The sequence below is a fragment of the Megalops cyprinoides genome, chromosome 2 (genome assembly GCF_013368585.1).
Source record: "Megalops cyprinoides isolate fMegCyp1 chromosome 2, fMegCyp1.pri, whole genome shotgun sequence".
Taxonomy (NCBI): Eukaryota; Metazoa; Chordata; class Actinopteri; order Elopiformes; family Megalopidae; genus Megalops; species Megalops cyprinoides.
The window spans coordinates 20310684-20599041 of NC_050584.1; the positions used below are offsets into that span (position 1 = coordinate 20310684).

At 41.7% G+C, this 288358-nt stretch overlaps 12 protein-coding genes across 13 annotated transcripts; 5 read left to right on the top strand and 7 right to left on the bottom strand.

Moving 5' to 3' along the window:
* Positions 1-11236: 11236 nt before the first annotated feature.
* Positions 11237-16469, bottom strand: LOC118773051 (GTPase IMAP family member 4). The gene is made up of 4 exons (XM_036521801.1): positions 16403-16469; positions 14498-15250; positions 14127-14204; positions 11237-13144 (listed from the first exon to the last, which is right to left on the bottom strand). The coding sequence occupies exons 1-3, from the start codon at positions 16431-16433 to the stop codon at positions 14152-14154; spliced, it is 837 nt and encodes a 278-aa protein (XP_036377694.1). The 5' UTR covers positions 16434-16469; the 3' UTR covers positions 11237-13144; positions 14127-14151.
* A 1056-nt stretch (positions 16470-17525) lies between these two features.
* chmp4c (charged multivesicular body protein 4C) lies at positions 17526-22219 on the bottom strand. Its single transcript, XM_036521984.1, has 5 exons — positions 21773-22219; positions 20138-20315; positions 19772-19880; positions 19326-19449; positions 17526-18473 (listed from the first exon to the last, which is right to left on the bottom strand). The coding sequence occupies exons 1-5, from the start codon at positions 21969-21971 to the stop codon at positions 18412-18414; spliced, it is 672 nt and encodes a 223-aa protein (XP_036377877.1). The 5' UTR covers positions 21972-22219; the 3' UTR covers positions 17526-18411.
* A 1094-nt stretch (positions 22220-23313) lies between these two features.
* zfand1 (zinc finger, AN1-type domain 1) lies at positions 23314-26977 on the top strand. Its single transcript, XM_036522400.1, has 8 exons — positions 23314-23383; positions 23922-23964; positions 24864-24903; positions 25037-25164; positions 25636-25727; positions 26000-26121; positions 26444-26599; positions 26719-26977. The coding sequence occupies exons 1-8, from the start codon at positions 23329-23331 to the stop codon at positions 26893-26895; spliced, it is 813 nt and encodes a 270-aa protein (XP_036378293.1). The 5' UTR covers positions 23314-23328; the 3' UTR covers positions 26896-26977.
* An 8324-nt stretch (positions 26978-35301) lies between these two features.
* On the top strand, positions 35302-37652 carry prlh2 (prolactin releasing hormone 2; the record flags this gene model as incomplete). Its single annotated transcript, XM_036555032.1, has 2 exons — positions 35302-35416; positions 37459-37652. Coding segments are annotated over 2 exons (309 nt in total), but the record flags the coding sequence as incomplete, so codon positions are not given.
* Positions 37653-41156: 3504 nt separating this feature from the next.
* LOC118773058 (myosin VIIA and Rab interacting protein) lies at positions 41157-159359 on the bottom strand. Of its 2 annotated transcripts, XM_036521809.1 has the most exons (17): positions 159265-159359; positions 148625-148810; positions 96377-96598; positions 66110-66246; positions 58589-58669; positions 56757-56854; positions 55090-55170; positions 54596-54745; positions 52193-52379; positions 51088-51731; positions 49977-50606; positions 48119-48181; positions 45279-45467; positions 43849-44010; positions 42984-43079; positions 42839-42899; positions 41157-41550 (listed from the first exon to the last, which is right to left on the bottom strand). In XM_036521809.1, the coding sequence occupies exons 2-17, from the start codon at positions 148732-148734 to the stop codon at positions 41504-41506; spliced, it is 2958 nt and encodes a 985-aa protein (XP_036377702.1). In that variant the 5' UTR covers positions 148735-148810; positions 159265-159359; the 3' UTR covers positions 41157-41503. The 2 variants fall into 2 exon arrangements, with proteins under 2 accessions (XP_036377702.1, XP_036377703.1); XM_036521810.1 differs by lacking the exon at positions 48119-48181.
* A 34229-nt stretch (positions 159360-193588) lies between these two features.
* LOC118773615 lies at positions 193589-201344 on the top strand. The gene is made up of 9 exons (XM_036522631.1): positions 193589-193765; positions 195899-195970; positions 197139-197219; positions 197846-197881; positions 198172-198276; positions 198408-198512; positions 199391-199492; positions 200527-200628; positions 200944-201344. The coding sequence occupies exons 1-9, from the start codon at positions 193622-193624 to the stop codon at positions 201007-201009; spliced, it is 813 nt and encodes a 270-aa protein (XP_036378524.1). The 5' UTR covers positions 193589-193621; the 3' UTR covers positions 201010-201344.
* Positions 201345-202253: 909 nt separating this feature from the next.
* Positions 202254-245752, bottom strand: acad11 (acyl-CoA dehydrogenase family, member 11). Its single transcript, XM_036516974.1, has 20 exons — positions 245542-245752; positions 245260-245359; positions 244579-244704; positions 244027-244188; positions 242598-242762; positions 242126-242267; positions 241413-241534; positions 239956-240062; positions 239087-239213; positions 235545-235622; positions 234742-234880; positions 234233-234340; positions 232612-232710; positions 212153-212201; positions 208870-208985; positions 208385-208456; positions 207952-208106; positions 206166-206282; positions 204031-204140; positions 202254-203036 (listed from the first exon to the last, which is right to left on the bottom strand). Exons 1-20 carry the CDS (start codon positions 245664-245666, stop codon positions 202922-202924), a joined length of 2334 nt encoding a protein of 777 aa, XP_036372867.1. The 5' UTR covers positions 245667-245752; the 3' UTR covers positions 202254-202921.
* Positions 217345-223466, top strand: ackr4b (atypical chemokine receptor 4b). The gene is made up of 2 exons (XM_036516962.1): positions 217345-217653; positions 220361-223466. Exon 2 carries the CDS (start codon positions 220386-220388, stop codon positions 221460-221462), a length of 1077 nt encoding a protein of 358 aa, XP_036372855.1. The 5' UTR covers positions 217345-217653; positions 220361-220385; the 3' UTR covers positions 221463-223466.
* A 422-nt stretch (positions 245753-246174) lies between the features above and the next one.
* Positions 246175-252507, top strand: uba5 (ubiquitin-like modifier activating enzyme 5). Its single transcript, XM_036521374.1, has 12 exons — positions 246175-246445; positions 246623-246668; positions 246757-246846; positions 247034-247143; positions 247282-247368; positions 247644-247728; positions 247965-248069; positions 248839-248966; positions 249253-249388; positions 250022-250100; positions 250350-250450; positions 251206-252507. The coding sequence occupies exons 1-12, from the start codon at positions 246282-246284 to the stop codon at positions 251290-251292; spliced, it is 1218 nt and encodes a 405-aa protein (XP_036377267.1). The 5' UTR covers positions 246175-246281; the 3' UTR covers positions 251293-252507.
* A 101-nt stretch (positions 252508-252608) lies between these two features.
* nphp3 (nephronophthisis 3) lies at positions 252609-271577 on the bottom strand. The gene is made up of 29 exons (XM_036521373.1): positions 271513-271577; positions 271314-271388; positions 270194-270580; positions 269052-269177; positions 268819-268969; positions 268247-268399; positions 267960-268093; positions 267418-267578; positions 267048-267204; positions 266527-266601; positions 265649-265819; positions 265245-265348; positions 264837-264951; positions 264514-264657; positions 264032-264129; positions 263562-263664; positions 262607-262689; positions 261278-261416; positions 260780-260944; positions 259370-259464; positions 258675-258797; positions 258357-258546; positions 257246-257487; positions 256816-256891; positions 256203-256330; positions 255527-255767; positions 255030-255155; positions 254515-254630; positions 252609-253480 (listed from the first exon to the last, which is right to left on the bottom strand). The coding sequence occupies exons 3-29, from the start codon at positions 270515-270517 to the stop codon at positions 253312-253314; spliced, it is 3909 nt and encodes a 1302-aa protein (XP_036377266.1). The 5' UTR covers positions 270518-270580; positions 271314-271388; positions 271513-271577; the 3' UTR covers positions 252609-253311.
* Positions 271578-272710: 1133 nt separating this feature from the next.
* Positions 272711-273667, bottom strand: LOC118770479 (uracil nucleotide/cysteinyl leukotriene receptor). The gene has a single exon (XM_036518187.1). It carries the CDS (start codon positions 273665-273667, stop codon positions 272711-272713), a length of 957 nt encoding a protein of 318 aa, XP_036374080.1.
* A 1431-nt stretch (positions 273668-275098) lies between these two features.
* LOC118773148 lies at positions 275099-281544 on the bottom strand. Its single transcript, XM_036521937.1, has 7 exons — positions 281425-281544; positions 279206-279350; positions 278765-278878; positions 278257-278401; positions 277712-277860; positions 277345-277484; positions 275099-276231 (listed from the first exon to the last, which is right to left on the bottom strand). The coding sequence occupies exons 1-7, from the start codon at positions 281537-281539 to the stop codon at positions 276032-276034; spliced, it is 1008 nt and encodes a 335-aa protein (XP_036377830.1). The 5' UTR covers positions 281540-281544; the 3' UTR covers positions 275099-276031.
* Between the last annotated feature and the right edge of the window lie 6814 nt (positions 281545-288358).

Here is a 288358-nt window from a genome sequence, read left to right on the forward strand (position 1 = left end):
TAATGCTTACGAATAGGTATTGATATACCCATTCCTAAAGGATTTTACACTGTGTATCAAAGTTAAGTAGATATCAAGTTATGGATCCCAGTTAAGCACTGTGTTTCCCCATATGTCTAAACTAAGTCAGGACTAATTAAGTCAGTGGAATGAATGGAGTCAGGATGTGTAGACTCCATCACTCCCACAGTCCCACTCAAAAGATGATGCTTCTGCAGGACCAACTCCTGCTCAATATTGGGAAGAAAATGCTCTGGAACAAAGAACTAACAAAGAAAAACTCGTGACACTCTCTTGAACACTTTTTTTGCTAGTTTTGGATGTCCAATTTTCCTGAGAGCTACTGTGTAACTTCAACAAGGCCCAGCACATTTTTAAATGTGTCTGTATGCATCACTTCCTGGAATGAATAAACATGAAAGGGATCCTAAAAAAATGTGGGTAAATGGTCATACTGTTAGTGTCCAAAACTAATATCATTGCTGCTTTCTTTCAGTAATTGATCATCTCTCTGTTCTGCATTTGAAGCTCAGTTCAAAGAACATCCTTTCATCTCTTTTATCACTGTTTCAACTCACCATTGATATATATATATATATATATATATATATATATATATATATATATATATATATATATATATAAAGAGAGAGAGAAAGAGAGAGATATGTACAACACCTCATGGACTTGTTTTATTTCAGTATGTCAAGTTACTGGAATGAATTCAGTGTTGCATGAATAAAAACACATCAAAGTGGCACCAGAAGAGGAGGACATTAAACCCATGAAATAAAGGGGCTGTGAGACACAGATGTGACTGAACAGGCTGCCTGCAGAGAGTCTGCCTGCAGATGATCAAAATAGATGTCATGAGAGATGTTCAGATCAGGGTCACCAGCATTAGAAAACTAGTTCAGGAGACAAAGTTCCACAACAGCTGGAAGTTTTGTGGCATGCGTGGAAGCATTTTTTATTTACAGTTACAGTTATATGCTTACGTGCATTCATCACAAGGCTTCCTGTTGTTTCAGATGTCCGTGGCTATACGAAACAGCTCACTAGCCCCCTCAGGAGGTGAGGATGTGTTCACACTGCTCACCCATAACCCCACTTCTCTCACCCACGCAACCTTTTAGTTGAGAATCCAACATATCATGTTTACTGTTGTTGTCACTGCTGCATGAATCATACTCTGCCCTGGAATCATAGTAAGCTTTGAAAAGACCCAGCTTTCAAGAAGTTGAGCACATCCACATTCTCCAGTGACAGCCTCAGAACATGCTGTCGTGTAAGTGAAGGAGTGATTTTGGTTTGGCCCGTGATGGTTGTTGGCATCCGCGTCCGTTTCTCCGGCCCGACAGCTGCATGGGAGATCCAGTTCATAGGGTCTGGCCTGAGTTGAATGTGACGTGCATTAAAAAACTTCCCAGCTTTGGGGTTTTTGTTTACAGGATTCATATTAGTCACATGCCCCTATTTTACTGCTATGTGATGAGGGCAGACATTTTGTAACAGCAAATGATGGCTTCCAAAGTGAATAAGAAATCCAGACAATCACAAGGATAAGCAAAAAACAAGGCTGAAGTGTTGTAGCACAGTAACTGTAGGAGAAAAATTAAGGTTTCACTCTGGATGACTGCATTGAGCACATTTAACAAAGCCTATATGATACCTACATGATTCGTGTGAAATGCTGCATAATATTAGACATTATTTAGCATTCGTAGCTGCTTATGATAATACATTACTGCTTTGATCATTATGGTCATGTCTGCATTGTGCATTTGGAGGCACAGTGGTGGCATTATGTATCGTAAATGCTCTTCAAATAAAATTGCTCAATTTCTGTCATCTCCAATGAAAAATGTGAAGATTATACCATGTCTTTGCTACTGGCAAGGTATCCAAAATAAAGCAGTTGCTGAACACAGAACAATTGCTGACCTTTAAAGGCCGAGTCCTGTGTCTCTGCAGGAAGCAGGGAACTCGTTTAAAAATTGCTCCATGAAGTAGTACACGTAGGTGTGTCTGACCTGTCACATTCAGATGTGAAAAGCCAGATTTCTCCAAGCAAGTTGTCTGTTTACTTTGAGAAACTTGTCTGAAGGACACTGTTCACAGGCCTTACAGCACATTAATCAGAAGCCTCATGACAGGCAGCCATTTGGCTAACACAAATGTGAATCCTGTGATTGGAAGACAGGTTAGGAAAACCATGCCCCCACTTTCCGGTTATGTGCATTATGTGTACTAGTGTCACACAGAGAACCTAAAATATGGACGAGCGAGTGGAGTGAATCAATCCACTGGTCACTATGTATTTCAAGTTTCCAAATTTACAACATTCTCATGCAACAGTATTATTATCAAAGGAAATGCAGCTCGATGTTATAATTTACGGTTTGATCTATTGAATTTATCTCTTGCCACATCTTTGCTGGCGAGCCCCTCATTCTGTGATGTACTTTAACATCTAATGGCAAAGATACTGATCACAAAAACCATGTAAACTGTGGTCAACTAAAATTTGTGGCAAATGAGTGGCTTTGACAAACACGTTATGTGGTCATCTGTCACCAGTAATCAGTGTTTTTGTAAAACATACAAAAGAAGCTGAAAGATTGCTTTCCAATGTTTTGTGCAACTCTGATGCTATTTCACTTAGAGTTAAAGGTTAAATACCATAAAATTTGGAAATGTGGCTTATGGTCACTGGTTGGCTTAGTGGAGTCAGGCAAAGATTTTGTGTTGTAGATGCTGAGGTCTCTGAAACCTCATTTTCTGATGCTTTGATCTGAAAGGTAATTACACACACTGAATGTTCAATGGCATTAAAAAAACATAATCAAAACAGTAATCACCTTTTTGCAAGCAAAAGCAACAAATAGGAGTGTTTTGGCACCCCAGAGCAATTCAGTTCCTACTGACACCAAGCCTTCGGAGCCACCAGATGCAGAGACAGTGTCCCTACATTCTCATGCTTGCTCAGCCATTGTTTGTACTCTCACTGGTGAAAGCTGGTACATCTCTGCGTCAACACCAGAGTATTCACTGGCATTCTGAGGAATTGTCTGTTCTCATAACATCTGTTACATGAAAGGAAGTACACATATGGGTGAGTTTTTTTTTTAACTTTTGAGTGACAGCAGACATATTCTGTCAACAGGCTTTGAATCAAAGGCACTTGGCCACCAGCATTTGTGTGTTTGCAGTTTCCTGCCTGTGAATATTCAGCTTGCACTCGGAAGGCAGAGAGGCTGTGCAGACAGACCAAATTTTTTCTCATTAATGGATATCCATAACCATTAATGGCTGGCAGTAAACCAGGTTCAAGCTTGAGTTCAATACTAACATCAATACTTGAGCTGCGACAAACAGACCTCAAAGCCTTTCTTCACTTGCTGGTTCACACCTCATTTTGCAGAGACAAATTATGTTTAATCATATGCAGATTCATTCAGTTCATTCACTTGAACTCTGAAATCTAGCAGCAAGTTGGTTCTGTGAATTTGATTTTGCAATTAAAAGCATCCATGTATCTTTAATCCAGCTGGGGTCACAGTACATGGAAGAAGGTGGCTGTTCCTTCACAGTCAAAAAAAAAAAACAAATTTCCTCACATTATTTAGCAGAGACCCTTATCCATTTCAATTCGTGTGACTCACATATTCAAGCAATAAGACGACGAAGGCCATGGTATATTAGGAATAATGACATGAATAGGAGAGCTGTTAGTGGCTTCATCAGATACAAGCCCTGAACCATGTCAGTATTGATGATATATAATAGTCTCATAAAGTGCTGTATTGTTTAAAAAATAAATTCACATAGACATTCAGAACACTTTCTTCTTTATTTCTTTTTTGGATGCATCATATGGTGAATATTATTCCACCTCAGTATTGCTATGAACATTTCTGTTATAGCTTTTCTGTTATAGTTCATAACCATGTTTTTGTGTCTTGAATAAATATCCTCGCATGTGAACACAGCCAGCTAGGTGGCAATGTGCTTAGCTTATATATTAAACCCAATGCTTACTCATCATAATTTAATGAAATACATACAAATATACACAAAGATGAAAGATATTAACCAACAGTAAAGAGGAGCACAAGAAGCCATGAAATATTAGGAATACTGGTCCAACAAGTGGTGGTGTTCGGTCTGAGCCAAAGCTTTGCTCCTAAGACATCCCTAGCTGTGGCGATATACCATTATCTCTAGTGCCTTAATGCTTTAGTGCCTCATTCCCCTAGGTCCATCCAGAATGAAGGATGTTTTTAAGTTCAGAGAGAACATGGTCTCTAAAGGCTTCTTTTTCAGACTGGCTTCCCTTTTCAGTCTGATTGCAATCCCAGGCGAAGGTTTATAGAGCTTATTCCTCTGTGAAGCATGTGATCTGAATCCAATGTCATGCTTTTAAACGGACTTTGTGTCACATCATATGCTATCCCCATGAAATCAATATCTCCTTCAGTTGATTTTACCCTAGCTTTGCATGGGTCTTCTCTCCTTTTCCATAAACCCCCAACAAGCACAGGAAAACACTGGTGCCTCAGCACTAAACCTGTACAGAAATCTGCAGAGAGTGAGAACTTGCAAAACGCTATCACAGCATTTTTTTGTTATTACAAGAAAAGGTGAGGCATCAGCATTTGAGCACATTGAGGGATCAAAGTTAAGAATCAGGCTGCTTCTGAAGTGTAAGTGTGGGGTTAACGGTGAGGCCGGCGGGGATTCCGGGTGATTCAGGGGGTCGGTGAGAAGGAAACAAGCCCTGGCGTGGCGTGGCAGACATGCGGGCACGGTGTTTGAGGGGTGTGGACGAGTACGGCATGTGAGGTCATGCTCTCAGTCCCGAGGGAGGTGAAGAATGTGGGATGCTGGTGCCACTTCCACTCGGTGTAAACAACATTCCGTACTGCTCCCTCAACCGGGAGGACCAGGGCGTCGGTGAAGACGAGTCTGTCACAAGCCCTCTTTCTTCTGTTGTGTCAGATCAGTCCATGACCCACTTATTGTCTTGGCTGTGGAGGCAGCTCCAGGCAATTCTAAAAAATCTTTTCAAATCAATGGTTTCATGCACTTGTATCTCTACTCGCTAGCTTGTACCTTGCCTAGCCAACTGTTGAAAATTGGTCATGCAGTGCTTCTAATATTGTTGACTCACTTTGGATAAAAGCGTCTGCCAAACAAATAAATGTAGATGCGTAAATTCATTGCACAACATGATTGAATGACTGTATGCAAAAAATGTTCTAGCATACTGTACCAGCATGTCACCTTTTTCCAGGTTCAGAGCATGGAAGCATTTTTTGCTATAGCGGGGACGAGATTATTATGCATGGGACAGATTCGAGTTAGTGTGTCAGAAGAACTGCTCCTTTAGTTTTCAGTGTAGCAGCACAGATCTCCAGTATTCAACCTGATGCAGTGCTGCTGGCTCCACAGGGAGGAAGCAGGATGTGAGAGAATCTTTACTGCAAGGGGCATTTCCTCTGGTCCATCTGAACTCACACTGAATCCCTCTTAAAGCCTCTAGGAGAAGGTCCTGCCACAAAAGCTGCAAGTGGTGGCAGTGTTAATAGTGTTAGGTAGCAGGGTAAGGAGCAGGGCTTGTAACCAAAAGGTTCCTGGTTTGATTCCCCACTGGGGCACTTAACCCCAGAATTGCCTCAGTATATATCCAGCTGTAATAATGGGTATTATGTAAAAACTGTAACCTATGTAAGTTGCTCTGGATAAGAGTGTCTGCTAAACTACAAGAATCTAATTTGTTTAGTGTAGTGACTACAACACTTCTATTGCAAAGTTAAACAGAAAAATAAACCTTGGTGGTACGTTATGCTGAATACTGCAAAATTGATGGCAGAATCCACGGGTCTTGAACTTAAAAAAGCTTGAATGCAAAGAGTAGGCAATGTGTTATTGCCATCTAGTGGCTGAAAATATTAGTATACTACAGCAGCTGCAATAATGCTATATTTATGTGCAATGTGTTAACTCACATTAAGTCCAGGTCCTTGCCGTGCTGAAAGCAGCAATCAATCAAGGCTGCAGGGCTGGTTTCTATTACACCATTTTGAAAAGAAAAAAAAAAACAGCTGCCATTAGCTTAATTGACTTCATGGTTCTATCTATGAATGCCACATTGACAGTGAAATTAAGAACCAGAGAAGTTACTTTATATTGAATGAATTTAATTTCTTATACTAAAACCTTTCCTTTTCAGGACCTCCTGCACCTATAGCAGGAAATTCTGCATTTCTGTTTGCTGGATGCAGGGATTCCAAGTCACTCCTGCTTAAAGCAAAACAACCACAGTTACCATGACGACTTTCCTCTGACGTGTTTATTTGGCTATTGTGCAGCAAAATCTCCAGCAGACTGCAGCACTGTCCCTCTCTCTGAGACAACACAGTCTGTACTTACAAATTACCAATACTGATATCAGCACAAGCTGTGGCAATCAACTTCTTTTGTCGTTTGTTATAGCAATGAGTCCACATTAACACAATTATACTAAAGAAAAACATTTTAAAGTATAATTTCACGTGGCTTGGCTCCAACACACAGCAGCAAAACACTGTAGTAGAACATAATGGTAGCACTGACACAAAAAATGTTCAAGGGGCCATTTCAGAAGAACTGTATGTACTCAGAATGATGAAACATGATGCCGTCCATATCTATTCATATCCCTGACCAAACAGGAGCAGAACATATGCTATAAAAGAAAAAAATATATTTTTTCTACTTATAAATTTGAACTGTTATGTGATAGTCCTAAAATCAGAGGAAATTCAAGTTATTTTCAAACCATTAATATTGAAGACCCACTGGTATCAGCTCATCAGTTTTGAGTTTTTCATAAAAAGGTGAAGCATATGTTGAGAAAGAGTCTATACTTGGTGTTGGGTTTTACTATGTTTTGGGGTTCTTTGGCATCTATGGTATCACTCTTGGAGCCCTTGTTCAGACAGAGGGAATTATAAACTCCAACATTTACTGGGGCATTTTGACCAAAAACCTGTTTCCCTTGCCAAGAAGTTCAAACTTGTCTGAAAATGCACAAATCCAGCATGACAATGATACTATGTATTCATCCAAATCTACAAAGAAATGCTTACCTGAGCACAAAATAAATGTTTTCAACTGATTATCTAAACTTATAAACCTCATAACAACGAAACATTTGGGTGTGAAACTAAAAAAAAGCACCTAACAAACTAAAATCAAAAGGTCTGAAAGACCAGGTCTACTAGTGATTCTTTTTTTCTTTCACAGCTTGTGCTTTAATATTTTTTCAGGGGTATAAATAAATATGCAGGGAACTTTATTTGTTTCTATTGATAAATCAGTTAAACATTATACAGAAAGAGATTTTAAGCTTGAGATATCTATCAAAATAATATTTTCAAGACAATGAAAGAGGTAGGAGGTAATGTGGCAGAAAATATGAGGAATGATGTCAGAGACCAGGCTTCAGCACAGCCAGTCAGATGCTACAGAGAGGAAAAAGGGAATTGCTAGCGAAGCCATTAACTTGGTGATGACACACGAACAATGGAACACGGTACAGCCTCCCCTGGCACAGCGACACACCTGATGACAGGCCAGCCTTTGCAACCGCAAGCTAATTTCGCATGGCTTCGCCAACAAACCACCCTCGAATTACACAGGCAATGACAATGGACAAATACAATGTGGCACAGTGCTGTGGGAAGAAGAAAAAAACGACATAACCAGTCAAATATTTGGACACACCTGATTAAGATAATGGGAAACATGCATTCAAAGACATATTGATCTAAATACTTATGCTTAAATGCTTGAAATTTGTTCCTTAGACAAATATAAAGAGTGAAGTAGATGCCTATGTATGAATGTCTTTCCAAAAAATTATTTTTAAAAATTATTTTTGCCTGTTTTGAAGAATCTAAAATATAATAGTTTGGATTTGTTTAACACTTTTCTGGTCATTGCATAACGTCATTTGTGTTATTTCATAGTTCTGATGTCTTTATTATAAATGTGGAAAACAGTAAAAAAAAAAATAAAGAAAAATCCTTCTATGAGTAGGTGTGTCCAAGCTTCTGACTGGCACTGTATATAACAACCTGTCACGCCCTGTCAGGTAGGCCCTCCAGACTCTGCCCACACTGGAGATAAAGTGGCAGGCTCAACCAGAGCAGTGGCCTGTGGAAAATGGCCATATGAAAGAGCGATAAAACAGATGTAGTAAGCGGAGCATCTTAGAATTGACCCAGTCCAGGATCATTGAACACAAATGGATACTGATACCACAGGAAGAGCAATCACTCAACGGCAGTCTGCAAAACCACCATCATATTCAACTTTAGCGGCTACTTATTCAATTATTGACAAAGGGGACATCCAACTGTGTCTCCTCTAAATCTCCAAAGGAAAAAAAATGCCTGGAGAAGCTGTAAAGGTAACAATTTAATTATTTATAAAGTGGTACATTATCAGATTTCTACCCTACAGCTCTATAATATAAGTAAAAGTAAAATTTATTTGTATAGCGCTTTTCACAGACATAGGTCACAAAGTGCTTTACATGAGCATTATACAACATAAAAGAGAGAAAACATAGAAGATGAAATGACCCCCCGAGCTACTACATACATACACAATACATAATACAAATGCAAGACCACAATAAAATACACAATAAATACATAAAAATGTACAATACACAATAAAATGCACAATAAATATATAAATACATAAAATGCAGACCCGGTGCATACAGACTACCCAAACGCCCGTCCAAACAGATGTGTCTTAAGCTGCCTTTTGAAAGAATCCACGGAATCAGCAGACCTTAAGGGTGTGGGCAGAGCATTCCACAGTTTCGGTGCAACGGCCTCAAAAGCTCAATCGCCACGGGTCTTTAGACGGGTGCGTGGGACAGACAGTAAATTTAGCTTATTAGACCTAAGAGAGCGAGCTGATGAGTGAGGGCGAAGTAGATCAGCCACTTAAGCAGGAGCCTGACCGTGCAGAGCTCTGTAAGTAAGGGTGAGAATTTTAAACTGGATCCTATACTTCACAGGAACCCAGTGAAGAGATATAAGTACAGGGGTGATGTGAGACCGTTTATTTGACCTAGTAAGTAGTCTTGCAGCAGCATTCTGAATTGCCTGCAGACGATCAACGGCAGACATATGAAGCGAAGAAAAAAGTGCATTACACTAGTCAATACGAGATGAAATAAAGGCATGGATGAGCATCTCTAGTTCTGAATTTGAAACTAAAGATCTCAGTTTACTAATATTTCTTAGGTGGAAAAAACAAGATCTGGTCAGCTGCTCAACATGGATGTCAAATGACAAGGACTGATCAAATATAACCCCTAAATTACACAGACTTGAATGGGCGGCAAAGGACAGAGGCCCAATACTTTGCTTAATCATAGGGGCAACCTTTTCTGGTGCAACAATCAGAACATCTGTCTTATCAGCATTGAGCTGTATGGAATTTTTTGCCATCCAGTCCCTTGGATATCGTCTGCAAATAAATGATATGCAATATTAAATCTGTTTATAATCTGTCCCAGGGGCAGTAAATATAAAGAGAATAACAGTGGCCCCAGAACCTAGCCCTGCGGGACACCGCAAGACAGTGGAGCGGAATCAGACACAAAATCTCCAATGGAGACAGTGAAACTTCTATCAGTGAGATAGGATGTCACCCAGTCTAATGCTGTGCCAGATATGCCTACCTAGTCACGTAACCTCTTAATCAGGATATGATGGTCTACTGTGTCAAACGCAGAACCTAGGTCAAGTAGTACTAACACAGAACAATCACCTGCATCAGAGGACATTAAAATATCATTTGAAACCCTCAGAAGAGCAGTTTCAGTAGAATGCCGTTTCCAAAACCCAAACTGGAACTTATCATAAATATTGTGCCTCTCCAACACAGCAGTGAGTTGATTGGCCACAACCTTCTCTAAAACTTTGGACAAAAATGGATGTTTTGATATAGGCCTAATATCATTTTGTGTTTACAATTTTCAAATTTCTAAAAACCACAGGCTAAATCATGAGTGTGTAATTACTTTCTTGGAAAAGAACTCTCCAGGAAAATACACATGGGAGACAAAACATCCCCACATTGAGGGGAAATGTTATCATTCCCATTTCTTGTGTTATTTTACATGACGTCATTAACAAAATAGTGAAGTCAAAATTCAGAGGTCTTGGGGGTAAGGACTGAAGTAGGAAGAATGACATTAAATCCGTTTTGTCTGAAAATGGACATTTTGGACATTGTAAAAATAAAAGTAAAGAAATAAAAATAATAAATCCGATAAAAGGTTATCATTATAATGAAATTATAATATATTGTAGTTTTGAGGGGGTTTGAAAGAAAAAAGCCGTAAGTTATTTTAAAATCAAACATGAACCATACCACCGTAAGACACTGATATTCTCATGAGAACAATGCATTTGAGAACTGCATAATTTGTATAAAACCATATCCATGAGATTCACTGTGATATGGAATATTACATAATAGTACACACTTTATGTATTTAATGTATCTAGTAGTATCTACTTTATCCAACGGCATTTTTTTCCAGTTATTTATACATTTTATTCAAGCTCTGCAAAAACATACTAACATACTAACTGCAATTCTATATATTTTCCAGGAGATGGCAATCATTCTCACAGAGTCAATTTATGAATCAATCTGGTGTTGTTGATGCCATTTTCTGCTCATATTTTGGATACATTTATTTTCATACAAAATAAGACAGACTGGCATGAATGAAATGTTTCCGCTTTATTCAGTAATATAAAATATACATTTTTATTAAAATGCATGAAAATATAGCAATTTTAGTTTAAACATACAAACTAAGGACATCAGGAACACAGAAAAAGATTACAAGAGAGAATTACATCATTGATTGTCCACACATTGCGGGGACATGTGTCAGGTCAGCATTCCCCCAAAACAGTTATTTCAACCTGGACACAATTCTTCTTCCACCCTGCTTTCAACAAGGTAACCTTCATATACACCCATACTACACATCAGCATTGCAAAACCTGGAGGTAACCTTTCAGGCAGCAAACTATCAGCGATGGATACCATAGAACATTACACTATATCATATACAGTGTATAACATACTATCCTGCAATGGTACTGTTCTATATAATTCTTGTCTACATAAATATATGTATTGCCCCTAAAAATCACTCCAAAAAAAAAAAAAAAACCAAGAGTAGAAATAAAAAAAGGTGGAAGCCCCATCTCGTACAGAGCTTAAAACCTCCTACTGCTGCATTATTGTCTTTGGTGTAACACACAAAGCACTGAGCCAATGAGCATGGCTATGAATGCCAACATCAAAGCCACGGGGGTCAAATACAAGAGCTTACCATTCACCCCAGCTGTGGGGTTTGTGTTACAACTTCTCAATTATTTAATTCTAGGAAAACAATTAGCCTCTCTGTTTAAGAGCCTGCTGCGTCGGCCGCTCCTGAGCAAACTGCATGAGCTGAGCCTTCCCACTCCAACCTACATACACTACATAAATATGGAAGGCCTCTCTAAATGAGCCACACATGGATCTACCGGGAAATACAGCAGTTCAGTATCATCAAACATTCAGTATATCATAAAATAGGAAAGTAAAAAGGTTACCAACTCAACAAACAGCTGCATGGAGACTAAGAAATGGCATCCACCATCACATCCACCTCATTTTGTTGACATTTGATATACACGCTCTCTGGTTTGGTCGCTATTTTTACAATAATTTCTAACAGCTGCTCAAAATAATTTCACTCATGTGCAATGCATATCTGAGAAGGTCTAGCAAGCATTTTCAGCAATGCAGTATGTGACCGTGAGCAAAACACACGCAAACCCAGTGCCATGGGATGGGCTTCCAGACAAAAGTCGAGCTGAGCTCCTCTGTGCTGCCAGTTCTCTGTGTTGATATGTTTCTTCAAGTATTATTTAGCAGCATAGTTTTATTAGTAGAGTACATCACTGAATGGCCCTGAGCAGACTTCAGAAGGCCATTCATTTGACAAAGCACAGCACGATTTTACTGACCCTAGACCAACACAAAACGATGATTAAAAACCTTTGTCAACAGCGCAAACTCTCCAAATAGAGGAGAGCTATGAAAAAATACTACGTAGCAGAACGGGATTAGTGTGGGTTCGGTGTATTGATCATGGTCAAGCTCTTTTTCGACATTCTCAGATTCTAGTTTAACTTGGCTCAATTCCTCCTCTTTGGTTCACTTCACATTCAAGGTCAGATACCTCTGTATCACTTCTAAGGTTACAGTCTATGTCAGAAAAAAGAACAGAGTCACAGAGTACCTGGGGAAGTCATTACAGCTGGTACTGTAATATTGATCACCACCTGGTGGTGGAGGCATTCACTGCTGTTGATGCATGTCATTTTAGCCTGAGGAGTATTCATATATGACACCACAATAAGCTGGTGTACATCAGTAAAATGCATTCAAAGTCCTTACTTTCCTTCCCCTTTTAATTTAAAAATAATGCTAAAACACCAGCCCAGATGCATACGCTATACTAGATGTCATCATGCAGTGATTGCCCACAGATGCAACAGCTGCACTGCAAACTGGCAACACAGTCTTTTGTATCAAAAAAGACACTTGTGTGACAATTCAGACAGCAGTAGTTTACCCATAAACTGACAGTGCAGTTCTTTTAAAGCTACTGCCTGAAAGCCTGACCTGTTTTGACAGATTTAAAAAAACTGAATAGGACAAGGGTTGTTCCTGTTAAAATAATGAAGAGAAATTCAGAAATAGATCTCCCTCCTATAAACCAATGGCTTTGTTGCTTTAGAAATGGTCAAGCCATGGTATGAGGTTTCCAGGTAATAAATATATTTAATAATAATAAAATTGTTATTTTTTGTCATGTAAAGTGAGGAATTTTGGTGGGGGAGGGGAGTCGGAATTAGAAATTGGAATCCAACAGCAATGTCGGCAGGCTGTTACTGTTGTTGTCGGAGGCCACGATGGACTCCGACTTTTCTCTGCATTCAATCCTGAGGCTCGTTGGGTCCTCTCTAACCGTCCCGCTACCTGCAAGCTCCGGGCACTGCAAAACAACAGCATCATTAGAATTACAGCACACCTGCTTGCTAGCAAATGATTGTTATTATGTCATTCAGAGCAAACAAGAAGCATTCAGAGCAAACAACACAGAGTTCCCTCTCAATGGATTTATCACAGACTCTCATTATCTTTGACCACAAACTAAATCGCAAACGTGTTTCGAAAATGTGCGTGGCTTAATCATGGTCCTCAATCCAGTCTTTTGGTCAAATCAGCTGAAAATTTTTCTACCAAAAGAATGGTGTTGTCATCAAATCTTGTCACCAAGAGTCAGGTGTGTGTGAGAGCTTACAATGACGATGTGGTAACAAACAGGAGCATTGAAACTGTCCTACTGCAAGAAAATTAGATGTATGTGCCTTGTATGAAAGTTTTATTTGCCTCACATATCCATAATATTAAATTTAGTGTGCAGCTAAAAAATACTTGTGACACATTCAGGTATTCAGCCTATAGAGATGTTGGCTGTTCTTCCTCTTATTTGTCTGGATAAAAACAATATTGATACTCAGTCAAAACACTGTTCTTCAGTGCCATTTTATCTTACACTATGCACCTCATTGTTACACTCATTCTCTCCACAGGGAAAGCCAGCTTCCCCTAAACAAAGGGATGCACTGATTCTGCATAAACCACTTTCCTAGACAGATGGCTTATAATGACAGATTATACAAAGGACACTAACAGCTGTTGTACAACAACTATCCAGTGCTTTAGCTTACCATAATCATTGGCTATATATCTAACTATGGCTTTAAATCAATTCTATACCTTTGTGGGAAATAAGTATTTAAAAATTTAACAGGAATGTGTTTGACTGGATTACTAAGAGATGCCATGTAACTGGTCCGTCTGTACCACAGATGGACCAGACAGATGCACGACAAAGGCATGTCCTGCCAATCTAACGTTCCCTCAGAGCAGCCACTGGTGCAGGAGAAATCCAGCAGAGCTTGAGGACACACCTGGGAGAGGAGGCCCCTGTTCCGGTCATGGCTGATTTGCATTTGTGTCAGCCTGGCTGCCCTTTCCATCGCCTGCATCTATACACAGCAAGAGAGGGGAAGACATGATTCACATATAGCACACACCATAGGCACTGTTACATACACAACATACAACCCGCACACACTGTTATATACACAGAATGCATGCGCTGTTACACAGGCAGCACACCCACACTACACAGTTACATACAGAAGACACACGCAGCATGCGCCATTTCACAGAAAGCACATATACAACACATACTGCACACACAGACAGTAGGCACCATTGCGTGTCCAGTGCACAGCATCCTTGATTACAACACACACACAAATCATAAATCACTTACTTTCTGGGGGGTCCACCTCCATGCTTTTGACTGAGCCTAAAGAGCAGTTTTGCTTGGGCCGGGCTCCCAGGTCCCGCTCCACCGCGTTGAGGTTGAGCGGCTTCTTCTCAGCCGAGTCGGCGCTGTGGAAGCCGCCCTCTTCCTCCACCATCTGCTCAATCTTCTCCATGAGACGGGGCAGCTGGGGGTGCTCCCCGAAGATGTTGTTGTTGATGACGTAGTAGCGGCCCTTGCACCGCTCCACCACCCACTGCAGGTCCCTGCCCTCCCGGCGGATGTGCCTCTCGATGGGGATGGAGCGCAGCACCTCCGCCCAGGTGAACACCACGATGGTGTGGTGCCACACAGCCTCCCCGAACAGCCCCACGTGCTCCTCCACCTTCTCCCGGTCTGCCTGCGTGAACATGCCCACAGGGATGACCAGCAGGAAGGCGTGGGGCCCTGGCGGGCACATGGCCACCGAGCGCACAATCTCCTGCTGGTAGGCGACCGGCGTGGCCTGGGACGAGAACCAGCCCGGGGTGTCCACCACAGTCACCTTCCGCCCGGACACCTCTGTCTCCCGCTTGACGCAGAACTCGGCGGCCCGCTCCAGGCGGAAGTCCTCTCGGCCCAGGATGGTGTTCCCCGTCAGGCTCTTCCCAGGCCACCTCCACCCCAGCAGCACCAGCCGCAGCTCCGGCAGCCGGTTGGCTTCTCTGGCAACAGCCGCGGCCCTCCTCTCCTCTTCCTCTGGATCAGATGTGTCATCGCCTGTACACCACATTGAGAAATCGGCTGTGCTTTTCTTTCACCCACCCACCATTTTTGTGCAATGCAGGGATCCCAAATGAAACATTTAGAACATCAAGAACTAAGAACTAAAATAAAATCAGCTTATCCTGAAAGCGGTTTTTGCTTGTGACTGCCTATAACCTTATCTTATCTACTTACAAGACCCACATAGCTGCTGTGGCATCTCATTATTTCACTGGTTTTAAATCGGTCAAAATTTCAAATTTATGTGCATACTCACTTTGAAAAAATATACTTGATACTGAGGAGTGTACCTAAAGTTAATTACACTGGGTATAGGAACACATCCTGGCTAACAAAATGTTAAAGGACACAGTTGCAACATGAACTATTACAGAAAACGAAAATGTCTGGAATGACACAACGATTTCCAGTCACGTATGCCTCTACAAGGAAACGGGGGAAGGAAGTGTAACAGAACACTGACCAAAGGAGACAACGTTGCAAGGCAACACAGGACTTCACTTCTTCCACTCAGATATACAGTATCAAATTCGCCAGCTCGGCGGCCAAAGTTTATGTATCAACATAAGGATTCCGAAAGGTGTTCACGTAAAAACGACGCTCAGCGTTTTGAGTCAGGGGATGCCCGTATCTCAGCGACATGACAATGCAGGCCGATCAATGAGTCACAGCCTGTAGTTTAACCCAGGATTAGCGACGGAGATAACAAACTAACTACTAACAGTGTCAGCGCAAAGGGTTTTATAGAATCTTAACCTTCTTGGTAAGCGATGAAGTGCGGTAGACAGATAAATTAACTAGCCAGGTATTTAGTAACCTCACTCAAACTCTGAAAGTTTCAAATGAATGTAACGTATAAGGCTAACGAGCTAACTACCTAGCTCTCTCATCCAACACACTCATCCCGCTCGCTGAGCAAATAAATAAACTACACGACACATTTCGGACTACCTGGTCCGCCTACAGCTAACATTAGCCAGACGGCAGTTCATAGAGTTCATAGCTAGATACCTACACAGCAACACGCGTCTTATTTCAAGTACGATGTACTGACATTGTCCGCTGCCAAAGCAGTCAAAGCATATCAATCTATGTCATCTAATTTAATTGGGAAGGTCAACAAAACGTCGATCCGAGCGAACTCACCCACTGAAGAGGCTGGCTTCTCGGATGCCATGTCTCCACTTCTTGACTTTACTGCCACCTCGAACGTGCCGGAGAAGGATTTCCTGGTTGGTTGGCAGGCGGGAGGTGTACACGCATGCGCAGAACGTAGGAGACGTGCTGCGTTTCAGCATTGAGAAATCTACTCATAACAAAATAGGCTACCACAGTCAGATAACTGCTGGTATATTTTAATATTTAAGATGTTGGGAGGCTGTAAGATCTTTTATAAAAACGTCTCCAGAATAGCGGTATGTAAGCTTACTAACAGCTGTAAATCCTATATTTTACATTACGTCAGTAGCCGCGTACTCGTTTGCAAAAAACATTTCTACAGCTCAAAGTATTGGTATCGGTATGACGTCATTCACAACCTACACATTAACCCACATTACCAAACACGCACACTGAAAAGAGGTTATTGCAACTGACCAACACTTCCTCAATTCACTCATGACCTGACCCTTTGAATTATTACTTTAGTATCTGGTAATTGTAGTAATAACATTACATCACATCCAGTAAATGCACCGATTTTTTTCTTGGTTATCCAGTTAAGATGGAGATGCAGACAATTTAAAGCTTTGACGTAAGTGTTTGTAAGTCAGTCCTCAGGGTCATTTTGGCTACTGCTGTGAGACACTCCAAAAAGGGACTGACTCTCTGTACTGGATAGGTATACAGGCCATCCCTAGATTTAGCAGATGGCACAGCTGCCAACCAAATAGGTAAGTAAATACATAAGTAAAAAAAAAAAAAAGTAAGTAAATAAATATATTTATGAGCACAATGTCCTTGATTTCTTGTCAGGTACCATTTTCTATAGTAAGACCAAATAATACTGGTGAGGTTAACATCATCCATTAATATAAAAGCATATTCTGTACAATTAGAAAAAATGCAATGTTAACTGTGATCAACAACTTTCATTCTTGTACCGTACACAAAAATTACATAATACAAAAAATCACATACATTTTTGATACATTATTTTATTATCAGTTGATAGCATTTACCATCATATTTACAGAAATCATTACTGACAAACTATATATATATATAAACTGAGTTTTGATTTAAAAAAATATTAGTAGTGTTTCTTTTATTGCAGTCCATTTGACAATTCCAACAGTAACAATGCTTGTATTCATCATTATGTACTTAGCAGTCTCTCACCCTTATCCAGGGCAATTTAAAATAATTAAAATGTTGCACTTTATGCACAATATAACCTATTCATAAAACCGGATCTTTAAGTGAGGCAAAGCCCCTTGCTCAACGATACAACAGCAGCATCCTAACCCATCACCTTTAGATACAGTATCCACTGTTCAACCCACCACTCAGCATGCTTTCATTCCTTCATATCATTTACCCTGAAAGGAGTTACTTCACACCTGCAAAGTAGGACACTACTAGGACTACTACTAACACTTTCAAAGCGGTGCTCTATACAAGAATTCCATAGCTTTTGTAAGAGTTACATAATTCTTCATCACGTAATGACACATAACCACTTACGCCAACTGATGTAGTGTTGCAGCCTGTGCTGTGTAACCACCCATGCCATGTGACAATGACATTCTGCTTTGTTACGTCCAGAGTCAGTTATGACATAGATGACATTATACAACAGCCTAAGAGAGTTTTTCAGTTGGCATAAGCATTTATATATATTTAGGCAGTGCTTATCAAAGAAATAAGTTATGCTTAGTCAGGTTTTATTGTGTAGGACCCTTCATAGAAACTGTAATTAACATAACTTTCTGTCCTCTACCTTATGCGTGGGCAGTATATACAACAGAGATAAAAGCAATCAAATCAGATTCAGATACTACCCTGGATGCAAAAAAAAAAAAAAAATTAAATCCTGAACTTTCAAAGCCACCATGTACACATTTCACTCATAAACCATACAGCCAATCACAAACACCTGTGTTTTGTATGATCGAGTGTGGCAGTTATGTGTGGGCAAATAGGGACGGAGGGAGTTAGGAAGCCCAGGAGGCCAGCCTCTCCATATCTGCATCATCCTCCACTCTCTTCTTGGAATCTGTACAATAAAAACAACACAATCCCCCCATGAGGACCAGGCTATTTCAGGGGACAGACAGTCAAAACTTACAATGACTAAATGATAGCAAAACCATCTGTGCAGAGGATGAATTAGCATTCATGACACAGAGCTGTAGGGACAAGAATAAACCTTGTGAATCCTACTGATATCAATGTTTCAGCTAAAACCATATAAAATCATGTTTCCATGTTTTTATTCTAATCCCTGTGAAAGTGGGCAATCTTGACAATGAAACTGTGGAGAATTTTTTAGATGCATTATTTTCAAAATATAATGTATCTGTGTGAACATACACTTACACATGCTCTTAACAGCAAATTCCAGTCTTCCAGACTTTTGGCAGAGCACTGTATGAGCAAATTTGTTCAAAATTTGTTGGAGAAATCAGCACAATATTTTTGCTAGACCCGCCACTGAATACCATTGAGCAAATGAGTTTGGAAGAAAGATGTAGATCTTTTGCTTCCTCTAAACGAAAATATTAAGGATAAACTTATTTGTTTTGGGCCATTTTACATGACTTTCAAGGACAGTGGGACTGTAGACTTCTTTCTGTGTTTTCAGGTTGAAACAAATTTCAAGGATTTCCAAGGACTGTGGAAACCACGGGTGAAGAACAGCATGATATTTTCTGGAATGGCTTGGGGAAAACGTTCACCTTTTTCTGTGAATCTTGAAATGACTCAGTCTTGCTGTGCCAATTCAAATTGCGGCTTACACTCAAATGTCAAAACGAGGTAAATGTCAGGTGAGTATGTGGCTGAGGTGGAGGAAATGAGATGATGAAAATGATAGAAGGTGCTGCATGTTTGAGGCCTGCACACTTACGGGCGCGCTGGCTCGGCCGGCTGGGCAGCGCGGTGGACGGCACGCTGGGCAGCCTGCCCATGTTCCGCATGCTCTCCTCCAGCTCCTCCTGCTGCAGCTCCTCCAGCTCCGCTAGCAGCTCGTCCTACAAATCACCACGCACCTCAATGTGTCAGTCATCCAGTCAGTACAGAACAACCATGCTTTCCCTAAAAGACTCCTTCTATGGCTACTTGCTTGTGTTGTACTCTGCCTTACTTAGAAGTCGCTTTGGATAAAAGCATCTGCCAAATGAATAAATGTAAATGCAAAGGACTTGACGAAAATAGGCAAAGCTACACTTTCTAAGGGCAAAAGTTTAAGATGTTGTAAACATTCAGTCATCAGCTTCTCAGCACTGCAAAAAAAAAAGCGATGTGAAAAAGTGAATCATATTAGAGCAGTCAGCCTCGAATGAGTGCATTTACCTCATCAAACTCCTCTCCAAATGGCCGGGAGATAGCGTCACATATCTCCTGAGCAACTTCCTGCTGCTCGGTGATATCCTGCATCAGAGAGTCTATCTTGTCCAGGTCCCTGAGTCCGAAAGATTTCATTCAAGCGGCAACTTTATAATCATGACGATATTCCAGTGAAAAGGTTAAACAGTGACCATTCCATTTTAATCTTGCTTCAAATCAAGACGTGCTCATATATTACATGGGTAATGACGACAGCCTCAATTTGTCATTACCACAGGCGCAATAGACACACCCAGACAAGCAATAACAGAGTGCACTGGGAGCCTCAGTTTTCGCTCTCAGTCTTATCCCACTCTCGGAACGCTTACTCACATGTTCTGGTGCACTCCTTTAATGGCCTTGGCAGCAAACCCCATGGTCTTGAGCACCTCCGTGTTGGTGTTGGCATTCTCCAGCGCCTCTCGCTGGAACTCGATGGTGGAGAGGGTTCCATCAATCTGAGTCAGTTGTTGCTCAAAGCGCTTCTTCCTCTTTAGTGCCTGCAGGGCAGCTGGGGAGAGAGACGGATTACCCTCGTGTTCAAATGATATATACAGCCCATTATACCCTGTGCTATTATTAAGTTTCATAACAAACTGTGCTATGCACATTATGTCTATTAAGTAATCAGCAAGCTACTATCAGTAAGCTACCCTGGAAAGATGCAGCACCTAGTAGTTGTTGTTGCAGTTGTTGCTTATGACATCAATAAGCATGTACTGCATTCATCAGTCTACAAGATGTCAGGGTTTTTTTATAAAATAAAATGGTATCTTAATTGTGTTTAATTTCCTTAACCACAAATTATGTTCTAATAGAACCGACACACAAGAAACTTTACATTCGCTAAGACTGGTCGCCTGGGCACAGGCAAAAAAAAAAAAAAAAAAAAAACCCTAAATTCACTGAATCCACTTAAACAGAGCAAAAAAGATAACCAACGGGGAACAATAATATTAAAGCAGCATTCAGCTGAGCACGCTGCAGGCCAAAGGGTGCATTCATTTACAGTGACATCAATTAACATGGCATGTGTTACAGACTTCTGATGGAAAAAAAACAATAACAATGGTAGGCAAATACAGAAAACGCCCTTCGAAAAGGTTGAAGTGCCATTCGCAGAGATTGATGTCGACACGCCTCCCGGTAACAATTAAAATAGAGTAAAATGGCTGTAAGATCTTTATTTTCAGGAAATAGAACATTGCATACGCCAGTGCTTTCCCTCCTAAAGTTATCCCACTACCTGGATCTCTTGGCCCAGGTGTAGCCTACCGTGTATTTTAAATGGGAAATAGATCTTATCCTGGCATAACCAAAGCGTTTGACCATAGACTCATATTGTATCCCAACACGTGAAAGACATATTCGTGTCCTGTTGAGCCAAAGAGCCACAAATATAGAACATTTGTTTATTCGAGATTAGCAAACAGCAAGTTTATTCAGATGTAAAAAGTAAACTATTCACAGTAAGACTTAATTGATACAGTACTGATACAGTGCTGACGAACCGTCAAGCTAAAATGAGGAGTATCCTGCAGAACGAGATTTCTGTCACTTCAGCTAGGCGTTAGCCGCGTTGCTATTAATTTAAACAATAGCTGACATGTGAGGTTTCAATATCAACACAACGTCATATGGGCTACACAACTGTATCGATGTGATTTTTAATATATCCCAAGCTCTCCACCTAATTCCTGTTCCCACAATACAAAAACAAATCCGAAGAAAATGATAGGCTATTCTACGAAAACACTTTTGTTCTGGATGCTACGAAAGTACATCTACCTTTTACGTTGTTCTTTTTCTGTAATAAGTATAGTATAACCTACTACTGCCCCCAGACGAAGTGTAAAGTGTAGGCTATTCGATTAACAATTTCAATGGCGAAGCACGCCGTGTAAAGTTAACACAGATGTTGAAAAAGTAAAGGAAAAACGACAGAACTTTAAAGCTAGGTTGCCATACCTCTTTTATTTTTGGTCCCATGCCGTTTCGCGGTCGCGATTTCCTGCTCGATTTTTTTCTCCAGATACTCCTGTTTTTTCGTTAACATCTCCTCCGTTTCCCGAAGTTTATGGATGGCCTCCTGAGCAGACGGACCTGCCCTGTGTTTCGACTTAGAAGAGCTGGAGCTCCCCTTAAACATCTTCGAAACTTTACTCATAATGTCGAAAATATTTCTTAATATTTGATTATGCTATAAGGATGGCAAAATGTGCAGGTGAGAAAGTGGCGGCGGAAGACCTGCACTTCCAGAATGTCTGGCTTTCAAAGTAGTAAAGTTGTTACCCAGCTAGGTAGCGTTTTGAATCTAAACAGAACGCCACACCTGCCGTTTCCTGAAATGTGACACCTGGAGGAGGACGGAAAAGAACAATCCGATTCCTTCGTAAATTTGCTGATTATTTAAAAAATGATAGCCTAAAGATAACAGGCTATACAAATGCTAAATAGTAAATATGATCTCCCCTCCTGCATTAGCAACATTAAAAGTGTTCAGGTAGGCCTATAACTAACTAAAAGGTATCATACCTTGCCATTTCTCTTTCGTTAGATGACCGAAACCCACTTGAATGAAGAGTGAGACGCACATTGTCGCATTTGGTAGGGGAAATACGATTGGCTACGTGCAATAATTGTGCTTGTTGACTATTTGGCTCTGTTGTTGCACACGAAGTCAAGCCTTTGCCTTTACACATGACTTTGTATAATAATTAATAACTTGCTAGCTGATGTAGCCTATCTCGCTAAATGTCCCCCGGTTTATTATCTCAAAGACTTTGCCGTTCCGAAAAAAAAAATCGGACTAAGGTCTTACTGTCATCGGGTATTTTAGCCTATATTTCCGAGAATCCCTGTAGGTAAAACCACAGTACCATGATAGCTTCTCGAGATTGTGTGTTAAGCGAAAGTATTCAGTCTTTGATTGTTTTAATGCACAGTCTTTTAATTATTATTCTCCCAAATTTGGCATGACGTTAATCTTTTTGAGTCACTGGCTAAACTGTAGGCTAATTCAGGTGGGATATCAGAGGTGATAATAATGTCCGTGTTGCAGGAGTGGGACACAGCAGGGAAGACTATAGCCTATTCTATGAAGATATTTTATTCATCAGTCTGTGAGGAAGAAGGGGCCGCTGATTGAGGCGGACAGACGGGCAGGGGTTTTGGCTGAGGCTTGGACATAATAGGGGTAGTGCGGAGCTCCGGGTGGTGGGCAAACATCCTGATGGGACTGTGACAAATGTAGGCTACTGCTGGAATGTCAGGAAAATGCCAGGGAACGGAAGGAACTATTTTGCTGTCTGGGGGATATAGGGATTCCGTCCTACTCTTTGAGGCCGCTTCTAGGACCGGGCGAAAACAGGACAGGTGAATTTTCTCTACACCACAGATTTCAGACTGTGTACACCAAACTGCGGGTTATTTGGCTGACTCCTCACCAGTGGGTGGCGGCAGTACGCTTCACACAGTTCGATTCTTCCAAAACCTAAGAAGAAGAAAGTGACGTCAGCACAATCATGGCTGAATTAGATGTTGGGAAACACTGTAATATTCAGTCTTGCAATCAGAAAGGTACTCTGAAAAAAATTTCGGATAAAGTTAGTATGTTCATGATGTGTATTCGGTTGCCTTGTGCCCTTGTTTGGCACTTTCTGTGATTTGGATAATGTTTAGTTCCATCAGTGTCGTTGGTTGACTGAAAGCTGCTGACACATTAGTAGAGAACCTTACGAACGATAACTAGTAGTGAAACAGCTTGTTTCTGTGCAATTACATATACTCATATTTATAACCTACATGGGCTATATAAGTAAGATTATGATAGCTGGGTGCAATAAAAGGTAGCTTGTTAGTCCTGTTACCATCCTTTGTTGTTGCTTTGGTTAGGATGCTAACATTAATTCTCTAGGTCAAGCAACATAGCTAACCGCTGCCTAACGTGCTAATACACAAAACGGCTACCCAGACTTTAAAGATAGACCATCAGGGTAGATGGAAAAGTCATCAGTTTGGAGTTCGTCGATCATGTAATTTAAATTAGTGCTAACTATTACTAGTCAGTAACTCAGATGTGAGCAAAGTACCTAGCTACTGTCTTTTTCACTTCTAGATTTTCTACCTTTCGTCTGTGATGCCTGCTCTGGAGTCTTCTGGTAAGATCTTACAAATAGCTGCTAGAAAGCTAAACTCGCTTTGCTGGGTTACCTAGCTAACTGCAGTCGTATGACTAGTAGCTACTAACTAATGGCGTGGCACCTGTAACGTTATTGCTAGCCACTGTAGTAATTTCATCAGCTGTTAGTTTATTGCCTGAGTAAAATATTTAAATTTTAAAAAATCTATGGATTTGTGATCTTTTTATCATCGACTACTTTACTACCAGTTATTGTTGTCGTTTTATTGTCGTTGTTTATAGTTGTTTAAATTGTAATAATTATAATAACATAAACACTTTTAGATATTATAGCTTATGTTATAGTTGTTTAGGTAACAGGCGCTGGTAACAAATAAATTGGTCATGGATAGACAGAATTCCTACGATGGAGGTCACAGGTGGCTGTATAGTTAAAAAAAATCCGCGTATGACTTCATTGGCTCAAAAAGCTGGTACAAATTCTTACATGTTGGGTTAACAAAAGAAAAAAACCGCTAATAAACCATTGGCAGAAATTCTGCCTGAAGTGTTTGCACGTAGAATAGTACATTTTGAAATGTATAAATGATCCTGTATATAAATATGTTTCTAGTGTTTACACACGCAGATAGTTTGTTAAGATAATTAAACTAAGTCATCATTTATCTGCCTTTACAATGGGTCAAGTTCGTGAATTGGGGGGGGGGGGGGGATGTGTGAAGGACGAGCATGTCAGCACGCACAGAATGATTTGTATAAAACGGAAATGGAACTTACAGACTGGATATAATTGCACCAGGGTGAAAATAACAGTTTAAGAGGTGTTACTTTTACGCTACCATTAAACGGTTGAGGAAGCGGCGTGCATTGTGTACGGCCATTACTTTTAATTTCATCGTCTCTTTTTTTCTTTTTAAGCCTTGAACACAGAAGTCGAGAGTCACACTCTTGTCCTGAGGTACTTGTGACATGTGCTAACTGTGCTGCTTATTTGTTATCTTGACTGTATGTTTGCGTGGTTGCAATGACAAGTTGTTCTTAAATATAAATTATTTTAAACTGTTGCTATCATCTATATTGTATTTATATAGATTCCAGTCAAAAAAGATGTGACGACAGCTGGTGGCAGCACATGCTATCAGTGCACTTTTGAGGACTGCAGGGGAAAGGAGCTGCTGCCTGTCATTTGTCCTCACTGCCAGAAACACTTTTGTCTTGCGTGGGTATAGTGGAAATGGCACATACTGTTTTTTCAATAGAACGTTGTGTTAGATTTGACAGAAATGATTCTATCCAGTAATGTATTGAATAATGTATTGAATAACTTTAAATTCCAGAATTCCTGCATCATCCCTCATAGATAAGGGTTTATTCCAAAAATTAAACAAATACTTAAACAAATTAAACAAATAAATTAATTAAACAAATACAAATATGTTTAGTAACTAGAACTCTTTAACAAGACCTGTGGGGAGCAGTGTACATGCTCTCCATATTGAACAGAGATTCTAGTTTTGTCATAACCCCTTTGCTAATAGCTTTTGTTGAAATTTGAACCATTACATTTAATAGGCAGAACCCTTCCAGTCACTGGATGTATGTAGGAGAGACGACTTGTGAAATAGCATGGCAGAGGAGGTTCAGCCTGTTTTAAACCATGTCCCACACCTTCTGTCATTTTGTCAAGCAGCCATCGACACCAAGATGATCACAAGTGTGAGAAACTGGAGACACCTAAGCCTCGCATGGCCGCTACCCAACAGCTTGTGAAAGATATAGTAGGTTAGTCAATTTATTGTACCGTTTAATTCAGTGGTTATGAGGTCTGTTTAGGGTGAAAACATTCAGTATTGAGGTTATAAAGGACAAACAGGTCTGTGCCTTTAATTAATTAATTAGAACAACTGAAACTTCCATTCGATTGTATGTAGATGTGTGTGTATGCGTGTGCGTGTGTTTTGAATGTGTCCACATGAGGGCAGTGTAACATAAGTTTTAACTCCTCTTGGAAAACTGGAAAATAACCCTTTTTTTTGGTACCCTGTGTTATGTAGAGTCAAAGAAGGGGAAACCTGCCAGTAAAGGCAGGAAGGGAGCAAAGAACAGTGCAACTGCAGCAAAGGTGGCCTTGATGAAACTGAAACTACACGCTGCTGGAGATAAGGGTCTGCCACAGGTACTTACAGTTGTGCACAGTGGAGACTTTGCTCTGAAGCCAAAGCGCACCACCAGGCTCTGTCACACCTCACACAATGTGTATAGGTGCAGATGCGCAGTGTGTTATTCCAAATAGCACCTGGCTAATTCTGTCCCGTTATTATTTCACTGTATATTCAACCTTTATGATATAGAACACGAAATATGAGATGAAATAATGAAATAAAGACAAGAGAATTTTCTCTGCTCTCTGAGATGCACCTTTTGCCTTCAAACACTTGTACTCAAACACATGGTCATACGCTTTTGCCTCTTAACATCTCCCATGTCTTCATCCGCAGACAGAAAGGACATATTTCCAGGTATTCCTGCCCAAGGATGCTAAAGACAGCAGCCTGCCCATGTTCTTCTGCTCCAAATGGAGCGTGGGGAAGGTGGTGGACTATGCCGCATCACTGGCCAACCTGAAGAACAACAACAATGTCCTAACAGCCAAGGTATTCCCAGATCAGAATCAAACTTTGTATTTATTAGTGTCACCAAAAACCTCTTTGTTTTTGTGTCAACATTTTTAACAACATTTTTGTGCCTGACTTTGCCTGTTTTTTGTTCACAGAAGCTGAGATTGTGCCACCCAGAGACTGGAATGGCCCTACAGATGGATGATACCCTGCTCTCCTTGCTGGCTCACCCAGAAAGCCCCCTTTACAACGGCGGGAATGTTATCCTAGAGTATCTGGACAATGACTGCACAGAGCTGGAGGATGTCAGTGCCTACCTCCCGCAGTCCTGATGAATGTCAGGCTGTATATTTCATCGTGGATATTTATCTTGCAACAGCTTGTTACCATTTATTTTCCTATTAAAATATTGATTCATCCAGTCATTGGTTATTTAATTCTGGATTTGTTTTAGTGATGTGCTGGGTGCTCCCAAAGAAGAAAGAATTGTTATTTTGTTCAGGATCATTAACATGGACAAGTAGTACCATAAAAAGACCTAGCAGGTAACATTTAAAATGTGTGAAAAACTGTCAAAAGCTCAATGGAGATCCAAAGGAACTAATAATATATCACTGATGTCAATAGGGTTGTGGTCAGACTGGTGCAAACAGTATTCCTACAGAATCTGGTCTGAGCCCCCTGCTGGATAATTTCCCTCCAATTTGTAAATAAAAGTGAGATTCTGGTAATGCTAATGTTAACTGTGGCAGGAAATCACCAATGTGTAGTTATAGTGACCTTGAATTTTCGATTTGAACTTTTTGCATCTTTTGCATATATAGTGTTCCTGTAGCTCTCCTGTATTAGAGGAATTTCAAACAGTTGCACATCTCAGGAGGAAATTCTAGTTTGTAATTGCAGTATTGAAGGATCAAATCCTTCCTGATCCTTTCAGAGACTTCGTAATAGCCCATCCATCTGAATACAAAAGAGCCTTCTGTCCAGCTTCAGTGTTTTAAAATTACATAATTTAAGGATATGTTACTTTTTCATTCTTCTGATTTTTTATTCAGCTTGACATAAAAATACATTTACTAATCTATGACAAAAGTACAGTATTGATTTAAAATATACAATTGAAAGTTAAACCAAACCATTTTGCAGTCTGATTGAATCACTCTCCTGTTGGGGGTCACTTGCTTTGTCATATATTTGCAAATAACCTTATTGACCCAAAATCAAATGACTTGTAAAACCTATCCTCAAAGACTGACTAATAAAATAAGGTTGTCCACTCTCATAGACTCTGCACGGACTTCACCAGAACACAGAGGAATATCTTGTATTTCTTCAAGCTGGCGTCAGATTTGAACCCTTCAAACAAACTGGGCCATCTTTTTTTCTATTGCAGCCTAAACGACAACATGAAAAAGGATCCAAGAGTGGCTGGTCCAGACTGGACTTAAAGCCAAGTCTAACAGCTGATAACACTGGTCATTGTCTAAGCAAATTTTCCAAAGTGTATTGTCTAATAGACAAGCAGACTGACTGCAGCAGATAGTATAACTCTTCATTCTAAAATGAGAGGCCATGAAACGAGAGTATGACCATAAAGATGTCTCAGTACTGTTCCTGCTGCACCTGAGGAGTCAGGCTGTCAGTTTATAATTCAAGAGACTTAAGTTTATTGCATTTGTAGCAAGGTGGCAGCTCACGGAATCTGCAGTATAAAGCTGAGCTGCACATTCTGAGTATCTACACAGCCAGAGCCACACTGTGATCATACGGATATATCTGTACTGTTTGGATTATAAGCAGCAGGTGTTGTGGTACTAACCACACACCTGTGATATAACAGTATTTTTTTTTAAAACCTATGAATACAAATGGCCAAATAATAATTAAGAATACAAAGTTTTCCATAATATGCTTTTTTTTTTGCAAAGAGGGCATGAAGTGTTTAATGTATATTTCATCTTGTATTATAATCAGCGCATTTTATGTTTACAGTTCGTATTTATGGATTATTCGAATTCCGGGTAGTTCAGCCTGCACCGCATGCTTGTGTGCGTCAGTGTTTCCTTTTCATCATCTTTCACCTTCATCTTCTTCTTTTTCATCTTTGCGTTATACTTCACTCAGTCACATCCTGTTTCCAGTGGTAACAGCTAAGGTATGTAATGTAGTATGAAGACTCAATACAAGAACAAGAACACAAAAAAAACAAACATTTTAAAGCACATCTGCTTCCAGACAGCAGACTGTGGATGCATGAAATTGCACAATCCCAAGCTGCACAGATACAGTTTGATTATTATGTATTTTTTACAACGTAATATTTATGTTGTCTCTACAATGTACACTGAACTACTTGTGATACCACCTGTTACATGTAATTTTGTACATGATAATGATATTACTGTTTGTTTTAACCATTGTTATAATTACTGAAAATGCAGTTACATTCTGATTTTGCTCATAATAGCACACACACGCCCACCCTGGTTTGCAAGTGAGAGATAGTGAGAGATGTTCATTTAACAAATTGCAGAAAGCCAGGAGAAATCAATGTGAACCTGGTCCCACACTGTGTGTAGGCTAAGATTAATGGATCAGCTCATTTGTAAAAAAAAAAAAACACTACACTGCAAATGGGAGTGATTTAGACTTTGAGTCCAGGACAGGTCAAGACAGTCCATAAACTTGCTGTCACACTTTGTTGTTAGTAAACATTTTTAAATGCTTTTAATGTTTTTATTTTTCCCTGTGGCGAGAAAAAATGAAGTAACGTTTGTCCAGTCAGAATCGTCAAGCGCTGCACTGGATTAAAGACAAAATTTAGGATAACACAGAAAGAATTCAAGTATGCCAAACAGTAAACCAGTTAAGGGCTCTGAAAACAAACACATATGTCTGGCAAAGACGAAGCCCTAGCAGTATGGTTTCAATTTAAAAAAGCAAAGAAACAAAACACTGGTACAAAAGCAAACACAGAGAGGTAAATACATGGTGAGGAACACCTATGCACGATAGGTGTATCTTGACATTCTGGAGGCACAAAGCAGTTTCATGAGAGGTGGCAGACTGCACTGGAATGAAAGGCTTCAGGCCAAGCCAGGGGCAAGAAGATGTGACCCAATTCAAACATTCACAAGAAAGAAGCAGAGAAAAAGCAGTCCCGGAGAGTTACTGAGGCCAGTACGACGAATGTACTGAGCAGCTCGCAGGACCAGCCGTACCAGCACATTTAATATAACTCGCTGCTGTATTATACTCTAAGTCATAGAATATATGTTAGGCGGCCCACCTAGGGACTGCAGACTCGTCAGAATAGTGCGATACTTAAGGCTGACTATGAGCGTAAGTATCAGTGGGTTTCGAGCGGTACGGCAAGAACATACGGAAAAACCTCGAATCCTGCTACGTGCGTCGTTAGAAATGGCCAAATGAGAAATCACAAATAAAGGTTAAGGCTAATATTTTTATTAATCCAAATTGTCCCAATTAAACGTATTCCAATCAGGTAGAAGTTCCAGCATTACAGTAAACAGTATGGCAGAGCGCAAATGATGGCAAATATACACAGCTTACCAATGCGGAGTGACGTGGCTATACGCTTGATGCGCAGGAGTCCGTGCTAACGGTGCTCCCTATTCAGAGTCACATGGCTATACGCTTAATGCGCAGGAGGCCGTTCTGACGAGCTCCCTATACGGAGTCACATGGCTATACGCTTAATGCGCAGGAGGCCGTTCTGACGGGCTCCCTGAGTGCAGAAATCTTTCCCTTTATTTACCCAAACCATAAGGAGTTGGTCAGCACATGAGGTGGGGTCATGGACCGAGCCCCAATAGGTTTTGTCCTTATCTGGCTATTGATTGGTGCTGGTGTTTATTCTTGTCCCGTTATTTGGGGCATGTGCATTGGTCTTCATTCTTTCAGCTTGCTGAGCGGATTTTCAGACTAAGGGTTAGGAGACCCTCTACTGTTATAGAACTATCACCCCTTTGCTACTTGCATTGTATGAATCAAAATGAGATCAAACAAGACATGTGTACCTTGAACCAAACAGAATATACAGAAATAATAGTTGCAGGTTGGGATTTCACCACTGGTCGGGAGGAAGCGTCCCTGAGAGATTTGGGATCATCAAGATCCCGTGCCCTCTGAGTCTCCCTACCCCCTGGTGACCCATCCTGTCGTACAGTTCCTTGGTGTGGAGGAGCGGGGACACATTCCTTGTCATTTATGGCCCAAGAATGCTTACTTGAGCAACAGTCCCTTATTTTATTGTGCCACAGTCCGTATGTTGTCAGGCGTCTCCCATTCCCACCTTACAAAATGGATTCAGCAAATAGTACCAAGGGTACAAAACCAGACAGGCAGTCAATTGATGTTTACCGCAGACAATGACCTTGTCTTTTATTCCTGTCTGGCACTTGATATTTGTAGTTTGCTTCACAGTTTATTTAAAAGAAATAAACAGTGTAAAAGCTAGCACCTACTGTACGTTTGCACCAATGGTTTGCAGTACAAGGTTCAAGTAATTGAAATAGGAAGACTTCAATACACTCACAACTCACACCCAGTCATTTCAAAATTTTAATGAATCACACCAATCAGTTGACCCTTGAATGGTTTTGTGTAAAACAGAGTACTCTGAGCAGGCACCTCCCAAAATCCTTTGTTCTTGAGAATGAGAGACTCAGCTCCAGATGTGGAGCTCTGAACTTGATCTGAGTATGTGAACTCATTATTTACTATTAAATCTCTGGGCAGAAATGAATGTCAAGACTGGAGAATCAATAATGTACTGATAATAAAACATTATTCAGTCATCGCAATGGCCATTTATACACTATATGGACAAAAGTATCCGGAGGCCTGACCATTACATTGTAATGACATTGTATTCAAATACATGTACTTTAATATGGAGTTGGTCCCCCTTTTGCAGCTATAACAGCTTCCACTCTTCTTGGAAGGCTTTCCACAAGATTTTGGAGTGTTTCTGTGGGAATTTGTGCCCATCCATTCTGTAGAGCATTTATGAGGTCAGGCAGTGATGTTGGACGAGAAGGCCTGGCTTGCGATCTCCGTTCCAGTTCATCCCAAAGGTGCTCGATGGGGTTGAGGTCAGGGCTCTGTGCGGGCCAGTCAAGTTCTTCCACACCGAACTCATCAAACCAGGTCTTTATAGTCCTTGCTTTGTGCACTGGGGCACAGTGGAATAGAAAAGGGCCTTCCCCAAACTGTTGCCACAAAGTTGGAAGCATAGCATTGTCCAAAATGTCTTGGTATGCTGACGCATTAAGATTGCCCTTCACTAGAGATAGCCTAGCCCAAACCCTGAAAAACAGGTGTCGCCAAATACTTTTGTCCATATAGTGTATATTGATGTGCAGGTTGCTTTTGACTTGAGAGAGCCATGCAGAATTAAAATCCAATGTAAGCCACTGAGCAGATGCTGAAACCACGGATGTGAGAAGAACAAGGGATTCTGGACACTGTAAAGCCTTGAGAGAAGGCAGTGACGTCCGTAGCCTTCGGTTAACGAGGATCATGCCTCATTGTGAAGCCGGGGCATCAGCAGGGCTAATATGTACACCACCTGGGGTCCCGTAAGCACTCATTACTCATTCTGAACACACAGAGAAAGCATGGGGAGGATTTACGCTGTCTCCACATACGCATCCTAGCCCCAGCAATTAAAACCCAAATCCAGCAGTTCAGTGTATCCAGGGGTCATCAGAGGGATTGAACATGCTTCCCAAAGCTCTGCTTCCTCCACATTAATAAACATTCACCAGAGATGGGGAGAGAGAGCTGGCTGCCTTCCAGAGAACGGTGTGCTGAGCGGCACCACCACCCAGCTGTGTCCTCATGAAGCCAACAGTGAAGTCGGATTACAAGAAATCCCTTCAATTGTTTGGGTAAACGTCATGTTTCATCTGAATGCCACTCATATTACTGTTTAAACTGTTTCTTTCCCACCCTCTTTTTGCAGCCACACAGCTTTTTAAATACTGCTACTACTGCTTCTTCTATTATTACTACAACTACTGCTTCTTTTATTACTGCTTCTTCTACTACTACTAATAATAATAATAGAATATTTATACTTTGGAAATTCAGTACCCTCAGATTTATTTCTCTATGGACCTACCTTGATATATTCTGCTGTTAACATAATTTCTGGAAAAATACATATCAGATAACTTTTGCTTAGAAGTATTGTTTACCATAATAATGACCCCCCCCCCCCCCCCCCCCCCCCCCATCTAAAGATAAAATGAAACATTGAACATATTTGCAGCATGGTTCATCTGTAGTGTATGTGAGGACTTTATAATTTGGGAACTATGCAATGTTTTAAAGGTGAACACTTGAGAGGTGAGCACATCCTCCTTAGATCAGATTAGCTCTGGCTCGTTACACCGACCTTGTGCTCAGCTTCAGCACTATCTGCATTGCATGACCTGTACACATCTTGCCCTTGTGCCTGTTTGCCCTATGCAATTTTGTATGTCGCTTTGGATGAAAGTGTCTGCTAAATGAATAAATGTAAATGTAAATGTAAATCCTCTCATTCAATGACAATGATCTGGAGGTGAGCAAGCCGGGCACCATTTCAAAAATATAGACAAAGAGTGAATGAATTAACATCATGATGATCTTGTGAACAGTGCTGTAATTTTAAGACAATAGGCAATGGAAATTAAAATAAAGCACTACAAAGGGGAAGGTTACGCGAATGAACACTAAAATCATTAACATTGTGCTTATGTCGTCACCTCTAAAGCAGATTCTGACTGTACTCCCCTGTCTGTTCCTCTGGGAGCTATAACAAATAGTATCTCATTAGAAAAAGGTCATGCTCGTTCAGTTCAATAAGTGATCTGCAAGCCCCACGTAAGCACCTGCGTTGCAGATATATAGGTTAATACTGGACACCATCACATTTAATTTATTTAATTTATTTAGCTGGTGCTGCCCGACATATAGGGGTGCTTATTTTATTAATACCGGTAAGCAAACGAACAAACAAACACACAATCAATTCAAAACTAATGCTGGATTATAAAGTATGTTCTTTAAAACACACAAAAACATACAAGTTGGAATTGCGTCTCTGCATTCCAACATACGACAGGTCCCTAAGAAATGGATTTCATGCAATTTGTTCTGGCTTTGCTTACTTCTAAAGTATATTATTTCATGTCATCATGGGAGCTGTCGTGGATACAGAGACACTCAGTTCAGTGAGTAAAAGGTGTGGATTCTGCAGGTAACAGTCGCGACGAACTTGTGTCATCGCCTGAGGAAGACACCGTGCTCGTGACCGCTACAGTGCCAGCCTCACAGAATTATCCTCAGTCTGCTACATTCGCTAACGCACCTTCCCGTCACTCCGCATTCCTCGGGCTGTCTGTCGGGCAGCTCAAAGGTGATTCATTTATGGCATCAGCGTGTATCATGAATCATTGTAACTTCGTAAGCGACCACATTGACTTTGCTGTCCTTGTACAGTCACACTAGTAATTACAATGAGGACGGCGGTCGTTATAATTAGTATATTCATGATTATATTCATGGTATTGTATGGTCAACTTATATATTTCTTCATCTTCTTGTAGTACTGTTCATACGTGTTCTTCTCTGGAATGACTTCAGGTCAACACTCATTCCAGACACTACAAATGAGCTTCTTCTACTTCTGCTAAGTCTTGATATTATTAGAAAAACGGAATATGGCTACTAATCGTTTTCAATATTTGTCGTTACAGAAAGATTATCAGACAATATATAAGGATAGTGTCCGCCTTTCACCTCCTATGCTTCCGCTTTGGTACCTTTTAAGGAAAGGTCGAGGTCTTTAAAACTGGTGTCTTCTAGACAACTAAATGTTGTCTTTGTGTCATTGAGTCTTTGATGAACTACATCCTGACGTGACAAGTGCAAGGAAAACTCTGATGAAAAGGTTTTTTTGTAATTCCTCTTGCTGTTTTAAGGGGCAGAGGAGGGGGTGTGCCTGTTGGGGAGGGGGGGGGGGGGGGGGGGGGGGGGGGGGGGGGGGGGCACTGACGCTTCTCATACATCTAAGCAAATGGACCGCGCGGGCTATATAAGTTCGTACAGATGAAAACCTCTGCATGGAGAGACTGAGAAACAGAAAACAGGATCTAGCGACACAACGCCTGCTGGGTTGAAGACACTAGCGACCTTCACAAGACTAAGGTGGGCTGAAAGATTTCATCTGTAGACAATTTCTCAGTGCAGGCTGGTTGTTAATAGGCTACTTCTTAGTCGAAATATTATCAATGAAAGAGAATGTGTTAGGTAAGGCATTCTTGGTATTTTATTGAGTGTCATCACTGATAGTGGGCCTTGATTTTTTTTTTTTTTTGTTATTGATGTCAAATTAAGTATATTTTGATTTAAAATCCAGGGAATTGTATTAGGTTGCTTGCTGAAATGTATGATTTTCCATACTTTTAAAAGCAAATTATAAAAAGCTCATGATACATAAAAGTCGTTGGGGAACAGGGTAACGTCACATACAACATACATCCAGTTTGCTTCCAGTGTTATTGGAAGCAAGCAGAATTGCTTACAATATAACTGAATCTGCGGCCAGCGCAAATAGAAAATAACTGCTTGCACGTCGAATTCCTGCAGTGCCCTGGTTCACGTCTACAATGCTGCCTGCCAAAGTCGCCTGCCCCCTAAGACAGTGCTGTTCGACCTCCCGGCGTGTTAGAGCAACGGCAGTCCTCACAGTGCTGCTCATTCTGTCTGCGAGTGTGATCTGCGCGCACGGCACGACGCTTGAGGACGACCTCCACATCGTCCACAATCTTGACAACAGGAGTAAGTATAGCTGTTCATATTATGAAATTACAGTACTAACGAAAACGTTGCTGATGACGTTTTCGTTAGTGAACGGTCGTAGCCTACTGGGAATAATTTCAAACTGCATTCAATTACAGTTTGGCGCCGCAGGCACTGCATTTATCTATGTTCCAAGACGAAAGTATAGGGTAATATATTGAGAAATATGTTGTTCAGCCCAAGAATATATTGCAAATACATTTAAAATGTATTGATGTATAACAAAAATATGTATGTATGGATGTAATATAACAAAACGGCAATACCTTACACGTTTGAAATATGTTGATTGAGGTAAAATATATATTCTCTAGAATAAACTTTCAATATGTTGCATCGGTTACGCAAAATTCATAAAATCGGTTATTATTAATAAAATCGCAAAATAAAATCACAATTTACAAATATCACAAGTCATTATCGTCAAGACATCATGTGGCAGATACACCTAGAAATTTACAATATGTAATAAACTGTTCAAAGTTTGAGTGTAAATGACTTCATAGTTCATAACGTATTTTAAAGAGTTTTATTTGTTTATTTATTACCATCACACATAAAACTCACAGAAGAGTTGCTTTTTAAAATGACTACAATAATGCTCACACATTTGGAATTTGTCATTTTAAATGTTCCGTGTTGTCAGCAAGGGGGACGTGTTTTTGAATCGCCTCATCAACCACGAGGATCGTGCGTTTGTTGGTATCAGAGAAACCTAATAAAAACGTTTGACCAAAACACCTCCCAAGAGGTCGTGCCCATTAAGCACAATGCATCATCAACTTCCAAAAGAGACAGAACATTGACTCTTGTTGGTAATGTGGGTTATAGCAATAAGCCAGTCAATGTATTGTCATTTTATAATTACCTATTTGATTGCTATATTTTATGTGGCATTTGTTCTGAATGATTGAAGTTTGATTCTCATCTGGTATGAAAAAAAATCAGCAAAGCCAAACCCATTACACCACCTTATGTTCTGTGATTAAGATATAACATAATTTTGGTACATTTTAATGTTTGTAAATGTATAAATACATATTTCCTCAGACTGAATTTTAATATTTACATCCCCCATTACCACCACCAAAACCAGTCTGTTACTCCACAGAGAGGCACAGGTGTATTTCCAAACTTGCATATCTAGAAAAGTATTTTATGAGAGATCACAGCTGGATATAGAGACTATGTCTGCATGTGCTTTTTGAAAATTGATCCTAAAAATGATTTTTGGGAGAAAAAAAAAAGATTTTGCCTGTACAGTATTAAAAACGGATAATTTTGTTGCCTTATCTCTTACCTTTAGCCAAATTTTAAAAAATCATCAAGAAGTAAAAACCAACTTAATTTCAAACCGTTAAATGATATGCACAAAGATATAAGATATTATCCCAGGGAATAATCCCTAAAAATTGCTTCCATAGCATTTATGATTGAACTGCTGACAGTTGACAGCTGGGCTGATTGATGGATGCTTCATGATGAGACAGCTGATTAAGCATAACTGCTAGTCTACATTTGAATCCCATGGAAAGTATTTTCCTGGTCACGCTGTACCCACTGCACACAAAACAAATGACTCTTTGATTCTCGAGTCTACGCACTTGGTACGTCCAACAAAGATTGCAGCTTTTCTGATTCTTAAGTCTACGCACTTGGTATGTCCAACAAAAGATTGCTGCTTTTCACATATGGCAATAGTAACTTAGAACACAGAGTATGTTTCACAAAGGTGTTTCAGGTGGTGTAATAGATGGGGCAGTATAGCATAGTGGCTAAGGAGCAGGACTCATAACGGAAAGATTGCCGGTTTGACTCCCCACCGGGGCACTGCTGCTGCACCCTTGGGCAAGGTACTTAATCCACAATTACCTCAGTAAATATCCAGTTGTATAATTGGATAACATTGTAAAAAAGTAAAAAAAAAAAAAAAAAAAACGTAACCGATGTAGGTCGCTCTGGATAAGAGCATCTGCTAAATACCAGTAATGTAATATTTTGCCATTTGATTTGATTGACAGGTCCAGAGATTGACCCGTTCTGGTATGTGGGCCGTGGGGTGAGGCCCATTGGCCGCTTTGGAAAGAGGCAGAGCAGCAGCAGCCTGAGGCCTGCAGTCAGTCACCTGGAGCTGCTTCTCCATAGCCTGAGGGACAAAGACGTGCAGAGTCTTGGCAAGATACTGGCAGGCGAGGATTACGACAGGTTACCATGACAACAGATACCCTGCCCTCAGCAACAACCTCGTCCCATTAAACAAGAAGCATCTTCATATTCCTGAAAGACTTGCACACAATGTTTTGTTAAGTCTTGACAAAACATATTCATCTGCAGGAGAGAGAGAATTGTACATATGAAAAATGTGATATATATTAATAAATAAATCAATAAATGAATGTCTGTAACTATGTATTCTTTGTACTTTATGTCAACAAGTTATTGAAGCATCCTAATTCACTAAAGTGAAGAAAAGAGGATTTGTATATTTTAACTTCTGTATTGCTGCAAGATTAAAATGAAATATCCATTCTGACACCAGGTTTTAAAACAGAAATATTTCTCAGCTACAGCTCAGGCGATTAGAAGATTGCCATGTGCCTTTGTTATATGTTATAAACAGTTATGTGGTTGCATTTAGGAATGAATCTCCTTATCAAATGATCTTTGACCTGTCCTTACAGTTTACTGTACTTAACTATCTGCTTGCAATGGGCAGGTCAAGTTCACACAGCTCATGAACTCATGAAATCAGAAATAATCATACTGAACATTTAAACAAGTATATCTAAAGAAACTGAAAAAGCTGTGGAACAATCACTACTAGCTGCGTACTTTTAAACCAAATGCTAAACTGTGAAGCCATAGGACAATCGCAACACTTGGCTTTCAATGGTTGGTAGTAGACAGTTAGCTGACTGTGATGGTGATGCTTTACAGGTGTCTAGCAACTCGGTGAGTTCCTTGTCTGAACTGGCTTCACCCAATTTCTCAGAGAGGTTTTATTTTTTATTATTTTTTTTATAAAACTCACCCAATTTCACTGATTTAATCTAGCTGTGATTTATAGGTTATGGCATGACAGTAAGTGAACATATATTTCAATTGTCCTGTTTGATCTCAAATAAGCTTATTTAAGACACCTTCAGCCTAATCACAAAATCATATATAATTACAAATTGGGCTGAATCTTTCTTTCTCAGTTGGTCATTAGGGTGTTCTTGTAAAGTAAGGAGCTATTAATGCAGGTCATACCACTCAACATCCAGGAACATTGGGCAATGTTTCCAAAAGCAATCCTTTTCTTCAGCAGTTTCAGGAATGCAAACTTTATTAATTTACAGTATTACTTATTTTTCTCAATCAGAACAATTTGGCACATAAAGAATCTGTTTGAGGACATTTTCAGACACAACCATTTTTTGCTTTTTGATCCTTTTTTCACACATTATGAACTCAAACAACCAAACGATTGAGCATAAGAACACAGACTCCATACATCAAGCTGTGCATAGTATAAGTTCACTGCAATCATTCAGTTTCTAGGACAGCAACACATTTTTTCACATATTACACTGAAGGATAGGAGTATGATCAGTTACCAGATGTACAATTTTCTCTATATTCATTTTTTAAACAAATTCTGAACTGAAATAAAAGTTTTTCTTGTTTGCGATAGAAAAATACAGGACATTAATAGAATTATAATCAACCCCTTGGCTGTGCTTTTCATAAGAATTTGTATAAGTATTTCAAACCAGTAACATGCTTTATACACAAACACCTCCATGAACAACAACAACCATGATCAATTTTAACAGCAGTACGAAAAAAAGGACAAGTAGGAAGACACTTCTAGGGAAATATTTGTCTCCTGCAAACAAATGTTCGGGGTATAATCTACAATACAGCTCCCATCCATATCTGTCATAAGAAAAATGTAAAAAAAAAATGTAACAGTGGGTCAAAAGTATGGGTAATTAATTTCCCAATGATTACTCAAAATAAAATGGCGCACTACAAAAATGACAATGTTGTTCAAATATAGTGACCTCATTGAAGACTGCCTTTAATTTCAAGTGTAAAAATTCTTATGACTGATATATCAAGGAGAGAAGTTGATTTTTATTATAGTCTTCATTTAAAACCATCTCAAGAGGGTTTTCTCAAGAATGAAATCAAAAACTTGAATTTGAAATGGAAACTTTTTTTCAGAAACAACTGTGATTGAAATCATCATGGTAAAATCAATAGCCATAATCATGTTTTCTTAGAGATGCATTTTAAAGCACTTCATAACTGGAGAACACATGAAATGTCAGATCTCACTGCAAGGTACTTTACATAAAAGAAGAAGGGTGATCTTCAGTAGCATTCTGTTAAATAAAGGACACCTCTTTCCATTGGTTCAATAACTGCAAATAAGCAACAATAGTATAAAAATAAATTAATACCAGAAAATCATGGTATAAATCATAAAGACACAAAAGACTGCATCTGTATGAACCTTCTCCAGGCAGACTGCTGTTGACTTCAAGCCAGTTGTATATCCACAGACTTCAATGTAAGACCACAGGTTATGTACAATGCATAACCCATACAAACAACTGAGGCAAAAATCGTGACATAGTGAAGCTTTTTGAGTGCTGATATGGCTAGGGAGGGCAAGTTCACAGTTTCACCACTGCTTCACAAGAACAACTTCATTTCACTTGCACGAAACCTCTTTCCAAGAGCTGAACAAATTTGTAATTGAAGCAGTGGACCTTTTCATCTGTAAATGGTAAGTTACCAGTAATGTGAGGCCACATGGCAACACAAATAAAATGAACTATGACTAAATTGTTAACTTAGTCAACAAACTAAGGAATGATACAAACTAGGAACCTCTCTGCGTTATGGCTGAATGTAACAGCGTTTGGCTTTCCGTTATGTGTATAACTCATGATATTCGTTGTATTGTGTGCTCCCATCCCAAGGAATGGGAGCACACAATACAAATAAATAAATCTTAACGACCACTAGTTTCATACCCTGACACACTTTATTCCACCTTGCCAGATATTTGTAGTTTAGCCTGTTAATATTATAATTAATCTGTATCTCCAGTCATGTCTGTACATATCTATCAATGTGGATATCATTAGGATTTACCTGTACTTTGTTCGACCTCATGGGTTAGGATATACAGGCAAAATAATTTGAACATGACTTTTTTCATGAATCATGAAAAGAAAAAAACTTGGCTGAATCAAGTTTCTTATCTATTGAATGTGTTAGAATATGTTGAGTTTAAAACCTGACAAGACACCTGATCTGATTTTTTTTCCTGGTACATCTGCCCAGGAAGTCATTTGGTTATTAATGATGAAGTTATTTAAAACTCCCAAAAATCACAAGAATAGAAATAATGACAATGGCAAAGGTTGTGATTTTGGCAAAAAAAAAAACCAAAAAACACATTTTTGAATAGTTGTGGGTGCCTTGGACAGATAATTAGTGTATTGCAAAGGCAGATGATTTTTGCAATTTACACCTACAAATCAACAGATTTGACAGTAAGAAAAACAGACTGCATGAAACATGGTTTTAGTGTTTTGCTTTTTTTCTGTTTGTTTGCTTTTTTTGGAGTCACACATCACATTTTGATTTGCACATATTTTTATGTACATAATTCCAACACTTAAAACACTCTTGCATACAATTAGAAAAAAAGGGAGGAAATGCTTCCCATAAAATTACTATTTTTTTTTTTTTTTTCAAATGATGCGTCATCTCTCAGGGACTTTGGGGGAGTTTTTTTTTAAGGCAGAGAATACCATCCATCCAATCCATCGAACCACGCTGTAAAAGGGAGCTGTCCCACGTGGCGTGGAGCCCCAGGAGGTCAGAGAAAGAGAGAGAGGCAGAGAAAGAGAGAGTGAGAGACAGAGAAAGAGAGAGGAGCCGGGCTAAGGACAGCACGGGCAGGCGTGTGCAGGGGCCAGGCATTTCGGGAGCCCCAGACGGACGTTGGATCAAGGCACTGGCATGAAGAGGCCCGGGTCAGAGTGGCCCTCTGCACTGTCATCACGGCCGAGGGGGTCTGAACTGCAGCTCCTCCTTAGAGTCTTTATCTGAAAATGGACAAATTGACAACAATGAAATAATCTGATATTAAAACACCTGACATGTACACTACTTTGAGTGCCATAACTAAGCATCTACAGGAGTTAAGTTTCAACTATATATAATATATTACTTACATCTATCTCCAAAGATTGTGAAACTAGTCACCAGACTAAAGTGTCTATGCCAATTATACAGGAAAATCACACATTTTAACAAAATAACACATTTTACAAAATGACACAGTGGGTCCTCATTACAGGATACGCAACAGCATGTATGCAGCCTTCATAATAAGCAGGATTCGGAGCAGAAGATAGTAAGCCTAAGACAAATAAATCCTTGAAATATCGTATCTGAAATGAAGTCTTATCTGAAGACCCCGAAACTATGAAAGAATACCCTTTTTTCATTGTCATTCAAAGAGTGACTAATGGGTGGTTGGTCCAGTAGCATTCTCTTTGAAGTCCTAACTAAACAACAGGAATGAGTCACTGATCCGCTGAAGGCATTCATCAATGCAGACGAGAAACGCGTTAATTAACATGGCAGTCTTTGGTGAATGGCTTTCTTCTGACAGGGAATAAAGCAACCTAATCCCTCTGTATTCCCCATTTAAACTAATGGAAGATCTCTTCAGCTTTTCCCCTGCACTCTGTGCATTTACTCTTACCCTCATTCAATTTTACGCTTCTTTTATATCATAATGTGTCATGTCTAGGTGTGAATTTGGGAGTCTGATTATTTAGCCTAACCTTAAAAAAAGTGACAGATTTTTTTTCCATTTCGTAAAGTGGACCGGGCTTTGTAGTGGCCGCAAGAATCGATACAGCACACAGCAAAGTGAGATGAAAGTACACCTTCCTGCATGAGGGAACATGGCCATTGGATCAATGTTTAATGATTATGTTGACCACTTGCTGTGCTAGTGAGGTTTTACAGGTGCATGGAGCCCTGATACATTCCAACCAGAGACCTCACTTAGCAAAAAATGTACAGATGATCCAAACTAGAGTGAACCCAGGAATGAAGACCAGTATGAACATCGGCACACTGCATTATGCTGTCATCTTATCAAGGGTGAATTACACAGCTTGTTCTGTGCACAAACGCACAGCTGGGTGTTTAGTAAAGACATCCATGTTAAACTATTTCAGGAGTCCAGCTGTAGTGTTTCCACCTGAGAATGGAACCTGCAACTTTCTGATGGCAATTCCAGTCCTTCAACCAGTACAAAATAGAAAGAAGGAAAGAAAGAAAGAAAGAAATCACCACTTAATATTGTCATTTCCATACCTCTCAAGGGAGGGGCAGGTAGCTTCCGTCTGTGCATCCGTGAGGAGCCGATGGTTTGAGGCTGCAGAGAGGACAATTTCACATTATGAAGGTCTGACAGACCATCTCCACTGAATTGTGTCTGAGAGGGAGCAATCACGACTACCTTAGGCTTTGGCTTGTACTTGGCTCCCCGCATGCAGGGCACCACGTTCAAACCAGCTGTTTTCAGAGCGGTAATTCTCGCTTCAATGTCTGAGATCTGAAAGGGAAGAGGATTCAAACATCACCACTGCACGTGGACACTGTGTGAGAAAAACAGCATCTTCCAGACAGCATGTAAACTTAAACACATGATTAAAACTGTAACAGCACATGAAAGGCCTTTTAAACTTCACAGTGCCATCAGATTTACACCAACAGTAACACGGTAATGGTATAAAAGCACTGCCATACATAACACCTTTTGTTTATTTATTAGAATTTTTTTGAAACTTTACCCCCATTTTCACCCATGAGACTCATCTTCCCACAACAAGGGAGCATTGATGCAATCCTCTGAAACACTCAGTAGCCAACAGCAACTATACATTACAAGTCCCACAATGCATCAGGAGAGTGAACGCTGAATAGAGGCTAGGTGCACCTCCCAGATGCCAATGAGTCATAGGCACCTGACGAGTTGCAGTGTGCCAAGAGCAGGTGCGATGAGGGGACCCTGGCCAATGAACCCCACGCTACCCCAGGCAGAACGAGGCCAATTCTATTCCATTGCTCCTGGTCAGCTCGTGACACGGCTCAGACTAAAGCCTGGGTCGTATCACTCATCCTACACTCAGAACAGACCCTTACACAGGAGTCCAAATTCTTGTAACAACTTCATTGTAAAATTCATTGCGGTATTTGGAAAGACTCCACGTGGGGATAAGGTAGGATTTTAGCAGGACTCAGCCCTCACGCTCTGGGCTGTGAGGGTCAGCCTGCGGCGTGGAGGGGCTGTTAACAATGCACAACCCTCAAACACAACAGACCTGGAGCTCAGACTGCTGCACCTGCGCAGCTGCGCTGGCCACCTGGTCCTCCAGGTATGCTAGCTCCTTCTCGGTGGTACCGCTGCTGATGGCCCGGGCACACTCCTCCAGGTCGCCCAGCTCACCCTCCAGCCCGTACACGGTGCCAGCAGCCAGGTACACCTGATGGGACAGGGGAGGCAAGGGGCACTGGAGTTAGTTCTTGTCACTGGCAACAGACGACCACCTGCCTGTTCGTTTTTTTTTTTTCTGCAAATTCTGTACAAATTCTTATATTGCAGTTTAGCTCCCTGTTAATATTCTGCTTTTGTAACTATAATTTGTAAAGCAACATTCAGTAATTCCACAGGTAAAGCCACCAATGTAAGTGTGTAAGGCTTGGCTTCCTGTCCAGCAGAGAAGAAAGGGGATATGTTGTGTGAGTGAGGAAATGTACGGCAAGCGGGAGGTAAGAGAGCATCAAAGCAAAGCGCTCACATGTGGAGATGGATAATGAGAGGTGAATGAGCAAACTCAGAGGGTTACGGATGAAGGAGAGGGAAAACACAAGAGACTAAAAGAGAGGGGAGAAAGGAAATCGAGCTCAGAGAATGCATTCCCACAGATCTGCAGGTGCAGGGTTGGTCAGAGGCTGTACAACGTTTTCAGACTACATTTTACCAAGATTTATGAAGAAGCTTTCAGCTCTGAATGTACAGAATAACAGATACCAGGGATCAACCGCAGGTATCCATCCAACCTGGATGATGGTGAGAGTCACCAGCATGTTATATTCATCAAAATGACATACTAATCATGAGGGCAGCACAGTTTTACATTGTTTGCAGGGGTAAGGCTATAATACAAAAGTTGCATTTAAATACAGGTTCCAGGAAGTCTTTCACAGCTGGGGCAGGATGGAGATACAGTGTGCTGTGGAAGACAGAACTACAGCATCGAGGGTATGCTGTAGATGCAGAGAGGCTAAGACTGCCCAGAATGGGCAGATTTTGATAAACACAGAAAATCGGAGTGAATGCTCAACTCCTGCATGCAGGGTTTGAAGATAAGCATATGGAGACTGAAGAGAATGGAATGGTGTGTGATGGCGAGTCTAACGCACAGAAACAAAAGTGTCTGGAATGGTGTGTGGAGGTGAGACTAACATACAGAGACTAAAGCATCAGGAGTGGTGGGTGAAGGTGAGTTAAGCCTGCAGAAACTAAAGCTGGAACAATGTGAGGTAAGGTAAAACACGCCAAAGGAGACTAAGTGCCTAGAACAGCGTGTGAAGGTAAGACTAGCTTATAGTGGCTAAAACGTCTGGAATGGCATGTGAAGGTGAGACTAACCTACGAGGACTAATTTGCCTGGAACAGCGTATGAAAGTAGACTAATGTACAGAGACTAAAGCTTCTGGAACAGCGTGTGAGGGCGGTGGCCGCTCTTACGTTCTCCTCCAGTTTGGTGAGCTGCTCGTCCAGCCTCTTGGTGCTGGAACTGGAGGGGAGGGGCGAGGCGTCGGCAGACTCGGAAGGGACGTGGCCCTCGCCCCCCGCCTCCTCAATCAGCTCCTCCGTGGCGTTGAGCACTTTGAGCACCTCAGTGGTTATGCTGCACAGAGACGCGGCTGAGTACTTCTGCTCCACATAAACACGGGCACACGGGGGGGTTCTGTTACTCTCACATTACTCATACCTTACTCATCAGCACAATGCACATACTCCACACAAACTGGACAAATGCAGTCATTTAACCATGCACATGATTGCAGCATACAATCCTATGCCAACCCATGAAACAAGAAGGGTTTGAAAATCTGATGGAACACAGCAAACGTTCCATTCATTTTGTGTAAAGTACATTTGTGTCTGATAAATTCTATCCATAAAGCCAACTTTAGACCCAACAGAGAAGTAGTTTGGACTGACAATCCAATGCAACAACAACGGAACTAAGACTCCAAATAAAGCACACAACAGGACAGAGCCAGAAGAGGCCCAGTGAGGAAGGGGGAGGGGGTCCCACTGCGCAGTCAGTGAGAGACATTGTTCTTTCACACCTCTACACTGACAGCACAGCAGCCTTCATGTTTCACCATGCTTGACTTACAAGTCCCCAGAGTAAAGGGTGGGCAACGTTTTCTACCACAAAACAGCAAAGACTGACCTTTCACGGTCACAATGTTTTGAGATCTCCACAACACTGGTTTTGTAAATATCACAGCACAAGAGAGAGAAGTTCTCCCTGGTGAGGGGCTAACCGTTTGGAGAGACCGAACTGTCCCAGTACCCACGGTTGTAGTCAGAGTTGGACTAAGCAAAATGTTCATTCTTGTAGAGTGTATGTAGAACGTTACAATTCAACAACACGCAATACAAGGCCTATACTCAATCTTCTGTCTAATTTTCATGACAACACCAGTTTGGTTGGATACTGAAATGAATGAACATGTTGTAAAACATGTAACTAACAAAAACTAACATTTGCTTAATTTCATTAAAAGTACATTGCATCTAGACTGAATTTGAATTTGCTTCCTTGAAGGTGCTTTCTTCATCAGGCTCGATCTGACCTCTTAAAATGAACAGCTTCTATTCCCACCTCAAAAAAACTAACAGGTACAGACAGGTTCCAAATCGATACCTCACAACAATCACCAATACCATTCCAGAATAGGGCAGATACTTCAACTTGTGACATCTATAGAGAGGCTCACTGTTAACATTGCATCACTAATAGCGGTGAGCACTATGTGTTGGAGAAAAATCTATTGCTTGTCATGTAAGTCAAGGCTCAATAATGCTGTAAGGCTTCTAGAGTCTCCAGTGATTTGCCATCTGTGAAAATTCCACCCACACCATATATATAAGGCAGAAAAGTTGAACTTTCTTAAACTTTGTTCTGCTGTCTGTGAAAAATGCATGTGGCCGTGCACAGATGCGGGAGAGTGTGAGCGTAGGTGAAAGACATTGAGAATTGGCACGATACATGATGTCACTTTTACCCGTTAGGCCACAATGATCTTGACTTCAACCACATTCGTGAAATATCTTTTCACTTCATCCACTAGTTTTGGAATTGAAAACCTGTTTTTTTTTTTGTTGTACCCTGCATATTGTGCAAATACTTTTTTAGCGGGCCCCCAGCAACTCTATTTTAGACGAAATGTGGGGAGATGGAGTGGGCCAGAAGACTGTACGTAGTAATGAATTAATCACTGACGCAAGCTTTGATCCGTGAGAATAACAAGCCTATTGAACCCCACAAAACACCACGGCGAAAAGTAGCGATGGCTTTGAAAGAAAGCACGCAAGGGGTAGGGGGGAGAGTGCACTTGAGCTGGAGATAAGAGAGGCGTCGGGCCCTTTAGCGCTCTCATGTGCTTTACAGAAAAACTTTCAGGCATTGGTTACACAGAGCAAGTCAATAGGAGCATGAATCAATGCATCACATTTGCTTCAAATGAGAGCTGCAGCCTAATGACAGCACGGACAAAGCTTCAGCTGAACTCTGGACCCTGGACGTCAGCTCTCCAGTTCGGATCACCCAGCATCGAAGCGCAAGGCGACACCTCTGTCAGAGAATGAACCCCGTGCTCAAACGACTTAGTTAAGGTATGATTTCAGACACCAGTCACATTGAGCAGAACTGGCACTACAGAGGAACAGTGCACATGTACATGTACAAAAATGCCAGGTAGAACTTCCACAAGGTTGACATCTAACTGAAATCAAATGAAGTCATCTGTACAATTCACATACGCACACAATTCTTTTACGTGTGTATATCCACTATCCTGTCCTGCTTTCCTCTGTGTTTCTTAGAGAATGACTGAAGACATTTTTTCATGCTCATGGTGTTCTTCACAAATAAATAAATCCATTTATATTCTCAATGAATATTTTCAATTCTCAGAATTCATTTGTGCCACATTGGGGGAAGTGTAAGCTTTAAATTATTCATGCTACTGCTGTTCTATAGGTTAGGTTTAAAACATGCACACACACACAGACACACACACACACACAATATATATATATATATATATATATATATATATATATATATATGTATACAAGAGTATGTAACATATATATTAGTGTGCAACAGGTAGGTGAAAAAAAGGGTGCTGAATTACACCATCCAGTCAGATAAAAGGCCATGGGGAATATAAGGACAGATGATAAGGAGCCTTATCATCTGAAAAGAAGTAATACAAAGCAGCCGGTGCTAGGAACATCTCCACAGTGTCCTTTGGAGTGGCACGCAAGGTGACAATGAGTCTCACCTGTTGTAAGAAAGAGGAGAGAACCTGAAGCTTCTGCTGCAGGTCTGCAGTGCCTGACCCTTCCTGACAGGCAAGCACAGAGACAGGAGAAGAGAGAGAGAAAAAAGGATAAGGGAAGACAGACAGGAAGCAGGGAGTGAGAAGGGTAGGAAAAGAAAGAGATGAAGAAAAGTGGGGGAGGGGAGGGCAAAGAAAGAGAGATAAGACAAGAGAAAAAATGAGGCAAAAGACAGAGACAGGATGAAAGAAGAAAGGAGAGAGAGAGAGAGATGGAGGGAGGGATAGAGCAGGGGCAGGAAGAGGATTTAAGAGCTAAACAAATTTCAGCACCTGCCATGTGAACCAGAGTGTTAGTTGCATGAGAAGCAAGGTAAATCTCACTGCTTCTATTTTAATGCCGAACAAAAGAAGAACCGAGGAGGATGCAGTGTGGTGAATTAATCACAGCTTTTGGTTATGTCTGTCTGCTATGTGTATGAAACCAGCTTTGATCAAAGTCCACAAGGACCGCCAAAAAGAACACCAACTCTCATTTGTCAGGAGTAAGTCAGTTTTGTGCAGCAGAAAGCTCTGTAGAGTTTAATGTGATCCGGCTTTTATGTGTGCTTCTACAAAGCGGAAGTAAGGATGAAACAACGTGCCATCATTTGTAAGTAAATGCTAGCACTCTTAATATCCCTCTGTGGTATTGCCTCATGCACAAATGACAAAGGGAACAATAAATCCTTTCAGATTAATTATCATTATCTCATTATCACTAAACTCCCTCTCTATCCAGGAGATCCAGTAATTAGTGATAAGTTCATTCTGGAATTCTAAATTTGCAATGGTGCGACAGTGGCTCAGGAGGTAGAGCAGTCGACTGAGGATTGGAATGTCCCTGGTTTGAATCTGGCTCATCCTGGCAGAGTGTCAAAGTGTCCTTGAGCAAGACACTGAACCCCCAACAGCTCCCAGTGGCCAGTTGGTAACCTTGTATAGCAGCCTCTGCCACTGGTAGGTAGATGTGAGGCATATAACTGTAAAGTGCTTTGAGTACTCAAATGAGTAGAAAAGCGCTATATAAATGCAGTCCATTTACCATTTAATTTACTTTGAGAGGAAACATTGTTTGGTTATATTTGCAATCTGTGCACATCAATACCTAAACAAGCTCACTATGGAATACTTGCTGTAAAATTCACAAAAAATTAGATGAAATCCTGTGTGGTAATGAAAAATTTGCAAATGAGTATGCTGTAATTAGTGCAAGCACTGTAGCAATATTAGTGATAAGTAATGTGTATATGCAATAGAAAAGGATGATATATGCTGTCTAGTTTCCATTTGTTAATGTTCTTATAATTAGTGGCACATTTTATAACATTTATACATTAACAGCGAAAGTTATAGTCATAAGCTGAATTTCAAAAGATCTAAGGAAAAAACACTTCAGTTAGAAGTATGGACTGTTATTCCCTATAGCATAAAGCCATTCAACACTTACATGATGATAGACACCTTTTACCCTAATAAATACAGAGACATCACACATATACTAGCAGAAAAACCTACAGAAATATAAAACAAACCCATATCCTAGCCATCACCAAAACTATTACCCAGTAGAACTGTGAACGGTAGATCTTAAACGCTAATCTAGCAATCTATCGAGATTTCAGATGTTCTATGCAAAATGAACCTGACCTGAAACCAACCTGTCTTGGCAAAATTTTACATCTGTGGAAGGAAAAGATGACAGGCTCATTTTTATGTCATTACACAGTCACTAGCCATGAGTTATAACACAATAGCCATTTTTATGTGATGTTTTAGAGCTCATCATAGGCTACAAGCATTGGATATTAACCACTCTTACTCTGCGGATGTCTTCTGCAGACAGGAGCTCCTCCTGGACAAGTGGGGCGCTGTCCTGTGAGGTACGAGTTGTTCTGTTCCCCTCGGCCTCCTTCTCACCCTGGTCCAACCTTTCCTCTTCGCTGTCTAACTCCCTCTCCTCTAGCCTCTCCATTGCTTTCTCACTCGGTATCGTCCTCTCCTCCTCCAACAATCTCCCTTCCCCTCTCTCCCCCTCTTTCTCCACCAGCCTCCCAACCCTTCTCTCCAAAATTTCCTCCTTTACTCTCTCCCACTCCCTCTTTGCCACTTTCTCTATCCTTTCCGCACGTGCTCTGTCCCTCTCCTCTTTGTCTAGCCTCTCCTCCCCCTTCTCCGCTGGTCTCTCTCCCTCTGCGAGACCTTCCTCTGATGTGGTTGTCTTCTTGCTGGTGGCCCGGTCCACCAGCTCGGACAGTTTGGTCTTCAGCTCCAGAGTGGCCGCCGTGCTGAAGTCTCGGGAGGCGCGGCTCTCCCTTTCTTGGCTCACAGCGTTGGGGGTCACAGCTTCAGAGGTCAAGGTGTCAGGGATCACAGTGTCAGGAGGGCTGCCGGGGGAAGGCGGGACCTCCTCCCTCCTTGCCATGGAACTGAGTGAGAAGCTGCTGTAGTCCTGCGGGGTGCAACAGTGTGGCCCATCACTTGCCAGAACTACACACAACACGTGCTGACAGCCTTAACATTGAAAATAATCAGACTCAACTTTATGAACATGCGCCACTGTGAATGTAGACACTCAATATTATCACACTGTAGTCTGTTTGATAAAATGAGGAAATTAAGCACAGACACAGAATATTTCCATTCCATTCCCTAGAAAAAACTGAAACTGAACAAATAAATAACGGTAAACGCACACTGACTATTGCCAGAAAGCACATCATGTTACATGGAGGATCATCTCAGAAGTGTGAAGAAACAAGTCTTATGTCGCCACCTAATGGTGAGATCAAGGCATGCACTCCTTATTGAATGCTGACCGTAGAAATTAATCCTGACCACATGAACCGGATGCTAATGGGGTCTAAACGGAATATGAATGCGTGTGGTGAGCTGTGGACACACAGCAGTGTGTGTCGTGGCGTTAGCCTCACCGGGACCGAGGAGGAATACTGCGTCTGGTTGCCTCGGGCCTGCTCCCCTGCCTCTCGCTTGCTCCTCCTGCGCCTCCGTGACCTCCTGATGGGGTCGCTCTGCTTGTCCTCCGCCTCGCTGCTGTCGGCAGCGCCCGGGCTGCCCGCCACCTTGGGGTTGAAGTTGATGTCCAGGGCGTCCAGCTGGTGGGGGTGGGGAGGGTGGAGGGGCTCGGGGGTGCCCTTCCTCTGCAGCAGAGAGAGCAGGGGCTTGCGGTGCTTAGCCGGGCCGTTCCGGGCGAGCGGGACGGAGGACGACTCCGAGTCTGAGTTGAGGGTCTCTGTGTTGGTGTACTGGCCTGAGGAGGGTGAGGTGACCGGCGGGTTCTGGGTGTAGGTCCACTCGGGGTCATGCTGGGAGTCCGTGTAGTACGTCTCGTCGGACATTTTCCGGCGGAACTCGTGCAGGGCAGCGATCCAGCCCCCCGGGTCCTCGTCCTCGGTGTCTGAGCCCATCTCGTCGTAGGCTGAGACCACGCCCGACTCCTTCTCCAGCACGCTGAAGACAAGGCTCTTGCGCTTGGTCAGCAGGCTGGGGCGGGACAGCTGGCTGCTCTGGAGGGCGATCCAGTTCCCGTCAGGGCTCTGCAGCACCGAGGAGGCACCTCCAGGCACACACACACACACACACACACACACACACACACACACACAAGGGAAACATTCACACATCTCAAGCTTCTCAATAACAAAGGGAAACACAGCATACTGTTTCATAGCTATTCTGTGGCATTGAAATCAAATTCACTTAGTCACACTGTTTCAATGGGGCACACAGACTGAAAGATTCTGATTCCTGGAAAAACTCAGGTGAAACTAACAAAGACAAAAAAACTCCTGTTCTTATATTTCTATAGGACTGTGTGTGTGATTGTGGCATAGGCACTGGATTGCTTTTGTCTGTGTTCAACAACTCTTACAGGAGTACAGAATGACAGATTCTCATCCCTAGAAAAGTTCAGATGTAACTAATGACAACAAAAAACTGCTCATATATTATTATATGTTTGCGTATGATTGTTGCTTCAGCACTGGATTGCTTTTGTCTGTTTTTGGCAGCTCTTACAGGAGTTGTCCAGCCGGTCAACACTCTTCCAGCTGCTCATCTGAGAGGTCCTACCCTCTTTCTTCAGGGGCACGTACTCCTTTAAGCTGCCCTTTCGGGCACCCTCGGGGACCTCCGAATTCTCTCCTGGGTCCGCCGGCTTGTCTGGGGAATCGTCACTTGTCAGGGAGAAAGCGGACCGTGACCTCTGTGAGACAGACACACAGAAACACACACACACATACACACATATGTATGCTGATCAAGTCAGCTCCCAAAGGAGAGTCTCCCCTCTCCTCAATAAAAAAAAAGAATAAATATACTGTGACTTACAGAAAAACCACAATCACCTGGCTGCAAAAACATCATCACCCTGCAAAGGGTGCAGTTTATATATTATACCAGCAGATGGCAGCAGACATTACAAAAAAAGGCAGAAATATCATCTGCATGGGATTTGACAGTAGGCATACACACAACCTGCCTCCTCAGTCTCCTTAGTCACAAGAAGCTGATCAATTAAAAATGGAGGACATATAAAAGCAAGGTCAGTACAGTGCCCATATTGCTTCCTGGACCACAAAACCAGGTGTCATTGGGCTGCTTAAAAAGAATCATCACTTAAAAAGTTTAATCACTGTAGATACGCTGAGATTAAGTATGTATTATATGTATACAAAAATTATTATAGAAAAAATTTGATTAGATTTAATTTGCATTTTACATTTAATAAATACAAATTAAATTTATCTCATTTTTTCTATAACAGTATTAAACATGTATTAAATGTGGCACTCATTACGTTAATTTGTTCCCATGTACATGACACTGAGAAAAACTGAAAAATTCGAATTAAATATATTGGAATTTAATTGAATAATGCTCCTTTCAAATTAAAGAAGAAAAACCTAAAAGCAGGGATTTTAGCTAATGAAAAGTTTGAGCAAGTTGTGACATTCAAGAAAATTATATAATGCATCAGCGGCACCATGATCTCATTTACTGGCTGTAGACAATCCAAGACATTGTACACACAACGTCATTTTCACGGTCTGTCAGTAGAGGGCAGCACATAAAACAAATTGATTAGAGAGCAATGGGCGTTGAACCTAACCACATGCCACCTAATGAAACCCATATAAGAAAGGAATTCACTGCAGTACTGCCTGGCTATATGAAACAAAACCTGGCGGTAAATGATATTACCCTACGTGAAGCACATACAGGCGTTCATAATGGCAGGGGAAACGCTATTCCATCAGTTTATTGGCAGCTCTTCAAATGTTGTTAACATTGTAAATGTTGCTGCAACGAAGAGCTCCATGGGTATCCTTGTCGCATAAAGACCAGAGGGCCTCCGATGTAGCTAAACAGGAGGCTAGCTATGCTGGATCGATCAACCATCTCTGTTTGCTCTTGCGCCTCACGCTCACGTGCACGGAGCAGGAGAGTCACGGCCAACTCGGAAGGTCAGTGTGCGGGCCGCTCTTCATGCAGCGCTGACAGGAGCCCTTCGACTCAGGGAAGCTGTGCTGTATCAACGTGCCTTTTGTTCCGGCGTGCTTTGATCGAGAGCGCGACAGAACGACAGGGACGGGGAGCGTCGGATGTGCTGCTTTGATACGGAGCGCGTGCTGCGTTCCCCGCTCGCAACAGGACTGGGACAAACGTTCCCCAGGTCCCCCCGCTCTGACTATCTCTGCGAGCGATTAACGACCTGGAGGACTGCCAGCTGTTTGTCCCTGTATCAGAGAGAAGAGATTTGCGATTTTTGCTGTGATTTAGAGACTGTGACTGTGTGCTCTTAACAGCCGTCTTGCATTTAGGGCTAAAAACCTCTCGCAGAGCTGCAGTTTTTTTTTTTTTTTTGCTGAACCCATAGACTTAGAAAAGGAGGATTACAGGATAAGACAATAAAGACCTAACAATGAAAACAGATACCAATACAAGCCTAAGAGTTCGTGTCACGGTATGTGAGAATCAGTGTCACACGAGGATTCAAGGCCGAAGTACTGGTCTCTGGCTGGATTTTAAGGTTATGGCTGTAAACCCCAGGTTAAACACACCTGTCGTTCCCTAAAGAGTTTTAATTTGACTTACTGTAGCTCAGCTGTGTAAATGTTACTCTCTGTGAAAGGGTGTCAAATGTGAGCATTGTCGGTTATCCTGGATGGGGATTATCCACTACAGTGAGCAAAAATACTAATCAACTGACAACATCATAAAACCCCCACTCCAAAGCTATCGCCACAATGTGTCTCACACAGTGTGCTGTCAGCAAGACAGAGGGGGGGTTAACCTCACAGGCAGCGTTTTCCTGGGTCGTGAGATGGGACGGCCCACATAACCCCCCACCCCCCTCCCCCACCCCCACCAACACACAACCCTCCTCCTCCGCCTGGCTCTCCACATGCAGACGCTTACCCAGAGCGAGTAGGAGGTCTTCAGGCTGGCCTGGTGAGTCTGGGGGCTCTGCTGGGACTGGGTGGGGGAGGGGAGCTCGCCGCCCTGGGCCAGGGGCCACACCATCTCGTACTCTGCTTGCATCCCTGAGCGCTTCCTGCGCTGAATGATCTGCGACAAGGGGGGTGGCAACCCAGTCAAATCTTGAGTATCCCGCTGGTAGGCTTGCTCTTGGCCCACTGTCACTAACACTGCATGCCTTCTACTCCTCCTGCTCTTGCTCTGAAGCTGACCAGAGCCATTATAGTGCTAAAGACCTGACCGCTCTCCACCATATCTGAAGTCAAAAAAATGTGGCTGTGGCTGGGTGGGGTCGCCTACCTCGGATGAACATGCCGAATTTGTCCCCACTCACCTGTCAGGCACCGGCGTGTCAGCGCACAGTGCGTGGCAGCGAGCACGCCGAGCGGGTCAGTGCTTCGAAAACCACGCCCCCAAGGGGCGGTGGCACTTACTTTTTGCACAATTGTTGTAGCGAGTTCCTCTATTAGCTCTTCTTTGTTGTCCCGCAGGTAGCGAGCCTCATTCTGCTTCTCCTGTAAAAAAAAAAACAACAAAAAAAAACAACAAAAAAAAAACATTAAAATACGCTGCAATAAAGTCCTTTTTGATACAGGGAAAATTGACACCTGATATTCGAAATGCAGCTTTTTTCATCCTTTTAATCAAAACCTTGCACATTCAAGAACAGGTTCAAAGGAATTCAAAACAGTCCACTTTCAAAAGTCTGCATTACCATTCAGGAGATTACCCACAGACGCACAAGTGCTATTTTCTCCACTTGATTTCAACTTGCGATGAATGAGAAGCACAGAAATGAACAGAGGAGATGCACAATGCATCAGATGCCTGGAGATATCTCATTAGCGGCCCGGCATGCCGTTCTTTGCCTTCCCCTTTTCACATCTCATGTAGTGGTTGTGGAGCCTGTACACGCAGTTCCCATGTGGGCTGCTGCTATTGTACCCTGGAGCAAGGTACTTCACCTGAGCTGCTATTCAATCTGATAACATGTAAAATGCAAACCGGGTGAGTTACCTTGGATAAGCCAGTCTGATAAAGACATAATAATGATAACAGTAATGGTGGTGATATTAATGCTAATGCTTTTGATGTACTGATTATTATTATTATTGTTAATAATAATAATAATAATAATAATAATAATAATAATATTAGTAGTAGTAGTAGTATTAGTATTATTAATAGAGGGAGATACACATACAGTGCTTCCAAGATCCTGAATAAAACAACAAAGTCCAGAAAACACCTACAGATTTACAGCCTTGTCTTGAAACATTCCATTATTAATATTACAGATGAGGTTAAAACAAAAATACATATTCAGTTAAATCAGGAACAGGTAGATTTCGCATCCAGTGCATACTTGCATACTCAAATTGCTCACAAGTAAAAGCCATCATCATCCTCTACAAATAAAAGTATAGTTGTCCGTCATTATTCATTTTTTCCAACAGAAAAGGTAAAGTGATGGTTAAAATGCTAGTGACAACACCTAGAAATAATAATAATTATAATGGAAAATAATAATAATTTCCCATTGTAATTATAAGAAATCATAACCATAACAAAGTAACTTCCATCTCACTGACTGGAGAGGAAGGGTAGAAAGGAGAGGGAGACAATATGATTTTGGGAGGAGAGGGGAGGTGAAGAGAAGGAGAGAAAGCAAAGCTGAGTAGGAGGGATTAGGAGCTGAAAAGATGCAGAAAGTACGCTGACAAATATCTTGAGTATGGGAGGTTAGGAGCTGGGGGGGGGGGGGGGGGGGGGGCGGTGTTGTGGATGTGGAGAGAGGGAGAAAGAGTGACTGAGAGGATGGACTACCATGTGGAGCTGCTAATGACATCCCTCTGCCAACACCTGTGAGTTTACACCTCTGAGTCAGTTCTGCTCTGCAGTATACACTATGACCACATCTACCACCCCACATAAAGACTGATGGCATTACGGAACAAGCCTGCACATTCACACGCAGTACATTACAGACCTGTCCTGAAGGTGTACTATGGTAAAGTAGTAAAGTGATAGCAAAGAATCACAATACGATATGAGAGGTGAAGTGGAGCAGGGAAATGAGAGCCGTGCTGGGATATCTCACAATGCTGTCACCGTGGTCCTCAGCCTTGGCAATGGCCTCCTCTATGGCTTCCTCAGCGACCCGCAGGGCAACAGTGAGAGTGTCCGCCATGCTGTGTCCTGAGAAATGAGCACACAGTATTACGGTATGCTCTGTATGTGGGTTTGACCTGTGCCCTGAGGACACATACATATGCACATACACACGCGCGCACACGCTTACAAACACACACACACACACAGACATGTATGCACACACACACGTGCACAGACATGCACGCGGGCGCGCACACAGAGACGCAGACACACTCACACAAACACACAGAAATGCACACTACACTTTTTATTCGCAAGATGGAACAGGCACACGCTGGTCAGGTTACGGCTGTAACACAGTCAATACCACACTGTGACCGTAGGGTCCACATAATGGCACCACTTCATGGGCACTTAAGTGCTGTAACTGAGTTGATACTAGACAGTGACTGGTTGATCAGAAGTTCAAATACTGCTGTTATATGTCTGGCCTTAGGGCTTTAACAGGATTACCCCAATATAGAAAAAAAATCGTGATATTGAAGGTTCCGCAAATTGGGATTTTCCTTGTAAAACAGCCACATAAGTGAGTGAGGGGAGTGGAGAAAGTGTGCACTAAATTAAGAGTTACTGGGTTGTCAGTGCATCAGTGCTATCAATACCTCTAAAATATATATAGTATAGTTTACACCCTCAGCATAATTAAGATCTGACTCTGGAGCAGGTACTCAAATACCAGTATGCCCCACACCTAACAATCATTCAATTCTGTGCTTCTGAGTGCCTGAGACCTCCACTGATTGCATTGGGATGGCAGCTTTCAGCCTTTGGCAGAAAATACACTGATCTCGAATTTCAAGTCAGTGAGAAAATAGCAGATATGCGGACTTAAATCACACAACTTGGAGTTCAGTGTGTTTTGAGTCATGAATTTTCAGACTTGGCCTGCCACAAAAAAAAAAAGAAAAAAAAAGAAATTTGACTTGGATCTCCAATTTTGATGCTACCCCTCTGCCGTTTCACCTCTCCCTGCACTCACCTGTGTGTTCTCTTGGATATATGTGGGACATTGTTTTATTATTTTATTTTGGTTGGTGAGATACTCTGCGGGCCAGTGTATTATCTAGTTACACATACCTTGCAAACATTTAAGGTGAATTATCAACTGTGTAAGAAAACCCTATTTCAGAATTTTGTACTTGTTACTTTAACAGTCAGTTGAGAGAGGTGGCTTGGCTTTACTATAAACTATAAGCCTTTTTGTGTTGTTTTACACAGGACCAATTACAAAGACACACCCAAGAACTACTCTGAAACCCATATTAACAATATATTTTCTTTATTTTAACATCCATTTTTCATCAGTCCAATCTGACCACCTTCACTAATTAATGTTTGAGGGATCACAGCTCTGTGTAAGACTGACTGAGACTGTAGTCTACTACATCCCCCTGGCCTGTGCTGAGTTGCTGTCTCCGACTTGCAGGAAGGTGAAGGATGGGGACTCTCTTTCTTTTCTTCTATTATGAGAGCACTACAAATCTTTGCTTCCATGCTGGGAACTTAGTCTCCAAAAATAGAGGCTACTCTGATAGCAGGAGACTTGAAATGGCCTCAATCAGCACTGTGCAACTGCAAAAAAAATGTAGACAAAACACTGATATGAAATGTCTGATTTCAGAGAGAGAAGGAAGAGCAGGCTGCCTCCTATAAAGAGCTTGACTCCCTCTGTTTTGTGGCTATGCCTTGCTCAGATAATATTAGCATTGTTGTAAGGGTGCTGTAGCTCTTGCTCATGAAGTGTTACAAAAAACCTACCTTCACTTTGTGTGTAGAAAGTTGAGTCGCTGCCACACGCACTTCCTTCATTGTCAACGCTTCCTTCATTAATACTGCCTTCTGTCAGAAAAAAAAACAAACGTGAACACTTATGAGCAATATGCCAATATACCACACACCCCCACAAAGCCTCAGATTCACAGCAATGTCAAGAGCACCAAGTGCATGAAGTGCATGGCCACATGAAAGGAATCTTTAAAAACAAAGATTTAAGTAACTGTGGGAGAAGAAATGAAGACCATATTTATTGTTAAAACACATCTCATTGTAGGATTTTCTTTGATCATGTTGATTTCATTCATTTGCAAGGCAGCACCAGTATATATGTTTGTTTTCCACATGTGTGAAATGGTTAGTTTGAGCCTTAGATCTACAACCTCAGTTCCTTCATGTCTAGCCCACATGTACGGAAGGTTTGGACACAGAACAGAGAATGGGAATCAATTCTGCTGGCTGATGACACTATGACCGACCAGCACCAAGACACTGGGAAGGCAAACCAGCAGACTGGAAGGGAAGAGACGAGGAGGAAGAGGACCTGCCAGTACATCAGAAGTAGGGCTACAACAGTGCCCCCTAGAGGGGAACTGAGGTGTGCTGAGAGGGCACGATTCCTTCAGGCATAAAGCAATTTCGCTACAGATGTCTCCCTCTTTGAGGAAACAAAACAAACAAACGATCGAGCGGACGGGCCCGACAACACTGCGGTCGCCTTCTTGCCGCGGCGCTAAGAGCCACCTCCTCGGCCTGCCCGGCCGTGACCTGCTCCGTAGACGCCAGGTTGCGTAGACCAACAACACCTTCGCAAAACAGGAGAGGCCACGCCATATGAGATCTCCCCCTCTTCCTGTGCAGATGCAGCACCAGCAGTGGCAGGGAGCACAGAGGCCTCTCCACCTGTCACTCTGCATCACGCCGTTAGGATCAGTGGGGTTTAGGGCTATGGGAACAGGGACTCGCGCTGCTTCGACTGTGGCCTCGTGTGACACCTTACAGCTTACCAATTCAAAGTCCTGTCACTTCAAATCGATCAGATGGTGAAGCGGCGAAGCCGCCTTTGAACTCATTTTGCTTCTGCGTATGCATCCGTTACAACGCTCCCACAAGTGATTTGGACTCGGGCCTGTGAGGAATCGGGCCTTCGCCTCTGTCGCTAATTGAAGAAAGTGATAATCACCACACAGAAAATAAAAACCCAATGAAATGAAATAAAAGAAAACAAGTGGGCCTACGAGCTTTTCTCCCCAGAAGGTTGTCTGGCCTCATGGGGCAACGTGTGCCTGTAAGGAAGCACTGCTTCTCTATTCAGGGGGATTGTGGGTAAGCATCCCGCCTCTTGAAGGACATCTCAGCAGCCTTTTTCTCCATGGGATTGGTCTGATGTGAAGCTTCGGCTGTGCCATACCACTTAAGCAATGGCAACTTCAGCTTGCTTTCTCAGGTCCCTGTGGCCTCTCCAGACATTTTTTTTTCATACTCTTCCAGCAAACCCAGAGAGGGTGGTGGCGATCGATGGTTCATGGATACCACCCCCCAAGCTAAGGCACAAAAAGCAGTTTAGTGTCTCTGACCACGCTTGACTCTCACAGAAACACAAGTCAGAAATGGCCATCCAGTGAGTCACTCCTCTGATGCAGCCAGCTGCTGGCTGCCCCTTCAAGCTGAGGATCAACTGGAGTGTTTCATTTTCACACAGGGCCACCCCGCTCACTTAGAAGGACTATCTTTTCATTTTGCTTTTCCTCCAACGCATTTACAGTGCATGTCAAAAATTCTGACACACTTACTCATAGAAGGGTTCTTCTTTATTTCCACTATTTTCCACATTTTAGAATAATAGCAAAATATCAGAACTACGGAACAACACACATAGAATTATGCAGTGACCAAAAAATCAAAGGTATCAAAATGTCTTTGAATGTCTCTTTCCCATTATCTTAATCAGGTGTGTACTGGTACTGTATGTGCTGCATACAAGCCTCCAGTCTACTGCACTGTCCCTGGCCTGGGAAATAATAATAATCCATAGCTCTAGCTAATACACATTATATAAATACAAATCTCCTTGACTCCTCTGGCCTTAGCGTAGCAACGCCCGCTTGCATTCTGACTGACCACAGCTTCACCCTTGCCTGCGCAAAGAGGGAGAGCTAGATTTATTCAATATCACCATAACAACAGCGCGCAACACAGCGGACGGCCGGCGGGGACGTGACAGGGCCGCTCCCTGCTGCACAGCATGCCCGCATCGCTATTGGAAAAGGAATAAGGCCTCGCTTAGTGCATCCGCTCTGCTGCGCTAAAACCTGCAACACCAGGAAAAGCATGCCTCACATGCCTCATATGTGAACCGCGTGTGTAAATCAATATGAAATGAATGGAGCGCGGCAGCTGTACATATATGGCATAAAGAGATGCTGCAGGGAAAATGACGAGTGTTCCTCGTCTGTTCCTTTAAAAAAAAAAAAAACCAAGAGCATCCTTCTTCCGTTTGCTGGAGGTTTTCAAAATGAATCGATATATGTGTACAGGAGTGCACCCGTAGGGGCTGGGGGAGAGCGCCCTGTGAGACAAACCTGGAGGAAGCAAACTGCTTGCTATAGGATAGGACCGATATAGGACATAAATTTCTCACTGGATTTTATTTTTTCTCAGAGGGTAAAAGCCAATTGCAGTAAAGGTGGTGCGCTGTGACATAGAACAGAGTACAGAATAGCACAGCACAGAGTTAATCTTCAGAGTAACTAGCGGTTTAGTCTGAAAATCAGTGACCATATGAACATGCAAATACAATGCATTTAGCCTTCAACTCCGGTGACCCGAGCATCTTATTTAGCACTCCCCAAAACTCCAGAAAATGGAATTTCAGTTGCATTGCTGACTGAAAGAAAGGCAGCAATTGCACTGAACTTCAGGACTAATGTAAATCACATGAATCAACTAGGCTGTGTGTCAACACCTGCTTAATCTAATTTATTTAGGTTTTAGCATTTAGTTCCATTTTACTGACAATTTCTCCTATCTCACATGAATTACTCTGTTCAAAACACTGGCCGGTAATGGGGTCATTTCTACGGGAGTGAAAAGAGAATCACATGGAATACCAGACAGATGTGATACTACTTGACTTGCCCAGCAACAGCTCCCTGCAGACCTTCACATGGTCATGCGGTACCACCTTAGGTGCCCTTACGGCCTCCATATTCCAACTCATACGCTTGCACAGATGCATTCACACACAAATAAATACACACACTCGAATACACAGAATCCATTCAGCACCGTGACAGCTAAGGTCTTCACCCCTATTCACAATGTCCTGCACATATAAAGAGGCATAGGGGATTCTGGGACATCTCTCTGAGTCATCTGCACTGAGGCAATTTCTTTATAAAGACTACAGGCACAACAGAAGTAACATCAAGGTCACAATTCAAACGTCTAAATAAGTGATTCATAGGGTGAGATAAGGCTACAAAATACTATTACTCTTTAACAATGTCTATACAGAACATATTCTGGAGTCATTCATTTAGCTGTACATTTATTCATTTCGCATTTAGGAATTCAACGTAAAATTTTGATAACAGGCCACCTCTGCATTGCTCATTTAATTAAGACAAACTGCTCCCCAATCTACATCAACTCCGATCGCACAAGCTCCGATAAGCACTGCTCTGGAGAGGCCTAATGTTAATTGAAAGAGTTTAGAACAATCACTCTTGCCCTGTGAAACCAGTCTCATGAGATTAAAATCACTTGAGGGAGGCTTAATTAAAAACATTTGTATTGTAATATTCAGAGCTTTCAGCCATGAACTAACTACGGCACAGGCAGAAGCAGGGTTACAGCACTATCTGTAAAAACAGCATCCATTACGAATAAGCTCTGTGCAATACAGGATACCTCACATTATGTATCTACTCTCAGTTTTGTGAATGAGAGGAACAACGAATAAAGCAGAACCTTTTTTAATTTCTGCAGGAGGCATATTTTAATTTTTATAGGTTAAAGAAACATTTACATAAATGGAAAAACCCAGTTAATATCCTATTGTTCAACATCTGAATCAACTGCATACACAGTCTGCTGTTCCCATGCATAGCTATGGGGATGTCAACACTGTCCATCTATAAACGACGACACTTCATTCTGTCAGAAGGGCAACATTAACAGTGACCATTTATTGCATGGTTAGATCGCCTTATTAATTCTTCATTGCTCTGTTAGCAGTCGTAAAGGATGCATAGATGCCCCCTCGTTGTTTAGTTAATGGAATCGTTTATGGTTGGCCTGAGCCACTCCTTGCATGCTGCTGCTGCTGCTGTGGCAGAATTAGGAAAGAACAGAACATTATCTGACAGGTTCTCTGTTCTCCAAACCTGGCCGGTTCAAAAAGGATGCGAATTTGTTACCGTGGCACACTGCATTGGTCTGACAGCCCTGCCCCGGGCCCCCTCCGTGGCAGCTTCAGACCCCTCTTTTGGAACATGCTGGTGAAGCTCTCTTTCCTCCCCTGTTTTCTCTGTGTTCATCTGCATTTTCTAAAGCCGTGTGTAAGAAATACTGGTGTGAAGAAATACTGCGGCGCTGTGCTGCTAAAAATGAAATTGCATACTCTTACCTAACAAGCGCATGCAGGACGATGGAGAGCACATTCTTATCACAACGTACCAAGTTCAACGGTTTTTGCTATATTTACCTGGTTTGGGAGCTCTGAAACACCCATTTATTTTCTGCCGGAATGCTGTAAATGGCACTGCTATGCACACTGTTAAATGTAATTGCAAATGTATTCCATTTGTTTACTATCTTTTAAAAGTGTGAACTTTTTATACTGTAACCATTAGCACCATATACTAGATAAGTTTCTACCATTAAATTGACTGAGCAACAATAGCCTCAGCAAAGATGGCAAAACACCCAGCTACTAATGTGTTCTGATCAGCTGGAGCATAATTACTCTTTACCCTTTAGTTATTACATGTAATAAACACCAAATCACAGAGGCGGATGAGACATACTGTCTTGTAATGGGTTGGGGGTTGTGTTTGTGTATGTGTGTGTGTGTGTGTGTGTCTGTCTGTCTGTCTGTTTGCATGTGTATGTGTGTGTTTGTGTGTGTGTGTGTGTGTGTGTGTTCCATTGACTCTGGCATTTGAAACGTATTGCATGTGACTGCTTTGGCAATTTCCTCCCAGGCTGTGTTTCCCTCCCCTTAGGTCATACGCCACTGCTCTGGAGACTGAAAGCCTGACACTTATCCTTTCTCTCAAGTGCAACTGCTTCATCCATGTTTAATGTGACCCAGCGTGACATCCATCATTTTTTAGTTGGAGTCCTGATTCACTCCCCTCTCTCTCCCTTATCCTGCGCAAGGAAATGATGGACCACAGTTCCAGACTTGCTCACTCAAAAATACCCCAAACACATTTCAAAACTCATTAAAGCACCACCAGAATCATATCTCAAAATAGCGCAGAGTGCTATTTTGTGAGATGCAGATAGCAAAAACGACTGTTGGTCCTCACTACTTCTTCAGTCCTTCCAAGACCCCAGATGTAGAACTATCTGACCCTCCCTTACATGGCCAGCATTTGGGAGTTCCAAATGTTTCCAAATGTTTCTGATTTCAATAGCAACATAAGGCAATACACTTGCAAACACCAGACAAAAAAGGCCCTTCCCATTGCACATGCATGCTGCTTACAATTAAGAGCTGTTTGGAATCACTAAACAAGCCATGATGCACAACAGAAAAAACCAAGCTGGGATCACATGACTACAACATTTCCACAGTGTTGTTTCAACAGCAGTAACCTTTACCCGCCACATGTGCATGTGTAAAATCCCTTGCTCTTAAATCTGAGTAAACAGTGATGCTCTCTGCATGCAGAACATGAAATTCTATCTGATCAAAACAAATGTGTAGGCATGCAAACAACATATTAAAAAGGTTACTGACGCACTCCTGCTTTAATTTCCAAAACGGAAAAATGGCAATGCTTCCATCCGTTGTGCCCTCTACCCCCACCCTCTCCTAAACGCGTGGTCCGACGCCTTCTTTTTCGGCCATGGACGCTGTCTGACTCATACTGCATAATCTGTTCAACTTCTTATCTGAAATGAAGGCCTAAAGGCAGATAATCCTATTTCCTCCACTCTGTGATGTGAAATGTGAAAACGGGGGGGGTGGCAGAGCAGCAGAGTGGATGGGAGGACATCTGCTGGAGCAGATTGGGACAGAGGGCCCTTTCGATGGATGCTGTGGTACGGAGCTGCATGTCACAGCTGCAGCCAGTCTGTCTGTCTCTGTGTGCACAGACACACTCCTGCATTACCATCCACCAATGCAAATGTGCCTTGATACTCACTGCATATACACACCACTAATACTACTGCTAGTGCTGCTGCTGCTGCTGCTACTACTACCTCTGCTACTACTACCGCTGCTGCTACTACTACTACTACTACCTCTGCTACTATACTACCGCTGCTACTACTACTACTACTACTACTACTACTACTACTAATAATAATAATAATAATAATAATAATAATGGCTTTCAAAACAGTGATTGAAATCAATCTGCTCATGTTACAAACTATTCTGCTTTTGCAATCTAAAAAGAATAAACATGCTCTGGCTAGGAGCTATAAAGCAATAAGAGTGATTGCAGGTATTGGAGGGATTAACTAGAGACCAGTTCAAAAGAAATGTTTGTGTGCCTTAATAAAAAGATGCACAAAATGGTTGTTGTCATCATCCATTAGGCTTACTGTGGGAGTGGTTCGACGCTGTCTGCTTATATTTCTGAGGGATTATGGGCATAAAGCCTCTGAGATTATACCTACTGCGACACTGGGCTGCATGTGCCTCTATGCAGGATGACAGGAGTGGTTAACTGGGCCAGTGTTCGCTTTGGGTTAATACATCATCTCCATCATAATCAGCAGCTGCACTGCAAACCACTAGGATGCAGTTTTTTTGGAGCTGGACAACTGGAGAAGGTTACTCAGCGGACCCATTCCAAATGGCAACTTGGAAAAAATACTTAAATTCAAGCTTTAGGGACCATGTGGAGGTTATTACTGTGTTCATAATTTTCCTTCTGACCCAGAACAGCAGTGACATGTGAGACCTCACACAATTAAAGTCTCTGCTATGGCTTTGAATGATTTTGCCCAAGAAAAACATTCATATTCAATACCTCTTGCCTCAGTCAATAAAACTGCATTTCGCATTTAATTTCCCCCTGCTGAGCCAGATACTGAGATCTGTATCGGTACTGTCTGGGGTTTCACGGTCGTTACTCTAACTCTTCTCAGAGTCAGTCACTAATCCCAGCCCAGAGATAAATACTTTCTGCCGTGATGTGAGAGTCAAACATTTTACGGTGCACAAACAAGAAGCAACTGGAGTGCGACATGATTTTGTGGAGCCTCCTGGCTTATAATTTGTTATGAAAACTGAGGAAATATGGAGGAGAAAGGCCACACCTATGAGTTCTGAGTAAGCTCCGCGATCCACGATATGCTTCCTGTAAAGGGTCTTCAGCACCTTGGCGCTCCCGAACCTCTTGAATCGGCTTTTGACATTATTGTAGTACCATTCCAGCGACTGTGTCCTAAGAATCCTGTGGATGGAAGCACAAAACAAAATGGTCAGTGATCAGGATTGAAATCAAAATCACAAAAGTACCGTCTGGACACAAATGTTGAAGTGGGCACATAGAAATAATTTATAAACTGTCAGTGAGGGACTGTTTTCATTTCAAGTGATTGCTGGATGTGGGTTAAAGGCCATATTTCATTGTGATTTTTCATCTGGAACAAAGAAACAAGAGAAACCACCAGCTGACCTTGCAATAGGACAACTTCTGAGTGGTTGTTTGGTTCAATTTGACCCCACCATTACAGTATAACCTTTGATTAGCCTTCGATGTTGAAAGGCGGGTTTCAATCTAATTGAAAATTAACCTTTACCCTTAGACGCAAAATGTGCTCCCTAAATGTATCTAAGTAGTAGAAATACATTCTGAAATTTTAAAAATGAAAGAAATTTGAAATCTGAAAAAACCGCATCAAGCATTTCTTTACATGACAGACAGACAGTCATTGCATGGTTCAGTGGTAACTAAGATGGTTAAATTCTAGCTCTGAATTCTTTTGTTCTTTCTACAAGACATTCACATTTGCACTGATACTATGACAGATGAATCTAGTCAGAGGGGACAATTCTCCGCGCTAACATGAGCACCATATCAACTGAACTCCAAAAGCTATTTTTCTTATGACACATGACAGTACCCCTTTAACAATGCTTTGTGTCTTAGAGTCATACGACACAGAAAGTGGTATCTGAAATGTGCTGTTATTTGTATGTTATGCAGGCATTTTGCATCCGAGACAAAAGTGTCAGGAAAATTTATGATTGGCAATCATTTTTATTCTACCCGCCAACCACACACGCAGAGACCATTCCAAACTGAAAGACTTCAGTTGTATGAATGAATATTCGGTTTAAATTCTTGTCTGAACATGGAAATGAGTGTACATATGCGTGGAATTAGAACTGCATAGTCCACATCGCAGTGAGGTGGACAGTGGGTCAAGAATGAGAGATTAAACAGAGAAATGTGAATAAAGCCCCTCGGACTGTGTGAGCCAGCCTGTGAAGCTTGCATCTCGGGTATTCAGTCCAATCTCTGGAGCTCTGGGGCATCTAGCCAGCCTTGGCAATCTTCACAATCGATCCCACCATGCACCACACCAGGATTCTTTCTCAATCACCGTGCCAAGTCAGACTCTAAAGGATTAGTGCCGATTCTTACTGGGCATTAATTGCTGAGGTGAACTTTCCACATGTCCATTTCTTTTTCAATAATAATCTTGTTAATGTAATGGTAAGGTACCTTTCGGACCTTTACTGCAATATGTCTATACATTTGGCACATTTACTTGTCACAGCATGCAGACTGTGTGCAGAGAATGCTTTTTCATTCTCTGTACAATTTTTTGTACATTTTTACATTCATTCACTCATCAAACTGAAATTTGCTACATTTTTCAGACTTCTCCCTTTTGACCAAAGTCATTAGCTCAAAGTCATCACCCATTCAGCTCAAAAGCCTTGTGGAAGCTTACAACCTCCAGGACAGTTTCAAAGAGAATCAACGTCAGTAGAATGCGCACTAAAACCCAAAATTAAGATGAATTTCCACAAATAAAATGGCCTCTGCTTTGTTACATATCTGTTTATCAAAGGGTGTGGAATGAATATTCTAGCATAGTGTCTGCCGACCTGTTGCAAAAGCCTTTGATATTCTTCTCTACATTCTATTTCTATAATTGGTTTGGGAAAAAGTTTGTCAGAAAACATCCAAGTAAACATAATATTCTAACTTCTATTGTGCAATATTAAAAATCTATTTTACTTTGATGTTTTGTTGCTTGATTTACTATGCAACTTGTGACTAAAACAAGGCAAAGGAGGAAATTAATCATGATATGTTGCTACGGTAGCCATCGTATTATTTATTGGTGTCAGACAGCTAGCTAGGAGTGCCTGCAGGTTGTAAGAACTATCTGAATAAATAATGATAATACACCATCTGCTATGACTTACATTATTTTTGGTGGTTTCAAGAAAAAAAAATCTGAATGCACGTCAGTATCACTTTGCCTTCAGAAACAGCCATTTGGTATGTATAAAGAAATTTGTTGGGTAAGAGTGCAGGTTTAGAAAACACAAGACACTTCTGGTCCCCAGATTGCACTACACCATCTAATAAAATATAACAAGGTGAGACAACCCTCTGCTCTGAACACTAAAACGCTAATTAAAGTCATTCTAGATAAAAAAAAAAAAAAAACAAGGCAAAAGTCAGTGCACTGCAAATTCATTCTCACACCTTCTCTTGTCACATTACAGAAGCCAGTCAAATTAAGTGCTTTGGAAAATTGTTACAATATTAAGTATAATGCTACAATGAAAAAACAGTACTAATCAGAAGAATGATTACAATACCTTGACGTCACTGTGGTAGGCCAGCTCATTTCTCAGAAACAAAGGTCAGTATTCTCAAGGCTTTGACCTATCTTATCTTTTTGGCAGTGTGCAAAACTACAGCTGATGACAATAAAATCTTTCTGTAAGTGCATTCTCCTGTGTATCTGAATCAAATATAGGAATGGCGTGCTTACCACTAAAGGAGAGAATAATAATACAAAGTAATATGAGCAGGACAGTCATTTTAATAGTTACATTAAACTGGAATTAATTTACATCTTACAATATTACAATATACACAGGCTGCCAACACCATTCCAAATTTCCAAACCTTTCCAGGACTTTTCAAAGTCCCATAAAATTTCAATCACCATTACCTCGCAATCTTGCTAACCATAATCTATAGATAGAAAAGTGAAAAAATGGAGAAGCAACTACATGTGTACTCATTGAAGACACATTATCCCAACTAGAAGAATTTTAACTTCCACATCAATACACACAGTGGAAACGGTAGGCTAATATTACAGTTAATTCCATCACAGAAAACACAATCAAATTCCATGACTTTCTAAAAATTTTGTGCACAACATCTAAGTGTAAAAGTACCAGTAAGACCAGTTATTAATTAATGTTATAGCTAGGAAATGATAAAACTAGCCTGCATTGCCTAGCCATGGTGTAATTTGAGTTGCTCTGATATTCTGCTCAAACCACGACTGTCCTGACAATGGTGAGAGATTTCAATACGTGCTAGCTTGCTTGACAGTTTAACTCAAACTAGAGCTTGTCAGCTAGCTTAATGTAACAGTTAGCTAGCTACCAGATTGGAGGCAACCTGCTGCAAGTTATCTTACGTTAAACTATCATTTAGTAAGATCAAAAAACATTGTTTAAGCAGAATATCAGAGCAATTTACATGCTATTATTAAACGTGTCAGTTTCTGACCTATTTTTCTCCCTACCTTGCCATGCACCTACAGTATCACTCTGCCATCTGTGCTATCTGACTGACTGACAAGTGACTGAGGTCGCTGATCTGATCTGCTAGGTAGCTTTTAACCCTTTCGCACATACGGTCACACTGGTGTGATTAGCCGTTTAGCGCGTATGCAAAAACCGATGCGATTAGAAGTTTAGAAGAACTAGATTGGAAAAATTCTAGCTAATTTTAGCTTTCAGGAAACAGCGATTTAACATAAAAAATATAGCAAATGCGAACTGAAAACTATGAGAAGCTCAACAACGGTAATGAAAACATAACGAACTATGTAATGTAACATGTGCACTACATAGCATAAAAAATAAGTTACGCGTGAAAGGGTTAAGCAAATCCATTGACAGAAAAAAAGGAAAAACCCTGTGAAAGTTCTGATGTTCGCAAGTTCTTACATCACCTCATTTATGTTCTCTACAGCTACAGGAAAGGTGTTTTAGTCATTGCTTGAATTATTAAGAATGAGAAAGGTGTAAAAATGTATACATTGTTGAAGATGTGCGCGGCTGAGCGTCCCCTGATGACATAGAAGAGCGTAGGCCTATGTGCCTGGGCTGAGCCCCGGACAGCCCCGGCCCAATTTAACCCCTGCATATATGTGTATCTTTACACTTTAGATCACTGTCAAAATCCAAGTTAATTATTCACCAATTTACACAAATTGTGCTGCATTTCATTCACTTTTTAAACAAAAGCAATTTTCCGACAAAAAACAAAAGCAACATATTCAAAAAAACACAATGTTTTTTTTTTCTTACCTCTCAATAGATACAGTATAGTGAAATCCATTTACTGTATCTTCTTCGATGGCTCCCCTTCAACAACGCTGGGATACAGTCTGGCTGCGAATCTTGGCTCAGTACCAGCAATTACCAGCAGTCCCAGTTATTATCAGGGATGGTATGCTAACCTCGAGACTAACATCACACAGTTTGGTGACGTAGTAGCAACTGACGCAAGAGATTTAATTTTTTACAGAAAGTCAGTTGTTAATTTAGAGTGCATAGTCCATAGTGCATTCATTTCAAAACCTGAATGTACCAGTGTGGCACACATGTATTATATTTCCTTCTTATCACATGCTAAAATGAGACTTTCCCCTTATGTGGCTCTCTGTCGAGTGATTGAAGGAGTAAGACAGAGAGGAAGGAAGAAAGAAAGAGAGAGAGACCATAATGACCCTCAAGCTCCTTGGCTTTCAGGCACACCTCACAGTATTGGCTGGCGTTATTGTGTTCTCCCCCATCAGCTGTCCTCACAGAGTGTATCTGGGTTTTTAATTCCTGCTCCAGGTTATTTAGGTTACTGTAATGGCTAAGAATAGCAACAGAAAACATCTTTGAATTGAAAAGGCCTCTCTTGTCTCTGTTTGTGAAGAAAGCACCGCAGAACTGAACACAGGAAAAAAAGAATGTGCATAATATGCTATAAAGAATATGGATGTGTACTGCAATGCCGCAGTGAATGATTTCACACACATTAGCCCTTTCACCCAGAATTGCACTGTAAACTAGGAAAATGAGCTTTTGCCAACATCTTACCAAGATCTTCAACATCTTGAATCAGAATCCATACTCAGATGGTCTTTATGGTTGGCAGACTAATGTGCTTGCTGCTTTATTTATGTTAAATGATCATTTGAGACGAGATGCATAAGGAGGTGGAAAGGGGTGAATTGGTTACAACTCACATATTTTAATGTTTAATATATCCATATCTCAATAGCCAGGATTATTGCATCATGAATCTAAATCCTACCAATATAAACAGCTTACAGTGAGTGTACCCTATTCTGATTCAGCCCCGTGAAATGGAGCTCTCATTTCTAACGTCCAGGCTCTAAAGGCAATCAACTGGAGTAAAATTAACTCACACCAGCAGATGGCTACAGTTTTACCTGCCATTCAATATCCAGCAATACTTCACCTCAAAACATTTGGGCAATATTTTTCAGTTTGATGAGAAGAGGAAAAAAATAACTGTGCTTCATTACACTAAGTAATATTGAATCCTCCAAAATATCTTATAACGGCAGGCAATTTAAATCAAAGTCTCTCCCAACAGGGATACAAGCTCCTGAAGTCTAATCAAATGACTGAGCACACTTCATATGGCTGCAAGCAGTACAGGCCTCTGGTTGTGAGAGACAAGCTGTGTGTTGAAATAAGTAGGTTTTTAAGCACACATGAATAAAAAGAGAGAAATCTCAGAGTCGCTCTGGATCCTACTGCATGTTCACAGGGGCGAGTGAACGTTGTACGAATGCACATAGGGCAGGCCGCAACATCACTCTCTCCTGCCTATCAATTTGCACATCTTAACGAGATTTAAATAAAATATGTATTATGAATGAAAAGCGATCTGTGGTCCTGCCAAGTTTGCACTTCCTCCGGCAAAAGGAACTATTAACATAATTGACTTTCTGAATATCATAATGAATTCAAATCATTCCGATTGCGTGGGCGCTTTGCGCAAGATCAAATAAGTCTTTCTACCGCTGAACATTTACGAATGTTGCTCTTTTCTGAGGAATGAAATGAAAATATAATAAAGGCCTCTTGACATTTTTGGGAGACTGATATGGCTCTCCATTTCATAAGAAATATGAGAACATTACAGAATTAAGACCATGAGCACAAACTCTGACATCTTAATGACACTGAATGAATCGCTGATTGCTTCTTTTTTAATAAGAAACCCAACTCCAGCTGAAGATTTAGAGCTGGTGTACAAAACAGAATTCTGAATACGCTGAAAAACCTATTAACTTGAGTGCTGTCTCAAAGACGCAGAAAGTACATGTAAACAGATTTCGACTGCGCTGAACAAGTTAAAAGGCCCAGCATGTGGTGTAGAGGATAGAGTGTGTGACTCAGAACCTGCAGATTATAGGATTCTGTGTTTTAGATGCTGCTTTTGTGGACCTGAGTTGGGGAGGTTCACCTCAGATGCTCTGGTGCAAATCCAATGGAGCAGGCAGACTGAGGAATTTGTAAGATTTAAGTCAGCCCTGGATAATGGCATCCACTAAGTACAAAATAACAAAAACGAGAAAAAATAATGCAAATGACGGTTTTATGTAAAAGCTTACGTAATGTTACTTTTCACCAAAATGCTAGCGGGCTATCAGAGTGGGCTTTGTGGGGATGAACAAATTAAGGGCAGATGTCTGGGCCCTTAGGGGACTCCTATTATTAAAAAAGTTTAGAGGGACCCATGAATTCCTGCTAATTCTCAAAAAAGGCTCAAATGCCATCATCCTCAGTTAGCATCTCATGGGTGCAAACAAGTACAGCAGTTCTCAGAGCTGCATCATTGCCCCAGCATCCCTTAGCTTACAACAGAGGCGAATAGCAGTCATCTTGAACATAGACGCCTGCAAGGAGCTAGTGTCAGGATGAGGAACATATGGTTCTAGTCTGTCTGATGCAGATTGCTGATGTAGCTCTCTGAGTCTAAATATACTGACCAAAGCAGGAACTGTAAGTTGAGTGCCGCAATCTGTCTGATCTCTATTAATATCCACCCTTCATAAAGGTAGAGAACAGAGTCTCTCACGCTTACCGCTAAAGCATCTTAAGTCTTTTCCTGATTGATTTCCCATCTTCCATCTTTAAAATCTAGTATCTAGAGTATCTACGGCTAAGAGCTTTGGAAAACATCATGCCATATGTAATAAGCATCAGGAATGACACAATGATTTAATACACGTTAAATTAATAATGAATTCAGAGACAGAGAGGTGGGAACAATTTGGTATATACACCTTTCATGATTTTTCATGACATTACCAAAGTGAAGGTGTACTCCCATACTCGACTGCCATTTTTGCAGGACACGATCGTCTCTGTGTGTTTGGCAGGATTCCCTCCCGGTGATATAGTGTTGCCTCCTTGGCCCTCACGCCTCCCCTCTCATTCCCTGCATTCCCGAAGACGCTGGTCGCTGGACTGAGGCCTGATCAATGCTGTCAACTCAGCAGATTTAAGGACGGCAGCTCGTCGCCAGCAATTGCATCCTGGGACACGTCCACATGGGCGGGCCCGCCTCCACTCCCCCACCCCGTCATCCCTCGACCCCTGTTCCTAGGAGGGGAGCTTCTTGCATCGATCCACCCTCCGTGTTCGTTTCTGTTCCCATTGAAGCTCATTTCAAAAGCACTATTGACTGCGTTAAGACATGCTTGGGGGGAAATGGTGTGGTCAAAAGAATCCATTCATTACTAAATTACTTACTGACAGGCTGTTAACATTAACATTAATCATGTCATTGGGGCTAATCAATCTAATCAAAACCCACAACATAACCCAACTGAAAAACTTTGTGATATTATGGATAAATACTGTGTGTGTGTGTGTGTGTGTGTTTGTGCGTGTGTTTGGCGTGTTGGGCATTTACACACATGCAAGCCTGCATAGTGAGGATAAATATACACCACCAGTCAAAAGTTTGGACACACCTGATTAAGATAAAGGGAAACATGCATTCAAAGACATAATCTAAATACTTAAATGCTTGAAATTTGTTCCTTAGACAAATATAAAGAGTGAAGTTGATGCCTATGTATGAATTTCTTTCCAAAAAATTATTAAAAAATTATCTTTTTTTTTGGCTACTTTCAAGAATCTAAAATATAAGATACTTTTATTAGTTTAACACGTTTTTGGTCACTGCATAATTCTATACGTGTTGATGTCTTTATTATTATTCTAAAATGTGAAAAACACTAAAAATAAAGAAAAATGCTTCTATGAGTTGGTGTATTCTTTTGACTGGTACTTTGTATATACATATATATACATATATATATATTAACATACTATGCATATATATATATATATATATATATATATATATGCATAGTATTTATTGAATATATTGTCATATTATACAAAAATGTTTGTGCGGTCATAAAAGCCTCTGGCTGTTACAAATGAGATCATTCAAGCATTTCCTCCGATATGAAATGTGCTCTTTGTGATTTCCATGCTGCCTTAGCCCATTTCTTCCCCACTGCACTGAATATTATTGTTACAAACACAGTAAATCACCGTGATGAAGGTGTCAGTCCCATCCTACCTGTCTCACAGGCATTAATGCCACAGCTTATTGCTGCTGCTTCTGCTGCTGGTGTCTCCTTAATAAACCTGGGTCTTGCTGTGCTGTTTGGAAAAACGGTGGTGTCCACATGTAGGAAGGCTTTGCAGGACCTGTTCTGCCCTGCTTTGTATCTAGGTGATGAATCACATATAGGCTCCCAGTCTATTCTCCGTTGCTTGTACGAGGATTCTAATAGCATTTCTCCTAAAAAGAGCCATGACTCCTATAATAGTGGTCGCTAATGGAGAACAGAGATACCATGAGACTATCCTGGGGCTACTGTCTCTCTTGTGTTTTCAGACTGAACAGCCTGATTAGGTTAGGTTAGTGATAGAGTCTTGACCATGTCCCTGGGCAGGCTTCCATGTGGACTCATAAATGTAACACTGCATACTGCCCTGCTGTAATCCTGAATTCACATGGATTTTTATGCATTTGTGATCTACAGTATGTTGGTACAATTACAGGAGGAAAACATATGAATGTTTTAGCTGCTGTTTCCGTGATCTTCCTCACTCAGTGCCCTGGGCATTCAAATGGAAGAGGCAGCTGGGAGAGCCCAGAGCAGGGAACTAGTGAAGAGGAAGTGCCCCTTACATCCTTACCCCCCCTTCCCAGAACAGCTTGTGCTACACACCCAGGTCTTCACGCAGCTGTTTCAGAAAAAGGCAATGCTCACATAAGGCAACGCAGTACATCCAGAACAAAAGAGTACAAAAAGATCTCAAAAGCAATCGTCGCCTCAGGTTTTTATTATTTAAATTATAGCTGAGTACATTATTATTGCTTTAATATAGCTTGGTATGCTTTTATACACATGGTACATATAGACAGAGAGTAGAAAAAATGGAAATGCCAAATTAAAAATTGTTTGTATTTTGAACTAAATCGCAAATTAAAAAGGAGTCTACACGTTTCATCTTAATGTCAATACTGAATGCTTTTCTTCTTGAGGAATGGTCTAATATCTCACTCTGTCATAAAAACTTGTATAACAGCATTACAAAAAGGAATGAAGCTGTTCTGAAGGCAAAGACTAGCCCAGCTCTGTATTAGTCAATAAATATTCTTATATTGTTCAGTGTTTCCATTATTCTGTCCACCACTTGTTTGTGTATATATGTATAAATAAAGAATTAAGCATGCAAAGCTGTCCGCTTTTTACCTTCAGAATCAAAAGTCTATCTATCTCTCCATCTGGAGGAAGGCACCAACAACAAGGAGTGAATAGACGTATGGTTGAGAGGAGTGTAATTATGGCTGAGAGGAAGATTGTGACCCTCCTGCCGAGGGCTGTGACACAGTGACCTCACCCTACGCATGTGCAGCATGGCTCCGCAGCGCCTGCCGAGGGCCCAGGGGGCCAGAGCTTGTTTCAGAAGCTCATACCGTGCCACACTCCCCCCCCCCCCCCCCACCACCACTTCAGACGTGGCTGATCCGTGATGCGCATCACGCAGCTTATAAATCAAGAGATGCAAGAAGGTATGGAATGCTAAAGAGCTGCCATTTTGGACAGGTGTGGTTCTCCTCCTATCATTGTAGCCCTCTTAATGAAGGCCTCAGGCTACTCTTTCCTGGTGTAGTGCACTCTGCTGCTAATGAAGCATCTTCACCTGCCGAAGTTGAAGGGGTGTAAACAAATCAATGCAAATTCTTAATGTGCACGGCATCTCAAAACAGGCCAGGCATCTAGGGGTCGGCCTCTGTTGCCTCCCGGCCATCTCCGTGACACGGGTAGTGACACAAAACCAACCTCTTGCTCAATCCGTCAGGAAAGGTGAAGAGCAAGGAGATAGGCCACACTAGTCAGTGTGGCTTTTTAATTCATTCATGTCTTCTTTCGCAAATGCCGTGCTCTATAATTAAAACTTCATTCAAACAGGTTTTTTTTCACACTGCATATCACCACAACTAATATCTGATGCCTGTGTAAGTGTTACCAGTCAAGGAAGCCTGCTGTGTAACTTCCTGAATATGGCTTTGAAAATCACTGCTACACGGCCTGACCTAATCCAAGACAACACCACACATTCTGGACAAGATGATTGGCCATTAAAATGTGACCAAGCCCCAGTGCACACAGAAAATTCCTACAGAAGGTCCATGGTAAATGGTAAATGTGTAAAGTTTCTGACATTCATGTTGCAAAATAAACACAACCCATTAAACCAGCACAAGTTCAGAGAAAGTATGATTCATCATCAGGGGATTAATAACACAAACATGAAAGAAACGGGGGGAAAGTGCTGACAAACGGTCAGGATCTGGTGAAGCACAGATGTGTGCTCTGATATTCCATCAAACGGCAGCCCAGAGCCTGCTCAGCACCCTCCTCTCAGCACAGAGGGTCACCTTCACATGGAACACTGGGTGCCCAGCCAATCGCAGAGGGGCAGAGAATCCCAAAGCAGGGAACAGGGAGGCTGGCAAAAAGACATGGAGGGATGTGTGAGAGGAATATACTGGAACAATTCTGGACCAAATGACAAAAGTGGAACTATGTTATAACACAGCCAATTAGGGTCCAAAAGGGCTGATTTATTTCCACGGCCTGGCAACAAAGTCATAAAACATCAAAGTCACAGAGGCACTTTTTTGGTGCATAAATTTTGTCCTGACCATTTCATGAAAACTCTACTAATCAAAACTATTGATTTCCAGATCTCACTGCAAAAGGTCAGAACCACACAGGCTCCTGATAGGGTTTGTAGTTTCTCTCTCATTCTCTCAGTCCCTAATTTAGCCAGTGGCGCCTGGATTTTAATGGAAATTCACACGTGTGTTCTCCCCGCCATCCCCCGGTTTCTGATTGATTTAAGTTAAAAGGTACACAGTCACGGCCATATTGGCTCCTGATAAATTACTCAATTACAGCTTGCTTACTACTTGCGCAATTACAAATCTCCTTCTGCTAACATCCATGCCCGTCCATTATGCGCTTCTGCTATACTTGCAGCACAACAGATTATTATAGAAGCTGTCTAGCGCCTCAAGGCCGGTAAATATATATCTGCCCTGCTGACATCTTCCATTTCTCTGTACTACATTCATTGGATATTTATTTATCTTATGTTATTATTTGTCGAGATACCTGTGACCCACAAACCCTAGATGGATGAAGATTTGGCAGCCAATGCAGGCAGTGAATTGGGAGCTACTGTTTATTTAATGGAGTCCACAAAAACAAATTTGGTACAGTGAGAGCCCTGAAGGTTCGGATGATGCACACTTGTGAAAAATGGATCATGTATCAAAACAAAATGCGTAGAAATGCAATTCACAAATACAAAAATGTCAAAATGGAGAAAATAAGTAAACACCCTGACACGAATTCTACTGGGAAAAGAAAGCTGCTCATGTTTTAGTTGACTGCCATTAATCACAAGTACAGCTGGACAAAACCAGTCAGATCTGCCCAAGCACACAGTGAAACACTCTTTCATTGTTACAGTTTCTAACATACTGAAGTCAGATTCTCATACCATCTCACTTACGGTGTGAAATGACGATAAAAAAATACAATATAAAAAAAAATACAATATAACTTTGCTTTTTTGACACTGCACATGAATATACCCAAGCATAGTTGGTATGTGCATTATCAAAGGGAGTGCCTGTGTGAAGGTTAAAGGTCGAGTTCATCCTCCATGTAAACCTACACAAACACAGCGGCTATTTAAATGGCTGCCAGAAAACACAACTTAAGTCAGTTGAAGTCCAACTTCTGTCACATCGTTTTGTCCCATTTCAAAAAGTCTTTGTGAGGGTGGGGTGAAGTCACATCATCACTAGTGGTTTTTTTTTCTTTCACAGTCCCAGCTCCTACCGTGTACTTTGCAGACAGGTGGGTACCCAAACACCCAAGGAGGACCGCCTCATATTGAACATTTCTATGACTTGCGTTATTTTTCAATTACTTTTTAGTTTGTACTTTTTTGCACTATTTTAGAAGCCATGTTCACAGTATATTCTGTGCTGAGCGGTCTGCGTGGAGTGATCCTCAATGAGGAGTCAGAATGGTAAAGCCATCTTTCATCTTTGATGGGAGCTCCTTCATGTATACTCTGGCCATGCTCTGCGGGGAGCCAGCCGTTTCAATTCCTCTTTTGAAGGCAGCCTCACTTGACACGCCTGCCTGCCCAGAAGAGCTTTCTAATACAGTTCAAATGGGAATATTTAGGGGGAGAGGCGTGAAGAACAGTCACATCGGCGGCCTGGCAAAACATCATTCTTTCCTTAACAATTTACTGCTTTTGAAACACTTCAGACAGAAATGCGCCTTTATCCTCTTTTTTCTGCACTAAGTAACTCTAGTATTTTCTTAAGGAAACTGAAGAAGAAGAGTTCCATCGCAGGGATGGCATGACATTGAGAAGCTGAGTTTAGTCTTCAAAGCGCTCTTTGAGATTCTGATAGGGACGTTTACATGCCGCTTCCTTCCTGCCATACTAAGTAAGAATGCATCCTAGACGTCACTTGTCTAAATTCATGGCCTGAATGATATGGTGACCTGCTGATGCGTCTCTGCTTCTTATCAGCCGTAGAGACATGCTGTTCATTAAATGTGTTCTGTTGAGGGCCACTACGTTAGCCCCCTGCAGCATTTCGTCTAACTGTGTAACACAAGGGAAGAAAACCTGCTGTGGAAAATTACTCCGTGTTGTCATTGTGCTTCGAATAACACAGATTTTGTGGAAAATAACTGGGGGTTATCTCGTAAACGCAACACTTGCCACCCCATGCCGCCGCATCTGTATTATTTATGTCAGTACAATCTATCCGTCTGACTCCGCAGCATCTCATCTCCACGTAAGTGAATGATGTTTTAATACCTCTGTGATGTGCAGTTCAGTGGATGACAACAGACATCAGGCATGGAGTAATAAAACTGCATTTTCTCCGAGATCTTCTGTCTCCCGGCTTGACTGAAGTGATTACTTGAACGTGCTACATGATTCACACGACACAATCAGGTTAGAACTGCAACATCTGGGAAAATATTGTGACGGAGACTGTCAAAAAAAACTGTCAAAAGCTTGTGATACAGAAAAAACTAAATATATTGAAAGAAATAATCAAGAGTACACGGTTTAAAGGATCCACACAGCAATTCTGAACTAGCGCAATATATCTACCATCATGTACCTGGAGGTAACAGAGGTTTCTGGAACTGCATTACAAAATATGCACAGCAATACAAATTCATGCACATTGTGAGGCTTTAGTAAAGGGGTACAGTGGTACACAGAACAGAGAACATAGCTTAAAACAACATACATTAATTTATAAACCAATTTATGCATTACCTTTAAGATTCCACCTTTGCAATTAGCAATTCTAAATCTAATATCATTCTATCATTTAAGAATTACCTAGGGACTGACTGAAGATTATGTTAACAGGGTTAGCTTCTTAATCACATCAGCACCACAGATCATAGCAAGCTGAGCCCTAGAAAAGTAAATCTTCAAGTCCTGGTAACATGTTATACCTAAGGTAGTTGCATTTATAGTAAGTGGGGGGGGGGGGGGGGGGGGGTGTCACTCCTGAACTGTTTCATCGAAGCTTGTTGATAAAAATCTGCAGTAATTATAGCCCAGTTTTTTTTTTTTTTTTTTTTTAATCAGACCAGTCCTTCATAATATAATATATTAAATATATATATATATATATATTAAATACATTTACATTTATTCATTTAGCAGACGCTTTTATCCAAAGCGACTTACATAGGTTTCAGTTCTTTACAATGTTATCCATTTATACAGCTGGATATTTACTGAGGCAATTGTGGGTTAAGTACCTTGCCCAAGGGTACAGCAGCAGTGTCCCAGCGGGGATCGAACCGGCCACCTTTCGGTTACGAGTCCTGCTCCTTAACCACTATGCTACACTGCCGCCCTAAATATAAAATCTTATCTGAGAATACTGGAAAACTGGGTATGTGGAACTGATCATTACTACACACAGACAGATCAAAGTGGGACAGAACTGTGCTGTAGTAAACATTTTACGTCATTAGAGATTTCATGTCAGATAAATATTTACACAGCCAGCCAAGTGCTGCCAGAATTCGGTAGGTTTATGTCAGGATATGGTGCTGTGGTTAGGACATAAGGCACTGGATCTAAGAGTTGTGGGTTCTAAAACCAGTTTGATCAGTACAGTCAATGCCATAATGGGAGATGTGTGGTGAGGAGTATGGGGTAAATAATTGCATTGGCAGTAAGCTTGATTTAGTGGGTAATTTTATACCTTTGCAGAAAGCAGATCCATTTGTTTATGCCATTAAAAGCCATGTAATTTCAAACCAAGGTCGGCCATATCTTTTTGTGAGGCCATAATGTGCCATTAGCAACCAAGACCTGGTACCACAAGAGAGCCTGATTGAGCATTGCCCATCTAGATAGAGTTCTGTGATTGGCCAGTTTCAGTTGTTATAAATCACTGCATATAAAGTCCAAAAGCCCTGAAAAAATTCAAAAAGCACCTTGACGGTGAAACTATAGCTGTGTTCTGTTAAAATACCAAGGTAAAATCTGATTATAAGCAGAGCTTGGCCCTACCTTGGTCTTTTAATACAACTTGTATATTGCACAAAAGATGTAAGCAGAAGCAGTGTTGGATATTGCTGATTTTGTTACCAGATCAATGTTATCAAACAAGTGCGTAGTCTTTTGTCAAAGAAGCACAACCGCATGCATTTTTATAATAATCATAACAAACATCAAGAAAATCAATAATTCCATCTGTATAACTGGAGGTCAGAATCTTGGCTCATCTACTGTGCATCAGTATATCTACATAAGTACATCTATAAGTATATATGCATACTGTATCAGGTACTGCATTTAACTGTTACTGTTATAGAAGCTATGCAATGGAATGAATGGAATAGAGTCTAGAGGCTAAATAAATATCATTTAGGTGAAAAACTATTCAAAGATTTTTTTGGCAATTTTGTTATCTCATATTGAATAATTTCAGCTACATAGCTAGCCATAAACAAATTTTGTGGCTCTCAGATAGAATTTAACTAATCTGAAAGTCAGCATTTGGCTAACAGAGCTGTTTTAAATACTGCTGCATTTACAACAATTATGTTGCACTTCAGCATTGCTTTTTGCATAACACTTAATGGGGTATTTAAACATTGATGTAAGCATTGACCGAAGCACTGATGGAAACATTCGCAATTTAGTTATAGTATGGATATTTTGATTGTAGTACTTTCATTCGTATTTTCAGTATGGGCATTACAGCACTGTGATGTATTGGCACTTGTTCAAATGGGGCCTGATGTCTTCTGTATGTGTATATTCATGCTGCCTTATCACACGCACTTACGTGCCTTGCGTTGTAAGCTGCTCCTGATAATAGTGTCTGCCGAGTGAATAAATGTGCATTTAAAATGCAAACTGCGTTGCTAGTAAGTTGTCATTTTGTGAGCTGCTGGTACTGTGGAGATGTGATTGGGAAGTACACAAACTGGCAAGCTAACTACAATGTCTGCTATTGTAATTTGTTGAAGGGTTGATAACACATTCATACTGCTTTATGGTGCTGAAAGGATTTGTAAAAATGGCCTGCTTAAAGCACAGAGCAAAAGACCTCTGCATACAGCACAGTATAATATAAGATATCAACTTCTGTGCTTGCTCTCCATGCTTATCAAACACCCTTTGACTGTGTTCTTTTTTTTTTTCTTCTAGTTTTTCATATTGGTATCAGCCCTGTGTCGGCCTGTAGCTTGGCAGGGTTTTGAATGTGTGGCATTTACAATGACAGCTTGGTCTCTCCCTATGATAAGGGGGTGCTCTGTTGTTTGCAACAATACAAGAGAGGAAAACAAAGCAAATTGACAGCAGACCTTTCAGAGACTTGCAGTGCGATGGGCCCATTTTGTTTGATCTGCCATAATGGCTGTCAGAGCTAACTAGGCTGAGCAGCGTGGAGAACAGCTAGGCTAATTACGAGGTTTATGAAGAGTGGGAAGACACAGAGGCATCTCTGAGAACAAACAAAGCCTGCCTACTTTCTCAGACTAAATGCTCAGGAATAGCCGGAACAAAAAAGGGAGACAACACGCCAACGTATTCTGGGCATGTTAGGTGTTTACACCTAACACATGTGTTAGTCAGCATAGTGAAGGTAAACATACAGTACTAGTCAAAAGTTTGGCAGATGCTTTTGTCCAAAGTAACGTACAAGTGAGGTACAATGCAACACAAGCGAAAAACCATACAGAGTCAACAATATTAGAAGCACTGCATGACAAAGTTCCAAAGGTTGGAAGGTACAAACTAGCAGGTAAAGCTAACGAGTGTGTTAAACCATTACGTTTTTTTTTTAATTTAAATTTTATTTTTATTGTACAGTTTAGTAGGAGATAGTTTTAGTCATGAGAAGTTCTTTTAGGGGGGACACTCCTGGTTAAGGTAATGGGAAAGACATTTTCATCTAAAGACTCATGCCTAAATGCCTGAAATTTGTATGAATGTCTTATGTATGAATATGTATGAATTTAAAAAATATTTTTTGGCTACTTTGAAGAATCTAAAATATAAGATATATAATATATAAAAACATAAGTTTTCATTTTCATTCATTTGGTCACTGCAGGTGAGGTTGAGAGTTGAGAGTTGAGACTGTTGTACCCTTGGCCAAGGTACTTGATTCGAATTGCCTCAGTAAGTATTCAGCTGTATAAAGCAAAAAGAGCACCTTCAAAGCAAATGCAATGTTATGCTGGCATGCGTTCCGCTTGCTGCATCAACGCTGGCAGATGTCCAATCACAACACAGCAAGGATGCAGAAACCACAGAGGTTGGCCCAGGCGCCTTATCGGTAAAACACTGGAGAGCTGTCAGTCAGTGATGATCACTCTAATTACTTAAATATACACTTCAGTAACCAGGACAGAGGCAAGGGGAGCATGCATTGGACAAAGGCTGCGGGAGCGTTGACAACCGACCCAGAGGACCACGACGATGGTATGCTGCTATGCTACATTGATGATGACGCTGGGTGTTCCTCTTTGGAATGTCTGATCATTAGTCAGCCAGCCTCGAACCACACCACCAGTTTGGGAGGTGTGATGATTGTGACAAAGAAAACCGAACCCTACCACAGGCTCACAATGGAATTCAACAGCAGAAACACCAAGCTCCATTGTGGAACCCAACAAAACTTACTATCCTGCCTGCAGATACGTCACACTGAATCTTTGGAAACAGCCAAAGAGAGTTAATGCCAGCTGGGAGACAACAGTGAGCCGCTCCCTATAATATAACCTCGGGCTGATTTCACAGCGTGTGTCACCCATAGAACTCTTTCACATGTTGCCATGGTGTATTTTACATGAGGCAGCATTACCTAATGCAGGCCCGCACAGCACCTCGAACGATTAAGACTGCAATGCTTTATCCTTCCCACCGCTGCCGTACATGTCCCATGATTGACAAGTGTGGCCTCCTGAGAGTCCCTGGGATTCCTCCTCAAGCCCAGTGAGGAGTGAAGGACATGAACAGTGTTGCGCCTTGCACAGGAAATGACTCCCTTGACAGTTAAAAATAAACAGCTACAGATGGCTTTCGGAGTGTTCCCTGGGATTTATCTTTCTGTAGACAGCAGTAGAGAAATGTGATAGTGCATGCAATCAAATATCAATTTATGTGTTTATGCATGAATTTCCTTACTATTACCAAAAAAAAAAAAAAAACAAACATTTTTTTAAATACATTGCAAATGGCAGTACTTGTTACCTTATATAAGTACTGGGAGACTGGGCTGAAAATCTCGGTATTTGTCTCACTGTCTCGGTTTCTCCCACAGACAGCCATCAACCTGAATAACCGTCACCCTCAGATTCAATCCTGAACTGTTCTGAACACATTCAGTAGACTTCAAGTAAGTGACACGCTGTCACCCTGCATGTACTGCACACCCAATGAATCCTGGCGTGGCCCGTGTGTCTTACCACACGTCTACATGCTACTGGAGCTCCGGCTTCATGGATGCTTGAGTTTAACATGCCAGATGGGAGAGAGCAGATGAGGGATGCCAGTCTCCAAGGACAAGCAGTGCCCTAGAACATGTATGGCCAGGGGCACCGATTCCTCGAATGCACTTCATATAGAAAATCTCTCTCGCGCGCGCTCTCTCTCTCCCTCTCTCTCTCTCTGTTTGCAATGTCTTAGGATAACGGGTTAGTTCATTGGTCTGATTCTTTTTCTGGGTGCCACTAACGATAGCTTGTTATGTTTGACTATGGTGCTTTGTTTTGTATGTAGTATGTGGTAAAGTGGGTGTTACAACTGGTTTTACTTTTTTTGTTCTTTTGGTTTATTTATGCATTTTGAAAGCAGTTCAATAAAGAGCTTTTAAAAGTTAAAAAAAAAAAAAAAAACATCTCCCTCTCTCCACCACCACTGAGAACATCACACACAAGCACATTAAAAAGACAGACAACACCACTCCTGACACATGCAGCGCAGAACAGCATTAGCAAACAAATACATTTGTAGATTCAATATAAAACTACAAAGCTAGTCTGTTTAGGCTTTATTTCCACTTTCATTTTACTCTCGTCGGTTCAGTTTCACTTGTTTTTTTTTTTTTTTTTTTTTTTAATTTCACTTCCAAGTACAAATGCATCAGACAGAGGTTAATGTCTGTATGTATCCAAAGATACTTTATGTCTTTTTAAATTACTTTCACACTGTTTTAGCCTTTAAATTAGAATTATGGCCGGAAACAAAATCAGGGTTGAGAAGTTCAATGTTTCTCTACATTTATATAAGTAGACAGAGTTTACTATTCCACTGAAAATCCTTTAATGCATCACCATCACATGCCGTTGCTTTCCAGGGGCGATCACTTTGAAATAATACCACATTGCCAGGAAGTTTATTTTCCACATTAATTAATCCTGGTAGGTTATTGTTATCAGAGAATGTGTTGAATCTATTACAATACTGTTCCCCGAAAACATAGCAAAGCGCATCTGTGATGTAAACACAAGATGTGACAGTATTTTTTTACAACGGGAGAAGTTAAATGTGAATTATTCATGTGTGTGTGTAATTAAATGGGGTAATGCTGGCCAAAGGCGAAGCTACATAAAATTCCTGAAATAGTATCAATTGCAATCATCATTATCAGTGACCTTTCTGAGTCTATATGTAAAGTGATTCATTCTGTTTCAGAATATCTCTACTATGCAAAAAGACCGAGCTAGAAGATTGAGCTGGTATTGAGCTAAAGCAAAAAAATAAATCTTTTTATGCAGGTGACATATTTATAGTCACCCCACAGAGAAATCACTGAAGGGGTTGCTCTTTCCACTCAAGGGTTCCTATGCACTTACGAAGTAGCAATTTCATTGTCATACTTGTAGTGCGACGTGACATATATATATATATATATTTTTTTTTTTTTTACAAATGTTGTCCATTAAATCTGGGTTGGTACATGGAACCGGCCATGACAGAAACTCTAAAGGCTTTAGTAGAAAATGAATGGAATCTTTAGTAATGGCAGGCATCTGTTTTTGAGAGAAATTTGCTGGGCAGTGATGTGCAGTCCTCTGGGAGCTCCTCTTCACCTACGACCTGATGGGTGAGCCAGTCTTCTCCACCTGTCCCACGACAGTTGGAGTAGAATTCTGAATAATAAAAAAAAAAATTCTGAATAAAAAAAAATCAGAATAAAAAACATCTGTGCAATACTGCCGAATGCTGCGCAGATGGTGCAAACAAACACATGATGAAATCTAATGTGACAAGTCACAAATCATGCACAGGAACATATGGATATGGTGTGTGGCCAATAAACCCTTGATATGTCTAAGACTGTGCGTTTAACAAAAGACATGATCACTGACGAACGGATGATTTGTAGTGTGTTCTTTGAGATTTTATTGTAAACTGCACACAAAAAATGACTCCATAAAGGAAAACTAAGGCTGGTAAAAAAAACCTTCTAGATAAGTGGAGTCTGTTGAAACAAAGGCATATGCAAGACTACTGTGCTGACCCACCAGACTATGGCTGACTGATGCATAAACATGTGCAGCTGTGTCAAAGTAATGAACGCTACTTGACTTGTGAAGATTTTGAATTTCAAAAACTTTTCTCTTCAACATCATTAAAAACCAAAACATGGCATGTGCACTGAGTGTAAAACTCCTTTGCCTGGGGGGGGGAGTGGGGCAGGCAATCTTCTCCACACTGGGAACCCCACTGAAGTCTGTGCAATCAGTAGATCTCCCGAGACTGTGCTGCTAACCAAACTGCCAGCGAGAGAACCATGCTGGGTGACGCAGACAGTGGGTTTAGCTAACTGCCTCTGGCCGTCGTCTTGGGGCCCATATTGCCTCCGACCGGCGCCGGGCGGCCCAGATTGCCACGGCACAGAAGCAGGTTAGGACAGCAGATGGCGCTGTGTTGTGTTACAGAGGCACCACTTGAGGAGTGTCGTCTGTGTAAGAGGTCAATGAGCCAGAGATAGAGAGCAGAGCAGGGCCAGGGGATAAAGCCTGCCGACACGCTTCAAGAAGTCCAGCTGATTCAAGCGGTTTAGACAGCCATAATTTCTCTATGTCTGATTGGGGCACAAAGCATGGGGCAAGGCTCTGCCCCCTGCTGGTTCACTCCACCTAATTCTATTGTATTCCACCTGCTACTGCTTGGTGTTGCGGTGATTATCAAACAAAGCAAATGATACAGTCATTCACTTACACATCAGTCTGCCAATACTCATTATGTCCTTAAGTGTAACATTTGACAGAAACTCCAATGCAATATCATGTATGTATGCTGTATTTTGAAGGCATATGGTATCATCCCTCGGTCTCATATCTTGCTCACTTGCTAGAGTGCTCCTTCACACATCTGCTCACTTACTCGCTCACTAAGTCACTCGCTTCCGTGCTAGCTTGATCTACCAATACCACTGAGATTCACAAAATCTAAGATGAATAAAAATTAAAAATAAAGCTGCATGACTCATGAAAAATTACCATAGCTAATATATGCATTTTGTTAGCTCATTTGCATGTTTTCTCTAGATGCTTAGAGGCAAAAAATACTGCCTGACTACTTCATATTTTCTGTATGCTACAAAGTGAGGAGAACCATATAGCTTTCTGTATGCTGCAGAGTGAGGAGAACCATATAGCTTTGTGTATGCTACAGAGTGAGGAGAACCAAATAGCTTAATGTACACTATTTACGGTCAAAAATAATATGTGAAGTACGTCGACAGAGAAGAAAATTGTGTCTACACTTCATTGAAGAATATGCAGAGACAGAAGTCACCCAGAGGATCCACACTCCTTTCAGTTTGAAATTCAAGCAAGCATATGCAATTGAGCTCAACAGCACCTGTAGACAACGGTGGTGCTTCTCCACTGAACTGTTCCGGCAGCATCTTTGATGGAACTCCGCCTGAGACACCCTGGGAGCTGTGATCACCCTGTAGTCGCAGCTTCAGCTTCACAGACCTGCCAATTGATGAGCTCACTGCAGCTGCACAGCCAACAGCAGGACAGCTGTTTAGGTAGGGAAGTAAGGCTTGCCATTTAATTGTACTGATGGCGCAGCCCCTGTACACACATGGCCACCAAACAGGACAAAAATGGCACGCTCCTACCGCTGCACATTTGATGGAATCATTCTGCATCACTACCCTACAATCTTGCATTCTCTTTTTGTCTCTCCCACACACACGCATACATACACATATACACACACACACACACACACACGCACGCACACACTTTCACTAAATCTGTCTCTCAGACACATAAATACACTCTTTCTTGCTTTCTGATTCGCTCTCTCTCACATACACACTGACACACACACAATCTCTCTCATTCTTCTCACGCACAACACACACACACACACACACACACACCCATAAACACAAACACACATCCATCTCTCTCACACACACACAGATACACTCCCACACATCATGTCTCTCTCCGACATGCACACAAGCTGAACCCTCACTTGTCAATTAGATACTCTGGAAATTATGCAAATCCAGAGGCAGGCTAGTAGCTCCATTCTCCCTTTCCTGTGAATCAATACTTAATATGACACTGTGCGCCATGGGACTAAAGGAGAATTTCGCTGCAGGAATCTTGTTCAGTGGATCTGGCTTAGCTTTGACAGCTTAGTGTACACTGCTGTTTTTCAAGAAAAAAAAGGCCTATGCAGATTATTGCTCAAATCATACAACAAAAGGACTGCCCTTTCAAAGGAGGAATGCCAATATGCAAGAGATGGAAAAAACCTAACTCGCTCGCTGTTGCAAAAGCCTTCTTAATGTGATTAGAAAACATGAGCCACCACCACAAAATGAGGCACTATTTCTGGCTTTGGCTCTTTAATGACGTCTCTACAGAGGCTCTGCTTTCCAAAAAAGAGCTACACAGGAACACTGGATGCCCTCCCCTTTCATTAACTGACAAGTTATTTTAAAAAGAATGACATCAACGTTATCACATTGGCTATTCACTAAGGTTTTCCGGAAATCAAATGGAACAAAATTTAAGCACCCCCACCCCCAATAAGATGTCCTGTGGTTTTCTCCCCCCTGTAGGAGTTAAAAGTATGCACGAAAAGAACCACCCACATGATCACTGCGGAATCCCTGTTATGCATTCCAAAAAAAAAAAGACTAGAAAATGCATCAATTAATACCCTCAGAAGTTCCAAGCATCAGGGCCATGGGGATGTGTGCATTAGCATGCTCAGCTGTTTAGTATGCATACTCAGTGCCTCTTTCCAGGAACGGCAGGGGGACTCCCTGATTTGGGGGGTGGTGTCAAGGGCCACAGAGCCCCGCACTCCCCTGCCCGCTGCTCACCTAGGTCGGCTGGCACAACGGAGAGGGTGTGCCAGTCATCCCGCCCCCCCCCCCCCCCCCCCCCAACATCCCCTGGCTCAGAATCCACGCAAACATCTGGCGCTCCGCTGCATTCTGATGAGTGGATCTGCGCAATTATGTAAATGTTTGCGCTGCGAGAATCTCCCTCAGCCCCCTCCCTCCTTCTGTTCCTCTCTACAGCCCCCCCCGCCCTTCTTTCTCTCAGCCTCCACCCCAGCTCTTTTTTTCACTTTTGTTTATTTCTGCCCTCACTTCGTCTCTCTATCTCATCCCCTGTTTCTCTTCCTCACCCCCCCCCCCCTTTCAGAGACAGCTCGCACATCCAGACAGCGCTGCTCTGAGAGTGCACTGCAGAGGTGTGGAGGTATGATTTATTCCAGGGTGGAAGTGCACCGTGGCACCAGATCAGATAAAAACGCCTGCCTCGGGGGCCGGAGAGAGAGTGAGACGAGACTCGGTAAGCGTAGCGCGGGCTCAAGCACAGCCACAAACCACAGGCATCACTCATCTGCCAGGTGTGTGTGTATGTGTGTGCATGTGTGTGCGTGTGTGTGTGCGCGTGTGTGTGCGTGTGTGTGTGCGTGTGTGTGTGCGTGTGTGTGTGCGTGTGTGTGTGTGTGTGTGTGTGTGCGTGTGTGTGTGCGTGTGTGTGTGTGTGTGTGTGTGCGTGTGTGTGTGCGTGTGTGTGTGTGTGTGTGCGCGTGTGTGTGCGTGTGTGTGTGTGTGTGTGTGTGTGTGTGTGCGCGTGTGTGTGTGTGTGTGTGTGTGTGTGTGTGTGTGTGATGGCAATGCCCGATGTGTATATTTCATACATTATATCAAAAATAAATGAATAAATCAGTCTCTACACCTGAAGACAATCCACCCTGAATCAAAATAAAACGTTCAAAAGATTCTGATGAAAAGACAGAGACACTTAGATCAGTTCTGTAGGAGGTAAGAGGATATACTGTACAGAATCTGGAAGCTGAAATTACTCTTCATTGTGTTTTAATTAACATTTGAAAAAGAGTAAAAAGGGAAGGGAGAGACAGATGGCAAATTAATTGTTTTATGTGTGAAACCTGAGACTACATCTGAAAGGTATATATGACAATAACAATTGGCAATTACTGACAATGTTTGTTCTATTAGGCACTGGGGAAATCCCATTTTGTTTGCACACAGTACTGCAGTATTACCATTTCCAATGACAGGACCCGTTCTCACTGCATTTCATTTTCAGGCCAAAATCCTCACGCTCGGGTCATTTCTCAGAGTGGAGGGTGTTTAACTCTGAAAGGGGGCCGTTTAAATGGGGAGACGATTAACGGCTTTATGATCATGGGACGCATGAGCGCGCATGAGACAAGGCGGCACGAGCTGACTCTGACCAGAGAGCACCTCCGCTCAAGTGCAGAGCCGTTGGTACTTCCAGTTTCCAGATTTACAGTGCAATCCGATGGAAACTGGAATGCCTTCAGGAAACACAATGGAGCTCAAGGCTGGCACGGCAGAACGGTGCAAAGCGTCTACATGACTGCCACATAAATGCAAAGGTTATGGATGTAATCATGACATGTGACTACTGCGTGCTGTCACCCACGGGAATGAGGAATGAGGGAGAAGATAAGATGACAGTGGAGCTGCTGAATGATAATAAGCCTAAACCATGACTCATGGAGTGGCTGTAAGCCAAACCGCATTGCATAGACTTGACTACCATACGTTTGGATAAAAGTCTGCTCCACAGGCCTGACTTGGGCGAGCATGGCTCACCTCCAGTGTGGACAGATGGGCTCCGGAGTCAAACAGGTGAAATGGAGGCAGGGTCTAACGCACGAGAAGGCCAGAAAACTAGGGTGGCTTTTCGGCTCCTGTTCTCTTTTCTTCTCCTCTGCTCTCATCATTTTGTCTCCAGAGGGCAACTGCGAAGCACATAGAGGCACGCGACTGTCTCTCGACTGCGAACTGGAGGTTGAAAGGGTTTGTTCTCGAGCAGGGCATATCGTCTCTTCTGAGTGGCACCTGGGAGCATCGCAGTGAAATCTCTCTGCAGCAGACGTGCCTGCACAAGCTAATTGACTTCCTTTTCTTATTTCCAGAATGCTTTTCGATAGGGATGCCAAGACAGCAAGCTGCCGCAGTGGAGAATGACAAAAATGTGCATTCAGAGATAAAGCTAAGGTTTTTTTTTTTTTTTTTTTTAAACTGTCCACTACAATTTTTGCCCACTGATTTAAATGTAACTCATTTTATAATCTCAGATGAGATTGGCCAAGGCATTTTTGCTTGTGCTTCCATACCATATATAGCAAACATTAATCTGTTCCATTCCAGACAATGGCATATACCATGAAAAGCCACTGAAAAACAAACAGAACATGTCTTTAAATAAAACCGTTAAATAAAACAAAAGCAGATAAAATAAATGTTCAATAAAAAGTGTCTTTAAATAAAAATGGATTCAATGCTGTGCCCCTGAATTAGCAGACTCTTTCAACTGCCTAAACATTTTCCTGGGTTAGCTTAGATGTTGAGTCAATATGGTGTCAGATATCCTGAACTAAGCTCTCTCACCTGAGCGCTCTGCAGATCAGATCAATGAGACCCCAAACACAGCTTAACGGGCACTACCTTTCTGACCTCTGAGCACTCAACCTCTCTGCTCAGAGAAATCTGCTCACAAACTGTCCTTTTTTTCACCCTTACTGGCCACTAGTAGTAATTAAGATTGGAAAGATCAGTGGTTTTAATTAATCTTTTGGCATGGGTCCCAGTGGTATTGAAAGTGGAGGCACATAATTCAGATGCCTGCTCCTATTCCTCTGCAGCATACATTTGAAAATGAGTGAAAAAACGATTTATGAAATTCATATCTGCATTCGTGTTACAGAACCATGAAAGGGATGCACAAAATTGCTAGAATAAAATAAAACAAATTATTTCAAAATGTATTTAATTAAATACTTGAACACACATACATGATCATCAAAAAAAGGACTTTATATTATTGCCATAGTTCTAACAGACGTTTAACACACAACAGTATAGTACAGGGGCCACAACAGGATATTGTAATGACAAAATATAATACTCCCCTCAAAATTCAAATCCTCTATTTTCTAATCATTTGAACCCTCACTTTCATAATTTGAAGCCTCAACCTCAAAATACTGTTTGAACCTCTCAATTTATACACATAAACCCCCACTGTACAAACTGGAGGTTAAAGTTTACTTTCTCCTCGGGACCCCACAGAACAGAATGGAGGAGAACATGCTGAAGAGATGTAAACTGGCCAACGTTCTCTGCTGACCCTCTCAAATGAGACCCAAGGACTCCATTCAGACAGGGCCTCGAAATTAAGCTCATTAAACACCATTCTGTCTCGCCTCTCTTCATTATAGCACTCTATCCTCCAGAACTGTAAACAAGAAATATATCAATTATGCAAACCAGACGAGCCATGTCTAATATATTCAACATGCAATAATGCCAATAAATGAGAAAAACAAATCACGGAAACAACCACGTTGATATTAATATGGATGGACAGGGTGGTGTAATATCTTTGCTTATTGGGAATGTGTTCTGAGATAGCTCATCAGATTCCAGATGCAAGGGAAAAAAAAAAAAAAAAAAAACACTGCAGGCTTTACCGCTTCATTAAAGCAATTCATTGACCATTAGCTATCTGCTGAAAATACATCTGCAATAACAAAATATTTGCCTTTTTTCATTTTGGTACTTGTGTTCATAACATCTTAAATGATGTGACCTGCATGAGTTTCAATTTTAGAGACATAGCTCTGAATGATAATGAGTGCGCAATAACAAAAAAAAAACAAACACAAAGCTAAAAATGTAAGCTGCTGACCAAGCATGGCTGTGTTATGGAGTCTGTAAAGGTATGCCAAGCAACCAGCCGCTTGTACGCAATCTAAATTCCATTACAGGTTGTGTGTTGAATCAAAACCAACCAACTAGCATCCCACGCCCTGGTTATATATTACCAGTGGTTTTTATTTCGATTAAAGAAAGGGTTCTGATGGAAAAAGATACCATTAAACATTGTGTTATACACTTAGGGGTGGCTGGGTGGGTGTATACGTGCCTGCAAATATATATGGGGTTGTCTCTGTGTGCGTGTGTGTACACTATTCCCAGGGGTGTTCGCAAGATTTGTGAGATACACTAAAAATATCCTTATTGAGGTGAGTTCTTTTTATAATATTTTGAAGAGGGGCTTCTACACATTCCATAAACAGCTCACAGTGAACTAGGAGATAATCCGCCACATCTAGATAAAAATAATGATAAATAATTAAATAAATAATAAAAATTCTCATGCTGTCAGGCTTTATTAGTGAAAACAGTCACATTCCACTGCAGAGGTTTGGGTGAAAACACATATGCATCCCCCTCGGTGTGTGCTCGGTGTGTGCCGCTACACACAAGTGCATTAGTGATGTATGCAGAGGAGGACAAGGGTTTTGTGGCAATTGCCTGCAATCGCTGCCTAATTTCACAGATGGGTGTGCGTGGAGCTGACGCGGCGTCTGCGTGTTTGGCCAGAAGAAGGACGGGAAAAAAAGGAGTGTGCATTCATCATGTGACGTGCACTTTCTCTTTTGCGTGCGGCTTTCTCCAGGCTGCCACCCTGTGGACCTGGGACATGGTGAAAGCTGGGCCAAACCTTCCCATTGCGTTTTGGGTGGTGGTGGTGGGGGGGGGAGTTCCCACTTGAGCCACAGAGGGGCCGTAGCTGTGGCGGAGTGAACACTCACGGCTGTGACGTCTAAACCACGGTGGTGGCAGGTGCGTTGACCTCAAGGCCATTCTTGCCATACAAGCTCGCATGATGTATGGGTACAGCAACACTGTGTTACAGTAAAGTCACCCCTTCTCACTCATGTGATGGCAGTAACATTGGGTTTTCCTCTCATGTATGATCTGCTTTTTAAATTCAGTGTCAGAGAAATGGGCTTGTGCCCAAAGGGTTGCTGGTTCAAATCCCACACCCATTGAGATAGGTTCATAACCTGAGCTGCAAAAGCCAGGGAGGATACCTGCAAAGCAGATGAATAATGTATATGAGCAATACGTCACCATGACCCTACATGAGAGATTCAGTAACACAGCACAGCAAGCACAACATAAATTAAATAATATGCACAATGCACTATGGTTTGTAGTGCAATGCACAATAACAAACTCCTCTCTGAAATGACCTTTCACTGTAGATGTTATCTCCATATCCTCCACATACCCGAGTGGCCTTAACCCTCTTACCTCTGTCAGAGTACCTGTGGATTGCCAATCAATGTCTGCTCACTGATCCTGCAGTACAGGCACGATGTCATCTGACCTTTGCATAATCGCACAGCCTCATCAAAAATCAGGAAATGACTCTTCTAGCGTGCTAGTAGATTGGTTCTTGAACGGTGCTTTGTTACTTGTTCGTATCACTAGTCCAGCAAATATGGCTGAGAAGCATGTACCTGTACTGATAAAGTCTTGAATAAAAAGGCAATCGCAGAAGATGCCCTCCAGTACCTCCTGCATATACCCTGAAGTTGACCTCAGGTGAGCTACGTTATGCGCATAGTATATGTTCCCAGAAAGAACGCAAATTCATATTATTTGTTTCGTTTGGAACATACTGAATGGAGTAAGGCTTTCCTGAAATTAAGACAGACAACAGTGCTTGTTTAAGCATATATGACATGTGACATATGACATATATGACAGATTTGACAGATAATTTTACAGCTGATATTTAATGTTAATTAATATCTCCTCATATTACATTTATGTTTAAATATGTCCATTGTTCTCTAGTAGATGACTTACCTATATTCAACCCCCTAGCCTAGTATCCCCATTTTGTCTGCACAGTGATGAAATATTTACAGGCTTCAGCCATGATGCTATATTTGTGACAATTTCGTTTATGAAAAATAATTCAGTATGAAATTAAAGGTGTGTCTGGAGAAGACTGAAATTCAAGCACCTTTTTCAATTTTATCTACTCCACAGGCAAACTAAAGCATCTCACGTAAAAGGGGTTTACTTCAGGCGGGGTTCAAAGCGTTCTCGTTCATCAGTAATGTTTGGTGCTTAACTCTCCTGGGCTTCAGGCAATATCAGGATGAGTTCTGAGGAGAGCATCTCAAACCAGATCAATACCCCGTGCCTCTCACAGACCAAGAGAACATGGTGCAGGTCTAACTCAATACCGGGCAGCAAAATCAATGGTGGGAAGAGGAAAGAGCTACAGAACCATGGCAGGTTTACCTAGCCCTTCACACCCACCTACACAACCGCCGTCCATGCACATTTGGTGCACATTCTTGCACTGCCAGAAAAAATATCAACTAAGGGAAAAGAGGCAACTGAATGTCATCAGTATGCAGGATGACATACTGTCGGACAGCACAGTCGCTTGAGGACATATACGATGCATGGGTATGGTAAGAAAGGATGAAACAGGCATACACGAACATGCACGCGTTATGCACACACGCACACACGCACACATGCACACACACACGCACACACACATGCGCGCACACACACCACTCGTGTCCATCCTACCCGCCCCCTGTGTTATCAACACCACACCCCATCCCACGCTCCTGTACAGCCCCAGCACCCAGGCACTCCCTTCCAACTCTACAAATCCACCTGTCTCCCCTCCTCGGCCACCGGCGTCCCCTCGGCTCGGCACGGCGCGCCGCAGCCCCACTCCCCCCCTCCCTCCCGGACTGACCTGCTCTTCTGACACACGGAGCACAGCCAGGCTTTGTCCTTCTTGCAGTAGGTCCGGCAGCTCTTGCACACGTTGTACTGGCACTCCAGGCACTGGCGCTTGGGGTTGAGCAGGAAGGTGAAGGGGGAGCAGCAGCGGATGCAGCAGTGCTCGTTAAACTTGTTCTGCTTGGAGAGGATCGAGCATCGGCTGTCTTCCTCGTCCAGCTCCTGTTTCATCTCACTGCGAGAGAGGGGGAGAGAGAGAGAGAGAGAGGGAGAGGGGGAGAGAGAGAGGGAGAGAGCGAGAGAGAGGGAGGGAGAGGGAGAGGGAGAGGGAGGGAGAGAGAGAGAGAGAAACACCGTGTGAGACTGAGAGCGAGAGCAAAACTAACACGGCTTACGGTGATGCGGGATAATTGGAAACGTGGCAACAAATGAAAAATTAAAACGGGACGGTAAAGCAGGAGTGGATCGTAGCATGCTGGCGGCAGAAACGGCCGTGACATGATCCTCTGCATTACAGCGTTATAATGGCATTATAATCAGTGAACCCGTCAGTCTTAACGTCCATCAAAGTCGTGACTGGAATCTGAGGATACCGTTCTCCAAGTGTAAGAAGTGTAACGCAGCATCAGAAGTAAGTGAGAAAAAATGAATAAAAATCAGTCCCCATCATTCCCATTTTTTACCATTGTAATAAGGAAAACGCCCTTGTCATCTAATGTGCGGCTAGCCCATATCCCGACTGTACCAACGCGAGCGCTCAACTGCCACATAAAATACTTAGTGACAGACTATTATGACTGCGGCCCCTAATGCGATTGACTTTGCTTAACGATGCGGCAGATAATGTCAGCGGGAAAAATTCATATCGCCCTCCCCAATTATCGCGAGCTCACTGATTAATCTGGAGAGAGTCGCTCGCCTTGTTGCCCGCTAACACTTCAGAGCTACCTACTAACGGAGGGATTAAATCATTACGCCGATAATGATGATTGCTTTACGGGGGCCGGGAAAAAAAGAAGCTGAAGGTCGGGTCATCAAAGAGGCATTAGCGCTGAAAACCACAGAACGTACGCGGCGCAGACGCTGAACAAACAACATGAACGACGCGCCTGTTGTGTAATTACACGGCTGCTAAACCGAGCAGGGGCTGCGGCACACCCATAACGGGGTAACAGTTAAACAGGTCTGATGTGACCGCGGAGCGTCACCCCGGCGGCAAGCCTGTGGCGGCGCGAACCCCTGGGCCATATGGCAGGGGAGCAGCCATGCGGCTGGGTTTAACCCAGGTGAGAAGAGGGACTCTCATGAATACGCTTGTCATTTTTCCCCCTCCGCCCTCAGAGAACGATGCGCACCTGGTTCCTTCTCAAATCAGCAAGGCCGGCTGTGTGGCAGTGTCCTCTCATTTACACAGAGCTCAGACTAGGGCTAGAGGGGAGAGGCATGGCTCAGCTCAGCGCAGAGCAGAAGAGGTGGTCTGGCGCAACTGGAGGACTGACATGTGACACTCGATAAAGATCAAAAAGAGCACTGACTTCAGCGGAGGGGTGGCCACATCACTGACCGTTACCACTCCCATGCACACACGCACACACACACAAGCAAGCAAGCACATATACACATAAGAGAAATGCTGAGAGGTCAGGGACAGATTCACTGTAGAACGTGATCAAACAGCTAGATGCAAACAGTCAGGAGCTCTCCAGTGCTGCACTGGACCTGTGGCTCACAGGGTAGAAGACCAAGCTGCATCAATAGGCTGGACAGACCTTTAGCTGTGGCCAGGCTTATCAAACAGAGACACAGCAACTAAACACACCCTTTGGGATGAGGTTTCTTATCTGGCTCTAGACCCAGAAAAGAGAGAGAGAGATACACACTGAGGCATATGTACATGTTTTACGTCCTTACATCCTCTAATAGCTCCCTGATTAAAATAAACAGCATTCAGATGGTGTGGCCTTTTCTCCACCAACCAGCATAATTCTGGATCCTCAGCTTTACTACTTCTTTAATCATGCTAGTTTTGCAGGGTACTGACTGTATCTCTAGTGCAGATATTTGTCTATCAAAAGCTAAGGGCTGTGTGTTCATACCCCTATTGCTCTGAGCGTGGCAGGTTAAGGCAGGGTCTACCAATGAATAATGCATACCCCACTCCTGCAAGGCAGTGAGATTTACTCTGTGCTGGTTAATGGCTACAGGACTCTCATTAGTTCTGACCCTCACCGACACGGCACGAGAGAGAAACCAAATGCACCAACGTGAAATCTGATAGGGAGGAGATTCAGTCAGCCACATCATTATTAGTGGCACCATCACAGAGTATTATTAAACAAAGACCAGCCAACTGGGTGTTTACATGAGGAATAATAATATTAGAGAATGTAAAAAGAAACAGCGATATTGCACACCGGCGTCTGCTCAGTTTTATCATTTTCTCTCAGCAATGGGGTGGGAGAAAAAATCCAGCAGCGCCCAAGCAGTGACGTCCTCCCCAAGCATCAATGTTAATAGGAGATGTCAGAGCGTGGAGGACACAGAGCTCACAGTTAGGAACACAGTGGAGGGGGAACTCTGAAATCCCAGGCTTCGGGAATGGCAGTAAATCCCGGGGACCCGCAGGATATCTAATGCGATTCTCTGTGCTGCTGCCAGGTGGTCTAAATCCATCCCCATGATATTAATAGCTCTTCTGTTGGCATACCCTACAGCGCATCCATACCGCAATGGCCATTGCTTTGTCATAGATCAACAGCGGTGATATATGCATGGGACGCACTCCCACCCACACACACACATGCACGAGTGTGTGGACACACAAACACACTGCATGCTCACCTCAAAATATGCAGTCAGGCAACAGCATGCTCCAGGGTATTGCTAGAACTGTAAATTTTAAAAAAGGGGATTTCTGGCAGGGCATTTTTCACATGAAATTAAATAAGTTGCTTTGTAGAATGTACTACCACTATGGGAAAAATATCCCCATAGGTATATGCTGAAAGGTGATCCGCAATGCTGAACAGCTCCAAGCAGTGCAGTTTGCCTGAGATGGTAGCTCTCCAAGATGCTGGTGACCGAACAGTATTTACAACTGTAAAATTACAATGTTTACAACGGTTTGGTGCCAACTCAGGCACCAGGATAGAATGCACGCATTTGTTGCGTCTAGGGTTGCCATGTTTTGCTACTGGGGTTGCAGAGCGAGATGAGAAAGTGCTTGAGAGTGCTAATTTGTAGCATTCATGAATACAATCAAATATCCCATGCAGCTGTGGAGGTGAGTATGCCTGGTGCAACGTGGGTTGAATGGCACTCTAGGGACATTTCTCATGGCAACAAATTGAGCTCTCACCAAAGAACCAAAAGGGTCAGGTCACCATTGTCAGTGATACATTTACAAACACTGTGGCCAAGGACACACGCTAACACGCCTCATGTCTCAGATGAAGTGACACTCCATTCACTTCTAATAATAAACAAAAGTCCTGTCGCTGTTCAGTCTCCTCATGATTGGCGGCTTGAAGCAGGGTGGCTGATTGGATGCCAGAGCCACTTCCACACTTTCAAACTCTTAAGTGAAAGAGAAGCAGATTGAACCCAATGCCGCTGTGCTGCTGGTAGGAAATTACACGTTAATGCTGCCTGTGTGGGTGGCCCACCAGGGCCCTTCCAACATCCAGCTCAGGCAAGGAACTGGGAAAGAAAAAAGTATTCTGTCTCCTCACTCGCTTCAATATTCATTCTGAGTGTCGTCGTTTTTCCCTTTGCAGCATGCAGCAAAGGTGAGATACAGAATCTGCACTACAAACAGGGCAAGAACTCTTCAAGGTTAATTTCCCCTGAAGTGCTTGGATTTGACTTTACTTTTAACGGTCCGGAGGGAACCAGCATTACATTCACAAAGCGCTGCCCTGATAATGTAAAATATTTCCTAAATTACAGTTTGAAATATTATTTTTAACAATATGGTTTCATATATCCAGCTTATTTGATCGGCGCAGAGAGGGTGCCGTGATATACAGCCTTACCAAGGTCCTTGAATTAATGAGACTTCTTGAATATTTGATCTGGGACCGACTCTAGTCGACTGCAAATTCAAACCAAGCCCACAACAATGCCGTTTTATAGTGAGTAGTTGAAGCCCCTAAGCATCAACGTAGGTGTGACTGCCACAAAGACTGGACCTGGTCCAAGACCAAACCTACAGTGCCCCGTCAGTGCCCCCAAACTGGTGTTTGGGGACATTTGATGTCTTGCATTTCAGATGTCAGTTTGACCCAAGAGAAAGATGCCAGCAGAGTTTGAGTGGGGTCAGGTGTCTCCACGCCATTTAGCCTCTGCTGATGGATGTCTCCCAGGGCCAGCGCTGCTGCTGCTTCTTGTCACAGACAAGCAGACACACCCACAGACACACGCGGAGATCTGCCGCAGCACCTCTGGGGCAGCCTAACTGTCAGAAGGGTACAAAGGCTGCCGTGGCAGAAGACCATAAAATACAAAGCAGTGGTCTGGGGGGTTATGCCTCCCAGCACTGTTTCAACCCCCTAAGTCTTAATGGGAGAGAGCACAGTGGGACTGATCCAGGGTGAGGAAGCGGGTCAATGCTTGCTGTCCATCAGAGAGATTGCTTTGTGATGTCATCAATGGAGTTCTGAGAGCAAGCAACGGAAGTGATGTTAAGTACAGCAGCTGGGCCTCTGGACTACAGTGGGTGAACAGAGTGGAAACAGTGGCATGCAGGTATTTCACCAAGAACATCTGGGATTTATGACCTCTCTCCTAAAGGGTTACGTCCTAGGAAACACCTTGCTAGTCAGTGCGCAAATCAGGCCTGTGTGACTGAGACTGCCACACAAATAAGTCAGACTTAAAGACAGCATACTCCCAGTCCCGCTTTTAACAGCTGGAAGGAATGGTGCACCTCTAAAGAGAAGTGAGGAGACCGTCCAATCAAGGTGACTCCTGCAATTGGCGAGTTTTTCTCTGATACATACATCCACGATGGGGGACGATATTGAAATTTAGAGCAGAGAGGTTTACCTTCGTCCCCTAAGCAAAGTGCTGCACACAGCTTTGCTGGCTGAGGTCACCAGGCGCTGGAGGACTGCCCCTAGGCGCGAGGCATGAATAAAACATGTTCCCAATACCAGGTCGTTAACAAGAGCTCCGTGTGATGTTTAAATGGAGCTCACGTTATCTCATTAGTCCCTTTAAAATTTGGTGAATAATTCATGCACCCGACACGAAATGTTTACCGGAAAGCTCTGCGGCTGTAACGTCAGTGTGAGTCACCGTAAAAATAGCAGCATTGACAGTAAACTGATCAGTTATGAACATGCTTAGGAGGATATTAATAAACAAGTAAACTGCTGATGGTCAAAAGCATGGTCATGAGAGAACACAAACCCTCGAAACTGAGAGGCTGAACATGATTTTCTCCTTTGTCGACAATCTAAACAAATTTTCCTTGTTTCCCTAAGGAGATTTGAAGTGAAGGATAAAAATGTGGAAAGAGAAACAGTGTCTGACAGTATTGACTGATTGTACGACATTGTTGTGTGTAAAGCTTACAACTCCAATTAATGAACAGCAAGTAATGATAAAATATGACCTAATTTCTAACCACAGCCCATTCTAGTTTTGCTAGAACAGCGTTTCCATTAATGATTATTTTTTTATTCACTGCATAGAGGTACAGTTTGTTACAATACTGTGCCTGCAGCAAGTATTTTCCAAAAGTACCAGAAATTATGGTTTGTATTTCATGGGAACCTCAACGTTTATATACTGAAACATACAGTCCATACTGTCACCAACCTAAGTCATGAAAGAGTTAAAAGAAGGAATTTCATTGATCAAAAATACACAAGGATCACACGACTCATACCCACTGGTGGTGAATGGAAAGCAGTGGCACCGAAGCTGCAGATTAATTCTTGGGCGCAGCACATCACCCGCTTGTTCGAACACAGATGCACGGTGGCTTGCTTGATGAGTTCCTGGCATCTCGTCTGCAGCCATCAGCAGATAGATGACACCCATAAATCTCGCTCTGGCTCCGCTGATCAGCCATCAGAGCTGTTGCACGGCTTTGAGGGAGGCGGAGGTGGACAGGCTGCTCCGGAGAACAGCCGGCGGCCGCTTGCTTCCCCCGCCAAGTCCTGGCCTTTTTTTTCCCCATCTCTATACGGCACGGTCAATGGGGCTTTAACCCTCTCTGCTGTTAACCAGGTGCTGCCTCTGTGGTGGCAGTCATACCACAACCCAGACAGAACGCTGTTACTGCACATCATCCAATTTCTGAAGGAAAACATTTCAGACAGCTGTTACACAGCCTCCAGGGGGGCGATGTTACCCCTGGTGCCAGAGAATGGTAATTACATTACATAACATTATTGACATTTAGCAGACACTCTTATCCAGAGCAACTTACACAGGTTACAATGTTTACATGTCATCCATTAATACAGCTGGATATTTACTGAGGAAATTATGGTTTAAGTACCTTGCTCAAGGATACAGCAGCAGTGCCCTAGCAGGGAATCAAGCCAGCCACCTTTCAGTTATGATCCCTGGTACACTGCTGCCCCTTTGACTGGATAATGCCAGTGCGGAATATCCCTCAGGTGTTTATCTAATAACACACAGAAATGTACCTGTTTAATATTTTTGTGCGTTAATGAAATGTCAAATGCATTTCTCCCATTTCGGGTACAATATGACAGCTGAAATGAACAGCAGAGCAGTGGATCTGTGTAGCTCATTACCTCACGCTGTTTGCTCGGTGGCACCGCGCGCTGCACAGCGCAGTACACATCACAAACTCCTGAACACCCCATCTGCCTCAGGCTCTCAACACCAATAGATCAGTGCGTTGACGTCTTCCCAACAGAGAGGCGGAGGGAGCCTTTTCTCAAACCAAATATATACCGTTCCAAGCTTCTCAGTCCCTGGGAGGTAGGCTAGGTGTTACTGTGCCTGAGGAATAACACAGTCCTCCTACATGTCAGTGGCATTGCGCCTTCACTACAGAGAATCCCACCTCACGTGCCCTGCCGTGCTCCCTCTGTGTCTGGCACGGGGGAAAGAGAGGTGTATCTGCGAATAAGTCATGCCGTGGAGCACCGGTGTCCCCAGTTTGCCCCCCCCCCCCCCCCCCCCGGGTGTGACAGATAGAGCCGTTCCCCCTGTGCCACCTGTGAGGCGGTGCGTGTCATTATCCAGTCACAGACAAAGCCCGGAGGGGGGGCTTTGTGGGACTCTGCAGTCAAAGCAGGCAGACATGCCTGAGGCATCACAGACGAGATGCCATCATACAGGATGGGACAGCTGAGAGCAGGAGCCGGCGAGCGTATCGGGACTCCCTCTTCTTGGCTGTCAGGGATCAACATTTCCGATAACTACTTCAGGGATGCACCACAGGAGGTCAGAGCTCAGGTCAGGGTGGGCCTATACATGTTGATTGTGGGTGTGTGTGTGTGTGTGTGTGTGTGTGTGTGTGTGTGTGTGGTGTGTATATAAGCTAGTAAAGAAACAGATGCATAAATAAAGACATGGCCAGACTGCTAAATATGCAACTGATTAAAATATTCTTTTAGGGGTATGTAAATAACATCATAAATCACAGTCATTCTAAAAGGTCATATGGAAATGCAATAACAAGGCACCCTTGCTGTAGATTCCCTAAACTTTCTGGGCTTTGTATTTACACTCACATGGTTTCCAGGCCACAGGAAAAAAAAAAGGTCCAATCAAAGACTGGCCTCACTTGCCCCTTTTATGCAACCTTGACCTCTAGTGGCAAAACTTTGTTACTGTAGCCCCTTCCCCTTGATGCGGATGGATGGAATGATAGACGGACACGAACACAATACCATCGGGGTGAGGTTAGCAATGCATGAATAGCCGAAACCTGCTGGGCCACTTCAGGCAGACACTCCAACTCCAACTATCTCCATGCCTCAGCAAGGCCTATAATCTCCAGTGAATGGGAACGGGAGACACAGCAATGTTGTGAAGGAAACAGGAGTTCTGTTTCCCAGAGATCCTTTTGTGAGCCCAGCATTCAGAGACCAGCTGCCTCCTCTCTCCACGGCTGAGCTCTGGAGGCAGTGGTTTAGAGGAAGGGGGAAAGATCTCTCTACGCTCTGTCTTGGCTGATGGGTATTATCCGTACAGCAGTAATGACGTGTCATTTTGGGAAGTAATTCAAGTTGAATGTGTGGACTACAGATAACACTTTCAATTAAAATGCTTGTTTCCCAAGTTTTTGGTATCAGCTGTGAACCGTAAAAATCCTTTTACCCAAAGTCTGAACGAACGGTGCATGAGCTAATTTGGGAGCCAAGCAATTTGTTTTTTTTTCCCCTTCACATTTTGCATTCCTCACCTCTTCTCAAGCTCCATCTACTGCATGGTAAAGCCTCTGCAATTATTTCAGTGACGGACAGTATGGGAGGAAAACCCATTTCCAGATAACTGTACAAAAATTAAACAACTACATTTCCCTTCAGATTAAAGCAAACCATTTTAGCACTTCTCTCATTATAATAACTCATAAATGAGGACTGAAACATACAGATATGAATGCTACAAGCTGTGTCATTTGCATTACTCAATGGTAAGGGATAGGCAAGGCTGTTTTACGTGAGGAGACGCACAGAATTCATGCTGAATGAGGGGAAAAGAGGTTTCTGGAATGACTTCACCACTACGCTGCAAGTGTGGTCATATTTTATTAAGTGGGCTGAGGTGACTGTTTTCTGATTGATTCCTAATGACGTCTGAGGGACTCAGGAACAAACAAAAGTACCTCAGAGGATATGCAAGACGAACTGCAACAAACGAATATGTAAACAGATTCTGAGTGAAAGGTGATATTCCCTGGTGCATGTCAGGCAGGGGCAGGGCTGAGCTGCTGGCCGAGTTGAGTGTGAGGGGTCAGGGGTTCCTCCAAAAAGGGCGGTGTGAGCCTGGGATTCAACTGCCACTCACCATTTTTGCCACTTTTTTTGCTGGCACTGGCTTTTACAGTCCACAGCATGAGAGATTCTAGTCACATCCAGCTTCCTCTGTGGAGCGCTATGATTGTTCCCACTTTGCTGAATAATGCCTTTTCACATGAAAAAAGGAGAAAAAGAGAAATATGCCAACAACTCAACTTAAGTGTCACGTAGTGAGATGTCAAGTGAGCAAAATGAAAATGGTAGAGGGTGCAATGGAGACACTCACAGCCATTACAGAACTGTGGGGTTGAGAATAGCACGGGATACTTTCGCAGAGAAAATATGATGTGAAATCATTTTTTATCTGAAACGTAAATCAGTCACTGGATGGCTTCAGAGAAATGCCTCAAGTTCTCTGATGCCATTCTAAGCCATTTTAGCTACTGAACTGCCTCTGAAGATCTGACTTCATACATTTCACCCTACAATGTTCAAAGCCTTTCAACTGTCGACTGTCCAACTCTCTATTCAGGACTCCACCGACCTCCACTGCTGTCCTGATTATCTTAGATACTGCTTTAATTCAGAGGGACCTGTGTTGCTACCCCACTGACTTGGGTTGAGTCCCACACTGCAAGACAACTGAAAACCAAATCAAACGTGTGTTAAATGGCCTGACCACCATCTCACAGCAGTCGACCTTCGGTGAAGTGGCTCTCAGCCAAAGAATACCTGCCCTCATTATGGTTTCTCAGACAGAGACAGGCTGTTAATCAAATTGTAGGCCTTAGTCAGCGATCTGTACACCACATAAATAATGTTCATGAAACGGGAAATGCAAAAAAGGTATATGACTGTTTGTAACACAAACACTTAAAGTAATAAACCCTAAACCTTCTCCTTAGATGGACATATTGTGCTTTATCATATATTAGACAGTGTGTGCTGACCACACTGTTCCCACTACTTTACTTGGCAATGGTGTAATCTGTGTTGGGGATCCAAGATTGATTTTGTCCAAGTCCAGCTCAGGTCCCTGGCTCCAGCCCCTCAGCCCTTACAAAATGTCAAAATATGGGGCCAGTGAATAACACGTTAAGCAGAGCTAAAAAACCTGTTTAACTTGACTAGTTAATGGCCCTGAGGTCTAACTGAGAGAAGGCAGCCATTTTGGAATGACTAATGACCCGAAGCTCATGGCTGAGCACATCATTCAGCACTTTCTTGTGAAGAAAGTGAAAACAGAAAATAAGGAGGGTAGGAAGAAATAATTAGTTCTCGCCTGGATGAGCAATGTGTGTCATTATGTCGCCAGATGCCAATTCAATTATGTAGACGAAAATTCACTGTGGTGCAGATTTAATAAAAGCTCAGTTCAAATTCAGGTCAAGATGGCCTGATCTCAATTAAACTGCAGAAAGAAACATGATCTTCTTGGAGATGCTAATGAATAAAGCTATCAGACACTGATCTAGAGATAAAGTAAGCATAAAAGATCTCACAACAACAAGGTGTATGATTTATCTGCAATTCTGTCTAACCATTAAGGACACACCTTCACACATGTGAGCAAAAATGTGAAGCAATATAAATAATAACTAGTTTTAGAGACTTCCTTTTAGAGCTTCGTCTTGACAACTCAGGCAGTGGGGTGCTGCAGGCTAAGACATTTTTGAATTGCTAGACAGTTTATAATAGCCCAACTATGACACATTTTGGCACATACAGGGTTTCCTCTGATAGCACTGGTGATTGTAATGACAGAGCAACTTGTTCTGCATTCGACCAGGGTGAGTGCATTCTTCGGACCAATCAATTAAACTCAGCACAACCACAGTGCTATCCCTCAAGACATGCACTGGAAAACAGCCTTTAGTTGTTTCATTTACTACAGCCTCGGTGGTGAATGAATGCATTTGCCATGTTTTATTTGCATGACTGGAGGAGTGGTTTCCGAAAAGAGTGGAATTACAATATTGGATTTAATAAGCAATGTCAATTTCAAGCTGAAATGTACTGATATATTTACTTCAAAGCAACAAGATGCGAGCCTTTGTAAGTGACAGGGTGTTCCTTCAATTTGACGAAAAGCTGAACAACCTTGCCAATTTGCATCAATATGGGCATACCGTAAGTCACCTGACTCACTGTGCATTTTTCTACAAAAGATACAGGGCTCATTTTACAGTGGGGACTTTTCTTGATTCTACTTTTTTTCTGTCAGGCTTTCACTGAGCAATTTAAATAAATGCCTGGCTTTGGGACTGGCTGAAAATGATTCAGAGGGTTATGTCATCTGAGTGAAAAGACGCAGCTGGATAATGGAGCAGCAGGAGTCTCAAAAGCCACATAATCTCTATAGCGGTAGTGAGTCTCAGCATGATATCCATCTGGCAGGTATAATGACCATTATTTTAAAAGGTTTCAAAATCTCAGACATGTAGATATATGGTTTAGTCAACTGTAGAAATGACAAACATTCTACACAGTTTGTAAAAAGTTATGGTGCTCTCCACCAAACCACAAATGTATTGTAATATTTTTTACCATGACAAAGTGGCAAACCCATCATTTGGAATTTGAAATTTAGCATCCTGAAAGGTATCCCCCATGAAATCATACCACTCATTTTCTGCAGTGAAGAGAAACAGACAAACTGTTCCTTCAATAACAAATCTGGATGATTCTAAAAGTTGAAAATACAACCTGGAAGTTTATTAAGTTTAGCAGAAGTAATAGTTATAAAACAATTCTTTTTTTTTTTTTTTTTAGCTGTGTGGGAAAATGAGCCGTAGAAGTTCACTGTGGTGGAATCTCTGAGAGGCCCCTTAAGCCAACTGAATGTTGAATAACTTCTAGGCAATGAGCTTGAAGGAACTTTGCTCTGAAACAGCATCTACCTGGGGTAAAATTAAAAACAATTTAAGCAGAAAGCGAAGTCAAAAATAAACAGAAATTTTAGAAGGAAGGATATTAAGAAATATATAAAATATGGCATGCTTTTCAGTAGCTTAGCATCATTGCAATGTCATGCAGCAATATATGAACAATATCTATTCAGTCCTCTGTGAGCAAGAAAATACAATGGGTTATTGAGACCTAAAATGATAATATCTTACTCCTTTTATTAAAAAAAAAAACATCAAGGGTCCATTTCACACAAGCTATTTGCTGTATGAGATTAGTATCTTTGTTGTGCTTGCTTGGTTTCTGTTACGTGCTCCACGGCTGCAGATATGGTGCAGGATTTTGGTATGCACCACCATGATGATGGTGGCAAGCTGGCTGCCATTTGCAGAGCCACTGCCCTATGTGACCTGCTGAAAATGGCAACTGGAAACAAGTCCTGGATGCTCTTTATTCATACAGTTTTTTCATACAGTAGATGTAATCTTATTTCTACACTATACTATCACTAAACTGTTTTAGCCTTGATCATGGTATTTAGCTTGAATTTCTTTGGTGAATACTAAAAGAACACAGGGTAAGGCACCTGTTAAGCAATTAATGCAAAAGAGAGCCAGAGCCATACATTGTTTTAAATATAAAAAAATACATAGTTTCCATCTGTATTGGACTCTACAGTGTAGCTTTTGAATCTAAAATTCCTCTCAAGATGTCCTACTGTGCACCCAACTCAGTAACTTGATTATGCATCATGTCAAAGGTCAAAAAGCAAAAGGCTGATGACATGCATGATTGGGAAAATGCTCAGGGCATTTTCTTGTCCTAAAAATCAGAGACTGCACCTCAGACTGTGTGTCCCCCTCAGAGCTCTGACTCAGCCAGCAGACTCTGAGCCACTGCAATGCAGACAACTCAGACCAGGTCGGAGCTATGTCAGCCATCCATCTCACCACAAACCCACCTTCCATGCCAATGAGCTGCCTGCATTCTATGGGATAATGACATTTTGAATGGACGATGCCACTGCATGTCGATTTAAGAGCAGAGTAACAGGTGTCTCTGCTTGGATAACAAAAGATTTATACCGAGAAACATGTAGGATGTTGGGAATTATCATATGTTGTGCTGTTGGCCTACTTCACTGGTAGGAAATGGGATGTTTGTGTGCAAGTGGTGTTTCATTCATGGCACCCAATTTCCTTGCCTACAATATAACTGCATGTGTCCCTTTTGAGCTGGGCTTGTTTCCAGGTAACCACACACCTCTTTAGAATTCAATACTAACAACATTCATATGATCAAGGTTAGTTAATAGATTGTTTTGGTCATTAAAATATTTATCTGGCACTGGCTGACAAGGCTGTCTTAGTTTTCCACCACATAATCTGGGCTATAATGCATCACTCAAATCTGAATATTTGATTTGCTTGGTAACCAACTCAGCAACATGGAAAAGTAGATGCCAAGACTAGCTATGAATGCTATTTTATCCTTGTTAATTTGTATATTTGCGCAAACATTAAACTTCTTGTGACAAACAATAAACTTCTTGTGAAACATAACTCAACTATTCATCTCTAGCAACAAGAACCTAAATGTTATACTTTTAGAGACAGTATTCATGCCATTTATGCAATGAATAAATGTTTATTGAGCATGTTTTTTAATTGTTTGTATTTTAATTGCAATAAAGAATAAACGTGGAAATGAAATATCTCAAGGGGCTCATCAGGTATACATCTTTCAATAAAAAGGATAAAACTATACTACACAAAGAGGATATAATGTATGCTGGATAAGAACAAACAAATATTTATGGGCAGTTTGGACGTACAGTCTCCTCCGTGACTAAACTGACAAACCTATGGATCACGGGTATGACCCAGACTCACTGTATTATCTCCTTCTTTCTGATACTATGGAGCAGTTGTCCAACCCTCTTCCAGACTGGTTATGAAACCACGTTTTCAGGGTAGCTTCTTGCTTGGCATGACAAAAAGTAAAGTGGAAAATTGTGTGGGGCCATTCCTGAGCAGGTTAGGAAAACCTGGACAGAGGAAAGAGGGCATTTAATGTTATACAGTGACAGCAACTCTAATCCTATGTTATTACATTTTCCTATGAGCTGTATTTAAAAAGTGCAATTCAAATTTAGACTAGATCTGCAATAATTACATACAGCACAGCATAGGCACACACACAACTATATTTAAGAAACTGAAAGCAAGTGTTCTGGAACAATGATTTCCCCACCCCCAAGAGTCAGCTACTAAACATCAAAGAATAGGAGACACCAGTGGAGGCCTGTGTTTCCCTGTCTGTGTCTTCAGTTTTGCTGATCCTAAATATCATATGAAAACCCAATTATGTCTAACACTGAAATAGCAGCCAGGACTTCTCTCCCCGTCCACACCCTGTAATAAGTATCTGTTGGTCTTATATCTGCACATGCATGTGCTGATGGGCTGTTGCTCAACAATCTGTTCTCTTCTCCCTCTATGCGTCACTCTCCCCCCAAGCAGAGGACATGTAGGCTGTCAGTTTTAATGGGTCACTCAATCATCCCCCTCCACCCCCACTGTCTTCTCTTAGCCACACGAACCCAACCTGACAGTCGATAATACAGCATGGCAGCAGACGCCTCTGCTTGAATGACGTACAGTCAAAAAGGCACGGAACTGACGCCAAAACTCTGCACTCTCCCCTTGTGCATTTAAACATTTGTTTAAAACCCCAACCCCTTGAGGTCACTTAAAAGTTTTCTTACGCGTGTTCTGAATGGACCTTATTTTGAGCCGACGGCCTATGAAATGACTCTGTCCTCCAGATGATTTCGGGCACAGGAGACAGTCCTGCTCCCAAGTGGACTTTGGGATTATGCTGAGCCTTATTTCTGCTGTTTACTTCCTGTCCCCAAAATCCTGTTTGTGCTAAAGGGGTAAGCATCTGTGAGCGTGATTGAAGCTGCGTTCTCCAGATCGCTGCCGTGCAAGCTGCTTTTCTTACAAATCGCTTTTCCTTAATCGCTCAAAGATCATGGCAGGTTGCAACACCAGGGTCAGACAGTTATAGATTTATAAAGAGATACATTCAAACATAAATTATAAATTTTATAAACTATCCAAGTTTAATGGTGATGGCAGACATGGATATAGAAACATCTGCACACTGTTGCCAAAGTGCAGCAATTCCTGGCAATAATAATAATAAATAATAAATCACACAAACACAAATCACACAACACAAACAAGGAAAATGAACCATATTGTGCATAAAGACACAGACTACACAGCATTCATTAGCATCTTTGGGTATAACTGACTCCATGTTAACTTTGTACCTTTTCTTACTGACCATTTGTCTTGCCTGGACTGTCAAAAGCTTTGTATTTTTCTGTGTTTTATACCACTGGGTTACCATCTCTGGAATGCTTCCAGGGAGTAGATGGGATAATTGGAAGATACTGAGAATGGCACAGGCATCTGCCGGCCCTTGCGTCAGTCCCCACGTCCTGCAGCTTATATTCCCCTTTATGCTATATGTGGTCCTGTCCTCAAGTGCAGAGGTAATTGGATTGGAACCTTTTGAAACACAATTACCACCGGCTTCCTCTTCGGTATTGCATTAGGGGGTCCTTTCCTGCAGAGAGCAGGTCTATTTTCTGTGTGCAAGAGAGGCGTGGAGAAGGTCACAGAACAGCCTGCCTTCACTTCTATGTGGTGGAGGTACAAGGCATGGACATTACAGCAGGCGGCTGAAGGTAGGCAGACAGGAAGAGCTGGAGGAGAGGAATCCGTTTATATATAGAAATACACAGAGATTATATCGACTGTGTTGTAGGTCACTGTAAGTCGTTTCCATTCAAAATCAAACCTCCTCCGATTCAGATTCCCACCCAAAAAGCACAGTTATGTTTCATACAGTTTATGTATGGTTTTGTTACTGAAGACGATAAGACCTCCATAACAATACTGTCTCCGTCTCTCTACTGTGAGTTCAGAATGCCCTTGACATGTACTGTGCACATTGCTCATTCTCATGCAGTGTAATTTATCATAAAAATCTCCTATGGCATGTACTGCCTCCAGAAAACCGTTCTGAAATCGCACAGTGATATTATGTGTACGGTATACTGTGGGACTCCAAGCCACTGCCGACAGTGATGTCTCTCTGAAGCCAAGCATGCTGATGCATCTGTCTGCTGCACTGGGACGGATTCCTTCTGGTCTTAAAAATATGAGCTACAATCCATCATTAGCCCAAACACTGGTAAGCACTCATCAGTGGATGCAGTAGTGACTTCAGCAGAGGGGTGACCAGATCACAGACCACAACTACTTATGGGCACCCGCAAATGTGTACACACATGTACACACACACACACACACACACACACACACACACACACACATATGTGCGCACACACACACGCATGCACAAACATGCTCAACAACATGTTGAATCAGTCTACAAAGATCGACCACAGAAGAAAGAGAGAGACGATACGACACTGCAGCTACATTCATTCAACAGACACCTTCTGCCCCCTATTGAGGAGGGAAAAAAATCTCTCTGTGAGATTAATCACGGCTGCTTATGGCGGGAGTAGTGACTGGGTAATATGGAAGGGGGAGTATTCTGCTGAAGCAATTACATGGGAATGTACTGCCTGTTCTACACAATGTTCCATCAATCTATCCCATTGCCTTAATGCAGACAATCACAGGGGACATTCAGTGCTTTAAAAATGACACCCGCTTCTATAACCGGCAGGAACATCTCTGAGCTTCACCAGACATGGTGTCTGACAGCTGTAGATGTCCTAACCAATTTCAAAATGCTTTTAACTTCATAAACAGTCCATTAAAATAGCATAAAGCCTAGGGAATATGAAAGCTAAATTCATATTCACACTCCCTCATATTCACTTCCATTCAAATGCATATATAACACTGATGTATGGTAATGGAAAATAAACCATGAAAACTGGTTCAAGTGTTCTCATCATAATGCAGGACATATGCTGAATAACCACATTACAAGTGATTTTCTCTCACTAACAACATTTAGGAGGCAAACACCGCTCAACAATAGGACCCTCAGGCTTAGCCAAGACAAAAATAATGAAAGCAAGAGCTGGACAGGAAGAAGAAAACACCATTTATTACTGCTGTTTTTCAATGATGAAAGAACATTCTAGGGCCAGTCAAAAGGGAAACGATGCTAAGCAAATTTTGCCCACCTATCTCTTTGTTTATTTGAAATGTCCCATGAAATTGTCTTTAACAGCAGACTCACTTGCACTGGGATTCGTGCTTTTGAAACTCTCTGGCCTCTGATTTTACCATGATGTAGAGCAGAATTCAATCCACTTGGTTTACTGTTTGTCTCCAACCTCGAATAACAGTCTATTGTATGTATCAAAGAAAAAGACAGTATCAGTGAATAGGGGTAACACTACCACAAGATTGTTCTTCAGAGTTAATTTCAGACCACAGTATCCCCGCTTAGAGACGCCAATGACACCACAGGCTTCGTTGATGGACAGTCTGCTGCACCCCAGAGGGCCACACCACAGAGAAGAGCATCAGCACCATGCTGTGTCACAGCCATGTGCTATGGGGGAATCTAATCGTGTATGCTTAAGTGCTTTATCGAGTCTGTGCTGCTGATGTAGAGGAAAGCGGTAAGTTGATCAATTCTACAGCTAAACATTTACTTAATCGGGCCATGGGCTGTCTTTTATATTGAATATGGTGTGCTGCAAGGTCAATAACACGTCTTTCAATAATCAATATCGGATTTGGTGGCCTCCACTGGTTTCTTTTATCAGCTACTTTGTAATCGTAAAGATAACTGCAGACTAATCACACAACTGAAATAACAAAGGGGGGGGGGGGGGGGGGGGTGATTTACTCAATCTGATGCTATGATGCTGTGAAAGTACTTTTTCCCAGTTTTGTTGAAGCTCACGGTTGGGTCATAGTCAGGAGTTGCATATATGAGATATAATGTGCTTCAGTATAGTGCTGAAGCACCTTTGCTGCTGTGCTGTGGTGTGTCTTCCCTAACAGAGCCACACAGAGGACAGATAAAGTGGTGACAGAGCATGGGAGACTTGTCATTTCATTCATCTTGCAGTGAGCTGTATCATTTGCTGTCACACACCGATGCTTCACTTGCAGCATCTCCGCACGCACACACACGCACACACACGCACACGTGCGCACACACACACACACACACACACACACACACACACACAAACATTCAAAGGTCTATAATAAGAACTAACATGGTATCTGCAAACTTAGAGATCAAAATGCCATAAACAATCACTGATATCAAGTGGAGTGTTTTTTAATCTTTTGCACCACAGTTAGTATTGCAAACATTGTTACTGTGATTGATGCCATTATCGGTACCCCATTTGCTAAAATTTTGATTATTAACTTTAGCAGACAATGAATTAACAAACCGAGGAATGGGAAAATATCAAGGGAAAAAAATCAAGTTAATCAATGTACTTGAAATGAAATAACAGTACAAACAGAAGTGAAAAAATAATAGTACTGTTTTTAACATCAGTGTCTGTTAAAGATGATGAGAGGTTGACAGGCAGTTTATTCCCCCACTGGGGAGATGAATACAGAAAGCTCTCTGCAAAGATGACACTCCATTACTTACTGCTTCCAATGTTCCAACAACAGTACCATTTAAATAGACTATAAAAATGGAATTCAATTAGGGTATTAACATTTTCCATTAATATTGGTGGTACCATTTATTTTGTTTTGACAAACTATATGACCTGGTAATAAAACACCACTATATTTAAAAATGTAGCACACTGAGGAGGAAGTAAATACACCCTGAAAAATAAAAGAATACTGTGTGCTACAAAAGGAAATACTACAGCAAAGAGTTTCAACAGCCTTTCTAAAACACAGGGAAAAAACCTCAGTCCCTGTGAAACACAATCTGCCACTTGAAACAGCACAAAGCTTCCAGCTGCACAATTAAATGGCCTTAATTTCAACTCCCCAGATTAAGAGGAAATACAGCGACAGAAGCTTTTTATTTCATTAAGGCGTTTACCTGGAGGAGGGCTTTTAAAAACAACACTGCTTTATAACAGAGCAGAACAAAAAAAGGGAGAGCTGTTGAGCTTTTTTATGGCTTGGCCTACACCATTTGGGAAAAAAAACACACCGCTTTTCTCAACTTAATTATTCCCCTGAGAAATAAAAACACATTCCAGCACAGCAGAGCGACGGTGGAGGGTGACCTCGAATTCCAATATTGTACTGCCTCAACACTGCAGCTTTTTGGAGGTCTCGGCCGGCGCCGTTAACATCCTTGACTTACGGCTCCGTTGCAGTGATCATATTTCTCAGTCTGCCGAGAATGCCACTTTAATACACAGACTCACAGCAGCCTCAATAACTTCTGGCACACTAAAAACTAAGGGAAGAATACAGAAATTGAATGCGGCTGCCCATCGCCATCCATGCCCTGATAAGTCTGCAGCACTGAGTCCGCTGTGGTTTTTTTTTTTTAATTCTTCATTTTTCTGAAGTGTGGGCGTGTGGGAGTTGAAATCAGGTCACTCTGTAACAAGCCTGGGGTAGACATTTTCACTCCCTCCATTTAAAACAGGTGGCACACACAGGCAAACCAGCAAACCAGCACACTGACAAGCAGGACTGCTGAGCAGAGGGGACTAGGGCAATCCTGGAGCGTCAGAACGCCCAGGGACACAGAAGGCCGTGTCACAGGAAACAGGAAACGGGCATAAACAGGTGTCGCGCTGGATGAGTCATGGCGCTCTGCAGCCTGACTGCTTCAAATCAACAGCATATTTTAGAGGAAAAATGTGACAAAACCTACAGGCAATAGACAGTGGGAACATCATTTCAGACGGTGAATTCGTTCTCTTTTGGGGGTGCAAGTTTACAGGTGGGCGCGTGCAATGTGGTAACAGCCACGCGCAAGCTAGTCAGAAAGAAATTCAACGGAGTGTGTTAAACAACAGCTGTGTAATTCCTCTCACAAAGTCAAACACACAGATGCTCTGCCATATTGTTCAGCCAACAAACACAGTAAGTTAAAAAAAAACAGGGATTAACATGGAATATTTCTCTGTCTCAATACAAATCTATATATAAACACAGAGCCAGGGACTGTGGAATGTTCAGCAGACAGGAAATCTCACAAATGCAACAGACAAGCTGTAACATAGAAGTGTCAGTTGAATGCACCTGTGGGGCTGAGTGACAAACTATGTGTACACCAAAAGTCTTTCACCAAGCAAGATATGACTCTTCCCCCAGCACGGTAACCATTAAAGTTTAATAGCTTGCCCTACAACAAATGACCCTGAAGAAACCTATAGCGATAAAATCAGATTTTCTTTCGATTTGATCACCTTTAATGTATGGTATCCTTCAATGTAAATTCAGTGTTGATGAAAACAGAGGTAATATGGGAAATGCCACCATCCACAAGGTTACTGATCTTGAGAACTAAGAGAACACTCTGTCCTTAAATATAGTTCTTAAACCGGACCTCCTCTGTATTGCCAAATGTGCCTGGAAAAGCTGTTAAAATTTATCGTCAAGGTGAAAAATCCAGGCATTAATTCCCCCAGGACAGAAGAATGCGGCAATTAATATAATGAAGACGTATCCTGACTTCAGAGTACATTACAAACCCAGCTCATTAACAGGTGTGTCTGTCAGGAAGGACCCCGATCTCCATGGCAACCCCCCAACTGCCACTCGGATCCTGAGTGACAGTTGCCGTGCCCCGGCTCTGAGGCGCTCCGTAATTAATGAGGCTGCTCTTAAAATTCACTTGCCACACTGACAAACCTGTCAGAGCGTTTAAATCATCCGCGGACGACCCCGGCTATCTTGTCATCAGGCCAGCTGCCGGGGCGTGATGATTCATTTTAACCCATTGATTGAGAATCCCCCTGATGGTGCATACTGATTCCCGCTTGCGGCTGACGAACGACCTGACGCCGCCACCATCGGGGGAAGGATTAATAAATACACAAACAAACACGCACGGCGTCCCACACTCCGAGGGTGTTAAATTACGCCCGTGCCCCAGGGCAGGCGTGTACAGAAGGCTGACCAGTAATTCTGTGTTAAGACAATGCAGTTACTCACGCCCCGCCCACTGTGTCCTCTCCCCTCCCTGCCCCTCCCCTCCCCTCTCAGTCCTTGTCTGTTTATCAAATGCAACAGCGCCACCTCCATGCATCTTTCTGCCTTAAGTCCATCGCCCATTCAACGGTGCTCAACCATGGGCTTATTTTTGGAGCAAACACTGCGGGGGGGGGGGGGGGGCTTCATTCATCCGTTCATTCATTCACACTTCCCTCATGCGCCCTGGAAGCTGAGCCCAGCAGGGGGACATCTATTACAGGCAAATCCTCGGCCCGCTGGCTGAGAAAGCGCAGAGCCATTATCCGGGACTCCCACGGCAGCTCGGGGAGACAGAGCGGCACTCTGCTTCCTGCAGCTCCAACAGTGAACACCTTACCTTTGCCTCTGCAGGGCACTGTGAGGTGTAGTGGTTATCGCACTAAGCTCTGGGCCTTAAGGCTTTTGGGTAAAAAAAAAAAATTAAACACTTGGACACTACACCTGAACACTGTGCCAGCAGCATGGCAGAGCGGTAAGGAACAGGGATCGTAACCCAAAGGTTGCTTCTGATTCCCTGCTGGGGCACTGCTGCTGTCCCCTTGAGAAAGGTACTTAACCCACAATTGCCTCAGTAAATATCCAGCTGTATAGATGGATAAAACTATAACCTACATGTATGTAAGTTACTCTGGATAAGAATGTCTGCTAAATGCCAATAATGTTATGTAATATAATGTAATCTCATACCCTTAAGCAGGGCACTTCATTGCAATTGCTCCAGCTCCAGCTGTATGAACTGGTGATAAACTCTTAAGTAAAACAAGAAGCTGATAACCACGATTAGGGCTGGGCAATATGACAAAAAAAATAATAAAATCTCGATTTTTTTTTTCAAAGCCATGAACGATTCTTGATTACAATTTCGATTTTTTAGTTATACTGAAAAACAAAACTTTTCTTCCAACAAAGCATTTTTATTATAATGTGCAAAAACAATGACAACCAGCAACATCCTATAAGGTTAAAACATAAACAGTCAATAACACCTATGACACATCCTGACAGTCAAAACAGTCCTTTCAATTCAAGCAGGAGCAGCTTTGAAGTGCAGACACACCAAGAAAAGTGCAACAACAGCAGCGGTTTTTACAGGTTTCTTGCAAGAAACACAAGCCTGTCTACAGTTTCAGGATAGAGGGATGCCCTCTGGCAGGTCACAATGTTTCCAGCTGCACTGAAAACCCACTCAGAGGGAGCACTGGCTGCAGGAACACAAAGGTATTTCCTCGCCAGGCATCTTAGCTTGGGGAAGTTAGACTCATGCTGCTTCCAGCAATGAAGTGAGTCTGTATCAGGGTCTGTGTGAGGGAACATCAGATAGGCAGACAGCTCTGCTTTGATCGTGTCCTCTTCTGACAGGGGAGTAGATGGGTGTGGCACGGTCTTCCTAAAAAAGCTGGCTAGTGATGTCTTTTTCTTTGGCACAACTTCAGCTTTATCTTGTTGGTTACATGGTAAGCTACTTGCTGCTTGCATCAGAACAGTTTTGTCAGGCTGATCTGTGCTTTTCTCACCTGGTAGGGACGTCAACCCTATAATAGCCTGTTCTTTGATTCCATCCACTTTGTCATGTTCTGTGTAAGAAGTACGGAACTGGGGGTCCAAGAAGGAACCAATAGACAGGTGCTTGTCTGTGGCAGGATGTGGCTGTATTTGCTATAGAGGTACTTAAGTGTGGTGTGTTTGATGTGTTTTGTAAGCTCTGTCTCATCCTCCTTTGACGATAGAATGTTGTTGTTAAACAGATGAAGCACTGGTTTGAGGTAGGACACACTAACATACTCTTCACCTGATAATGCATCAGTGAATTCTTGCAGTGGACAGCTTTGTTCACTGATTCCAACACATCTATGTCTTGCCACGTAGGTACTAGCTGCCGAGACTTCTTGTCTGAACCCAGTACCTGGGCTATGGCTTTCTCCTGCTTCAAAACACGGTTGATCATTTTTGTCTGGAACCCCACCTGGTTGGGGACTCTGTAATAAGCTGATGAGCGGGTAGGCCCAGCTCAGCCTGTGTGGAAGCCAGGTCTCTTCTTCTCTTCCAAAGGAAGGAAAATGCACTTACAACTTTCTAGCAGACCCCAACTGCACGGTCAACCCGCAGATCTTTCACACCATTTTCTGTTAAAAGGAGAAAATAGACTTCAAACTTTGTGATTGTCATTTTCAAACAACTCCTTAGTACCACACATCATGTTGCTAATGCATACTAAAAAGACTATATTTAATTTCAAACTTGAAATATATTATACAATAAAAAATAGCCCACTGAAGTACTCCTTGTCCCCTAAACCCTCGTATACAAATATGTGGCTATTAAACAGATTATGATAAACATTTTTTATACCTGTGAAATTAAATGTAAAAAAAACTAAAATAATAAATAAATGAATTCAATATAACTTACCAATTGCATTGTGGAGTCTATCAAATGCACTGGAGATGGTTCCACGCATTCAGCTTCAAATCTTTGATCATGTTACTGCCGCTGTCAGTAGTCACACAGACTTGTCTGTCTTTCCTGAGTTTCTAAAAAGTTAAAATGTCTTTAAGCCCTTGGCTTATTAGTTTGCCTGTGTGGTCGTCAGGAAAATAGCATGTCTGGAGGCAAACACTTTGCAGTGTCCATTCTTCATCGATGAAGTGTACCGTTAGGGCTGCACGGTACGACTGCTCCAAAGGTCTGTCGTGGCAGCACAAAACAATGCTTTTTCCAACTTCTCCACTATTTGTTCACGTGTAGCTGTGTACAGATAGGGTAGTAGCCTACTACATCCGCAGAATGCTTTTGGCTCGGCAGTTCATACTTGGGATCAATTGTTTGTAGCAAGTTAATGAACCCTTCTTTCTCTACAGTGGAAATGGGAATCATGTCTTTGGCGATATGAAATGCCACTGCATCTGTAATTTCTTTCCACCAGTGGCTCGCCTTGTTGTATGGACCAGCACCAGAAAATGACACAGTTATTGTTAGCTGTCTTTTAGCGGGAGGTTTTGGGGTCGGGGGCAGCTTTTGTTTTTTCCAACCTGTTGTTTTACGCATTTCTCCTGCTCTACAGGGTGTCTCTGTCATAAATGCTGGAACAAATTGGCGTACTAGCACTTTTGGTTACAACTGACTTTCGACACACCCTACACTTTACATTGCTTTGTTCCACATCTGACTCATCCATAGCAATTCCATATCACCAAAGTAATATTTCCCCCTTTCCATGCTACCAGCTGTGAACTGCTTCCTGCCTCCAACCTGCTGTGTTGGGATTTTGTATTTACGTGCGACAGACTCAAGATGTAGCGTCACTGACAGACAAGTAGAACACCTCCTCCCACCTCAAGTATTAGCCAATAAATGAATTGCGGAATGAAATAAAAATGGTTATCATGCTGCTACTTACTTATAGAACGTTTATCAAGTTCAGTTTTTTTAATCAATTTGAACGATTTTCCTGTTTTGAAAACCGTCTTTAAAAAAATAAACCGCATTAATCGAGAAAATCGGGAAAATCGCCCAGCATTAACCACGATACTACTCAGGTCACTGCAGACCATTTCTGAGCATGTGTCACTGAGTCACACAGCACTATAATATCCACAGAGTACAGAAGTACCACTGCAAAACATTTCGACAACAGGTGCCATATTAATGAGCGATCAAACTTTCACAATCCTGTAAAATACATTGTTCACAATATCCTACTTTCACCACAGTGGCTAAAGAAGGAAAGGAGGTTTCAACAATGATTAAACTCTTGAGCTTGAGACCGTGTGAGCTGGGGATTGTGCAACCTAATCCACTTCCCAGTGCCAGGCTCAGCGAGCTGGCGATGCCCACAATCCTCTGCTCTCTGATGTGTGTCCGATACCTCAGATAAGGCTGCGGCCACCGCGACGCGCGCCGGGACTCATGAGGCTAAGGATGGGTCCAACAAAGAGGGGAACAGTGCGTTAAGTCTCAGTGCGTTTACACCATGGGATAAAATCCACACGCAGCGCAAGTCAATATTACACCTTGGGACAGTGTGCTCCTAGGCTGGCAGTAATGTTAGCACTATTTAATCGCATCCCATGCGCCGTGACCGATGTATAACAGTTATGTTCAGTTTATTTCCATTTGCTTAGTGGGTGTGTACATCCAGGCTACTTACTTATATTAACTTACACATAAAAGGGTGGATTTTTACTAAGACAAGTCCAATTAAGCACCTTCATAGAACAGCACTGTCTTCCTTGTGATTGCACACTGCAAATTTCTAGTAAAGTGTAAGATCTGTATGCACTTCCACTTACCAACTACCAACCATTACAGAAACACATTGCATATATTGTTACTTATATTGTTATAATACTGTCATTTAGCAGATGCTCTTAACCAGAGGTACTTATGTAGATTATAATATTTACATACCCATTTTTACAGCTGGATATTTACTGAGGCAACTCTGGGTTAAGTACCTTGCTCAAGGGTACAGCAGCAGTGTCCCAATGGGGAATTGATCCAACAACCTTTCGGTTATGAGCCCAGCTCCTTACCACTACACTACCCTGTCACCCCACATCTGTTAAAATCAGTACTAACTTGCTATTTTTGAATAAAAGTAGAGTAAGAGGTAATACACAATAGTTACACATTCTATCAGTTCCATAAAAGTGGTGTGGAGTGCTGACTGAATCCATGGTTATGACCATTACAACTGAAGGGATGGCGGAAACTGAAGGGAAAAGAACATTTTCTGAAGGGAAAAGAACATTTTCATCTGGAGCACAGTAAAGAGTAACAGTTTTCAGATACATGGCATTTGCACTCTATGTTGATAAAACATCACACTGAACAATTAGTGAATGCTTATTCTTATAAAAGAGAAATGAGAAAAATATTACATGAAAAGTTCATTAATAGGTTTTTTACCTCGAAAATGTGTGCGAAATGAGAATCTGAATGCGTTTCAAAGCTTTAAATAAAAACCAGTCAAGCATACATCATTTGAGGGAAGCACTCCAGGCGGGGGGGTTTTGGGGGGGGGGGGGTATGCATCAGCAAATATTAATGCGAGCATTAGCAAGAACAAGCAGCGGTTTTGATTTTCTTCCTTCTTTTTCCATTTGAGATTAGCTCAACCTTAATATGCACACAGAGTACAGCCATTCCCCACGGAAATTATTTATCACAGCAAGAATAATAAAAGCGACAATTAAAATAGCGTGATGAATGTAACTGCAGAAATCCTTTGTTATACATAATGACGTGTTACATATCATAAAATTCTATACAATTGTATATTTAGAGCTGGACTGTATCAGTTAAATTTTCCCCAAACTGGGTACACGGTATAGTGATTAACAAATGCAAATGATGTTGTGACGTTGTTAATGATTTAGAGAATTAACTCTGAACAACGGGGTAGGGTAGGTGTGAAGAGTAATTGAGAGTGTGAATGAGGAGGCCAGTGTGACCCCATTTCAGACGCTCTGCACTGTCAGAAAAGAGTCGTTAAGTACTGATGAATCCCTGCTTGATGATTCAATATTTGTCCTACTTCTGTTCTCAAGCGAAAACCCACCACTGTCTGCCCATACAGGGACTTCCTGCAAAGATGTGAAACAAACTAAACTGAATACGCCATTCTGTCTATTATGAAGTGCTTTTGATTAAGTGCCTGGGAATCCGATTTTAGTATCGCCAGATTTTTTTCTCCATTGATTTCCTTTGTCACTTGAAAAGCAGAGATGGCAACTGGGCGCCACGCTCCGCGTTTTTACATTCATTAGCATGAATCATCACAGCATCAAGACTCTCACATAAGAAGTTCACTTCTTTCTAAATTATCTACCATAAACGGGTCTTTCGTTTGAAATAATGTTCATTCACTCATCAGCTACAAGCTGTAATTTCACAATCTGCACAGAGACACAAAGTGTCTAATGCAGAGACTACCCTGCCAGGACTGTCCATCGCTTCAAAACCCCCAATCTATAACACAAAAAGAATTACTGATAAGCATGCATGTGCGATGGGGCCAATGCAATCACTATGGCTGACCTGGTAATTATAATAAGATACAACTCACAAACCCTTGAAAAACTAATTTTACTGGCCTGTGCAAATAGACCTCAAAAACAGCTTTAAATGCATTCCAGGCATGGTGCAGAACAAATGTGGACGGGCACCGTGCTGCGGGCATTTGAGTCAGAGGCCTCATTTGAATCGGATGGTTAACAGTACTGAAATTTAACTTAGGAAAAAAATGACCGCACACAACTCCTGAGCAGGTGCCTAAATTGCTGCTATAATCATCAGCATGACAAGTGAAGGCGTGCTAATTGCTCTCCCTCCTTATAAAGCGCTTCCTTGACGGGGCACGGCCAACAGCAGGCCGCTGGGGCCGTGCCACGACAAGACTGGAATCAGGAATTTGAGCTGCGAAAGAACCCCTTCCCACACGCTAATTGCCGCAATCATTCCATATTCAGCCTGAGTGATGGTACGAAAAAACAAAATCGCCCATTTTCAGGGTGGTTTGCTCTCGTTGAGCTAAATGAGGATGACTCATCAGTGGGAACAGTAGAGCATTTGTGGGGGGGATGAAAGGAGCCCTTAAACTGTATTTTTCATCAAATTCCCAAAATTAACACATACAGTGGTGCTTGAAAGTTTGTGAACCCTTTAGAATTTCCTGTATTTCTGCATAAATATGACCTAAAACATCATTAGATTTTCACACAAGTCCTAAAAGTAGATAAATAAGAACCCAATTAAACAAATGAGACAAAATATTATACTTGTTCATTTATTTATTGAGGAAAATGATCCAGTATTACATATCTGTGAGTGGCAGAGGTATGTGAACCTTTGCTTTCAGTATCTGGTGTGACCCCATTGTGCAGCAATAACTGCAACTAAACATTTCCGGTAACTGATTATCAGTTCTGCACATTGGCTTGGAGGAATTTTAGCCCATTCCTCCATACAGAACAGCTTCAACTCTGGGATGTTGGTGGGTTTCCTCACATGAACTGCTCGCTTCAGGTCCTTCCACAACATTTCTATTGGATTAAGGTCAGGACTTTGACTTGGCCATTCCAAAACATTAACTTTATTCTTCTTTAACCATTCTTTGGTAGAATGACTTGTATGCTTAGGGTCGTTGTCTTGCTGCATGACCCACGTTCTCTTGACATTCAGTTCACGGACAGATGTCCTGTTGTTTTCCTTTAGAATTTACTGGTATAATTCAGAATTCATTGTTCCATCAATGATGGCAAGCCGTCCTGGCCCAGATGCAGCAAAACAGGCCCAAACCATGGTACTACCACCACCATGTTTCACAGATGGGATAAGGTTCTTATGCTGGAATGCAGTTTTTTCCTTTCTCCAAACATAACGCTTCTCATTTAGCAAACTGCAGGCGGGCAGCAATGTTCTTTTGGGAGAGCAGTGGCTTTCTCCTTGCAACCCTGCCATGCACACCATTGTTGTTCATTGTTCTCCTGATGGTGGACTCATGAACATTAACACTAGCCAATGTGCGAGAGGCCTGTAGTTGCTTAGAAGTTACCCTGGGTTCCTTTGTGACCTCGGAGACTATTACACACCTTACTCTGGGAGTGATCTTTGTTGGTCGACCACTCCTGGGGAGGGTATTGAATGGTCTTGAATTTCCTCCATTTGTACACAATCTGTCTGACTGTGGATTGGTGGGGTCCAAACTCTTTAGAGATGGTTTTATAACCTTTTCCAGCCTGATGAGCATCAACAACTCTTTTTCTGAGGGCCTCAGAAATCTCCTTTGCTCATGCCATGATACACTTCCACAAACATGTGTTGTGAAGATCAGACTTTGATAGATCCCTATTATTTAAATAAAACTGGGTGCCCACTCACACCTCATTGTCACCCCATTGATTGAAAACACCTGACTCTAATTTCACCTTCAAAATAACTGCTAATCCTAGAGGTTCACATACTTTTGCCACTCACAGATATGTAATATTGGATTATTTTCCTCAATAAATAAATGAACAAGTATAATATTTTTGTCTCAATTGTTTAATTGAGTTCTTTTTATCTACTTTTAGGACTTGTGTGAAAATCTGATGATGTTTTATGTCATATTTATGCAGAAATATAGAAAATTCTAAAGGGTTCACAAACTTTCAAACACCACTGTAAAGTACTGATCAGTACATTTACAAGCACTGTTCTCCCTTTTACCTTCACTCTCATTCTGAAGTCATGATTATGCACTTCAGGGAACATTAAAAGGAGATCAACGCTGAAAATCAAAGCAGACGATTTTACAGTTTTTTTGGTGATGCAGAGCTCACAGCTTTGATTGCTCTCAAAATGAGAGAAGATAAACAGCACCTCATGGATTGCTTAAACCTGTAGACTTGCATCACAATTACTTCCAGACCAAGCAAGATGATTGGACTGGAAGTTGTTTCCCTGACTACTGTGACATCTGCTGGTGTTTGTGAGCTTCTTAGCTTCCAGCCATGTACAAATATGCAAACTACTAACCCGATGCATCTGTTTAACCAGGCTCAGAATTAATGCATTTAAGCTCATTTGCCAACAAATTCAAGAGGGGTGATCTTAAAACCGTTGCAATAAGCATCATTTCAATCATTGATAGTATTGTAATCATTTCTATTATTGTTATAATGATGTTCGTGTTGATGATGATGGTGATGATGATGAGCTATTGAATGCTGTCATCCAGAAATTAACTGGGATCAAGTGAACCTTTAAGTAATGACATTATTCTTTTGATTAAAGTGGCCACTTATCCTGGTATTCTCTAATACGCTGTATGATTGTGGCTTTAAAATGTGATTTGCATTAGAAGAGAAGTGGCATGTGCTATGAAGCAAGGGAATTATGACATCAACAATGGAAATTCGATACAAAACAGGAAAACAGAAATAAAACTTCTGGATTCTACAAACACTATGTGCCAGTCCCTCTGTGTGATGTCAGCCAGTGAAGATCTGCTTGCCAGCTGAACGTATCAGACTGAACCACACCACACGGAAAGCTTTTCATGTCTCTTCTGTACCACCAATGATGGATTATATTTAAACTAGAACTCACACCAAGGTTGTGGAGCCAAAGCAGGGATGTTCTACTGTGCTGGAAGTCGGTCTGGATAAGAGCATCTGCTAAATGTATGTAATTTAATGTAATGTAATGTAATGAGATGCCTGGTGGACTCTGGAATCCTTACTCCAACCTCTCTGATGTAAAGAAGCACCCATAAGGCCAAGGGATAAACTGGCCCAGGCATGGACTGCAAAAGCAGCTCTACCACAGCCCAGGTGACCCAGTGGCCACACTGGGCAGCAGCTTCTTTTCAGAGAGGGGAGGGCCTCACAGAAGCCATGCCAATGTAATGGTGACAGACCCACCAAGGGCAGACACGAGAGCCGTGCTCCAGCGCTGAGGGCCTGCCTCTTCCACAGGAAAATTAATTCCCCAATGCGTGAAGGTGGAGATAAGCACAATTTCCAAGGTGAAGGTCCTCTCTGGGCTGGGAAGACTATCGCTGTGCACCATGCGGTAGCGGGGTGTGCAACCCGACTGGCAGTTCATCCAATTACGGGAAATATCCTAAGAGCACTGGGGTGGTGGGTGGTGGTTGGTGGGGGGGGGGGGGGGGGGCTGTCTTAGCGTGCTGACTGCATTTAGAATGTGATGATGCATTGCTGTTATATGGCACCTCTGATATGCATGTCCTTAAGAACCTCAGAAGGCAAAAGCAGAAAGCTGATTATTTTTCACTGAACAAGGTCTACCTGTGCACTTTAGGAAATATGAGCTCTCTGACACTCGAGGGGAATGTTTCAATGTGCTGAGTAAGAGCTGTCTCATTAACTTTTCAGAGAGAGATGTATTTTTCAGCCATAACATCTGATTTTGAGGAGCCTCATTGTTGATTTATGAATTTTGTGCATGATGCATATTTTACTGCAGGACCAGACAACTGCAAAATTTACAACATGCATTGCCGAGGTTTCTGTTCTTCAGATCACCTTCCTTGTAAAATGAAATGGCAACTGAATCTGATTGAATGTGATCTCTTCATGATGCAATCCACCTAATGGCCAAATAATGAAGGCAATGATAGACTGTAGGCTACATACATAGCCATCATTCTGGTATTCACAATTGCTCCAAACAATAGCTCTTGTCTAGAGAAAAATAATTGGGAAAAGTCAATATTAATCCAATAATAAAATGTAATATATACTTTACCCTAGGTACAACTCTGCTGTGTTCACGTTTTTCTGCCACGGCAAAAAGACATTTGTTTATCCCTTATTGGAATTCTGCACTCGGCTGCAATGCTACTCCAGTCCAGCAGAGGTCATTACAACGAGGCTCTGCACCTTTATTTAATTACCAGAAAAATAAATGAGTCACTGGCACCCTCCACGACAATTTTTCTGCATGCAATTACTCTCTGCAATTAACTCTGCAATTATCGTGTGACTCACAGCACAGTGCACCATGACACATTGGCAGCCAAGAGGAGGGCTTCCTCAAATATGTCAGCTAGTCACAAAATAATAGATAAGAAAGAGAATTCAATTAAAATGACAATATTTGCACTCCACAAATATACTTGGATGAGGTACAAGTCCCACAAGGCTCTAATCCTGTTGGTGTTTAATCAAGCTGTGAGGGAGAGAGAAAGAGAGAAAGGCTTGGCTCTCTTCAGTTGTTGGTTTATTACAGTCCAAACACTATGTTCTGCTGAGAAAATCTTTACTGTCAATGGGGGGTTGACAAGCTAAATGGTGAAAGAACAAATTAGCACCTTTTTATTGTGTATAACTGAAATTTTAATGTGGTTCTCCCCATAAACACTCCTCTGAGAGGTGAAGTCCAGTTTTAGTATCAGCTTCAGTTGACTTTATTACTGTACATGCAGAATCACTGCCTCTCCATGGTTTGAATATGTGCTGTTTTTCATTGGTTCCAGAGGGCTGACTAACATTGGAAGCTTTCCATGGGTGGGCTCAATGCATACAAAACCTGTTCATGCAAAATGTTTCACAGCCTGAATAAGATGAAAAAGGAGTGCCAGAATACCAGCACTTTCAGGACTGACTTGGCATTGAGTTACCATTACACAAGGTGAGATGGTTCACATATTTAACTAACATACCATATATCATTTAAAAACAGAGCATATTTTCTTTATTCCTTACTTTCTTCATTCTTTATTTATTATTATTTATATAGTGTGACATGCAGAAATCAACAGAACTCCACTGTAGTCAGGCTCACTACCATCACACTGATCACTGTCACAAACTTCTAGACTAAAGCATCTGCATGCAATGTCTGATATTTAATTTACATCAGTATTAGATTGAGACTAAATTACTCAGAAAAAAGCATGAGTCAAGCAAACAGCACTCCTCCATAAGGCGAAGTGGAAATCTAATCAGTCACTCTTAATTCAGTTTGCATTACAGTGCTGGTAGTGACTCAGTATGGCTATGGAAATGAATGGGTTTTTCTTTCCCTTTTTTTCCAATCAGCCCAAGCTGCGGTGTAGCCGGGGTGCACAGCCCCGACTGAGACGTGAACAGGTGACCTTCGAAACCAATGCAAAGCCGGTCAGCTCACTGGACCAAGGCCCAAGTTTCCAGACAGTGGGGGGAAAAAACACCAGTGAAAGAGTACAGTGAGTTAAAACCAACAAAATAACGCCTTAGGCTCTTTGCGGGTGTTTGGGGATTTGGGGGAGCGATTATACAATGGGAGAACAGGGACAATGCGAACACCGTGTCCTGAGCGCATGGTACCAGTGAAAAGCCAAACTGTGATCAGCTGAGCTTTGGCAAGCTTGGCAGAGGGCAGTCACTGTGGACCCTGTATTGATAAACTAGACAACACTGCTCTCTACGGGCTCATTACAGCAAGGTCAGCTCCCTATGAGGTAGACGGCAACGTTACCACACATGCATAAGGGCCATCCACAGGCAGTTTATCAACCAGGCCATTAATATTAATTGGTATAACACTGCAGAACCCTTTGGCCTGCTAGGATTACATGCCAAAAATACTTGGTAGAAGGCATAAAACCATCCATTTTTAATCTCTGGGGATTCTGTCAAAAGTCATCACAATTTTTAAAAAAGCAGTACATGAGCAAAACAAACCTGGTGGAAATTCAACATGCCACATGTTGTACAATGGCAAACTGCACCCTGTTTTTACATTACCTGTCTTGGGCAGCCCTGTATGTTAACCCTGCACATTATGCAAATGCCCCTCCTACGACTAAATGTTATTGCGGAGGCCAAGAAGCCAAGAAACGGGGAAGGTGGTGTGCTACAGTAAGTGGGCATGAATTGGTGAAAGGCCTGTGTGGCAGGACATTAACAGTCTGATCCATACCCCACAGCTCGGAGAGAGCTGCTCCCAGGCCCACGAAGGAGAGCTGCCAATGCAAGCAGAATATTCACTGATGATTTCAGCCAAGTCATCAGAAAGCACAGGAGGTAACTTCGGCCAGAATTTCAATCAAAGTTTTATCTGGCATGACAAATAATTGGACTGTAGTACTTTCCCTTTTTTTATGTGGATTTTTTTTCTTTTCCAACGCTGTCATCTACGAGATTGAACTTATGAATGTGTTGAGCCATCCATCTCCGGCCGTTCATACCGTAATGGTCTGCTGGATTGCTTTCACGTTTTGCATTAAGAAGCCCTAGCAGAACCGCAGTGAGTTTGGCACGTCCATGGCGAGCAGGAAGTGATGGGTTTGGTATCCTTCCCCTCCCGCCGCAAGCGAGCCATTTCCGTCCTATCCAGCTTTGCAAAAAAGCAGTCATCTCCATCACCCGCCTGTGCTGTTTGTGTTGGCTTGGGAGAGGCAGACCGACTGCACGCTCCCTAATCTCCCCAGGAAGCACTCTAAGACACCATTGCACGCTGGGTCCGTTTCCTCCACATTATAATGATGTATTGGCTGACATGTCTGTCCTAAGTGACGGGGGTTAGGATGAGTTGTGCCGCGTTCTGGAACCCATTAACCCGCCTTGGCTCTCCCAGGCAGTTTGTGCCAGACAGCTTGCCGGAGTTACCCAAGGCCACAGTGTCCCCCCCAAGCCCCCAACCCCCCCCCCCCCCCAGGGACGTGAGTCCACTGCACAACAACACAACTTCGGGTAGCAAACCATCGGGATGCTGCCTGCTTTTCCGAGGTACACCATCTGTGTGAAAAATAAATTTGAATCTGTATAGATGGTGAATAAACCCTCTGGCCCTGAGTACTGAAGGCTGAATGCAGTTTTGTTCTGAATGCTTCAATAGGTTCTTGCAGAAATAAATGGCTTCATCCTGAACTTGCTGGGCATATTGTCATAGAGTGTACGATTCTTCAACCAGACACGCGGTAATGAATTCACCTGCTGCAACTGTTCTCCTAATTTGAACACTGGCAGCAGCTGCCACTCTGGCTCACGGTAAACAAACAATAAAGCTGTCTGCCGTTCAGCTTTCAGGGTCTTAGTTTTCCAAATTGTACTTGAACGTTTTTTCTGATTTCTCTAGCAAATTTAATGACACCTGTATCTTATTTTCCTTGGAATTTTGAAATGAACAAAGTACATGCTGCATAACGGTGAACTGTGCCAGGCAACGACGCTATCTCACTCAAACAACATCTTATATGAGTTCACACAAGCAACAGTAAGTGTGATTGTTAGTCCACAAGGAGGAGCACACATGTAAGACCTACATAGTATGTTTATAAGGTTGAACATTCTTTCAACCCCCATACTCACCTGCCACCTGAATGCAAATATCGCTATATTGGTGGCCGTGTTGTACCTGGCTGATCTGTCTCATTCTTGAATAAGAGGCTTGTAGCTACAGATAAGGCAGATGTGCAGAATTGCAGTGATCTCTGTTTGAGGTGGTTAATGTGAGTGACTGCCAGGCATATTGCATTTGAAGCATTAACACATTCATATATTTATGGAGTCAGCAGCCAGACTTAAACTGAGACAGAAGTCATGATGCTAATGTACCTCCAGCAAGTCCTGCTATGCTACATGTCTTTCATGCTGTATCATATGAAGAAGGAGATTATTACATTACATTATTGCCATTTAACAGATGCTCTTATCCAGAGTGGCTTACATGGGTTTCAGTATTTACATGTTGGCCATCTATACAGCTGGATGCTTACTGGGGCAATTGTGGGTTAAGTACCTCGCCTAAGGGTACAGCAGCAATGCCCCAGCAGGGAATCGAACCAGCAACCTTTGGGTTACGAGCCCTGCTCCTTTTCACTCTGCTACACAGATTATATATTTGTGAACATTTGAGATGTTTCCAATCACAATGCATTCACTACATCTTCAAGAGGAAGCAAATTACTTGTGATGGGGCATTTTGGGTCAGATACTCTCAGACATGTCTCGGGCAACTCTCAATTAAGGCACATTAGAATCATTTGGCAAACCTTGCTGTAAAAAGCTGCCAGGCCCAGGGTCAAAAAGCAGAGAGAGGGCTGTGTTTAGAGAGGCCCTGGGGTCACATTTGACCCAGTGACCCAGGGCAAGAGGGAGAGAGACACAGGGAGAGAGAAGGAGGGAAAGTGGGAAGGAGGCAGGCAAAGAAAGATGGAAAGGAAGGGAGAGAGGGAGACAGGAGGGGAGGGAGGGGAGAGAGAAACCCATAAGAGAGAGTGAGGAAAAGAGAGAAAAGGAAAAGAGAGAGAGAAAGAGGAAGGGAGAAGAAGGGAGGGGAAGAGAGAGACAATAGGAGAGAGGGTGGGAGGGAAAGAGATATAGAAGAAGGGAGAGAGGGAGAGAGAGAGGAATGGAGGGGGCAAGAGAGATGGTAGGAGAGTGAGAGAGAAAAAGGAGAAAGGGAGAGAGAGAGGAATGGAGGGGGCGAGAGAGATGGTAGGAGAGAGTGAGAGAGAAAAAGGAGAGAGGGAGAGGTCTCGAGTAACAATCGCAAAGGAGTATCTTATGACTAGGGGAAGGAGACACCGTCTGGGGAGAAATATTGATCAGCACATCCCTCATGAGAGAAATCATCCTTTCACCCTGAAATTAAAGCAATGGAGGGGAAAATAAAAATCAATTTTCATTCAAAACATAAGGAAAGGTCTTTAACATTAGGCATGGATCTAGGGCATTCTTGTACTTATTTCAACTTGCACACATTAATAATGCTTTTTGCTTTCAGGGAGGATGATCAATGTTACAAATGGTATTTTATTTACACTGCATTGCATCAGATTGTTTTCCTGATAAATTATATTGTAGTTTTGCTGAGCAAGAAAATTTTAAATTTGGCATTTAATTTGCTGAATCGCAAATAGATAGCACGTAATTATGAAGACAAAATTAACATTATGTCAGTTTTATCGTGTATGGGGTCTGCTTTCCGGCTCTGAAAATCTGGAACATGGCTTGTGCACTGGGATTCTTCAAAAGGATTCATCACTTGTAATATTTTCAATATGCCCCAATGCTATCACCTCAGCTCATGAGAACTGAAAACCAATAGTATCAGACTACCACAGTGATAGCTTGCACACTCCTTCAGATGGGTGGGTGCTGAGGCAGTGATTTGTCACATCCAGCTGGTCAGGTTTCTCTGACGGCTAAAAATAGCACAGGATCAATGTTCTAGTACAGCAAGGTGTGTGTGTGTGTGTGTTTTTTTTTTTCCGTAAAACTGTGCATTTACGTACACATACTGTGTTTTATTCTGGCTGTTTCTGGCAGAGCAAAATCATATGTAAGCCTCTCATCTTTGTGTTCTAATATTCCCCAGTCATTACCTCAGGAGGGCCCTAAACTCTTGCTCGCTTGTGGAACAACAGAATCCTCAAACAATTGGCAAGCACTTATGCTTCTTCACTGAAGCAGTGCTTGGCTGGGACACCCTCATATAAAATTGAATGGAATGACTAATTGATTCCCTGTCTAGCAAACTGAGTCAACTTTTCAACTGATGCATCATGTGGCTTCCATTTTAAAACCTCTCAGTGCAGTATGCAGATATAGACAGAGACAGATAGGCAAACAAACCGATAGATAGACAGACATACGTATACATATATGTGTCTGTCTGTCTGTTGATATATGTCTGTTTGACAGACAGAGCCACCAAGATCTATGTTCAAAAGCACATTCCTTTAATGTAAAAAAATAAAAACAAATAAAAACCCCAGAGAAATAAAAAAAAGAATTCACAGTCATTTTCCTCATCCTGGTAAAAATTCTGTGATGCCTCCAATGTGTCAGACAGGATAAAGGAAAGCTTGTTGCATGAAGCCACAACTCCCCTGGGGGAAAAATAAAACAACAACACATGCAAAAAAGGGAAAGAAAGGGATCGAAAAAATCCAGGAAAACACCTTCTGCATGAAATGAGAGAGTAGGGAGTCTGGCAGGTGGTCACTGGTGTGTTAAAAATAGAAGATGCTTTTTCCACATCTTGACCTACTCTGTTCTACAAAAGCTGCAATGCTATCCTTTCCACAACAAAGGCAACTCCTAAACTTTGGCTGCATCCAAACCAAGATGGTTGGTCAGTGTGGTGGAGCCCAGGGGAAAAGATGACTTTACAGTACCTCACACACCCACACCCACATACAGAGCCCACCAAAATAAACCACAGCTCACAACGGTTCTCAATGTATCCATCTAGAGAGGACCATAAAGAACGGAGAACTGGTTACAGTCTCATATTAATGGTAACTCAACTCTCCCTGCAAATAACCCCAGCTCAGAGGACCAAAGAGCCTATGTGCGCTTGACATCTGGCCAAGATTCCGATGCACTGCTCATATTCTGTGGCCTTTCAGAGGATTTAGTGAACCTTTGGGGAATGAGAAGCTCAAATTTAATACTGACAGTATGTTCAACTGCCAGCGATATTCATGCCTGAGCCTTAATTGTGTGTTCCATAGCAAATGTCCATCAAATGTCTCTCCAGACAGTTGGGAAGGGGACTTAATGACCAGCGGGTCAGTACGGTCTTAAGGAGACAAGCTAGGAGTACAACTGCTGATGCCTGATGTGCAATGTGATCAGGGGATTCCAAAATTCACTTCAGTGTTACTTTCAAAAAAAAAAAAAAAAACAATAGTGCTTGATTGGATAAGATGGTTACAGGCACAGGCCCTTTGGGAAATCCTGCTTCAGATCCATTGGAAAAGGGTGTATACGATGCCTGCATCATATGACAAAGAGCCACACTCTACTCTAAAAATAGGCTGTGGCATAATCTCCCATAAATCAATTTCCCCACTGTAAAAGGCTCACTTCCATATGGTGATACATTGCAATGTACAAAAATGAATTCCCCTCCTACACAGCCAAAGGCAACCTTTTATTCTTCAGAGGTTTAAGGTACAGCTAAATTTAAATTTGTGTAAACATTAGCTGTTAAGACTGCATATGATACAGGTGTGTAAATATTACAAAGGTAGGTTGATCCAACACAAGCAAGCTCTGGTCCATTAAGTTATATTATTTGCAAGCTAACTGTCAGTTAATATAATTATTTTACAGACCATATTTTAAACAAAAACCCTTTGCCATCTGGAACCACACTATATAAATATGTGTGTGTGTGTATGTATATATATATATATATATATATATATATATATATATATATATATATATAGAGAGAGAGAGAGAGAGAGAGAGAAAAACTGAAAAAGGGAGATGTTGGTTCTAAAACCCCTGCCCCCCCCCCCTATTTTTAGAATTTATTCAATAGGTTACTGTAACCCTCCCTCCCTTATCAGAACTGTTTCAATTAGGACATGGCACAGACTTCTGCTGCTTCATTAGACACACACACAGATGATAATTACTCCAGCATAAAGTCATGCGCCAGTCAGACAGCAGCAGTCCAGCCCCGTGGGGATCTCTTTTAAAAGCTCAGAGTAGCGACAGAACAACACCTGCGATGATCAATACAAGCGGAAAAGGTACGCTGCTATATTTAGGTCGAGACGTCTGGATGGACGTTTGAAACATTTAGCCTGCAGAAATAAACCCAGCCCCCGTGCCTCTGCCCTTGCTGAAGAACAAGACCTCTTTCAGAGCATCCGTGAGCCGCAAACTCCAAAGAGCCTGCGGACAAGCCGCACTCATAAAGCAGACATCAATTGGCTTTCTCACACTCCCACTGCGCCGTGGCACAAGAACACGTTCACTGGCAGACACTCCCGAAACCACTATTACCTAAATGCTTCTCCAACGAACACCACCGCTTGCTGTTAAATGTAGAGTTACAGTCTGGATATCCTCCTATCCAGAGTGATCATATGAATCCTTTCTCTGTCCTATACCACAAACCTGAATTCGGGCTGAAAGTCCTGCTTTAACACTACCTCTGTGCCTACAGCATCCTGTGTGTGCTGGAGGAAGGGGGAGTGTCAGAAATGGTAAGAAAGGTTCAAGTTCCACCTTGCAGCCCTGTTAAAGGTAAAGCTTGATTCTCTATATGTAGGGTTAACTTTGCAATATTGTTTTATTGATCACATTGTGCATTAATTGTGACTGCACAAAGCATCCAAAAAGCCTATATAAGCATGGCATAAAGTCTGGATTAAGCAATTATACAGCATTGTGCATGACACAATACACACTTATGTTGGCTATGTATGCTTCATATAGCAGCACTTATACAATGTTTTCCTCTACAGCCAGCCAGCCAGCTGAGATCTTCGAAGACGCAGGAGGTTATTACCATGAAGGAGAAAACGGCAGCAATTTCAGGCCTCTGAGAGTCATCAGCTAGACTACTTTCCGCCAAATAGGAAAAGCCATTTCCTTTACCTTTTTAAACTTTTTTCCTGGAAAATCAGCAGTAAATACATTCAAAAGTAAGCCATTCTGAGTAATTGACTGAGCCAAACCGGTTGCATAATGATGTACACGCATCCGTAGGTTGGTTTCACAGGGTGAAGGTTGAACTGAATTTGCAATTAGTCTTGCTGTGGTCAACAAGTACCAATGTACGTCACACTGAAATATAATTACTGCCTTGATCTCATTGACTCAAAGGTCATTAAAAGTCAGGGTCAGAGAGTCACCAGCAGGCTGAACTCCCCTCTGACACTGCAGAGAGGCCCGGGCTTGCCCTGGGACACAGAGTGTTTATGGTAAGGCCCTGTACATCACTCAAAAATCAGCTCTGACGAAATGGAGCCCTGACCTCCCCCCAGATTCAGCCCCTCTGGAGACATGTCTCTACAGTAAAGATTCCTCTCTCTTGGAATCTGGGGCACGCATCCCGCACCCTTGCTGGTGCAGCGTTATCCGATCAACTTGCAAATCATCACCCCTGTATTTGAGGGTGCTGGTTTTTCCCCAAAGATGAGATCTAGTTTAACACCACCATGTGCTAGGGATCAAGTAATCAATAGGCTGTCCTGAAGTCACAGAGAAAATGGATTAGTTTTTTTTTTTTTCTTTCTTTCTTTCTTTGTGCAAAACTCAAAGTAAATCCAGGGAGTAGCCTGTGTTGCATTTAAATTCTATAATACATGAGCAGAAGAGATAAACAGTTAATAACATTTTCATAACTTCTCTACCTCCTTCAAGCACAGCTACAGCTAACACAGTTTCACCGTCACTAATAAAACAATAATGAGACTGAAGAAGATGCCAGTGTGTGTAATTAACATGGTCAGGGAAATTTCTCTCTGTTAATTAAACTTTAATCGTATTTAATATCAAAGACACGGGGCTTAATGAAGGTATCAAGAGTCCCAAATAGAAGCGCATCACCTTAATAACCTAATTGCGTAAGTGAAAATTAAAACACGACTTGACGGTCATAACTGACAGCCAGTCTATAAAGGAACAATTTTACGGTCAGAAATCCATCTGTTTAGCTTAAGCCTGACCCTGTGCAAACGTTATTTCAGAATTTGTGTCAGAGACAACTAAATGAGAAAGGCTAAAGAAGAAAATCATGTTTATATCACCCTTTAGTATTACTTTGACTCAATATTTTTTTAGTATGGCAAACAAAAAAGTTGACAGAATACAAGGCACTTTCACACAGTAGTTCTTACAATGCAATACCTGAAATGGACTGGGAATGCAAAAGCAATCATGCAGTCATCACCAGGACAAATCACATGACATTAAAAAACAATTGTACAGACACTGGGTAAACATTCAAATACACAGGCTGACATAATCAGTTTTAAGATGGTGTTATAATGCTCTCTTTGGTGTTGCAGTCTCTCAGGCTCTTTGGCGTTGCGGTCAAGCTGCAGGTTTGGCACCCCGTAGACCTGGGTTCGAGGTCGGATGGGGTGACTGCTCTTGCCCAGTGTGTGTGCCGTATGAGGGACCCCCAGGTTAGGTTGACCCCGGTGAGAGGGACCCCAGAGATGGGTGAAGCACTAGTGAGTGGGGCACCCTGGGATGGGAGAAGTACGGTGGGGGAATGTGCGAGGTACGCCTTTGTGTGCGCGAGGCACACACTCACTTGTAAGTCGCTTTGGATAAAAGCGTCTGCCAAATGATTAAATGTAAATGTAATGTAAATGAAGCGCATGGGCATGCTTCCTGAAGGGGAGGGCAGTGTGACAGAGTGCAGTCACTACGGCTGAGTATGCGCTCTGACTGCCATACCAACTAGCCTGGCTCTTTGGCGTTGTGGTCAAGCTGCAGGTTTGGCATCCTGTAGACCCAGGTTCGAGGCTGGATCGTGTGACTGCTCGCTACAGATGCAAGTAAATTTGAGAGAGTTAAATAGTCAGTCATGTTAAACAATGAATTGTCCAGAGTATTTCAGTCAGGTGGTGGGTGGTAAAAATAGCTTCAACTGACAATGTTTAATGACACTTAGCATAATAGCATAATTACAGATGTATCTGTTGCAGTTCTTGTCCACTTATGAGAACAGGGAAAGACTGCATCCAAGCTGCAGACTCTTTCATGCTTTACCACAGTGTTTTTGGTAATGTGGGCAGAAGTCAGTGGAAAACCAATGAGGAGTCTTGAAGTCACTGCACTGTCCAGTGAGATGGCTTATGAGACCATTTCTACCACATCTGTGATATTGAACCTTCCTGACCTATAATCAGACTGAGTGGAAACCCCACAAACACTGGCAGAACATCTTACTACTGGCTCCAAAGCATTTTGTTTGAAACTTGAGTATTTTACAAGAGTTCAAATGGTAAAAAAATACACAAAAATAAAAAAATAGATAAAAAAGCAAAGTAAAAGAAATAAGATACAACATGAATCACAACGCTCCAACAGACTGAGAAGCCACTGTAAGAATATGAGAAACACTCAGAGAAACAGAGGTTGTAAGTAGGGTACTTATGCAAACGAATGCATTGAGGGGACAGACAACTTGTATGGTCATCTGTTGTTATGAGGTGAGAGAATGTCTAATGGATAGACATGGATATTAGCTTGTGGAAAAACTGTAAATGTGCAAGGAATGAGACAATAAGCCTGTAACTGAATGAAAATATCCTCTCTGACCTTTATGCCTGACATTTTAACTATGGTTCTGGGGAACAGTGAGGAAAACAGCTGTGTAAATTTTCATTAAAATCCATGCGAAACAGGCCAGCTTAGAGACCTGAAACTGAAAACCTGTCATAAACCCTGACCCCTCCTTTCGATCTACATACATGAAAATGGACTGGATTCTGGGTCCCAATGAGGAAGATGTATGTCATTGGTAGTCAACAACCTTGAATAATATTTTGCGCTGAGAAGCTATTTTTGTGACAGGACCAAAAAAAGACTTGAAAACATAATTAAATGTTGGCAAGGCATACAAGTATGATGGTATTGGCTTCAGGGAACTCCATCATTTTACAACAAAATGCAATCATGTAGTCAAATTGGTTAAAAAAAAAAAAAAATGCTTGTGATTACCATCATCCACAGTGCTAGACTCAATATCTCTTACAGTACCACCCCCACCTTGCTTGAGGATTTTAATTTGTCTCAAGAGTTATGCATGATATTTATTGTTAATTGTGCTAAGTGCTAATCTGACAAATGGCACAGCAGACACTGGTGTTTAATAAAATTATGAAAAAAAAACCCCTTTTGGACAGGATCAGATATAGAACCATAACTGACTATGAGGGGGGCCTAATGAGAAACCTGTATAGGACACTTGTGAATGCTTCCCAGAGGCTGTTTAATGAATGAATATTCATTGAAAAAATACACTACTCCAAACAAAGGGCACTCTGAAAAATATACACAGTATTCTGTGTACACTGTGTGTGCTGTGATTCCACCATACAAATGGCACCACAATGGCAGGAGGCAACTGTTCACTCACCGGCTATGAAGCCTGAAGGAAATGCTAGCACATCCCTCAGCAAGCACATCAAATGGACCAGTGACCAGGCCAACAGCTAGAAAAATGCCCTCCATCCAGATCTTGGGCTTCAGAGTGTGTCATAGTCAGCCTGCTTTCAGGACACTGCAAAGTAGCAGCCACTGTGCATTGCACCTACCCCCTGCCATCAACAAATGTGCAATGATGTCAGAGAGGATCCACTGTGAACACATGAAAAGACAAAGACCTCAAGTGCTGTACACCATTCTCTTCTCCTGCTCTGGAGAGCAGCAGAGGTGAGCTCATATGTACTCAGCTCTTCAGACCTGTGTTGACTTTAGTTTATGTGAGATCCCTACAACAATGTTTCAAATGAGCATATTTGCTCATTGGTTTATGGCACTCACCACTCACTGTCAAACTGAAATCAGTAGCAGTCAATCATAGTAATATGAAACCTCAGGCATTAATAATGGTTGAATGGCGGTACAGGATATGTACATACTACAGTCTATCAGAGTAGGACAGTGGAATAGAACTTACATTTTAGATACTTCAAAGTAGCCAAAATATTTGTAAAAACAAAAAAAAAAAATGGGCATCATACATATATGATGTACATCATACATACATACATACATACATCATACATAGGCATCAACTTCACTATTTATATTTGTATAAGAAACAAATTTCAAGAATTTAAGCATAAATCTTACATCAAGATGTCTTTGACTGCATGTTTCCCATTATCTTAATCAGGTGTGTCCAAAGTTTTGACTGGTTGTGTATGTCTGTTAGAGGAGAACAAGTGAAGACAAAGAAACTATGACAAACAAATAAATGTAACTTACAGACCTTCTTTTAGTGTGCTTGGCTGTGTGAGGTAATAAGCAGAAAATTGTTCATTGGTTAATTGGTTTGGAACGTGCCGTTTTCACTCAGAGGAATGTCATGTGAAGAGATAAAACTCACTGATTCCAAGGGCCTTAAAGACTAAGCTGCCTTTGACATTCAAGGCAACGATTAACACTTACATTCAAACAACCGAACAGCAGATTCATTACAACGCAGCAAATCTAGAAGGAAAAAAATGCACCGCTACTGTACACTGTTTACTGCTTCAGTCAACCTCTGCGTGCATTTTGTTTGCGGCCTGTCGTGATAATGAAGATTTCTTGTGGCGAAGAGTGTTTTCTTCTCTTTACAATCAGTAAAGCTTGCTAAATGTGAACCCCTGCTGAGCAATTTGAAGCTGTAATTGCATTCCACTTACAATGCGTCTGAGGAAAATTTCTGTTGATCAAGGAGGACAAGTAAAATGAATTCTGTCAGAAAAAATATTTCTTCATATGAGAGACATCATCATAAGGCCATTCTGTGTATGCGTACGTAAACATATATACACATATAGAATTATCGCATTTTTGTAAACCACAATACAATTCTTTCATCATCTACTTATCATACTCCAAACACAATACAACTGTTAACTGTGATCTAGGTGAAATCATTCCTCTTGCTGCAAAAAGACCTCCAATTTTGGAAATCAAAATCATACCAGGTAGTTAAGTCAGACACATTGTTGGAGAGAATATCAAGACTGTCCAATTTAACAGTTTATACATACACACAACTTAGTGTCTATTTATACAAAGCAAGAATAAGGGGAAAGTTCAAGGATGCCAAAAAACATTATTATGGGTGACAGTCAGATAAATAGCATTACAAATAAATACATAATACCCAGAACATGGGGGTCAAGGTTCGAGAGTCAGACCTGATTGAAAAACAATCCACTGCAACGTCTCTGTTGGGTTTGCAGCTGATGTCTGCTCTCTCCTCATCAGGGTTTACGCTAGGACTTTTTCTTGCCAGTTCGGTGTCCGGAAAGAATTTCTTTTACGGGACAAGTTTAAAATTTACTGGTCACGATTCAATAACACTCTATGTTACAAACGCAAATATAATGTACACCTAGGTTGACAAAAGAATGACAATGACCTCAAATCAGTTTGACTATTTAATGAACAGTAACAATTAAGGAAAACAAACAGTAACGATTGACCAAAACCTCAACATTAGCCGCTAAAATGTAGGCTATTACGAAACATCTGTAACCTGTAACATCTGTAGCCTGTTTAAAAAAAGGCTAGGCCTACATGGTATCAAATGTAGCCTATAGGCTACCAGGTAACATTTTATTTTCTCCTTGTTTCATTACTGGAAAGTACTCTGCTGCCAACTTGAAATCAAACTTGGCCAATGTGTCTTGGTGCATAAGCCGCGTCACTCTCTCCTCCTCCAGATGACTTCACAGTGCCGTCTTAATTCCATTCTGCAGAGGGAAGCCCTTCTCTACTGGCATGCTTGACACGGGCAGAACACAAGCAATTTTAGCCAGTGTAGCCCAGTCGGGGTACAGCTCGCTGAACTCATAAATAAGCACTTTGCAAGCCTTCATTATATCTATGTTTTGTATGAGCATTATTACTGGACATTTTGACTGGCAAGTTTTTAATTTATCGTTTTTTTCAAAATTTTACCAGGCAAAAACCAGTAATTACCGGATAACAGGAACCCTGCTCCTCATTTACTAGACTGCAACATTTCAGGCAGACTCTATGAAGGGGAAATTAATGTCACGTTACCTGGGAAACAATGGCAAAACTGTAAGAATTCCAAAACCTAGGGTCACAGCTTTAAAATGCTCTGATATGTGATGTTTAATGAGACCTCTCTACACTGGTTTTCTTTCAGCACCTCTAAAAATAATCTGTTTTCGAAAGCATGGCTCCCAAGTTCCTGACCTACATAGTACCTTAAGTTTCTGCATGGCCTAAAATCGCACTTGCACCACTGTACCCTTATCCTGTCTTAGAGGAAGACCATGTGACCATTATGTCAACACCGGTTCTGTCACATGTAAGATTATCAGTGTATTCAGGGGATTATGTTGAGATTTATTACCACAAGTAAATTCTGCCTTTAAACAAACATAATATACACATACCTATATGTACACCTACACATACAGACACTGGGAAACAGGGAGATACCCATACCCTCAGGCAGTATTAGTGAGTAGATATCAACAAACAGAGTGACAAATGAAGGATTGTGAAATGAGAAACATGTCAGACGGCTATCTGCTCCTCCACAGCTAATAGTGAGGTGTGGACCACAGAGTTCTGCATCACTGTCATCACATCCTCACCTGGGTCAATAACCCTGCCTCCACCCCTTCATCTGTCCCCCCCCCCCCCAAAAAAAAAAATCCCTGTTCTTTCGCTCAGCATGTGATAATGACACGTCTCCTAACCAGACCCATTTATCCATCCACCTCATTTCCGCTCACTCTAAATCCAAAACCACTGGAGCCCATTAATACCCGCGTGCTATGCTGAGCACTCCTGTACTTTCATAGCTTTGATCCACTCCAAGAAGCTCAACCCCCATGGAGGACAGGCCCATCATCTCTGCTGTAAATGAATTCTGTCAACTGTGCTCCAACTGGCACTAGGGACACTGTCCTGATGGAGGAGGACATAGAGAGAAAGATCACACTGACCCCGAGTACCGGCTCCTGATCTGGCCAAACAGCCACCCCTGTTTTCTATATAATGCAAGCCTCTCCACCTTAACTGGAAGAGGACTGCTATGGTTTATTGTTTTTCTAACAAACCAAATAGCCCTACCCACATCTGGATCTTACAGTCTTCTGTCAGCACATCCTTTTAATAAGGTGATCTAGTGAGAGCAGGTATATGGTACTGCAATGCACTATAACCAGTGGCCGACTTTGTTATCAACATTCGCATAGGAAAAGTGCTTCAGCCAGCACATATAGTGACTGTCTCCTCATACATTAGGACAATAGAGAGCAAATTAGCTGCATGACATTGTTCCATTATTGTGTTACTTTATCCTCAGAGGAGCCACTTAGTATAGACTACGTTTCCTCCTATTATATGCTTAGAAAAAAGGAATTCAGATGTTTCATGGATAACTTACAGCACAGAGGAGCGGCATTAAGGGGGTGCCTAAGCAGGTCTTACAGCAGGCACCGTATCTGCTCACAGAAAGTAATAAGGGATAAGTACCTAAAAGGAAATGAGACCCTGTGAAATCTAAGGGATGCCTTATCTTTGGGGAGCCTGTCTTCTTGTCCGATTGGAGGCTGTTTGTATTTCTTTTAGCTCTGCATGGTGGAAAAAAAATCAATAAAAATAAGAAAAAAGCTGTACTCAAAGAACAATTATATTTAAACAGTCCTTTCTCTGAAAAGAGGAAAAAACAGGCAACAGGGCTAAGGGTCAGCAGCACATAACTCATTAAGATTAATAATTTCATTCTCTGCATTCACCTCATGATGGTCGCAGGACTACAGTCATTTAATTGTTTTTTTCCTGATTTTATCTATGATTTATTCATACACAGTATTAGCATAACAAGTCATATGCTATATGGAGCATGCATCTCAGACAGACAGAAACCCATTGCAAATTGTCCTGTCAAATTCAAGAACTGGAACTGGAACTAAAAAAAAAAAAAAAAAATACTAAAATGTATTTTATAATGCAAATGGACACACTGTTAGCTGATTAGCAGAACCTTCACCCTGCCCCAGAAACAGTGGAGGCTCAGACGCTGGCAACACAATAAACAATTGTTTTCAAGCCTTCACAAATTTACAGCCAAGGAAAAAGAAAATAGTTATCACAAGCGTGTAATTTAAACACTTCTCATGGTGAGTTATATTTTCTGTCAGACCAATATTTATGAGACACAAGGTAATATCCATCATGAGTTTTTTTTTCCCTGCAATTCTTAGCATACACCCCTTAAGAAATTAAAAGTAACTATTTAAACTGGCAGCAGAAACTCGTAAATTACAGTACCAGTATCAGCTATTCATGAGTGACTTTATGACTTCTTTATTACTTCATAATTTAAGTAAAACAAAAATGTAAATCTAACACTGAGGTAAAACCATGATTCCAAAATATAAAAGAAATCTGCTGTTTTATGTTGACGTTGAAGTTCAACCTACGACTTTCAAAGTACCACTTCCTTAAACTTATTGTGCCAGGTTTTGGGCCCTGGCCAGGACAGGAAGCCACAGAAATCAAAGCTGTGCAAGAGGGCATGTGAAGTCATCCCGCTGTGACCAGACATGGAAGAAGCTTAGACGAAAAATTAAAAAAAAATGTTTTCTATCTAGGGAAAATGCCGATGTTGTACTTCTACTTTCATTTTTATTTTGCGCAGTAGTGGATGGTCTTGTGTGCAGCTCAGCACCTGCTTATTCAGCCTGTGGGGCAGCAGACAGCAGGGCCCTGTCAGCGGGCCTGGTCACACCCGCTGACAGCACAGCACAGAGAAATCCCTCGCTGTCTGTTACAGCCCTGACTGGCTGTATAGATGTATGTGGTTCAGGCCGGCCGTGGATCTGGCCTGTCAGGGCAGAGGGAGAAGCGTCAGGTTTGAATGGGGGCTTTGATCGCTCTCCAGCCCGTCACGGTGTCAAGGGCGGGAAGGTGGAGACCGTCCATCCTTTCCCTCAAGGCTGCGAGAGGCCCAGAGGCATGACATGTGTGGGTGAAGGACAGGATGAAAGAAGACTGCTGTCAGACCAGAACCACTCAATCCCCCCCCGTATGCTATCTGCTCATATCCTCCACATACACTATAAACATAATTACTGGTGAGAGCCGTCGGTGAAAAACTTTCACATTTTCCACAACCGCATGTTCCACAGTCAGATATGTCCTCTTCTTACTAACCAGGACAAACAGCTCCTCATAGTAAGACATGACAGGAATCAATTCATGTTTGCATATTCTAGGGTCACAGTGTTACAGAATCAGTGTAGAACCAAAGAATAAAATAAATGATAGAAATGCTGAAAATAAAGTTACAGTTGTTATCAAACTTGTTTGTCAACTACGATAATGATGAAAAATAGTACCTTCCCCTAGGGATCAAGTCCATTTATAATTACATCAATGGCTCCCTGCTATAGGTTATTCCAGTCGGCTGTGTGCATTTAATGGGTATATTCATGCAAAGAAAACTAATTATCCAATGAAGCTATCAATTAATTATCACTCAGCTTCTCAAATACTGCAGTTTCACTCTGAATACATTGAATTCTGTATTTTTTCCTTAGATTTTCCCCTTGAATGTTTACAATGTTCCTCATTGTAACAAACGGAATATCACAGGTGAATGCAACACAGTTACGTGTGCAGTCAAACAAGGTCAATAGAAGCCAAATATCAAGAAACTGGGTTTCCAAAAGAGTTGCCATCTACTGAACTTCCTTTTTGTGCTTATGTCCACACACCATCTAAAAAGTATTTGGATGCCACGGTACATATAAAGTCATGCAATAAGACCTGTGATGTACACTGACCAAGCATAAAACAGTAACTATTCTGTTTGCTATTTAAACATGAAAATCTGTGAATAAACATTGTCATGGGAAAGTTATTGTGCACTTTAAACCTGCTTAGGCTCAGCTTTTGTCAGCACCAAGAGTAAGCTAGCGTAATGTGATTGGCGCTGCTAAATTTGAGGCTATATTTTAAGCATTAGCCAGCAGCAAACAGGTTCCCTGTTAAAAAAAAAAAAGAAAAATACTGCAGAAGACAGTGTTTTGAAGTCTGACTGAAGTAGGCTATACTTTAAAAATCACTCGGAACAGTATGTAACGCATGTTAAACAGTGATGAGTGCAGAATATGCTTTGAAGGGAAATGTAGATGAAGGCCTGTGAAATGCTGAAGCTGAAGAGAGGACACTAGAAAGCCTGACAGCTAATGATTGATCCCAGCACAATCATTTAACCCATATAGGGTACTTTAATGACCAAACTTTCTTTACTTGTCACATGCTTCACACATTTCCACTGTGAGTTTTACTGTATAAGAATTAAAAACAGGCAAAGCTGAAAACATTCATCTTCAAGGACACAGACCGACCTCCCACTTAAACTGGAGTAATACCACACCAGCTTCATACAATACATTTCCCAACAAGCGCAACCTCTTTGTACCGTAACAGTGGCGTTTCAAGCACTGTAAACTGAACCCTAAAACAACTACAGGCAGCAGCTTCCACCAATTACATAAGAATCTGAGGTTGAACACCAGCAAAAGCTTTGGAAGGAACATGGGCAGATAAACACAGTATACTGTTTTGTCTTGTTTTCCTAATCGGATTGTTTTTGTTTTGTTTCAGCCCGATACCAGCTCTTTTTAGAGCCCCTTTGAGAACAGTTAGGAGGAAATTAGTCACTGTAAAACCGGACAGGGCTGGATTTTCCTGTCCATGTCAGAGCAACAGAGTGGCCTGGACCCCAGCAGAGAGCAGAGAGAGGAATGCAGCTCCTTCATCAGGAATGCAGACCTCATAACTACAGCTAAAACTGGTGTGTCCCTGCAATTAGGATGAGTACAACAACCGCAGGCTTTCAGCTGAAGAACATTTACAGCACTGGATCCCAAACTTGTGATTATGCTATTTCTGTCACGGGATCCATTGTGTTAGAGAATGCCAGGATGTTTATTTCATCGCCACGTCCTCTACATGACCTCCCACAACTCCCAATGGCGTCAGGCCAACTTCTGCACTGTCTGCAGTCCCAACTCACTGTCTGCTGATGGTAACAGGGCTGCTTTCATCTTGAGAAAATAAGGAAAGGGGCTGATCAGATAAATAAGGGCTGGGACCAAACACAAACCTGGGACCAGTTCAATGCCCTGTGGGCTGCTATGGTCCTTTGCAGTACTGACAGGAATATTTGCTCAGGAACTGCACAGTGAACAGCTGACCTCAGGTTGTGCTCAACTGACGGCTGATGCTCACCCCCCCCTCCCACAACACCACAGCATGACGACATGTTGCACATCAGACGTTGCAGACAGACAGAGGAGATACGATAGAACAGACTGTCAGGGAAGTGAGTGAAAGGGCTATGCCATTCTATGTGCCAGGAGCTGGGATGACACTCAGGGGATGTCCCTGCCACATCCAAGGCAGGCTGTGACGGGGCCCGGAGGTCACCGATTCTGTCCAAGTCCTGAGAGAAGTGACATTTTGACATAAAAGCCATAGGACCCTTAAAATGGATGGCTAATGTCAAGATCTCCCTCCCTGAGTGGCCACAGCAATCCTGCACCATATCATAAATGCATTCAGCCGTGCACTCGTTCATTCAAAAACACCAACAGAGGCGCAAGCTTGTGATGTGACTGAAACGAGTTCTCTGTAATAGAAACGCTAAAACCTTAATGCCACAAAGACAGAAATGTGATGTAACAATTCAATAAATGAAAAGTCTCACAGTGGAGTTCTGTCAAGTGAGGGTCTAAAAACAGCCAGAAAACATCTTTATTTGCACCAAAAAATTGTAATGGGACAATGAACCAAATACAGTATGGGTGGAGCTACCATGTTCTGGCGATCACCAACTTGTGGGAACCAAACAAAATAATCCATAGAAAATCCCTGTAACTGCTAAGTAAGGAGGTCATTATTCACATATGCATACGAAGTTGTGTTCATATTATGAAGCCTTACTCCCTCTTCATTTGTAAAAGAGAAAAATTGCTTGGACAACACACATGAGCACAAAGCAGACGGTTGTGTGTGTGTGTGTGTCTGTTACGGTAGGTAGAGTACCACTGGCATGTAGCCACAAGTTTCACACAGATATGTCACCATCCAATCAACACCAGAGACAGCAGCGCTAGCCCAGTCATTCTCTCTCTGTGTGAGCCAACCGCAAACATTCACACAGGCGGTAAAGTGACTGTGAGAGGCGAATGGCCTCTTGCCATCTCACCTGAGCCTCTCCTCCTCCTTCTTCCTAAGCTTCATGTCCCTCTGCACCACCTTCAGCACGTGCTCCGCCTCGTCGTCCGTCAGTCCTGAGAGGTCCAGCTTCCTTCCCATCACTGTCCGGGGGTTCAGTACGCAGTCGCTTTACAAAAACTAAAGCTGCTGTCGAGAGGGCTGGGCTGAGTTCTACCTGCAAAAAGAAAACAGAATAGAGAAAACAGTCACTTGCTATGGCTGGAAGGCGAGGAAGTCAGTGCACCAGGCCTCTTCAATGTGATGACCGCAGTGATAAGGTTAAATGCATGAGCTTTTAAAATCATAAACCTAATCAGTTGCCTCCGTGATGATTGATCTCACCTACAGGGGGTGCCTGTATATTTACAGACTCAAAATCTAATTTCCTCCCAGGCAAATGCAGGTCTATTTTGTGTCAAAAGGACCTGAAAGGGGGTATTAGTCATTACACACAGGGTGGGAACTGTGCTAAAATATTATATCGCTAGGATGTATATATCTTGTCTATTATTTAATCATATTTAGACATGATCAGTATTTAGATTTCTGCTGGTACAACATTAATTCTGAAGCTCTTGAAAGGAAGAGCTAAAACATCAGGGAATATATTTTCCAAAAGAGAAAAACACCCACAAGCACATGTACGCACACACACATACACACACACTCCTTTTCAGACAGTTTTGACAGGTAATCAACTGCTAGAGCAAAAAGCTGCGAAAGATCTCCCGTTAGTCTGATTAAACTGACTTTGCACTGCCTGAATTCATAATGCAGTCATTCATATGGCAGAATTCTTACAATAGCTTTACACTCAACGCCCTGCTCTCTGCAGGAACACCTCCTTTGCAATTTCAAGAGTGGGAAAGTGCCAGAGCATGACTGATTACTTCTCGCGCAAACAGTATGAAGAAACACCTTTCCTGTTCATCCCAAGCTTTGGGTACAAAATGACATTGAGCAGTCTCCCATGTGCTCCTGCAGCTAAAACAATTCAGCAGATTGCATTTAGGTGAATGTCTGTTTATGCCCTAGGCTTTCAAGACTAAGATTATCTTTCTTACATATGAATGGAGAGATACAATTTGTTATACAGTCTTAGTACCTCAGGAGGTGGCTCACCGGACTAGTAACCATGCGCCATGGCTCTCCCAACTCACTGGAGGAAATAATTATTCAATTGTGCTTTTAATAGTAGTGTCAAGGGCAGTGGGAGGGGGATGTCATTTGCTGAACGCTAGTGCTTCTATTGGAAATCCGTCTGACAATGCAAGCTCTCCGTGGTGACTCACACCCTGCTCTGAGATTGGTGCCTTCTTCCAGCTCCTCGGTTCCACTTGTCCTACATCTACCACTCTGCCTGCAGTGCTATTCAGAGGGACTGTGGAAATTATGACACAAATGGATGAAACCTAAAAAAAAGAGGACTAAAAATCAATGTCTTCTGTATTAGAACTGAACATAATGTCTGGGGTGTATGCACTTCACGCTGCATATCAGAGGAGATTCTTGGGAACTGGGGCCCACATCCAGAGTTGTGCATCAGCATAAGCGGGCTGACAGTGTGTGCCACTGTAGTGGCTCCCGCTGGCCATGCAACTTTGGGGTATATCCATACACCTTTCCACTACCTAGCCATCTAAATTGTCACATCTCATCATCATATTGCGATTCCTAAAATATACATTGCTTCTGTTGTTTCAGTACAAATACAGTCTGAGATCAGAAACTCCTGGGTAATTACCATCTTGAAGTCAATAGTCAGTAATACACAAGGCATATTTATTTGCTTGAGATATTCAATTGTTTTCAACTGTCCACCTGGCCATGCATTTTAAAAGTAATGCCAAGGTCATTTCTTTTCATGAATGAATTAATGGAATGCAAAGCAGGCATGGAGGCATTTTGATTGGTGTTTGCATCTTCGGCAGTCACAGGTATATTTCTTTTCCTGCTTTGCACATGATAAGGATACATAAGGCCTACTTTGACAACAAGATAGAGTCACTTTTTTTGACCAACCAGTCAAGATATGCGTATTTGAAACAGTATGATTCGCCACCTTGTGAATCACAGCTAGGGACTGGACATAGCTACGTGACCACAGTGTTGTGTGTTTAGTGAATTAATAGGAAAACTCTCAATGAGACTTGCTTTCTGAAAGGATGGGAGACAGTGTGACCTCAAAAGAGATGAGCTTCTTGATGAGGCAGTTCCAAAGCCATATCTCTCCTTGGTGACCGCACAGAAGGTAACGCAGTGCATGTGGAATGCTCAATGCCGTTGCTTTGACCTCAGGGGAGGACAGCTCAAACCGCAGCCGCTTCAAGGTAGAGATAGGAGAAATATCCCCATCCCATCCCACGCACACGTGCACACACACAATAATCAGCCTTAAAACATCACTGCTTCTCTCATAACCAGAAAAGAATTTGCTCGTGAATTACCCAGTTTCATTTTAAATCAGGCAGAATTTGGTGTGATTGAAGCATGATATTTATGATCCAAGCAATCAAGTTCTCCATTGAGATGGAGTGCACCCACGGTATTTGGTTAATTATTCTAGATTTCAATCCAGATGCATTGTGTTTTGCCTGTAACTCTCAATTAGAAATTTAAGCAAGCGTTATTTTCCCATTACTCCCACAGCATTTTTCCATTATTTTCTGAGACTGCTGAGTGCAAAATGTTCTGCAAGTAATGGAAAAGGTATCACTTGCTTAGGTTTGCCATTCGAATGCAGTGCAGTTTGATTGGATTCCAGGATTTGTTGTTTGAAGCAATGAAAAAACGTCATTTTGTTGGATGACAATTTGATGATCACCACCTCCAAGAGTCCTTTAGATCTTTTTCCCCATGTTAAAGTCATTCAAAATTTGAGCAAGTAAGGTAAATAAACCTTTACATTTAGCTTGATGTCAGAAAAAGCACCAGTATAGCATGCAGAAACATTACACATCTTAACAGCCTCTCCTTGCGGCAGACGGTGATTCCAGCTGACACCCCAGCTGCGTGGGAATGGCATAGGTCCTTCACCTGAACTTCAAATTCAAGCTCACTGTTCAAGGAGGCGAGCACAATGCATAACTTAAAATTATTCATCTGGATCGAACAACTTCCTCCCTCTAACAATGGATGTAAATCCATATGTTTAATGCATATCATTATATAAAAGTACAGCACAAATAGGAGCAGTCTGGCTTTATGCTTTTCCCATCTTTTATGAACAAACTGATCTATATGAACAAACTGATCTAATGGTTGGCACACTCACCTTGTTACAGCACCCCAAGGCTGCACATCTGAATCCCTGATGAGATATTGCTGTTTTCTCTTTTAGCAAGGTACTTAACCTGGATTGCCACCTTATGTAACTAGCTGTACAATTGGAAAATGGATCATACACAAAATGAAAGCAACACAATTCAACCCGAGCAAGAGCGCCTGCTAAACAAATGGTGAGTAATACTAATATATATGTAAATGAAAGACACTGCGCAGTCTTTTGAGGTAAAGAAAGGCTTTGATTGGACACAGAATGGCGAAGCTGAATCGGACAGACGGTGAACGCACTGTACCAAAGACTGAAAGTGGGTCAGGCTCCCATACTTTGCAGTTAAAGACTGTCATGGAGAGCCACAATGTTACCGGAGCCCCCGGTGTCTGTCTGCCTGAGAGGACATTCTCCCTCCCCCTCCCTCTCTCTGACACACACACACATATACACACACACACACACGTGCGTCTGAGGTGGGAGTTGTCAGAATAGAAAATCTGCAGAGCTCAAGGGCATGCATGAGCTAAAATATGAATACAACTCAGAGGTACATATGAGTTAAAGATGAATAAAACACAGGGATGTATGTGTGAGCTAAAAGGGCATACTCACCCATGCAGCAAATTGACTGCTTGTTTTAGCCTCTCTATAGAATAAGTATTTAAGAGCCTCCAGCTACATCCTGAAGGATAACCTTCATGATAACTCTGAGTTTGATTGCTGGGAATGTGACTGCAAAGAACTACAGGCACAAATAGATCTGATTGTTTTTTATCAGTATGGGGTGCACATGCTGTACCAACTGCTTATAGTCATTATAAATGACAGAAAAGTGACATGGATTATGAAATGTGAAAATGAAATTTACTGCATCATGCACAAAATTCCCTCAATAAAGGCACAGTAATCCCTGTATGATAATTTCAGAATAAATTAATAATATACAGAGAATATAACTGAGAAATGCAGTAGACATAGTCTATTCCCAATAGTTTTGAATGTCCAGACCATAAGCAACATAACAGGTGTGCCAGTGTTTAAAGCAGGAAGCACAAAGATTACCAACTCTTGAGAGCAAAAGAATGACCCACACATGACACTGAGCTTTATTTACATCTTTTCCTCACATATCTACCCTTTTAACATTCTATTTTGGAATCTAGATCCCTCATTTCAGGCTCAGAATCACTGCAGACCTCTGCCACTAAAACAAACATTTATCCAAAACACATGCAAAATGGCAGGCAAACAAATATCACCAAAGGGCCCAACTGTATCCACATTGATCACCCATCTGTGAGCTTTGGGTGTGCATTCTAGCTATCTTCTTAACACATAGGAAGGCTGACAGTAAGGCAAAGCTGTTAAAAGCTAATAAACCAGTTATAGTCAATACTAATGAACTAAAAATCAGTGGTCTTGCTCAATATATCCTACAGTGTGTCTTGGTCCTGTGACCTCAAATGAGAATTATCCATCACTCACATATAACCCTGCAACCTCCTCCTGCCTGATGGCTTAAGATAAATATGGTTGAGATGTGGTAGTGCTTGGATTGGACACTTTCTGGCAAAACCAGGTTGCATGTGGGTGTGGCACCGGTCAGCAAGTAGAGGGTAGTGTTCCCTCTGAAACAAACAGAAACACCAATGTCCCGGTGTGGTAAGAAGGAGCCCCAACACTGTGGAGATGCAGTCTTTCTGAAGACACATTAAGCAAAGTTCCAATTCTGTGTGTTCATTAAAGATCCTATGTAGTTCCCTGGAGTCCAGTTATTCCCAATCCAGATATCAAATCATCACACAGGTTATTTGGCTGAATAATGTTCTTCCTCAGTGAGGGTTGTGGTGTGAAATGACTGCTTGGAGCTCCATCTGGGTGGTGGTTGAGGTTGTCCACTACCTTCACTGTTAAATGTTTTTAAATCCATTAAAGGTGCTTTATAAATGAGGAATATCAATATTAATAAAATTTAATATTATTTATGTATTATCACTATTATTCACGGCATCAGTAGTAACAGAAGAGGTATTATATTTACATTTAATGCCACGTGAAATGTTTCCACCAGCAAGGACTCCCTGAGATTACTTAAATTTTAGACAGTTGTAAAATAAAGTGTTTGCAACATACTGAAGAGCTTCAATTTCAAAGGTGAAATCGCCCAAATGCAGCACCCAAGCTCTCTGGCATCATATCTGTACTTTAACAGGGAGGCAGAAACATATGGCATTTTTCACATCTCCAAGACTTTGGTTAATCCATCATTAAAGTAGGAGACTTAAAACTGACTGTCTTGAAATTAAAACCGTGGAACTCGGATGTGTCAGATCAACTACACACTGCTGGAGCTAACACTGTGAAAACCACAACCAGAGGAGCATCAGCATGGGAACCAGTAGACATCCTCCTGAGGGCTGTTCATGGAGTCTAATGTCTGGTGTCATTTTCAATACAGTAACTCATCTGAACAGCGCTCACTTTAATGAGAGCTCATGGTCAGTTCCATCTCAGAGCAGCCCCAATTGCAATGCATGACTGCTGCCCACAGTTCTCTCAGGGAAATGATCATATTCTATCAATGCACCTCTGCATAAGGTACCAAAAGCTGCATTGAGTTAACCCTATATCAACACCCAACACCTGAACTATGAAATTCAGTGCACATATACAACACAGTATACAGTGGTTTGTATTGTACAACACTTCTCCCTAAGATTACAATGGTAACTGGGAAAAGGAGCAAAATGGCATGATCTGGAATGATGTGGATTTGTGAAGTTATCCACCAAAAGTAAAAAGTTCACATTTCATAAATTTTGGGCCCTGTTTTAGACAGGTTTCCTTCATGCGTGTAAGACTTCACAGTATAATAACAAAACGGCCTGCTGCACTTCCTCCAAATGCCTGAGGACTTCCTCAGTATTCACCATGCATTCTTACCAGGAATACCTCACATTAGTGTATGTTTCTACAGCGCAGAAACTAAGGCTGTATTATACTCTGAAACATTTTTATATGTCTGTAACTACAGGTGAACAGTCCATAACAAATTAATTTTAGTTCTTTACCCAATCCACGACCACAATGATTAACTACACATCACAGTCTCCACCAGCCTAACTCATCTGCAGAAAAATGGGCACATCTCATATTAAATTAATAATATGTAAGATCATGTTTCTAAGCAAATTTTTCATGTTAAGGACATCAGCTCTGATATGTCCTTATGAGAATGGTAAGATTTATTCAACATTAAACCTTGTGAAATTTGTCTCTTTTTACATGGTTCAGAATAGGGTTAAAGGCTCCCTCTCTCTACTACTCCCACCCATGAGTTCACTACCCTTAATACTAACACATCAATCCCAACACACCTCATTACCCTGTGTACAAACCCTGTCAAAGAACCATGCAGTCAAAGCCTTGCAGTCCCTTTCTCAACAGCATATTATGTGTGCTCCTTTAACACAGTACTAAGCGGATTATACTTTGTCTAATTATCTAAACCTACTGTACTTTGATTTTGTTAGAGCTCTAAATCCAAAAGAGACATTTAATGTGCATCCTTTAGCTAAAAATGCCCTCTCTTTCCAAGGCATATGACCTTTATGATACGTATTATAAAGGCTTATGTTAGCCAAATGCACTGGAAATAATTCCTCATGTATCCAAACCACTGTCAGCAACCAATCAAAAATAAGGATGGCAGCCTTTTATAGCACTTTGGAGCACATCATGGCATTATGACGTCCAACCGCTTGACCGTGCTCTTACAATGCCAAAGCCTGACAAGGATATTGCCGGCAGGCTATGATTGGAAGTGACAAGTGCAAATGTTAAAGTTTAAAAGTCTCAATGTTACAAATAATACGGTATTGTACTGTCAGTAAAAACCATGCACCAATGTTCCTTTTCACACTCACGCTGTCTTTGCTACTCATCATTCTACCTGTACTCCACCTGTATAAGTTCTTAGCTTAATAACAACTAGCATTTTATCATTTCTTCATCTGCTCACTACACTGTTTGTATTTTTTTTTTTTGAACTTACCATTTGTACAGCTGGGTGTTCTACTAAAGTAAACAAGGTTATGTGCCTTGTTCAACAGCCACTAACAGCCAGAGTAAGAACCTGCTACCTCCTGGTAACAATTTAAGCTCTGCAACCATTACTTCACACTGTGACAAACAGATTTAAAATAGTTCAAAGGATTACCAAAGACCAGTATATCCCTCTCCAGATAACCTCTGGATGACTCCAACTCATTTGGGATTTTGGGGGCCTTTCAAAAGGACAATGCCAATCTTATCGGTACGGACATTACTAACACGAAAGGCCAGCAGCATTATACATTCTGCATCATTAGCTAAACACTTACAGTACATGGCAGGAGGTTTCACACTGCCAAGCCACACTCCATTTAAGTGGAGTTTTGAACTGTGTTCAAAAGACATTTTCTACAGCCATGAGCCATGGCAGACTAGGCATATGAGATAACGAAAACAGAAATACTGTACACTCTCAGCAAGTAAGGTGTGCTATTGTACTGTACGTCCATGCACAATAAGAGCTTCAAGAATTTATAGACAATATATGAGAAGCTTAGGGAATCATGTGATATTTTCTTTTTTTTTTTTCTTTTGCAAAGAAGAATTGGTTGACTGTTTGTAAAGCTTTATTTTCTTCCAGCTTGAATGTCAGAGTTTGAAGCATTTCAAAAAGCTCCTGCACAGTTTCAAACCTCTGGTGCTTTGAAAGCCTCTTACTGCAATTTAGAAACGAAACTAACTTCATTCTGTGCAGGCCTTTTTCCCAGCTCAAAATGCAAAAAATTGGCTGGACACTGTGTAGACTACTCAGATGAGATACTTACCCTGATTACCCAATATTACAAGAACTGCCAGCTCTACAAGCCGATGAAACTGCTGTTGGTTGCCATTACTGGTCAGCTGATGGTCACTTCCCTATAATCTTGGAGAGGGGTGTATCCACTCAAACAACAGTGATCTATACATGTGAACGGTATTAACAGTCCTGTGTCCATGACTTTAAACCTGAAGTCATGCATGTAAGGTGATCTATGAGCGAATGTATGGGACAGTGGGACATGAGAGGGATAGGAGACTGTGTTGTGTTACTGTGTTATAATCTGACATACACCATCCTCAAATGCCATATATCGTAAATACTATATTCACACATTTAACAGCATGACTCCATGCAATATTTTATAATAGCCACAGTAATTGTCCTTCTAACAGGCCAAGTGTGTTTGCCACTAGATTTAAATTTCTCAACGTGCCTGACACACTTGTCATGCCTATTACCTTACCAGACACTGTTGCTGGAAGACACTTGCGCTTGACAGACTGTTATACTATAGGAGCCCTACTTGCTTATACAGAAGAAGCATGTCATTTCCCAAACTGCCTAGCATGGACTGGGACTTCTTCATTGCTCAAACTCCATCTTCAGTTCAGAACCTCCACAATGCTGTCTGTATTTCTGTATGTTAAGTGCCAACATTGTTGCATGCCACACAATATCAAAAGTGCTCCCCATAACTGAACGACCTTTAACCTTGAAACCCTGACTCCCATCTCCTGTGCTGAACAAATTCTTGCAAAAACTAATAGTATTCTAGGATAAATGCTGCATGTTTCACTCCAGGGGTCAGTTTAGAATTCTACCCAGCTCCAGAGCTCTCACTGTCCTGCAGTAACCCTCCAACCAGAGGAGCCTGGAGCACTACAGCCATGAATCAAACATTTGAATCAAAGCTGAATTGCTGTCATTTCCATCCATCTGTCTTCTGTTATTACAAAGATTTCTCTGGGCTGGATCCTAATTGGATGCACAGTCATTTCACACCCATGGAAATTGAGCTGGTGTTTCCTGGCATGCTACAGTAAAAACACATTTGACACCGTTAGGTGCCTTGAAACTCTATAATCACTCTGCCTCTGTAGCGTCATCACTTCAGCTGTGGTTTCAGCTCCATTCCATTTCTCTGTTATAATGCATTTCAAAAGCAAGGCCTGCTAACTTAATAGTCATTGACGTTGTGCATGAATAAGGCTTGCAGTGACTACTCAGTCATGATTGACAGCACAATCTGAGAAAATGGTCACCACATGAATGGCTAGTAACTTCAACAGCCATATAATAATTTGGAAAGAATTTCACTATTTTGTTTTTGGGAGGAGTAATTGCTTTATCTTGATCAACTTTATTCGTTTTTTTCCACAATTGTGGAAAATAACATCAAGCTTAAAGTTCATCATAGCAGTCTATCTGAACATAAGCCAATAAGGACTGCCCTCACCTTGGCTTGCATTCTTCACCATTACACTGGACATCGTGCTCATTATTGTCTTGCATTCTACCGCATTGCAATCGGTATAACGTTCGTTATCACTAACTTATGTGCAGTACACGACCTTTTACTGCGATTTTTGCGAAATCATCCATCTTTTGTGATAAATCCATGAAGATTTTCACAATACTTAAATATTCATAGTATTGAAGTGATCACTGTCATACTGACAAATATACACGTGCTTAACTTGTACATACACGTTAAGGCAGATATTACTTTACATACATGTAACCACATGTCTGGCTGTTTAACGTTGTGATTTCTGAGTCACCTTGTAAAGTAAAGACCTTTAACACAATATTGTAACACCTAATTTAAAATGCCCCCTTTTATGTGAGTACCTTTGCAGGATAATCTTTCAGATTTTGCCATTAATAATCGCCATACAGTCACCATTGCGTATACACTAGACAAGCAGTGTAAGACAGATCATAAATGAAAAAGATTGTAGCAAATTGCCTTTTTGCTATCATGTCAATACAATAAATGCGGTGACGGTCACCAACCACCTTTATCTTTGGTACCAGCACTAAGACACTATGTCACAGCTGCTACTAGCCAGCTTTCCTTTATATATATATATATTTTCTTTCTTTCTTTCTTTTTACTACCCTCTACGCTTCTGTAGACTGAAATACGTGCACCTGACCATATGTTCGATTTACACAACAAACGATCGTCCGTGAATCGGCATTAGTGTGAATGACCTAACAAACACTGCAGGTGTATAACCTATGTCATTCTATGATGCTATAAAGTTCGTTCGGGCTATGTACAATGCAGTTCATTCAGAGACTGAAAAACGGTAAGCATAACGTGTTTATATTCGTTAATCAATGGTGCAGCCTGAAGCAATAGTAATTCAGATAAAATGAATGGATACCGGATACCCGACAACCCACTGATATTACGCTTTCGTTATCACAGAAGATCGGAGAATATTTAAATGATCAAAAAGCAAAAACTTACTTAAATTCACTCTCCCGGATACTTTAACTGCGTTTGCGTTAGTCTCCTCGCCCAGTCCGACTCATGCAGTGGCAACAGACCGCGTTACAAGCAAACTAACCAGTCACGCGATTTGCATTAGAGAGAGCCGCTGTCCATGCCGCGCCGTTTGATTTTGCCTACACCTAATTATTTGCCGTTTACTGAGTTTTCAAATGACCTGGCACGTAAATCCCTTCTTCCAGACGGGGAAACAGAGGACAGGTTGGAGAGGATGCTTGTGTCTTAGTCAGGGTCGCGAAATCCACTGGGTGATTCCATCTTCTGTCAGCACCTGGGTCTCCCGCAGATCAACCAATCAAACAGTCCGGATCAGCCCCGCGACTTTCCTTAGAAGGGAACGCAACCTGCAGAATGAACTCACTGTTGAAATCCTCAGCATTCATTAATTTTTATGTAGTCGAGGCACAGGACGCCTTAAGACTGTTTTCTGTGTCTGATTGCGAAGGTGTTAGGTAGCAATACATGACGTGGTGTTATATCTTCTTAAAGTCATTAACTACCAAAGCATACAGCATACATATACGTGTGTATATTTATAAATCATGTAAGTTAAGTTGAGGTAAGGTTGTCTGTTGCTGTGCTATAGCTGGAGTATCTTGCCGATTATTTCGCACAAAAAAACCTGAATCACGACGGAGACAGATGGGATGGACAAATTACACGGGAGAAATCTCACTATTAAAATGCATAGCGCATTCTTTCAGAGTGCTCCTGTGTCTTCATTTCCATCTCCACTGATGAGGGTTGGGGAGAACAAAGGAGCTATAAACTAATTAAGAATATCTCTTTGCCCCTTTACGTAGTGCTGATGGTTCAAAGAACTCAATTAATACAAAAACTTTCCCCTGACTTTGGTGGAAAATCCATTTTATGATATCCAGTATATGGCATGTTCATGTTTTGAATTATTTATATAATGTGTGAAATGACCGTATTGCCTTCAAAATAACTAACACACAGTCCTCTTGGAGCCTCATTCCAAGAAATACACCATATGAGAGAATCCTAGCACTGAATGTGACACTGAACAGTTATTTTTATCCACCAATGGCTGTACACTGTTAACATAATACAATATAATATTTATACACTACTGCTGTTTTGTCAATAATGTGTTAATAATCTGTTCATATACTGTTGATATTTAAATGATGAGACAGTGAATAAACATTTTTTCCAACTTAGTTTTGCCTTGCTGCTTGATAGAATGAATGGAGCAACCACATATTAGGTACATGTTTTATATTGAATTTTTTCCCCCTAATGAGAGTTTTCATTTCTGAAGAGAAAATTAAACTGTAGAACAGTTCTTTTAAGTGCTTTTAGTGGTTTAATTGGGAATGGATGGCTATATGAAAGAACATTTGTGAAAGATGATGTTTGCTTTATGGGAGGCTGCTGCTCAGTAATGTTCTTTCATTTTAAGGTATCACATAAAAAGATAAATACATGATACATGTTTGCCGATTTGGACAAATTGTTCCTGTTTCAATGATGTGTTCAATTACCTATAGCCAAAGATCTTTAGAATGACACCTCTAATCTTTGTAATCCAGGGAATTTAAACTGTAGTTGATGCTGGTAGTAAGTATGTCACAGAGGTGCAACATCAACACAATCAGAATATTGACAAATAATAAAATACTGATCAGTGCATGACTATGAGTACTGCTGTTATTGATACAATTACTAAAATTAATAGTATTAATACTACTACATTGCCAGTGGTGCTGCTGCATTTACTAATATTACTAACACTACTACTGCTGCTACTATGACAATGACTACTACTGAGATTATTGCTAATTGCTTTGTATTGTTAACACAGCAACAATATTGCTCTGTGGAGCTTGTTGCACCATGAACCTAAAAGTACAAACCGATAATTTTAGGCTGCCAGCTACCCAGTCAGAGGCACGTGATTGTCAATGTTAATTTCTATTCTTAATAAATATACAGTGCAAGCAGCTGATATGCATTATCCAACCGCTGTGATAAATCTAGAGAAAGAACAGAATGAAGCAACTGCCAGTCTCTGTATGTAAACAGCAGAATTAAAACAGACATACTCTTCACAACAGCCTCTGCACTACACCCAAGCTTTACAGCTGCATCAAATCACTCATCACCCTGCATCTGTCTGAGTGGCTGTCTCATTTTGACATTTCCGTGCAGTACAGCTCTTTTCCCCTGGGAGAATGTGTGCAAATCCCTGTTGCTCCAAGGGCAGATGGCACCACATCACTCTCCCTGCACACGTCCTCAACTGGGTCTGTTTGCTCACCTGTTGCCTGACTGCCTGCAGGTGTGCGCTTGTCCGCCTGTCTGCTGTGACCGACTCAGCTCAGCGCAATTGCTCCCGATGCTGTTGCCATAACAGCTGCAGGACTGTATGTAAATCATTGTTTATGTCGGCCATTTCTCATGGTCACATTTCAGATCTTCTTACTATTCCTCATGTATGTTTTAAATAGTGAAAGGGATACTGTTGCGCGTGAGTCAATATGTTGGCCTTTTTGAGGTTTATTAAATGACATTCTCATAACAGTGCACAGAAAAAGGGTGTGCGTTGTCGTAGCTTCACAAATGTTTCCAGATTTTAGAGAGTCTCAGTGAACAATCTAGAATGATTTCATTGTGAAATCGTTCAACCATGTTCAGGTCCCTTTTGCATGCCACCTGTTTAAATATGCATTTGAAGCATTTGGCCTTTTGTTTGCTGTCATTCTGATGTTTAGATATCTCTGTTGTGTCCAGGTGGTTGGACGAAGGCCTCTGTTGCCTGGTTTTCTGCCAGTTCCACAAGACCTGATTGATGACACACACAACATTGTGCTGCATATCTCGAGGCTGATTCATTAATTACATTTTTTTCCTTGAACTGTGATGGAAAAAATACATATTTGACAACACTCCTTTTTTAGTGGATATTCTTTGTGGCCATTTTCAGCATTTGTAGACAGCTTTCACGGGTATGTCTTGAGTGTTCCACAACAAATAGCGGTTCCATTATTCAGCTTTTAATGTCTGCTCTCCTTCATGTGACAGCATAAGCTGTGAGGCACTCAAACAGGGAGGCTGAGACAGCAATATATTTTTTTTATATACGGTATATAAATGTATTTTTCAAAAACATTCTTAACGTGGTGTAAGCAGGAATCTTATCGTCGCTGAATCAGGGCCTGGTACAGATACAATGCGCGATGGACGCCAGGGTGAGATTTGGAAAGGGGCCACGCGGGCGGATAAATAGATGGGGGGCAGTTTGTCTATTTATCAGCACTCTGCAGGGCTAAAAGTGCAGAAGGAGTAGTGGGGAAGAGTCTTAGCGCAGCGCTAGCATGGAGAAGAGGATTAAGATCGCGGCGAACATCTCACCGGCTCACTCACTCAAAAAGACAGTGGCTGCAGCTGTGGCCTTTAAGGAGAGTAATGAGAGTGAGCGCAAACAGAGATACACTTATCAGAAAAGATTAGGGGGTTTCCCAGCATCCTGGACAAATTCCCAATCTGTCTTTTTCATCATCTCTTTATTTCATTGGTTGAAATAAATCCCTCCCTGTAGCTGTAGCTGGCATGGCACACAATGGCTGTCGCGCAGTACTCCACCCAGGTGGGTGTTACATTACCAATGTCTTTTCTGGAGAACCCTGAGAGGGGAGGGTCAGAAAGAGCTGTGGGCCACAAACGTTAAAACTTCGCTCCATCAATCCCCTGCAGGAATGAAATGAGACCCGTACCCTGCTGAATTTGCATTTGTATTCATATTGTGCTCTCACTCCTAAACTGTGTCCCAATCGGCTTGATCCGCACACTTGTAAATGGCTTAACTTTAATGCATTGTAGTATTTGATGCGGTGTAGTGGTTTCCATTGCTATTACATGACTTCCTCAGCTCCCCAGGCTGTTAATGTGTTCTTAGATCAATATTACATGTGGTCTTTGGATATCCACTCTGAATGTTATCTAGGTGAAAATGATTTTTAATTTTGCAAACCTATAACATTGTATTTTTCTGATTAGCAATGTTGAACAAAACATCTGTATAGCCAAGGGACAGAAGTTATCTATTCTGTAGGGAAAGCAGGCTATTAATTACACTGAAATCCTAATCATTTAGAAGGCCTGCACCGTAATTTTGCTTCCCTTATCAGACATAGGTTTAATACCAAATTTGTCAGGACACCCCAGAGGTACAAATTAGTTTTATGAAATCTATGTTCACATCAAAAGCAGTTGAAGGTGAAATCTTAAATCCTATTTGTGAAAGCTTTTTATTCCCCTCTGTGATGCAAATCAATGGCCTTTTCCACAATACATTATAATTAAGTTCATTATTTGTTTATTAGAGACCATTATTCAGGTCAACTTGCATTACAGAACAAATTTCACATCTGAGGTAAATGAAGTAAGGTATAATTGAGGTAATGTACCTTTGTCCCAACAATACTGTCAAGTTATATAACCTTTCAGAGCAGATTCCCCACATACTTCTAAAATAATTTATTTTGACTAAATGAGTTATATGACAGTAGGTTTAATTTTGTTAGGTCATAAAACCATTACACTATTATTGTTATTGCATTGTGTTGTATATTCAGATACCTACCTATCATGTTTCTGTGTACAGTAACACTGCTATGCCTTCATCATGCCATAACTAAAGCACACAAAATGTATCATTTTGAATCACATAGTTACAGCATATTTATAAGTTATCCTCTACCCTCTGCTGCCTCAAAGTGGGGTTTATTATGTTTCAAAAGGGGGCCTGGTGAGGGTGCAACCCATCATTGTGTTCGTTTCTGTGAACTTTTTTCCAATGTTCACTGTAATAAATCTATTTTGACATCACTGTTTGGTGCCAGGTATCATTCTGACATACCATAATTACACGTCATACTGTATAACAGATTTATGCCTCCTGTGGCACCAGTTTGCTGATATACACATATTCACATAAAGTAAGGAACCAAATTTTAGTCCAATTATAATGTTAGACAGGGCTAGACAGGAGTATAATTGCATTGTACTTCTCTTTGTTAGCGTGACCTGCATTTTTTAAAATGACTCATGACACAAAAACAGACCATAGAAACGTAGATCACGATTCGACTCCCACCCTGTTTCGTCTCCCTGTCAAGACCCAGGAGGTTCATTTTAATTCAATTGAGAAAAATCAGCGTGAAACCTGTCTGTGTTTTATCCCTCCTCACAGCTAAACTGAAAAAGGATGTGATGGAGGGATGCTCTAGCTCTCCATCACCAGAGTCACAGTTATCAGTAAGCATGTTTCATGACTCACTCTATTACCCTGAGTAAGAGTGAACAGGAAAAAGTGTTTTCTTATGGTGAAACTGAGGAAACTAGAAACTAGGGGTCACATAAGCAAAGAATGAAAAAGTATTATAGCACGTGCGGCGTCCGAGCTAAGCTTCGGTCCGGACATGGAAGAAAGTAGACGACAGGGGACTGCCATTGGAAAACATTTATTGCCTGTTGTTACAGGCTAACTGCTGGGTTGTGCGGGTTACAAAAAACAATAAAGTTGCTATCGTTTCCAAATGAATGTAGCAACTTATTACAGCAAAAATAAAACAGTACTGCTTACATAAAGGGATAGGGGACCTGTTCTCATACGACAAAAGGCACCAACTGATGCAATATAAAAAAGTTATAACACTTTAATTAGATAGCCCTGCCTTAAAACCCTTGACCATCCAGTGGCGACCACGATCCCCTTAAGATTGGGAAAAGAAACCCCATAATGTGTGTGCTGTCCAACCCCCAGTCCTTATTGAAATCCTCACTGCAGGAGGGCGGAGGGACACTGAACTGCAGAACTGCATGGCAGAATATTAGCTAAGAACACTACAGTATAAATAAATGAGGATATATAAGATCTCATATAAGCATCGTATAAAGATATTCATTGAAAATTGTTTTTTTTGCAATGTATCATGTATGGAAATGGTGCTGAAAAGCTCATGGCAGAGACAGTGTCCATCTGAAGACTGAAGTGAATTGCAGATTTGATTTACAGCTGCTTATTAATGAATGTCATTCTCAGCACATGTGCACTGTACTCAATCCTCTTTACTCTGAAATGAATAATTGCACGCTTAATTAAGTTATAGGAATTGACAATCAAATCATTATGAAGTACAACATCTTCTGCTTTAATGCTATGAAGGTCACAAAATGGGGGAAAAAAGCTGATTACATATTGATTTTAGAAATTCCTACTGATATGTATGAAAACCTCAACGTTTTTTCATTGGTACTTCAGTCTGCCTATTTCTGTGTAGGCGCTGTAGGGGTATTAAAAGAGATAAGGATGTGGTATTTAGGGTTGAATTAATCAAATTAAAGGTTGCAAAAGACTGACTTCTTTTTAAAGACATAAGTACAATTGATCCAATGAAACATTGTCTGGTGCTGGTGTCAACTATTTTAATAGTTTTAAGATTCTGGCTTAACGTGTTTCATCTTGGTGTCCTAGAACAAGTTAGAATAATTTTGTTAATTATTATAATTTTGTTATTAAAATTAATTAATAATTTACTTTATAAATTTTGAACATATGGGAAGACAGGACCCTAACATGCAAGGTCACTGAGAGAAGAAAACCACTATGCTGGTAGGCTTTATTAGAAAAATACTAAAGTATACTAAATGCTAAAGTAATAACTTAGCTAAACAAGTTTTTCAGATGCATTTCAAGCATTGAGATGCAATTCAAAATTACTCACTGAAATTGTGTTTCAGAGACCGTTTTGCATGCACAGTACATATTCAGTAGATGCAAATCAGATTCCTATTTGATCCTCGGGGTGAGGTTAGGAGCAGGCCTATTGAGCATTAATCTGATTTCAACCATACTTAAGCACCCCAATGGCCTTGAAATAAGTAGCGTTTCACGTTAATACCTCTCACCTAACGTATAACACCCTCTTTGTGACTGAGGCCCAGCTTAGCTACGACGGGGACATGAATGAACAGTAAAGGGTTTCAGTGGCACTGCTTCAATCACTCACCAGGTGATGAGTTTAGCCACACCCACTGAACCCAGGTCACTGGTAGGTGCACACCCAGATGCTACATACACATTTCCAGGAGAGAGTTTGAACTGGTGAGGGAACAACAGGGATGTTTCCTCCTGCTGTGTCAGTGCTGAGGGGGTTATTGTTGGAGCTACATACATGCTAACTTTGTTTACCAAATAAAGACCAAAGGGTGGCAACAGGTTCAAACCTGGAAAATTTCCAGATAACAGCATCAGTTCATAGCAGTCACCACCAATCACGTTGGTTTAGAGTGGAATGGAAGTGGGTTTGAATAAAAGTTGTATGGGTTAGGTCCATAATAAAGTCTCTTCTGTCAAGTTCAATGTGTATAAAATAATGACAGTACATAATATTGGTATATTTATATAAACATACCATTTTCTTTACATCAGTTTCCAATTGCAAATCAGCAGCCCATTATGCTTGATTATTTTTAAAATTCATCATTTCTGTTTAATGGTCTTTGCCCCTTTATGCAACCCTGTTTTGGAATCACCAGCCGTATACTACACTCACTAGAACTCACTACTACACTCACATAGGAGTGCTGAGTGAAGCAAGTACAATCATCTGATACTGTCACATGCAGCCAATGGCTATTTTTCATAGTAGAACAGACACACTGCCCCATGGTGGAGCAGGCATTCATTGAAGTTGCCGCTACCCCTCTAGAGCCATTCGACGTCATTCAAGCAACTTACAGGTGGCTGATGAATCCTGAGAGCAGTGAGATGAGCAACTCCTGCGAAAATGCCCAACCCTATCTCCAGTGGAATGAAGCTAATGCGGGCTCCTGGGCATTGTCAGCTGATGACGTGGCTGGTATCGAATCTGGGCCGTAGAGTTCATCTTAGGCTCAAGGCGATCACCTTAGTCACTGAGCTACTCTCAAGCCCCATCTTATGACACTACCTAATTAGTTCATATAAAAACATAGTTTTTGTAACCAAGACATCACTTGCAATTCACATTTACTTATAAATGAAGACAATATGTGGATTTCCATTTGTGCAATGGAAAATTCTGAAATAATGTTCAATGTGGGGTTTGACAAGACAAGTGACCTAACGAGAACTAATGCATCCAGGAACAAATTGAAACACATCCACATGAATGATTACTGTTAATTTTTGCCTAGAAAGCATAATTTTTTCAAAAGAGGCATCACTGAACTGAAGAGTACAATATTGCTACTGCAGTTATAACTCACATTCCCCAGTTAGAACTGTCGGGAACAGAGAGCATTAGTAAAGCATCTAAACCCAATCAGGTATTTGATGATAAAAGAGTGGGATTTTTTTCCCCTAATGTAGACCAAAAGATTTAAATAAAAGTGAGGACTCTCAGGTCAGTCAGACTCCTCTGGGCCTAAGTTAATTATGTGCGCAACTGACTCCAGAATTGGCAAGCATGGTGCAGCATTTCCTAGCCTCTTTGCCCAGATTGCCCAGCAGCGTTAGAATCAGGTCTTTGATTGCTTGTAGCTCTCGTGTCTCAGCACTCAAAGGGGGGCTATTGATGATGCGCTGTGTGGTGTGCTGTCCTGCTGATTCACCACTGCTCAGCCTGTGCCGATCTCAAGCTGAATGCTGATGCCTAACTCAGTTGTTGGGATTTTAATGAGACCCTTGTTCTGTAAAAATTGATACAGTGCCGCCGCATTAATGCCGGCAGTTCGTATTATTCCGAGACTACTGGCAAATTAATTCTTTGGGGAACATGATATAGCTGGGGCTGTGTTCTCGCTGTTTTCAAAGCGACAGCCACTGTACAGAAGTCACAGAAGAGCGCTACATTTTCTCCTATTAATAACACTAAAAAGCAGCTTGTTATATAGCTGCTGTGGCTCCCCTTTTTTCCCTCCCATGTTGGTACAGTGCCGGGGCATATGCCAAAGCACGCTGTATGCATAAACGCTAAAAAACCATCAAGCGCTGTGTATGATGAAGTTCCCAGCTTGAGAGTTGCACAGTGGGAAGCTGTGATCTTTAAAGCAGGATTACTGGGCGAATTCGGTGAAGAATTCATTCTTGTTCACTCTATCCCAGTCACATGCAGCCAGCAGGAGGGGCAGCCAGGGGGTGGGGGGTGGTGGTAGAAGGGGGTGGCACTGCATTCAGTACAGTGTATTTCCCATTGTTCCACTGCCACTGTGTGAGATGACATTCAGATCTTGTTTGTCTGAGAGAAGATTAGCTTCAGTGCCTGACTGCTGGTATTTGAGGGCTCTTTCCTCTGAGGTTCCCTGTGCCACATGAAGCTGTTTTTCACCAAAATGTCACACTTCAAAATAGTGTAATTAAGCTGTGAACTGCAAATGTTATACCCTTATTTGATGCAGCATGGATGTATTTTTTTCTGTCAGACATATTGTGTTGGTCTGGCTAATGTTCTGTTAATGAGTCTAGTAATTAGGCCTATAATTTATCAGGTTTTGAAGGTTTTGCACATGACATAAAAGCACATGTATGTATATTTTATCATTTATTATGTTAAATATGCAAACCATCTTAAAAATGGAAGAATTTCACTTTTGTGCACCTAGTCTTCACAATATGAATGTAAATACTATTTATACCATAAACAAAACCTATTTATGGCAGTATCATACAGTACTGGACAATGAAATAACCTATCATCTGAAACATAATATCCTGATAATAATTCATTCCAAAAATGCCTGCTAATAATTAAATATAGACTGCATTTAGGCAGTTCTGAATTGCCCATCTGTGAAATGTCACTCAAGCCCCATGCTTGCAGAGATACTCTATGTGAATTACAAAAAGAATATAACTGAAACATCAAATCTCCCAGACTATTTTCTAATGCCTTCAGGAGCAAGCAGGGGGCACACCATGTTTGGATATCAGTGGCGGGTCTTAAACCGACATGTCAGGTCTCTGTGATCATCCCAGCATTAGAAACACCTCTCCACCTCTCCCCTCCCCTCGCCCTGTCCCACCAGGAAGTGCCACTTCCACCTGAGGTCCCACCAGGGGAGCGCATTCAAGGTGCAATCACACCTGTCACACTCCCCGACACCTCACAGCCTCCTCTCTCTCTGGATCACGTGACACCCAGTACTCCACCATCTGAGAACACAATTATCACCCTGAGCAGAGCAGAGCAGAACTGAGCGCAGCACCGCATGGTACACACAGTCATGTTCGGTGCCGTCACCCACGCTTCCGCTCCGAGTCAAACTCCTGCATGCTCTGAACCAGAGCTGAGCGCAGTTGCCTTTTGCCTGCTGTCATTAGGGGGAAGTCACTTCAGCGAGGTCAATTCTGTGTAGACCAGGAAGGAGGGGGCCCCACGATTCGGACTCTTCACTGACGAAGTAGTTTGCTTCTGTGAGTTTAAGGTGTAGCACATTGCGGTACACATCTTTGCAATGCTTGAGCCATCTCTGAGGGATACTTTCCACCATTGCAATACAATCAAACATTATGTGAGACAAAGTACACTCACTCACATCAGTACAGAAGGCAAAATAAATCAAGTATTCATGTATTCATGAAGCTGCAGGCTGATCAAGACCAGTGCACTTAGCTGAATGTGCAACATGCACTCAGGTTGAATTTTTTGTGCAGTATCCGCTTGGGAGTGCTGGAGCATTTTGTAAAGGAAAATCTCAATCAGACAAGTGTGTGTAGGACCTACACTGCATGCAAAGTTGAGTTTTGGGGTGTATCATTACCTGGAAATATTTATGAATTCATTTTCTAAGAAAAAAAGGTGTCCACTGGCAAAATTTCAATGGATTGAAGAGCACCATGGAGCTGTGAAGCCAATGGGAGCCATGCCTTGCCTTTGATCAGGTTCTGTAGTGCTTTCTTTTAGATAGTATGATACTGGGCCACCACAGACAGTGCCAGAGAAATTTTTGTTGTTGTTTCTTAATGGGATCAGTACATCACTGCATGCTGGGCAGGATCCAAGCAAACACTACTCTTCAAGAATCTGACCAGCCTCTATTAGTGATGATGAAAGCATATTCTGGGAGGTTATGAGATGGAAATCAAGAGCATGCATTACATACAAAGAATATCTTTAAAGGGCTCATTATATAGACAACACAGGGATCCGGTATAATTTATAGTTTGAAGCTAGTAACCTAAATAGCCTTATTTTGCCAACAATCAAATCAACAGTAGTAGGACATAGACATCATACTCAGAAAGACAGTGAATTTTGAATCCCTCATTGCTATGGCAAACATTTACATTAAATGGCTTGGCCATTAATTTAGTAAATGAAATGTACCACTGTATGTGAAACTCACTTACTTAATCCTTTTTGTCCTGAGTGGAGCACAAGGTTGTCTATATAAATAAAAACATACATACAGTATTATTTTCTTTTCACCTGCTTTGAGTACAGATTTTGTTCTACAACGGTCTAACTGTAAGGCTTTTTAATGGTCAAGACCCATCTTTTGAATGTACTAGCAGTTCAATTTATATTTTACCATGTCATTGTCCTATGCTGCTGGGACTAAAGTGAGCTAATACCTCTTGAAGTCAACAAGGCAAGGAGGGGATTTCACTGAATGTATAAGTACACATGCGGCAGTGTGTTTATTTGTATTTATTCCAGTATTCAATCAACCAATGGCAGATGGAATTTGCTGAGAGAAATTGAAATTCTAAAACTTAAATGAACTGAAATCAAGTCTTGGGCATAAAAGTCTTGGGATGGACATAAAACACGAGTGACTACTTTGAACATATCCAAGAGGCAGCCACGCTTTTCTTCAGCCACAGCAAAGGAGGTCTGGCCGGCTTTGTGTAATGGTTTCAAAGACCACAGGAGACACTGATGCTGTGCCATGGAGGAAGCTGCCGTCTCCACAGCTCCCAGGAGTTCCAAAGCATGGAAGCAACTTTGGGTATGTGCACGTGAGTCAAACACTTGGATATCTTACCTTTAGCATAGGAGTCTTTGCTGGTGGAGGTGCTTACTTCACAATTCTTGTCTATTTCATTGAAACTCCTTTTTCTTATTTCTATAATGCAACACTCTCCACAAGGAGCAACTGGATGTTTTGCATTTATTCATATCTTGAGCCCAATGTGGTGGAATGAGCTTCCTGTTGTGGTCAGAAGAGCTGAACTGCTAGCCATATTCTGCCACAGGCTTGAAGGGCCACCTCTTCAAACTATACTTCATTTCCACTATCCTACTGTGATCTTGTTCCCAATTTATGCATTTTTTATACATTGTATACATTGTTTTGTTGTTTGTAGTCTTTTTGTAGTTTTGCAGTTTTTCATTCTTATAATGTAGATATTGCATTTCACTTACATGTTGAATCATGTACATGTCCTTGTTTTGTATAACATGTCATGCTGTTGTTAAATGCAGTATGTATTTGCGTTTTGCATGTCACTCTGGATAAATAAGAGCTCCTGCTAAATGACAAATGTAATGCAATGTAATGTGCTTAGAGGTTTTTAGAAACAGTTCTGCCTAAATCCGAGTTCCTCATTCATGCTGTTATAACACGACTTTATCTGGCAGGGGCAAGCAGGGGTTTCGGTGGCACTGTGCAATGCCAAAGGCCATATGCCTGCTCAGGATTTGGGAGATTATTCTATTGCTGAGATGCTCGAGAAATCTTTCATCTCTTACCTGTGACCTGTTGCCTGACTGCCTAAATTGTTTGTGTGTGCGAATTATTCAGTGATTATGATAACGATTACAGACATGTGTTACAGATGGAGAAGCATTTCAGGCATCCAATACAGATTTCAATAAATGTCAAGACATATGTGGCATGTATATGCATAGATGGTGCGTTCCCATAAATTACTACCATGAATTATAATAGATGTTGCTAGAACTTGCAAAATCAATAAATACTGTAACTGAAGTTAACATTAAGGGACCAACAGGAATGAAAGTAAATTCAGCCACATGTTGACTCTCATCCAGACTGCATTTTTATGAGAGTTACATGAGAGTTTGAGGAAATGAACTCTTGACCCCGCATTATCGGCAGGAATGCTGCTCTCAGTATTGAGAGCGTACAAATTGAAATTCTGTCAGCGCTCGCTCAGATCACACATTAAGTCGTTGCATCTGTAAGATGCTCATTAGGGATGCATCTGCCTCTCTTCTCAGACCTTAACACATCCACTCTCCAGACATGTGTAATTAATGATATTTTGGAGACCCAAAATTTCCTGACTCAGAACAGCATACATATCTGTTTGGGGATGCTCAAAGGCTGATACAGGTGACCTAAGAATGCCTGCAATGCTGATCAAGTGCTGCAGAACACTGCTTTATGCTGGTGTATTTCAGGGGAGAGGGATGGATCTCGCCTTGCCGAACTTCAGCTCTTTCGAACAATGCCTCCACCCGAGAGCTCAGAGCCACATGACCTTGCACACAGGCTCTGGGCTTGTGTTAAAGATTAACATGGTAAACAGCTGGCAGGAAAAGCGTGGAGAGCCGAGCTAGTCAACACTTCTGTAATATGTTGCTCAATTAAGCTGAAGAAACAACAAGGAATTGCAGTCCATTAACTCATCACACGCGTTGCACTGTGTGAAAGCTCCATCCAATTTAAAACACTTTTCTCTCTTTTTTTCCTGGAAAGAGCTGTGGTGTGTCTCTGAGTGGTGCTTGCAGCATGAAAAACAGCATTAACTGGTACTAAAAATGAAACTAATATTTTTGTAAATCTTCCAACAATAATATGTTACTACAAACCACTAGTTTCTAGTAACAGATTATTGTTGGAAGAGGGTACATTGTAAAAGTTAGCTGCAACATTGTGAATTGACAAAAGTTAACAAAGACCTGTAATTTATATTGATAAGTGAACTGAGGAATTTTGTCTTTTGAAAGCAGAGAACAACAGTTAACCATTCCATTATGCCTTAGCAAGGTCTCCCATCTTTGTGAGTCACGTCACCAGACATCAACTCTATTGCACATGGAGGTTTGATGCCGGAAATTTCCTTTTGCTCTACAGCTCTCGTATCTACCGCCCCATCATCTTATGTTTGAGGGGGCTGAGGCTGTGTAATACATGACTAATTGTTTGCAGCTAACACTGGCACAGTCGCAAAGGTAATAGCACAAACATATGTTAAACAACTGTGACTCACTTTGTGTATTGCCAGCAGAAAATGCCAGCAGTTCAAATGGACTGTGTAAAAATTAGGCTAGATTTATGGGGCTTATTCTCTTCTGTGTATATATTTTCCACTTCTTTTTTGATAGCTGTGGAATAATATTGTGTTATGATAATAAATAATCATCCTGAAATGAGAAGAAAAAACTTTCTACGAACAACAAGAGCAAATAAGGAAGAAAATATTCATTTAAACGCTCCTGTTATGTAGCATTTCATCATCTCGAAAGGACTAAGACAAAAAACAAAAACATTACATGTAACAAATATAAAACAGCATTGACCAGCAACACACAAGAGATATTTTCAGATGGATGATACTAATTTATAACCTGAATTCAGTTTCAGTCAACATCCATCTTTTTTGTTAATTAGAGTCATTTCTCATGAAGATTCACCACACCACTTCTCATTATACATTTCTCCCCCAGTGCAGAGCAGTATCCTAGTTACTCCTGAAACGCAGTTCACAGTTAGACCATCATCGCACACATTAAATTAATGGGATGCAGCTGGGAAAGACATATGCTAAAGAACGGCTACACTTTTAGAAACAGGACACATTATTTTGTGGTAAACACAAATTATCTTGCGGGCCTGGCCGGAATTGACTCGTAGTGTAGCTGGTGTTAAAAATGTCTGGGGCTTCAAGTGGAATTCACGGACGGTATGAAATCTGAATGGACAATATGAAATTGCACATGTCCACAGTTTATGTGGCTTTTCTGGTGTTGTTCCCCAAATGTCCAGAAGAGAATCTGTCATCGCCAGTTTTGTCTCTGAAAAGGCCACTTGGGAGACCTCTGAAGGACTACGATGACTTCTCCCAATTTAAGCCAAATATTCTAATTTCCAAGACACACATGGTTTTAGCATTCACCTGAAATAAATTGTTACAACTCAGTTTTGAAATGGACAAAGAGTGGAGGCATTGAAGGCTGGCCAATGCACCTTATTTAGTAGGTCATACTCAGCTCAGCATTAAAAAAGCCGGATTGGGCCATTGGCCCTGCAGTGGTCTGGCTTTCTGTCCAGGGGCTGTGCTGAAGGTCCTTTCACACGACAGTAATCAGGCTATGCTAAGATGCCGGCAATCACTCCACCCTGACAACAGCTACAACTGGGTCAGGTTCAGCGGTTCAGCAGCCACCCACTCCGCCGGAATCACAGATTTGTCTGAGCACAAGAGTAAATTTGCCAAGAGCTCCACAGTTCCACAACCAATATTTCCTCTACCCCCTGCTATTTGCGAGTGTGGGTTTTTACAACTCTTTTCAAGTCTTTTGAATGTCTCAGTTGGTCACACTTTGTAATTGTCTACTAAGAATAAACAAATGCTGCCTTATTACTGCTGAAACCCAGGGGCTCGTTATTATATTTCATCCTGGTTTAAATCTATTATGTTAATACACGTTGATAGTCTGCTCAGGAATTTGGGTCTTTTAAGCATTATTAAGAATAATTATACAATTAAGTTGAAAAACAAATGTGCTCCAGACATACAAAATTGATATTTGTGAATTATTGAGACGATATATTGGCCTCTGTCGATGAAAGGATCAGAAAACAGTGTCATGAAAAACAATGCCATACTCCAGCCCAAACATGAGTTTTCACATTATATTTACAATGATTTCCAAAGCCCAGAGTGCAACATTTAGAGGAAATGTGATCTGTATGGGGATAAAACTCAGTACAGCTTTCACAACTACACTGTCAAAAGAAACCATTTTGAAACACTTACAATGGTTTCAACTGAGATGTCAATGTTTTAGAGGGTTTGAAACACAGAGATAAATGTGGTTTTGAAACACCCATCTCAGAGTACTAAAAAAATCTCATCAAGGTCCTAAAACATCAATGAAATCTGTCCCCATCAGAAAATAATTACACACTAAATTAGTCTAAATGTTACTGATTAATGGATCTTCATTCAACTGCTTTGTTAGATGTTTTTAAATTTGCATATTTCCCAGTGTACATGCTGATTTCTCAAAACAACCAAATGAATTTTTGTTGTTGTTGTGATTCATGTGGGTGTAACCCAAATCCTTCTTTATAAGCTTCAATGTGCTCATTCCACATAATTTTGAACCTTTGAGATTCCCTCTGGAACAAAATGTTAAGAAGTAAATAACAGAAACAGAGGGTAAATTCAATAATCAGTTTCAAAAACAAATTAAACACATCAATGGACTGCCATGCCTGCGCGCGCGCACGCGCACACACACACACACACACACACACACATACAAGTATATAATATGTGTATGAGAAGAAAATGGACAACTTTTACTTTTGAAAAGAAAAAGGAACTTTTTCTGTTTTTTTTTTTTTTTAATTCAATTGTTAAATAAACGATGAATAAAACACAGTTCACAAGCCTTAGAATGCTATTGTAACTACATAAATTGGGATGGTCTGCCCTTTTAATTTTACATGTGGTTTTCCATTGTGTGTGCTTAAAGCTCAAAATAAGCCCCCATAATATACTCTTGTGGAAACTTTTGTGTGTACATTGGCTAGCTTTTCACACATGTGAAATAAACAAGGTAGGGAGGAGTTGTTTAAATAAGCAGATACATGCCATCTGTATACCAACTTCTTTGGGAGATGGCTGGGACAAACTCAATAGTGAGTGCAACAGCTAACCACATGTGTCTAAAATAGGGATTAGGCATGCTTGTCTTCAGGGAGTTAGAAGTTTAATGATTTGACCTTTGAACCCATGCCTCCCATTTCACAGCACAACAACACAGTCACGTCACTGAAAGGCAGCTTCACCCAGCTTAAAACTTTACCTAATGATATTCCACTCTGGTATCATTGTGCTCATAGTCAGTAAGAAACGGCAAAAGCAATGGTCTTCTATGGGGTTATAAATACTCTTAATGCATAGAAGAAAAGTCCTGTATTATTTCATGGAAATTCCTTATGTTGCTAGTGCACCCTTCTGAAGCATCTGCTCTGGGTTAGTTTTTGTGTGCTACATCACTTCAGTTCATGTACAAGACATTGTATTTCCCTATTTCTTGAAAAGCCATGGTATATAATAAAAACATAGAAACTGTTATCCTGTATGCCATGTGAAGTTATCTCTGAAGTCCTGACAAAACAACATATTCATAATTGGTTTTCAGGGGTGCAATTGATAAACCACATTTTCTTTGTAAGTTTAGATCAATGTCTTCAATGTGCCCATATATAAATGAGCAAAATTCATACATTTCACAGAACATAAGATACACACTCTTGCATCCAATGTGTCAAATCAGAGTTTGAGAAGTAGTGAAACATATGGAAGTGTTTATCACATTACTGGCATTTAGCAGGTGTTTTTATCCAGAGTGACTTACATCAGTTACAGTTTTTTTTTTTTTTTTGCAATGTTATCCATTTTTATAACTGGATATTTAAGTACCTTGCCCAAGGGCACAGCAGCAGTGTCCCAGCAGGGAATCAAACCAGCAACCTTTTGGTTACAAGTCTTGCTCCTTAACCACAATGCTGCACTGCCACCATTATGTTCTTCTGTATTCAAGGTCACTCACTAGAATGTCACTCACTCAGCTTCTTGTCTTATCTACTGAGTTAAGTGGTGACTTCATTATAAAATGGACTTAATTACTGCTCTTACAGGAAAATAATATTTGTAATATGTAGAAAATGCGAGTAGTTTGTCCATTATGGTCAATGGGGAACTGACTTATCACGGTGCACTTTGTGCTCATGCAACTCTGGCATTATTAACTAGCTTCAGCATTCATTCCAATTCTGTTCAGCTAAGCATTGCGAGTTTGGTCATTTGCTTGCAATGTGTGTACAAAGAGCAGCTGTTGCTATTGGGTAAATATGATAAAGACCAGCAGTGGGCAGCAGTGAAGTATAGTGGTAAGGAGCAGGTTGCTGCAATGTATCTGAATTGGGTCAGTACATATTCACCTGTATAAATGTATGCTATAAATGAAAATATATAAACAAATATATGTGGGCGTGGGTGGCAGTGTAGCATAGTGGTTAAGGAGCAGGACTCATAACCGAAAGGTTGGCGGTTCAATCCCCGCTGGGACACTGCTGCTGTACCCTTGGGCAAGGTACTTAACCCACAGTTGCCTCAGTAAATATCCAGCTGTATAAATGGATAACATTGTAAAGAACTGTAACCTATGTAAGTCGCTTTGGATAAACGCGTCTGCCAAATGAATAAATGTAAATGTAAATATATAAAAGCTATGTAAGTTGCTCTGGGTGAGACCGTCTGCGGAGTAAATGTGTCTAACGTTATGACACTAGAGGATTTGCAATGATGTAATGGGCAGTTAAATTAAGATGGATAGGAAAATAAGGAAGTAAGCTCAAAAAGTTTTAAGCATTTACTGTTCACTGCAAAATTAGAGAGAAAATAGCTGCAGTAACAAGTGTCTTGAAAGATGTCTTCATCAATGTTAAACTAATTCAGCTATGGTATTTATACATGTTTACCACTACCATGGTGAACTATTAATATTACCATTAAAAATAATACATAAACAAGTCAATACTCTCCCTGGAAACTCTCCCTGGAGAGATAAATAAAATAATGACTGCAATACTATGAATCCTCCATTACAGGTCTGGGATAAGGTGGGGTCAATCACACTCATGATGTGCAATTGGGGCTGGTGCCAGAGATGGAGACAACCAGCGGGTATTAGCATGCATATGATGTGACTGCAATGGCTTTCTTCACTCAGCTCTGACAGCTGACATGTGACACAAATAGAGAAATATTCAGATGGCTGGACCGAACAGCCATCCACAGCGCTTCCCTGCATGAATACAAAAAAGGGGGTTCATTCCAAACCCCTCTGAAACATTTCTCCATCAGTCTTCTGCGGTTAACTGTCTCTAGGCCGTTGACCTTGGGATTTCCTGATGAGTGCAAAATATTTTGGTTTTAACAAGCATCTGCACACCATACTCATTGTGTTCACTCAAGATATCACTCAAGATATTAACGCTGTGTATAAATTTGTATTTAAATAACATGGAGTGTAATATAAATATTCCGTACTGTTTGGCAGTTCATGAATGACAGGACTCAGAGAACCTCAGTATCAAAATTACGGTATTTGGAGAGATTCACTTAGCACGGACTGAGCAAAACAGTATGCACACACACACGCACGCGCGCACATACAAACACACACACACACACGCACACACACGCACACACATGCACACACAAACACACACGCACATACAAACACACACACACACACGCACACACACGCACACACATGCACACACATGCACACACAAACACACACGCACATACAAACACAAACACACACACACGCACATACAAACACAGATGGTAAAAATGTGTCTTCAGCTCCCCTCACAAATTCACCAGATTAAAACAGCAAATTAAAATAAGAAAGGCAACACAACAAATTCAATCAAACCCCTGATGGGAAGAAAATCTGTGCAGCATTTTCAGACCTTTTTTTTACTTCAATGCTTTTGTTCCCTCTCTCTCTCTCTCTCTCTCTCTCACTCTCTCACTCATACACACACACACACACACACACACACACACACACACAGGTACACACACACTCTCTTTCTCTCTCTCTCTCTCCCTCTCTCCAATCAGCCCTAACATCATTGTTAAGATCTTGCATTTGAAGAACATCCGTCAAGGCTTCTAATAAACAACTACAGTACATAAGCACATTGGAAGAGAAATCAAAGTCAAACTGGCTGTAGGCTTCTGCAGCTAAGGTCAGAAAGTGACCTTTAAATGGCAAGAAGAGTGGAGTATGGCTGCCAATAGTTAAGTCTCCCTGTTCCTCTCCAGGAAGAAAGACATTCTACCTTTTTTTGTTTCTGCTTTGAACTCTCGGTGGCATTGGACACAATGAAGTCCTTGCAGTCATGGCAACCTGTATGGAATATTGTCACTGGAATGAACACATTACAAATCAGATGTAAATGGCCTTCACCTTGTCTTATGCTTTTAGGCATTGAAACCCCAGTATTCAGATCCCTTCAAGAAGTATGTGATATGCTAAAAGGTATGAACAAGGTGTCTGAGTATAGGGATTTCAATGTACACAAAATGTACACAATTTTCTAGTATCTATCCCATGTAGATATCAGTGCCATACAGATGTAAGGTATATGACAAATGTGTTCTGAATTATTATGGTATGACATATTTTCACTTATTGGGTATGGTGAATGAGAATAATTGCATTACTATACTGAACACATACAGTGGATCCTATTCATTAACACTTTCTAGGCTAAGATTTATTAACTAATTATCATGAAAGATGATAATGATAGATGTGGTTGCAAAACCTTTTAAATAACAAATTACAGTAATTTTATTTCATGCTGTAATTCATTCAATTCACTTTGTAACCAAAGGTGTTAGCACCTTGTTTAAGATTTATAAAACCAGTTCATATATTGTCTGTCATTCAGATAAGTCTTTACTTGAAACCTTTTTCTACTTCCCTGAAGAAGTGGGAATTCTGCTTGATTGTGATACTGCACTGAATGTCTGAGGCTGTTGGGGAATGACAGAATATTATCACGTCGCAACTAGTACATCTCACGGCAGCACTAAATTGCCTTTTCCTTCACAATGCGAGTTCCCTGTGCTAATTCGGTGTCTAGAAATACATGTTCAAATTAAGGGTCAATTTGTAATTCCTGCTGAAGTACAAGGAGGCAATTAAGGCTACTTCAACTGTATTCGCTCAAAAAAAAAAAAGAGTTCCTGTGATCCTTTGATTTGAGGAAACGCTCATTTCCGGGGCAAATGGTAATTTGAGTGATTGGGGTTTAAAGAGACCTGAAGATGCATTTTAAAGATTTTTCTGGGCTGTAAAATATGGAATATGACTGCTAAGCGGACTGAGGTTGTAGATCTGATGTAAGACATACTGCAAAAGGGATTGTTTCCATTTTACACAGTCCATAAAAATACATTTATTTCAGAGTGAGAACAGAATGTAGAATCCTGAAATGATAGATATTCCACTTAGAGCAACAGAGCATTTATATGTGCACAAATAATATAGAGTGAATAACATCAGAGCAGCAGGACACAGCCCTTTCCTTTGCTAGCCTGCATCACTGGGCAATCAGTCAATGTCACACTGGAGGTGTGTAGTCAGGAAGTAATAAAGCAGAACCTGACTGTGCACTGAACGGCCTAACTGGTAATTTCATGGTTTTAAAATAAATATAACTTTGCACAAACAGACCATAATAGACAAAAATTGTGTCACTTAAAATAATACTCATTTTATTGAACATTTAATGTTTGGTTCATACACATTAACAGATAATGCTTGATTTCATCCAATCTAACAGATCCCTGGTAGTGTCTCTGGCCCTTAAATAGTTACATAAGGCATTTAAAAATGCACATGGATGTTTGCCATGTTATGTGACTTTCTCAATGAACCTTGTGAGTCCAGAGGTGTCCTCCCAAACAAAAAATAAGAGTACTGTAAAAGGATTAGCAGTGTAGTTGAATATAAATCTATGCTGAGGTTTGGCGTCTCACCCCTCAGTGAGTTTACAGGTGTATTTCTAACTCATCCCATTGAGTGAAAATGGGATGTGGGACAGCAGTCAGCTATTCAGGGGAGAAACTCAAGGAACCTTTTAAGGGAGGTAGAAGTATGCAAAGTGTTAAAATTGTAGTATTCCCTGTGGTTTTGTTTGGTTTATGTCTTACGAGTATTCCTAAAATTCCTTCTCACACTATGTGATTTTTCCCTACCAACCGTACACATTTTAACACCTTTTTACACAATTAACACATCTTATACCTTGGCAGTTGTCCTGAACAAATACATTGAGCTACCTTCATGCCCCTGAAGGAAACACCCATTAGATCATGCGATGTGAGTATGTTTTAGATCACACACCATGAGATACTAAAGATGCTAAAGGTGTTCCAATGTCAAACTGCAAAACAAATCCACTATATGGAAATATCAAACTGTAACCATTGCATAGATTAAATCTTAGAATTAAAATGTGCCAGAAAATTGCTGACATGCTGAAGAATGGGTTTGTGCCTGGTATCAGGTGACCTTCATGATAAACTGAATATGATTGACAATATCAGGTCAGATTACCATCACACCAACCGGTGAAGTGTTTGTTTACCTCAGTATAGATCCAGTGACCATTACAATGGCCGTGCCGAGCGGCACTGTGGCACAGCGGTGATGGAGCTGAGCTTCCAGGTAACATGGTCAGTTCTCAAGAGGCATGCTGCTGTTGCAGGCTTGACAAAGGTACTTATAATAATCTTATCTTATCTAATCTTATTTTTTCTCAAGCTTAATGAAATCTCTTGCCAATCCTTTTACGGTATTCAAAATGTTACTTCTTAGAGACTCAGTATAAGAACGTCCTTTTAAGTAGGCACTGTACTCCTTACTTTTCTTCACTTGCCTGCAGCACATGTGCTTCATTAAGCCTACATGCCAAACTAATTATCTTCCAAGATCTTTTTCATAAATATTCATTTTTATTCTCATTCAGATTCTAGGGTAATGTCATTTAATCAAGGAATTTGTTTGCATTTTTTGGGCTTTTGATTAAACGTGTAGGCTTTTAGTTATTGTTCATGTTGCCGCTTTATAAATGTTACTGGTGACAATATGCACAATGTCAAAGTCACCTTTAAGACAATTCTGAGTGCGTAAGAGACATTGTAAAACTATACAGCAATCTGACATTAAATGTAAATGATCGAACAGTATGAAAGATATTTAAAATTCGTTCTGAATGGAAATAGTTCAGAGGCTAATCCATATGAAATGCAGATAGACAGGTAAGAATAGTGTCTTGGACAGCTCTTCTAAAATCTATGATTATATTTATCTAAATTGGCTAAGACCCTTTAAGAATATGTTTTTGCCATTAAGCCGTTTGGTTATATGACCACTTATGATCATGACGTCAAAGACATCGCCTGGAAAATCAACACAGTTCCTTCTGCAAGACGCATATAGAATTTTCATTTAGCCTCAGCCAAGTACACAAGTAATGGAAACCCCATGCAGAGTTTAAGACAATTCATCATGTGCCTTTGTGCAGTTTCTGAAACATGCTGTGACATTACCACTTCATAAAGCATCCATTTCCGGCAGTTTCTACAGAGAGTGCTTTATTATGGTTCATGTTGTCAGTAAAATAGGTCACGCTCCTCATATGTTCAAAAGCTAATTAATGCATTTTTCCAGACTTATTCATATGTCTGTGGCAACCAGCACTGGCCTATATGGCGTAGGTAATGACGTCACATCACAAAGAAACACACATATACATGCATATACAGTGGCGTGAAAAAGTATTTTCCCCATTCCTGATTTCCTCTTTTATTGCATGATTCTCTCATTGAGTGGTTTCATATCATCAAATAAAATTTAGTATTAGACAAGAGAAACCTAAGAAAACACAAAACAGTTTTTAAATCATCATTTCATTCATTTAATACAAAAAAAGTCACTGCAGGCCTCTCTAGCATCAACTAAAGTCAGTGTTCATGACTCAACAATAAGAAAGAGACTGTAAAAATGGACTTCATGGAAGAGCAGCAAGGCAGAAACCACTGCTCACCAAGAAAAACAACAAAGCTTGTCTAACATTAGCTATAAAGCAACTGTATGATCCCCAAGAGTTTTGAGATAATATTCGCTGGAGGGTGCAAATCTTCTTATGGCTGGCTTAAATCAAATACAGCATTCCACTGTAAAAATGTCATACCTACAGTGAAACATGCTGGTGGCAGTGTGATGGTACCGGGATGTTTTGCTGCCTGGGGACCTGGAAGACTTGCTATCATTGAAGAAAGTATGAATTCTGCTATTCTTCAGGACAATTCTTAAAGAGAATGTGTGTGAGTTGAAGCTAAAGCATGATGGGGTGATGCAGCAGGACAATGATCCAAATCACAGACGCAAGTCCTCATCTGAATGGTTACAAAGAAGCGAAATTGTTGTGCTAGGTTCATTACAAATTCAAGAAGTGTTTAGTTGCAGTGATTGTCACTAAGAGTGGTTGTAACGGAGCTGCTAGCTCGTTGCGGAATGCCTCTATAAATGGGACAATAAAAAATAACGGCGTACACGACTATTCATAACTTACCCGTTTTATTGTACAAAAACAGTTTGAGGAATTCCGACAAGTTTGTTAGTACGCAGCCGAGCACACTGCGCACACGTTTAGGAAATAAAGTTTTAAATTACTGTCAGGCTACACTGTTGTTGTTAAGGTGGCCAACTAACAGGGAAGTGAAGCTACACGCTGTTAAAACATAGCTAAACAGTTTTAACTTTGTTTTAAATGTTTATGGTATTGTGTTCGTGCGCTACCTAGCAAACTGCTTACCGCGCGCCTGTTGGATGTGGAAAATGTGTTATAACTGAAAGGCTACTTTAATGTAAATTATTTATGTTATTTGTTGAAATATTAACAGTTTGTACAAAGAATTAAATTTGTTTTGGATCGTCCCAGCCAGCTAGGAGGGTATTTAAGGGAGTCTTTGATCTCATTTTGGGGTTGTTGGTTGAATGTCCCGTCACAGTGGTCCAACCGGATATTAGGTTTAAGGGGACATTTACTTTTTCACAGAGGTGATATGGGTGTATGTTAACTATTTCACTCAAGGAACAAACTCAACATTAAAATACTGTTTTTTTTGTGTGTGTGTGTTTACTCAGTTTCCCTTTGTGCAATATTATATTTTGTTTGAAAATCTGAAACCATTCAGTGCTCCAAATAGGACATAATAGACAAAAAATATTTTTTCACACCACTGTATATTAATAGTTGTAACATACTGATGTAGTTAATACTACAGAAATCCTAATGTATTAGTTAAAAAAGATTTAAAAAGATGAAAATCCACCAGCTTTGCACAGTATTTGGGGGGTGATGCTTGCCCATTCTTCTTGGCAGATTTATTCCAGGTTGTTCAGGTTGGCTGTATGATGCTTGTGAACCCCACTTTTCATATAGTCCTTTTTGTTCTTGAGCCACTCCAATGTTGTGTTGACCTTGTACTTGTGATTATTGCCCTGCTGAAAGTTGAACTTTCTCCCAAGCTTCAGCAAATTCTCTTGCAGTATTCTCTTATATTTTGTTCCATCCATTCTTTCAACAGTTTTAAGAAGATGCCCAGTCCCTGCTGATAAAAAAGCATCCCCACATTATGATGTTGCCACCACCACACTTCACTGTAGGGATGTTTTTTCTTGAGGCATGGGCACTGTTAGGTTTATCCACTTTATCTCTAACTTGTGCAGAATGCTCTTTAGTCTTCATTTTCACCCCTTTTCTTCATATTCACAGCCTAACCAATGATCTTTAAACAGACTGGGGTTTTCATCCAGAAAATGTGATGTGAATGTGACTTTCATGGTTCACAGGCAGAGACAAATGGAAAGGCAATTTTGTCCTTGTTAGGGCATTTTTTTTATCTGCGTAAACTTGGAGTTTCTGGAGCACAGGCGTTAAATACTTATGCAACCAGCATATTTTAAACTTTTTATTTTTTCTTAAAAATATTTCTTAACAGAAAATGTCACCTTAAAATAAATAATTCTGAGTTTCAGTGTTTTAGAATAGAAAACATATAGTGTGTGTGTGTGTGTGTGTGTGTGTGTGTGTGGGTTTTCTATCCAGTATACAGCGCCAAGACCTTTATGGAGATGAATGCTGCTATTTCGAGGATTGCAGGTAACATCTTTTTCCAACAACCAATAACAAAATTGAATGCTTAGCCACACAATCACCAGGGGGCTCATTGGCTCTCAGGAAGCTCAGCACATTTCCCATTACTGAGGGAAGTGACAATGAGAAGTGGTGGATATTTTCCCACTCTTTTTCCATGCCTCTGTCTTCTTCTCTCATGTTCCGACAGCACTCTCTCAACCCTGCAGAGGCTGCAGAGCCCATCTCATTAAAACTATCTGTTATCCCAGCTGAACCCTGAGTTCAGTGTCAGACGGTGTGCCCAGCACCTAACCCTGTCGTCTCAATAGCTTCTTTACCTGAATTATCACTTTTGTTTGAATTTGGCAGCTGTGTTTAAAATAAAACACACACCTCGCAGAAAAGCAGGGCATTTGTCGTAGAAGTGTTTTTCAATGTGTGATACGTGCATTGCTGTTTTTCAAGTAAGAAAATAAAATGAAATGCACTTTGCACATCTCAGAAGTATAGGATTGTGTAGTAATGATATTTTTGACACTGATTAGAGGTGAAACCTCTGCGTACATTTCAATTAGCTTCAGCAAGCGGATGCTCACAAAAGGATCCACATAACTGTGGCCAAACAGTTGAAAAAAAGTTGCCCTTGGATGGTTGAATGTATCTGTATGGTAAGCACATTATGAAACATTTCAATGCCCCCGTGTTACAGGAAATGGGAAAAACAACATCAGGCCACCTGAGTGCATCTGGAAAAAAAAAAAAAGTTTATCTACTGGAGGGAGGGCAAGAAGAATACAATTAGTATGCCAGAACAAATTTATTCTGTTGTAGTAAACACCAGCAGTACGTCCTATTATACAGCTCACCGTTGGATCTGTAGCATCATATTACAGTTCTTACAAAATACCTGTCCTCTCCTGTGTTCTGCAAGATGATGCCCACTGTCCTGACAGACAAGTGCGATGAAGTGGAAACAGCATTTTCACAAGGTCGACAGCATCGCAGATTGCAACACCAACATAGACCATGTAGGTAGGTCAAAGCCGTCAGTGCTCGGGAAAACCAAATATAAATGCTAAAATGAAAACAGCTAGGAAATTAAAAGCTCTCCTCACTGTAGCACTTCTATGAAATAAATGGAACAAAGACAAAGATGGCTTTGTGATGGGTGTCAAAGCCTGCAACGGTTTCTTGAGCTCGTGCTTGACATAAAGCCTGGGTTTACCAGAGTTTTTGAACAGCTTGTGTGCTATTGTCCATAACGGCATGCTTGTTAATTATGATAAATTGTTTCTTCTTGGTGCTTTCATGCAGTGTGTATCACTTTCAACAGCTGTCAAAACTGTTAAGGTTGAGTATGGGTAGCATTTACTTAAAAATTGGGGTTGAGGGTGAATGATGCTTTTTCAGAGTGCACGTTGTAGGGAGCAACCCATTGAGAGAAATATACTGACTTTACTGTATAGTGTGCAATAACAACATAATCATTTTATGATAAGCCAGCAGCTCCTTGGATTTCCTACACTGAAGTTACTGTAGGAAATTTAGATGAAACCACATGTTCTTATTCTAGAGATGGTTTCCAGATATATAAACATGTATATGTTGCATATGTAATTAATGAATCATTTTAAATGTAAACATAAATATAAATATATATATATATATATATATGTATATCTTTGTATTGCTGTTATATATCACACTGATTAAAGGAGTTGTAAAAAGGGGCAGCTACTGACCTTTAAAGGACATTTCGGCGCTTGAATATTTTTCACTTGAAAATGGTGACAGATTCCATTAGTGAGGAACTGAGATGTTCTCTGCTCAGTTTCACCTTAAGGCAACCGGCTCTTTCAAAGTCAGCTCTTGTTCTGGAAAAAAAAAGATGAGTGTTCTGGAGAAAGAAGTATCTGTTGTAAAGTATGTGATTTAACAGCTGCATGCATGAAGTGTCCCCCCCACTGAGGAAACCAACCATCTTCCATACAGCCTTTCTAGTGTTTCATAATGTGTGACACGCTCACAGGGGTATACATATACATAAGCCATTTTTTCAATGAGGGAAGACGGAAGGTTTATCAACTGAAACAGTAAGTGGGAATTTTACTAATTTTCTGCCCCTAAAACTGAAATGCCCCTCATCAGCAGTAGTGTGAATTGGTTTAACCAGCATAGTCTTGAATGAGGGTGACAGTAAATGAATCAACTATATAAATTGAACACCAAAACTAAAATTGGATGGCAGCCTATGTCATATGATCAACTTGCACTTATTGATTTGTCTGAGACTTCACCCAGATGAACTGTACATTCTGGAACCCATCTGGAGGTACTGCCTTTCACTCAAGCAAACCAGTGACATTAACTCATGGTAGGGAACGGCAGGGATATCCCTCCCCGATTTCAGCCCTGTTGCAGAATAAGCAACCAGCCAAGGCATTGCTCGTCATGGAGGTTAACAAACCTTGAAATGGTGTTCACTGTTAGTTACAAAAGGAGTTAATTTCCTGTCTCAAATGTACCATCAAAGTAAATCGTGAGTGTCGTAAAGTCTATGTACCGCCTCGAGTCACAATGAGCTATGACCAGCACAGTTCTGCAAAGTGTCATAGGACTGCACATGCCTACTATTCAGATGACCGGAACAATGCATTACAGTTTACCCTGAGGGACTGCTATGTTCAAGATTAATAGGTTGAAAATTTCCCACGGGTCTCTTAGCTCCTGCTCCCCCTACAGTGCAAAATGCCAGACATCTTTAAATGCTCTGCAAATTACGTAGCTGTTTGTTAAACCGGAAGGATGAATTGAGGTACTAACCACATGCTTTGCCAGATTTAACTCTTTGCATGGACAGTTTTAGTAAGACAAACATCCCCTCAAATATAATACATTGTGACAAAATGGCTATTTGTGCTGTACGCTAAGTGCTCAAATAAAATGCTGTCAAGAGGTTGCCACAAGGGATCCAGTCTGTAGTGGAGCGAGCAGGGGGTCAGAGGGTGTGGCTGCCCCGGGCCCACAGTTCTTCCAGTTACAAAGGGGCCCACCTTGGGCCCAATCTGCCTGACTGAACATGCATTTTTGTTGTTTAGTTGAATATTTTAAATAAATTTTGTTTGTGTGTCTTGATTGTGGCAAAAAATAAAAAGCCAGACTGAGAGTGTAATGGTTTCTACCGACCCCCTAGCTAAGTTTCTCGCCGCAATATTTATTGTGAATGAGCAGAGACACAATAGAGTTACCGAAAACTTTATTCGCTGTCCAGTATCCTTGTGTAAGTGTACAAACAGAAAAATTACACCCTCTGTTCAAGTTCCAAAATAGGAACTAGGCGATCGCCGGCTGTCGTATTTCCCATCGCCATCACTGCTTACAGAGCTGCAGTAGGCTATTTAAAAATGGTCTCACGCCCCATCGGAAGCAGAAAGAAGCATGGCATCGCTGCAGCTAATATTCTCCCAGGGTGAGAAACTTATCTAGGGGTCGATCGAGACCATTAGGCCCTCTGTTTGAGTCCCAAAGCATGAGCTTGGCGATCACCGGCTACTTTTTATTTCCCATCGCTATCTCTGCTGATGGAGCCACGATATTTATTTTGAATGAGCAATGACACAATAGAGTTACAGAAAACTTTATTCGCTGTCCAGTACCCTTGTGTAAGTGTACAAACAGAAAAATTACGCCCTCTGTTCGAGTCCCAAAGTAGGAACAAGGTGATCACCGGATCTCTTGTTTTATTTCCCATGGCCATCACTGCTGACAGAGCCACAGTATTTAAAAATGGTCTCACGCAATGAGATGTGCTGAAATAGCACACCTCATTGTAATCCGCATTTCTCTCCGTTCCACCCTTCCGTCTCCTTAAGTTTCCCCTTGGATCTATCTTGCATCTCCATACAGCCTACAATAGGCTGTGTAAGGGCCCACTACAGGTCCTCGCCGCCATTGGCTCTGTGCCTGGATCCAGTCTATGCTTTGACTGTAAAAGAGACTGTAAGCTTTGCTTAATCAATAGAATTTAAAACATGATAAAATAGAAAATTGATTCAAATTTGACCCTAATTCTGTACGCACAATCAAGACTCTACAAAATGGATAAAAAATAAAAACAACATGAATATCATAAATTCATCTGAACGATGGGTTGTGTGCTACATTTAAAAATGAACTCAGTCTCTTCGGTGGCGGCACTGTGTACACACGCCTTTTATTTATGGGTTTACATTCCAAGCGATGCAAGGCTTCAGATATTACCTTCATTTTTCAGGCCTCGTGTCTCCTTCAGCAGGCCTGTCAGCTGTTACTGGGATAGGCCTTGCTCCGGCTCTGTAATAAATTCCAGCAGCAGTGCCCTCGCTGGTCTAGACACACACTCATCAGGCTGAAGCCGCGGCCACGGCGATTGAGCTTTTTCTGCTGAGCTCACACGAAAAAATGAAATGTGGAAGCCACAGCGCCAGGCCCCTGGGAAAGAACGGCGTTGAGCCGCTTCATACTGAAGCTGTCATTTTTTTCTCCTCCTCCTTGGCCAGCCAGAGGTATCCAGAAAAATGCTAGCATAAACTGGCAGAGACAAACCACTGCTTTCTCAACATGTGTTGACTCTGGTAAACACATCACTGGATTCAATTATCTTTAGTGCTTAACTTTGGCTCAGAATTTATTTCAGTGGAGACTTTTTTTATGCAGTGTAGTGCATAAAGCAAGCAGCATAATGGAAGACATTTTGTTTTTAAATTGTATTAAAAAGGAAAATATACATTATCAAGCCAAAGTAAACTAATTTTGGTCACATCCATAGAATAATGTCTGTACTAACAGATACAATAACAGTAGAGTAAACAGTATGATAAACAATTTTATTGCTGTGATTTTGCTGTGCTGATGTTTCACCCATCAATGAATACCTGTACACCTCTAAATTTATTGTCTGCATGGTCTGGAAAATGAAACCCGAGCCCAACCTAAACTGAACCTAGCCCAAGCCCAAAGATGATAACTTCATCTGTTACCCGACCTGACCCGAACCCGACCTGAACAGAAGAATGGGAGGGGGTTCGGAACATGCAAAAAATCCAGTTACAAAACTGGTCACTGGTAATAATGAAATCAAATCAAAATCACATTCAGCAGCTTACATATATATCAAATTTATCTTACCAAAACCTCTCCTTTTCAGTAAGACACAGTGCACTCAGTGAATAAAGGTCCCATAGTATCTAATGTGCATCAGCTCAGCAAATGAGCACAATACAGTCAATTCTTGTTGGGAAAACAGTGCACTGTATGGTGAATAAAGTTACTACAGATAAAAATGAGAAAATTCAGCTCAACAGCTTCCTGTAAGTAAGTAAATGACGTAAGTGAATATATTAGTAAATAATTAATCCTCCGTTCAAGTTTGATATGTTCAGCAGCCTTAAAACATTAATTTCATTTTAGCCCACGTTTTAGCTGTACATTCATATCTGGGCATCCAGAAATGTAGAGCCCAACCCAACCCAAACCCAAACACCATAACATAATTATCAGTCCAAACCAACCCGAACTCAGCATGTTTCATCAGGTCCCCTCAGGTTTGGGTAGGGTTGCAGGGCTTTACTCTGAATAACCCCTGAAAAAAAAACTCTTATAGGACCAAGCCTTCCCTACTGTCTGTGAGCAAAGAATTATATCCACCATAACATGTATACCTATCATTATACATACTGACCTCAGTCATCACCTGTTGGAGTAGGAGATTTGCAGTTTATGAGGAGGTCATTCTGTGAGGATGATATCAATAATTTTTGATGTGACTCCCTTAGAGGCTTCAAGGACAATGACCCATGCAGTGCAGAATTGACCAGTCAAATGTGCTACCCAAATCTGTCATGACTGTATCATATTTGGATATTAAAATGTTCAGTTTCAGAATATAGCACCTACAGTGTGGCATGGCAGTTAAAGAACTAGAACTCAATTCAAATGGTGACAGGTTCAGATCCAGAGCGGTAAAGCCACTGCTGTTGTACCCTTAAGCATTGCACTTAACCTGTACCTCTTCTGTAAAAGTCAAGCTGGATAAAAGATAAATCTGTGAGGATTGCATGGGTAAGGCAATGTGCTAGGCAAATCATGTAATGTACACAGAGACATAAATGCCATAGCTGCATTAATTAATCCTGTCACTATCCCTTTCTGACACTGTTCACTGTTTTGAAACACTCCAGTAGATAAGATGGTAATTATGAAAATACCGTTATGTTTCTTTCCTTGAGGAATCCCAATAATCATGATATCAATACGGCTACTACTACTACTACCACTAGCTACTACTACTACTACTACTACTACTAATAATAATAATAATAATAATAATACAATCCACACTGCTTCACAGATAAAAGGCAATAGAAAAAGGGCAGTAAACTCAATATAAAATGCATGTTAAAAACAAAACTACTAGTTAAAGCCGTTCTAAATAAATACGTTTTCAGCAGTACTTTGAAAATGTCCACTGACGGTGCGAATCTGATATACTGTGGTACGGTAGAGTGCCGGGCGTCTTTGCGGCATTGAAGCAGAGTGCTGCCTCTCCACGTCTTTTATGAATGTAATTGCCGACTGTGCCACTGGCCGGATTTATCCCACTGTTCTTTTTTGTTTCCACTTGTTTTTGAAACCTTGTTTGGCCACACCTCTCAGTGAGTTTAATTTAAACCAGCGCCGCCGCGCCATTAAACACGATCTGAAAGGTTGATGTGGCAGCCGGCTCTCACGCGGGAGCCCAAGACCTTGATCCCGCGCTTCAAAGCGTCTAAACTGCTTCCAGTTGCGGCTGGAGGTAATTTAGCATTCTTCTGCTGCCAAAACGGGGAGCACAATACAGAACCTTCACAGCCTGTCTTTCCCAGACTCTCCGTCGTTTCGCACTCGCTCAACTAGCAGTACTCCGCGACTGTGCCTCTCCCCATCACAGTATGTCAATCTTGGTTTTTACTGGTCTCGGCGTTGCCCCAGAAATGGCGTCTGATTTCACTGTACCACAACATTTCAACATGCTTGCAAGACGTGTCAGATGCATCATCTGTCATGAAACTAATTTGACCTGTAATACACAAAGTTCTACATACATAGGCTGCATACATTTTTCTGTTGCTTCACGTGGTAACTATTGTAGCTGTACCAACCATTGTAACAACAGCATTCATATTTACATTAATTTTTTTTTTATTTTTCTGATTGTGAAGCAGTAGCAATCGATATCATTCTATAGGCACTACAGATCATTTTCACATTAGATGTTTGGAACAATATGTCTGTGACTCAGCTATTCACTACTCTCCTCTGTACTACATTTTATTTGTGTATATATGCGATCAGATGATTCCTTCCATGCTTAAAGCCATAAATACTTCACTGAAATGGGCACTGACTGAAAAATTGTGTATGCTTTTTCTTCACACAGCTGTTATAGTAATGAAAACATTCAGTTTAAAACAACCCAGGATGGATAGTCCAGAGGAATGGTTTATGTTCTGTCATTTTCAATAGACTCTAAAAAGATACCACCCTCTTCTCCTCTTCTGCAATGAAAAAGTAGAGGGGAGTTATTCAAAGGAATATGTGTAATACCGGTCTCTGGAGAGAGCTCTCATCATGGCCAACTGAACTGCAGATGGAAAACATTATTAAAGATGACTGGAACTGTTGCAAATTCTTCATAGTCAAGACATAACTTAGTTTATGTAGAAAGGAGCAGGGATTGGCCAGGGGCTAATATTTTATTAATAACTTAATAGTTTTGTTTGTTCTGTTTTATTTTTTCACTTTAGGGTTGGTAGAAATTCTTTAAATGAGACTTCATTTGTGAGTGAACTGCAAGTCAGCCTGTCAGCCAACACTTAGCCTAAAAAAACAGCACCCTGTAATTTAATTTGGCATACAGTTCTATAAAGAGATGAATACATCGCTCATCTGCGGACTGTAAGTCAGATCTGCAGTACATCTACTGAGACTGTCAAAGACGTCTTTCTTCCTTTTTGAGTGGAAGTTGAGAAGCCAACTTTTTTCGTGTTTGTCTTACTCGCTGATTTCACTGACTCCTTCTTTCTGTTCCTGGACAGGGTCTGCAAGCCCAAGCGGAAGATGTCAACCACTTTTGGATTGGGTGAGGTGGGGGTGGGTCCTTTGGCCGAGCCCCTCAAATGTTTGACATGTTTTTTTTTTTTTTTCTCAAAACCACAATAACCTGGCTGGCCATCCCCTGTTTGTCTGTGCGAAACTGGCATGGGCTCTGTGCTCTCCATCTGGATGTCATTAAGCCTGCGAGTATAAAGCGGCGCAGTCCAGGAGCTGCCCGCAGTGCCTTACCATGGAAGGGGCTCTTCTGCTGTGTCTGCTCTGCCTGCAGGGAAGCCTGCTCGTAAGCACGCTCAACTGCGCAGACAAAGGGATATCGAAGCAGGCGGATGAATACAGAAAGGAGTGCGTGACCGGAGATGCCACCAAAGCACTGGTAAGTGATATGGGTTATTACGCCACCTGGGTATTTCGCAGATTTGCTAATTGCATTCTTCTAGACTGAGCATCCTCACTTATGCCTGCGTCAGCTTAAGCTGAGATCCTGCCATGGATGTTCTGGAGTTGCTGTTTACATACCCATTCAGTTCTTCAGTTTGCCATGAGATGCTTGTTTTCAAGGCAGTACTCCAAGAAATACCCGTTCACTGAACTTTGGAAGCGCTTTCTCTGCCTCAGAAGTCAGCTTAATGTTAAGGGTGTATTTCTGCATTCAAGTCTACTGACTGAGCAATAACTCCTGGCTGAATTAAAATGACTGAATTAAAATGATTGATTTTCTGCCACATTTGAATGATCATATAATCATATAGAATGCCAGCGTTGATCTTACAAACTCTAGACTGCCTACTTACATCTACAAAATGTGTTGACCGAAATTCGGGCTTATGATATCATATATCCGGATTTTCAGATGTTCAACAAAATTACTGCGTGAGCGGGATCAGGTTGGAGTAAGTGGTAGTTGTGGGAGGTGGAGCTCGTCAGGAATTGGTGTTGAGACCGCTGCTGCTCCTTATTTACATGTATAAGCTTGACAAGAACATTCTAAGCCATAATTAGAGGGAAATGTGAAAAAATATTGGGGTCCTGATGTAGGCACTGTGATAAGGCCATTAAAAAGACAAATTAGAGAGAAGAATTCCTAACAAATCAACATGAGATATGCAAGGCTTTTGTTAGACCACATTCAGACAACTGTGTCCAGTTCTGTGCATCACACTATGAGAGGGACATAGAAGGTCATGAAAAAGTACAGAGAAGCGCAGTAAGACTAGTTTCATGTATCAGACATATAAGTTATGAATAGATACGCAAAAAAACTTAGTTTCCCTCATCTTGACAAAAGGAGAGAGTCAATGGAGATCTGAGACTGAGGTTTTCATTTTTGAAGGGATTAATAAAATGAACTACAGCTGCTATTTGAAGACCAGTTCTGGCTGCAGAACATGAGGACATAGGTGATTTAGTCAATTAGTCAATTAGACTAATTAGAAATTAGTCAAAGGTCAATTTTGCACTGGTATTAGGAAATACCTTTTTGATTCATAATGAAAGCAATGACTCTTAGAGTGACACAGTCCTAGACACAATCTGGACTATAAGCAGAGTGACTAGACAAGCTGACCTAAATGGCCTGCTCTAATCATTAAACATATTATGCTCTTATGTTACCCGGATTTACATGAGTGTGCAGATGAATGCAGCTTCAGGCTTTTGTATTGCACTTGTCCAACCGCAGAGGTTCATGGAAGATCAAATATGTGGAACAGAATGGACACTGATATGTATAGCTGATTATTTATTTATTTGCATTTTCCCCATTTCTACCCAACTTTGGTAATTTTCAATGGTTCTACTTAAGATCGTCTCACTGTGACAACCTCTGCAACTGTATAGCAATGCAGGGGAAGGTGAATGGAACACACTGTGCACTACAGTGAAGTGGGCATATACGCTACGCCACTGATATCATCCAAGCAGCTTACAGTTACCTGACAAGTTGTAGGATGCAGAGAAAGTGGTGTGACAATACAATCTACATCTCACGCTGGCATTTCAAAGCAGATTTGCTATCTTATATAGGCAACCACAGCATAGATGCATGCTTGTATACTGACAGTTCTTGTCAATGGGATTGAAGCCAAGGCTTGAGTAAGAAACTGAGATGTGTAAGACAGCTGTGCTGGATTCAGATCTGAGAGCCAATGACTGCAGAACTGTGACATCACAAAGGCGGAAGATATCACTATGTCTGTGGACCCACTAGACCTCTCCGTGTAGATTACCAGGTCAGTGGGTCATATTCCTTCCTATACAAGAATTCCCAACTCAAAATCCCGAAGACAGCTCTGAGACCCCATCTCTCTCTCAGACACGCAGGCCCATTACACACACACACACACACACACACACACACACACACACACACGCACACGTTTTGTAAGGTTAGCAGTCTTAGAACCTCCACCACCCTCCCCTTCCCAGTGCCACCACAAAGGCAGCGGACATCAAGTGTTAGTTGTTCTCTTGGAATGGTTATAAACCTGTACAAAATGTCTTTTTTCAGCCAGGGGAACTCAGGGTGCTAAAGCCACCGGCACCATCTGGAGAACTGCAGGAGCCCAGCCAGGCACAGCTGGTATGTGTGACACCCCTGACTTTTTTAACACTCAGACCCACTTACTTTGCCATCTCTATCCTGTAGAGTTGAGGTATTCAATTCATCTTACACTTTTATTTTCAGATGATCACCTATTGTCCTCAGTGTAGATTATTTTGTATGCACCATATGCACAGGGAAAAAGTCAGGCTGTCTGACAGTACACATGGCATTAGTGCCTTCCTCATCCACTGGACCCACTTTCAGCATCATACAAACCAAGCTGATCACTTTCGCACATGGCCAATGATGTCAATAATGAATGCAAAATGAAATGCCTAAAGTGCTTATTCAAAGAGCAAAGTAATGTATTCACTATCCAATTCAGGCACTTTCAAAAATGGATTTTATTCATTTTTGGTAGAAACTTTTTTTTGTTTTTAACTGAAATAGATGAAACCTGTAGTATAGGTAGCAAAAAAATGTAACGCCACTGTCAATTTGCAGTTGGAAGTTATAGACAAAATTCTTAGCTCTGGCTTGTCCTCACAGTCAGAAATAACCCGGGCTCTTATCAAAATGAAACACATTTCTGATCAGAGAGCAAGACTGGGTGTGTAATCAGGATAGAAGTACAGTTCCATTCCCAGATGGGGGTTTTGAAGAAAGGAGAGATAGGGAAAGAAATCACGGATGCTCATGGAAAAAGAAAAAAAAAAAACACAACAAGGAACATTTCAAAGGCCCTCCGCACACAGCCACATGTGCCGGCGATTAAGAAGCACTGCAGGACGCACTGGAACAGCTGTGCCAGCGAGACTCTTCGAGCTCAGCAACCTACCCCCGCTCCTGCCGCTCCTGCCGCCCCCGCCCCACCCCCCTCCCAGGTCACATGCCCCTGATAAGAGTAAAATTAATGAGGTCATAGACTCATGATGAGACATGGAGGGGAAAAGGACGACACACAGACAGCAGCTGTCAGGGACCCAGTGACATTCCAGTCTGCTGAAACAGATGCATAAGGATGCGCACTTAACCACATAAGCATGCCCCAACGTAGCTTAAGTCATGTTATTCATTTACAAATATTTTTATATGTTTCTGGCTTGTTTGCTTTATTTACAAGGAAACATGGGAGATATATTTCAATGTCCGTTACAGAACAGTGTATTAAAGAAACATCCTTTCCTGACTTGGCCTTTTTCAGGCTGAAAGGGTGCGGCGACAAGATGAAGCACCAAGGAAGAGAAGAAAACAAGCAAGACCAGGAGCGTTTTCTACAAACAGTGTAAGGACCTAGTCAATCGTATGAATTATGACCATCAATTTGGGACTCCGGTGGTGTGGTTAAGGGACCGGACCTGAACCAATGAAGTTTTTGGTTCATTAACTCTTGTGCCAGAGAGGGCATCTGCAGGCAAAAAGTAATAACAATACTGCTACTACTACTACTATTACTACTACTACTACTACCACTACTACTACTAATAATAATAATAACACAAGCTGAGGAGGATATAGACACAGAGGCAAAAGAACCTAGCATTGGATGTCTGTCAAAATCCAATCTGACTACAATTTAGTTTCTCCTCAATTTTGTCCGATGTTACATTTTTTGGATTCTTTTATCAACTGGTAAACGTGAAATTCATAATGAAACACTCGCTAAAATGTGTTACTCAACAGTTAAGCACAAAGCCCGCTGCAGTTACACTGAATCTAGATCTTGGTATCACAGTACATCAACAGGACCAGGAAGTGGATCAGTGTTGACTATCAATTTCCCAAACAGCCTTTCATTCATTAAGCATGGCAAGGACAAATCAATATTAAAGTCCCATTTATGTGAAAATCAATAAGACGTCCTTACAGGTCTCTGCCACCCGTCATAATGATAGTGTTTCATTTCAACAGATTACTTGGAATCCTGAGGGGACAAAGAAACCACCAGTAAGTTGAAGTTGCTCCCAAAATAGTTGCACTGCCTGTGTGACTAAAAAAATTCTCTGGTAACAGTACCGGAAAACATTTTGCACATTTAATTGTGTGATGGCAATACTCATTTACAAGCAAGAAACCCAAACTTCCAAACTTGGTATGTACTGTACTGTTAAGACTATTTTAAAAGTGTGTTTGTGTGAGATTTTCTAAATCAAACTTGTAATTTGGGAGTATGAGGTCAACATGAACAGCACCACAAAGATGAAAAAAGCGAGCTTTTTCTCAACCATCTCCCTCAGACCAGCAGGGAAAAGAGACAGCTGGACAGCGAATGGGCCCGGTCAAAAAAGTCGCACCTTCCTGGGGCGGTGTCTGTGACAGGAAGGCCCATGCGCCCCATGCAGGTGAGCATCAGCTCCATCTCCACAATGAGAGAGAGAGAGAGAGAGAGAGAGAGAGAGAGAGAGAGAGAGAGAGAGAGAGAGAGAGCACAGTAAGCCGACAGCATGGTTTCACTGGCATCTTCTCTCACCAGACAGATAGAGCACGGAGACACCTCCCCGCTAACAAGAAGGTCAGAGGGAAGCCCCGGGTTGGATCCCTTTCCCTCTTGAGCAACAAAACCCCTACACATCTGCAGGTAGGAGTCAGGGACAAATCCCACTAAAAGTTTGTCATATTTATTGTACTCATTGTACTATATAACATCAACTACAAGTATATATTACAAGAAATTTTGATAAGATTGTATAGTATAGATTAGTATAGTAAATAATATTATAAGTATTATAAGTTATATAAGTATAAGTATTTATAATTTAGTAATTATAATGTAGCTTTGGACACATTATGACTGAAACTCATGTCTTTTTTGCATATTAACATGCATACTGTACATACAAATACTCAAATATACAGCAAGTACAAGAGGAATATAAATACAACTATATTAAATTCCATCTTAAATGGTAAGACCATTATATACAAGGTATCCAAGTATCTGTCTCTGGCAGCTTCTGACAGTATTCAAACAAATAATTATAGTATGCATGTCTTACTTCACCAATAAGTGTACAAGTACAGAGTACAAGTACCTTAAATTTCCTAATGACTTTTTTGAGCTTCTTCGTGGTGCTTTCTGAATATGGAGATACTCAAAAAGCAAGCATTAACACTTGTTTTTCAGAGATCTATAAACTGTCCAAAATATGAGGCACACACTTAAGTAAACGTGAAAATGTGAAAATTGTATCAAGGACAAAGGCAAACAGAGATATAGTCCCTGAAAAGTAAGTTTTTAACTGCGTGTGATTTAGTGTGATTGGTTTCTGAATCCAGCATAGTTCTTAACTGGTCATTCAAGGGTACTTCACTATACTTCTCCCATGTCCTGTGGTACAGTAGTCTTCTGCCTAAAGCAGGGGTTGACCAGAGGAAGAAAGAAGATGAGTCATAACTGAGGAATTAGAAAGACATGCTGGTGTACTACCTCATGGGACATTTTTGGTTCATTCTCAGATTACGAGAGTAAGGAGGCAGCTTCAGAATGAGAGGAAAAAGAAGAATCCTGGGCGTCCCGGGACATTTTCTCCCCTTGGCAAGCCTGGTCCTCCTGCGCAGGTGAGATATGACATGGGTCACAGGCAATGGTGGCCTGGATTTAGTGCTTAACACAAATTCACCGTAGATGACTCTGAAACACCCATACATGAAATCACTTTCATTGCAGCAAAATAGAGACGTTGCTTTCTTAAATGCCCAGTCAAGCACAGCAGTGCTCCAAACTGGAGCTGTGAGGAAAAGATGTCATGGCCCATAAGAAAGGGCAAGATCAACCAGATCAGTTGCCAAGACTTGGAGACAGTCCGATGTGCAACATCTCCTCCTTATTTTCACAGCTTCTTCGTTAAGACTGACTATCATATACTGTCCTTATCAATGTCCTGTGTGTGACATTTATTCCTAAGTGAAATATGTATTTTGAGGCACAGCAGTTATGGGAACAGCACACATAATTCTTTCCATTTGAAAAAGTAATGCAAGACCAATGAAACATGCTGATAGACAATATCAAAAACTACTGCCTTCTATTGGTCTATAGGAAAAGGAGGAGTGTCCAGGCCAAAAACTCAAAGGAGTAGAGAATGATGAATTAGTCACAGGAGTCAGGTCCCATATCTCAGACATCATGTGCTAAACCCTCATTTAACCACACATATTTCTGTGGAAAACTGGGTGCAACGTGAGACAATGATCTTTCCAGGAGTTCTGCTCATTTTGGCTGTATTTCGGTCCCAGTAGTCCTCAAAGAGATCAAGCTTGTGAGAATAAGCTAAAATTTTTGGTTTCTGAATCCTGTATAGTTCTTAACTGCGTGAGACTTTTTTCTGAATCCCATATACTTTTTTTTCCAGTTTGAGAAGCTTTTTCTATTGCAACTAACATGCTGTCCTTTTGTGACTGTAGAACTTGGAGAAACAAATCCCCAGTGGTCATTCAAGGGCATTTCACTATACCTCCCACATGCCCTCTGGCACAGTGATCTTCTGCCTAAAGCAGTTATCCAGAGGGAGGAAGAAGGCAGAGTCATCAGTGAGGAATAAGAGAAGCAAACTGATGTTCTTCTTTCTGGAATATTTCTGGTTCATTCTCAGGGTACAAGGGTAAGGAGGCAGCTTCAGAACGAGAGGAAAAAGAAGAATCCTGGGCGTCCTGGGACATTTTCTGCCCTGGGCAGACCCGGTCCTCCAGCGCAGGTGAGATATAACATGGGTCACAGGCAACAGTGGCCTGGATATAGTGCTTAACACAAATTCACCACAGCTGACTCTGAAACACCCATACATGAAATCACTTTTACTTTTACTGAGAATAATTTAAAATTTTTTGCCTTCTTCTATTCTTTCTGTACCCCCACACAATCATTGTTATCCAGTGTACTATTTCAATGCAAAACTTCAAACCAATTGAAGAACATATATATGCATTTCTGTACACAGGCATTAATTATTTCTGACTGCGACTGTAGCCATCGCTAATGTGCTACAATTAATATTTTTTTGGCCTTGCAGGGACAAAGGACCAAGAGGAATTTACAGTCAAAGAAGAAAAAACCTAAGAAAATTGTTTGCTCTTGAACACAAAATAAACCTTGCAAAAGAATATAAAAACAGTAGGTGGCCAAAGGCACAATGGAGACAGTATTTTATGAGCTAAGATATGTGACTTGTAAAGTTATAAACATATTTTCCAATCATATTTCACATTTAATGTATATACTGTCAACAAATATCGGTGGGAGTCTGGTACATTTATGATTAGCTCCATCCAAAGCTTTTAAAATAACTATCAAACTGGTTATAGTTAATGGCTCATTGCCTGTAGCAGTACTGTATACTGTGTCCTGTATGGTTCCTTTCACATTCTTTTCTCTCTGACAGATGCCCACAATAAATAAGATACTTATTTACAATAAGCCTATAATTTCAAGAAGCATGTTAAGAAACCATCCTAGTTTCTACTCATTTCAGGTTTAACTAAATACTCTGTAAATGAAAAAAAAAAAAAAAAAATATATATATATATATATATATATATATATATATATAGCTTGAAACAATAGAGTGCACTTGACAAGCTGAATAAGGTAGGTCCACAGACAAACTAAAGGTAAATTCAGAATAAAATAAGGATTATAGTTAAATTAATGATTTATATTAAAAATGATTTTAATCAGCTCAGTCATACCATACCATATTTACCATACCATAATTGTTTAGCAAAATGTTACAGAATTTCTATTCTCTCACAAAAAAAGAATTCCCATGAAACTACCCTTAAAATTGTACCAAAAAGTGCCTCTACTTACAAATGGCAAATGCTACGGGCAATAACTGCTCAGAACAAGTCATCCAAACCGCAGGACACAGGCCAGATTTTGAGCTGTTGGGGGGTTGCAACATTTGGGAAAATGCCCATGTAGTCCATTTACACCAGTGGATCTTTAGGCCAACTGTTGGCCTGTGGCAGAAAATGCCAAGATGTTGCCTGAACCATCTGTTATGGAGGTCACACCCTCTACTCAAAATTAATTCAATTGTCAGAACTGCAGTAGATGACAAAAAACAAATGGCTATAAATGGTTATTATGCACAGAAATTAATCAAATTTCTCTCAATAGCATTACATTGGTGTGTCTCTTGATGAGTCAATCCACCATCAGTGTACAGGTCACCTTAGGGATCTTTATGCATGTAGAGCGAAACCAATGCAAAACATAATTATTATAATAGTATTTTTGCATTTAAAATATTTCAGTTTTGGGAATGGATTTTCATCTGCTCTGGATGACTGCTTTAGCATTTGTAGGGTAGGAGGGGCTTGTGAGGTACAGCCAAAAATCAAACTGTGTGCCAACCCTAAAACAACTGAGATATTGAAAACTTAATTACATGGGACAGAGGCATGTAAATAATGGAAAGGACTGCTTCTGATTTGCTCCAGTGCGGTGGGATAATTTCTCAGCATGGGGGAGTGCCCTTGGCTGGAACATTGAGATCTAATCACGTGGGTCGAGGTGCAAAAACAAGGCCATTGAGTAAGGCCATTTACACAAACAGAAGAAATATTGTTTTCATATGCTTTTATTCCATTTTGCATTTTTTATTCACAGGCTCATTGATTGTAACAGCACATCTGCATCATTTACAAAACAATTTTAGCTGAGTAATATTACAGTAGCTGCACCATTCTTGACATGATTTTTAGCTGTAATCTGATAGAAAATATTGTTTTTGGATATCTGAATCTGTGCTGTTACCCACAGCTACTGTGGCTATTTTAACATTCTGGTTCCAAAATGGAAAAGCATGAATTTGAAATAGCTCTCTTTATATTATGGAGATACAAATCTGTCAGTGTCCAAGCAGGCAGTAATACCAGAGGGGGCATATTGTTGTCATGGCTGAAATGAAAGCACGCAGCAGGCAGACGTTTTGATCTGGAGAGGGAGGCTGGTTCCGGCGCGGGTTCTGCTTCTGAGCGTCAGCGTCACAGCTTGGCCGTGGCCTTCCTGAGCTGCTCCCTCAGCTCCATGCGGGCCACGGACGACAGGTGCACCTCGTCCGGCCCGTCGGCCAGGCGCAGCGTCCGGGCGTACGCGTACCTGCAGAGGGCGCGGTCCACACCGGTGCAGTGAGCAAACGCACTGAGCCGCAGGCCACACGACCCATGCCGCGGAAGCTTGTGATACCACTTTTGATGCTAAATCACTGCCAGACAAGGTCACGTCAAATGTGCTCAAAACGATGTCCAATCATACTGGGTTACATTTCGGTCTGTTGATGAGGTTGGGAGGATGAACTCCACTGATTTTACAAGTAAAATTGTTGTAGTTAAATTTAACAAGAGAGGTATTCAACTGTAACCACAACAGTGGATTTCCATCTATGCATCTGTGCATAGTCACTGAACTCACTGTCCTTTAGAGGGCATCGGTGAGCCAGAACCAAGCCTATCAGGCACATGGCCAGGGGTTGAACCACACCCCCCGTGTGGCTGTTCATTGTGCCAATAACCAAATGAACAGCTGAAAATACACCAATTAAATTTTTGTACATACTCAGTATTAGACAGACATAGACAGTATTCAATACTGGAACTATAATGCGAATATTATCAACCTTGTTCATCAGTTTGTTTGTCTATCCATATGAACAAAGCACCACTGTCTCACTGTATTCTCCTGATATCCGTAGTAACAGAACAGATCTTCCTTCAATATTTACAACAGACTTTACCCTTGTGTTGAACAGCAATGAGTCACTTGACATTGCGTGACTGCTCGCATTACAAACGCAATATACTGTAATCGTAACTGTAACTGTGAATCAGCAAAGCAATCCTGAGCTTCCTGGCATATGTGCAGCATTTAATTGGTCTTACACTGTCTGTCTCAAAGGGCAGTTTAGTTGTTTCAGCTGGAGAGAAGCAACACACTGACATCATATGGGATATCACCTGGCTCCGCTCTTAATCTCTGCCTCCCTCACTACATACCGCAGAGCACCTGCCAAAAGCAGCCAAGTAGGACACCTCTACAAATACAATCAAAGACTCACGCAAAGCTGAAAGGTCCTTCATATTTGCACATGACTTACATCTGAGCGAGAGGGAAGTCCTCGGACACTCCAGCACCCCCGTGAACCTGAATGGCACAGTCCACCACTTTACAGGCCATCCGCCCAGCGACCACTTTGATCATGGCGATCTGAGCAGAGGGAGAGACCATGATGAGTCATCGCGGGGGCACTGGAGGACTGCAGTGCAGGCAGTGCTTATTCTGCAGTACAGTGATACAGGTAGTAGGCATAAATCCCCCCCACGTGTTGCTACTGCTGTGCCCTACTGCGAACGTGCTGAAACAGTCTAGTACATTCACATTGTCCCCTCTTTAAAGCTTATTCCTGGGAGTGCTTTGTCTCGGTGTCTCAGCAGAGAGGATGGCTGCAATGAAAGGCCTTTTCTGGCGTTAATGAGAGCCCTGCGTGGGACTGAGAGAGGAACTCCCCTGGCTGCGTTGATCTAACGGGTGACGGCGGGGTGACGGCGGGGGGACAGCGGCGGGCCTCGCTCTCCGAGGAGAGGCGACTGCTCCGGTCGTCCTCCCCGCCGTGGCTCTGATGGAAACCTGGGGGGGGGGAGCTTCCTTCAGCTGCCTAACACACGGATGTATCCTAGCAACCACTGCCACAGTGCGGAGACGCCGCGGACAGGCAGAGATCCCATGTCCTCGTCTGCCGCCCGGCTTCCCGCTCTCCTAGCAGGGTGCTCGTCACCATCTGTCAGAGCTGTGCGCTGACGTCACTCTTCCACCAGAGTGGGCGTTCTGCCAAAACACCTGTAAATCATCTACAGTGTAGAGTGCATTACAGGATCAAAAGACACAGGGACATGGGGAAGGAGGAGGAAAAAAAAAAGCATAGCGTGTGAGGTGAATATTCACCTGGGCCAAACATGCTACATGCAGCGCACCATCATATGACTTTTCCTAACCCATTTCGTAACAGTCACAGGAAGACTTTGTTGCTCTGGCCCTGCTGTGGTTTACATGTGGCATTTTATTCAGATGCTTTGAATTTGCACTTCATTACATCCATGCTTCCTCCATTGTAGGGGTGACGAACAGAGGCTGCTTTCAATGTCCGGGAAAAGAGAAGAGGAATTTGCCAAAGCTGGGATGAAGCAGTCAGAGCCACTCCCGAAGTAGCATCTCCTTTGTTTCTGAGCTCTTCAAGGGTCATGCTGTCATACAAAATTTGTTACTGTCACACAAAATTTCATACTTTGTCCCTCATCCCCAGGCTTTGGTTATCTAATCGGACACAGAGTGTTCACGGCACCCTTCCCCTCCTCCTACGGCCTTTTCAGCCATGTACTCACCTCTGCCAGCACTGGCAGGCTACCGTCACTGCTCTGGCACAACCTGGACACGTTTATTTAGCGTTCATCATTCATCACTGCATCTGTTTACCAATCTCCTGGGAATTCTCTATCACCTGGCTTCAAAAGGACAATAGGAACGAGCCAATAGGAATGAGCTCTGTCTTAGCACAGCTCAGTTTAAGGAAACTCCATTTAACTCAATTTAATCCATTTAACTTGAATGGATACAATTATGTTCTGTCGTGCTGGAGGTCACTCTGGATATAAGAATGTTAAATGCATGTTCTTAATTTCTTTCATGCAGTCAATCAAGTGAGAGGTGGATACAGTGATGCCTGGTTGTGTGATAAAATAAATCTGTAGCAGAGGAAGCCCAAAGCCATGAGTGATCAACACCACGTGAAGCATGCACATACACGCACAAAAGCAATCTTCTTTAAGATGTTTGAAATATTTTTTAGGATGATGTTGTGGTTTCCCCAAGACTGCCCTGACTGGTTCTAAGAATGCAAATTTTCAGACAGTAATATGTAGAAGCCTCCATTTCAGACCTTGCCATACAATCCAAACTCACAGCTACTAAGGACAATGCTGTATGAAATGAGGCAGGGTGACCTTTTTCACACAGACAAATCGAAGTGAAATTTTACACCTCCATAGAGAATCCTTTGACACTTCGTTTTTAAGATAGTTTCCGGTAACCAACGAGGAATTTCTTTTAGGAACACTGAGGTCCCTCTGTTTTCACCACAGAAAAAGGAAACTTTCCAGCCATGTGTTAAAACACACAATGTGTCTGTGTAGCACGGTTCGGGCTGTGCCCCGCCCCTGTGCTGATCCAGTGGAATACCTGTTTCCTGGCTGCCTTGCTGCCCAGGGTGTCCAGGGCGTGGGCAGCATGGAGGGTCAGCAGGCGAGTTTGGTCAATGGTGATGCGACATTCCGCAATCCAGTGGGACACTACCTCCTGGAGCCGCCGGCGACAGAAACAGCAACAAGGAAAAAGGAAAGAGGAAACAAGGGGGGTTTTAGGTATTGAAAGCGAAAGACTTACAGACTACTGACGGAATTACACATCCTCCAAGTGGCGTTATTTGTCATTCTGCTCTCTTTAAAGCAGCCATTGTAATAATGATCACGCTTCCTGTTCCTGGATGGACTGTCATGGCCAAAAAAGATGCTTCCGTTCAGTTTTTCAGAGCTGTCCGACTATGTCCCTGCAGCAATACCCACTCTCACCCCTAGGGGTCAGCAGTCTGCTGATCTAGTTGGGATGACAAGTGCATTTTCCAAAAATGGTCTTTCTCTTTTTCTTGTACATATTACACAGTAACAAAAAGCAATGCAACTGACCAATGAAAATATACAAGGAAAAAAATAACATTAAATTCTTAACATTAAATTTAACAGCATATGATGTCATTGATTTAGGGGACACAATCACACCACCCATGGTGGCTATCATGAAAATGAGAAATTCAACCAAATTTAACTAAATGAGTCTAATTGCGTATTTAAAAATCAACACCACTGAGGTCAAAATACAACTGCATGTGTTTTCTCAATATGTACTGTATGTATCACTTAACCTTTACATACCAATATTGCGAATGACTGTGCCATGAATGCAGAATAAGTGCCAATACTGCCACACAGTCCTCTGTTCAACTTTAGCAATTCTCACTTAAGTCCCAATATCCACAGCAATTTTCCATTTAACTTTTTCAGGAAAGGTCAACATTGTGCTGTAGTTCCAATATTTAATTAATGTCATTAACATGATATTAATTAACCCTTTTTTAAGTAACCCTTTAAGTAATCCTTTTTCACATTATTCAACTTCACTGAAGCAATAAATTACAAGATCCTTTTGTTGGTACACACTTGAACGTAATCACACTGGTAACTTGGTCTCTGATGACAAAACAGCGTCATAACCAGAAAAACATGCCGTTTGGTTGGTATGTAGAGAAAATGAATACAAAATGGGAACTGAAATCAGATGAGCTGTGAAACATGTAAGGCTCTTACAGACTTTACAGACCAGCTGGCTACAGAATGTTCTAACACGGTTTCCCTGAATGGTTAATCCTATTCAATTCCTTCTGTTTCACGCCCTGAGGAGGATGATTGATGTTTGCTAAGTCACTGCTATGACCCAATCTGAGACCATTCATCGAGGAGAAAAATATCTCTCTGGCCTACTGCTACTCCACCTGCACGGAGAATACTGATTTATCTACAAGTGAATTTTCTTGGACAAGAAAAATCAATCTGTCTGTAAGGGGCTGTGAATTTAGGTAGATGTGGATGACTTGCAGTCTGAAAGGCTACGAGGAAAAGAGAGGCTGGAAAATGCATGATATTGTGCATGACTGACACACATATTTAGTTTTCAAGCACCACCGGAGAGACCACACGTAGAGGAATTGCGCAAGCATATGTATGGTGTTTCTGTGCATGTGCTGCAAGTGTGTGCACATTCATGCGTGGTGACCTCACTGCTTGGATTCTGCCCACACACACACACACACACACACACACACACACACGCAAACACACACATCCTCTGAGCCTCGGAAGCTGTCAGCCTCCTCCCATCCCGCCCCAGTGCGCACACACACACATGCACTCACATGTTGGTACAGCTTCTTCCCAAAGGCGTGTCTGTCAGCGGCCCGACGGCACAGCAGCTCCAGGGCCCTCTCGGCCAGCCCCACGGCCCTCATGCAGTGGTGGAGACGCCCCGGTCCCAGACGCCCCTGGGCGATCTCGAACCCACGGCCTTCGCCTAGGGCACAGACACGAACAGGTGGATTTCAGGCTGTAACTCCACCAGCCGAGGCAAAGAGAGACAGAGCACGGAGTTCAAGAGTGCACATTCTGAGGTTTGAAGTCGCTGCTTTTTGTGTCTGCATAATTCATCCCTACTTAATCATGAATTACAGCGCTGCTAAAATAAGTCATTTTGTTACTGCAGTGAAGTATGCAGAGTGTGTGTGTGTGTGTTGCTCCGGTAGCAGGCGTCGGAGGACGTTGGGTTTTTTACTCTTAGGATTTTACTCTTACCTAAAAGAATGTTAGATACGTGCACACGCACATTGTTAAAGTGTATCTCAAAATGTCCACCATGGATTGCATCTGGAATGACAAGAAAGTCCAGATAAGTAACATGTACATTTTAACACACACACACACACACACACACAATACACAATACACTCATGCACTCACACACATACATATACTGTATATTGTTAATGTAACAACACAAAGTGCTTAATATTAACTGTATTATACATATTATGCTATATATGTGTGTGTGTGTGTGTGTGTGTGTGTGTCTGTTTACAGACAAAATACTCTTTTGGAAGCATATTTACAATCCCATTAAGGGAGGTGGAGCAGGGAATCCAATGGAAATTCCCAGAATGCAGATGACAGCATGGGCAAGGTTTGCCAAATGGCTCCTCTCAGCAAGAAGGTGGATAGCATTGTGAAAGGATGAAAGCACAGCGCTCAACGGACTATGAAAATATGGGGGAAAATCTTACCGTCTTGTCCAAACACTGTCAAAGGTCTGATAATCTTTACGCCTGGAGTGTCTAATGGGATCAGAATCATACTGTGTTGCCCATGCCTGGAAAACAAAGATAATTGCTCCATTGAGCTGTGAAAAGCCCCATCTTTAAGTGGGGGAAAAAAGATAAAGGACTGAGAGAGACTCACGGAAATAGAGAGCGAGTTTGCCAAGGTCGTTCATGACGACTGGGCAGACATCGCTGTCAGTTTTGAGAATAGCCAGGAGGGCAGTTCGAAAAGGAGCGAGCTCTGAATTTTAATGGGCCAAGTCTTTCAGGGGAGGAGAGAGGTGAAATTTTCTGTGTGGCTGTGAAAGATTAATGAAGTCCTTCAGACACAGCACATTAAGATGGCACTGCCTGGCAGAGGTGATGTTTCAAAAGGGAGGGGTCAGCGGAACAGGAGGAGGAGCCTCCAGTCAGATCAAAGACATCACAGGAGGCCACACCCTATCACTGGCAATTTCAAATGGGTTGCTCAATCTGTGTCATGCATTGATTCTTGTGTAAATACATATAAGAAACTACTAAATAAGAGTAGAAAATTTTTTTAAAGTACACTACAATCCCTTTGTTCCACAAGTCAAAAGAAACGACCACTCATAACATCTGGGCGGCAGTGTAGCATAGTGGTTAAGGAGCAGGACTCGTAACCGAAAGGTTGCCGGTTCGATCCCCACTGGGACACTGCTGCTGTACCCTTGGGCAAGGTACTTAACCCACAATTGCCTCAGTAAATATCCAGCTGTATAAATGGATAACATTGTAAAGAACTGTAACCTATGTAAGTCGCTTTGGATAAAAGCGTCTGCTAAATGAATAAATGTAAATCTACAGCAGCCTGCAAAGCTCAAATGGGTATTGTTAATCTTATTGTTATGTCTTATATTGTTATTGTTATATTGTGCAAACTATGACAATCCCAATAACAGGCCATTACTGTATCTCCATAGTAAACATAGTAAATCTTCAGCTTTCTTTTAATGACACATAAACAGTACGCTATTAGGGTTTATGGTCGTTGCACAAAGACAGAGTGGATGAGTTTCTGATATTTGTATATGCCATCAAATCCCTAGGAAACTTTTGGTTTATATAAACATATTCTAACAATTTTTACAGATGTATAAAGAAGCTTGGCAGACAGCTAAAGATAGTTTTAGATCTCAGTAAATATTCTGGTGGTAGTGTAAGGTGGGAACAGGAGACGCCTGACAACATATGGCCTGTGGCACATGTCATTGTGTTACACTGCTAACACTAAGTATCATCAAAATGTTACTCTGACGACGCAGCCCTGGGATAACATTGCCATGTTTTGACGGTAACAGTATGAGATCTAGGAAGGGTGAGGCTGATGCAATGCACGTATTTAATGCAGTTAGGGTGAACTAACCATTCTGGCTTAGGTGTGGCTAGGGTAGGCCTTGGCTCTATAACAAGCCTCTAAGTCAATTAGCAGCAACTATTTCAGTTGCTGTTTCACTGTTTCAGAACTACAACAATAATTTTAAAAAACACCACAGATTAATGACTGATGCAAAACACATAAATACTGGTTGCTGGGTGGTGTGGGGTGTTTGGTGCCAAAAACACTGGGAATGTGGAACCTATTTCCAAGGAACTATTTGTTGGTGAAGCCTCTAACAGTAGCAGACAGCCCTTTCCCGGCAGCAGAATGGCCTTCAATCTTCAGAACAGAGATAAGGAACTGCTCTGGCACAAACAGTTTAGGAGCAACAGAGAACTGCTCTGATTAACATTGTTAATTACAGCTCTGAGACTCCTGTGTAAGGCAGATGGTGCTGAAGATAAACATAGCATTGGGTCCTCTCTCTCTCACTCTCTCTCTCTCTCTCTCTCTTTCTCACACACACACACACACACACACACACCAAACTCTTATCTGTCTTACACTGTTACTTACACTCTAGGCAGCTTCATTCACACATCGCTGTGGTGAAAAAAAACAACTGCATTTTTTTCTTTCAACCATGTGGACCTTATTATCTTAGCTGACGTCAGTAAAGGATTTAGTTTACATCCATAGGACCGTGTAGCCCACATACACCAGAATCGTTTACTAGCCGCTATTTTCTCTGCCCTTTGAAAAATGAGAAACAAGTTCGCTTGGCTCCTGGATGACTCAGTCAGTGAGGCCCTTGTCCTGAGTACAGGCTGAGTCTAATCAGCCAACAATAACCACGAGTCTACAGCAGCAGAAGAAAATGGCTTCATTCTGCCACAGGTCAGCAGAGTTTCCTCATCTCACCACTTTCAGGCATCTGCGGCACTCATCGGGCGCCTGCGGGTTACTCGGATGTTATTACCGGAGAAGTGCCTCTCCTCCAACTGGTGCTCACTTCACTCTGGTGCACTGTGGGAGATTTCATGTGAGAACTAGCCACTGGTTGCATATGAGTGTATTAGTGCAGTGTTCCTGCACAGCTGCAGGGTGATCACAGTGAAATAAGCCTAACACGTGATGCAATTCAAAACGAGTTGCTTAAAAAGGAAAAAGCTTAAAAAAAGTGATTTAGTTTGCCTCTTCTAGGGACATGTTTTCAGTGTGTCAGGGATAAATCCTCCATTTATCATGAAGAGGGAAAAACTGGTGGCAAAGAAAAGAGACAATATTGAACTTGGATGTGGTTAATGGCTGTTTGAATAGTGCAGAGCCAGTGGTATTTAGGCGAGGCGCCGCACCAATAAATCATGTGATCCAGCTGGGCTTGCTTTTCGGACATTCTCAACACCGAGTACCCCTGGCATTTTCCTTTGAATGCTGGGAAGAGGTGTGTTCAGCAGGAATTCATTCTTTGGTTTGAAAGCCAGCAGGTCAAATTACACTGCAAATCGCACAACCCATTACCTGCTGGGCTATTCATCTTCGCAGCAGTAAGAGGCTCGGATGAAGAATACAAATAATAACACAAAATTGTCATTTAACAGCGCAATCACGCAGGAGTCTTAATTTATTATTTCTTATTTTTCCCTTTGGCAGGCAGTGTGTAGTAGGGCTGTGGGAGTCCTGTTGTCAGCAGATTTAGTATAAGACCTTAAGGGGTCTGAGTGCACTGCACATCGTTACTATAAAGAAAAAATAAATAGAACATAAACAAAACACATTTGTTCATAAAAATTAACAGCATTGGATACCTTGTTCTTTTTTTACCCAGTGAAGAGAATGGCTCTCATTGGATGAAACAAAATGACATAATGGTGACAGATTTACCTTTGGGTGGAGTCACATGACAAGCTTCTGCAGAGCACAATTGCCACCTTGCAGTTTGGGCTTCCTGCACCTGAAACACATCCAACACCATTAGGAAACTGAGACATCTTAAATGTCCTCATGCCCTATAATCTATTCACCACTGGTGGACAAACTCCAAGAGCTTCATATCCATTGTTGATGTCAAGCATGGTTACAACTGCTGACAGACAAACGTTCACAAGTTTTCCTTGCAGAAACCACACGCGTGATGCAACGCATTGTTGAGGTCTGATGTATTTTTTTCCCCTTTTACAAAGTTATTGACCTAAAACTTTATGAGTAGTGTGGAAACCACTTCTCTTCCAAGACCTTTTCTCTTTTGCTGATATTTGTCATTGCTTACATGTGAGTGTAATCAGATGTCTGTAGAATGCCCTGGCGTAATTATTGTTGATGGGTGGAATGAGACACACAGAAAATCTTTGGAAAGAGACACACTTCATAATCACTTTCATGATGAAAAATTAAAGCAGTTCATTATTTTTCATCTCCTACCATTTTCTTTTGTGACCGTATTTAAGGACACATTTGTTTGTTCACTTGGAAATAAAAATGTCAATAAACTCTGTTATAACTCAAGACACACATAAATACCATTGCCTTCATTTATATTATCTACTCCTACCCACACAAACACATCTATGTAGAGTATCTTTGCAACAAATGTGTAGCCTCTGATCGAGTATGGCTCAACTGGTAGAGAAAAAAATAACAAACAATAATCAAGCATATTTCTATTATTTCTTGGAATTCATGCGAGGTGCCTTTGAATCAAGCAAAAGGTAAATTTGTGTAGGTCTCCTTTCCATCCAAGATATATCCACAATGTCCCTGAACGGTGGTCCTTTGTGGACTGACCACCACTAGGCAGAGAAACACTGAAGCACTCTTGTTCTTTCTACAGTGTAAATATGACCCATCAGAATGCCTGTGGAATGAAAAAACATACTTCAGAAGCCTCAGGGGTGGATGTGGAAAGGTCTGTTAGGAAGTTTTAAGTGATCACTAACTCACAGCACTAGAGTGAGTGTATGTGAAGGCATCTATGTAAAGGTCAAGAAAAAAAAAACAAATAAATAAAGCGGTCGGCATGCCGTGTCGGCTATGAACCGAAGCCAGGACTGCACACATCTGGCCCAGTCCTCAAGTCATGCAGTTATGCAGCTGTGACACGAGGCAGGGTTTCCAGTGGAGCAGCCAGCAGTCACTCGGGACACTACCATTATGTGCCCAGGGCCAGGGTGTGGGGTGACCCAAAAGCCTCGTTTCCTGTTTACGCAAATTCTGGGGACTCTCTGCGACAGTGGACACAAACAAGACGAGTTGCAAACCCTTGGGGGGGGTGGGGGGGTGGGGGGGCATCTGGAAACCACCAGCTTGTTAAGTTCCAATCGGTTTAAAAAAGGTTTTACTTGTTCAAACATTTCAGTGAGGGAACAGAGATGAGAAGCTGTGCATAACCAGCAGGGTGAGCCTCAGCATCTTATCAACACATTGAAAGAAGCATCTCTTCCCAGGTTCAGCACTGGCATTGCACCCTTTGAGCAAAGTATATAACCTGAAATACTCCAGTGAATAACCAGCGGTACTCATAGACAACATGCAGAATGAAAGTTATGTGTCACCCTTGGATGTTTTCTAATTAAATAATATAAGGAAATGACTTGCAAACAGTACCTTCTGTAAAATCGACCTTTGAACCTGGTGTTAAAACATGTCTATTGGCTAATCAGGACAGATCAAAATACTGTCTACAAAATACTACTACAGAAAACAGCTGTCTGTGATGGAATGGCTGACTGAATTTCACCTGCATGCCAGCTGCCCAAAGTTTCAGAAGTGACTGCAATCACAATGCCACCTTTGTTCCCATACAACAGGACATATGCTCATGCATGATCTCTTTTGATACACAAACAAGAAGACGCAATGTGATTTATAACACAATGAATGTTGTTGTTTTCATTTCTTACCCATACAATATTCACATATATTATTATATGAATTCTAAGAGGCACATCTCTGCATGTTATCAAGCTACATCTTCTTAGCGCTGCTGTTCTTATAAGTACTACATTCTTCGCAACAGGCAACTGTATAGATACTATTCTGCAAAATTCAAGTTTGTAGTCTTTAGCAACAGTGTAAGCTCAAGCTTCAAAAAATACTATGACTATTAAGAATAATATGCCTCTGTGTTTTTAAGATGAGGAATAACCCTTGTTACTGCATATAAGTGATGGTGTGGTTTTTGCAGCACAAAGCAAGCACAGGACTAGGCAGGCCTGCCAAAGCTATCTACTGGAGAATATTCTTGGAATGATAAAAATGTATGTTCTCTGGGAAAGAGGTGTGGGACACTTGGCTGTCTTTATCTGTGGATGTGATGAAAACAATCTTGCTTTGCCTGAGCCCTTAAGCCTATCAGCCAGCACTGAGGACATAACTGTCATGAAAACCTCAATACAGATATACTGTACAGTAAACACCATTCTGCAATAGTTTCATGTTGTGTTACACAGACACACATGCTTAAATGAAACATTTTCTCCCAATACGATGGGCATGACTACAAAAACTGTGTATACAGACCACTGGTGTTATGCCCACTATTTTCACCAATAAAAGCTCTTTATGGTGGACAACATTCACTTGGCTGGACAGAAGCTTGTTAAAAAATAACTGTGATTCATTATTTTATACAAAACAAACTCATAGCACACATCTGCACACCATTTTATTGCCTAGCATGTCTAGCTAGAATAATGTTTCCCCCAGCTAGCATGTGTTTTCGTGACAGAGAGCACCAATTACTTATGTTACATAAGTAGTGTTAATGACAGCCATAAAGATAAATAAACCCTCAGTATGATCTCAACAGACATGTGCCGATCATGTCCTTACTTGTCCCTAAGAGGCAACAAACCAAAACAAAGTGACTGTGACCTTAACAGAATATGAATGCTACTTCTCATTCCACAGGGTGGGGCCGAGCTAATTACGCACGCCACACCTTCGAAAGCATACCAAATCCTTGGTGACCAGTTATGTAACACGATTAGACTGTCATTAAACACTCGATCAGAGCACAATTAAGTTGTGACATGTAGGTGACACATAGCGCAAGGTGCATTATCCTATTCGCCCAGTAGCTAGTGTTCAGTTAAGGATAAGTTACTTGATGGTTTCTCAATAGGATGGTCCATCCCCCTTCAGATGGGGCAAGGGGATTATGCTAGTTACGCAGAGTTCCTTTGTACTGTAGCATTTACTGTTAAACTCAATTTCCTCAATTAAGGTACAATTACATTTACAGTATACCGTAACTAGGCCAGAGGCTAACACATCCATAGTTTGTGCAAATGCACGCAAGAGAGCATGGAACTCAGTACTATAAGTGCTTATGATTAGATGACTAAATGTGCTGCAGTTCCACCCTTTGGGATGCCATAACACTACCTGGGTGATCTCAGCAAGGACCATTGGCATTGAAACCCCTATAAAAGTGAAAATATCAGGTTCCAGACCATGTATGTCGTGCATTTCTATCACAGCAACAAAAGCCTGTCTCTCACCGTTAAATGCAGGATGTGGAATGGGTTGTTTACCGAATGTTTATTTGTTGATTTATTTTACCATTTGCATGTTTTTGTTTTATTCTGTGATAATGAATGAGTAGCTCACAAGTCCCCTTCCCATGCTGTTTGCACAGCTGGCTTCTACTTGCCTACTGGGCTGAATGACACTGCAGTAACCCCTGACACTCAACCCTGGGAGCGAAAAAAAAAAAAAAAAAAAAAGAACTGCAGTGCAACCTTTATATCACCAATGTCTTGCAGCCGTAATTTGATATATTAAGAGTACTGGGATATTAACAATATCATATTAAGAACAGTGACATTCTCATACTACACAATAAACACTTTTTTGCAGTTTAATTGTAATCAATAACAGAAATTGCACCTTTTGATTCAGTTATGAGCCATATCACTGAATATGAATATAGAGGTAAAAGCATTTTACCGATGGTATCCACTGAACTTAAAACTGATCCTAATGAACAATTTGTATAAACAACACCGGCTAAAGACACTGTGCAAGTGGTAGTACATCCTAAAGACTGAGGTAAGTCCTATGCTAATGCAATGCTATTAGGTTAGCGAGAAAACTAGATGCCTTAAAACATTTTCAGATGCAACCCATTTCTGTAAAGCTATTATCCGATGCTGAATCCTCTTTTTCTTTCTAGCTAACCATACCTGACAGCAAGCTAACAAGCTCTGAGAAAATAATGCAACCAGGGGAAACAAACACTGCTTAAATTAGCATATAACATTACAAATGCATCTTTGCCTGAAGAATGGATTTCACATTTTTGAAAATTACATGCCACTGCCCTGCAAAAGGCCATCACATTACCACACATTAGAATTAAATTAACAGTAAATTCCTATTCTAAATTACCTCAGACCAGTATTATCGATAAGGTTATGAATTTTTAAACAGTTCGCCTCAGGTTTACTCTGCAATAAAAATGAGATTTACTGGAACATATTTAAAAAGGGGTCCTATAGCTTGGTAATAGATGAGACATTGCAAGTAATTTTCAAGCACATTAAGAGGGTTGTGGTAAAAGGAGAGGTATATTAACTGGGTCAGTGTATATTATCTTTACATAAACAAATCATATAATTATATAGCTCTGTTTAAATAAAGTACCAATAACACATGATAAAGTTATAAAATGGTCAGTAAATAATTCTGTGGAAAATTAAACATTACTCTACAACACGTTCAGTGATCTGTTAAATGATTATAAATCCATATCTTGTCCACAAAAGGAAATACTTTTGAACTATGCAGCAGCCAAGAGGTGGAGTTGTTTCAAAGATTGCATCATGTTTACTGGTGCCGGGGTCAAAGTGTGAGAGAGAATTATTAAACTTTATTTGACATGGTATAGACTAGCATAAACCCTGGTCTTGTTTTCTGTTTCTAGAGTAAGCCTTAACACTGGCACCCTTATTTGCATCTCACCCACTTGTGGAAAAGTGGGATCGACCCTTTTTTCCAAGCTGCAGACCAAAATCTATGCCATAACTAGGAAAACAGGTGAGCTACAGGAATCCAGCTGACATCCTCCACCCACCATGCGCCAACTTTATTAATCACTGCGGTCTCCCTGAAACACCAGAAAGAATTTAGCTAAGGACTTGGCTTGGTGCAATAACTTCCTCTCCACTGACTCACACAGGGCACAAAGCAGATCGCTGGAGTTCTACTGTATCTGTAATCCTATCCCTGCCTACAGGGAGCGTCTCTCACTTGGATCACATACACTCAATCTGTGTAACGTCAGAGGTGTTCGCAGACTATGTGAAGTACTTCAAGGGAGTCACCAACGCACTGACAGTACCAAGAGAGAAGGAATACTGTACATTCAGTCAGCGTTACACCCCAGGAGTTTTGAAAAAGAGAAGGTAAGATATACACATTTATTGCATGTACTCGAAGTTGACTCAGTTATTTGGGATACTTACTTAGATCTTAAGTTAGTAAAACTACATATGTATGTGACTCAATATGCATGTGTTTGTAGTATAGTTGCCTATAACATATATTAGCACATCTATTTTTAGTCTTTTTACATGCTATTATTGCATGCATTTTTAATTTTTTTTTCTGCTGAGACCACAGAAGTTAAAATCCAGGAATCTGCCAGGTTGTGCAAATGTTCCATAAGGGTTTTGTCAAACTGTAGTTAAAAGGTAGAACTGGGATTGCAGGAATTTATGGCCCTTTTATAAGTTTTCCCTGAGACTTAAATAAATATGAAAATGAGTCATGTATAAGAGGGGGTGCCCGGAGCTGCCATGTAAGCAATGGCTGTAAAACGGGATACCATGGATTTCTTTTACATGCAACATCTATACCCTCACAGATTTTTTTCCTTCAAAGCCCCTGAATTTAGTGTCATGGGGAAAAGATACTTTAAAAGGTTTTCATTGAGAATTGCTGCTCGGAAAAAGTTAGTTATAGTGTTTCTTTGAATTTCTTTGAAAATCTTTGACTTCTGTGATTAGATGTATTGAATCTTTATGTTTGAAATTTGCTTTGAAGGTTTTAAAGGTGACTGCATCACAGATGGCTACCAGATTGCCTTTTCAGCTTATTATGCTCTGCACAGTTTGGTTTACTTCTGGTCTTTTCTTGTTTATGAAAAGACTTTTGAAAACAGATGTACTAAATTTTAAAGTTTATATTCATGCAATACAAAATATCATATGCAATTTTCACTAAGTGCAATTAATAGAACAAAGAGTGGAAAACCTTACTTAACAAATCAAATTTATAATCAAGTGAAAATGTCAAATAGAAAAGCAGGGAGGCAGTAAGCATGTGCAATATGTCAAGCAAAGTATCTCAAAATATTGCTTCTCTAACACGTTACATTATGTTGGGTGAATTTTATTATGAAGTGTTATAAATTTATATTTTTATAAATTATTATCACAACTAGAATTGTAATAATTATAGTACTGTATTGTCAATACCCTAATATGTTGAAAAAAATTTACACAGTATTAAACGCAAACTGGACCTCTGAGCAATTATGTATTTAAGTGTTACATTTGTGAAATGGATGAAATCCACTCTCCCAAATTTTAATATTATCATGTAAAGTTTAATAACCATTTTCTTTTAAACAAGGCTTTAGGTGGTTTGTCCACATGACTGATCTAATAGCTACAGCCGGGATTTATAAATTAGACTATAGACAGCTTTATCACTATTATTATTCCAGCTGCACAAGATGATTGACAGTAGGTCAATTTTACAAAATGCTAGAAAAGGACATGCTGATGATAAACTTCATTTGACAACTAAAATGCTTTTCAGTAATTGGCTGTGATAAAGGAGAAGTAGAAAAGTTATTGTGTCTCACTTATGCATGTGAATGAGTGAGTGGCTCCCACAAAATAGCAGCCGTACATTATTTTACCACTAGACAGCAAAAGGCACTAATATAGCAGTACAGAAAAGTAGTTGCGAGGCCTGAATGGTGCCTTCTCTTGCTCTTTTCCAACCAGGTTTATAATCAAAAGCACATACAGATTCAGTGACACTAGACAAATAATCCTAGCACAAGAGAGAAGACTTTCATATTTTGCCTGAACCGGTGTGCAGCAGTGACTGTGGTGAAAACTCCTGTACTGTCAAATAAGACCAAGCACCCCACTGACTTCCTGCTCTGGCCTGCTTATTAACATGAGAGGGATCTTTGGAAAGACACAACAGTTGCCCAAACAAAGATCTGTCAGCAGACAACAGGAAGCCTATCTCCCTGCTGGCTTCAATCAGAATCTTCTCATCTCCTCATGAGGAGAGTGCATCTTAAGTCACAGTCTGAAATCTCTAAAATGGGAACTGCTGTAATGTAAGGCAGTCAAGTGGCAATTTCGATCAAACACGGGTCTGCCTGCAAACACCGACACAAAACTCTCAAGACTGTGACTCATGACTACGCGCACAATTTTCCTCTACAAACAGGGTTTGTTCTGGATTTGATATGATATGTGTTTGTAGAGGATACCTGTTCATAGCAGAATCTGGGCTTTGGGCCAGCAGGACTGAGACCGATGCTCTGCGTTTCCATACAGCATGTAACTATGAAGACAACTTACACTTAACGTAATGCATACATAAGTACGTTTCAAAGAAACTGATCCACCAGGACCCCAGGCACTTGGCTAGGTCATCCTATTTTCCTCTATTCACCAGGAAGAAGTAGGAAAGGGCAAATAAGTGGAAGAATCTGGAAGTACTACCTTCTTTAAATGTAATACATCAGAAACACTTTCTGGGAGTGAGGGACTTTTCTGGGAGTCTTTTTGAACAATGAAAGGGACAAAAGCTGAAGGAAGACTTGTCAAAGGCTATAATTAAATATTTTACTAACTACCATTGTTTCAAGATTAACAAATTAGCAGATGTTCAGTGATTTAAATCCAGGGATTCTTTGAGGAAAAATACATCAAACGCAAATTCATTCTCTCTCCCATCATCCCCTCTGAAATAATCACCATCATGGTCAACTGACAGAGTAAAATGCAATTTCTACTGTATATCATGTATTTAAAAATATGCAATGAATGAGTCATAAATAGTTGTTTTCCCCTCTTCTAGAAACCTACTGTGACAAAGAGAGGTCATGGAGGATGATGAGTACATTGACTACATGGACCATGACAACGACAGCTTCAACTTCAGCTATGATGACTACCACACAGTCTGCGACAAGGAGGAAGTGCGCTCCTTTGCCAGGGTGTTCCTCCCAGCCATCTACACTCTGGCGCTGGTGGTGGGGTTGGCGGGGAACTCAATGGTGGTGGCCGTCTACATTTACTACAAGCGGCTGAAGACCATGACAGACGTGTACATCCTGAACCTGGCCGTGGCCGACCTCCTGCTGCTGCTGACGCTGCCCTTCTGGGCGGCCGATGCAGTCGGCGGCTGGGAGCTGGGGGTGGCCATGTGCAAGGTGACCTCGGCACTGTACGACATGAACTTCAGCTGCGGCATGCTGTTCCTGGCCTGCATCAGCGTGGACCGCTACCTGGCCCTGTCCAACAATGCCATGGGCAGAGCTGTAAGGAGGAAGCACTGCCTGCTGGTCTGCCTGTTGGTCTGGGCCGTGGCCTTCGTGCTGGGCATCCCGGACATGGTCTTCACCACCGTCTGGCATGGCACAACCAGGAAAGCCTGCATGCCCATCTACCCGTCCAGTATGGCCATTCCCACCAAGGCCAGCCTGGAGATCCTGGAGGTCATGCTCGGCTTCCTGCTGCCGTTCCTGGTCATGCTATTCTGTTACTCCCGGGTGGCCTGCGCGCTCTACAGGGTCCCGGAGGTGACGCAAGGGAAGAAGTGGAGGGCCTTCAAGGTCCTGATGGTGGTGGTGGGGGTCTTCATCGTCACCCAGCTGCCCTACAACATCGTGAAGTTCTGCCGTGCCATGGATGTGATCTACACCCTGGTCACCCACTGCGAGATCAGCAAGAACCTGGACATGGCCATGCAGATCACAGAGAGCCTGGCGCTGACCCACAGCTGTCTGAACCCCATGCTCTACGCCTTCATTGGTGCCTCCTTCCGCCAGAACATCCTCAAGGCCATGAAGAGTTTTGGCCAGAGGAGGAGGCGGTTCCGCCACAGAAACGAGCAGGCGGTGGAAATCTCCCTCAACTCCCATACAGCCTCTGAGGATACCAGCACATTCACCATATGAGAGACTGTGTCATGTCCAGCAGCGGTGTTTGTTCTCTCCTTTGTATGTAAATCATGCACATCGCAGAGATTTTACATGATCTTCCCAGAACATGATTCTTGCTGTACACTTGTATAGCACAGCACACAGATAAACCCAATTATAAGACTAGATGAAACCTCTAGTCTTTGTGTATTTGTACATTTTATAAGATATCCAAATCAGATTGTAAACTGGAGATAATAGATTTGTACGGCTTCATAGGCTAAAATGTGAAACCTATTTAAACACATTCTGCTTTATTACAGGTCGTCCACTTAAAAACTGCATCAGGTTGACTTTTTAAATGAGAAGCAATCCACACACTGAATTGCCTTAAATAGTCTCCGTATGCTATCTTTGGCCCATGAAAAACTGTGGAGAATTACATTTTTCCAAAATCAATGTCAATTTGCCACTATTTTTCTGCATTCAACTGCATTCAAAAAAAACACATGAATCTGATTTGAATCCATTATGTGGCTTTAGGAAAAAAATGGGGAATTTGATTGTTTGGTATGTTGCCAGGATAAAGCTGGATGAACCCAAAAAGCAAAGAAAGAAAACAACATCTGAGGACCTTGACTCTCAGTTCCGTCAGAGTATTATGTTTAAAGCCTGAGGCAATAGTTTCATTCCAGCATATGCACTCAGCATTTACTTATTCTTTCTTTAAATGATTGGTTTAGACCTACCGACGCCTGCCGTGTTGTCTGATGGTAGAATTTCGAATTTTGTCTGATGGTAGAACTCTCTGTTTCCAGAGCCCCGGCATAGCTTTTCAGAGAGGATGCAAGGAGATACCTCATTTTTTCCACACAGCTCCTTTCATTCAGACACTCCTGCACCTTACCCTTTCTTTCAAAATGGACACAGAGAGGCCGCATAAGGAGAGGTAAATGGAAAGTTCAAGATAAATGTACACATGTGAAAAGACATGACAGAATCAAAATGCACTGCAAAGAGTGCACTCAACACATTCAAAACACACTACAAATGCGAATGAGCCCAAAATCCACTCGAAACAAATCCAAATCAAATCAACTTGCTGTGCAACGCAGCCCTTTTTCACAAAGACCCACTAATTGTATCAAACCGCTTTGCTGCTGTGTGGATGGCACTCGTGGTTAATTATGCATCGGTCAGCGTCTTTTCCGCAAACCCAACATGCTGCATTAAATCACTGCCTCTCCATGTATTTTGGGCTTTGTATGTCAGGTTGAAATGTCTTAGTGAAACTGAAAAGTTTCTGTGATTTTTGACAGGGATCTTGTCTGACTCGTGTTTTTTTTTTTTTTTAGTGGCGCTGCTGTCTTCCAGTGGTGGCCCCACTCATTCGCCTGTAAAAAATAGTTTCAAGACGCAACCTTTACAGAGTATTTGAAATCACTTTATATCAGCATCATCTGACCAATGCAGCTGTAGCAAAACGCTTCAGACAAAAAGAAACAACAACAAAATGGCACAATTTCACATATAATAGATGCTGTACTTGGAGACAAATTCTGAATAAATATGTTGCGTACAATGTTCAGGAAGGGAAGACAAAAGGAAAAAAATTACATTAAAGTCATATAAACTTTGCGCTAATGACTCACAGACCATAGCCAATTCAGAGAATAAAGGCCATAATGTGTTTTCAAAAAAGCTGAAGCATGATTCATGGCAGTGTTAAAGGAAGCTTTAATGTAAATAAATACTGGTCCTCCTACAGTCTGTTTTGAGAAGAGGTGTAGTCATACCCCTGCTGGGTATTGGGAGGAATATTTACTTATTACAGCCTCAGTAAAAAAGGGCTTTGCAAGAGATTAAATATCGGAAAATCTTTAATGAACAAAGCACTGTTCTCACTACGTGTCACTCCAGCTATTTTATGGGATCTAACCTCACTATTTCATTGTCTTTACAGACCTGAGCGTTTGCGCTTCAACGCAAGACCCTCAGTTATTGAATAATGGAGAACTTACGAGTGCTGGGCCCAGTATTAATCTGTGTGTGCTTGTGTGTGTGTGTGTGTGTGTGTGTGTGTGTGTATGTGTGTGTGTGTCTGTGTGTGTGTGTGTGTGCGTGTGTGTGTGTGTGTGTGTGTGTGTGTGTGTGTTTTAGTCTGTCTCTTTCCCACTGAGCATATGTACTCTTTCATTCCCCCTTCTACTTCCAAGTAAACTGACAATACGCCCTCACTGCCTTATTTTCATTTCTACATTTGCCAAAATAAAGGAATTCCCCTTGGTGTCAACTTCACTTGTGTAAAATATCCACTTAATGGAGCCACTTGTCCTTTGTCAACTCTCCCCCTCAAGCACCTCAGCAACCCCCTGCATTTCATACAGTGTGCTGTTCTTCTAAAAACATTTCTCCCCATGTGGATAGAGATAATGAACACACATGAAAACAATACTTCAGAAACAAAGGTTAAATCCTTCTGACCTAATGAATCACATCAAACAGTCCAAGGAAAGTATCCAAAAAAAGCATGAAAAAGGACCAAATGTAATCTTTTTAACCATGATTCACTGTTTATGACCATCACAGATAATTTGGCCAGATACAAGGTATTTTCTGTTAACTGTATTAGCCAAAAAATGTACTGTCTGCTCTGTGTGACTGTTCATTTCAATAAAAAACTAATTTTCCAGTCACTTATAGTAAATGAGTGTGTTTCAATTACTGAAGAAGAGAAATACAAGGCACATAACAGCCAAGATTTTGGGATAATTACAAAGATGTGGAATGTTGTGAAAGGTCACTGCGTAGCACCACCAGACAAGCTTCCTGACATCTGGGACAGTCTGGGAACCATTTGTGGAAATTATAGCAAACTACCCCAAACTCAAAACCACCACAATAAAACCAGAGAACCAGAAGAGCAGTACTAAATACTGCTAGGTTCCTAGGGACAATGACATCCTAAACAGTATACACAAATAAATGATTGTAGAGAAAAAAAAATCTGATCATGTTCTAACATGTCATTTCACTTAGTCATGGCATTCACCTGCTGGCAGTTTGGGAAAACCAGACAAGGAAGCAATCAACATTATTTACTCTGTTAACACCCTTTCACAGCACTCATGCAGTAGAGCTAAAAAACTAAAGAATTCTGTGGAAAACATTTTTTCCTTTCAAATGCCTCTTAATTTAAGCATTGTTCCCATTCCAGCACAAATGCTAATTATGGGTACAGCAGTACACCGCAATGGAAGTATTACTTTCAGTGAGGTAAATTACTCCTGTATCAACTTCATTTTTTTCATTTTTCCCCTATTCTCAATTGTTCCAATTCTTTTTACAACATACAGAGTACAATGATGCTGATTACATCAAACTGACCAAGGTCTCCTTTAGAAGAGAGCAACAGAAGCCAAAAACCGAATGGTACTTAGTTAATCTCCTTGCTGGACATACAGTACTTTGTTCTGTTTCTTCGTTGTTCATTCAGTCACTAGAGATGTTACTTAAAGGCTGTATCCCATCAACATGAGGCAACATTTAAATACATCAAAGCTGGAAGACAGGATCATATGCTGGCAAGGTGCTGGCCTGCGCAAGTGGCACGCTACACCTGTGAGGTCTTATGTGACAGTTAGCTCAAAGACAGCTGGGTTCGGGACACAGGATATGGGACTTTCCAGTTCCAGAAAACATTTTCAAACACTGAGTGACAATCCCTGAATAGAACCCTGAATAGAATGTGTCAGACACTTTTATGCAAAGCTTGCCTGCTGAAAGGAAAGACTTCCCACATGGGAGAGACATCACACAAACATGCCAGTCATAACATTAGGGGAACACAGGACCCTTGTCTCACGCGTGCCTGATCTAATATGTTCTACAGCACAATTAAAAGCGGCCTGTTGTTTTCTCAAGGATTATCCTCATCAAAAAAGGCATGAGGCGCATATAACTTAGACAAATCAGTCTGCCATGCTGAGGCCTGGGGAGCAGCATAAAAAAGCACATCCTTTGTCCCTGGCTGTTAGAGAATGAGAACATCACATTAGTTTTTTGCTGAGCAGATTTCCTTTGCCACATGAACTTACAGTTTGCATAGTATCCATTTATATAGCTGGATATTTACAGAAGTAAACCAGGACGAGCATGTTGCTGGACGGTACAACAGCATGGACACACCTGGGAATCGAACTGGCAACCTCTGGGTCACAAGTCCTTCACCTTAGTTCTGCACCATGCTGCCCCCCTCATCACAGTGTGCCAGTGACTGCAACACCACCAAGCAAATGCTTCTCCCCTGGCCTCTGCCCCTGCCTCTGCCCTGGCCTCTGCCCCTGCTTCTGCCCTGGCCTCTGCCCCTGCCTCTGCCCTGGCCTCTGCCCTGGCCTCTGCCTCTGCCTCTGCTTCTGCTCTGGCCTCTGCACCTGCCTCTGCCCCTGCCTCTGCCCCTGCTTCTGCTCTGGCCTCTGCCCCTGCTTCTGCCCCTGCCTCTGCCCCTGCCTCTGCCCTGGCCTCTGCCCCTGCCCTGGCCTCTGCCCCTGCTTCTGCCCCTGCCTCTGCCCCTGCCTCTGCCCTGGCCTCTGCCCTGGTCTCTGCCCTGGTCTCTGCCCTGGCCTCTGCCCCTGCCTCTGCCCCTGCTTCTGCCCCTGCCTCTGCCCCTGCCTCTGCCCTGGCCTCTGCCCTGGCCTCTGCCCTGGCCTCTGCCCCTGCCCTGGCCTCTGCCCCTGCCTCTGCCCCTGCTTCTGCCCCTGCCTCTGCCCTGGCCTCTGCCCTGGTCTCTGCCCTGGCCTCTGCCCTGGTCTCTGCCCCTGCTTCTGCCCTGGCCTCTGCCCCTGCTTCTGCCCTGGCCTCTGCCCCTGCTTCTGCCCCTGCCTCTGCCCTGGCCTCTGCCCCTGCCTCTGCCCTGGCCTCTGCCCCTGCCTCTGCCCTGGTCTCTGCCCTGGCCTCTGCCCTGGTCTCTGCCCCTGCTTCTGCCCTGGCCTCTGCCCCTGCTTCTGCCCTGGCCTCTGCCCCTGCCTCTGCCCTGGCCTCTGTCCCTGCTTCTGCCCTGGCCTCTCTCTGCCCTGTGTCTGTCTAAGGTAAGTATTTGTCAACTATTTCACAATGGGAACCAAAAAATGCAGATTGTGTTACAGTGTCAGATCTTGTAAGGTCTTTCAACTGTGGCTTACATTTTTTTGCACATGCGGCATGACACAAACCCACAATATTGCATTATTGCGTGGGATGGTTTCGTTATTCATCATAGTTTCATGGCTTGGTCATCATTTCTCACATTCACCTCTAAACCATAATAATCACATCCTGATACAGAGGGTAATAGATTCCTCCCTTTGCCCTCCACGTGAGCACAGTATCTTTCGTTCTTACACAAAGTTCGTAAACTGCACATGCCGCAAACTCACATGCAAAGACGCACTGAGATAAAGACGTGTGGATTATATTGGTGGATGAAAAAAGGTGCATTCTCGTTTATTTCTGCATGTAAAAGACAGCAGAGATTCCTGGAAAATATGAGACAAAACAAGTCTCATCATTCAGTGTAATACAGTATGGCCAATCCTTATATATATATATATATATATATATATATATATATATATATATATATACTGTATATGTAAAACTACATACCTTAATGTCATAAGGAACTGTAAGCAAATTTCATCCAGAAGACATCTCAGAAGCCTTCTGGATAAACACAGAGCTGGATGACTATGATATGACACAAATATGATAAGTTCCATATTAAGCAACAAACTTCATTTGCAATGTGATTTGATTTGTGTCTGCAAACATCTGAAGTAAGGCAGGCACTTAACCAACATCAATCTGTGAGGCTGGGTGACTGGTGTAAATCTGTGAAATAAATGTCACATCTCATTGAAGTTAAAATGAATAATGAAATACTGTGTGAGTACTGAAGGCCTGCTTGAAGACTATCTGAGATTAAAGGGTTAAAGTAGTCTCTGCCTACACGAAAGAGAATCCCTTGTTACTTCCGTTGAGAATGGTTCATTTAGGAGGGCCTCAAACCACAATGTGCTCCAGGGAGAACATCTGGAAGGTTCTATAGGAGACACTGGCAATACAGCCTTGAAACACATAAATAAACACAGGAATGTACAGGCAAGCAAACAAATAAACACACACACACACACGCACACACTTTTCACTGGTAGAAAAAATGCCAGTTTCACTTGTGTAGGAGGGCAAGATGGCATATGTTAGTAAGTTGATATACCGGTATGTTTTCTCCAGTTTTCCAGAGGTCCTCAGTCAGTGCCTGGAGTGTTGAGGCTTCTTCTCTTCCATATAAGCTTGATTATCAGTTATATCAAAACTATGTGCGAATCATTTTGCCACATTACATTACATTATTGGCATTTAGCAGATGCTCTTATCCAGAGCAAAATATATCAATTACAGTTTTTTTTTTTAAACAATGCTATGCATTTATACAGCTGGATATTTACTGAGGCAATTGTGGGTTAAGTACCATGCCCAAGGGTACAGCAACAGTGCCCCAGCAGGGAACTGAACTGGCAACCTTTCAGTTATGACTCCTTACCCACTATGCTACACTGCTGCCACATACTTGCCTAACAAAAATTGGATCATTTGTGCAATTCTGTATTAAAAACAACTAATTTAATCAGCAAGTTCCAAAACAAGCAAGCAACATCAAAAGAGATTGTCTTGACATTTGGCTTATGAGTCTTGTATATTGCAGTGTCATACTAGGAAAAAGGCCTTGCAATCTTAAACTTGCAAAACAATACAGAAAAAGATGTCTGTAGGCTGTACACATGCATCAAGTCTAGCAAAAGAGAAGCTATTGATACAGCCTGTGTTTTTGTAATGTATAACAGCTGCACATTTAAAGATTTTTAACCATTTGTTTCTGACTGGAATGATACTTACGTATCACGCATCGGGATAAGAGTTAATTATTCTGTTTGTTTAGAGACTAAAGGAACTACTGCCTTGCACAGACATTACAAAAGCATTGTTAAAATCTCCCAGAGCGACATGGACCAAGTAACGGTAAAGTGCATTTTCCTCTCATGGAAAATCTTTTGACTGTATGAGAATAGTGATCCTATGCTAATTTTTAATTCATTTTCATAAAATATCACATCTGTCACATCACATCGACATAATTCATTTTCCACTGAACAGACCAGTACCAGCTCTGCCATTCCTACTAGTACTACTATTAATACTATTAATGATAATAATAATAATAATACCAATAATAATCCTACATTTAGCGGTACAATCCTTCACTGTAGTGGCTGCCCAGCCACAAACACATCTTGGAAGGGGACTGCAGATTTAGCATGCATTACATTTACATTTACATTTACTCATTTACCAGACGCTTTCATCCAAAGCGACTTACAATACGAGGAATACATTCAAGCTGCAGCATGAAAGGAGGCCTTGTAGTAGGCGCAAAGTGCTAAGAGAGCTGTACGGGATAAAGCAAGACAATGCAGACAGAAAGGTGAACCGATAAGTGCTATAAGATAAAGTGCAACAGAATAAGGTGAGGGTTAGAAATGTTAGTATGTGAGTTTGGGAGAGGTGAGTCTTCAAGAGATTCTTGAAGATAGAGAGGGACGCCCCTGCTCTTATAGCCTTTGGTAGCTCGTTCCACCAACGGGGAACTGCCTGCGAGAACTGCCTGGACTGGGCTTGCCTTGTGCATAGGGAAGGCAATGCCAGGCGATGTTCATGCAAGGAACGCAGTGATCGATTGGGAGTATAAGCTATTAAGATGGAGTTCAAGTAGATGGGAGCGGAGCCGGCAAACACTCTATAAGAGAGCATTAGTGACTTGAACTTTATACGGGCGGCTACTGGTAGCCAATGGAGCTCGATGAGTAGCGGTGTGACGTGAGCCTTCATCTGTAAGGGTTTCACGACACATGCTGGTAGGCCAGCGAGTGCGGTACAATCCTTCACTGTATTGATTGCATGTTCTTAATTGAAATGATTGTGGCCATGGTAATTATCTTGGCCCATTAACCCTTAATCCAAACAAATGTGCTGGAAAGGTTTAATTGTGATTAACTATGACTCTTGTCCCTAGTTATTGCAGATTCACTTACCTGCATTTGCATTCACTTGTATATGCGCCTGCATATACATCTTATATGCTGCTAATGGCTTTACAGAAAGGGATTAGCAACAGTGACTTCCACTGTAGCCTGAGCCATTGGGTCTGGGGTCTTGTTCGTCCACTTTGAGATTGTGGGGGTACTTGCCACTCCACATTGCACAAATCAATATCAGGGAGGGCTGTGATTAGGAAGAGATGGCCTTCACATAGGAAGAGAGAGGACAATGTAATGCTGGGGGGGCAGGTTTACAATCCCAGCAGTGAGGACATGGGGGAAAAATTTACGTGGGGGAAAACTAAAATTCAAATATAGCTGCAAGCAGCAATTCCGGGGTCCAAGCACAAATAAGCTAATTGCCTGGGGGACTTTAATTTCATGCAGTGAAAGTCTGCGATGAAGATTTTCACAGGCCAGAGTTAAGAAGAATTTGATGAAAGATAAAACTATTGGCTCATTGTTAATAAAACCGTCCGAAAATAGTTATGAAGGCCTTGGGGAATGCATTATAGTCATGCCAATTGGACACACAGTTCAAGAAAAGTTGACATTTAAGAGTCTTACAGATAAATCATGATGGTTACCAAATGATGTGACCTATGGCATTCTCCCTCATTGGGATGACTGTTGACAGAGGGAGAAACATACCTATTAAGAATCAGGAGCTTCCAATATTTTGTAGGAAGACAGGAAGACAAACTGGTAGGAATATAAACTGAATTTGTAACATAAAATTCAATGTAGCAGCCAAACCATGTCATCAGTGTACAAAATTTTCATACAGAAGAATCATCCTTTGGGCTTATAGAAGAATGCAAAGTATTGACACTTTTTAAGCAACTGTCTAGAATTTATACCTATTTGAACACAATAATTTTTCAGCATTGATTTTGAGACCATTGCAAATTGATTGGCACATAGCTCTGGTGTTATTTGACATATCAACTATTCCTTCGCAATTTAGAGCATACCCCAAAGGCAATACATTGGAAATTTTGCATCAGTTGAAGTTATGGTTCATGAAAAGAAGATTTTTACATATATTTTTCATACATTAAAAATTGGGTTAAAAATGGGTGTGTTGAAGTGCTTGTAGAGTCCATGTTTTTTGACAGATTGCTTTCAAATTTGGAACATCTTTTCAGTGAGGCTTGCCATTGTGCACAAGAAATTTCAGAACGATTGATACAACAGTGAATGATATTGGCTCATTTGCATATTAATTAGTAAATGAGGCAACTTGATTGGCTTGTGGTGGCCATGTTTTTTGATGTAGCAGCTTCTTTTTTGCAATTTAAGTTGTAATTTGGTTCAAGATGAAGTGTTTCAAGTTACGAACAAATCGGCCCAACCATTCAGGAGAAGATGTTATTTTTGCCGAAATCATAATTATACAAATTAGCTCATAATCCAATATAGCGGACTTGAAAGGTTCAAGAGGCAAAGTTGTTCCTTGTGATGAGGGGAACCTGTGTACCAAGTTTCGTGACTTTTCGCCAAATGGGTCAAGGGGGCTGAGCTTTTGAAAATGGCGGTTTCAATCCAAATTGGCTGCCGGGTCATGTGACCTATGGACGCCATATTGTACACAACTGTTCAGGAGATGACCCTCTACTATCCTACCAATTTTGGTGACTTTTCGATGCACAGTTTTGGTTTTATGGGCAAAATTGGAAAAGTGGCGGAAAAATAATAATCGAGTAAAAACAAGACGGTTCCAGCACCTTCGGTGCTTGGACCCCTAATTAATATCAATGGACAGTAAAGTACTTTATACACTCGTTTCTCATTTATGCTCAGATTAACAGCAGCATCCAAATACACTTTTACCCTCAAAACGTGTTCCATGACATTCTTTCCAGGCTTTCCTTGAACTGTATTTACAGTCTAAATTACCTTTACCAATGAAAGACGTCAAAGACTTTAGAAACATTTAAACATTTTTTCCTGTGTGTTTTCCAAGTTCTCCATCAAATACATGGAAAGAACAGCAAATAAGGTCCTCTAAGAGATTTTAGACGGATAACGAAGCAGTATGTGCCGACCCTGACGAACTCCCAGACTGCCCACTTTTAAGGCAATGTTGTACCCTCCCCCATTTTTCTAAAGTCAGGCACCCGTGTTGACTTTATAATGTGACTACATAATCCTGCATTCCAAACTGCACACTGCATTTCACATACATTAGGCTTTTGAGTTTGTAAACTGAAAGGAACAAACCACATTCCCCTCTCCCCAGGACATTCCTGGACACCGTTCCCAGAAACAAACAAGCTGGATTTATTTGCTCATTGAGAATGACTTGAGAAACAACAGGAAGCCGGGTTTTGGCAGCTGAGCTGTCGTGCTCAGTCAACGCACGCTCATTCTCCCTGCCGTCAGTGATACCAACACGATTTTCGTTTTGTGACAGTGTGTTTTTGCACGTTGCCAAACAGTCAGACCTCTCCCTCCAGTCAAAACTACAGTAGACACTGCCGTTTCAGAGCATAAGGCAATGTTGTGGACAGGTGTGGCTAAGATCAGGCTTCCCCCCCTGGCAGTCCCACACAGGGAATCAATCAGAGAACTGCACACACACACAGTGACCTGGACCAGAACCACAGAATGCAAAGCCCAGGGACAACAATATTTTATATTAAATTTTAACCTAATTTTTTCCAATACATACACCTTTAGAATGCGCACTGTTTCACTAGGAAATGTTTTTCTTCCTCTATATGGAAACCTTTGGTAAACTTGGTGAAAAAAATATATTCCAAACAGACCATGGAAAAAGCAAGTTGTTCAGCTTAAACTTAATTCTATGCACTGAAGGGGAAAAACATTATTTCACCTGGCATGAGAGAGAGTGCTGAAGAGCACTCTGTCACTGGTACAAGGTACAAGAAGTGATTCAAATCAGAGAGTACCAACTATTGCTTTGGTTGCCAGAAGGAACATATATTTTTTTGGTACATTACCATTTTGGATGCCAATTTCAAATTTCATTGGAATACATGTGTAAATTATCAGGTACAGTACAGTGGAAACTGGGAAATGGGTCTTACCACTGCTCCACCATTTCTTCCCATTAATGATGTAATGGTCTCCATCTTTATGAAGGGTGCACTCCATGTTGGTGGCATCACTAGAGGCCACATCTGGCTCTGAAAAAGAGTGAACACTGATTACGACAAGAAAAAAAGCAGACCACACACACGCACACACGCGCACACACACACACACACACACACACACACACACACACACACACACACACACACACACACATCATTAATCGATGTTTAATCAGAAACACTGGTTCGCATTCAGAGTAAAGGTCATCAAGCATGTCCCATAAATGAGCAAATCTTGTTATGTCAGAAATTTAATTTAGCAAAACAATAGTGAATATGGCTGGACTGCTATAATTTAGCAAAGAGCTTAATGCTAATGACAGAAAAAAAAACATGACAGCTCTGGAATCAACAAAGGAAGACAGAACAAAGCCATTTTTATTTCTGAATTTTATCTTTACAATCTAGGAGTATTCAAATACTCCTACACCATGATGGAGTCTTTGTGGCTGTTTATATTACGTTCATGCCATATTAATCCAGAGAACAGCAAGGCCTTTTCAGTGCACCATTAAACAATAAACACAACAAAACAGAATCAGAACCATGTGACAACCTCTGCCGGTTGTGGAGTTATCAAAATGCCCTTGGGCAATCAAACACCATCTGTATTCTTTGGTTACAGGGACATCAACGCCTTTTATCAACCCCTCTGACAGCAGACAATTTCCCTCCACTGCGAGCAAAGAGGCGGAAATGACTCATTTTTGGCATTCCTCAAATAATCCCTCTCTCTATTATCCGCATGTTGCTTTCCCCCCGTTTTTTTTTTTTGACGAGCTGTACCTGTCGTTATAAATATTCAACGCTGTTCTCTTCAGGAAGCTGTCTGCAGTCGGTGGAGTGGAACCATCACCAGCATGCTAAGAGGGACATTAACAAGACGCACGCGGCCTTCAGAAGCGCTCTTTCCTGTTCACAGTTAATGGTGCTGCACAGATGGTGCCAACATGCTAAGAAACAGATCGATAATATGCTGTTTTGTGCTGAGGGGCTTCAGTCCCTGGGCAAGTAGTTTGTTGTCTTTTTTTTTTTTTTTTTTTGCAGGGTGAACGTCAGTTGCCTTTTAACTGAGGGAATATGCTGCTTTGACGTTTGATTTAACTCGCGCTAGCTGTTGACACCCAACATGTTGCTCACCGGATCACCAGATCACGACTCCTTTTGTCAGCATTTGTTGTGTGCTTCCCTTGGCTCAGTGACCAGTTTCAAGCCCAAAGAAAGTGAAAACAAATGTGAAGAAAACGACCACAATGAATGCCAAATCAATTTAAGTGAATAGTGAACTGGAAAAAAGTGAACTGGAAGGATTTGTTTCCTCCTGGTACCACCTCTTAACGAGAATCATGACTTTTCTCTTTGTGGCATCAAATTAAGTTGTACACTAATATGCAGTGGAAGAGAGCTATATTAAAGAAAAATATTGCATTTTTATAAGTTTATTGTGAGTTCAAGTGCAAAACACCTGCATGAAAACATATTCATAAAAGAATTCCTCCACGCCAGTCATGCAGAACAGTGTGAGATAAGAGATATGAGAATTCCTGCTTACCTGTCATGCAGAAGCAGGATCGGATCTCCCCTTGAAGGAGGGGCTCCAGCCAGCGTTCCTTCTGCTCCTCAGTGCCGTACATGTGAAGGACCTCCATGTTCCCTGTGTCTACAGAATCACAGCAGGGGTCAGCACTACAGAGCACCCCCTGCAGGGAAGACCACCTTCCCCTGAGCCATACTCATCTTGAGTAGCTTGGAGCTCTCATCTTCCGCTCCTCTGCACTGGCTTTCATATAATGAAAACACACCTTACTCTTCAATTGCAATGCCACGTGTCACAGCAGCTGTGGAACTTGGAAGACCAGACATGAAAAAAGTGCCTGCTGTTCCAAGTTGGGAATTTGTGACAGTTAGGGTCAGTTAGGGTCAATGGTTTTTTTTCGCTGCCAAAACCCAATGCCAGAAGGTCTGAAATCGTTAGGAGGAAAAGCAGCTGTTTCCAGTAAAGGCTGCTGTGACGCGTCCTGGGAAAGCGGGCGCCGGAGGAGACTCCACCCTTTCCCTTACCCGGAGCTTGGCAGTTGAAGACCTCAGGGGCAAAGGGGCACTTCCCCGTCTCCTCGGCGATGCGGGCGTAGTCTAGCTGACTGAGGCCACTGACGGAGGGCAGGAAGAGGTTCCACAGCCCGGCAGCTCGGGCCTTGGCCTGCGGGGCACAAAGCACACAGCCTCGACTGACCCTTGCTGCGAACACCCTGGTCTCGTTAACCAGGGGAGAGTCTGCAGCTTTGAACTCCACCTCCGCAGGGCACTCTGCTCTGACGTGAAATGCGGCCGACCAATCGCTGTCTTTTATCCGATGGCCATTACTCACAGCTGTTTCTCTGGTGGCGTGAACAAGCACTTTATCTATGGATAACTCGAAATAGTCCCTGAAGACATAGAGTCTTTTAAGGATGTCTTTCAAAGACAGTATGGCAGAACCGCAAGCCACAAGGTGTTTACAAAATTAAGTTATGTACAATACATCACTGCTGTAAACAGGAATGCCTGCAGTCAAGACTTTTTCAGAAGAAAGACCCATGTCTTATTAGCTTAATTTGCTTCAGGTTTCTAGGCCGCTTATATAAGTGCTATATAAATACTAGATAGTCTTCTTATGAGTAAAGCTGAAAGAGACACCTTCAAGTGCAAATAATCCAAGGTAACTAAAACTTTGCCAACATTCTTTGGCGATTTTGGCCTAAGATTCTAACAGGTGTGGAGTACTGCGCCAAGTCTGAGCCAATGTGACTTCAAGTCAGGAGTGACCTTGCTCATTTGACACGACACAGCCCCATCTCATGAAGAAAGAGATGCAGCTCACTTACCTTCAGCTCCTCGATAACCGGAGGTGTGCTCCATCTCAGGTGCGAATGTGCATTCTTTGCATAGTACTCTGCAACTTCCTGAAAGAGAGGAGAGGCCATGTCTTGCCCTTGAACTTCACACTATGTCTGTTCCTTAATCATAAGCCCACAATGGATATTCAGCTCCTCGATAACCGGAGGTGTGCTCCATCTCAGGTGCGAATGTGCATTCTTTGCATAGTACTCTGCAACTTCCTGAAAGAGAGGAGAGGCCATGTCTTGCCCTTGGACTTCACACTATGTCTGTTCCTTAATCATAAGCCCACAATGGATATTCAGCTCCAAACACAACAGGTCACTCTAGAAGTGAGCCAGACTGAACATTGGAGCGGGGTTTCATTACATGGACAAATACTGTATTCAGGGGCAGCAGTGTGGCCTAGTGGTGACAAGCAAGGCTCATAACCAAAAGATTGTTGGTTCGATTCCCAAATGGGGCACTGCTACTATACCCTTGGGAAAGGTACGTAACCCATAATTGCCTCAGTAAATATCCAGCTGTACAAAGGGATAACATTGTAACCTGTAAACTGTAACCTACTTATGTCGCTCTGGATAAAAGCACCTGCTAAATGACAAAAATGTAATGTAAATGTAAGGCATTTAGTAGCATTACTACATTACCATAAGATAAGAATTAACTAAGAACATGAACCATACACCAGGGTATGCACACAGCACATGTGAGTGAGAGAGCAAGCATGGGAGTGAGTGAGCGTACCAGCATGCTTTTGTGTGTGTGTGTTCTGTTTTGTTTCTTTGTCTCCCAGTGGGGCATACTTCCTGTTGGTTTTAAGGGCATTATCGGGGATTTTAAACAGACCTTTAGCTCTCTTCCACAAAACACTTTGTTTAAAGGGACTGAAATGGCAAGTCCTAACAAGGACAAAACAAGGACAAAAAGCACATTTTGAAATAAACATTATGCAGTACTGTTTTATTAAAACAGCACAAGGCTGATTTAAAGTATCCAAGTAACTCAAAAAACTAAGTGGAAACAACTCTTCACATCCCGTTGATGTCAATATAAATGGGCACATAACCCTCCTCACAAAACGTTTACCGCAAGTATAAAAAGAAGAGAAGCAACACAAGCAGTATTATCTTATACACAAACCTTTACGTAAGTTAAACGGACCATTTTTCCCCTCTTTTATTTCTTGACTTGGATTTAACTTTCAAAACATAACTTAATATTCATATCTCAACATTGGCTAGTAATTGCCGTTTCAATATTTCATTGGGTTGGCAGTACTAATGCTTTTTGAGTATCCCACTTGTACATTATTTAATACAAACATAAATATATGTACTGCATTTATGTACACACACAGGCCCATATACATTCATACACAGGCATACACACACACACACACACAGTATATATTCTATATTTTATATTTTATATACTTCACTTTTAATACTTCACTTGCAATCTGAATTCTAAGAACAGGTCTGATGAAACATGCAGGGTTGCAAAATTCTGAATATTTATGAAATAGGAGGTTTTCCATGGGAATTAACAGGAATTTAATGGACTTAACAGGAATTTTTTGGGAATTAATAGGAATTAACAGGTTTTTCATACTGATTGCCTTTTTCCTCTGAGCCTTTTATTCTCTTTACCACAGGCTTTAAAACCTTTTTTTTGGTTTACACAGTAGGTCTGTATTTTAAATAAGTAAAATTTAACTTTGTAACACTGCTTGAACACCTTCTTCTTGTTTCACCTGTTTTATGTTGTAGTGTACAAGTTATTACCTCAGAATAAATGGTACACTAAAATGAAAATGACTGAAATCAGATTAAGATAAAAAGTCTAAAATTAAATAAAGCCCAATGTCTGGGTAGCCACAGCTTTTTCAAAGTCTCTCTTGCAAGCTTAGTTTCACTTGAGACACTCTTCAAAATGTTACATAGTTACATTATTTTACAGGTTATCACCACACATACCAAGAACAAATTACCTCATCCAAGAGGGAACTCATCCCTGAGCTGAACAGCAGTTGCAGGTAGATAGTTGGAAGTTTTTGATTTCCCAGTGCGCATGTGATGAAAGCATGATATGTATACTGATGCTCCACTGTTGTTATAGGGTACCTAATCACTTATCCAAAATGTCAGAACTCTTTGTTCATGGAAATATGCAGGTATATTTCTGTGATGCAGTGATTAGGGAATTGTATAAAGATTACACAGTCCTGGTCCAGACTGAGAATACAGCATGCTCCCGTGTACAGGATTTAAAAAAAAAGAGTAATTCCCAAAGTTGCTGAGACAAAATTCCCATGGAAAACTCCTAAACGCACCAGAAAATGTTCCCTCCTTTGCGACCCTAGCAATGCATGTATTGTCCTCCTAATTTTAGCTTCAAATCAGTAATCCTGTTTGATTTTCCTGTTTGAATGTTCTTTATAAATTCCTAGATGTCATGGTTTTAACTTTACTTTTGTCTAATTTCGTTGTATTATTTTAATCTTTTTTCCAGAAGGCCATCTCTGGACAGACATTACAAACTAGTGAAAGCTATAAATACTATCTGAACATACATCTGAAAAATGCATACCAATATACTAATACAAACTTGTATTTGCCCATAGTAAATAAAACATATATGACTGATCAGCGTAAGATCGTTTTCATAATCCGTTTAGTTTCCAGTTTAGTATGACTAAAAAAGAGCTCTAGCAAAACCCTAGTATATTAGTAATTTATTATATTTGATGCCCTTCCCTGTATTTTTCTATGGGTAGGAATGAATACCAGCTATGAAAACTCAGACTTGTCCATCCAGCACCATATGTTCAGCAGCTGCAACCCAACACACCTAATTAAAACATACTTGCAACCCAGCTAAGGCATGTGTGGAAAACCAGGCTCTGCTTTCTGTCTTTCCACAATCTGAATTGCTTTCATATTTCACTATGTAAAGACTATGTTCCTTACCAGTACAAAATTGGCTGAACTCTATCTGTATACAGTATCTTCAGAAACAATTCTTAGTACATTCAGTTGGGGAGGGGGGGGGGGGGGGGGGGGGTAATGCTGTATCAAACCATCCCTTCCCTTCCACAAAATGAGAATTTTGTCTAATCCAGTCAAAATGTTTATATCAGATAGGACACATGAATTAGATAGATTCAGATAGATTCCTGGAAGCTGCCTACTGCCTCAGGAGTCAAAGAGAGTTCACTTCAAAACAGAATGCAGCTTTCATTTGGCGCACATGCTCACTTTGTTCTCAAACACCTCACCTCATACCATCACAGCACCTCCTCCCCTCCTCCCCTTCCAGCTGAGAGCACATACTTCTAACATGTGAAAGAGAGACAAGAATGCAGGAAGGAATAAAACGCTAAATAAAAACAGCGTGCCCGTGGGGAACAAGTGGCCTTGTTGACGGGCACACTGCAGAAGAAAAGGAAGAAGGTGACGCGTCTTATCGGAGTTCACAGCCCCTGAGCGCGGCGCCCCGCGGCAACGGCCCCGGCCACTGCACTGACCTGCTCAGCAGGAAACACGTGCTCTCTCAGGAAGTCTTGGACTTGCTGGAGTACCAGCTGCCCTCTCGGGCTCTGGTGAAATGGAGGAGAGTCCGCCGGGAGCGGCTGGGAGGCATTGTGACGAACACTGTAGAAGAAAAGCGGAAGGTGTGAAAGGGCTTTCTAATTATTCCGGGTAGAAAGGAAGAAAAAAAAAATGAATGAGGTCACTTGACTCTACAATGACCATAATAAGCAGAACTATACCAACCACATGGGAAGGGATGTGCATCCCTGCCGAATCTAAGGCAATTAATGAATTGAGTACATCACAATACGTAACTGATATGTGCCATATTGCACACTATAAGCACAAGCAACAATGTATCTGGGATGAGTCAGGTCAGGTCATATTCCAAGTTATTGTTGACGTCTCCCTCCCCGATATCTTTGCTCTTCATGTCCTGCACAATCCCAGCGCCAGTTCTGTTCTGGAATGTAGCCATTACCCTCAGCACAAAGAGTCTGAGACTCTCCCTTCAGGGCACAGGTTGAGGTTACCCAGGGCCAAATGCAAGAGAATGAACTAATTCATACCTTGTGCAATAACCATGCAAATATTCCCATGTGAGATGCATATATATGTATGTCTGTATGTGTTGTGTATTCTGTATATATTTAATGGTTTCTGTGTAACTCCTTGCTGCAAAATGAATCTCCCACCTGGGAGTACTGAAATGAAATCTTTCAAAAAGGAGCAATGCAAATGATGGTGACAGTTACCATAAATTAAACACTGCTAAGAAAACATCTCAGATGGACTTTGGATCAGCACACAGCAACTGACACTGAGACCAGTGAAGTCTGATGAAAATGACTATGGCACACACCTCTCAGCGACCTGCAGTCCGGCCTGGGCCAAGGGCTCCACACTGTGGCCAAACCTGTGAGCGTCCAGAGAGCTGGCGTTTCCCAGCAGGTGACGAGCGTAGATCCCCTTCAGATGACAGAAATGTGGACATGAAATCTTTACACAGTTATACTGTGTATATTGCATCCATTACACACTATAGTATGCATCACATTTTGTTATGTATACAGGAATTCACCATGTTATTTTACAATACATGCATGCAATTACATGCAGTACGAGTCAAAAGTTTGGATATAACATTTATTCTTTATTTTTACTATTTTCTACATTTTAGAATAATAGTAAAGACATCAAAATTATGAAATAACGCAAATGGAATTCTGCAATGACCAGAAAAGTGCAAAACAAATCAAAACTATGTAACTATATTTTAGATTCTTTAAAGTTGCCAAAAACATTTTTTAGAAATGATTTTTTTGGGGGGAAAGAAGTTCATACATATGTATCAACTTCACTATTTGTGTTTGCCTAAGAACCAAATTTCGAGCATTTAAGCATAAATCTTTAGATCAAAATATCTTTGAATGCATGTTTTCCATTATCTTAATCAGGTGTGTCCAAACCTGTGACTGCTGACAGATATTTTGTACAACACAACACACACTGATATGTAATAAAACTAGTTTCCCTTATTTTTCTGCTTAGCAGAACGGGGGAGACGTGAAGTTCGTGTCTGGATCACGGTGACTTCGTCGACTTTGATGGAGGACCCGCGTCGCTCATCCGAGCGGCCCTGCGAAAGTAACGGAAAGCGCTGCGATAACATTGACAAACGGCGCATCCAGCGCCACGGCCTGCCGTCTAACCGCGTCCATCATTCTGCTCCCGCTTTTTCCTCCCTTTCTGTTTGCTTGTCTTAGGACGGATGCATTTGTTTCCTGTCTGCCGGTCCTTGCCGGCCTTATCGGTAGAGGCTTCTATCAGCGCACTGGCAAGGTAAGAAAAGGGCCATTTTCTCCCGGGTCTCCTGGAGGGAGATCAAAGCCGGGTGATTGATTGCGGCCCTGTCAAAAAGCTCCAGCTTCCACCTCTCAGGAGCACACCAGAACCGGCCTCTCCGGTTAAATGCGTTCCGGTCCGGCAAACAAGCAAATAAACTTGATGAAAGGGGCCGAAGGACTTCCTGCATTATGAGCCTGATGAGACGGGAATGTGCTTTTGCAGTTACACGCGACGCAACGCTTGTCTGCAGCTGCTTTTGGCACTGCGGCCGTGAAGGTATGACGCACTGGCTAAAAGTGCGCCATCCATCAACAAATCTGACTGGGGTTGCAATCAGTGACTGCATAATTCCGCAGATAACGCGATCGCAGAATTCTACTGAAACAGGAGAACGTGACACCTTCTCATCTCCCCGGCGGTGTTTACGTATTGTATGCCAGCGTGCAAGTGGCTGCCTGACACCGTGTTCACCTGCGCGATCCCTGCCATTTTGAAGAGGGAGAGAGCGAGGAAGAAATTCCACCCGGGCAGGGAGGGGGGGATCCGTCGGCAGCGGCAGTATACTGCAACGAGGTCCTCAGGTGCTGGAACACCTGTCGACACAGAGCGCTGAGAGCGTCAGCACCAACACCTGCCGAGCCATCAAGAGGATGATCCGATCCTTTATGACATGCAGCAGACAGTCAAGGATCAGTCAATAAATCAATTAATCAATCCATTAAACTATGGAATATGGCACAAGTAATTCTCAAAATTAAGTAATACTAATTTACAACACACACTCTAGTCTGTGTACTTCAATTAACTCAACTTTGCAGTTTCTGGGTGAGAAATTGCTGTAATTGCATGTGCATGTGCATGTGCATCCTAACAGACTTGATATGAAGATAATTTTTTGTTTATTGGTTTTGGCATATCAAATCCCTCCCTGGGGTCTTCCCACAGCTGAGCGACACTGCAGTGGCTGAGAATAAATCACACAGAGTGATGAGGCATTCAGAACATTAAGATGTAAACCACATTTGAGCCACGATGGTTTGCAAAACACAGATATCCTGATAAGATATCTTACTTCTGCCTAAGATTTACGCACTCAGTCATGGTGATCACTGATTGACAGATGAGTTTAAAAAAAAAGAACATGAATGAATCAGAATTTGTGCAAAACCAAGAATGTGGCACACCTTCAACACCCTTCAGAGTCCCCAGGGTTTGCAGCATGTCCAGGCCACTGGGCCAGTAGTGAGGCATGAGGAAGTAAGCCAGATCCACTATGGGATGGCCAGTGGTGGAGAGCTCCCAGTCCAGTACAGCAAGCACCCGAGCCTGGAAAGCATGCACACGCGCACATACACACACACACACACACACACACAGGAGCTGAAACAGTAGCCATATGTGTAGCACAGGAACTAAAAAATGATGAAAGCAGACTGCAGTGGATCTGAAATTGAGATGGATGGTATCAAAGAAATCGATCCCTACTCTGGTCTGGTCAGATCTCTTTGAGGCCCTGTTCATTTACCAGCTTTAGTGCAACATGAGAGAATGTGTCAGGGTTTTTTTTTTTTTTCTTCCTCTCAAAGGTGCATTGATTTGCTTCAATTAATAACTTCCGTCTCAACATTACTGACACAAAATGGAACATCTTTTCACCTCAGTAGGATGGAAAATCAGATTGTCCATGCGGAAATCCCCATGAACAAGGGTCACTTCACTGTCGTCGGAGGGCAGGTTGTTCATCAGCCAATCTGAAAGCTTATCCATGGAATGGATTTCTTGGTGGGCAGAAGCTCTGTATTGTCTTGTCCAAGTGGACACCTGCAGAAAACATAAATAAAATTTAAACTGCAATTTGACTCACAGATGTAATTCAATTCAAAAACCAATCAACAAAGACACAATTACCATTCCCACTCTTTTCTATCTACATATATTAATCAGAGAGATGTAAGGCATTAATATGATATGTACATAATTTATGAGAAACAGACTGGATGACAGACTGACTTTATGGCATGTCAAATACTACACTGTGCTGTCAACAAGGAAACTTTTACAGGAATAATTTGTTTTTTGCAATAAATGCACTGTCACTGACAAATGAAAAAGACGTTTAGCCAGTTCTGCTGTTTGCAAACAAGTGTTGCATATAATTAGAAGGAAGAGCAGCTTATAATGCAAGGTTGCTTGGAAGTTGTATGGAGGTGATATACAAGCCCCAGCATGCTTAGTTGGCAAATCTCACTGTATTTTGATTGACAAGTCTACCACTGACTACATAATGCCTGCAAGGGGAACTCTGGTGAAAATAAAATGTGGAATATTTTCTGATATGTATAAAGTATCTAGATGTATGAGTGAGCATTCGTAACCACGTCCTTTACACTTGAAACCCAACTTCTCTTCTGTCAAAGATTCTCTCCAAGCTGGCCGATCTCCCTTGATATGAGCTGGGAATGTCACCTCCGCTTCTGCTTTAGCTGACTAGCTTCATGCTCAGTTTTTCAAACAAAGAACTCATCACCACAATTCAGACACTGCACACAGATACAAAAATAAAGTCAAAAAGCTTTGTGCCATGATTCATGATTCTAAGGTGTCTTTAAGAAACTGGAGCACCATCTACAAGAAGAGCAGCATTTGTCCACTGGGTGTGGTATTCCTTTGCTCACTTCACTGAGCTTGTCTGTCATAAGGCTGCTTTGCATCATGGGAGGAGGAGGGTCAGGTTCTACACTTCAAAGACACAGTTCAGAATACTCCATCATCACTGGAAGTACTTCACACCTAGCATATAATACTAAAATTTAATACTGTCCTCTAAGTGTTCCTGAAATGATGCTGAATCAATGACTGCCTCTTTTCCATAAGTGTCTGAGGCACAGAAAAGCCACTGTTAACTGTCTGTCAGTTTGCACCAACGAAAATAACTGCTTGTGCCCACTGGTAGCAACATCAATCATATTAGGAACCTGAGAAAGCACAACAGAAAACACCTTGTTAGCACAATGTCCCAGGGCGATGTTCATGCGGACTGCAGGAGCATGGCTCTGCAGCGGTGGGTGGGTTGCAGGTGGCCTACCTGCCTTCTGCAGTACCCTGCGCCTTTCCCATAGCTGCTCAGGACCACAGCTGTCAGGTCGATGGAGTGCAGCCTGGCCAGGACTTCAGTCGCAGCGATGTACAGAGCAGCCCTCTCGGCAGCGCTCACCCCCGGGAGCCCGAGATCCCGAAATATCCGCCCCTGCAGTAGACAGAAGGGGCAGAGCTCGGATCACAGCGCGCTGTGAAGTGTACCATCAAGACTTGTCACTAGGGCACACAGAAAAGGATGCTTTATTCCTCAGAGACCACAGGATATTCCACAGCTGTACATGGTCACTGACTGGATCTAGTGATACTATTGGACAAAAATAAACGGTAACAGCATTTATTACAAAAAAATGCTGACCTAAGTATTTAACTTAACTTACAATTTGCAGCTATTGAAATAGTCAATCACCTACAGGCAGAAAAAACTTGATCATGGAAACTGCTGAAAACATATTGTGCCAAAACACGTATTTGCCCTTATAAGGATCAAACACCATGTTTCTCCCCAATGATGGAGTGAGAATTGTAAGTACAGCTTTACCTGCACATGCTCCATGATGTAGAATTCCTCCCCAATGACCGATGTGTCAGCACAGTACAGCAAAGGTTGAGGGACAGGGAATCCAGCCAAGAACAAGGCCTTCTGGACACGATACTCTCGGTCCACCTGTACATACAGTCAACAGATCATCCTTGCCAAAATAAAGAATTATGCACATCACTAAACAGATTCATGAAACACAAATATATGTAAATTATGTAAATTGCTTTGCTTCTGACTTGCATTTGACGTACAAACTAGCAGTAGTAATGAGATATCGGGACTGCATTAATATAACGTGTCATTATTGATTCAACAAGAGGAATAGGGACGATACTAGTTTCATGAAACAAATCAAGCCTGCCACTAGCATTTGCAGCATCATTTATTTCTATAATTGATTATATGTCGCCCTCTTGTGGATCATTAGGTCTGAACACCCGGATTGCTGCAACATCCAACCTGGCTGCGCTCCTTTGATGCATCCATGAATTCCACAAATGTAATCGTCAATCGTCACGTTATATATGACATTGACCATTAAGATTACATTAAATAATAATCCTGATTATTCCTGATTTAAAGTATCTGTTTTTTATTCATTTTTGTCACTGTCCGTTGGAATAGTGGGGACAGGAATAGCTACCATTTAATTTAGTGAATTGTGAGCCAGCAGTCTACCTTGTGAGCTCCAGGAAGCAACATTCCTGGCGGTTTCTTTCGGAGCACATAACTCTTACTGGAAGTCTGCAGAAGAAATGTGGGATTCGACTGTCCCGCTCTGTAGGACACAAAGTACAAACACAAGTACATACAAAGTATAATTGACTAACTAACAGTTACTAATTATAACTAATTTACTAGTTACTAATTATAACTAATTGTTATAATTATTTCCGGATAAATGTAGACGGAAATGAATTAAGAAATTAAATAACAGCAAACTGTTCGTCAGTTAGCTACCTGTACTGCCTGACAGTGAATGTCTCGCTGCTTGAAACACCTGGTATGTTTTTCGATAAATACTTCTGCAGATCCGCAATGTTGAATTTGTGCTGATCACGGACAGCCGTTGTTTCACCTGCCATATTTACTTAGCTATTATAGCTAGAAGACACTAGCTTGTTAAGTTGCTCACTGGATCCGTACGATCAGGGAACCATATTTTTTGAGTACAAAGTCCGACGTAAATGTTCTGTCGGACACCGTTCGTGTAACGTCAGTAGAGAGCAAGCTACATTCATTGGTTCCGTATATTGGATAGCATCATCAACCAATTTTTAAATTTACATTGCACATTACCGTACATATCCAAAATAATTTATTAGTTAAATAAATGGAACATTTTATCAGAACCAAAAACAAGGCAGCTTTGTTGTAACTAACCAGCAAACAATGACCAGAATGCTTTAGTGTAATGGTAGATACAACTTGTTTGCATTAGACTCCGTTTTATTGGCATCCAGAAATGTTTCTGTCGTTCATCAACTTTTTTTCTTAAGTACAAGATAGATAGTTGTCTAAATCGGAACGTCGTAGCCAATTTCTTTTGTTTTCAGTCGGACGTGTAATACTGTTACTCCAGGCGACCAGCTGATGAGAACTGTGCAGACGTGTCGAAAGACCGTGTGAGTCTATGCGTAAGTCTCTGCTTTAACGCCACAGTCACATCAACAGGGTGTTGTCACCTTATAAGTAAAAGCATGGCTACGGTTGAAGAACTTAAGCTGCGTGTCCGAGAATTGGAAAACGAATTGATCAAGTGTAAGCAGAAGCGGTGTGCAGAAGATGCCGGTGGCAGTCAGACGCATCATAGACCGAGGATTGAGAAAATGAGTGCCGAGGTAGTGGATTCAAATCCTTACAGGTACGCCATCCGATTTCAGCCTACAGGGTGAACATCTGTCAGGGATGGGTTTGTACGTGCCACCTCTGAAGTGGTTCTGGCTAGCAATAACCCAGATAAATCATGTGCCATTGATTCTCCTTCCTGTTTAATATCCAGACAATAGCAACATTATTTTTTCTATTCCCTGTCTTTTAGTCGTCTCATGGCTTTGAAGCGCATGGGAATTGTTCAAGACTATGAGGTGAGGAGTAATTTATGGCTGGATTACTGTCACATTAAAGTTTGTTGTTATGAGTAATACATGCTTCCTCTCCACATTTTGTTTGTAGAAAATCCGCACCTTTTCTGTGGCTGTGGTCGGGGTTGGAGGAGTAGGAAGCGTGACTGCCGAAATGCTCACAAGATGTGGCATTGGTAAGGTAATAAACGCTTTACGTTTCTATGATTCTATAAGCACAGCGAAACGCAGAGAAGACCAGCAGCACGCTATCTGTATATCAGTGGTAATACTTAGTTCTTTTACCGTAGCGTTAGATTGAATGAATACACCCAACCAATTTTATAGCATATAATGCTGATGTTGTTGTGTATATGCTTGTGTTGCAGTTGCTGCTGTTTGACTATGACAAAGTGGAGCTAGCAAACATGAACAGGCTCTTCTTCCAGCCCCACCAGGCCGGACTCAGCAAAGTTGAGGCTGCTGAGCACACACTGAGGTACTCAACCTACTGTATGTCTTTGTGGCACTGGGTGAAAACAAAAGCAATTATTACTAAAATAGAATAATCTAATGATGACATGACTGTCTTTTACTGCATACTGCTATATTCATGCTGTCGCATTTCTGTCCACAGGAGCATTAACCCAGATGTGCTGTTTGAGACTCATAACTACAACATCACCACCATCGACAGTTTCACACATTTCATGGATCGCATTAGGTGAGCAGTGTGTTTTGAGCCGATTTGGTCTGGGTTAAATTGGATGTTAGATGTCAGACAGATGTCAAATTGGATTTCAGGTTGATTTGACATTGACAAATACAGGATATTGCTGCATTTCGCATGTCATGCCTTTCACAGAACCTCTGCTTATTGTGCCTCAATGGGCGATCTTGGCAGTTGCTCTCACTCTGGTTTGCACACCTTTTGAGACACCTGTTCTGTATTTCATGCTATATGTGAATATAAAAATCTAAAATGCTGTGTGTTTACAGCCATGGGGGGCTTCAGGAAGGACAGCCTGTCGACCTGGTATTGAGCTGTGTGGATAACTTTGAAGCTCGCATGGCCATAAATACAGTAAGTTCCAATGTCGTATTGTATATTGCTCTGAAAAGTGAGAGCACCTGAATCATACATATATAATGAATATGACAGTGTTGTCAGTGTGCACTAAACAGCCATAAAAGCTGTAACGTCCCTCACTCATTCAGCCCATCACTAACTTCATGAAAGGTTCCCCTAAAGTGTGGGTGGTGCATTTGTTTTACTCTTAGTAGGCAAACATGTTATGAGGTGCGCTTCTGTGCTTTCAGGCTTGTAATGAACTGGGACAGATCTGGATGGAGTCTGGAGTGAGTGAAAATGCTGTATCTGGACACATCCAGCTCATCATTCCTGGAGAAACAGCCTGCTTTGCAGTATGTATAAAATCTTTTGGTAACCAGCTGTGTTCTACACATTTGATTTATGTTTCTTGTGATATTATGATTCCATTACAAGGGAATCAGTCCCTGCTTAACAAGATGCAGGGGTGTCATGCATTGAACATCTTAATTAGATTAGATTAGATTAGATTAGATTAGATTCAATTTTATTGTCATTGTACAGCATACAGGTACAGAGCCAATGAAATACAGTTAGCATCTAACCAGAAGCACAAAAAACATATATAAATAGCAAGCACAAATAAATAGCAATGTTATATAAAACTGGTATGTACAAAGTGCAAGATAAGAGGTATAGGAGTGAGGTGGAAATTAGGAACTCTGTTATGATTTGTTAGACATCTTTAGCCGTTGACAGGATCAGGGCTACTGTTTTCATATAGGGACATCTAGAACTAATACACTGTGGTATTTGTTGTTTAAGAGATTCTTAAGCATGGCAATTTTGGTGGCATTTACTTCGTAAGATTTGTTAATGGACACCTGCAAGGACCTCAGAACACTGGTGCACAAGAGTGGCAGGCATGTAACATAATAGGTAGAGGTGACATGCACCATAATTTGCTCACTGGTTTGAACCGTTCATGCTGTCAAGAGTTCGGTTGGTTCCTCTCAGTGAGTTTTTCTGAACATAGTCACTCTACCCATTAAATTGTTGATAAAGCCTGCTCACCCACATGTGGTCCCAGGCATGTAATGGCCTGTGCCACCTCCTAATAACTGCATGTTGTCTGTGTGACAGTGTGCTCCTCCCCTGGTGGTGGCAGCTAACATCGATGAGAAGACCCTGAAGAGGGAGGGGGTGTGTGCAGCCAGCCTGCCCACCACCATGGGCGTGGTGGCCGGGATGCTAGTGCAGAACGTGCTGAAGTAAGCAGATCTTGTTTGCACAGGCTTTTCTATGGTTTCAGAGGATTCACATGTCTTTCATGTGGAAAGTTATATAGTTGTTTGCTCCCAAATGCAGACTTCTTTTTAAATGCTACTAATCATGTAGTAATTGTCCTTCGGGATTATAGAAAATAAGTATTTTAATGGCCAAAAATGTATAGTTTCCTAAGCCTTTCTGAAAGTGCTATACAGGAAAAAGGTTCACTGCCACATTGAGGAAAAATATTTAATTTCAGAGGTCTGAGCGAATGTTGTTGCTCATTAGGTATCTCCTGGGCTTTGGAAAAGTCAGTTACTATCTTGGCTACAATGCCATGGAAGACTTCTTTCCCACCATGTCCATGAAGGCAAACCCTCAGTGTGATGACCGATTCTGCAGGAAGCAGCAAGAAGAGTACAAGGTGATGGAAGAAACCTCTGTTCTCAGTGCCCTGCTCATTCATGTGCACTGGCTGTCCATCAGTAATGAATCAGTCCCTGTACTCACTCATGTGCATTGTCCATCAGTACTGAATCAGTCCCTGTACTCACTCATGTGCATTGTCCATCAGTAATGAATCAGTCCCTGTACTCACTCATGTGCATTGTCCATCAGTACTGAATCAGTCCCTGTACTCACTCATGTGCATTGTCCATCAGTAATGAATCAGTCCCTGTACTCACTCATGTGCATTGTCCATCATTAATGAATGAGTTCCTGTACTCACTCATGTGCATGGTCCCTCGTTAAGGAATCAGTCCCTGCACTTACTTGAATCTGCATTATTTGTCATTAAGTAATCATGTGCATCCACTTACCTGAATGTTCATACTCTGTCTTTAACAAATCCATCTCAGCTTTCACTAGAATGTGAATTGCCTGTCATTAATATATCACTTCCTCCACTGCCTGGAGCGTGCATTCTCTGTCGCTTACAAAAGAGCCCCAGCTCTCACTAGAATGCACACTGGCCATCATTAATAAATCAGTGCTAGCACTAACTCAGATGTGTACTCTCTAGCATTTATGAATCAGCTGCATTTTCTTCCCACAGAGGAAAGCGGCTGAGCGGCCAAAACAGGAAGTGATGGTTGAGAAGGAGGAAGAGATTGTTCATGAGGACAATGAGTGGGGTAAGAATGTTGCGAGTGTAAACGCATGTTCTGTAGAGGGGCCAGCGTACAACCAGTGTCATGAATGAAAGGCTTTGTCATTTTACACATTTATTTCCTCCTAAAAAGGGGAACTGATAGAAATAAGGTCTACAAACTTCATTTTTAGTTTTGAGTGCTGTGATACTGTAGAGGTGCAGGTGGTTTGCAGGGAAGCACCAGGTGGGGGTGCCCTCTTTTTTAAAGATGCCTCTGTGTGCTTGTTACCAGGGATAGAGCTGGTCTCTGAAGTCACAGGGGAAGACGACGCCACAGAGCCCGTGCCAGACTTACCTGAAGGGATCACAGTGGCATACACTATTCCAGGAAAGGTCAGGACATTGACAGATTCTCCTCACTATTCCTGTGCAAAACAACTATGTCAAGGTTTCTCTCCTTGAGAAATGTCATGATTAGCATACGGTAAATGTTCTCTGAAAATGCACAGTGTCAGGGGATACATTCCTCCAGAAAACTTAAATACACTCTTGTGTAACTAAATCGTTACTTAATTCTTATGCAGATTGGTATAAAAAAGGAACAAATGAGTCATCCAGTGACTATAGGTGGATGGGTAACTACTTACCAAAATGTTAATTAGAGGCAGAAGCAAGCTAGTGGGATGGGGAGGGCTCAAAATAAGCACATTGGCATACTTGGCTTTAATAACCTGTGCTTTTTTGACCTAGAACAGCTCCTTGAAATCCATTGATGTGCTTATCAAAACCTTGTATAAACATTTTCTGCTCAGGTGGCAGGCAACATTTTTGAATTTTTTTTTTTTTTTTTTTTAAATAACGTATTATTGGACAGGAAGTTGAATAAAATCAATGTTATTAAATTCATTGTAAGGACATTATGCAAACGGGACCACTGTGTAAAGTGGTTATTACCTGTCGCCATCGATGAATTGTGTGTATTAGCTAACAACAAACTGTATTTGCTGACTTCAATGGTAAATTTTCCTGTTGTTGACTAGAGGAAGAATATTCCAATGATAATGTTTCATAAAACCATAAGTAGTGCTGTGAATGGGTGAAGGTGGCTGGTCTTCATTGCCTTATGGAGTATCGTGTATTATCCGCAGGAGCGGGAAGTGGCATCTGCTGGAGACACGGTGGAGGACACAGAGCAGAGTTTAGACGAGCTCATGGCTCAGATGAAGAGGATGTAGTCATGTGCTGAAGAGCTCACCCCTGTCCCCTCGGCAACTAACATTGCTACTTCAGAAAAGCTGTTTAAATAATAAAAAAAAAAAAACAGCCATCTTAATCAGCTTTGTATTTAACACATTACATGGCCTTATCTGCTGAGCAGACTGTCATATCCAGGGTGACCTGCATTGATCACAGCTGTCACCAGAAATACAATTTCCGATTTCTGCTGTAACCCAAGACACCTGAATAAGTTAAACTGTCTATATTTTGGGTCTAAATGCTGGTTGAATGTTAATGGTACAGTCTCAGTGTTATATGCTAATGTAGACTGTCAAAAAGGTCATTTTGTTTCCTTGTGTAGAAGTAGGTACATATGTGAAGGTTTAAATGGAGCGGAACACCCTAATGTGTATTATTAGTCATTTACATATTTGGCTGTGGTGTTCTTTAATGACCAAGAGTAAGGTTATGTAATTACCTGCAGTGATTCTGTCAAATGAGACTGCACGTCAATTGGCTATACTGTAAGAGTCATTGTAATCAGCTACACAAAATGTTTATTCCCTTTACACTGACCTAAGAAGTGTTGTGAGGTATATCAAGGAGGTTAACAAGATGACTAATGAAAAACTAAGAGGAAATATAGGGGACACTAGGAGAAATGTGTCTGCTGTTCAGTGGTATTCTTCTGTGCATTTGCTTATTGTCCAACATCTCTTATATTGTCATCGTAACATTCATGTTTGTCATGGACTTTGCCTGTGCAGAAACGGACACTTTGAATTGTGCATTGAGGATTCAATAAAGTATTTATTAGCCAGAGTACACAATACAATGATAACAATTAGTGTTTTTCATTTTTTTTAACATACATTAACACTAACCAGACATTATTATAAATAAGATTTTTTTTTCCCCCATAGGGTAAAAGAGCGGGTTAAGGGTGAAGCACCTCATGCTATTCTTTGGCAACACCTCTCAGAATTCTGGGATATGGGCATGGATTAAATACAGTTCACCTACGCTTGATCAGCCTGTTGAGGAACAAAGTCATGGCAGAGGAGTGACTCACACCTTAACTTGGTAAAAGCCGACCTTTTGCAAGTCCTTGTTTCTAGGTTTGCTCCATGGAAGATAGTCTGAAAGTCTACTGTAACACCTGAAATGCATTCACCTACTAACACTCTATGGCAAACACAGAATATTCCTTCACTTTACTGGATCAATAGCACATGCAGATATTTGGCAAAATTAACTTATAATAATAATAATCTTTAAATAAGGGCATGCTACTTGGCAGTTTCCACATTTGAGCAGTGGAAGATTGATCTCTGCATTTAAGTACCGCTTGATTTTTTAAGGTAATGTCATACTGAGCATGTGCTGTATTTGCTGTGAGGCAGCAAAAATCAAATGTCTCCAAGAATGTCATGGAGAGCATGGGTCTGAGGGAGGTGGAAAAAGACCTATCACCTGAGTACTTCCTGATAGGGGCTGCAAAGAGCTCACGTCACAACCTCAAACTACTTTCAATATTCATAACAACAGTACCAATAGCTACAAGTTCTTACAAAGACAGGAATACATTCTCCAACCCTCAGCGTGAAGGGAACGAGGCCATGTCACAACACTATTCATATGAACGGAGACACTGAGCACCAGTGGCTAAGTTGCAGTAGCAGCTGTTTGTGCTTGTGAAAACCTCTGAACCCTGCACTAGTTTGGTTGTTATTTGATTTCATGTGGCACAAAACTTTCCAAAACACTTCTGGAGCCCTCCGATGACAAATCACGGATTCATTTGAGAAGCCAGACATTGTGCTCGTGGGATATAGGGAGAGCCGCAGCGCTCCTGTCATTTGGCCTAGAGGCTGAGAGGCAATGTGGCAGTGATGTGGCATTTAACAGGCAGTCTGCTCCTTACAGGTGTGTTCACCCGGGCAGGTACGCCTGCCCCTCGGGTGTCCAAAGTCTGCACGAGCCGGCAGGTGGTGTAACGCCGAAATAAAACTGGCTGGGCCGCGCGGTGGCGGGTGTCACCTGGGGACGTTGGGGTGCAGGGCGGGACCCCGCAGGCTGAACGTGTCCCCGCTGGAGGAGTGGCGGGACGGGGCCTTCCCGCACACCAGCGAGGGCTCCGCCTCCTTGATCTCCATCGCTCGCTTGTACAGCTCCGCCGCCTTCTCAAAGTCCCCTTCCTCATAGCTGTGGAGCATAGAGAGAAAATGTAACAGAGTCAGAATCAGAATCAGACCTCATTGGCCAAGCATGCTTTTATGCATGCAAGGAATTTAACTCCAGTGGTTCCAGTGTCTCTCATAGTGCTTTCATACCAGATCAAAGTGAAAACAAATGGCAAACAACAGCAGTGCAGGACACATACATGGAATAAGGAAGGAATGGCACTGAACCAAGGCAGCCAACCGTGGCACCATCTCTAGTACACAGGGGAGATGGGGCACTGCTTGCAAGCGCCTGTGAGCTACAACTCAATCTCCAGCATTTCTGCATAGGGTTTCACGAGCTGACTGAAGACAACTATCAACAGCCAATAAAAAATAACCATCCAGCAACATGTTCCAGTGTCTGTTTCTCACACAGCGGGAGGACTGTGGGAGGAGAAAGACACAACGGCAACGTGACACCAACCCTGAGGCAAATAACATGCGCTGGACAGAAGTGGAAGATGAGGTAATCGTGGTCTGACGAAAACACAAGTGTTAATGTGGTCCATCTGCAGTTCTAGTTACCATGACAAACAACAGAGGCACAATAAAGTGGAAAAAACAGCATAGGGATTTGGTAAAAATGGGTGTGGGTGTCAAAACCTCAGAAGAGACAAACAAGAAAACATCACGCATCGTAATAAGTGTGGTAATAATAGCTGCATTCTGAGATGTATGACACATGCTACAGCTCCCTGGCTATGCAGCATGTCAGCCAAGCTCAGCAAGTGTTTAGTGCCCCACTCCTATAGTGGGTCAGGTCCACTTGATAGGAGTTTAAAAAAAACTGTATTGTGTGTTCTAGGTGTCAGTTATTAGTCAGTGGGTGGCAGTGTAGCATAGTGGTAAGGAGCATGTCTCGTAACAGAAAGGTTGCTGGTTCGCCTCCCCACTGAGGCATTGCTGTTGTACCCTTGTGTAAGATACTTAACCAAAAACTGCATCAGTACATATCCAGCGGTATAAATGGATAACATATAAAATTCATACAGTCATTCTGTGGGACCCACTGACCTGAGTACTGCCAGGTTTTTGAGTGTCTCGCCCACACGAGGGTGTGATCGGCCTAGGCTGTCCTCGTAGACTTTCAGGGCTTGCTCGTATAGGGGCAGCGCTTCACTGTGCTTCTTCTGAAACAGTCAATTAGAGCACAACACACCGCATTACACGCTGCCAACCTCCAGCTGTCCGTGCTCCCACCATCATTGTGCTTATGTGAAACAGAGGTGCAGCTCTAAACAGAATTTTTAGTAAGTGGATGGTAATAGATCAAAACCAGGTTCTGCAAAAAGAGTGAAAACAGGAATCGGAATAAGAAGTGAATTTAATCTCAGTGTATATGAAAACCAATATCAATATTTCAGGGCTGTAGCACAGAACTGAGTTGCTGGGTGCAATTAACAACTAAAGCTTTGAACATGATACAGAAGATAAAATTTAAACACAAACCTATAAAGGAAAAGCATAAGTATAATTTCAGTTATGACTAATATATAATCCAGTGTACTGAGCCCTAACGTAGTTCTCACCAGTTGGCAGTAGAGCACGGCCAGGTTGACCAGAGCGGTGGCCACGCTGGGGTGCTTGGGTCCGAACGACTTCTCCCGGATCTCCAGGGCCAGCTCATACAGGGGGACGGCCTTCTCCAGCTTCCCCTGCACAACATGATTTAAAACAGGTCACGTGCACAGTAACGGCTTTGTATCGCTTTTGGGTTTGTCACGATCTGGTTTTGCTACAAGAAGGGAAACTACCCCACAGTCATTTAATGAACCCATTACTTCCCAATCCACTTACACCAGTTATTTAATCTGCAGCTCTCCCAGGTTCATTAAATGACTGGTTCATTGCTCTTAATGGTTCATTAAGATCCCCTCGTGCATTAACTAACAACATGTGTTTTATAATTCTTTAGCATTTTTTCTTCACAACAGGTTGGCCAAATGGTTGTAATGCAGGCTTTTGGACACGGCCTGTAGGTGGCACCGCGGCGGCAGCCCGTGCAGTGGCAGCCCGCGCAGCTCACCCTGCGCTTGTAGAGCATGGCGAGGTGCTTGACGGTGTAGGCGAGGGAAGGGTGGTCGGGGGCGAGGGCGCGGCGCCGGATGTCCAGCGCGCTCTCGTACAGCTCCTCGGCCCGCTCGTACTCCCGCCGCTCGCAGTGTAGGGCCGCCAGGTTGTTGAGCGACTGGGCGCAGTCCGGGTGCTCGGGGCCCAGGACACGCTGCCGCATCTCGAGGGACCGCGTCAGGAAGACCTTCGCCGCTCTGGGACGCCGCGGCAACAAAAATGAACCAAAAAAAAAAAAAAAAAACTCAGAAACTGTCATAAGCAGTTGCTAGCTACTAGTTCTTCTGTGCTGGAAGTTGCTCTGAATCAGAGCATCTGCTAAATGCAAGTAATGTAATTGTAACGTAATATAATGTAGCTATGTTTGGTTTACTGTTGTCTAAACTTTCACAGCACTGAAGTCAATAACGACACTGACTGGCATAAAAAAGCATGCCGATATTTTCTGTCACACACTGCAGTTAGATGGAATGAGACTTGCATAATTCATGGAACGTGTCAGCAAAGCGCCATCAGTGTTTCTGGCACACGGGCAGGCAGACTGCTGCGGTGAAACAGTTGCGGCCGTGGTATTAACACACTCAGGTCACTGCTCTTACAGCACTGAGAGAGCCCTGACCCCACACACTCACTCCAGGTTGTTCTGGAGGTAGTACAGCACTCCCAGCTCGTTGAGGGTCTTGGCGCAGTCGGCCGTGTCCTTGCCCAGGGTCAGCTCCTCAAGCTGCAGGGCCCGGCGACGCAGCAGGGTGAAGCCGTACTGCAGACAGAGGGATACTGCTGCTAGTACCGCTAACGGATCGTTCAAACACTAACCAAACTGCATAGTCTGCATATACATACTGATGTCTCATGTTACTGTCTTATTAGCCAGCCGTAAGGGATGAAGGATGCACACATACATTACTAATGGATCATTCAAACACTAACCAGACTGCATATGCTAGATATACACAGTCCGTGTCTCATGTGACTATACCATTAGCTAACATGGAAGATGCAATATAGACACACACACAGACACAGATACAGATACAGACACACACACACACACACACACAGGTACACAGCACTACTAATGGCTCATGCTCAAACACTCACCAAACTGCACAGGCTTCATAGCCAACTATGAAGGATGCAGTACACACACTTCTTCATTCTTACTCCACTCTGCCCTCATAATTATCACTATCACCATCACCATCCGTTGTTATAACTGCTATCTGTCTTCACAGCTACACCAACCATATTTCCTTTCTGACGTGCAGTCTTCTGACGAATTCTTAATGACCTTTTCCTCAGTTTCTCAGCTTGCTCATACCTGGGAAGAAAGATCATTATTTACTAAATTACGACAATTCAATTATGACAATATTACATTACAGTACTGTCATTTAGCAGACATTCTTATCCAGAGCACCTTACATAGGTTCCAGTTTTACATATGGTCCATTTATATAGTACAACTGGATATTTACTGAGGGAATGGTGGGTTAAGTATCTTGCCCAAGGGTACAACAGCAGTGCCCCAACAGGGAATCGACCTGCAACCTTTTGTTTACAAGCCTTTGCATCCTTGCCGTATAATGCAAACACTTTGTCATATATCTACAACAAGTAGAAGTGTGCGCAAAGTAAATGTGTGATAACGGTAAGATAAAAAGCACGGACTGACTTGTTCTGCTTTTGGTACAGCAGGGCGAGGGAGTCAAGCTCGCGGGCGACGCAGGCGTGGTCGGAGCCGTAGGCGTTCTCGCTGATCTCCAGGGCCTGCTTGTACAGCTGCTCAGCGTTGCCGAACTTCCTCCACTGGACGTAGACTCCGGCCAGCTGGTGCAGAGACCGGGCCACGCTGGGATGGTCCGGATCCAGTGCAGTCTCCCGGATCTCAAGGGACCTCTGCAGGGGTGCCACAGCCTGGAAACACACACACACACACACACACACACGTACACACATGTACACACACACACATACACACACAGACATACAGACGCACACGCAGACAGAGGCACACAGACACACACACACACACACAGACACACACACACAGCACAGAAACACATGCACACACAAACAGATACGCATATATGAACTGGAAAAAAATGCTAAATGTCTGCTTGCCACCTATTTGCCATTGATGCATGTCTATATTTTTTATTCTGTGTGGCCACTTGTGATCAACCTGAAATAACTTTTATCAAACATTCAAAGATAACACAACCCTAGCAACCACTTAGCAAAACCCTGGCAACCACCCAGCAACGCCCTAGCAATGCCCCAGTGACCATATTGTTTACCCTAGCAACCACCTAGCAACCACTTAGCAACACCCTGGCAACCAACCAGAATAATAATAATGACATTTCCCCCTATCTCTAGGTTGCACCAACCCTCTCAGCTCTCCTCTCCCAACCTGTAATAACACTCTCACAAATCCCAGAACACAACAGAGCAAGATCTTGATAAGGGTATGAGATAAGGAGTGTTTATGAGTGCAGCTATCTCTGATCCTGTCTCTCTGCTGGGGTGTCATCAGCTTTGGTGAGAGCTCTAACACAACAGCATCACAAAGACACAGTATATCAGCCCCTGTTATGGGGTGGTAGCCGGTACTGCCCAATCAATTTCTTTGCTGCTCTCAAAACAATTGTCATTCACTGATTAAAATTTTAGAATCACCATTAAGCAGTAAATCAACTGGATTTAAGGGCACATTTTTCACGTCTTTATGGCTACCTCTCATGTACTAGGCGAGAGCTAGGCAACACGTGCCAGTACTGTACCTGACTGAGGAGGCCCAGGTCCTTGAGGAAGCGGCCCAGCGTTTCGTACAGGTTAGCCAGCCGGGTCATGCTGTCCTCACTCTCACAGCTCTTCTCATAGTGCTTCAGCGAGTCAAAATACTCAGTGGCCATGGAGCTCTTGTCTTTGCCCACGTACTGCCAATAGGCCAGCAGCTCTGAAAAATGACCCCTGAACAAATACGAGCAGGGAGCAAACCGAATTAGTAAAGGCTGCTCCAACCGTCAGTGGTTTCCCCACCCAGCCAATAATGATCTTCTCACACGCTACTAAAACAGAATTACGGTAGGTGTCCTGACCTCTTGTAGAGATTCTGGGAGACGAACAGGTTGAGCAGACAGCGCTGCAGCTTGACTTTGTCCTCCTGCTGCTGGAAGAGCCAGGGCAGCTCGTCTGCCACCCTCCACGTCACTCTGTCCCTGCTACACCGTTCCCAGCGCCAGCACCAGCACCAGCAGGGATTGCATCAAAACCATCAACAAGCAACCACACTGGGGTTAACGTCTGTACACTTATTCAGACAGAAGAGCAGTTGAGAGATTCGGTGCTGTGTTTAAAAGGCCTTTTTCCTTTAAAATGCACAATTCCGTGTGCTGCCAACTGAACTGTGGACACACCTACTCATAGAAGGGTTTTCTTTATTTTAACCATTTTCCACATTTTAGAATAATAGAAAAGACATCAAAACTATGAAATGACATAAAAAGAATGATGCACTGACCAAAAAAGTGTTAAACAAATTAAAACTTATGTAACACATCTTTTATTTTAGATTTCTCAAAGTAGCCAAAAATATTTTTTAAAATTACATTTTTTTGGAAACAAATTCATACGTAGGCATCAACGTCACTATTTATAATTATCTAGGAACTCTTTACATCAAAATGTCAAAATGTCAATGTCTTGAATGCATGTTTCCCATTATCTTAATCAGGTGTGTCCAAATTTTTGACTGGTACCGTATCTGACAGGACAGAGTGTAATGTAGATGGACCTGAGCTGCTGACTGAAGTACTGGATCAGTCTCTCTCTGTGAGCAGATGAACTGGCATCTCCATCCATGAACTCCAGTCTCACAGCTTCCCAGGCCTGGGGTGCAAAAAAAGGGGATGACATCATATGATGTCTGGGTGCTCATGCGGTCTACCACACGCCTTCATAGGTTTCAGATCAGCTGACCTTTTCGTTTACTTCCTTTTTTAGCTTACAATGGAAAATCTGAGTCTTCACTAAGGCCAAGACAATTCACTGATCCATCAATGCATTGAATTACAAAAGCTATCAATGGAAAAAATATAAACAGGGTTTTTTGACAGACCCATTTGCGCTCAGAAAGATGGGTAGGTACATTAAAAATAAATGTGAACTTTTAAACATGCTAAACATACTATGACATTCTTACAGTCTCCCATTGTATTATTTTAACTGAGAAGGATTTACAGCTAGAAATAAGCCCTGTGACAGAGTGCTGTCACTACGGTTGAGTATGCGCTCTGACTGCCATACCAACGAGCCTGGCTCTTTGGTGTCGTGGTCAAAGTCGCATGTTTGGTACCCTGTAGACCCGGGTTCGAGACCGGGTGGGGTGACTGCTCTCACCCTTCGCTACACATATACTTCCAGCAAAGCTATGCTCGTTAATATATTGCTCTTTCTCAAACCTCTCCTGGAGGAGCCCTTGTCCTGTATGTTTTAGATCTTTCTCTGCTCCAACACAGCTGATTCAAATGATCAACTCGTTATGAACTCCTGAAGCTGCTTAATAACAAACCGATCATTTAAATCTGCTGTGTTGGAGCAGGGAGAGATCTAAAACATGCAGGACAAGGGGTCCTCCAGGAGAAGTTTGGGAAACGCTGCTCTATATAATATAGACCAGGGACAGCACAGACACACACAGCCCATATAAACACATTATATCTACTTTATGTAGTTAGTTACTGTAGTCAGCCACCTAGTTGTCTTTATGCATTCAGTAATTCAGCAAACTAATTTACAGAAGCCCTAACTACTGAATTAGTGTTTTGTGTTAAAAAAAAATATTCACTCCCACATTTTTATTAATATTGTTACAGTAGTACTGTACTGTAGTTACTGTAGTAATTGCTCACTGGTCACTTGTTTATGAAAGCGTTAAATCAATGTTCTTTCTATCTGTTCTAAATTATAATAATAAACTGCACTTAATAATAATGTATGCATACGATTGTTTTGATTTCAATAAGTAAAACAATGCATTTTGGTTTTTTTCCCCCAACAAACAAAAATGTTCCAAAACAACAAAAATGTTCTCATCACTAGCCCCCACACTCTTGATCATCACCTCCGATACCTTACCGCTTTTGTAAGAGATACGTTTTCTGCAGACTGCAGAAGTTAACCCAGTGGACCGCAGGGGGCTCACCTGCAGGTGCTGGAACCTGATGAGGCCGCAGCCCAGGGTGACAATGCACAGACTCTGCAGCTTGCGGAGCACGGAGGACAGAAGGGGCCAGCTCAGGTCCGGAAACATCTCCAGCACCTCTGATTCACTGACACCATTGTGACTCACGCAGACCAGGCACATAATCTGCATTCAGGACCCAGAATAAAGATCACTTCCTTTCTCTGAAATACTCTATACAGGCTGAATACCTGTCTGAACTTCCTATCTCTAACTTTGTACCACATACTCTTATCCTCCATACTGAAAATATACAAATTGGTACTTGAGGAAGTGACACACTCAACAGACCATTCAGTGCACCGTAGTAATAATAATAATAATAATAATAAAATGTAGATCATTTAAAAATTAAGCTATACCAAAAGAGTGTATTCTTTCTAAAACTGGCTAAAAAGTATACAGCAAATTTCTTCCCTGGCACTGGTTGCATAGGGTGTGTGTTAAGAGGCAGTGTACCTCTCTCGTGGTGTGTTTGTTCCTGTCTGTGCCGAGCGTGTCCAGCACCACCCTCAGCCCCAGTCTGTACAGGGACACGGTGTCCTGGCACTGCAGGCACTGCTCCAGGGCCCCGTCCAAGCACCACACTCCCCTGGTGCTGAGATCAACAGCGCGCATGAACACACACACACAACTATATGCTGTACATGCACGGGAGGAAAGACAAACAGATACATGCAGACACACAGACACACCATTCAGACACAGAGCCAATACACAGTATGCGCGCACACACACACACGCACACGCACACGCACACACACAAGCAAAAAGAAAGAAAGAACCATATAACCACAGACACACACAATCGCATGCAGGCGCAAGGGTTGGGTTTAAATTTTATTTAATTCCGATTCCAATTCTACTTATCAATTCCAATTCCGATTCTGCTTATTCTTGCTTATAGCAAGACATCAAACACTGTACAGTCTTTCAGATCGACGCTGTGCTGCCTTAAATGTTTGGTCAGATTTGATGTGCAACCTGACTTGCAGCTAATTAGCTTCCCACATGCATTGTACTTTGCCTTGTCATTGTTTTCTTTTCTAAAGTGAAGCCACACTTTTGACCGTTTACCGCGGTCCATCTTTCACACTTTTAGCCTTGCATGCTAGCTTGTATTTAACCCTTTCGCACATAACTTATTTTTATGCTACGTAACGTAAGCATAAAAATGCATGTACGTGTTACGGTACATGGTTCGTTATGTTTTCATCAGCGTTATTAAGCTTCTCATAGTTTTCAAGTTAAATCGCTGTTTGCTCAAAGCTAAAATTAGCTAGAATTTCTCCAATCTAGTGTTCTAATCGCACCAGTTTTAGCATACGCGCTAAACAGCTAATTACACCGGTGTGACCACCGTACCCGCAAAATGGACATGCTAAATGGACACGCTGTTGCGTTGATGCGTGACGTAGTCACGTAGACAGGTCCTGGCAGATAGCTACGCATGTCCTTGCAGATATGTAGCCTTTGTTTGCAATAATAAAGGGTTATCGTGTTTAGGAACCGACAAGCAGAACCGAAATTGATTTTTTTTTTTTTATGGGTACCCGGTACTTGGCATTTTGGATTCGGTTCTAATTTGGAACCGAGTTTCTGTTCTCAACCCTAGCAGGCACACATACACACACACACAGCATACATATTTTGTCCTAAAAAGGGCACCGATGGAGAAAACAAATGTAGAAGCTATAGGCTTCACAGTGCTATATAGAGAAAAACATCTGTCAGGTCAAGTAATGCCCTTTTTTATCTTTGAGAAGAAAACCCAGAGTAGCCACTCACTTGGTAATGATCTTGGACAGCAGAGTGATGTATAGCGCATTGCAGGCTGAGGCAGAGCGGCAGTGCCGCTCCAGCTTCTTCTCCTGTAACACAACCGCACGCCGGGGGGTCAAGGCAGTTCATGTATTGAAACACAACCGCACGCCGGGGGGTCAAGGCAGTTAATGTACTGAAACACAACCGCACGCCGGGGGGTCAAGGCAGTTCCTGTACTGAAACACAACCGCACGCCGGGGGGTCAATGCAGTTCATGTACTGAAACACAACCGCACGCCGGGGGGTCAAGGCAGTTCATGTACTGAAACACAACCGCACGCCGGGGGGTCAATGCAGTTCATGTACTGAAACACAACCGCACGCCGGGGGGTCAAGGCAGTTCATGTACTGAAACACAACCGCACGCCGGGGGGTCAAGGCAGTTCATGTACTGAAACACAACCGCACGCCGGGGGGTCAATGCAGTTCATGTACTGAAACACAACCGCACGCCGGGGGGTCAATGTAGTTCATGTACTGAAACACAACCGCACGCCGGGGGGTCAATGCAGTTCATATACTGAAACACAACTGCACGCCGGGGGGTCAATGCAGTTCATGTACTGAAACACAACCGCATACCGGGGGGTCAATGCAGTTCATGTACTGAAACACAACCACACACCAGGGGTCAATGCAGCACATGCACCCAAACACAACCGCAAGCCAGGGGTGAATGCAATACACACACTGACACAACCGTAAGGCAGAGGTCGATGCATCATACACACAGAATCACAACTGCAAGCCAGGGGTCAATGCAGTACACATACTGACACCAACAATGGTAACGGAGGTATCGTGAGGACGTGCAGGATTAGTTGTGCGGATAACGGAGGCAGAAACAGCTTTAGCTAACGGCCCGGCCTGTCTTTGACCCCCGTGCGAGGTGAGAGAGCCACAGCTCCTGTTGACAGACCTGCTCCTTCGTGAGTCTGATATCAGCCCCCAAACACTCGGTGTTGATCACTGCCTTAACGTCCCTGGGGCTCAGAGGGTCCAGGTGGAGTGTTGGCCAGAGTCTGCACCATGAAAATACAGGTCAGCTCTTTCTCAATATGTGACACATATTCATGCATGTCAACCCACTAAGCTGTGTACCAAATAGATAGGAATCTAAATTCAGCAATTAAGATGTCCTATTGCAATTATAGAAAAATAAAAATAAAGATAGTTTGCCATTGTGCATACTAGCACCACCAAGTTAAAAGTTGATTTCTCTCTGTATATTACATACATATGAGGATACAACAAAAAATACCAATAAAAGAGCAAACCTTCTGCAGAAATCCCTTTCCTTCTATGTAGGATAGTCATTACATTACACATTTCAACTGCAGGCACCATGTTGATATTCTTTGCGTACGCATACACCAGTGACATACCCACCTCCATGCCTGTGGGCAAGTCTCCACATTGACTGACACCACCACCCTCACGTTGACAGGGAGCGGGTCTATCAGCCACTTCATGTGCCTCTCTGCTTGCTGTGGGAAGACGAGGCCACAGTGAGCAGCACTGGGGACTCAGGACTGAGCAGAACCCTTATGATTATCTCTAGGTCAACTGAAATGCTGTTCATATTACTTGTATGTGCAGATAAATACACCTGGGATAGCGGTGTGTGGACTCTACTTCTTGTTTCTGGCACAGAGGCCTACACAAAGAAAATAAGGGCTTTGGAGGATCTTAACCTCACAGAAGACAGAGGAAATTACAATACCACCAGGATTGGTGACATCAAACAAATGCTCTAATGGCCTCTGTGGCATCTTCAGTAGCTTCTGCCTTGAAGTTTCTACTTGAAGTAACAGCTTTATGCATACAGCACATCACTCTGACAGCACACGTCTGTGACATGTGGTAAGTACCTGTATCTGGTCGATGGAGTCGATGATGATGATGATATTGCCTTGGTGACGTGAAGACAGCCTCTCCAGCCAACGGGGAAACTCTTCCAGGATCTTGCAGGGGTCCATCGACAAGCCCGATATGGACCAGAAGTGCTGAAGTAGCTGCATGGGAACAAGACTTCTGATCAGACAGAATGTACTACTGACATCATCCCTACTGAACAACAATCAGAGAGGTACAAGTGGCAAATGGGCAACTAAAAACTAAAGGAACAAATTTACCATGTCATAACCAAAGGCACAAGTTTAGGAATTATCAAACAACAAACTTCAGTCCCTACCTTGACAGTAAGCCGTTTTATCATAAGCACAGGCTCTGAACTTGTGGACAGTGGCCGTCCAACAAAATGGTACAGGATCAGGGTACTAGGAGATGTCTTCTGCTGAAGTTCAATCCTTGTGAAAAAAAATGACAGCACATGAGACCTGAAAACATGAGACCTGTCACACTACTGCTTCTGTGTTATACTGCAACCTGTGATGTCAGGACATCTTTTTTTTTTTAAAGATGATGGTGTCATGTCACATGTTACATGATGGCATTTTTAAATGTAAAACATCAAGATAGAAAGTTTATTCTCTAGCTGATCCTTGCCATTTTACTGGAGTCAGAACCATGGGTATGCGGTTTATGAAAAGCGAATAAAATTCAATTTCAATTATAAAAGTGAAAAACGTGATATTCTCACCATTTGGCTAAAAGGAGAGATTTCCCTGAGCCTGGCCCTCCCGACACGAGGAGAGGGGGGATGGGAGGGGGCGCGGCCACCATGTCATTCAGGTGCTCAATATACTGAGGACAGAATACAAGGTGCGGACCAGTGATCAGTGTCCTCAATCCAAGCAGGAATTAATATGACTAAATAAGAAGTAGCGCCTCAGGAGAAGATACCTATCAGAGATATTCCTCCAAAAACATAAGGACTGTGAAAGATACTTCCACACCAGTGTTTGGCCATCTTGAAAAAGCAGCTCTGCAAAGCTCTTACCATAGCTCCCTTGGGAATAACTATGATATAGCACCAAAGAGAAGGTAGCTGCAGCTTTAATGCTGGGCTCATGTGGGAGGTTCTTTAGAAGGGGAGAGCCGCACCTTCTGGACGCCCTGATGAGAGGCCGACCTGGAGGCCTGTTGGTAAGCCTCAGTCTGCTCTTGCTCGTCATGCAGGTCCCACAGAACATCTCCGTAGTCTTCCTCCTCATGGTCTTCCTCCCCTGCCGAGTCCTTGCTGTCACCGTCCCCTCCCTCGTGACCCAGTAATTCCTGAGTACATGCAGGCAGAAGGGAATGTCATCTGCCCTGTTAGAAAGCTTTGTCAGTGACACCTGCTAGTCCAGCATTATTGATAGTCTCTCCTCTACTGTTGAAGTACAGCTGTCTGCTGCTACAGAAACCAAACCAACCAGAAATGTGCTCTGGTAAGAACTGTTCCCTGGATCTGGGGCTGATTAAAAAGAATGCAAAATGAAAGACAGTGAGCATGTCGTTCATTGTCAACTGCCACCTCTACCCAAGGTGAGCATGTCTGCCTACCTCTAAAACACACACTAAGGGGATTTCCACACCTCACTTGCTGTTTTCCTTGGTCACAGCCAAGCTGTAAGATATGAAACCTGTCTCGAGACAGACAAAATCTATTTTTGGAACTTGGTCAAGGCACTTGTCTGTCTGCTATGCCAGCTAAAAGGTGACGCATCCTGTTTCTCCTGTCAACGGCAAAAAGATCAAACACTACTGATATGCTCCAATCACCCTGGTTAACACTAATCTTAGATCCTGTCTGTCTTTTTTGATATAAAACTGAGGGATTCACATGACTAGTTGTTGAATTCATTTATTTTATTTCTGCAGCATTTCATCAGCTGCACAAACTGTGAGAATGTCTTGCCAGACAACATCTAATTTAAACTATTCCTCTATGTGTGATAATGCCCCTCTGCTGGGTGTCAGTTTCACTTTCTCCCCAATACCTGTTTAATGACCCTCTCCAGATGATTGTAAATCAGAGAAGCTCCTTCTTCTGGGTGGCCGCTGTGGTCAATAACCTGCAGTGAGGGTGTACATAACAAACCTTGTGTTTTCGATTCCTTTAAGATTATTAACATTCTCCCAATGGTGTTTGCCAAAAATAAGGTATCATCAGGGGCTACACGCACTGCATCACCTAATTTGTGCAATGAGGTCTGTTTAGTTCCCTCCGCAGGGAGCGCCATATGAAACAATGAGGTAAGCGCGAAGTTTCCCCGAGAGATCCTTGTAAAGCATTCTTTGGAAATATCACACCACATTATTATATATGGCACAATCATTTGCTGTGTCGAATACAAATGTGATTGAGCTTTTCCAGACCTCCCATCACATGATTGCAGTGCATTAGACCACAAATGAATAAAAGTTAATACAAGAATGAGAGGAAGAAGCGTAGAAGAAGAGAATCAAATCAGATTCAAAGCAAAAGGAAATGTTTTTGCAGTGCAACCAGCAGACGAACCTTGACTTTGCCTGCCTTGTCAGCTGCTGTCACCTTCTCTACCAGTTCCTTGGCTGGGCCCGTCAGAGTGGCCCCCACCCCTGCATTTAGATACAGCAGCAAGGGACGGGCCTCCGTGTTCTTCACAAAAGCCTCCTCGGCATCCTCCACCAGGGAGCTGCAGGAGCAAAATGCATTCAGTTCCTTTATAACATGCTGTCACGCTGGGATTCATTGTGTGATGTGTGACTGTGATTACAGCTTCAGTACCAGAAAGTTCTTCAGATACACTAGATTTATATAATTCTGATTTTCAGAAACACACCCTCAAACGTGTAAGCCTGGGTTCTAAGGGGCACCTCCTGGCCTGATCATTTAGGCTGGGCGTTACCTGCTGACAGAGGTCTTGAGCAGCAGGACACACAGGGAGCTCCTCTCGATCTCCTGCCTGCGTTCAGCTGCATATCGGCCGGCTCCCTCCTCAGGGAAGCTGACGTTCAGGTAGAAGTGGCCCAGCCCCTCACACAGCTTCTGCAGCCTGGGGGAGTAACTCTGATCCACAGACAAGAGGTAACAACACAGCGTAAACTGACAGATGAACATGGAGAGGTGGTGCCAGGAATTAAGGCACAAGCACAGAGGAAGACTGAGTCAGGACTGTAAAATGGACGTGCTGTTTAAGCATGAGCATTCAGCTTATGTTTGCAACGTTAGTACGGGAAAGACAGGGATCAGCCACAGTAACGTGAATCCGAGTTCTTTCAGGGCCCGCCTTCACAAAGCTGTCACTGTCAATTCCAGATAAAATGGCAGTAAACATATGCACAATGATGCCAATAGCTCAACTGCCTAAACAACTAAAAAACTGCCTAATTAGCTCAACTGCCTAAAAAACTCCAAGAACACGTAAATTTACTGTGGAGGTTTGTTCACCTTGATGAAGATGTCCATTTCGGTTTGCGTCTCTGGGGTGTGCATGAAGTAGCAGCGTACAGTGTTGCTCCACAGCGCCTGAGACACATGTGGTGACACCTGCAGCAAGCTGGCCACGGCAGTGTCCCAATCATCTGGAACAAACACAAACACACAAACACGCAAACAAGGCATCACATGTAAGGCTAAGGCTATGCTAGCATCTTCATGATAATTCCTTTTGCCACATTTTGCATTGTTTTAAATAAAATCTTGATATACACAATGAAGAGTCTGATGATCCTCACCTCTGCTGACATTAGCAAACGGACCCTCCACGTCAATTAAACTGTGGGCAAACTCGGGTCCTCTGAACGTCTGCTGTAGTTGCATCATGCTTCCCATGGAGGGTTCACTGCCCAGCACGCCACCACTCCAGTACTCACACTGAGTTCCTGCAGCTTCACCAGGAAGAGGAAGACACTTGCATTTTTCACAGACAACAATTCATGTGAATGTACCACAGCTCACATGTTCTGACCACAGTGTAAAAATAATGTTGGCTCCCATTTAAAATTAAAACAAAGTGCAAAATGATAATGAGGATGTTTTTAAATCCACACCACCTCAGGCACTAATTTTGACTCTGCGCTGGTATAGGCAGGCATTTGTGATCTCAGCACTATGTTTGGCACTGACACTCGCTCATGTGTGGTTCGCAATGTCTTGTTTTATGCTGCTTCATGAGATGCATTGTGTAAGTCGCTCTGGACAAGAGCATCTGCTAAATGACAGTAATGTATTGTAATGGAATGAGAATGTAAGCCTCACTGTGGGTCTACATGTGACTCTAGGCTCACTGCGTGTTTGGGAACCTTACTTGTGACTCCTGTGCGGTTGTCGTCAGAATCGGAGTCAGCGGGGTCGTAGACCTGGATGCCCTGGGCCTGCAGCTGCTGGAGTTTGGCCTCCAGCTCCCGCTTAGCTCTCAACAAGTCCTGGATCTCCTTCTCCTTTGTCTCACGGAAAATCTGCACAGCACACGGCAGGCGGGTCAGCTGAGCTCAGTTGGTCAATGGTGGACAGGTTGTGCGACGCACAGTCACCACTTACTTTGAACTGCCGCTTGACCTTGTCCCGGTCGTGCTCAAAGGTGGCAGCTCTCTCCATGGCCTGGTACTTAGCCTCCAGGGCACTTTCCTTCTCCCTTAGTATTTTCTGATAGGTCTTCTGTAGTGCCTGTTGCAGGTAAACCCAAGAACCATTAAAGTCTAGGAAGACAATGGCCTCTGTGAGAGGCCAAGTCCGGGAAGACAATGGCCTCTCGCATAAAGCTCAAAACCTTGGTGCTGGCATACAGGACAGTGAACGGGACAGCCCCCTCATACCTATGACCCCTCTTCAAACCCTATGTTCCCTCAAGATGGCTGCACTCTGTATCTACAGGGCAACAGACTGTCCTGAACCGATAGGGTAGCTCTTCTCAGACATGATCCCTGTCTGTACTGGTCCCTCAGTGGTGGAATGAACTACCCACAGGGTTGAAGACAGCGGAATCACTGGCCATCTTCCAACACAGACTGAAGATCCACCTCTTCAGACTGCATCTCGGTTCCACTTCTATCCCCATCCCCTAACACCTGCTACTTCTTGCATTTGATGTTAATTTTATGTGTAGTATTACAATGTATTATAATCTGTGTTCTAAGGACTGTTGTATTGTAATATACTTAACCTGCTTTTGTCAGTGCGCAAGTTAACTTATGGTAGGGCTTGAACAGTGTTATGCTTATACTCACTGGTCTGGGAGTGTTGTGAGCCTGGTCTGACACTGTTGCCGATTTAAACTGAATGGATACTTGAATGGAACTTATGTTCTATTGTGATGGAAGTCGCTCTGGATAAGAGCGTCTGCTAAACACATGTAATGTATGGATCCATTCTGGGTTTACCTATAGTGTTCTGTTGGCTATTAAATTTAGCAGTTAAGGAATACCTGCAATATGATGCCAAGTCGAACAATGTCTGGGATGGAAAGCTCTCATCTGCATGCAAGATGTACGAATTTGAATCATGTTTCATTCTCACATGCCTAAGTAGTAAAATACCATACCTTCAGACTGAATTTGTACTGACTAGGCAGTTCAAAGTAGCAAACCACAGCCTCTCGGTACTACAGAAAATCTTTGTTAAAACAGTAACACACTGTTGTGAGCATGGTTTTATGCATTTCCATGGATCCGTGCTGTGTTCACCTGCAGTTCTGCTCGCAGTCGCTTGTTTTCCTCGTCCAGCTTGGCCTCCTTCTTCTGCATGGACGTGATTTCATTATTCTTGCTGACGCGGAAGATGTCGTAATCCTTGCGGAGCCTTTCGTACTCCGCGGCGTACTCCAGGTCCACCGAGCCAGTGGACTTGAAGCTGGCACCGATGACCCGCGGGCCGCGGCGGAAGGAGCTGCGCAGCAGACGGGCTTTGGGCTTCACCTCCACGGGGATCTCGCACGCCTCCCCGCCCTCACCTCCATACCCGTCCTCTATCACTTCCCCAGGGCTCACCAAAGACGAAGCCGTGCCCATGCTGGCTTATCCGGTGCCCACCAGTACGCCCCTAGCTACCGCACCTGGGATACATTGCTGCTCCTGGTGGACGGATGAAGGTGAGGAATAACACAAGATAAAAGCAGCTGCACGTGCAATAACTTTGATCACTTCATGCACAGTAAGTCGCTCTAAATAACGGTGTGACGATAACAATAACGATCAGGTTTTCACTTTTTAGAATATCCGTTTAATCAATTTTGAGTCCAGTACCCTCGATCCTTAATCCTTAAAAATCCATCCCTATCCCCATCCCTGCTCAACACTTCAGCAGAATAACATCAGAGGTCTATGACAAACACTATGATCTTTGTAGAATCGTTAGTCTTCTGGTGAAGACTCTTGTTAACCGTGACGTGTCATACAATTATTATATTACTATACATTTACAGACTAGCCACTTTCATATGAGCCAAATTTGCCTAACTTTTTTAGGGTAGCTAATCCTAAACAGCAATATTTTGAAGGGGCATGCAGTTGGCTTCGTATCACGATGACAATCGAAGAACAATCCAATGCAGCAATTCTCATAGGAAATGAATAAAATTATGTTATCTCAGTTAGTTGACCTAATATATCTAACGTTAGCTAGTTAGCTGGGTAGCGTAAAAATATAGCCCGTTAATGTGTGTTCAAGAAAAGTGTCTCCTTGTATCTTCTGACCTGCTAAGTAACTAACATTAGCTAACGCAGCTAATTAACGCGTAGCTGTTTGTCTATTGCAGTAACGACAAGTAACGACAAATCTGCATATACCCCAACATTCTTGACGTACCGTTAGGATGAATGACTACTCGTAGAATATGTTGGGAATCTTCATACCGCAGCTGGCCAGGTACCGTGAGCTACGCTGCAAGATAAAAGTAAAGCGTTTTTGTAATGTTGTGATAGCCCGGGAATTATCAGAATATAACATGAAATATCAGATAGCTAGCAGGGTTTGCTTTGTCAGAATGATGAAAATGTAAACAAACGTTTTCCAAACATTTTTCACTCTGGCTTCCTGGCTGCCCCGGTAACGAGTGTGACCTCACTCTACGGATCCTCACCAAAAACAAACTGAGCGACTAACTGAGACAAGCCGCAAAGGCGTTTCGATGACCAGTAATTTTACTTGACAGAGAATATAATTTAGAAAGCATTTAAATGAAATTAAATTTACATTTTATATAAAAAATATATAACAATATGTATCACTCTAAAGGCAGGGACAGATGCTTGGAAGTGAATTAATCACTGTCTTGTACAAGGGCATTTTGGTCAAATGGCTGTGCTGTGCTGTACGCGGTGTTAACATTCTGTGGTTAAACATCATGCATAAAGCATGTTTTTTTCTTGCTGTGTCACAGTTAAACCACAACCACAGAAGGTGTTGAGCCTACAGTTCTACCAAAAACAGCTGCACAAACCTGTGGAAAAAGTATTGACTTTTATTCATTGTTACATAAACTTTTTATGATTTAATATTGTCTTAAATGATTTCGTTCAGTGAACTGATGTGGGGCATCAAGCCCTCTCTTCAGAATGTGCCACCCACAGAAAAAAGCTTCACTTGCAAAGACATCAGCAGCTAAGGGAGGAGGTTGTTACTGCCATATTTTGGAGCACACACATTTAAAAGTGACTATTAGAAAGTTTACATCAGGCTGATTACTCCAGACAAGACTTATTACATTACATTACATTTCATTCAGATAAGAGCAGACCTTATTTTGTGTCCCAAAATACAATGGCAGCATCTCTCGAACCCGCCATTTTCTCAGTACTTGCTCCACACTGGTGGAATGAGCACTGGGAAGTAAACAGAATTGAAGCAGAGCACACTGTATACTGTATACACACAGTAGGCTATACTGTACACACAGAACACACAGTATACTGAAGCACTATCTAAACAAAATCTTTAATTTTGCAACTATGAACTATTTTTAAACCTCTGTCCATCTCTTCTGGGGTGTTAGATTTTTTTTCTTTATGTGCAGACAGAACTGTGTTGGCAATCCTGAAATACACTGTAGACTGAATAATCCACAACAAATATACCTCACTCAAATGTAACTGTATTTTTCTTCCCAAGCACATCTACATGCAAGCATCACAGCATTTATCAAACCACAGTGTTAGTAACAGTAACATAGAAAATACATACATAAAATATGATTTTTTTTTTTTTCAAACTATTCTTGACTGGTCTCCTTCACTGCGCTTGCGAAACAGCAAGAGCAATGACTTTTGGTAGGTCTTGGTAAGAAAAAAGTACATAACAGGATCCAAAACTCCACTGATGCAAGTGAGAGAGGAAGTGATGCGATTGCCAAGAGCAAGGGAAGCCATTTCACCTGTAGTCATTTCCCTGTGATGCGAGCCCTCTATGTAGATGAAGCGTGTCACATGGTACGGCACAAACGCCACAGTGAAATTTACAAGGATCAAAACGATCATCCTGATGGCTTTTTCCCTCACAGGTCTATTTTCCAGCTCCATCTTCCTGCATAGCCTGTACAGTATCAGGATGTAAGAAGCCGCAATGGTGATCAGCGGGATCGCAAAAGCCACGGCGGTGGACACCAAGGCCCTTGCCGACGTCTTTTCGCGGTACAGCTGGTTGCACACAGTCCTGTTGGAGTCACTCAGTTGCACAGTTTGCTGGGACAGCAGCAGTGGCATCATGGCAATGACAAGGCAGAACCATAGCGTTGCGCTGGCCACGCTGGCATACACAGGCTTCCGTATCCTCAGTGCCTGGATCGGCAAGACCACGGCGATGAAGCGGTCAAGGCTGATGCAGGTCATGAAGTACAGGCTGCAGTACATGTTGAGGTAGAAGAGGTAGCCCAGCAGGCGGCAGAGGATTTCTCCAAAGGGCCAGTGGCTGTCCATGAGGTGGTAGATAATGCGCATGGGCAACATCATCACAAAGGAGACGTCAGCCACTGCCAGGTTCTTGAGGAAAACCTTGGAGGGTGAATTCTTCTTCTTCTCCTGGGTAAACACCCACAGGGCCAGGATGTTTCCTGGCACAGCTATGATGAAAATCACAGTGTAAAAGCTGGCAAAGAGGATGTTCTCCAGGTGAGAGCCCTCCGGATACCAGACGGTGCTTTTCTCTTCACTGCTGTTGTTTAACATCCTGGATGCAGACATTCAGCCTCCAACACACAGAAAAAAAGAGAATATGTTGTATACACTATGCATGTGAATATGTATGTGGACTGTGATGTGTGTTTGCATGAGTGAATTAAGTCCCTGTGGATGATGTTTGACTATCTATGTCTTGTGAAGTATGAGGCACAGCTGTGGTTAAGTGAAGGAAATCAGGAGGGGGTGGGTTGTACTTTAACACCCACAAATATGTAAATGTCCAAGGTGTCAAAGTTGATAAAAAAAGAGGAACTGCTAAAAGTCCTCTTCCTTCTTACTTGCATGTCTATACTTCAGTATGAATAGCCATAGTAAATGTAATGACTGCATTGAGGGTAGATCTAAAAATGATCAAACCCTCTCTCATCTTCTTTCACATAAGCAAACAGAGTCTGTAGACACACCACACATCACATAGACAGAGTAAAATATAATTTTATCAGAGGTCAGTCCAATATTTGTGCCGCTGGGGTTTATTGTCATTGCTGAAATTGTGCCCTGTGCGTGTGCTGCGTCATGTGCAGTGTGCCCTAGCTACAGCTCACTGTGTGGATGGAATGTTCTTTTAACTGCATAAAAAATGAATCAGAGTTTTTTGGTCATTTGTCTCAAGATTTTTGTACTTTTTTTTTTTTGGTACTTTTACTTATTTTTGAACTTGCTTGAATTTAGCTGTTGTGAATGTATCCTGTCCAAAATCAGTTGAGTACAAATGAAAAGAAAAACTAAACATGACCACAAATGTCACCTTCCTGTATTCAGTTTTGTGTAAGAACCCCTTGTATACTGTGGTATTAATGTGGTTTCTCCTGCAAGGGTGAGCTGATCTTATCTTTTATATGACATGACAAAAACAGTTTGTTTGTTTGTTTACGTTCAGTTTAAAGGTGGTTTTGAAACCAAAATCCATGTCTATAATCAGTAAGAAAAAAGTGTGTATGTCTGTGTATGTAAGGGAGGAGGGTGATCTTTTGCTCAAAAAAGCTGGTCTCAAGAATTTGAAGTTATATATTTGTAGATTTTCTTTTAGAGGTGTGGAATGTTTAAATTTGTGATCAAGGTTCTCTCACATAGAAAATCACAGGTCAGCTTGCAGATAATTTGATGAAGGTCAGGTTAAGACTATATAAAATATTCCTTGATATTGAGTAGGAAAATGTAGATAACCTCATAAGAGTAACCCTAGATATTACCACTGCTGTTCTGCCAGCTTCGGGGACCTTATGGGGGCTATCTGTGGCTTTTTTGGATGTACCTCAAAAATTTAATGATTACAGTTTTGTAAATATCTTCTTGCCGTCCTGCAAGTGTAGAACTTGATAGGTTTTCTGAAACCATTGGTTATGTAATCCAGACATTACCTAAACAAGCAGAAAAATATGCCTGACCGACTACCATGTTTGAACATTTTGAAAAACAAAAGCTTGTGACTTTTATTCGTTGTAGTGGAGCCAAACCTGTACATTATATACTGTATTTTGATGAAGACACATAAGCAATGCTTCCCCCTACTGCTCCAGAGAGGAAGTTACATTAACGATTAAAGCCAAACAATTAAGTTAGGTCAAACAGAGAATAACTAAGTCTACACAAACCATGATGGACTGTGCATGATGTGATGAAATAAAGGTTTTATTAATTACATCTTTAACCCTCAAAATCCCCAGAGCTTTGGCAGGCACAAAATGAATGGATTTGTTGAGAAAAGGGTTAATATAACACAGGAACCTCTGTGGCAATGAATATTTACAGTATTTGTCAACTGCTTTGTTAATCCATCAGGCAAAAATTTAATAGGGGGATCTTTTTCCTCTGAAACAAGAAGGGTTTATATGATAAAAAATTTTGCCACACTTACACATAAATGAAATTGATTGGAAATTGTGTTCCCTTCCTAACAGAATTCAAATATTTTATGCCCATGCCATTGCTGGTTTCCAAGTGACATTTTAGTCTAAAAGACCACATTGAATAAGAAGTCAAGCTTCACACAAGAATGCACATAAACATAACATTGAGAAGCTATTTCCATACTAGGATGTTAACTAATGCAAGGGCATACCTTTTTCCAGTGGTGTTTAAGAACAGCGGGATGGCTCAGATTGGATTTATTTTCAAAGCATCAAAGCAAAGCAACGGTTAGCTTCAAAACATTGCAATGAAGGCTTTCACTGAAAAAACAATTACTTCCAGTGCAACTGAGGTTTTTGAAAGCATGAAGAAGACATACCTTAAATGTTTATCTGTAGTTACCGTATTGTTGACCAAAAGGAAGTGCAGAGATGCCGCTTCTGTATCTGAGTGTCTGAGTAAATAAACTACAAATGATTAAGCGATCAGCACGGTTGTTCCTTAATTCTCAGAGAACTGGTTGTTTACAATCCCAAACTTGCCCTTGGCCCCCTCCTTGCCCTTGACCTGGTACACAGTCTCACAGCTGTCCGTTAGGGGAATGGGAGATCGGGAAAGAAATGTGGGCTTCTTGTCTGTGTAAAAGCAGGCTGCAATCAACCGGATGGTGTTCAGAATGGTGGCAGCAATCATCAGGAAACCTGTGGGGAAAAACATCATTGAGGTGTGTGTGTTTTAGGATTGTGAGATTTTGGGATGTTGTTTCTATTTTTGTATTGTGGTTGGAGTTGTTTGCTCTTGGTATCCAACAATGGCAGAGCAGCAGTATGTATGTATGTGTGTGTGTATTTTCCACCTATGCACACAGATAATAAGATATATTCCTTACCCTGGCTGACAGTATCTGTTTAGTAAATCAGTTATATTAATCGTGATATCAATTTATGTGATTTATCTAAACTCTTCTAAATGACTTTACAATGGTTTTTGAGTACAACCATTCTGTAGATGTGGGCCATTTGAATCAGCATTAAAGTGACTTGGACTTTGACTGAACATTGGTGGGTGATTATTTTGGCTTACAGCTGTGTGTCATTAGATACACAGACCTCTCAGTAATAATGCCAAGTTCATAAATTTAGACATGACCCTCACTGTTAATCTGGCATTGGTATTTGCTTTACAAAGCGTTGTGGTTTTCTTACTTTTATTTTTAGGGCTTATAGTTGCTACTGTGGTTATAGTGCCTTTCTCTTGAAATACACAATGCTATGTAAATTTATTCATACCACTTGTTTCAAATGTTTTTACTATTCCAAATTCCTGAAAAAACAACATGGATAACTACAATTATTTTGCATTTGGTTGAAGTAGGTGGCAAACTGTCTAAATTGGATGATAAAAAATAAATATAAAAAATGAATAATAAATAATGATGATATCTTAATAGCCGATCATTTCTTGTACCATTGGATTTATAGCTGTCTTTTGTCTGTCTGTTTATGTTTTTAATTATTAATTACTCAGTTTTCAGTGCCTGCTGTAATTCAAAGTGGTCATGTTCATCAAGATAAAAAGCCAGTTAGACGAAGTATATTGAAAAAGGGACTCTACATGTCTGAATATGACCGCCTTTGCAAAATGCGTAGACATAACGCTGCCGAGATACTTAGGAAAATGGTGCTTCTTCCCACCTCACTTTATCTTACCGCAACACCCATGTTTAAGTTTACAGATTGTTTTAAGAAACGAGTTTGAGCAGTCCTTTTGCAGACAACAGATTTGTTATCTTTTCTTTATCAAGATGGTCTTACCACAATAAATGGTGTTCAGCGCTATGTCGTTCACACGATAGCTTCTTGTGAACATTGCACCCAGGCAAAGAACCACCACAGGGTATACCGTGAAGGTATAGCGGGTGTACTTCTCAAAGATGAAACTTTCAAAAGTAAACCTGCGAAAAAGAGAAGAATCATCAACCATCAGGGAACTCCTAAAACATCTTGAGTCTGACACATCATGGCCCTTTCTCTCAGAAAGCTCCAAAGCTATCACACAGGAAGTAAGTGTTTTAAGCACAATTTAGAACAAGATTAGACAAATAGGAAATGATCTTGTACACTTCAAATTATAGTTTATGCTTGTACTTAATTTTGTAACACAATAACCTGTTGAGCTTACCACACAAGCAGCCCTACAAACAGCACAGTGAGGACTACAGTGCTGACAAGAGGGTCCTGAAGGCCAGCACTGTACTTTAGAGCCACCCCCATGTTTATCAGGGCCTCTATGGAGCTCAATGTTGCAAACAGGGCCAGCCCATTTTGTGTCTGGTAGGGACAAATAAAACAACATTAGTTAAACACTGCAATTGCTTTGAGTACTTGAAGAAATACCACCTGACACACATGGTTAGGTTTTCACAGTAAATTGTGAACTTGAGAGTTCTGGCACTTCTGCTGCATATATATTATGATCTAATAATTCTAAAGGCAAGAGAAAGTTACTATACAGATGTGAATATTTGCCACAACAATTGATTAATAGCTGTGTACAAAAGGTAAAGTAAACACATTTTGTGTTTACTAATGGAAGTTTGGTGTGTACTAGTTGAAGTTTGTGAAGGGAGTGTACATCTTTAAAAAGTAATGAAACACACTACTCATTCTTCTCATAACAGGTAGACAATGTGAATGGTACTATTCTTTTAGCAGATAATTACATACCATGAAGCGAATGAACCATATTTCATTTGGACTGTTTGTAGCAAACCACGACTGATGCTGGTGAAGGTTGCGGTAAGAAACAAACAACATTACGTAGGTGGAGAATGGAATGAGGATTTTCAAGCCAAGAGATCTGATAATGTATCTGAAACACAACGAAAATAATAATTTTGACATAAGCAATACCTACTAGAAAAATATAATATTACAGAATGTGACAATGACGGGCCTGCCATTCAGAGTAATTTGTGATACATTAAATATCCTAAGTAAGTATTTAAGTAAACCATTTAAGCATGACTTTAACCCTGCCTATGTATTGATAAAATACAGTTTTAAAAGCAACAGTTCCAAACCTGCACAGTGTCAGACACTGTACAAATTGTATTTGATTGCTGAATTTACTGTCATATCATATCATAACAAATCATATAATGCATTATGCTATATTATGCCATATAATTTGATGTTGGCTAAGAACAAACATTAATGAAAGCAAACTACTTACTGTCTGTCCCAAAGGAAAAGCCAGCTGATCCTCAGAACATTGATTAAAATCCAAATCAAATAAAATGATGGGGGATGTATTTCAGGGTTGCAGCATACTGGGCCAAGTGCATTCCTGTTCAAAGAATAAAAATAGGGTAAAAACAAAGGTCTTGATCACAGATTTCTACCATCTTACATTATAAAAAATGATATCCAAAGCACAAAATGATTTTGAAGAGATATAAATCATACCCTAAATTGAAATGAAAATTTCTCAAGCAGCCAAATCAAATGGTGACAGCTACTACACCTCAAAAACATTTCTTGGGAATGACAAAATGACCTCATTTTAAATTACTGCCACACTGAAAGCTCCAAAAGTCTTCTGATGAAGTTAGCTTTCATTTCATCTTAATTAAACTGAAACACTCCTTTGCATGACAGGGCTTGTAGTCCATACCTCCGGATGACTGTGGTAAGTGCATAAAAGAGCCATCCAGCACTCCAGGCAGTCAACATAATCCAAGTTGAACTGACCCAGTGATCCAGGGTCACTTCTATGGAGAACGTGTCTGAAACATTCCATGTGGTCGTCTGAAACAAATCTGGGAGGGAAATGGGTATTATACATGGAGTGAAGAATGTCAATTTGTAGTCTTCAGAGTTAGTATAGCAGTGCTGTCTGTTATCATTACACATGGCTGATTCTTATATCAGTAGGCTAACATTTACTCTGTATAACACTGTGTAATGATCCTATTACTATGATCCTTAAAATGCTAAAGATCAAGAACTACAGTCTTTTACATAGAAGGCCTCTAAGGCCTAAGACATAGAGCGGTTCACAGTTCCTTTGTGAATAACTGCACAACCACAGTCTGTATCCAGATCTTGTTTTTTTTTTTTTTTTTGAAAATGAGACTTAAAACTTATTAACACTACAAGCCTGGAAATGCTCTCAAACTCTCCAGGAAATTTCAGTAACAGCAGATTGCTTTATTCATAAATTATTCATAATCATCAAATAATGATGAAATAATCTTGAAGCATGTCATGTTGATGGAAAAATAAGTCTAGATCATTACTATCCAGCTACCATTACTGCTTTCATTTTATGGAGAAACACTGGCTAGACATTACAATCATTACTGAGTCATGAGTTTTGCGGGAGATAGGGAGGAGGAGGTTGCACAAGTGAACTTTGTAGTTAACATGACACTACTTGTCAGTGTCACTGTGTTCAATTACTGTGACCGTTGATATTTATTGTACTATTATTTTGCACTATAAAGTAATTGCTCATTATTTATGTATTGTTCTCAGTAAAATTCAGTGGGAGAAATATGTTGTTTGCTGAAAATTACTATAACGTGAACAACAATGAGAGCATACCTCTGACAAAGTTACTTCAGATTTATTTTTGTATATAGCAGCTAGTTACAGCTGAATATTGGTATTTGTTCATGAGTAGTATTCTGGCAACCTCAGGAACAGGAATTCAATAGAAAATATGAGCGATCTGATCAAATCTAGCCTATTGCATGTAAACATAAGTTGATAAATTTTGCACTGAAGTAAGAAAGGCAATGGAGCACATAGGTTGCAGGATAACATTTTTCTCATGCTCAGGAAAGTTTTTTGCTGTGTTATTGTGGCGGTATCAGGCATCTCCTTATTAAACTTGTATCATAATAAATAGCTTAAAATTCTGGTATTGATTCTGAAACTTTACAAGTCAGGCTATTACATTCTGTGGTGGGACAGGTAACTCTCAGTCCACAAGTATTCTTATAGATTAGGAAAATTTGAAATGACAATTGTTACATAACCTTTACATCTCTTTAATTTAAGTGCTCTTGTGTAGCACTTAATTTATATTCCATGTAAGTAAACCATTCAATGTAAATATTGATCCTTCTGTCTCCTCTGCCCTGGGCCAACCTAGTCACTGAGATACCAAAAAGCTCAGGTTGACTCATGTTGTATATTTCACCAAAATGCCACACAGAATCTGACCTGCTAATAACACAAGGAAACAAATGTAATCTTCTGCAACATTTTCTAATGCCCTTGACCTGGAGAGTTCATGTAAGGGCACACTTCTGTGTTAAAATCACTTTGCTCCTGGCAGAGTACTTGTTAAATGGGGTCACTGACCTTAAAGGTTCACAGATACACAGTAAGAGTGTGTAGATGGAGGATTGACACTAGACCTACATATACATTTTAATGGTCTTCTGGTAATGAAAACTTGTTTCAAGCGCTCCCTTTAAAGAAATCAACACGTCCTTTAAACATAAATTGCACCTTACAAATGATCATATATTACAGGAAAATTATAAGTATAATTTATTACTTTTAATTGTAATTATAACCAAATTACTGCTGATTAAACGGTTTACTACAATAATAATTATATTATGTTTTGCAGACGTAGTGATACATTTACCTCATTACATTACATACACATATGTATACATACTGGTACAAATGCCCACACAAAGCCACAACCTGTTTTGCCTAAAGTATGCCTGCAGATAAAGGATAAGTAATGAGAACCATAATGACATTGCAACAAAAAAAAAAGATGAAAACGCTTGACCTTTGCCTTTGTTATAATAAAAACAATGTCATCTTAAAAAGAATCCACGAAAGAATAGCATCTCGAGCTGCATTTACCCTCAAAGCCTGTCAGGTGTCCCGCTGCGGCCACTGTGAAGACATCTGAAAGGGCCGAACTCAGAATGGCCAGCACGATGAAGACCGCATGCGGAACCATCGAGCCCTCTTCCATCTTCACCAGATTATCTGCATTATCGACTCGGCAGAGATTGCATTACTTTTATAAGCACTTATCTAGCAGACTTTGGACTCTGCAGGTCAGTCTGTTACTGCTGTCATTATTTGGCTTTGTGTCATTGGTAACATTTCCAGAAACAAGGGAGTCCAGGAGAAGCACTAATTAAATTGAACCCGTTAAGAACAGTAATATAACTTCATATGGGCATAACAAAAGGACTCAACAATGTGTCATATATTGAGTTGCGCTGTAATATAATTACTGATTATCACCAAAGAAATGCTGCACAAGTCACTCGGGCATCCTTGGCATTTACAGAGAGGAGGCACCGCAGCCTTGATTTTAATAGCTGAGGAAGGTCACACACCTGTGTATGTGGTTGGTTTTAATTTGTAGGCCTTGATGTCCTTTTGCTGTTCAATTTGCCAATTTGCATAAGCCTATCAGGTGACAGGAATGATGCCTTTGGATCAGCCCCTGCCAGCAATCCAGGAAGCGCCCACTACCACAGTGATCCTCAGTTCTGCTCATTTTAGATACCAACCCTGAATTAATTATAGGTCAATTTCATACTCACGGCTTTTTAAGAGAGGAGGATGTGTACATTATACTTAACATATATTTGATAAGCAGAAAGTGGACAGGAGTACAAGAATGAAATAAGTCTAAAACTGTCACAAAATATCAGAAATTGAAAAACACTGAACAGTTGGAAAGAAAAGTTTTGTACAGACTATGGTCATCTAGGAGACATGTCTTACAACTATTTGATAAATAATGCTACAATATGGGGTATCAAAAAACGTCTGGGCAACGTTTGGTTCCTCTGAAATTTAGATGTTGTTTTATTTTTGCCATGTTGTATGAAACCATAGTGTGTGAATACATTCAACATATTATATAAATTGACTATGTATGCAAGCATATAAGTATGTACAAATGTGCATGTAATGTACTGTATGAGTAAAAGGTTAAATTATATATATGAGGTCATATAAGACTGTAATTTTCATAACAGAAATAACAACAAAAAAAAAAAAAAAAATAATAATAATAATAATAATAATTTGGATTTTAAATTGGAATCCACTCTAAAAGGCCTGTTAAGTGAATATTTTTCTCTGTTTTTCAGCAATGTCCAGTGGTGACAGCATCAATTCAGTGTTCATGTCCTGGTAAAACGGGTGCTTGTGGTGCTTCCAAATCACCAACCCAAGTCGTAGGACGAACAAGGTACAAGCCAATGACAACAGCACCGCTGAAACAAACAAAAAACAGCACTGATTAACCCATGCACACACACAACGAGTGCAGCATGCGCTAAGCTCTTTATTGCATGAACTTGGCCACCTGTTTCACTCCTTGTCATATGTTACAAAGGTCAGTGCTGCAGTTACAATGTGGGTTGTTCAATTAACCATGACCATTATGTTTGCTCACCAGTAAAAATGCCATTGTTGCTGGGTGCTGCAGCATTGAAGTTTTTGGACATGTTTCCTGACAGAGCCAGGATTACCACAGGGTAGACCGTGAGGATGTACCGTACATGGTTGTCCAGAATGAAGTTCTCCAAAAAAAACCTTGGAAAAGCAGCAAAAAAAGCTTCAATATATTTGCAATGAAGACATGCTAGCAGGTGAGTTTTATGAGTGTGTGTTATGCGCACACAGTAAATCGAGGAATACTGGACATTTACGGCTCACAGAGTGTACCTCTTTACTGCCTGGGTCATACACTATGGGTCTGTTTGCTTCTCATCAGCTATCTCTCTTGGAAATTACATCATATATGTGCTACAATCAAGACGGTTTTATGTCACAGAGGTCAATATCTTATGCATGTTTTCACTGTGAGAACAAATCAATGTTGGCCCTCCCTCTGCGAGGAAAAAATGAATGTAGACTAAGAAGATTACCATGCCAAAACCTCTATTAGGAGCAGGGACAGTGAGAGTGTCCCAGCATCAGATATGGACACCCCTGCTTTGTAAGCCAAAACAATGGTTAAATTCAGCAGTGTGGCAATAGTTGTCCATGTTGCATACACAGCCACTCCGTTTTGGACCTGTGACATGGAGAGGAGCCAGAAACAACAGGACAAAGCTTTGAAAAACACCACTGCGGTTTCTGAAAGAACAATGTGACAAAGCACGTTACCAATCAACTTTTCACTACTTCAAGGAATGCAATGTTTGTTATACTGTGTGTTCTCAAATACACACACACACACACACACACATACATACATATACATAATTAATTAATGAGCCATTTTATGTCTTGTGATTAATGCAGTGAAATAAATACAATTTACCAGTATCCGAATGAGCCAGAGATCAACTTTGTGATATGTGCTCAGCCATGCGCCATATGCCTTGAGGCCATGACAGGAGAAGAAAATGATCACGTAATTTGTAAAGGCCATCAATGCAGAGACAATGACAGCTGGTACCATCAACCTATGACATAAAAAATTAAAATTCAGAGGAAAAAAAGAAATGTTATAGATGCTGTACAATATTTTTGATAGGTACGCAATCACTTTGGGTATGTTTGGGTGTTTTTTAAAGATTAGCAGAGTGAGTAGCTCTCTCACTATAGCTAGAGATAAAGAGAGAGGAGCAACCCTTTAACCAGGAAGAGAATCGCCCTGATGGGTTGGAGAGGATATCAATATCCTAGCTTGCCTAGTAGAACTCGGGAAATATTGAATCTAGGGAGGCAACAAAGAGTTATTGCTTGTACAAGTGTTATTGCATGTTGCCTGCACAAGAACACAAGACATATTGCTGAGGTGTGTGAGATATCAACTACAGCACTCAAACTACATAGGATCATATGCACTTGAAGCCAATTGAAGGTGAAAAATCAGCACATGGTCCCCTGAGTATATTTTGACTGCAGAAGCTGTGCAGTGGCTGTGGCTTTCTGACTTATCCCATATCCGCTGCTCTCAGCGGTCAGCAGTGGTAAGTAATCAGTATCCCACAATACCACGCTGTCATTGTCATTCAAAGCCTGCATTGTATTTATTTAAAGCTAATGTAATGTAATTGCAGTACTTACTCTCTGTCAAACAGAAATAGCCAACAGATATTCAAGCTGATATTTATAATCCAAGTCACGTAGAATCCATATGGGAGGACAGCAGGCTTATTGTACATCCACCCATAGGCATTTCTGAAAATCAGAACATTATTCAGCACCACAGAGTATCATTTCATAGAATCAAAGCTGTGTTCATTTCCACATTTTTACTGCTAAGAGTCTCACAATTGAAACTGTAAATTTGAAAAGAACTCACAACAATAGGTTTAGGAGGAAACTTGTTCTGCAGGATGGAGTATGGCAATTTTAACTAATCTGATTCCACCAATACATGCATGTTATTATTATCATAAAACTATGTAACATGTTAATATCATATTAACATGTATATCATTAAAGTAATTAATAATCTTGTATGACAAAAGTGAAAGCTATTGCATTGCTTTCACTGGTCTGAGACAGAAACTATAATCTTGGGGTTTTGATTTGACTTTACCTTCTGCAAAGTCCGCTAAACAAGTAGATGAGCATACAGGACAACCAAGGATAGATGACACCCCAGATGGAGAAGGTCCATCCTGCAGGGGTGATGTCCGTATCATATTCATACGACACATTCCCCGTGCTTTGTAGAAAAAGACCTAAGACAACAGCAACATCCAGGGATATCACCCAATGGCTTCCTCTGTGGTGTTCCGCCCACTGGCATCTACATCAGAACACACTGCATAGCCATACTACCCCTTTTCAGAGTAGAAATCTGTAGCTAAATGTCTCATTCTAACATTTATTCATTTGGATACTCAAATAAAGGGTATTATTCACCATTCTCAATTCCAACTCCAGCCAATGTGTTGAATGCCAGAGCAAGGAGGAAAAGGAGCAGTGACAGGACCATGAGTGCAATACGGAATGGACTGTGATCTCCCATTGTAGTGTCCTGAGGAATAAAAGTATGGAACAAATTTACCTGCCTCTCATACAATATACATTGATAAAACTGCGTAGGTCTTGTTGATTTGTTTCGGTTGCTATCTTTACAGTCTTTGCATTAGCAGCAGCTCAAAACATATATCATTCAGTATGTGCTCACTTATGTCACTAATCCTGCAATGGTTCACAAGGGATTGGGACAGACTTTGCAAGCTGTAGCACAACAGTTTTAGTGAACATTTAATTTGTACCAAGGAGAAAATGGAGAGTAGCAATGTTGTATGGCAGATAGCAACAGACAAAAACAGAGTAAGAAATTTTGGATTTTCATTGGACTACATAGATGACACACAAATAATATCTTGTCATTGTAATATACAATCCTATATAAACTGATACTTATTTACATACTTAAGCATTCTGCCAGCAATTCTGGATTTTAGATATTAATATGTACATCCTAAGACCATGCCTGCTAAAAACAATCTGAAAGGTTAAAATGTAAGTAACTATGTATTTGGAAAAATAGGTGGAGGAAGTAGTTCCAAAACAATCCACCTTTTCTGACATCAAACCTCAGCAGTTTGCTAAAATAACATATTTAACAAAAAACATTTGATAAAAAGACTTACGCTGGATTCAATTTCAATCAATTCCTTATCTCAAAAACTCACAAAGAGACAAAGTCCCTAATTCTACCCACATTCAATGGATGTGTTACATGCAAATGAAAAATATATATATATATTTATCCATCCATTCACAAAGTTAAACTATGGCAAAAACTGTAGGTGATATTTCCAATAGTGCATGAGAGACACTAGATCAGCAAATCTATAAACTCTTATTGTACAATTCTGAGAATAGATGTGGAAGCTACATTTGCCCATAAAAACATGAGCAAGTGTTTTTTTTTTTCTTGTTTGAAATTAAAGGAAAGTTTTAAAGAACCAGGTCATATAAGAATATGTCTTACCATCACCAGACTCTTCATTAAAGATTTCAATTCCTTGTGATTTAATTGCCACGGTGAACCCACAGGTTTGAAAAGGTTCCAGTCTTCTCCACGTTCTGAGTTTGTTTCCCATGCACTGCTGCCAAAGGGCACAGCATTATCCAGGGTGTTTCGCAATCTTTTAAGATTATCACTCAGGTGTATTGCCTTCACCTGAGGTAATAAACCAACCATTACATCCCCCTGGTGAGATAAACGAAACTAAAATGAAAAAAAGGTTGTCTCAGCGTTGTCATGGACAAACACGGAGCTGCACATCATATCGATGAATCTTTCTAAAGTAGGGTTTACAATTTTGAAAAGATCAGCATCTTTGTCACTCAAGTCACCATATGCACTTAAACTGAGGACCAGCACCTCCTGGTGGCCAGTCTGTTATTCAGGGATTGAAACTAAGAATAGCTAAATGGAAAGTAAGGGGTCTTGTCTTTCAAAGTTTTCCACAGATTGTGCACATAACTCTATAGGTATGAGCTACAGGTAACACATGACTCACACATAGCCTCTCCACTCAACACTTGTGGCTCGTTACCATTTGGTACCGTGAATAACGTTGCCGCGACGTCGTACCCTGGTCGGAGATAGTATTTCCGGAAATGACCGGTCAATGTAGGCTACATGAATTTCAATCTAGCTCTTATATTAAATGCTGCATCCCAGCACTTATAAAGACAGGCAATGTCATATGTCATTCATTTGCAACTCAAGGCATGTCATACATCTGTCTAAATGGCTGTTTTATTGGAATTATGAACAGGTGGTGTACAAGTCAACAAAAACCATAATAGGAAAATGCAATGAATATCTGTCTAGTATTAGTGTTTCAAAATTGGGCTACAGCTCATGCCTCCCAGAGTGTCTGCAAGCTTTTCAGATGTCACGGCTACATCTAGATATAAAATTACTCTACAGACAGCACTGTATTCGCAATCCCTTATGTATTAATAAGTCAAAACTGCATTACACTGTAAAAATAGAAAATCACCTCCATGAAACTGCAATTTGCAGGACAATGCTTTAATAGAATAATTTATTTAAACCATGAGACATTTTATTTAGGTAAGAAGTTAAACATATTGCATTTCTCCTATCTATACAATGCAATGAGATTGCTACTAACTATATAAGCAACATATCAATTTAGAAATATATATATAGAGATGCACCAATCCACTTTCTTCTGTTCTGATACGATTCCGATACCTGAATTTGGATATCTGCTGATACTGATACCATACCAATACGATACCAAATGTGAGATTGGGACTTTTCAACCCCCACCTCACTTATGAGATGGGGGTGACCAAAAAGCTCTTGGTGGTAAAAGAGGGTGGAAAAACAGTAGGCTGCTCAAAGTTGGCTTTGGTGAGAAATAGTTTATTTACAGTGCTCAAAAGTGCAGTATACAAAAAATATGCGTTTGAACAATATTTCATATATGACCCCATGAGACCTTGACCTTTGACCCTGTGACCTTGAGTACCTACTCAGTTCATCTAGCCTTTATAGTGATTAACTAAGCCGGATTTGATGAAGATCCTTCGACTTGCTTGGGAGATATCGTGCAAACACTGTGCCATAACAGACGGAACCACAGACGCACACGCGCACGCACAGACAACCAGAAGACTGCTGCTCCCCTTAACAGCAGGAGCCCCCGCAGGTAACCCGAGGCACAGGTATGCCCCCAAGGACGAGCCCCAGGTCACCATTTGCCCTCTGACCTGTCCAGATCCTTTGGTCACCAATAAGAACCCCAATAGGGCCAAGGATATGGGACAATATAAAAGTAGTGACAACCTCCCCCACCTCAGTACT

Excerpts from the sequence above, each read along its gene's own strand:
- uba5 (XM_036521374.1), top strand. The coding sequence starts at position 246,282 with ATGGCTACGGTTGAAGAACTTAAGCTGCGTGTCCGAGAATTGGAAAAC. Across the intron at positions 246,446-246,622 it reads GTGGATTCAAATCCTTACAG|TCGTCTCATGGCTTTGAAGC; the intron begins GTACGCCATCCG and ends CCTGTCTTTTAG. Across the intron at positions 246,669-246,756 it reads GAATTGTTCAAGACTATGAG|AAAATCCGCACCTTTTCTGT; the intron begins GTGAGGAGTAAT and ends TTTTGTTTGTAG.
- acad11 (XM_036516974.1), bottom strand. The coding sequence starts at position 245,666 with ATGGCAGGTGAAACAACGGCTGTCCGTGATCAGCACAAATTCAACATT. Across the intron at positions 242,268-242,597 it reads TGATTTTCCATCCTACTGAG|GCTCGGGTGCTTGCTGTACT; the intron begins GTGAAAAGATGT and ends CATGCTTTCCAG. Across the intron at positions 235,623-239,086 it reads ACGTGTTTCCTGCTGAGCAG|GAAGTTGCAGAGTACTATGC; the intron begins GTCAGTGCAGTG and ends CCTCTCTTTCAG.
- LOC118773058 (XM_036521809.1), bottom strand. The coding sequence starts at position 148,734 with ATGGGAAGGAAGCTGGACCTCTCAGGACTGACGGACGACGAGGCGGAG. Across the intron at positions 58,670-66,109 it reads AGCTTACTCAGAACTCATAG|AAGGCAGTATTAATGAAGGA; the intron begins GTGTGGCCTTTC and ends TTTTTCTGACAG. Across the intron at positions 45,468-48,118 it reads TCTCCTCTTTCTTACAACAG|AAGTACTCAGCCGCGTCTCT; the intron begins GTGAGACTCATT and ends TATGTGGAGCAG.
- nphp3 (XM_036521373.1), bottom strand. The coding sequence starts at position 270,517 with ATGGGCACGGCTTCGTCTTTGGTGAGCCCTGGGGAAGTGATAGAGGAC. Across the intron at positions 256,892-257,245 it reads CTGTACCAAAAGCAGAACAA|GTATGAGCAAGCTGAGAAAC; the intron begins GTCAGTCCGTGC and ends CTTTCTTCCCAG. Across the intron at positions 253,481-254,514 it reads AAAAACCTGGCAGTACTCAG|CTATGAGGAAGGGGACTTTG; the intron begins GTCAGTGGGTCC and ends TATGCTCCACAG.
- LOC118773615 (XM_036522631.1), top strand. The coding sequence starts at position 193,622 with ATGGAAGGGGCTCTTCTGCTGTGTCTGCTCTGCCTGCAGGGAAGCCTG. Across the intron at positions 198,277-198,407 it reads GGCCCATGCGCCCCATGCAG|ACAGATAGAGCACGGAGACA; the intron begins GTGAGCATCAGC and ends TTCTCTCACCAG. Across the intron at positions 199,493-200,526 it reads AGCCTGGTCCTCCTGCGCAG|GGTACAAGGGTAAGGAGGCA; the intron begins GTGAGATATGAC and ends GTTCATTCTCAG.
- ackr4b (XM_036516962.1), top strand. The coding sequence starts at position 220,386 with ATGGAGGATGATGAGTACATTGACTACATGGACCATGACAACGACAGC.
- LOC118773051 (XM_036521801.1), bottom strand. The coding sequence starts at position 16,433 with ATGGCATCCGAGAAGCCAGCCTCTTCAGTGG. Across the intron at positions 15,251-16,402 it reads GAAGCCAGCCTCTTCAGTGG|GCGATGACACATCTGATCCA; the intron begins GTGAGTTCGCTC and ends TGTGGTGTACAG. Across the intron at positions 14,205-14,497 it reads GGAGGTGGACCCCCCAGAAA|ATGCAGGCGATGGAAAGGGC; the intron begins GTAAGTGATTTA and ends TGCTGTGTATAG.
- LOC118773148 (XM_036521937.1), bottom strand. The coding sequence starts at position 281,539 with ATGGAAGAGGGCTCGATGGTTCCGCATGCGGTCTTCATCGTGCTGGCC. Across the intron at positions 277,485-277,711 it reads TTTGTAGGGCTGCTTGTGTG|GTTTACTTTTGAAAGTTTCA; the intron begins GTAAGCTCAACA and ends TCTTTTTCGCAG. Across the intron at positions 276,232-277,344 it reads GCTGAACACCATTTATTGTG|GTTTCCTGATGATTGCTGCC; the intron begins GTAAGACCATCT and ends TTTTCCCCACAG.
- LOC118770479 (XM_036518187.1), bottom strand. The coding sequence starts at position 273,667 with ATGTTAAACAACAGCAGTGAAGAGAAAAGCACCGTCTGGTATCCGGAG.
- chmp4c (XM_036521984.1), bottom strand. The coding sequence starts at position 21,971 with ATGAGTAAAGTTTCGAAGATGTTTAAGGGGAGCTCCAGCTCTTCTAAG. Across the intron at positions 19,450-19,771 it reads TTGGAGAGGAGTTTGATGAG|GACGAGCTGCTAGCGGAGCT; the intron begins GTAAATGCACTC and ends GGTGATTTGTAG. Across the intron at positions 18,474-19,325 it reads CCGGCCGAGCCAGCGCGCCC|ATTCCAAGAAGAGAGTGGAG; the intron begins GTAAGTGTGCAG and ends TTTATTGTACAG.
- zfand1 (XM_036522400.1), top strand. The coding sequence starts at position 23,329 with ATGGCTGAATTAGATGTTGGGAAACACTGTAATATTCAGTCTTGCAAT. Across the intron at positions 25,728-25,999 it reads GCTTGTGAAAGATATAGTAG|AGTCAAAGAAGGGGAAACCT; the intron begins GTTAGTCAATTT and ends TGTGTTATGTAG. Across the intron at positions 26,600-26,718 it reads ACAATGTCCTAACAGCCAAG|AAGCTGAGATTGTGCCACCC; the intron begins GTATTCCCAGAT and ends TTTTGTTCACAG.